This window comes from Hydra vulgaris, chromosome 15 (genome assembly GCF_038396675.1).
Source record: "Hydra vulgaris chromosome 15, alternate assembly HydraT2T_AEP".
Classification (NCBI taxonomy): Eukaryota; Metazoa; Cnidaria; class Hydrozoa; order Anthoathecata; family Hydridae; genus Hydra; species Hydra vulgaris.
The window spans coordinates 17,465,053-17,737,991 of NC_088934.1; the positions used below are offsets into that span (position 1 = coordinate 17,465,053).

At 28.1% G+C, this 272,939-nt stretch overlaps 8 protein-coding genes and 2 non-coding genes across 14 annotated transcripts in view; 4 read left to right on the forward strand and 6 right to left on the reverse strand.

Annotated features, from left to right (window-relative positions):
* LOC136072112 (peptidyl-prolyl cis-trans isomerase FKBP9-like) overlaps positions 1-495 on the reverse strand; it is a 7,581-nt gene extending 7,086 nt beyond the window's left edge. Inside the window, exon 1 of the mRNA XM_065820463.1 lies at positions 440-495. Within this exon, the coding sequence (XP_065676535.1) occupies positions 440-480 (41 nt within the window). The 5' untranslated portion in view covers positions 481-495. The remainder of the gene's footprint in view (positions 1-439) is intronic.
* Positions 496-37,756: 37,261 nt separating this feature from the next.
* LOC136072100 (serine protease 55-like) lies at positions 37,757-46,475 on the forward strand. Its single transcript, XM_065820393.1, has 8 exons — positions 37,757-40,579; positions 40,707-40,864; positions 41,175-41,357; positions 44,300-44,565; positions 45,111-45,270; positions 45,378-45,854; positions 45,927-46,143; positions 46,226-46,475. Exons 2-8 carry the CDS (start codon positions 40,789-40,791, stop codon positions 46,377-46,379), a joined length of 1,533 nt encoding a protein of 510 aa, XP_065676465.1. The 5' UTR covers positions 37,757-40,579; positions 40,707-40,788; the 3' UTR covers positions 46,380-46,475.
* Positions 46,476-62,752: 16,277 nt separating this feature from the next.
* Positions 62,753-90,043, reverse strand: LOC136072155 (phosphatidylinositol glycan anchor biosynthesis class U protein-like). The gene is made up of 12 exons (XM_065820812.1): positions 89,731-90,043; positions 83,495-83,559; positions 79,810-79,872; positions 77,242-77,304; positions 75,846-75,949; positions 72,986-73,086; positions 72,517-72,614; positions 71,951-72,081; positions 66,370-66,513; positions 65,615-65,739; positions 65,384-65,526; positions 62,753-62,953 (listed from the first exon to the last, which is right to left on the reverse strand). Exons 1-12 carry the CDS (start codon positions 89,855-89,857, stop codon positions 62,840-62,842), a joined length of 1,278 nt encoding a protein of 425 aa, XP_065676884.1. The 5' UTR covers positions 89,858-90,043; the 3' UTR covers positions 62,753-62,839.
* Positions 90,044-109,708: 19,665 nt separating this feature from the next.
* LOC136091793 (ATP-dependent DNA helicase PIF1-like) lies at positions 109,709-110,461 on the reverse strand. The gene has a single exon (XM_065819505.1). It carries the CDS (start codon positions 110,459-110,461, stop codon positions 109,709-109,711), a length of 753 nt encoding a protein of 250 aa, XP_065675577.1.
* Positions 110,462-124,476: 14,015 nt separating this feature from the next.
* Positions 124,477-132,458, forward strand: LOC136091572 (proline-, glutamic acid- and leucine-rich protein 1-like). 5 transcript variants are annotated; one of them, XM_065819265.1, is made up of 5 exons: positions 124,477-126,435; positions 126,511-126,804; positions 126,887-127,914; positions 127,991-131,914; positions 131,987-132,458. In XM_065819265.1, exons 1-3 carry the CDS (start codon positions 126,306-126,308, stop codon positions 126,925-126,927), a joined length of 465 nt encoding a protein of 154 aa, XP_065675337.1. In that variant the 5' UTR covers positions 124,477-126,305; the 3' UTR covers positions 126,928-127,914; positions 127,991-131,914; positions 131,987-132,458. The 5 variants fall into 5 exon arrangements, with proteins under 5 accessions (XP_065675337.1, XP_065675338.1, XP_065675339.1 ...); XM_065819266.1 differs by having other exon boundaries at positions 124,499-126,435; positions 126,511-126,594; positions 126,670-127,914; XM_065819267.1 differs by lacking the exons at positions 124,477-126,435; positions 126,511-126,804 and having other exon boundaries at positions 127,116-127,914.
* A 4,817-nt stretch (positions 132,459-137,275) lies between these two features.
* On the forward strand, positions 137,276-155,724 carry LOC136092207 (radial spoke head 10 homolog B-like). Its single transcript, XM_065819959.1, has 8 exons — positions 137,276-137,314; positions 142,339-142,657; positions 144,440-144,556; positions 148,436-148,538; positions 149,168-149,502; positions 149,679-150,476; positions 153,075-153,188; positions 155,476-155,724. Exons 2-8 carry the CDS (start codon positions 142,348-142,350, stop codon positions 155,640-155,642), a joined length of 1,944 nt encoding a protein of 647 aa, XP_065676031.1. The 5' UTR covers positions 137,276-137,314; positions 142,339-142,347; the 3' UTR covers positions 155,643-155,724.
* A 17,110-nt stretch (positions 155,725-172,834) lies between these two features.
* On the reverse strand, positions 172,835-186,928 carry LOC136072027 (uncharacterized). Its single transcript, XM_065819960.1, has 12 exons — positions 186,841-186,928; positions 186,466-186,511; positions 180,651-181,518; positions 177,668-177,800; positions 177,260-177,356; positions 175,412-175,491; positions 174,612-174,678; positions 174,468-174,531; positions 174,086-174,217; positions 173,762-173,966; positions 173,416-173,455; positions 172,835-173,341 (listed from the first exon to the last, which is right to left on the reverse strand). The coding sequence occupies exons 1-12, from the start codon at positions 186,899-186,901 to the stop codon at positions 173,056-173,058; spliced, it is 2,079 nt and encodes a 692-aa protein (XP_065676032.1). The 5' UTR covers positions 186,902-186,928; the 3' UTR covers positions 172,835-173,055.
* A 529-nt stretch (positions 186,929-187,457) lies between these two features.
* Positions 187,458-192,468, reverse strand: LOC136072028 (partitioning defective 6 homolog gamma-like). The gene is made up of 3 exons (XM_065819961.1): positions 192,259-192,468; positions 191,879-192,101; positions 187,458-188,800 (listed from the first exon to the last, which is right to left on the reverse strand). The coding sequence occupies exons 1-3, from the start codon at positions 192,319-192,321 to the stop codon at positions 188,181-188,183; spliced, it is 906 nt and encodes a 301-aa protein (XP_065676033.1). The 5' UTR covers positions 192,322-192,468; the 3' UTR covers positions 187,458-188,180.
* Positions 192,469-218,381: 25,913 nt separating this feature from the next.
* LOC136092493 (U5 spliceosomal RNA) lies at positions 218,382-218,500 on the forward strand. Its single transcript, XR_010644412.1, has one exon. It is a non-coding gene; the product is annotated as a U5 spliceosomal RNA (small nuclear RNA).
* A 3,957-nt stretch (positions 218,501-222,457) lies between these two features.
* Positions 222,458-222,576, reverse strand: LOC136092494 (U5 spliceosomal RNA). The gene has a single exon (XR_010644413.1). It is a non-coding gene; the product is annotated as a U5 spliceosomal RNA (small nuclear RNA).
* Between the last annotated feature and the right edge of the window lie 50,363 nt (positions 222,577-272,939).

The following is a 272,939-nucleotide window of genomic DNA, read 5'->3' on the forward strand; positions in this document are numbered from 1 at the left end:
TCGGAACTTCTCTATTATGAGGCGAGCGCTCTACCACTACACCACTACTGTACTACCGTTGAATAACAACCTAGACGGGTATTATTCGACGATTTTAACAGTTTTAATGTATGTATAGCATAATAATAAAATGTGACCTAAACTTAGTTTACTATTTCTTACTATGTGAATGTTTTAAATAAAAACAACATTAAAGAAACGACACATTTCATGCTACTTTAAAACTTTATTTTGAAAATAAGATCAAAGTATCCTTATACAATATAAATAGCAAAAAAAAACAGTTTTTAAGTCCTTTTGAAAAATTGAATTTGGTTGAAACTTGAGCATTTTTGGAAGAAATTCGATTTTTCCACATGGAATTACTAGCCTATATAGTAGTATAATATATATAGTATCATAAAATCGCAATGAATAAAAAAAATAACAATAAAAATACCTGCTTTTGTGCCAGAACTTATATATACTTAATAAATGCATTAATCAATATATGTCAATAAATTGATTTACAAAATGAACTGTAATTGTGTGCCAGAAGGATTTGAATTTTTAAATCATATAAATGTTAAAAGAGCCATAGTATCAACATGCCAGAATAGTCTATACTTTCACAATATTCTATAAAAAATTGATCAAATATCTCATTATAGTTAAAAATTACATAGCCATATTTTTTAATACTACTTTTGGTTTAGTTGTAATAGTAGCTATAGTTAACTGCAACTTCAACAAATGTATGTAAATAAAGAACTGACTTTAATAACTGTACCTATTAACTATATCTTATATCGATAACCCTATTTGATAAAATGAATAACTGATGACAGTAAGAAAAAAACAACTAAAAAGTGAGCAAAACAAATCATCATATCAATAACAAAATAAAGAACAAGCAATAGTTGACCTAAATTACCCAATTGTATAACTTTAGACATCTATAAGACACTTACAAAAATAAAATAAGTAATGAACTTTTTAAATATTAACTAAAATATAAGATACATAAAATATAAACAACCCAACAATAAAAAACAAAAAAACGTATTTATGAATATTGATTGAATTTAAATATCCAAATAAGTTAAATAATATCCAAATAAGAAATAATAGGATGCATTCAGAACAATGATAGTACTAAAGGCACACCTTTTATGACAGTATAACACAGTAACAAAAGGAAACATCTCTAATTTACCATTCTCAATACATTTTCAGGTAATGTTACCTCATGTCATTATCTTTTTATATAATTGAACTTAGGTTGATACCGCTACACAAAGCTGTTGCATTTTCTTTTAAGAAACAATCATTTTCATGTGCAAGTCTATGCACTAACAATGATGCATTATCTTTACTTAAACTATTGAAGAGTGAATCATAAAACTGAACAAACTTCCAATGTGAAACAACATTAGAACACATTACTTAGAAACACCCAATATGATTTTCTAACATTAATCATTTGCATAAAACTGTAACTTTCTGAAAAACCACCTGAATTAAAAAACAATTAAAAATGCAAAAAACCCAGATATTTTAATCTTGAAAACCCAAATATTTTAGAAAACTGATATAAAAACAAACTTTAAGCTATATCAATCAAGGTGTCATCAGGCCTTGCTGTAGACTGTATTGACAAACTTTAAAGAAAACTTTAGAAAAATTTGAACTTTGACAGCCCCTTTTTACATTGATCATTAACAAAAAGCTTTTTTCAAAGCTTTACCATTACCAGTTTAAACTCTGAACCTTTTTCTCATTGATTGGTTAAAGGAAAATAAGCAGACTTTATCAAATAATCTAAAATTTTTGAGTTTTTTGAAGAGTACCAAAAATCTTTAAAATAAAGTAGTTACATAAATTGTTAATTTTTCAATATATTTACTTCAACGATCGGTAGTTGTAATAATATATTTTTTTCCAACTTTTGTTAAGGCAAGAGGTCCAATAAGGTCTAGGGGAATTTTGTGTACCTATGGCCAGATTTTCTCAATGCCTAAATTCAAGGCTCCAGACTTGTCTGAAAATAGTGAAACTGATATGATCACGTCTCTATTCTAATTACTTTGTATATAATAAAATTCCATCACGTAGAAGGGTTTAAAAATTAGTGGCCCTAGGTATAATAAGCTTTTTTGAACTGTACCTAGTCACTTTCTGAAAATTAGGTTCAAATCCATAATAAATTTACAGTTAATTTAATCTTAGAATGTTTTCAATAAATATTTCTAGTAATACTTAATTACAACACTTGAATATATAACAAAATTGACTAGTAGTTCTGAGCAAAACTGACAAATAAGTCAATGCATAAAATGGACTGTGGGTCCAAAACAACTGTGGGTTTTGAGATGCTGAGACATAGTACAAAATTAACTTTAGAAACATACAATAATATAAAATATACAATAATAATAAACTCTTAATCATAAATTATATAAAAGTTTAACTTAAATAGTGGGTTATATATAAACATACCAAATAAAATTGACATTTTTTTATTATAATAATTTATCATTCCATCAGAGACATATTGCTAAACATCTTCAACAGAGTAATTATGGACTGGCATTTTAATTATATGATTTTTAAAAATTTTAAAATACAATTATTTTTGTTTTTTGAGTTTATACCTAGCGGAAACAAGGCTACTTATTTATGGTTCGGTGTTGCTAAAGCGAAACTTTTAAGAGCGAAAATTTTAAAAGCGAATGGAATGGGTTAAAGCGAGAAAAAATTTTGGAAACATTGGTAACGTTATTATTTTTATATAAATGAGTTAATATTTAAAAAGGAAAACGTAATTGACAATTTACATTAAAATTGCTAATTTTCAAAGGTCATATATTCTAGGACAAGAATAAGGAGACAGAAGAGTAGGTATTTTTATAGAGTTAGACTCTCTTTCTCTAATTTCTTGGAGGAATCTATTAGAAGCATCGAACTCCCCAGGGGCTTTGACAAATTTAAGTAATATGTAGTAGATTGTTCCCACTGCCTGAATTATTCCACCCCCCTATGAAAAATCCAAAACGAGAATGCGCTTTCAGGGAATAACTATTAGAAGTGTACCTAGCACGTCCGTAATTAGAGAAATAATGCGTAGAGGTCCAATTATATTTACTTGGTTTGTTATGATGTTCCAACTCAATAATTTAAAAAAATTTTCTAAATATTACCGATTTGTAATGCTTTAAAAATTTATGTTTTTGAATCAAAGTTTCAATTTTTTTTTGCATAAATCCATAAACAGTTACGCTTTTAAGAGTGTATCGTTTCATGACTTTAAATATTTAATATTACAGTTATGAATTACCGAGGCTTAATCATCATAAGAGTGATTTATAGCAACTTTATCATTTACATCTACCCTAACCATACTCTAAACAATCACTAGTATGATATTGAGATATATTTTACTATCAGCTTTTCTGAATTATTTCTGCTTGTATAGGTACCTATACAAGATATACCTATATACCTACCTAGATAGTTCGATAAACTTCCGTTTGCGGCGAAAAATTAGGTCACAGACATAATTTTTTGGTACGTGTCGATAGTTTTTTAGTCATTTACAAAAGAAGTTACCAATAAAAAGTAAATATTTTTTTAGCTAAAATAAGTTTTCTAACTTTTCTTTAAAATATTCAAATCAATCTATATTTACCCCAATTTTAACATTTACCCTTTTCCCCCAAAAAATGTTTCAATAAATCTATTACTTATTAAAACTGTTCCCTGTAAAACTCATTAACACTTTTCCCTGTTTTCTGGGATGGGTAACCCAGACCAAGCAGGGTTAGAGTCAGGCTTATTTTATTTGGTATCTAATAAATTGAATACATACATTATATGGCAACCAAGCTTTATGTGACATGTGCAGTCACGAAGGTTGTAATCATTTCATGAAAGTTGCAGAAAAATTACTTATAATGCTATAAATAAAATCTGTCTAAAAATTAACACTACCTATGACTTTTAAAATCAAGATATATTTATGTAGGTTAAACAATAAAGAAGAATAAAATGTTTAGAGAAGTAGAGAGTGTATCATGAATAAAAAAATAAGGAGAAAGAAAAAGAGAAATTATCAGTGATACATGTAGAGTGATTTACAAGAGTGGAGGTAATAATTCAGATGCATGTTAAGTAATTTACAAGAGGGGAGGTAACAATTAACGCAGAAAAATACTAGATGGTTATACAGCAACACATGTACAGTGATTTAGAAGAGGGGAGGTAATAATTCAAGCAGACGAATTTTACATGGTTATACAATTGCTATCAATATCATTCATTATCAATATCACAGCAACACATATACAGTGATAAACAAGAAGGGGGTAATAATTCAGATGCATGTTTAGTGATTTAAAAGGGGGGGGGGGGGAGATAATAATTCAGACAGACAGATATTACAAGGTTATACAATTGCTATCAATATCACTCAATACCAATATCACAGTGATACGTGTACAATAATTTACAAGGGGGAGGTAATAATTCAGATGTATGTTTAGGGATTTAAAAGGGCTGAGGTAATAATTCATATGCATGTACAGTGATGTAAAAGGAGGGATGTAATAATGTAGACAGACAGATATTAAATGGTTATACAACTGCTATCAACACAAGTAAACAAGAATAGGTACTGATAAAGTTGCTATAAATCACTCAAATAATGATTACAAATTTAAACATGATTAATGCATCGCTTTAAATATGAAATATTTAAAGTTACAAAATTCTACACTCTAAAGAGTATAACTTATTTTGAACTTATTTGCAAATTTGAAACATTAATTCAAAAACATAAATAACTAAATATAATTTAAAAACAAACTAAATAAATATAATTACACCTACGCGCATAATTTCTTCAAGAAATAAACATAAGCAACAAGAAATACTTGCTGTTTATGTTTATGCTAAATACGGACGTCCTAGGTACACTTCTAACAGTTATTTCCTTAAAGCGCATTCTCGTTTTGAGTTTTGTATATGAATGGAATTATGTATGGAATCGGGCGGTGGGAATAATCGACTAATCGCAGAATCTCATGATGAATCATATTTTTCAAAAGAAAAAACCAATTAATGATACAATTTATCCTGATAATTCAATAGAATTCAATATCTTTAATTGACAACTTTTAGATTGTGTTATTCAAAATAATTGGACCAGTACATTAGTTAATGAGCTTCTAGAAATATTACAAAATCAAAGTTTGGAACTTCGTGAAGATGTAAGAAAAATTTTAAAAAACACCTATAGGTATAACTAAGTTACACCTATAGGTGTTTTTAAAATTTTCCCTGCATCTTCGATACAAACAGTTGTTAACTGTTCCTGAAAAGTGTGGTTGTAATTACTCTTATTTTGAAATACAGGCGAGTATTAAGAACATTTTTTTTTGAATTTTATTATTGATGGTTTACCTTTATTTGAATTCTCTAGTAAACAGTTGTGGCCAAGGTAATTCTACAGTTAAGCGGCCTAAAATAATTTTATTTTTTCGCTTGTTGCGCACTCGTCTGAGGAGGCTTTTTATACATTAGGAATATTAAGTGAAATAATAAAAGGAAAAAGATTACTTTTATGTAAAAAGATTACCCAATGCCAAACCCTTAGTCGATGTAGCAACACTTCCTAGTAGCAACAGGCTATAAGATAGTCGATGTAGCAGCACTCCCTTGTAGCAGCAGGCTATAAGATAGTCGATGTATGTACTGAAGCCAATAAATATTCTTTTTGTTTATATTAAAAAGTCACTACTTTGAGCAAGTCTTTACACAAAAGCTCAACGAGCGAAAAAGTAAAACTATTTTAGGCCACTTAACTGTAGAATTACCAGTAACTAAATACCTATTTTTTCTTTGAGTTAAAACAATAACACAAAATGGTTTTCTATACAACAAAAAATTTAAATGTAACTGTCAAGTCTTTCTTTTGTGCGATATTCCAGCTAGATTGTTTTTAAAATCTTATAATGGTTACAACTTTTGTGAAAAGTGTTCCGTTTATGGAACTTATAAAGGAATAATTGTGTTAAATAAGGAAATTTTCTACCCACCTATCTCTTATATAAATCGCAGTTACAACTGGTTTAATTTAAACTCATTTGTTAGTGACTAATCCTACTCTTTTGAAATTTGAATCTTCTCCAAAAAAAAATCACACAAAAGAATAAAGACATTAGTTGTACCAATCAACAAAAGGTCAACAAAAAAAAAAAATTTTTCTGGTGCCGCGCAAACAACTTGTTTTTTGTATAGCATTTCTCAATTTGATTTCAAATATGCAATTCTTTTTTTACCATCACGTCAAGTTGTAAAGATATTTAGGTTCACATCTTAAGTATTTAGGATAAAGTCCCTATATTGTCGAAAAAAAAGTTATTCAAAAGTATGTCAACCTGGGTCTCAAAAGAAGCGTAATTTCATAGAGATTTTATAAAGAATAAATGTTTTTCCTTAAAATTTATTGACAAAAAAATTATGTTAGAAATGCTAAAGACTCTTAAAAAAATTTCAACAGAATGTTATTCAGCAATAATACAAAAAATACTTATTTTTATTACAAATGAATAACATTTTTAAAATCTCTATGAAAATACGCTTCTTTTGAGACCCAGGTTGACATACTTTTGAATAACTTTTTTTTCGACAATATTAGGGACTTTACCCTAAATACTTAAGATTTGAACCTAAATATCTTTACAACTTGACGTGATGGTAAAAAAAGAGTTGCATATTTGAAATCAAATTGAGAAATGCTATACAAAAAACAAGTTGTTTGCTCGGCACCAGAAAAAAAAAAATTTTTGTTGACCTGCGTAATCCTCTAGAAGATAGATGTAATTAATTTCTCTATTTTATTTATCGTTCTTTAAAAATTCCAAAAAAACAAATTGTTGTTAAAATCAATATTTATTATTTGATAAAATTTATTTTTTAGTTACTTATCCAACTTCAAAAAAGAATGAGAAAAATATATTTAAAGATGGAAGTGAGTTAATATTTTTTTCTATATGAATGAATTTTTGATAATTTATGGTTTTTAGTTTTAATATTTAGTAAAAAAATATATAACACAGCAAACATTTAAAAAGGAATTTCAGTGGACCTATATAGGCATTTTAGGTGGTTGCAATTTTGGTCATCATATACTTAATGGACCATTAGTGGCAGCAGCAAAAAGTGGATAACATGAATAACCACTATATCACTTGTTGGAATGTTATCGGCTGGCCACTTAAGTAATTTACTAAGTAAACGATGAGTTAAACTCCATTTAACTGCTCAAAATCCCTATATAGGTCCACTGCAAATCCACGACAACAATGTTTGCTGAGAAAGTTTCAATATGTAGTCATTTATTTATTGACATGTATTTTTAGGGTTCCCAATCCTCCTTAAAAACCTTAAATATCCTTTGAAAAAAATCCTCCTTAAAAGTCCTTAAATAACCTTAAAAAATGTTAAAATTTGACTGCTCTCCTTAATTTACTTTTCTATAAATTTTATTTTACTTATTAATTAATAATTTATTTATAAACATATATATGTATTGGTCAAATACATGTTTGTATTTAGTAATATTATGCTACAATTTTGTTTTGTATTTCAAAAACTCACATTGCACTAATATGTATTTAAATATGCATTTGGAAATCTATAATTGATGTGTTTGAAGTTTTTGTATTTAATTTTGTTTTAAATTAAAGAGATTTTATTTGATTAAATGTATTTAACCCTAAACTTGATTTTATTTTTGCCTCTGCTTTTAAAAAAATAGAACATTGTTTTTAGCTATGGTTTATTTTATGTAATGGTTAATGTAATATTGTTTATTTTATAATTAAATAAAAAATTCTATTATGTATGCAACTCTATTTTTTGAGTTAATTTTTATACAATATTTCAAGGGAGTTGTCAATATAAGTAACAGCTTCTTTAATTCATTCAGCTCCTTCAAAATTTGAAAGTCTGTGATTCAAAATTTTACTTTTCCCAAAAAAAAAAGATAAAGAAATATATGAAGTCAATGATAAATGTTTAAGTTTTACAAAGAATAATGTAAGTAATATTTTTTCTTGTAATAATTATCTTGGAAGTTATTTTAACTATATAGGTTTCTTTTTCTTTATAAATTTATTTTCCTAATACTCCGCAATACTCAAAATAGCTACCTAGTCAGTTATCTAGTCAGCAAGATATATATATATTTGTGTGTGTGTGTGTGTGTGTGTGTGTGTGTGTGTGTGTGTGTGTGTGTGTGTGTGTGTGTGTGTGTGTGTGTGTGTGTGTGTGTGTGTGTGTATCGGCTATATATGTATATATCGGCTATATATATATATATATATATATATATATATATATATATATATATATATATATACATATATATATATATATATATATATATATATATATATATATATATATATATTATATATATATTACGTCATAAAATGTATTATAAATGTTCTCTTTATTTCATTCCCCTTTATTTTTACATACTTATCTTAACAATTTTTTTTAGGTTTAAGACTGTTTACTTGATTCCTACAGCAAAAAAGGACTTGAAAATGCTGTTGGCAATATTCTAAAGCGCGCATCTGGTTCTAAAAGATGGCGAATGACGTCAAGTGTTCGAACAGTCTGTTCTTGGAAATTACAAGTCGATGAAGAAGTTTAAAAAAATTATAATTTATAAAACTTAGCACAATCATATTATTAAAAAAGTTTAAGTAAATTTAATTTTTTACTTATTCTCAAAAAATTCTGTGAAAGCATAAATTTTAACCTTACCTATGAATAAAGTCATATTAAAACACGTATTTTAGACGTCGAAATGAGGATGGCTAAACTAGATTATTTAAAAACGTCATTTGGCGTTTCCATTTAGCACTAATTCTGAACGTCCTAAATTCACGACTTTTAGACGTCTGAAAAACATGTCTTTATCCGTCTTAAAAAGACGTCATTTGGCGTTGCCATTTAAAACCAGTTCTGAACGTCTCAATAAAATCACAAAAAGACGTTTTATTTACGTCTTAAAAAGACGTCCTTATTAAGTCCTATAAAGACATCACCTGGCGTTGCCATTTAGAACCGGTCCTGAACGTGCAAAAAAGACGTCTTTTCGACGTCATATAGACGTCGGCGTGTCTACTGGGTTGTGCATAGTTTTTTCAAATATTTTTCCGATGTTGGATAACAAAGAAATAGGTCTGTAATTAGATGGCTCAAGCTTTGAGCCATTTTTGTGAATTGGAATAATGTTAGCGATCTTAAAAACGTCAGGAAAAATTCCTTTTTTAAATGAGTTATTAATCATTTTAGAGATTGGTTCAGATTTAATTTTTGAAGATAGTTTAAGAATTGAAGTCGGAAGACTATTAGGGCCAATGCTTTTTCTATCATTCATCACGGAAATAATTGTTTCAATTTCTTCTTTTGTTACAGGTGAAAGGAAAAATGAGTTAAAATTTGGGATTTTAAGAAAATCGTTAAGTTAATTAATTGAAGATTTAATTTTTCCGGAAATATTCAGTAATATATTTAAAAAATAATCAAATGAATTAGCAATACTTTTATTATCGATATTTTAGTTGTTATTGATCATAAGATTAATAGACTGTTTTTTTGTGAAACTGTTGTTAATATTAATTTCTCTAAATCCTTTCCATGTATTTTTCATATTGCGTAAATTGTTTTGAAAGAAATTTGAATAAAAGCTTTTTTTACTTATTTTTAATAAATTACTGATTTTATTTCTGTATGCTTTTAAATTAATTAAATGTTTTTTCTCTTATTATAGTTTACAAATGATTGAGAAATTTTGTGTACAGTTTATTTTTTATTTTAATTGACTTCAAAATGCCTTGAGTTATCCACGGCTTACTTTTAGATTTAATTTGCTTTTTTGTAAGAGGTTTTAATGGCGCATGTAAATTAAGAATATTTTCAAAATTTTGCATGAATAGATTTACAGATTAATTAGGGTCGTCTTCTTCTTTCATTATTTGGGACCAAGGAATACATCATCTAGAAAAGCATCATTGTTGAACCTTTGAAAACACCTTCTGTATATCTTTTCTGTTGTATATTTCGAGTGAAAAGGTGGGATTTTTAAAAATTGTGCTAAATGATCTGAGATGGAAATTATTAGGTTACCTGATATAATGTTGTTAGAGTGAAAATTAATAAAAATGTTGTCAATAAGAGTTTTTGAATTTACATTGACTCTCGTTGGCAATGAAATGTAAGGGAAAAAAACATTTGAACACATATTATCAATGAAAAATAATATTTCAGGCGAGTTTTCATAATTAAGGAGATTAATGTTGAAGTCACCCATAAGCATAACATTTTTATTTTCTTTTGTTAGTTTTTTCAATAAATTCATAAAAAATTTTTTATTAAAATCATGAATTGACATGCAAGGGCGACGGTAGATACAATCAACGATTTTCCTTTAGGATCTATTATTTCTATAAAAACTGTTTCAAGTTTATGTGCTTTGTACAATAAAAGGTCATCTCTTTTTATATAGAAGTAGAATTAATGTAAAGAAGGGCACCGCCACAACTGGACTCAGTTGGTGTATGTTCTATCACATAATTTTCAATTTCTACATTACTTATGGGTGATACATGTTGTTTCAGCCTTGTCTCAGACACAGCAATAACACAGGGAGGAAATTTTAAGGAACTAATTAAAGATTTTAACTCATCTATATGAAAAAAAAGAAATTTAATGGGTTTAGGTTTAAATCTAAGGCACTAAAATCATCAACATTGTAGTACTAACTATCTAAGACACAATTGTTTACTTTGTTTAGACATTTAAACAAATAATTGAGATCAGGCGAATTAGTCGGAATATTTAAATTAAGTGTTTTAATTGAACTAGGTTGAGGATCACAAACAATACAGAACCAGGTCTGTGGATCAGAAATTAAATCAGAATACTGTTTGCTACTAATGTTATTGCATTTGATGTGTACCCAGCAATTACAATTGTCACACTGAATAGATTTGTGATTTTTAGCAACATTTTTGTGGCATACAATGCAAGGAAAACTTTCCATAATAGAGTTTATTGAATGAGTAAAGTGTTAAAGTTAATGTATTGTTATGTATAAGATTTAAACGTAACTATATAAAAGAATCAAATACTTAACTAGTTATAATATAAAGTATTTAAAATAAATTAATAAATATTAAGCTAAACAATTAAGATAATAAGATAAAGTCAATAAAATATAAATAAATAATTAATAAACGTAATTTTGATTAATCAATTTAAATAAATGTTTTAATAAGAAAAAAGATAAAGCTAATATTATAATAAATAATGTTTATAATAATTTAATAAAGTTACTCAGCAATAATTTATTAATAATAAATAATAAAATACCAGGTATAATAACAAATAGGTAAATAACATATAACAACATTCAAATAACTAGCATAGATTATATTTATATACATATACATATAACAACGATTAAATAATATTGTAGTTAATAATATAATAGTAGATTGACAGATCAATGAATAAACAATAAATTATAATATTGTTTAATTATAAAGACAGAATGATAAAATAGTAATATTTCAACTAAAGTAATTAAATCAATATTAAATAAAATTTATAATGATATTATCCTAAAAAATGTCTACAGTAACAAATAAAATTATATAGTAATAATAAAAAAATATATATAATAATAAATATGTAGTAATAATTTTAAAAATATATAATAATAAATATTTAATAATAATAACAAAAAATAAATATATTAGTAATAAATTTTAAATAAAATGAATACAATTAACTATGAAAAATAAGATAACGAGAAAAATAAATAGTAATAAAATTAGTATGAATTAAAATATACAAACAGACAAACAGATGATTACAATTTAAATCGTAAAAAAAAAAGTCTTACATAAAAACAACCGATCGAGCTGTTCTTTTATTTTTTCTTCTTTTGTTTCTTCTTAACTTGCTAATTTTTTTTTTCTTTACAAGTCTTTTTTATTTATTTACTTTATTTTTTTGTTTACTCTTTCTTTTTCTTTTTCCCTTTTTTAAGTGTTTTTTTCTTTTTTTTAATTCTTTCTCGTTTTCTTTTTCTTACACTTCTTTCTTTATTTCTTTATTTTTCTTTCTCCTTTTTTTTTTTTTTTTTTGTTTGTATGTTCTTTAAATTAGTTTATTTATGTATATAGAATAAATAATTATTTACTGGTTATCATAATTTTATCTTTATTATTTATATTTATCTTTTCTTTTCTTTTTCTCTTTTGCCGTTAAAAAAATGCGACCGCCATTTGCAAAGACCTAACACCGTACAATCAGAACAAAGAATCGGAACGTTTTCTCGACTTGTTAAATAATCAACACACAAATATCAAATATACAGTTGAAAAAGAAAGTGATTCACACACAAAATAATCAACAAAACAAAAATAACAGCATCAAAAAACTAGAACTTAATTATATTTCTCTATCATGGGTACCAAAATTAAGTAATCAATTAAAAAAGATATTTAAAAGTGCAGACTATACTCCAGTTTTTAAATCGCCAAAAAACCTTCAAAAAAACAAGCCTCGCTTCCCAACAACTCTTACCCATGAGTCTACAAACTGGAGTGTTTGTGTGGAAAGTTCTATGTAGGTGAAACAAAACTCAAGATTTCAACTCGCATTTGCCAACATCAAAAACATACTTTTGAGGGAAAATGAAAAAATTTGGCCATGGCGGGGCATTCCAGAAATTGCCATGGTGCCTTTTGCTGGAATAAAAACAACACGGTTAAAGTAGAGGTAGACTATTTTAAGAGAAAAGTGAGAGAGTCCTTGGATATTCAGTATCATCAGTGTTCTCCAAATGAAGGCGGTTTGAATGAAGACGACGGTGATTACGTCACATCGTCGTTTTGGAAACCTTATTTTTCTTATTTAAGACGCAAGAACACATTACGTTGAAGTTTTATTATTTGTTTGTTTTTTAACGGTTTTTTATATTACTTAAATAACGAGGGTATATATAACCCCTAGAAATATTGTAATTTAATAATTAATGTTTCAACTTAATTAAAATATCTTCCTTACTATTCGGTAACAAAATTGCGTCAGAAAATATTATGCTATTGTTATTTATGTTTTACATGGAATGACTTCTTAAAAAAAATTTTTTTGTCATGTTTAACTTGATTAAATTTTTTTTTAAGAAGTCAGGGTAATGAAATTAAAATCATATTTTGATTTCATGAGGTAAACTCTGTTATAATATATTGTGAACATAAGCATATTTTATATTATTATTATTATTATATAACTAACATTAACCGGTTAAATCAAACCTCAGAAAACTCGAACTTCGTTAAGTCAAACCATTTTTTTGTCCAAGTTTCTTCGGATAACTCGAAGTTTTTGTATGGGTAATGAAACCAAAATATTATTTTGATTTCATTACCCATACAAATTATACAAAATAATTATACAAAATATATTTTTGTATGGGTAATGAAATCAAAGTATTACTTTGATTTCATTACCCATACAAAAACTTTGAGTTATCCGAGCAAATTTGAACAAAAAAATGGTTCGACTTAACGAAGTTCGGGTTATCTGAGGTTTGATTTAATCGGTTAATGTTAATTATATAATAATAGTAATATAAAATATATTTACAATATATAATAATAGAGTTTACCACATGCAACAATAATGATAGAAACATTAATTATTATTATAATTAGAGTGTCTACAATAGTAATAATAATTAGAGAATAGTTTTTCAGGGCCGACGACACGGGTTTTGACGTGGGGAGGCACAATCGTCAATTCTTGAAAAAAGTCCTCCATATCTAGAACTTTATTATATAAAAAAAAAAGGTTCTTTAGAAAAAAAGTGGGGGGGGGGGGCATGTACCCCCCTGGCCTTCCCAGCGTTGTTGGCTCTGCTTTTATAAATTGCAATAGTTAAATACACAAGGTTAGAACGTTACAAACAGGGGCTGTCCATTACGTCAACAATTTCCGGGCAATTTTTCTACTTCCACCCCTCTCCCTCTTGTCAATAACTTGTCAAACTTTCAGAGACCCCCCTAACAAATTACGTCAAGATCCAATTCACCCCTCCCCCTCCCCTCCTCCAAAAAAAAATTTTGATGGAAAAACAACAAAACAATATCTTGAATAGACTAATTTACAACTAAAACAAAAAAGAGATTAAAAGTAAACTATTTAGAGAACCATTTAAAAATAAAAAATACTTGCTCAGAACAAAAAGTGAATAAAAGTTAAAGGTATAAAAAAAAAGTTATTAAACTTTTAACTTAAGAACATATTTTTAGTTTATAACTACAAAAACTTACTCCGAACAAAAAAATAAAGATTAAAAGGTTCACAAAAATATATACACCTTACATGTTCGTAATTCGCAACTCAGCTTGTATATATATACACACAACACACACACACACACACACACACACACACACACACACACACACACACACACACACACACACACACACACACACACACACACACACACACACACACACACACACACACATATATATATATATATATACACACACACACACACACACACACACACACACACACACACACACACACACACACACACACACACACACACATATATATACACACTTATGTATATATAGGTATATATATAAATATATACACCTTACTTGTTCGCAAAAATTCGCAACTCAGCTTGCGTAGTGAACAGATGTGAGCAGCCGCGGCGCAGTGGTTAGAGTTCTGGCTTAGAACCGAGAGGTCCGAGGTTCGATGCCAGCCCAGCTCCAGCCTAACAAGCGATATCGGTACGGAAGGAGGCGTGAGCTCCCTGTTCTGTGATATGACTGTACGACCGTGAATGCTTTTCCGCGGTGCACCTTAAATAACTACAAAAAAAAAAAAAAAAAGCGTTTTTAATAGCTTTAATAAATCTTTCTAAATTTTCAAACGCGAAAAAATATAAATATAAATTTACATTTTTTTCGTAGTTTGTAAAAGTATAGATATTTTGTTTGAACTCGATTTTATATATCATGGCAACTCTATCAGAAATTAAAAAAAATGTTAAAAGAAATGTTCATGGAATTCTAGAAAGAGGTGCAAAATCAAACTGAAGCATTATTAAACAACAAGAAAAAAACGTTTTAGATATTATAAGTGGAAATACGAAAATAATTAACAATCAGCTGGATAAAATTGAAAACATTCTAAATGAAAACATAAGTAAAATTAAAATACTTGAGAGAGATGTTGCAGATGTTGAATTAAGTTTAAATTTTCAAGAAAATCTTATTGATCAAAAAGTCGAGGCTTGCCACAACAGCTGTGAAAAGGAATTAACTTGTTTACAACTCTTAAAGAATCAACAAAGAAAGGTTACCGGAAAATGATAATGAAACTTGGACACAAACGGAAGAAAAAGTAAAAATACTTCTTGAGAAAAATCTAGGTTTGTTGGGAATCGACATTGAACGTGCACATCGTACGGGAATTAAAGAAGATAATAGTACAAGATCAATCGTGATAAAATTTAAAAATTATAAAGATAAAACGAAAATATTGAAAGAAACATATCGATTAAAAGGATCAATTATATATGTCAACGAAGATTTTTCCAAAATGACAGTTGATATTAAAAAAAAGTTGTTTGCAGAAGTTAAAGAACGACGTCTAAAGGGAGAAAACCTTGTAGTGAGGTATGACAAAATTATTCATTTAAAAAACGCGGTAAAATACTCAATTAATGTTCCAAAGTAAAAGTAATGCATTTTTTATTTATTTAACTTTCTATTTTTTTTTATTTTCTTGTCTTTATAAATGGCGGAAACCATTAATTTTACTTTTTTTAATACATTTTCAGATGAAAACGTACGTCACTTTTTAAAGAACATTGATCCTGACGAAAACATTCTTGACAATTATTCCTTAGAAACTATTTTAACGTTCATGAGGTTACAAGTATTCTAATAAAACCACTGCATTACATGTCATTACTAAATATAAATATTAGAAGCATGAGCAAAAACCTTAAAAATCTAAAATTAATACTAAATAATATAAATTTTAAATTCAGTATAATCTGTCTTACAGAAATCTGGTGTCAGAGTGAAGATATGAGTAACTCTAATATGCATTTAACAGATTATAAGTCTGTTTACCAACCAAGAAAAAACGGTATTGGCGGAGGCGTATGCATATTTATTCACAACTCGTTGACGTATAAAAAAATAGATAGCCTTAGTGTGAATAAATCGAGTTGTGAATCATTAACTATAGAGATAGTAAACCGAAAAGAAAAAAATTCGTTTATAACAGCTTTATATCGACCACCCAATGGCAATTACAATCAATTTGAAAACGACTTAAGGCGAATATTAATTCAAGCCTCAAAAAATATATATACTTACTCGGAGACTTTAATTTAAACTTGATAAATTTTAACACTGATAATCACGTGAAAAGTTTTATTAATCCTCTTTCTCAATTTAGTGCTTACCCCATGATTAACAAGCCGACGCGTGTAACTCGAAAAGCATCATCTATCATAGATAATATTATCACTAATAATTATAGTAACTCGACAATCAACAGTGGCATAATAAAAACGGATATCAGTTACCATTTTCCTGTTTTTTTAACAACAAATACTAAATGCTGTATAAATAAAAAAAAACCACAACAGTATACATAAGGCATGTAAACAAAGACTCGATTGCGATCTTTAGACAGTTTTTGCATGAAATCAATTGGTAATTATTTAATAATTGCAATGACGCAAATAGCGCATACGATTTCTTTATCCGCGTCTTTACAAGGGAATATGATAAAGCTTTTCCTAAAATTCAGAAAATTATAAATTCCAAAAGTGTGCATAGTGCGTAGATGACTAAAGGTCTTTTAAAATCATCATCAAAAAAAAAAAAAAAAAAAAAAAATATTTAAAAAACAAAAACTATGAAAACAAAACTAAATATAAAAAATACAAAAATTATTTCGAAAAAATAAAAAAGCAATCTAAAAAAAACTTCTATTCTTGTTCTTCTCCAGAAATCATTTGGAAACGCTAAAAAAAACTTGGACTATGATAAAAGAAATAACAGGGAAAACAAAAATTACATCTAGCAACCTCCCTAATCGACTGAAACTGATAAAGTTAAAATTTTTAATAAAAAAAAATTGCTGAGAGACTGAATAATTTTTTTATAAATGTTGGGGAAAATTTAGTCAAAGAAATCTCTCCAAGTAGCTTTTTGAAAAAATCTGATTTTATTATGAACAATTCGGAACTTTCGATTGAAGACCTTCGTTCAGCTTTTGACTTCAGACAAATAAAAGTCCTGGTCTTGATCAAATTAATGCAAATGTTTTGAAAAGTGTCTTTGATATTATTGAATTGCCTCTTTTCATTATTTTTAAACTTTCATTAAAAAACGGGGACTTTTCTGATCAATTTAAAACTTGCTAAAATAATTCCAATTTGTAAAAACGGCGACGATTCTTTAGAATCAAACTACAGACCCATCTCAATTCTTTCCTGTTTTTCAAAGGTTCTCGAACGTATTATGTATAATAGAATATAACTTTATTGATAAAAACAATATTTTATATGCTAAACAGTTTGGCTTTCGGAGAAATCATTGCACTGAGCTTGAAGTGATTTGACTAGCAATATTTTGAAAGGATTTGATGACAATAATTATACACTTGGAGTTTTTGTTGATTTATCGAAGGCATTCAACACTGTCGATCACGAAATCCTCCTCTATAAATTAAAAAATTATGGAATTCAAAGTTCTAATATAAAATGGCTACAGTCTTATCTACAAAACCGTGAAAAATGTGTGACGTATGATTTAACTTGTACGCAGTTAGAAGTTATTAGTTGTGGTGTTCCTCAGGGGTCAATACTTGATCCTCTGCTGTTTCTCTTATACATTAATGGCATCCACTTTTCCTCTAAATTCCTTAATTTTGTTCTTTTTGCTGATGATACTAATATTTTTTTATCGGGGTCTAATTTAAAATTTGTTTTTTCTACTGTAAATACAGTGCTAATAAATCTCAACGACTGGTTTAAAGCCAATAAACTGTCTGTAAACATTGATAAAACTAAATACATTCTGTTCATAAAACCTTCGAAAACTGATAACATACCCCTGAAACTTCCTGATTTATTTATAAACAACATTAAAGTAAAAAGAGTTCATTCAATGAAAATCCTAGGTATAATATTTGACGATCATTTAAATTGGAAAAATCATATCCAATTAGTGGAAAACAACATTTCAAAAGCTCTTGGGATCCTTTTTAAAACGAAGCACCTTTTGAATATAATGTGCTTAAAAAGTTTGTATTTTTCATTTGTTCATAGCCACATTAATTATTATAATATAGCGTGGGCAAGTAATTATTCATCTTTTTTTAAAAAAATTTATAGCAAACAAATGCAAGCGAGCCGGTTAATTTTGAATCCAGGTAGATTTGCATGCGCCGATTCTTTACATAAAAAAATAATGTTTTAAATATTTATGAACTAAGCATCTATCAAAGTCTGATATTTATGTTTTAAAATTCATAACAACATGCTTCCAACATGTTTTCAGCCTCATTTCACCTTAATTAATCACAAATACTCTACAAGACATTCCGTTGGCAATTTTCTTATCCCTACAACATCCCTTAAAAAATCAGACTTCTCAATTACATGTCGAGGACCACGTTTGTGAAACTCCTGAATAAAGACATGAAAAACATAACTTCAATAACTATTTAAAACTTAACTTCAATAACTATTTAAAAGAACAGTTAAACGATATTTATTAAATTTAAATAATAAAAACTTCTGTTGTATTTTTAAAAACACTTATATGTTGATTTGTTAACAGGTATATATGCATAACATATGTATATTTTATGAACTGTAATATGCTATAATATATATAAAACTTCTAATATGTACAAAATTTGTAATATGTATAAAACTTATATAACGTATATTTTAGGAACTTAATACGTAAAACTTTATTGAAATTTTCACGAGCATAGGAGCAGGATGATAAGACGCATTGTCTTCTACTTACTCCATTCAGAATATAAAGATTTAATTTTTACAAAAAACATTGTAAAATGTTTATGACGAAATATATATATATAAAATATATAATAATTTTAAAAAAATGTGCCAATCGTCATTACTTTAATTTTAGAACTAATTCAATTTCACAGTAAAAGCCAATTATTTCTAATAGAGTTTAGTATACCGAAAAATGCATTTAACAAATTGTATAAACCAAGGGTCGGCAACCTATTAAAACAGAAGAGCCAAAAGTTGCAATTTACAAAGTTTTAGTCTACCGTGTAAACAAAAAAGATTTATGTTAGTACATGGTCTACATTATATTTTACAAACGTTTGTACCAGGGGTCGACAACCTGCGACTTGCATGTCTCGTGTGGTTCATTCAATGTCAAGATGCGCCTCATTAGCTCCATGCGGAAATAATAATATAATATTGAAATATTGGAAAAGATGTCGGTAGCACTTTAAAAACGGAATTTTTAAAGAGCGACCAAAATCTTCATTTTAAACCGACCTCCGGGATAAACTTTTAAATATTATAGTGTAGATCAAGTAATTACATAAATCTTTTTTGTTTCCGTAGCAGACTAACCGACAACAATTTTGAAAAAGTAATAGTGTTACGAGTGAACATCTCGCGTGTGCTTACTTTGTTCTGTACGTGTCGGGTCTTTTTAAAGCACAACACTGTTTTTAAATAGTAGGAATATAATAGCTTTATTAAAATACCGACGGTTTTGTGGGTATGTAACACAGGACTTCAAACGCTGCTAATTCTCCTTTTTTTAAGAAACTAAATTTATTAAAAAAAGTAACATTGTTGACGTCAACTTGTCTTTACCTCCCCCTGTCAACAAATGTCAAAAAAATTCAGACCCCTCTCCCCATCCCCCTATTTTGTTGATTTATGGACAGCCCCACAATTGAAAAATGATCAAAAGTAACAACTAACAATGACATAAAACAGTTTTATTATTTAAAAAATAGAGATATTAATAATAATAATAATAATAATAATAATAATAATAATAATAACAATAGTAACAATAGCAATAATAATAATAGTAAAACAAATAGTATAATGACTTATAAAAGGTCAACAAAAGTTTTAATTAAAAACGTAACAAAATTGTAACAAGCAAAAGCAACAACAAAATCTATTTAGAGTTCATAATAAATATTAAAAAAAAAAAAAATAATGAAAGAAGACGTAGAATAAAAAGATAAACACTTGAATATAACATGATAAAATAAAACAAATAAATTGTTGACAAACGATTATTAGTTATACATTAATTTCAATAAAGTAGTATAAACTAAAATAAATAAATTCAATTTTTATATTTATTCCATTTATTGCTTTTAGTCTCACGCTTTAGTTCATATTACTTATCATGAAACCAAGCCTTGCCTGTAAAAATTCAAAACTTAAAAATACGATGAATTTCTTTTTTTTTTGCTTTTTTATAAAATTTACAATATCAATCGTTTTACAGTTATGTAAATTATAGGGAATATAATTAAAGTTAACCAATAATAATTATTATGACAATCAATAAAAATGATGATGACAACTGTAGATGCGTGACTTTATAAGCAAAATAAAAATGAAGTCTTTTTTGGGATTCCAAATTTGTGAAATAAATTGGAATCCCAAAAAAGACCATTTCACAAATGCAAACAAACAAACAAACTGCACACCAGTTTCATTAGATTTTTATCTATACAATGCTTTATTTGAAAAGTATTATGTTTGCTTTTCCTGCAACCATGTTTACATTGTTTTTTGATTTTATATCTTCAGAAATCAAGAAACCTCAATCTTATTCTAATGACGTTTTCAGATTAGTGTAACTATTTTTATTGCTTATTGATTAATAATATAGTGATAATTTTTTTTTCTTATATGTGTAATTTTATACTTCTCTTTGTTGAAGTGTAATAACCATTTTTCATTCCATTCGCAAAAGGTTTAATAAATCCTCTTGTAATACACAATTGTCGTTGTTTTTGAAATCAACTAAAATTGCCATTTTTGTAGTCGGCGTGCAATTTCCATCAAATTTTTTATTTTTTGTGATATATCATCAATATATTTAAAAAACAGCAGTGGTCCCAAAACCGAGCCCTATGCTTCTCTATTTATAGCTACAGAGGATAACTTTTTGAATCTTATCACTCAGATATGCTTTAAACCAGCTTAATAATACTTCATGTTCACAATATACTTTTAGTTTTATCAACAACTTTGTGTGCTACTGTATCAAATGTTTTGGTAAAGTTGAAAACCGCATGAGTAAATCTGAAGACTCAATTAAATTTGTAGAACAGTTTAGATTTTTAACAAAATCATGCAAGAAATTTCTACAAGATGTCCCATTAAAGTGTCTCTAATTATGTGTAGTTAGAGAAAATGAAGAGTATACTCTCTATTTTAAATAGAAATAAAACGTATGACGTATATCATTTACGTATAAGTAATCTGACGTATACAAAATAGAGAGTATACTCTCTACTTTGAGTGTTAAGAGTTTACTTATATACTCTTATACTTATTTACTAATTATATTCTTTATACGTCAGATGTTTATGAAACAGAACGACAACTAGTCGCTTTAAGTTTATCTTCTTTTCTTTGAATAAAAGAGTAACATTTACACACAACCATATATTCTAAACAACGCTACTTAAATATGATCGATTAAAAATATAGGAATTCTATTAGAAATTAAGATTCTATTAGAACATTCTATCAAAACTCTTGGTTGTTTTTACATTCCATTAAAAGTCTTGGGTGCACAATACAATATACTATTTAGAAAATGAGTTGTATTTATAAAATGAAAGAAAATGCTCGCAATAAAATCGTGTCGTCAAGAATGTTACTCATAAATTTTATATTATAAAATTTCTTAGTGTGGCGCATTGGTTAGAGCACTTGCTTTAAAAGCAAGAGATCCAGGTTTCCTGGGTATATTTCGTCGCACTATATTTTCTAGGACCAATTTTTTTGGAAAAAAAAAAAAATTATTGGAAATGATGATTTTTTTAAATTAATTTTTATTAGACTCAAGAATTTAAATAGGAATTTCTAAAGGGAAGAAGTACTACTTTTCTTACTTTGAAATGCTCTTCTTGATGTGTTTCTATTATTTGTACTGACAAAGCCTACTATTTTTGGCTTACCTACATGTAATTAAATTTTTTTTTGAAAACAATCCTGAATCTCTTTTTTTCTTTAAAAATAAATTTCCTTATCATGAGGAAACAACCATGATAACATGAAGTCCTCTGATTTGCCATTTACATAATTCAAGTCTGTAAAATAAGTGAGAATACATTCAAAAAATCTGATCTAGGATTGTAATGGACTGATTCCATATTTCAAAGTACCCAATTTTGGTTAAAATACTTTTTTCGATTTTAAATCTTTTATTTTTAAAAAATCATTAGGCGTTGCGTCACAAATTTTGTGTGACTGGCTTGACTTAGTTTGAGTTAGGGTATTCAAAACTTTTCCATCTGTGAAAGTCATGAATAACTTATATGTTATATTTATAACTTTATTTTGTGGCAAAAATGTTTGTCAGTTTTTCAAGTTTTCAATTTGTTCGTTAATATTTTTTTTCTTTCAATATATGTTCTGCGGTTTCTTTCACATATTCAACTTTTAGCGGTCCCGAAACGCACAGATTGTGGAGTACAACTATTCCATAGTATTATATTATTTTCTGAATTTAATCAAAGAGGTATAATTGTTGTAATTAATAAACTCTCATCTGAGTGAACGCCAGGGCTGTCAAATTTTTGATTATACATAGAACCTCCAGAACTTCCATCAAACCGATAACACAATGAATTTAAATGCTGAAAAATCACATCTTCTTGCAACATTACAATGTGTCTAGCTGTATGTTCTAATAAGTTTCTTAATGGAACTTCCCCGAGAACGTCGGCACATGTTATACATGTCTTCAGGTTGCTTTACATTTCCAAATTTCTTTATAACTAGGGTGTATATCACAGTTTCTTTAAATAGCTCCATTTTGAATAGTTCAAGGCTGGCGTAGACTTAAATTAGAATCCTAAATTAACTCAAGGGCTTCTTTGGCAGTATATTTTTTTATTTCTATTTTAACTGTAAAAGAGTTTTTTTGATTTTTGTGGGTCGAGTTGGGCTTTTATTTAAATCCTGCAGAACTACCGCTAAATCTCGTTTTTTCTGTTGACACGCTGCCATACTTGCAGTTTGCATTATTAAGTTGGTTTCATGGTGCTTTTTAGATAATTCTGACGCTTCCGCTCTATTCGATCTTTTTGATTTTTTATCGTAAGATAACTTTGGTCGACCTACAGATTTAGAAGGTTTAACGTTATCGAAAGGAAATATGATTTCTTATTTTAGCAAGAAAAAAAAATTTTTAAATAATTTTTATTTCTCTTAGCTTGCACCCAACTTTGTTTTGAAATTTACTGCACAAAATAAAAATTTGGTGTTTCACTTTACTTGTTTGTATATATTTTTTTTAGTTTTGACTAAAATTTGACCACACAGAATTGTAAACTTTTCATTTTTAACTTATTTTTCTAACCAAATATTAAATAAATCGTGGATTACGAACCCGTGCATATCTAGAAAAAAAAAATCATTACGTTAAAATTAGAAGCAGCTAAAATTTGCGGGGATCATTTCTTTAATAGTATCCGAATATAACAAAACAAAGATCAAAACGCGATCGCGCACTAAATTTTTTAAGTCCAATTAAAATTTCATAACTTTAATTTTTTTTGTAAAAAAATTAAAATTTTATTTAAAAACATTATTATTCTGAGGGTAATTAACTTTTTTGATTGAAATATGTATTTTTTAAAAGTACTTACCTATATAAAATAATGCACTTTGCACAACATAAAAATATTAATTTATGTGGAACCGAGACCCTACGGAACTTATTCGTCACCCTTCGGACAACTATGTTTTAATAAACTTAGATAAACATGTTTAGATTTCGAGCACTTAATATAAAGAAAACAAACGTCTAAAAGATAAATAAATATTCACTATCTATGGTTTGAAGTGTTTACTTTTAGGTCTAGTACATAAAGAATTGATAATTGAAACTTAAAAAAATGACTTTTTGCCGAAAAAATCGGGTCAATGAAAACGTAATGCATCGGTAAGGAAGCGTGAACTTCCTAATTAAATGCTCTTCCACGGTGCTCTGTGACAAGGCCGTTGGGTCTTTTAAGACAACTAAAACAAATATATATATATATATATATATATATATATATATATATATATATATATATATATATATATATATATATGTTTATATATGTTTATAGATATATAAATATATCTATATAATGTTTTCAAAGTTTATAAGACGTTCAGTATGCTTCTGTTGACGAAGATGTTCTATAGTATATTCTTATTTAAACGAGCAATATTCGCATGATCAATAAAGTTAATAATAAATGAGTAATGTAACAGAATTAAAGTATGTTTACATAGGAGGCTTTTTTTACTTTTATAACATTCCTAGACTTATAGCAATTTTATTGTTTAAGTACTCAACATCACTTTTCCACGTGAGGTTTTTATCAAAATGATCTCACAAAAAATTAGTGACTTTTACTCTCTTTATTTGGTATTAATTAAGGGTGGACTCCTACCCTAATTTAAATTTTTGAAAGGGTCGTCCATAAATTGTGCAACGCTAAATTTCACTAATAAACAAAACAAAAGAAATCAAAAGTTTTCCCTCGCAGAGCCTAAAGTTGAATGAAAAATCAATATAGCCCATTAAGTTTAATAAAATAAAAAACTTAAAAAAACTTGATTTATCTACTTCTGTTTTTTAAATAAATTTAGCGTTGCGTAATTTATGGATAGGTAAAACAGTGAGTTAGTTTGATTTAAACCAGTTTGAAATTTTAAAGAGTTTGCTATTTATAATGTTAATTTATCTTGGAATGTTATCACTAACATAAATTTAAAAAAGCAAAGGTCTAAGTATGGATCCTTGCGGAACTCCGCAGGTAATATTAACAATTTCGATGATGAGGATAAATCTATTTAGACAAACTGTTTACAATTTTCGTAATTAGCCTTTGTAGTATTAATACATTCCCTGTAATTACATAAACTCTAATTATGTAATCCTGCAACTCCGTAACTTTGTATTATTAAATATAATACAAAGTTACGGAGTAAATTTGTGTTATATTTAATAATACAAAGTATTATTAAATATAATACAAATTTACTTAAATAAGTATTGACAGATTTAGATAAATCTATAAAGATGTTTAAAGTGAATTGTGATTTTTCAAATGAATTTTGCGATACTTTGAATTGATACTTTAAGTTTAAGTATTACATGTTCTGCAGAACTTTTTTTTTGAACCCATATTGATTATACAATATTTTATTTACAGATAGGTGGTTATACATTCTATTAAAAAAAAATTTCTAAAGATTTTGAAAAAACTGGAAAAGCTGCGATCGATACGTGGCGTTAATTTTTGTTCAAAAATCTCCCGATTGCCAGTTTGCGCATGTTTTCACACTTACAGTCATAGTAAGTGGGAATCCATGTAAAAATAACAGTAAAATCTTAATAGACCAATAAATATTACAATCGGTACAGACATTTTGCGCAAAACTTGAACTTTATTTATAAGAAAACAAAGCGTTATGTTTATGTATCTCATCCTACCATTTTTTAATTATATCTTGAGATTATACTTTCACATTGATAACATAATATCAAATTGAAATTTGCGCAAAAAAATATTACAAAAATTATTACAATATTACAAATATTACAAATATTACAAAATATTACAAAAAATATTACAAAATTACAAATATTACATATTACAAATACAATACATACTACATATTACATATTACAAATAAATAATACATATTACAATAAATAATACATATTACAAATTACAAATATTACATATTACAAATATTACAAAAAATATTACAAAAATTAAACACTCCAATTATAATTCTACTTCTGAACAAAAATTAATTATTAAAAAACTAAAAATCTATATGTCAAATAATTTTTGAAACTTAAAATTTTGTAAGACACCAAAATTAAAATCCAAAAATCTCCAAAATAATTTAAAGAAATTATGAAATATAAGTAATCTAATTAGTAAATAAAATAAAGGGAAAATTCTTCTATGGAAATGCTGCTTTAAAAATTATTTTAATTGGTTTGTAATGTGTTGTTAAATATTTGTATGTATATCTAATGTATTGATGTATTTGTAGTTTTATGTAATGCAATAATAGCTTGTCAGGTCAGGCCATTTTTTCTTAAGGTAGCATATAATCATGTACAACCTGTTTCATATGGAACAAGCAATACTAGTTAGGTGTTGTAAAGGCATCATACCTCATAATGTCATTTAATCTAGAAAATAGCGTTATAAAAAGTCTAAACCACACAAATCTAAACCATATAAATGTAGAAACACGGATGTTAAACTTGAAAAAAAAACTTTGTATATATATAAGTATATATATTTTTTTAAATTACTAAAATAGAATAATAAATAATTCTATTTAATTATAGACATATTTGTGATGGAATGGAGGCTCCACATGTTTGATATAGTCAAATGTCACAAAGGAAGCTACATAATTACGATTTTTGTTAAATATATTATTTCTATGAAGTTTAATGAATTTTAAAGTTTATAAAAGATTATAGTTTAAATATTATTTGAACAAATTTTCATAACTTTTTGCATTTGTCTTAAATTGAAAGGATTTTTAAGTTTAAACATTTATATTTTGTCATTGTTTTATTTTAGTTATCTTACTGTTGAACATGATTCTAATTTAGTAAAATTTCATGATTTGAAATTTACTCTATTAATCATTAGCCAACAGTTATGGCAAAAATTTGATTTCTACAAAATCAAGGTTAGAAATATTTTATTGACTGGTAACTTTACAAAACTGGTTTTTATGTTTATTTATGTTATGCCTTCTTCACGCTACTTTGTTGTGCTTTGTGCTAATATAAAAACTTTTGTGCCTTGTGTGTTGGAAATACAAGACTCTTGTGTAATAAGGTTGTTAAAATATATCCATTATAATTGTTTATTAACTACGTAATGACTTCATTTAATTGTTTTCAATCTCAAAACTTTTTTTTCAACTTTTATCTAAGGTGCCCTAACCAAACCTAACGGTCTTGTATCAGAGTCCCGCGGAATAGCATTTAAATAGGAAGCTGGCGCCTCCTTCCTTAAAAATTGGAGAAAATATTAACATTTTATGTAACATTTTATGAAATGTTACATTTTAAAAAATATAAAAATATTCAAATAACGTAACAGATAATCTCTTGAGTTGAGTTTGAAACAAATGTTGTGTTTACATTGCAAAGTGGCTAGAGCTCTTTAATATTTACAAAAAGTAAAATAAATAAAAAGTATATATGTATACCACAGGCATGTACCGTGGGTGGAGGGGGGTTGGGTGCGATTGACCCTCCTTTTTGTTGCAATCGCCCTCTGTTTCCTACCAATTGCCCTCTGTTATAGAAGCAAATGAATTCATATGCTACTATAAACTGCCTTTTTTTATTCAAAAATGACCTCCCCCAGCCTAAAAAATTATTAAATGCATATAATCAAATTTTGTTTAATATATTTAATACATCATTGATATTATTATATATTTATTTTTTAACATTTATCGCGAATAGGTTTGCGCAGAAAAAGGAGTATCCATTTTGAAAACTTTTTTAACGGGCTAACTTTTTTAACGCCATTAAGCGTTAAAAAAGTAGTCATTATTTAGCGCACGCGCAGATTTCACTGTTTGCAAACTTTTTTAACGACTAACTTTTTTAACGCAACACCGCCCGGCGGCAAAGTAACTTTCTGCCGAAAGACCGACTTTTTAGTTCTTCTTTAGTTCCGACTTCTAGAGACAGAAGCTGTTGGCAGTGGCCTCCCGATCAATTTTTAGCGGCAAAATGTTCTTTCTTCCGCCTCCAGTGGCTTCCGCCTTTATATTGGCGGCCGCAGCTAGAGTTCTTTTTTGGAAGCAAAATGTTTTGGAGGCCGACGCCAATAGAAAGGCGGAAGCCAATGGTGGCCGCCTCCAGAAGAAATTTTGTAGGCAAAGCCATTTGGAGGCCGCCTCCAATGGCTTCTGCCTCCTAACTGGCTGCGGCCGTCAAATTGGGGGGGGGGGATATTTGCCTCCCGCCGGCGGATGTAATGAAAAATAATTGCTCGTTTGCTTTAAAGCAATTAAATATTAACTAGAAACAAATGTTAAATACTCGACATTTCATTACTTTGACAAGTTTCATTTTATATGATGGTTTGCAAAAGTTTTGAGTATTTAAAACTAATACTTTTTTTTTAAACTAAGTTTTTTTTTTAAACTGATAAATCAATTAAAATAAATTAGTATTTTAATTATACAAAAAAAAGTTAAAATTTGGAAATTTTACTTCTATGCAATTGGGGGATAAATCTTTTTGACAAAATAAAAAAAAATTATAATAAGTAATTAAATTGACTGATTTTGGTTTTACCAAAGTTTTACCAAAGTTTTACCATAACGTTAAATACTTATTTTTAATAATTGGATATTAAAAAAGTTATTAAAAAAATCTGCGAATGTGTATTAAAAATTTGCGAACACACTGTATTACGATAATAGTTTTGCCAATTTACAACTAGAACAAAAAATAATTAATAACTGACTCTAATAAAGTTCATAAATTGACTTTTTAAAACGTTTAAAAATTAAAAATCGTTTAAATGTTAGAATCGAAAATTGAATTTATAAAGTTTTAAAATATTTTTTTTGAGTTTATAAAATATTTTAATTGCGATGTTTCTTCAGCGATGTTTTTTGTTGTACGTTTAAAACTATATATATATTCTAAAAATGCGCTACCAAGTTACTGGAATTATTTCCAGCAAGAGTTTCCGGCCACACGCGCTCTTATTGTTCTTGTCCTGTACAAGTCAACATGTCTTGTATAGGACAACAATCTTAATAAAGTCATTATTCTGTTATTGATTGGTGTATAACTCTTTAGAATCTTAAGAAATTAGAATTATTTTGAAACAAAAAATTGAACGTAATATTAATGGGTCAAACATAAAACATTTATTTAAAGAAAAAGTTTTATTTTTCAAACGACAGCTCTCAAAAGTTTTCTCAAATGACTGCTTCTTAAACGGCGGTTAAAAAATTTTTTTTTTTTCAAATGATGGTTACTCGTCATTTAATAATACTACCGACAGTGACAAATGGGTCACTGTCGGTAGCATTATTGAATGTCACTTAAATATAAGTTTACAGTTCGCGTTTGACCGACTAACGAAAATTTACATTTAAATTGTGCATTAACTGCCAACCTTTGACTATTTTTAAAAAAGTTGCGATTTTGTCGCAGAGAATGGTTTTTTTCTGAAACAATCAAATAAACTAGCATTTTTACATTTACACCAAACTTTAATGAACATTTATTTAAGTATAAATGAATTTTATAATTAAAAAATTTTAGAATTCTCATACGTAACTTTTTTCATTTTATTTTACATTGAATTAATTAAAAATCAATTTGATTAACATTAAAAAAGTTAATTTCACTGGATTTGAAATTAACTTCCGTTAATTAAAGACTTGTTTTATTATTTAGAAAAAGTAACTGTTTGTTTTACATTTTAAATTAAATAGCGTTACGTACATTCATTTTTTTTATAAGGTTAACGTTGTTAAAAGAATTTTACTTTGTCAAGCAAACCCAAATTTTGTCTCACGACTAATATCGCGTTTCATGTTTCATCCGAAAGTCAAGTTCTCAAATGAGTGAAGACTATTGCAAAACAACTGAAATCTCATTCAACTTAACCTGAGAAAATTCAGCACCAAAAACAACTTGAGAAACCTTATAGAGTTCCTTCCAATTATAATCATCACGTTTTAAATGCCAATATTCAAGAATATTGAAACTTTCAAAAAAATTTTAATAATTTAATGGTCCAAAAATAAAAGTTTTAGCGTGACGTAAGGGCGACAAAACATCAAACATTGGTCAAAAACTGACTATTTAATTATTTGTCATAAGCTTTTTTTTTTCACTTTTTTGCTAAAGGCATGTAAAAAATTTTTTTAATTTTTAACATTTTTGAAATAAAAATTACTAATTTATTCGATAGTCCTAAAAAAACAACCGCTCTGACAAAATTATAATATTTTTTTCAAAGTTTTTTTAAATAGTCAATAGATTATATAAAACAAACTTTGATGTTAAGTATTTAACATTTGTTTCTAGTTAATATTTAATTGCTTTAAAGCAAACGAGCAATTACTTTTCATTTCATTTTCATTACGCCGGCGGGAGGCAAATATCCCCCCCCCCCCAATTTGACGGCCACAGCCAGTTAGGAAGCAGAAGCCATTGGAGGCGGCCTCTAAATGGCTTTGCCTGCAAAATATCTTCTGGAGGCGGCCACCATTGGCTTCTACCTCCCTATTGGCGTCGAGCTCCAAAACATTTTGCCTCCAAAAAAGAACTCTGGCTGCGGCCGCTAATAGAAAGGCGGAAGCCTCTGGAGGCGGAAGAAAGAACATTTTGCCGCTAAAAATTGATCGGGAGGCAGCAGCCGTCTGCTGCGGAAGATAAGCGGAGGCGAGAAGATTTAAGCCGTTTATCAACACTGGTGCAACTTAAAACCCTTAAAACAATATTTTGAATGATAAATATATTTATTAATCACCAGGTGTATACAAGGTAAATTATTATAAAGTTACAATTTTAAAAGAATATAAGTTTATCTTGAAATATTTACTTCAAGAGTATCTTTGAAGATTTTTCTTCGCTTCAATGAGTTCCACTACTCAATTGCACCAATGAGTTCCACCACTGAATTGCTCCAATGAGTTCCAGCACTCAATTGCATAGTTTAACTTTTGAACATTCTTTTTAGGAATTATGTTTTTTAAGACAATAACTTTTACTTTTTTTTTTGTTTTACATTAAGTTCTTTAGATTTAGTTTATTTTGATTGCATAAACCTATGACATCTTCTAAAAAAGGTGCCTAGCGGTTTGGTTTTTTGAACTGCGAATTTACAATATCCAAGGTTGTCTTATTGCTCAATGTACGAATAAATAAGTTTAACTTGTTTTGCTGCACAATTGTTGATACATCTTCGATGCAAAACAAAGATTGAATTTAATTTTTGCTGTGTTTGGAAACATTGAAGAGTGACTTGAGTGCATTTCTTCCTTTTACATCAATTTTTTGCATTAATATGTCTTTATAATCGCAAAGTTCGAGACCATACGATTACTGCCTTGAACTTTGATATTTTATGATCAGTATTAGAACAATTAAGTGAGGGAAAAGAAGAGCTTTTAGTATCCCATGAGATCATATGAACCAATAACAATGTTTCCATTAATTTTATCTCAGCGGATCGCTTTATTTCCATTACTTTTATCTCAGCCAATCGCTTTATTAAGCTCAAGCATTTTGTATGCAGTTTCAAGCTTGTATATTTGATTAGAATAAAGGAGTAGGTATTTAAAGAGGGAAAGAAAATGAATTTTAAAAGGATTTTTTTAGCGAGTTTTTTAGATTTGCGAAAGAGAGTTCTTGTAGTAAGTATTTTAGACTTACCATTTCATTATTTCCGTAAATGCTGACTTAAGTAAATTGAGTATGATATGAGTAAGTTACGAGAAAGGCAGTTAAACTGATTACGACGTAATACACCTTAATGTACGCACTTGTACGCTTATGGATATCCCTCACCATATCTGCGCACATGTGTTGATATCTTGTTTCTAATTTTTTTAAATTAGTAGCCTCCTCGACGGTAGTGGTTTTCCTAATCTTGGGGAGGTAAATTAAAATCAGAATGTTTTGAGAAAAAAGTATGAATAAATAAAAGTTTAATAAACTTATGGACATAAAAAAATAAATCGAATGTTTTTTAGTTGTTTTTTAATAATAAAAAAAAATTTTAATAAAATTTGTTTTTCTTTAAAACAAATTCTAATGCACTTTGGAGGCTGGTCATAAGAGAAAATTTGGTTTGCTATAACAAGAATACACTGAGTGTTTTAATTAATTTACAAAAAAGAAACTGCCACGAACACCATTAAACTTAGCAAAATGGGGTGGAACATAAGTAATATTATTAAATTTGGACATGACTATTTATTTAATAATAAAGAAACGTCGTGCAAAATAAAAATAGCCAGGTGCAAAAAAGTCCCGATCTGCTTTGTCAGATCTCGAATCTTTTTTTCTTTTCAATTACAACTAACTAGTGTATGCATACACCAATACTTTATTCATTATATTATTATTTGCAAATTATTTTCTTTGCGCATGCGCAAAGGAGATATAATTTGCAAATAATAAACATCAAATATGTTGTAAAAAGTAAATTTAAATTATTTCGTAGAACTTTCCCTTGAAAAAGTTTTTTTAGACAAGAAACATTTTTTTCAATGAGTTTGATATTCAATTCAATTATTTGATAATACTTTAGTTTGTAGATGATCGAAAATCGATTTATATAATATCTGAGTAAGAATAATAAAGAAAACTCAAAAGTTTAAAAAGGTAAAGTTTTAAATAATTTGTAAATTTATAAATAAATAATAAGTTTATTTTGTTTTGATGCGTTTAATCATTTTTACAATTTTACTTTAATCGACTCATGAGTTTTTAATTTTAATGTTTGGAAATTAGGGCTACATGAACCCACAGTATTTAATGTTAAAATACAATGCATATTTTTCAAATATTTATTTTAATAAAATCTGTCATTTTGGTTTTTTGTTTTAAACTAGCCACAATCCCATAAAAAAACATTTAGTTTTTTTAAAAGTATTTAGCAAATAAAGCAGGCTGCATAACCACCCTCAGTTATCTCTGATATTCATCTATCAAGCAGTTCCTCATCTGTTAACATCAATAAAGTCATCAGTTAACATCAATAAAATCATCAGTTAACATCAATAAAAGAATCCCATTAAAATAGCGTTTATGTATAAAAAAAATTACGATTTAAGTAAGAGCTTAAATCCAGCAGTATTCACCAAACCCCGGTTATTAGGTCATAAATTTCCTGGCCAATAATTTTCAACAAAATAATGGCATGCATCAGTCAACAATTATGGATTCAGGTATTTTGTGTATACATTTAAATTCATCTTTTTAAGTTGAATAATACTTGTCAACCACACCGACTATAAAAGATAAAAGTAGCAAGCAGTTCCAGCGATGTCAATCGTGCATTGAACTTTTGTTATTTTGACTTCAATTTTTTTTTTTATTTTGGTTCCAATTACTGACGTGAATGTATAAAACATTTACTTCTGTAATTGGAGTTGAGTGACATTTACGTCAGTAATTAGAGTTGAGAGTGACGTGAATGTATGAAATATTCACGTCACCGACATAAATGTATAAAACATTCACTAGAGTGAATGTTTCATACATTTACGTCACTCAGCTGGTGTGAAAATGTAATTAACGGTATATGAAAAAAACATTTTTTATGTCCTAATTTTATTCTTATATTGAATATATACATGATACAGTTGTATCATAATACAAAGCAGTCTAGTTTGTATTATGATATAACCATATTATGATATAATTATATCACGATACAAACTAGTATAATCAAACCCGTACCAAAGGTGTACCAATGAAGTTTTGGATTTTTTTTTCTTAGGGCACCTAAATAAAATTTAGGTGCCCCAAAAAGTCCTTACGGGCTTATTACAGAGCACCGCGGACGAGCATTTAATTGGGAGTTCACGCCTCCTTCCTAATCGATGTCGCAAAACTTGCCCATAGGTGGAGTTTAAACCACGGATGCTTTGCTTCTGAGGCAAGTGCGCTACCACTGCGCCACAGCTGTTCTACCATTGCGCTACGGCAACTCTTTTTTATTTTATTTGTTTTTACGGATTTTGCTTCTAATTTGCTTCAAAAACAAGGCGGTAGAATTATGTTAAACAACAGCAACAACGCGATTTTAGGGTAAGACAATTGAAACGTGCTTCTCAAATGCAAAAATTTACAAATGACTGCTATAAAAAAAGAGAACAGTTGGCAATTATGCTATAAAAAAAAGTAGTTGGTAATCATGGTTAATAAAATAGAGTTAAAAACAGAATTTAGAAGATGTGACACATAATGTATATATATTGTATATTTGTGAAAACATATTTTTATTTAGTTAAAAGATGTTAAATTGTCGGGTCGATTGGTTTTATAAGAAAAACATGTATCAGCCTCTATACCCATCGGAGCAATTAAAAAATATTTGGATTTGCTTTTTTTTGGATTAATTAATGGTGATGATTGAGCTAGATAATTTGCCATTGAAAAATGATTGAAGCTAGAGTGAAATTTTTTCATTTGTGTCGTAAATTCAAATTATTTTCGTTCATTTGAAATTAGTTAAGTCACTAAATATTAAAGATGAATAAATGTTTGAAGACTATTAACTGGGAGACTGGATTATATAAATAATGTTAAAAATAATTGACATAAATAGTTCACAAATTTTAATTCAAAAACGTTCAAAACATGAACAAAGCAAAACATAATCTGAGTATTCTGCAGAACGTTGTTTTGATAAAAACTCTCTTATAAGCAAAATATATAAAATTGCAAATGCTTATGCATAATAATTTGTTTGACCAATCCACCTCGAGAATGTTTTTAAAAACAATATTTTATTTTACTAGGATACAAGAAATGCAATGCAAATATAACATTTAATTCTTTTTTTAAGCTTTGTTACCACATCACTTGAATATCCTAAAAGAATTTTAAAAACATCGGAATTTTAAATTAATTCTTTCATATCTACCAAACTTATAGTCAAATAAATTGTTAGAATAGGATAAAAGATAATGAAATATTTATGATAATGTTTATTCTTTTGCACTTAGTTAAGTATTAAATATATGTTTTATATACGTTTTGCAAATATTTTTTAATAATGTTGCAGAGAATCTTTTTTTAAATAACAATATATAAAACTTCAATAAATGATAGACAATTTTTATTTGGTAAATTGTTAAATTTTTTTAAAACACAAAAAACACCCCCATCCGAAAGTAACACCATTTCCGTCCGGATGGATGGAAGATAAAATATTCGTGCAGTTGCCACTAGCGTATACAATCCTGCCATTAAAAAAGTTTAAATATGTTCCAGGTAACTAGTTTAATTTTTAATTAAATTGATTATTTATTTGAATAAATTTAATTATAGTTATCGAAGTATTCATATTTTAGTCGTATATGGACCTTGGCACATGTTACTTATCGGGTCATACTTATTTACATCAAAAAAATATCTAGTTAATTTGCTTACCAGCTTATTTATCATATATTTTGCAGTCATTAGATGTTCGTTTATTATGTTGTGTTTATTGTCATGTCAGAAGAGTTTGGCACAAATTAATTCAAAAGTTTTATGTAGGTCAGTTATTTATCAAAAAAATGCTTTAATCAACTGCAAGCAAAACCTTTTAGCTTTAGTGAAGTTTTTACTTAAACGCAAATAGTCACTGCCTTTCAAAATACCACTTTGTTTCCACTCTATATCATTAAAATTGAATTAAGTGTTTTATAATTGCCGATTGGCTTGCGTATTTCATTCTCCATTGAATATTTTATTCTGTTGTAACTTTTCTGTCTTAACTTTCTTTTATAATATTTTCCGAAAAAAAACCCACATGTTTGTTTTCACACCTAAAATGTGCATATATTTACCGTTAAAAGATGTCTCAGAGTTAAAATGTGCAAAATATCTCTAGTTAAACAAATTACTAAATCATATTAAATATGCCACCACAAAACCACACCACGACCACTCATTTGACAAAATTTTCAAATAAAATAAACTAGTTTGCAAGCGTGAATGTAAACGTGAGTATTGATGTCCTTCAAGAACTAAATTACCAATAGGTAAAATTGTACATCCTAATATGGGTCTCGGAGTCTTTTAACCATAACCAACAGATATTGGTTAACTTAACAAGATCTTTTATGAGTTGGATACACGTGATAAATCCTCAATCGAATTGGCGAAATTCCTTATAAGGCACCAAGTTTATGTTGTATTTTTAATACAAAATTGATGTTGCGTTTTTGTTTATTGCTACTTATAGTTTAACCAGTGTATACGAAATTAAAAAAACTAAACTATGTTCTTACATATCATGAAATAGTTTCAATGATGTTTCGGATGCAAGTACATTGATGTACATTTATTAATATATACATTAATAACATTAATAAATCGTTTAAAAGAAATAGCTGAGAATATAAAATGTTTTGAATTTACTAAACTGTTACGTATGTTTTTGAAAATATATTGCTTTTTTTGATGAATGTTAACAAATTTGTATAGATTTTATTATTTACTTACATTAGTTAAATATACATGTTTATAAAGATTTTTATCCTTTATATTATACTGAAATTGTACTTTGCAACATTAACAACTTTATTTTGTTTTTTACATGTAAAATCCGGGGGTTCTATGGAAAGGTTGTTGTGACTTTAGATATCTTCTTTGAGCTTCTCCTTGTTTTTATAAATTCTTTTTTTTTGTTAGCATTTCTTTGTAACTTTATTTTCTTAATATGTGAACAGCAAAAGAAAAAAAAAATCTGATTCTATAGATTCTTTCTAACATGTTATTTTTGTATTTATGATCAAATGTAAACATTTTGAGAAACGAGCGAAAACGGGTGGGATCAAGTAAAAAGTCTATTTAGAACGCTTAAAATAAAAAGCTCATTTAGAAAAGCTTTTTTATGTTTAACAATAATAAAAGTTGAAATAAAATAATAAAAAATTTTTCTGAAAATATTCGAAAATGTCAAAACAAATTTTTCGCTACAGACTTTAAAGAATAATATAAAAATGATGTACGGCGTTGCATAATTTATTTAAGATACGTTGTGGTTGTCCAACAAATTTTATACTAAGGTTGTAAAAATAAAATGACACAATATTTGTTTTGACCCACCACTATTACACCTTTAACGACGAAGTTAGGAGACGGGGGAAGGGGGTGGTACTGTTGTTTACAAGGAAAAAATAAAATGAAATTGTATAAAATAATCAAAAATGCAAAGTTTTTTGTTCTTAATTGTTTAGTAATGAATAAACAAAGTTAATTTGAAAAACTTATTATTTATTTTTTACCTTTATTTTACACTATTCAGTCGTCATGCATTGTAAAACGGGTGAGAAAGTCGGTCAATGGTCAATAAAATTAAAAATAAAGAACAAAATAAGAATAAAGATCGAAAATACAAACCAATAAGTTTTTTAGCCTGCGAACTTTTCCATATTAAAAAGTCTTTTAAGTTGCCGGCGTGTCTAAAAAACCTTTTAAAAATGTTAGTTTGAATACATCTGTTAAATGTAATTATTTTATTTCTTAATCTTCAAAAACAGCTATTGTAGCTTTGAAGATTGCAGCTTTAAAAAAATACATTGCAGCTTTAAAGAAGTACATTGCAGCTTCAAAGAAAAACATTGGAGCTTTAAAAAACACATTGCAAATTGAAAACCATATTTTAGTGAAAAAAGTTAAGCACAAGGGTTTAATTTTTTCTATGAAATTTACAAAAAGCAAATCAAGGACTGTTTATTTCAAGAATAAATATTTTAAAGTTAAAGTTATACATTAATTTTTTAAAGTAAAAGAAACTAAACGTTAGAAATGAGGTTATTCATCGCTCAACTCATTATTAAGGATTTCAATTGGCGTTTACGGTTAATTTCAAGGTACTTTAATCTAGTTTTTAGTTTTATTCACAATACTCAATATCTCCTTACAAGTTTATGTACCAATATACCCTTTTTATAATAAAAAACTTTTATCAAAAAAATTTATTTAATAATCGTTTCCTATTATGATACATCGTGCAACAGTTGTGCTGTAAAAAAGTCTTTTTCCATTTAGGGTTTATTTTTTGAGTGTGTACTTTTTCAGTAATTAGATAAACCCGGCTTTCTAAATATATTTTTACTTTTGTAAAAAGTCCTCTATATCTAGAAATTTCTTAAAAAAAAAATGTTCCTTTAGAAAAGTGTGTATGTAAGAGGGGATGGGGAGGGGGCAATGTCTCTAGCACTCCCCCGGTGTTGTCGGCCCAGGTAGCAGCAGGAGTAGTAGTATATACAAGTCGCAGCGGAAGCTACTATTTAAAATTAGAAAAAGTTGTAGCTTTTGGTCCCTCCAGTCAAATAAATAACAAAGATGTTACTTGTTTTATTTTGTCTCATTATTATTATGATATATCATATGATAATATCACGTAACGGATGTGTTAACGGATGTGTTAAAGAAATTTTAAATTGTACTTACGATGTTTGTTACGTTCTTGTTTGTGACACAATACTGATATTTTGATTCAGTGGGGAAATCCATTTTACGAAATACATTACGATTAAAAGCGCGAATTCAAAATTTTTTTAAAGAAAATTCAGGGTATAGAGGACTTTTTTTAGAAATTGACTATTGTGTCCTCCCCCTCCCTTCACTTCGAAATCCGTGTCGTCGGCCATGTATATAGCTCTTCTGAAAACTTTTTTAAAGGTGTAAAATATTTTCATCTTCTTTTTGCTTCGTACTTTATTATGTCTGCAAATAGCATGATTATCTAAAAAAAGTTTTTAGTCAAAATATTGTAAATTATAAGAGAATTTTTTTAATGGTAAATTTTAAATTTGAGTTTTCTGGAATTAAAAGGTTTTTTAAGTGTCTCAAGTGAATGATAAATGAACTCATCAGCTGGTATTCAACGTTAAGTTGGAATTCAACGTTAAGTTGGAAAAAAAAAAGAAGTAATAGTACGTAGATTGATGTCATAAAAACTTTGATTTGACGTAGGGTGAAGGAATGTTAAAAAATTAGATAGTTAGATTAACAAATAATAAGGTTATAATTCCACATAACTTTTTATTATATCTTTGGGTTATCATTTTACCAGCTTTTTTGTTTTAATGCTGATTGCCTTAATAAAATGTTATTTACTTTTTCGATATATTACCTTTTTCCATACTTTTACTTGATAATTTCTGCAACTTAATTTTATAATTTTTTATCTTTTTCTTTTTACAAATTATTACTTTCAAAATAAAAAATAATTCCTTTATTTTTACATTTTTTGATAATAAGAAAAAAAAAAAGATTTACAGTCGTAACTTATAAAAAATAATTACATGACCGGGCAAGAAGAAGACAAATTTATTCCCATCACCAAGCCCCAAAAAATGCGTCATTACTAGATAAAATATAGTTTAACAATAAAATTCAGTTTCAATGTATATCTCTGAATTAATAATGTAAAAGAAAATATAAATATATCGCTTAGCATTTAAAATTTATAGTTTTTCAAAGAATAAGATTTAAGAACTGTTTTGTAAAATAAAAGAAAAAAATTTAATAAAATAATAAAATGACAAATATAGCATTTAAGAATTGGTTTAAAAAAATAAGAAAATGTGATTTTATATAAAACACATTTTATTGTTAGAGCAATTTATAGTTTAACTTATTTAATTAAATTTATAATACTTCTTATTGCCAATTCAATTTCTTTTAATCTGCAAAAATAAATAAAGTAATTCATTTCAAATACATATCACTATTCATTTCAAATGCACATGATTTTTATAATGAATATTATAATTGATGTTTGATTCATTTTTTTAAATATAATTTTTGTTTTCAAAATCACAGTTTTGCATAAAAATTTTTAAAACTTTACAACTCAATTACGTAAGTTCTTTTTGTTTGATGTGCTGTCTATTCAACATTAAGCAAACACATGAAAAAAAACATACAAAATGAAGTGGTCATTACATCTATTCGTCTAATAGGAAACTCAGTTTATTTAGCTTTTGTAACGCTCTAGATTTTATGAACTAATTTTATGAAATACTTGCGTGGTTTAAGTATACTTAAGTATACTTGTAGACAAATAATAACTATCTAACTTAAATAAGCTAACTTCATGATTTTTTTCTATATCAATTCTGCGCACTTTCATATAAAAAAAGAATTAATAAATCAGTCACGCTTTGATTGATTGATCGCAATGAATGAAAAGCGACATTTATTTTTAATATTTTGGAACAAACTTAATACTGATAACGATTAGTTTTTATTGAGTTAGTAAATAATTTGCTTTTTTTTGTTTTATTGCTCAAAGAAAATATATTTACATAGAAAATGCCCTCAACAAGCTGTTTGTTTACACCTGCAAGTCCTTTTGTCTCCTTGACATTTTTCAAAACAAAAAGTATTTTTAGAGTAGGATTCGTAGCACGTGCAAATGATGAAAGGTATCAAATTTAATCTAGACTATGTGAGCGGTTTTAGAAGAAAGAGAGTGGGATACAAAGTTCTTATTTTGAAAGTAAATAAGCGAGTTATTATAACATTACGCTTCATTTTCTATTTTCCTTTCAGACACCAAACAGATTGATGTTGAGCATCAATTCAAACATATTTATTAAAAAACATAAATAAAAACGAAGATACAAAAACGAAAATGACGAACATGAGAAGAAAACATGTGATTAGAATCCTGGTAATTACAAGTATATTGACGTCAGCACAACTTAATGGTATGTGTGTTCATAAAGTTCGTATTTTGATTACCAAATTTTTCTTCTGGACGTCTTAGTAATGAAAAGTTTTAATAAGTTAAAAAATATGTTATTCAGAAAATATAAAAATTAAATTAACCGAAAAAAAAATTGACTACGACGCTGTTAAACCCAAGCTATATACTGCTATGGCTTTTTTTTCAAGGCTTTACTAAACTTTGAGTTCAGTTATTGGATTTTTTTTTTTTTTTTTGACATTTAATGCATTGATTGTACTTTTTCTAAAATCTTAGAACTATTTCACAAGTTTACCATTAATTGATTTTAGTTATTTTTCGAACTCCGGTTAAATCATATCCGCTTGAATCTGCAAATTGCAATTTTGAGACAGAATGTCCTGCATACAAAAATGATGAATTGGCAACTTTTAATTGGATTAAGGGAAATTTGACAACACCATCGCCATACACTGGTCCAGAGGGGGACAACACTCCAGGAATGAATGGTCTAGGTAATAGATTTTTTTAGGACAGTATTTTAAGTACAAAAGTGATCTTTTAAAAATAACCTACTTGAATTTAGAATTTAATAGAAAAAAAAAATTAAATGGTTAAAAAAATAATTAAATAGTCTATCAATTATAGACTTTATAAAGGGTTTTTAAAAATATATTTAATTCATTAAACGACTTTACGTCTTTATGACGTTTTAGGACGTGCCTCTGTTTCCTTAACAACATACGTAATTAATTTTTAAAATTTATTGAAATAATTAGGCACATGAAAGGTAGGCCGCCATTTCAATGTGCCTTATCAGGGGGTCAATAAAGATACGGATGACTAGTGTCACCACAATCTTTTCATAAAACGCCTTTAACAACAACATTAAAATCTTCATGATTTTAACAAGTTTAAAATAAAATTTTGTCAAAAATATTACAAAATACAAAATAAAAAGTAAAAATTTTGTTACAATATAAATATCTAAATCTTTAACCAAACATATATATTATAAATACGTCAAATAATAGTATAAAATACAAGTATGTCAAATATATATAAGGACAGGCCTTGGTTCATAATTGAAAAATTTTACACCTGTGGCTTACTCTGTTCAAATGATAGCTTTGTTTGGTATTGTAAAGTATTTTTGAGAAAAAACTGCTGTAAAAATATAAGAAAATGCTTTTAGCAGCAAGTTATTCTTATACTTATACATAAATAATAATATTTGAAATATCTTAAAGTTTGATATATTTAAGACATTCGTGTCATTTCATTACAGAAGGATTTTCTGATCTCTTTAAGTAATTGATTGCTTTCCATGAGTGGTTTTGTGAGTTTTCTAATAAAATTACAAAACTTACAAAACCACGTAAATATTAGCGTTGGATGTCAATGAACAAAACTGAAATAAAGCACTTTTTGAGATTTATAATCAAGAAAGGTTCTTGATTTGTATAAACACTTATAAGTTATAGAAAAAGATATTTTCGTCTGAATGAGACTTACCAGTGACGGATCCAGGAAAGGGGAGGGTAGAAGGTGCATTCCCCCACCCCCAGTTTTTGAAAGTCCTAAATTATTTTAGAAATAGAGAACCTTTTTTTTTTATTATTAGGAGTCGCAAATGTGATACAAAGTTCAAAAATATTTCAAAATCCCAAGTACCAAAAATTCTTGGATTTGTCACTGAGGCCAACATGGTTTTTCTATAATAGGTTCTCATCAAATAAAACTCGTAAAAGCTTTGTATGTTTTTTCCATTTTTTTCATTTTTATTGGTTTTAGCAAATTTAACAGGAGATTAATTATTTTATGGAGAAGAGTAGCGCTTGTTTTTCACAACTAAAAGATAAATTATTTGCTTTAAACCATTTGTTAAAACTTTCGAGTTCAGTGTTTATTGTTTCGAACAATATTTTTACATGGGAGTGGACATAAAATAATATTGTATCGTTAGCAAACATAATTAAATATATTTTTTGAGATTTATTTGAGATACTAAACACTCCTGACTCTATCAGCTCAACATTGTTTTCTGATAATTTTTAACCTACGTATATATTAGGTCTTTAATACCGTGATGCTTTAACTTTAAACTTTTAACTTTCGTTTAACTTTAAAATTTTGTGATCAACAGTATCAAATGCTTTTGAGAGATCGATAATACTTCTAACACTTGTTCACCTTTAGCAAAGGACATAAATATTTTATTGGCAAGTTTAATAGCATGTTCAGTAAAACAGTGTTTTTAAAATCCAATTTGATTTTTGTATAAAAGCGTTTTTTGTTTTATGTGATCATAATTCTATTACAAATTACCTTTTTAATATATTTTTGAGAATATAGGTAGTCGCGATATAGAACGATTGTCGCAAACAGTATAACAATCACCATTTTTTGAAAACTGGATGAGTTTTGGCTAATTTTAATTGATCAGGAAATATATAGTAGGAAGGAGGCAGTTTAGAACAGAGGTAGTTTAGGACAATGCGAAAGTTTAAAAAAAAAATTGATTAATCAACCAAGTTAAATATATTAGTTGATTGTAGATACTTTCGCACATAAAACAGGATTTTTGTCAGGAAGGCATCGAGTTAGCTTCTCTAGAAACATTTTATGCTTTTTGATATAGCTTAATTATTTTCCCCTATATTTGTTTCATTTGTTATTATTTTGTTAATAACAATTACTTTTTGTGGGAAGCTGAGAGCTTCTTTTACTCTCTTCCGGTTTTCATTTAATCTCTTTCGGTTATTTCATTTATAAGAAATCAAATTTTCATTATATCAAATTTACTCAGCTGTTTAGAATAGCACTTAATCTTAGCTTGTGATAAGCTAAATTAAAAAAACTGTTTAAGCTTTCTACACTTTTTCGTCAGTTTCGTTTTTAGATTTATGAAACAGACATTGTCATGAATAAAAAACGCGCAGTTAAGGGTCTGTAAAGGGAATAGAGGTTTTTCCATCGCTCGTCGTGCAAAATTTTTAAATTTTAAAAACTTAGATAAATTTAAATTTATCTAGGTTTAAAATAAACATTTTTTCTAGCGACAAAAATCTTTTAATTGTCGTTCTAAGATAGGACTCCGCGTGCAATATGCAGGATAAGAAAATAGCAATATGAGAAATCTGTAATAAAAAGCCCTGATTCAAAATGTGTATTTAAAGAGCTTTTAGCTAAAATGTTATCAATTGCGGAAGAAGTTGTTTATGTAATATGCGTTGGTTTAAAAATTGTAAATTTAAAGTTATACTCAAATAACAAATTAATTTTTTGTTTATATTTGCAAACTTTCCGTAACACAACTCATCCAAGTTTAAATCACGGCGAAAAAAGCATACTGATTCTGCTTACTCATTTTTGATATTATAGTTTGAAGTTATTTGGTTTTATCATTTTTTACTATCAATATTTTTTTTGATGTCCAGTTCAAATATTTTTTTAGGAAACTATCTATACATTGAGAGTTCAAAACGGTTGAACGGAGATATAGCACGTTTTAAAACACATTTGATAGACAATGATATTCAAGATAAAAAAATATGTGTTGAATTTTTTTATCATATGCGGGGTCACACAATGGGAGAACTAGCAGTACTTGTTGACGAAATTGATCGAGAAGTTGTTATGTTTCAACTTATTGGCAAGCAAAGTACCCAGGGTTGGAACCACGGACGGTTTGCAATGGACACGCCTTCACATCCTTTTAAGGTAATAACCATAGTACTTTTAAGGAAAAAATATATTTTTAAAAAGATTTATAAATATATGTAAACTAATTAAGATTTATAAATATATAAAAAAAATAATTTATCAGATAAAATTTAGACAAAAAGTCGGAATTTTAATTAAGCCTCATTTTTTATTATATTTACCATTTTGTAAAACACTCACTGTAATAGTTACAAGGTAAATAAATGTAATCCATCCTTTAAAAGTTATGATACGAAGTTTTAGTCACCTTAAGATAACTTATTCACTTTTGTCCAACTTGTCCTGAACTTAATTTATTTATTTCTTATTGAAAAAAACTAAGTTCAGGTGATGTCATAGTCATTTTTATTTTTACTGTTTTAATGCAGATTTGACTCAATCTTTTTCTATATTTTGTAACTTCTAAGGTTCTATAATAAATATTGTTGCATCTGAAAATGTTACATGCAAATGATGTAACAACGACTTGTTTATATGTTTAAAAGTATACCTTGGATTTATTGCTTTTATAATATTAAATAATTTTCTTTTATATTTTGTAGATTATATTCCAAGGCAAAACATCGTTTAGCTTTTATGGTGACATAGCAATTGATGATATTCATTTATATTCTTTCAGCGGAAAAGGATGTTACTCTTGGCCTATAAATTCACTTCCACTACCGAGCCAACCTCCTCCACCAGTACCAAACAATGGGCCAGGTAACCACAACAATAACAAAACAAAAAGAAAAAATATATATATGAAAAAAGAAGTTTAAATTTTTATTTTGTTTTTACTTTTTCATTTAACTACTAAAATAATTTAGAAGATTCATCGACTTGCGGTAAGAGTAAGCTTAATCAGAATCCTGATAGCAAAACTTTTAAATCAACAAACCTTGCTCGAGTAGTTGGTGGGACTAAATCTACTATCGGGGAATGGCCGTGGATGGCAATGATTTTAATAAAAAAATTTGACGGACCTTTTGAACCATCTTGTGGAGGAGTACTTCTCGGTTTGGATTGGATTATTACTGCTGCTCATTGCGTTGCAGATGTTGCAAACAAAAATGATATTCTCGTTCGGCTCGGTGTTCTGGAACGGAGTAAAAAGCTAAAGCAAACTCAAGAATTCTCTATTAGCGATGTTTATGTCCATCCTCAGTACAAAACTGAGAAGGAATATAACAATGATGTTGCTATGATAAAACTGAAAAAACCAGCGATGGTGAACCACTTTGTTGAATCTATCTGTATTCTGAACAACCACAAATTTTCACATGGAGATCAATGTTTTATTGCAGGTAATAAACTATAAATATTTATGAATTTGAAGTCTTTTGCAAACTTTAATACATTTCAAACGGATTTTTAAGGTTGGGGAAAAGTGTGGAATGACGGCATCAAACCAGCCCCATTTAGTGAGATCTTGCGCCATGGCATGGTTACAATTCGAAAAACTTCTGAATGTAATGATATATACGGGGAAAGACTAACAGAAAATATGATATGCGCTGGAGATGAATCTGGAGTTCCAGATACTTGCTTGGGTGATAGTGGTGGTCCATTGATGTGTCAAGAAGATGGGCAATGGTATTTTTTTAAGAATATTTTTACTAATGATTTAAAATAATTAAAATATTATATTTTGACTGGGTTTTGATTTTCTCTATAGGATACTTACCGGCATAACAAGTTGGGGACCAGAAATTGGTTGTGGTCAGAGTAACATGTATGGTGTCTACACTAACGTAAAAACTGTTCAAAACTGGATTAAGTCGGTTATAAAATATCCTGACATGCACGAAACTCTGCATTTAGTCAACTAGAATAACAACTAGAGTATTTATTATAAATATGTAATAAATAAAATATTTATTATAAATATAAGACATATTTGAATATAAAGTGTTTATTTATGTAAACTGCTTAATTGTTAAACATTTAATATTTAAATAAATAAACTATTAAAAAGCAAAATGTTTGCAAACGAATTGAAAATTAATTTTATGACTTATAAAACAACCAAATTTGTTGTCTCATGATATAATAGTTTACTTGGCGCTTATAAATAGTTCACTTTCACTTATTATTATAATTATTATAATTAATTTGACTTCAATCATTTTTGTGTTATAAGTTTAAGTTATGTATAACTAAGCCAATGGGAAAATCGATTACCGCGAAAAGTTTTTTTAGTCATTTACTTTAATAAAAACGCAAAAAAGAATAATTGTAGACTTAATAAATTTACTATAGAAACTTGATAAGACCTTTTTAAGTTTATATTGTTGTCATTGTAAATTAAATAGGGTAGAGCAAGGTGAGTTAAGCATTGGGGCAAGTTGGGCAAATAAAATATATCGAAAACTAAGCATTGTATGAAAAAACATCTAATGTATGGTGAATAGATTTTGGACGGCTGTCAAGTAAGATGCACGGGCACTTTTTCTATTTTGGATCAAAAAAGTAGAAATAAAAGTTAGGAAAGTGCGGGGCATATAGGGATAGTTACGCCTAAGACCTAAATATCCCGAAAATTTTTTTTTCTTTTAATGAAACATTTAAAATTTTTGTGTTTCATTATTGTAAAAAAAATTTAATTTTAAAACCAATGAAATGTATTAAAAGTACCAAAATGCATCAGTAAGATTACGAAAAACAAAAATTTCGTATTTTCTTATAGGATTTATCTTGAATTATTACTTATTCGCTTTATTTATGAAATGATTTGATTTTTTAGACATTATTTTTAATATTTTGATTTAACATTTAGAATCTGGCTGAAAAAAAATATCTCGTACTGAACTCGTACTAAACTCGTATTGAACTTTTTGAATAGTGTTAGTTTAAGTATAGTAACTTTTGTGGGGCAATAAACTTATTTAGGGACAATAACTTATTTATTTAATTGATTATTCTACTATCATTATATGAAGCCGTTTGTGGGACATATAGGGACAATAACTTATTTATTTAATTGATTATTCTACTATCATTATATGAAGCCGTTTGTGGGGCATATAGGGACAATAACTTATTTATTTAATTGATTATTCTACTATCATTATATGAAGCCGTTTGCAATGTGGTTATAAATTTAAAAATCTAAGTCTAATTAATTTCCTTATTTAGAAAAGTAATATTAGTAATAAATTCTAAGAAATTTCTTCTTTGTGGTGAATGGGTCAGGGTTGCCAGGTTTTTTTTCAGTGATAAGCCAAAAATAAAAATAAACCAGCAATAATCGAGAACAAAAAAAAAAAGAAGAAGTAAAGTAGCACTATTTTATTCAAAAGTTATTTGGTTAAGTATTAATCTCTAAAACATTTAATAAAGTTTCGCCATTACGTGACATTTTAGCATGTAGTTGTTGCGTAAATTTCATTTCCGACCTTTGAAATCATTGATTCGAGAATGTTAGCGTCTTTACAACAAATCTTTTGGCTCATTAAATAAGATTTTATGCGAATGAGTGGATCCAACACTTGGTTTGACATTCTGTTTCTCTGTTTGCTTTTCGCATAGGTGACCTGTGAAAAGACACTCTCAACAAAACAGTTAGAAACAGGAACACATGGACAAGCAAGGCAGTAGTCGGAAATGTCGAAAAAATTGGGATGTCCAAAAATGTCGACATTAATTCCTTAATCCTACCCAGAATTTAGCAGTATTTTTAGGAACTTCTTTTTCTTTAGAAATATCAGACTCAGTCCATTCAACGATACTGACTTTTTTGTATTGGTTTTCAATTTCTTGACTTTTTGTACCTATTAATTGGGGAAAAGGTAGCTTTGAAAATGGAACCTTTTATTCCAGGAGACTGTCTACACCAAACTTATAAATAATTTCACACAAATGGTCAGCAGTTGAAATTGCTGAGTGACAGCAGATACACATAGCAAGCTGAATGTCTGTTTTTTTATTTACATCTGAAATTTTTTCTTGACCAGGAAAATTAATTTTCTATTGAAACGGATTCTAGGTTTTTTTAATGCGTGAATCCGTTTTTTGATGTTGCTCTAGGCTACCTTTGTGTAGACGTTAGAGTTAATGAGGCAGAGGCGACAAAAAACTATATATATATATTTTTTTAAATTTTTATTTTTTAGGCGCCCCAAGAAGTCTTAACGGTCTTATCACGGAGCACCGCGAAAGAGCATTTAATAGGAAGTTCACGTCTCCTTCCCAACCGATGTCGCAAAACTTGCTCAGAGGTGGGGTTTGAACAACAAATCTTACGTTTCTGAGGCAAGTGCGCTACCACTGCGCCACGGCTGTTTAAAAAACTTGTTCAGATGCATTAGAGCTTTTTTTTAATTGAGTTGTTATTTGAATAGTAACAATTACTAAATCTTCATTATCCGCAGAAGAATTACTATCTCCTTTACCTTTTTTTAAGTAAAGTATTTCACTTTAAATCGTCTTTCTAAATGCAGAATTTTCTAATATTTTCCGCAAATGCAATAATTTATTGAAAAAAAACTTTTTAAAGAAAAAAACCGAATTTTAAATGAATGGAACGAATAAATTGTTTGAACTTGTTGAAACCCACGAGTGAGCGTTTATTCATACTTTGAATTTCTTTAATAAGCTGTAGTAAACAAAAACATTTTTTTTTTTTACTCATTTTTGTTCTTTTTTTCTCCTCATTCATACTTTCATTCATTTTTGTTTATTTTTGCTCTATTTTACTTTTTTTATGAAACAAAAAAGGTTGATTAAATTGATTAAACAAAAATTAGACCAGAATTAAACCGGATTTAATAAAATAATTCAAAAAGAAAAAAAAAACCAAACACTTTATAAAAAAACATTTTTTAAACCAGATTTTCTAAGATAAACTAGGAAAAAAAATTCCAAACAAAACCTAAAAAAAAAAAAAAACAGATTTGAGGAATCTGGCTCGAAAAAAAACCAGCTAGCAAACCCTATAATGGGTTTATTGGCGTGTACTTAATATGAGCATGTTATTATTATTATTTTTTTTTTTTAAGAGTTTATTATTTTGAAGTTTATAAATGATAAACTTACTATCAAGGAATAACTGCTGCTTTTTTAACTGTCCCGTTTTGCCCGACCCATCCAATTGAAAAATATGAATATAATTTTTTACATCAATGAAATTTAAGAAATTTATAAAAAATGATGTTACTTATGACTATTTCATCCGCATTTTGTTTCTTTAGTGTTCCTATATGCTCCGCTCTACCCTATCGCTGATATTCTCTCAGATGTTTATAAACGTTTTTATCTGTCCTCACTTAAGTGTTTGCTATTTTACCAATTTAACGGAGTTTCGAATACAATTAGTCGTTTTTCTTAAGCCTTACTGTTCGCTTTGAAACTTTACTAATGTGTAACCTTGTCTGAACTATCAATAACAAAGGAACAACTTTGATTATATATATATATATATATATATATATATATATATATATATATATATATATATATATATATATATATATATATAAAATGAAAAATCATTTTATATATATATATATTTTATTACCTTTTTCTAAGAACCTTACGATAACTCCACAACTTTTTTTCCTTTATCTAAAAGTAAGTTTATATCAAAAAACAGATCACGTAGCACACCACATCAAAAAACAGATCACGTAGCAGACCTCAAAATTTAAGTACTATAGATAGCTACAAACGTGAAATAAAGTACTTGTTTGATATAATTTTGAAAGATGTGCAGCAAAAACTTTTATCAAACATTACTAAGGAGGAAAGAAATGTCAATACAAATTTTTTCAACAATCAACGAGGCGAACCTAAAGCTGTCATGGGTGGAATAGACAAGAAGTACTTATTTTCTGCTTGTAGAAAGCAAAGGGAATTGAATCTACCAAGAATAGAGTGACTACTTCAAATAGTAAAAGGTTAGAATATTTAAGCAATTTAGCTGTAAATCAGGTTAGCAGTGTAGAACCATAATACGAAGTGAATAACCAAGGTTTTGAATATCAAAAGGAAACTAAGATCTTATTAAAGAAAACCAAATTTTGTTGAAGTAATGCTGCCTAGGAAAGTCCACTGCTGTTACGGCAAAGAGATATGGTATTTAGAGTTCAGCACATACAGCTGCTTTAGCTAATGTCATTAATTCAGCTGGTGGTAATCTAATGGACTTTAAGTCAGCAAAGGTCCACTTAAATAATGTAATTAGTGATAATGGGTTCAAAATAAAACAAGATTTGATTGAAATTTTGACACAAAAATAGTAAAAGAGTATTTTTATGGTGAAAATAGAAATGTTGAGCGCTTAGCGCAAGTGATTTTGAGTGTTAGTATTCATAAAGAACAACTTATTTGAGTTTTTTCTTTCACAGATAGTTGTGGAAAAACACAAGCAAAAGCTATTATGTAAATACTTAAGCTTCTGGGCTTAGATACATGTTTTTTTCATTTTTTTTCTTCTTCAAATAAATGAATCAAATTAGGGCTGGATGCAGGGTGCATGTGTTTTGCTATAAAAATGAATGAGCAGCCGTTACTAGGTTTTGCCTGGAGATATCAAGTATATAAGCTCCATATTCAGAGAAAATTCTAAAGGGCGTTTTTTTTACAGGTATAGATCTTGAAGTTAACAACACTGTTTTAACTGGCGGCCATTTTGTTAGCTGTCAAATGATTTGTGTTTAGTTTGGTTTGGGATTTCAACATAAATAGACTGACGCCTGAACAACGCCTCCAAATTGTGCAAATTTATTTTGAAAACAATAGTTATGTTTGAAATACGTATCAAGCACTACGTCCATTTTACGGTCAACATAGAGTTGAAGCCACGCAATCTCCTAGCAAGGCGTACATTCGGTGAATGGGCTCAAAACAAGATTGCCGTCAATCCCAATTTTCATAAGAAAATTTAGTTTAGCGATGAAGCTCACTTTCGGTTAAATGACTACGTCAACAAACAGAACTGCCTTATTTGGAGCGAAGACAATACTCAAGTGCATGTTGAGACCGTTACAACGAGAAAAACTGACTGTTTGGTGTGCTTTATGGGCTGGTGGAATCATTGGTCCGTACGTCTTTAAGAACGATGTTGGCCAGAACGTAACAGTAAATGGTGACCGCTATAGAGCCATGATTACTGACTTTCTCGTTCCATGATCGAACAACCATAATGTGCAGGAGCTGTGGTTTCAACAAGACGGCGATAAATGCCACACAGCTTGTGCAACTACCGATTTACTGAAGGAAACGTTTGGTGACCGCGTAATTTCAAGATACGGACCCGTGAGTTGGCCTCCAAGATCATGCGACTTAACACCGCTTGACTATTTTCTGTGAGGATATGTGAAGTTGCTGGTCTACACTGAGGCTGAAACGATTGACCACTTGGAGGACAACATTCGCCGCGTTATTGCCAATATACGGCCACAAATGTTGGAAAAAGTGATTGAAAATTGGATCTCCAAATTAGATTACGTTCGAATCAGCAGTGGCGGTCAAATCATATTTAAATTATGGTGCCAAAACATTATCTTTTGAATAAGGTCAATAGCATAGCATTTTTAAAAAAACATCTTATTTTATTCCATTTCTAAGTTCTATACCTCTAAACACCCGCTACAAATAAAATGAGGGAGGGGGGGGGTTAATCCTTACCGACTGGTTCCTTGAAAAAAAAGGAAAGTTCCTCATAACTAAAATTCAAATACCCGACTAGTCAACTAAATTCGTCAAAAAATCAACGATAACTTGAAAATCACCTTCTTTGGTGATTATCAAGTTATATCCCCAACGCCCCTCTTAAAATCGCCTCTGTCTATATTAAAACTAGAACTATATTATTTATGCAAGAAAATAATTTTATTCTAGTTTTGTTCAAATGACTTTTTCATTATCTCATTTGTCATTATCTAGCATGCAGCACTTGTAGTTTCTGAGATAGTGTCATATGGACCAGTTGGTAAACTTTTCAAAAAAATTAAAAATTTCTGGGAAACTATAAAGTTGGACATAATTTTGAAAAATATTAACAGGTTTGAATAGAATAATTCTTGATTAAATTATTCTATTAAATATTGCTGTAATAGAATAATTCTTGATTGAATTATTCTATTACAGCTTTTTAAAAGCTGAAAAAATTACTCCAATCCCTAAAATAAAATATATAAATTGGCATTTTTAAATATTTTAAATGCTAAAACTTTAGCATTTAAAATATCTAAAAATGGAATATATATTTTATTTTAGGGATTGGAGTAATTTTTCAGAATATCGATTCCTAAAAACATTCATAGAAAAGTTAATTGTAGTAAATGATTGTGCTGAGAGAAAAGTAAAGCTTATCCAAGAATTTACACATATGTGCCAGGGTGAGGAATTAAAGCAATGTTTGATCCTTTCTATTTCAAGTCACAGACAAAGGTTTTTAGTCAATGCTAAAGACAAGTTGTCAAAAATTCTTTGATGTGTGTTATGTAATTATTACATTGTTTATGTGGTTGTTAAATTGTAAAAAGTTAACTAATTTCATAAATTCGTGTCAAATCATAAATTTGTTAAGTAATTCAACTGATATATTTTCTCCTGTCGACTAAAATCAATTAATACATTTTTGAAATCGACTAAGTTGACTAAAAGTTAATTTAGTTGAAATATAAGAATAATTTATTTTTTCGAAATAAATAGTCATAAAGTAATAACGTAACTTATATTTGCTTTCTATTTTTTAATATAATATCATTTAACTAATAATGGAGCAAAATAATATGAAAGAAGGACTGCTCCGACACCGGGAAAATCTATTTCCAGACCCCAAACCGTTTTAGTTACTTGTTATATATTAAAAAGTCATTACAATCATATTTACTTCGTGATTGTTTAGATGACATATAGATTTTGGAGCTTCACAATTTAGATTTGCTCCAGAGCCAGCTTTTATGAAAGTATTTATGAAAATCATAAGCATCGAGTAAACAAAAAAAAAAAAAAGGAATGAAATACATAATCGAAAGTTTGACTAGGTATAAATAATGCTAACATGCTTTGAATTAGATTAAACTATTCGAGAGTAAACAAAAAACGAGGTAGTAGTTGAAATAGTACATACAACGAACTATTTCTATTAAATGAACAAACAATAATTAAAGATTCAAAAGTTAAATTGAATGAAAAGATATAAGAGTTTTAAGATAATTACTCGACTTAACCAACTTTTAGTCGATTAGTAGGATTAAATCGACTACTCGATTTTTCGAAGTCTGTTAATTTCGACTTTCGACTAGTCGACTTTAAGTCGATTTAGTCGAAGTCGATAAAAACACTAAAATTTATGTTAATTTAATGGATAAAAATTTTAATTTTTATTATATTCATTATATTTTTTTCTACATTTGTTTTATTCTTTTTATTTAATTTTTATTTATATATGCGGTAAAAAAAATATAAAAGCTTTTTAAATCCACATATGTGCACAGTGGTGGACTAACCCACCGGTCCACCGGCCGCCTAGCTAGTGAGCCCCTTAAATTAATTTCAAAAAAATATTTATATATATACCAGGGAAAAAAGATAAACGATAGACTTTACACGAAGGATAGACTTTACACGTTGGAACCTAATTCAGTGGCGTAACTAAGAATTGTAAAACCTTAAGACAAAATCATCCACGGGCCCTTTAATAATTAATATAGAATCCTGTAGGTAATTTATTTCTTGCAGTAATTTTAGATTTTGCATAACAATACACGCATAATATGCTAATAAATATAGAACTATTGTGTCATGTCAATCAATAATTTTGTCAGTAGTCCTCAAACACATTCTGAGAGTGTTGTTAAAATCGATGTTGCTTGTTTTATTTTAACATGCATGAGTTTACAACTGTTTTTAAAGATTTGTAGACATTATACGGAAGACTTAGGATAACATCAAGCACGAAGTGAAGCGAAAAAGTGAAATTCTTATTTTGTAAAGCTATGCTCCTTGCCTAATAAAACTGCACTATTATTTTGTCTTTAGATACGAATTAAGTTATGCGTCATACATATTTTTTTAATTTACGCCGGTGATAATGCTATATAAATATACATGTAGTTTTATTTATATTTTCGACACTCGTTTTATATTGTACTCTCTCTTAATAACACAACATGATTAAAAAGGTATATATTTTTATAGATATTTTATATATTTTTTTATTAACATTAGGTTTTTTTACTTGTTTGTTAATTTATAAAAATATTTAATCAACTTTATTGTTATTTTTTTATATATTAGTTTTTAATTGTTCTCTTTACCCCGTTTGTACAAAGGAGGGAGGAGGGGGTAAAGGAACAAATGTTACACGTTAAAAATGTTACACGTTACAAAATTCTTGCTAAAATTAATATACATATAAAGCATTAGGATGTTGACTTTTTGGTATGTCCAGTTTCCTTTATAAAAAACAGATGAAATTTGGTTTTAAAGTAACTGAAAAGTCATTGGTTTTATTCAATTTATGAAAAAGGTCACCCACTGTGACCCGTGGTTACACACTTGCTCCCATATATCAGTGAATTTTTTTTTCTTCAAAAGTATATCAACCTGGGTCTCAAAAAAACCTGAACTTCATAAAGATTTCAGAAATAATAATAGTTTCAAATAAAAATGAATTGTTTAAATTTTCTATACAAAAAAATAACAACTTTTGACTAAAATATTCAAAAAGGTCGTTTTTTATGACATTTTGTTTGCAATTTTTTTTTTAAAAGTATCAGTAGAAAAGATTATGAATTTCTATAAAAATCACTTTAAAATTTTGGTTTTTTAGACCCAGGTTGATATACTTTTGAAGAAAAAAAATTCACTAATATATGGGAGCCAGTGTGTAATCAAGAGTCATGGTGGGTGAAACTTTTTTAAAAATTAACAAAATTTTATCTGTTTTTTATACAGGAAACTGGAGATACCAAATATTTACCAAAAATTCAACACCCTTATGAAGCATATTTATTAGCAAGCTATTTATAAATGTAACAATAGGTTTCTTAAAAAAAGTGATTCCTAATATTTTAACGTTATAGAAAAAAATAGAAGAAAGTTTGTTAACATTTTAAAGTTACACAAGTGAATGCATTTTATTAAAGAATTAAAGAACAGTAGAAAAGAAGAATTTCTTTTGTTTAACTTGAGTAAATCGTAATGACTCTGAAGTCGTTTGAATCAGTTTGAAAACTGCTTTGTTTAACTTTCAAACAAAAACAAAAAGGTTTATTTTTGATTTTGATTTTATTATTTTATTTGTAATTTAATCCGCCAATATCAAGAAGATATTGAATCGAATTCACAGAGTAAATCAGCAATAAAATAAGCACGAGGGGTTGGAAATATCGAATCTAATTTGTAGCGTATATTAGCAATACTGATGTAATCTTGAGAAGGTACTGGACAAGGACTGTTCAATCTTAAAAATGGGATGTTACAAAGGCTTGGTTTTGATTTACAATACTGCATATCGGATAGCACTGATGGTGCTTCAAGCTGTCATGATCAGTAACCTTTTGTTGCATATGTACATGATGTACATATGAGGTGTTATGGTACATGATGTACATATGAGGTGTCATGTTCTTCATAGGGATGGCTCTTTTACTTACTTGTTTTTAGTTACACAAGTTAATTTTTATCAAAAAGTAAATTAGATAAGTATTTTTAAACGTTTAATGTAAATTTACATTTCTTTATAAAAGAACTATTTTTTTGAAACGACTTTTACTTTATAATTTAAGTTTTTTTACTTTCAAAAGTAAGTTATGTAAAAGAAGATTATTTCAAAAAGTAATTGACTTTTACATTTAAAAGTAAGTCACATGAAAAAGCTGTTTACTTTTACATTTAAAAGTTAATTGCTTTTGAAAATTACATTACATAATATAAAAGTTTCTTAAACTGTAATTTACTTATTAAAGTAACTAATTAAAAAAAAAGTTATAATAAAAAAAAACTTTCATATAAAAATAAATTAAATATAAGTAGTATGCTACCAAATGTAAATTAAATTTACAAATAAAATGATATTTTTTAAGTCGGAATTTTTTATTTTAAAAGTAATAACAAATCTTTATTAAAAATAAATTATATAAAATAAAATTTAAATTGCATAAGCTTACATTTTATATAATTGGTAAAGCAAATTAAAAGTAATTTATATAAAATAATTAAGTAAGTTTACTTATATTCTACAATAACTATGACAGGATTTTGTACAACAGTAATGCAAAAAAGTAAAGTTTAGAATTCAGACAAAGCTAAAACATGGGAGTGAGAAGGCGCATATACCTATTTACCTATTATACCTATACCTAAATATACCTATTAGGCATAATTAGCATAATTATTCTTTTCACCGGTTTTTTGGGTAAAAATTTTTATTATTGAAAAACTAAGGAGGGAAAGTTTAAACCGGTCCTGGATTATAGGGGGTACAACCCCATGTCCTGCAGATTCAGGAGCTCCGAAATTTTTAAGAGAATGCTTTATTTTTGTAAGGTTTTTTCGCCACTTTAATAAGAAAAAAGACCACCTGCTTAAAAGTATCCCCAGACCCTGCAAGTCTTAATCCAGCACTGGTTTTAAGAGCTACGGTATTTTATGACGTGAAAAATTTAGAACTATTTATGTTAATATTTTTATCTGTGTGTAGTATCAGTGGCCTAACTATAGCAAGGTAAGTGTAAGCAACATTTAATGTCCCTCAAACAACTAGGCCCAGGGCCGCGAGGTTTAGAAGCCTCACGATGTATTTAAAGAGTTTTTTTATTTTTTTTAGTAAAAGTTATTGTTCCAGAGAAACAGAAATTAGGCACCTGGACCAGTATGCCTAATAGCCAAAAATATTTTGCTACGCCGCTATGTAATATACGTATAACCCGGCAAGTATCTAAGCAATGATTTATACGTAGGTTAAGAAATAAAACTTGTGGTGATGGGAGCCTGGAAAAAAAAATCCTAAAACATTTACCATCTCTACCCCAAATGTGAGGGCAACAAATTAGTAACTTTTATATTTTATTTTCTTACACTAAGTTTAAGTACTAAAATTAGGTTACCAAAAGTATATATTTACAAAAATCATTGGTTTTTCATAATAATATTAATACTACATCTCAAAATTTACGCAAGTAGACATCATTATTGGATACCATAAAGTCTTTAAATGAGTTTAATATGGCTTTTAACAACACATGAAAAGACCTCATTGTACGTAACTATTTAGTTAAAGATGCTGTTGATTAAGTAATAAAAACATAAAACATTTAGTTAAAGATGCTGTTGATTAAGTAATTCTAATTGGTTTGGTGAAAAAAGAATTGCCGCATTTTCAAGTTATGAAACCTTTTTACATTCATTTCGATGTGGTAACGCAATGCTTGTATTTAAATCAATTTAAAATTAAATCTTGTATTTTGTTAATTTATATTTTCATGGATAATATTTTGTTAAACCTTTTTATTTGTTTGTTGAAAAAATAAAATTATTCAAAATTTCTGTTATTTATGCAATATTTCTTCTGTTTTAGTATGTAATTATAGAAAAAGATTTTTCTTTTTCTAAAATAACATACTAAAACAGGAGAATTCGGTATTTCAGCTACTTATATATTAAATTTTTAGGTTTATTCCTAAAAAATACATAACTATAATCGTCAACTAAAATAAACTTATTAAACTCAAACTTCAGAAAAACACGTGAACATCATTTTTTAATGACAAGTTTTTAATGACTTTATTATGTACGGATATTCAGGGGCTAAACTTATATGGTCATAATTTTTGAACACTAAGAGAGTATTACGTGACATTAGAGACATATTAATGAACTTGAATTAAGTTTACAATGTTAAAAAAAATGTATATATAATCTAATAAACTCGTCGCTCTCACATTTATGGGATGAAAAGGAGGTAAACATTTTAGGGGTTTATTATTAACAGACTCCGATTATCGCAATACTTTTGAAAAGCTTTACATAAACATGAATATATAAATGTTTGGAGTTTGCTCCATGTCGTTACATAAAGTTAAATTCTCAATCAAAAACGAAAAGCTTGCCACTGGCCTGATTTTAAATGTGTGATTGGAATCTGGTTGTTTAAATATTGCGATTTGCGTTTTTGTTAATTTTTTTTTACTTTAAATTTTTGAAAATTTAAAGTAAAAAAAGTAATAAAAATTAACTGAAAAAAAAAGATCTTGATGTTGTTCCATCATATAGAACACTTTTCTTCACAATCAACCAAATAATTTTAAATTAAGGTGAGTTTTTTTGAACCGGCCTACTAAACTCGCTGAATTAAATAAATTAAACCAAGCGGCTGTTGTGATTGTGAAAAGTTATCCATTTTTATTTTTACTTTTTTAACTTTATCATTTTTAAATAACGATGTTATTTACATCGTTTATTTTTAAATAACCTTGATGTTATTTACATCGTTTATTTTTAAATAACGATGTTATTTACATCGTTTATTTTTAAATAACCTTGGTTAGGCCGCACCTGGAATTCGCTATTCCGGTATGGTGTCCTTACTTAAAAGGTGACATCAAAGAAATCGAAAAAATTCAGCGCAAAGCAACAAAAGTACCTCATGATTTAATAGGATTACCTTACGCTGAAAGGTGTCGTCGGCTCAATTTTATTACTTTGGAAACTCGCAGGAGACGTGGCGACTTAATCCAACAGTTTAAGCTAGAAAACGGTTTTGAGAGTATCAATTGGCATAATCCACCGATTCGCAGATCATCTTCCAATGTCCTAATGCGTGAACTCACGTATAATAATGCTCGTCACAATTTTTTTACAAATCGTATTATCAATGATTGGAATAACTTGCCGTCAGCATGCAAAAAGGTTCCGTCAGTTAACGCATTTAAGAATAGAATTGACAAGTATTTTTTTTCTCTAGCTGCAAACAGTACATCTTTTACTGAAGATGAGCTACACGTTTATTAATTAATTCGTGCTTTAGCAGCTACAAATATTGGCTTTTTAGATACTATTTGTCATAGATGTAAACTTGAATTAAATAAAAGCAATCTTTTTTCCCTTTTCCCAATTTTGATATCAACTTACTTGCTATGAACAACAATTGCTTTTTTTTTTTACTTAAAGTTTATATTTCACAAACCATAAATTTTTGTATAATTTTGTTTGTTTGGTTTTTAATTATTTGTCATTTTATCTACGAGGACTTATTTAAATATATTACTATTACTATTGCTATTACTGATGTTATTTACATCGTTTATTTTTAAATAACGATGTTATTTACATCGTATATTTTTAAATAACGATGTTATTTACATCGTTTATTTTTAAATAACCTTGATGTTATTTACATCGTTTATTTTTAAATAACGATGTTATTTACATCGTTTATTTTTAAATAACCTTGATGTTATTTACATCATTTATTTAAAAACGTGAAAATTTATTTTTAATTTGTTTTAAAAGACTGTCTGGTTTATTGTTCTTGCTTTGGAAATGGCTCTGCGTTTTGCAATTTTATTCTAAGTTTTGTATTCGGCTTTTTTTATTCAGCGTGGTTGTTGTTAAAAACCAATCTTACCAAAATGAAAATTATTTCTGGAAATGACTAACTGAATAATTGTTGTCTGAAATAGACTAATCGAAATTAGTTCATTCCCGACAACAGTTTTATGCATAGCTATAAATAAATAACAACAACAAAAATTAATTTTCATTTTGGTTGAAGGGATCGTTAACAAGGACCACACTGAATAAGAGAAGCGAAAAGCAGCAGCACAGCTACAAATTTGCCCGGCTCCTTTACAGTAAACTTTTTTCATGGCCACTAACCAATTTTACCCGACAAAAAATCAAATACTAAAACAAATAAATTAAAATAAGTTCCTTTTTAAAATTATTTTGTAAAAAGTCTTTCTTCCTAAAAAGTTATAAAGCCCAACTTTAAAGAAAAGCAAAGTATTAGAGAAAAAATAATAAGGGTACAACCCCCTATGGCCAGGAAACAAATTTAACATGCATGTTCATCGGGACTACACAAATGCTGTCAAGATAAAGTAAAATCAAAGTAAAGTCTGAAAGATAAAGTAAAATCAAAAAAAAAAAGAGATTTAAAAAAGTGGAGTTCTCTAATTGGCTCTGAAAACAATTTTAAGACGTACTTTTATTAAATTTACACAAATGCTGGAAGTTTCAGAACTCTAGCTAGTCTAGAAGGTAGTGAAAAATCAATCGCAAGATTCCGGGACAACTATTAGCCGACAAAGGCAAACACAAAGTTTTATTAAGGCCACTAACCTATTTCTGCTCAACAAAAAAAAGAAATAAAAAATCAATGATTATTTAGCAGCACCTATTAGCACTCATGTAGCAGGGAGTCGGTCTCTACACTACTGGTATACCCACATGTTGACTATATTTCCCCCTCATTACAATAGAACTAAAAAAATCCTTTCCCGATGCCCCACCACAAACACTGTCCACATACATTAGAGTATTACCTGAAGTATTGGCCAGAAGTGCCCTCAAACAGGCAATGAATTTGAATACGCTACCTATCTCAAAATTTATGTTAAATCAATATGAAATGATTGTTCTTTGAGAAAATAAATATAACTTACATTTTACTTACTTACAAAGTAAAGCATAAAGTTTCAAAGAAAAATTTATTTTTATTTGTAATTGTAAGTTTTATTTTACTTTTTAAAGTAAGTGTTATGTTTTTTAAACATTATATTTACGTAAGTTTACTTCATAAATAACTTTTTTTACATATAAAAAGTAAATGACATTTCGATGTAAATTTTTTACATAATTATAACCAAAATTACTTTTCAAAGTAAATTACTTTACACAACTTACCATCAAAAAGAAGTTATATTTACAAGTAAAAGTAAAAATGAAAATAACTTTTACTTGCATATTACTTTTTTAAGTAATAGTTACTCATTTAAAAAAACTTAACTTAAATAATTTTACACGTTATATAATATATGTAAAAAAAAAAAGAATTACTTTTAAATGTAAGTAAATTATATATTTTTATATGAGTTATATAAAGTAATTTACGCTTAAAAGTAATTCGCGTTTTTACATCAAAATAAGTAAAAGTGCCATTCCCAGTATTCAACGAACGGCAAAAAATTAACTCTCATTTTGTTAAATTAATTTTCTTTTAAATTAGATAATAAACCTTTTCCAGTCTTTTTAAAAATATAGTATTACATTATAAACGTAACTTCTCATTAAGTGTCACCAATAGATTTTCACAAAGCCTTCTTCGCCGTGATCTTGAGATCAGAAAAAACCTAAACGCCTATAGAAAGATCTGCATATTAAACCAAAGATATTAATGAAACAGGTTTAACACTGTGTTAGTAAAACTGTTACATTTGTAAAACCTGATTTCTCACCAAAACAATTTTTATATGATTTTATGATCCTTTGTGTAATTAATTTGGTTCTTTAAGTGTAACTAAACTTAACAATCTTGCAACTATATGCAACTAAACTAAGAACTATATGCAACTAAACTTAACAATCTTGCCAACTCAGGCTCCAAAGATCAGCAATGATCCCTCATAAATGCTAAAACATAATCGTAAAACATTTTGATTTAAAAAGAAAATGATTTTTTACTAGCGGACTCAGTGTAGTTAAGGCAATTCTAAAATATTATTGAGTCAGTATTATATTTTGTTGAATACGACATATTTCCGTTAAATGATCAGGTCTGTAAATTATGAAAAAACGAATAAAATTAAAATGATAAATTTTGCGGTATGATAAAATATAAATGTTTGTTGCGAAAAACCCCGGACCGAATATTCTAGAATCTTTCGTGGAAATTGATAGAAATATTGTATTTTGACGACTATATATACCATTTAAAAGATTAAACTTTTGAAAACAGATCCAAAATGAAAGTAGAAAAGCTCTTTATTTTTAGAATTTAACAAATTCAAAATAAAAAAAAAAAAAAAAAAAAAAATTGAACAAAAATTAAAAATTTTAGTGAAATAAAATGAACTTTGAGTGATTATTTTTACCATACAATATTCAACTTCTCTGTGCAGTCGTCTTGATCTTGTTTAGGAGTTGATGGGTGGAGAAGGATTATAATAACAAAGAAAAAAAAGTGGCCTCCTCAACAATAGTGGTCTCCTTTCCATAGGGAGGTGTATAAAGTAAAAAAAAAAAAGAATACTTGTAAATACATTAGAATATCATGCTACTATTTTACATGGATTCCGCATTGAAAAATAAATTAAATTGAAAAACGGCATATTTAAAATTATTTCATAACTATAATTCCTTCTTGACCAGTACTAGTTTTTGGCTTCATACCATGTAGTAAGTGATATTCACGTCTTAAGAATGCATATAGAATATCAGAAAGCAAGAATATCTAAAAACAAAATATAAAAACAGTTTTTATTTAATATTCAACAATTTACTGCAAGTTAATATTATTAACGTTTGGCCCCCTTCAATTTAAAGACATCCATATATTTGTTGTGGTTATTGAGGTGCTCCCAAAAGTGCTTACGGTCATATCACAGAGCACGGGGGAAGTGCATTTAACTAGGAAGTTCATGTCTCCTTCCTTATCAATGTCATTTAATAGGCTAAATCTGGAGTTGGTTCTGAGTCAGAACTCTAACCACAACACCACTGCTGCATATATTTTTAAATTTTGTAACAATAGTGTATGATTTTTAAATTTTGTTACTGTTGTGTATGATTTTTAAATATTTTTAAAATCTGTATTACTTAACTTATCAAATTGCTTAAACAATATATTTTAAATTTTTATATATTACTAAACAAATTTTTTTTGTTTAGTAATACTTTGACCAAACTATGCCAAAATAATGTACAAAAAGTAAAAAAACATGAATTTCTTATGCAAAATAAATACAGGGTAACACTTTAAAACAATAGGAAGTATGTAAAACATCAGAAAATGGTTTTAGGTTTAAAGTATTTTCCAGATATTACTTATTTATTGTTCAAACTAATCCAGTTTTTTTGCTACTTTACTTTTTATAAATTTGAAAAATTTTAAATATCGATTTTTAAACATTTTAAAAACTGGATAAGTGGCATTAAATTATAATAAAGTTATGAATAACAATCGGTTTCAGATGAAAACAAAGAAAAAATTTAAACACTGTCCTTTTTTTAATTTACAGCATTTACACATTTATTGACTGAGTATTTGGACAAGCAATATGTATGTTTAAACAAAAAAGATTTTGTAATACCTAAATAACCTTATCTGAGCTAAACCATAGAGAAATGTAATACCTGGATAAACCCATCTGAGCTAAATCATAACTAAGTTTTAGCACAAATACAAAGTGCATTTAATTATTTTATTATATACTCTATATACATTGTAAATTACTCAAAATAAAACTCTTGTATTTTATCATAAAGTTTGATGAAAATTTTTCACTACTTTTCTTTTTTTTCAAATTACAGGAAATGGCAAAGTACGAGACTATAAAAAATAAATTGTACAAAGTCATTGTTCAGAATCTTGAAATAGAATCAAATGAAATTACAAAGCATTTCATTGGACCTTTAGCCTTAAAACATAGTATATATTGTTGGATCAAACAAGTAAAAGAAACTGGTACATTAAAAAGAAAAATTGCCAACGGTCGTCTAGTAAAAATAGCAGCTAAAAGTAACAACAAAAAACTGAAAAATATGTTCAATCATAGATCAAGACGTTCTCAAAGAGCAGCCTCTATAAAATTTAGATGCTCTTAACCATATGTTAACAAGTTGTTAAAAATGCGTACTAACATCAAGTATAGAAAAAAAATTAAAAAACCACTCCAAACTGAACATTAAAAAAAGCTAGCTCGACCCAAATGCAGACAAATTTTACAGCATTATGAAAATCGTAATTTTTTAATTGATGGTGAATCAACTTGTTTCTCCGCGCAGTGGCCTTATTTGTCAAGGTTCGTGTTTCAGAGCTATAGAGTTGAAAGAGGGTTATAACCAATATTAAGTAGCCTCCTCATCTGTAGTGGCCATCTTGGCCTTGGGGAGGTGAATAACATAAAAAAAAAAAAAAATTTTGATGATGAAACTTTTCATTTAGCATATTGAATTGATGATGAAACTTTTCATTTAGCCATGCTGATCAGCCAGGCAATGACACTTTCTACACCAAAGACTTGAATAAGACACCGGATAATGTTAATATTTTCAAAGAAAAATATCCCCAGTGGCTTGTATGGTTTGCCATATCGCCAAAAGGATTGACAAATCCCTTTTTTTTGAAAATCTGGAAACATGATTAACCAAGACATTTATTGTATAATTCTAAAGAACAAACTCCTTCCGTTTATTAAAAAATTATAGTGCTGATGGTTATGTGATTTGACCTGACTTAGAGTCCACTCATTTTGCTTCCGATAACTAAATTTTTGGAAGACCAGAATATACCTTGTGTTCATCCAATGGAAGATTTTCGGGGAAACTTGAAAATGGAGGTTTAGAAGAACAACTGGATAGCCAAAAATCTTGTTGAGTTGAGAAAAAAAGATAGTTAGATGCCTTGGCAATATGGACTTAAAGTTTGTAAAAAACCATGCTTTATCAGTCAGGAAAAGGTTTGATAAAATAAGGAGGTTTACTAAAATAAGAGACTCTTATTACTTTTTCATTATTATTTTTTTATAATAGACTTAATTGACATTATTATGTATTTGATAGATCTAAAATAAAATTTCTAACATTATTAAATTTCAGTTTAAGTTTGTGCCAAAACTTAGTTATCAACCATTAGAGAAGTGTAATACCTGGATAAACTCACCTGAGCTGAAGCATAGAGAAGAGTAATAGCATAAAAGAAATTTCCATTTCCACTTCCAGCGTATATCCATAGATACCACATACAAGGTGCAAGTGCTGATGCCACAATAAAAATGGTTCCAATAAATAATACATTTCGAGTATCTAAATTTAAAGTAAAAAAAAAAAAAGAATGTCTGCAACTGCAACGTTTCACATAAACTTATGAATCATAAGTTAAAAGAAAACTTACACCGATAAAGGTAACACCAAAATGGCAGCATTGCCATAGGTACAGATAAATCACCAAAATTTGGGTATGATTTAAACAGTGACACAAGTGAAAACAAACTATAGCATATTAATATTGGATATTTTCTAAAAAATAATAACAGAAAATAGAATAATAGAAAATTAAAAATAAATAAAATATTTAAATAACAATAAACATAATATCAGTATAAAGTAATATTAAAAAAATCTTGATAAATACAAAAATTTTTAAATTTATTTTTTTAGAGAAAATATTAAAAAAGATATAACCTGTTTATACTGATATTAAAATATATTTTATTTTATTCTTTATTGTTATTACTTCCTCAAGGCCGGGAAGGCCACTGCAGATGAGGAGGCTACTTAATAGTGGTTATAACCCTCTCTCAACTCTATAACTCCGAAACACAAACCTTGACGAACAAGGCCGCTGCACGGAGAAACAAGTTGAGCGAAGTACTACCAGGGACGTGGTGGGGATTGAACTCAGAACCTCTCGCTTATGAAGCGAGCGCTTTACCACTACACCACTACCGCATGTCTTTATAATGTCTTATATGAACATATTTTATATTGACAAAACATCCATGGTATCTTAAATTTTATTGCTTGTTTAAAATAAAATCTTTTTAATGTCGGTATGAACAGGATGAAAATATTATAATTAATTGAAGGAAGTAATAACATTGTTAAAAAAAATATATATATTTAACTAAAATAATGCCAAAATCACACCTGAAAATTACTGCTATTGGAATCGTAAAAACAAACACACTCATCTGATATACGCACAGAAAAAATAACTTGAAATGATCAAACATTTCCGAGAAAAAATACCAAGTCAAACCCATATTTGGAGTAAGATCGTTAACCATTAGCCTAAAATTTAAAAAGACAAAGTAATTTTAATTGCAATATCAACTCATAATCATTTAGATTTTATTATCTATAAAGCAGAACTATTACACTCTGTAACAATATTTGTCCTTAAATTCAAAGTGTTATATTTCAATTGCTTACATCTAAAAATTGAAAAAAAATGACAACATTTAGCACAAACTTTAATTTTATGACCAAAAATAATCTTTAGTGATACAGAAAATGAAAAACCAAAGACAGTAAAATAATCACTCAAAAAGCTTCAGAAATGAGAAGATTTATGAGTGTACTGTAAATCAATTTCATGAAGTACTTTCTAAATGTAGCCCTCCATCATATTTTTGTTTCAATGCCCGTGATAATGACATTCAAAGTCAAAATCAATATTTTAATGAAAGTGATTGCCTTGCTCCTCTGAGTAAGCTTGCATATTTTATTTGAATATATGGAAATGAGCATCAAGGATATGGACTTTGAGTGACATTCTACATCGAATTTGGTGCAATTCTATATTAAAATCTGAACCAACTCCACATAGTTTTAACCTTGTGATTACTCAGGAAGCAAATAACAACTGCAACAAAACTGTTTTAAGTCGCTCTCTCCATTCTGTTTAGGAGCTTGTGAAAACCATTTTATGAAGAAACATGGCTTCAAGACTCTGTGATCATCTGTGTAAAAATAGATGCCATTCAAAAGGGTTACATAAGATACTAATAGCTTTAAAAACACCTGCCACATGGTTACAAAAACACAAACCTTCTTTCTGAATAGAGAAGGTGAACAATGTTTAGTAATGCTTTCTCTGATTTGTGACTACTTTTTATCCAACAAATTCCGCTGTTTGTTACAACTTTGTAACAAACAACGGAACTTAAAAGAACTTTCTTCTCTTAAGTAGCAGTTGCTTAGGTCCATCAGTTGTTGCCTAATTCACAACGTAAAAAAATGTATATCTCTCTTTCCTCTTCTGTGCCAACCTGTAACATAGCACATATAACAAATTGGATAAATTTGAAGAAAGCAAATTTCACACATTACCTAATACAGAGCATATTATTAATATTGCAACATCTTAAATCATTAAAATTCTACAAAATAAAGCACATCTAGGTAAGAACCAATTATCCATTTTATCTTCAAGAGTTCTCATGCAATATTCATGTGAAGTACGATACCCGGGATTTATTCTGACATGGTATACTTTGGTATTTCACAAACATATCAAATAATGCCTTGTAGGCCCCACACATTTTACAACTTGCTTCTACAGAATACTTTTTCAATCTTGCTTTTATATGTTATTCACACACTTAGCAAAATGTGTCAGCTAGTAGCAAACAACTTCATGATGCTACTCAAATTAAATAATTGCTTTTTAAATATGATTCATTACTCCTTTATTGATCAATAACTTAAATTGAAATGTCTGATGTGCTTTAATACTTTTACGGCTACTTTTGCACAGTTTGTTCCTAAAAGTTTTGTATAAGTAAGTTTCTTAAAAGTTTTAAAGGTTACTCAAAGTTCTAGAGTATTCTGGATAATTCTTGGACATTCGGACAAATTCTTGCAGATTAGGAATATTCTAGAAGAATGCTCAGTATTTAATATGAATAAAGAACTTTCTCAAAAACTCACAAATTACAAAATACAATTGTCCTAGTCACAGAAGCAAAGTTTTTGAAGAATAACAACTATTTTATATTTGTTTTTGGCAAAATGGATTAGAAAAACACACTTTCAACCCAAGGATAAAACAAAAAAAACTTAGTTACAAATTGTTATATTACAATGAAGGTTAAAAAACATGGAGAAAGTAGATACAAAAACTAAAAAAAACAAAAAACAACCCAAATTAACAGGAAACTCATGACAAAAAAAAATATTGTAATAATAAATGTCTTTATTATTACAATACTGAATGCAAAATTTTTGATTGTATTAAAAAATTTTAAAAAACAATTTAATATATTTACAAATTAACATAAGTTTAAATAATTGAGCACTTTGTTAATAAGATTGGCTAATTGAGCACTAAAATGATGAGATTGGTAAATTAAGCATCTTGTTTACTAATTACATTTATTTCATTATTATTTACTAATTACTAGGGCAACCAAAAATAAGTAATAAAAAACAGTTTAAAACATACATTCATAAGAATCATGATATTTTATTCCTCCTTCACAAGCTGATATCCAAAAAAAAAAATTCTGAATTAAAAATTTTGAAACTTCAAGATCTTGTAAAGCTTTACAACTGTATTTTTTTGTGTTTAATTTTCACCAAAATAATCTATGAAACTAGTTTATTAGTTTTTTTTATTAAAACAAGTGATACACAAATATTACACTCAAAATACTGAAAATGTTAATTTGCACCCACCATAAAACATCAATGTAATTCTCACTGGAACTAATTAATACCATTTAAAAAAAAAGAAAAGATTTTAACGAAATTCAATAGTAACTTTCTTCTTCTCGACAGATACCAAAAAATTTCACTAATAAACAAAAAAAGGATATCAAAAGTTCTCTCTCACAAAGCCTTAAGTTATACAAAAAATTAAAATAGCCCATTAAGTTTAATGAAAATCACAGCAAAAAAGTGCTTAAGATCTCCTGCTTCCGTTTTTTAAATAAATTTAGTGTCGCATAATAACGGACAATCTCTTAAGAGCGAGTTTCAAATAAAAATTTAAAAAAAGTAGTAGTCAGACTACAGCAGTATATTTCTCAAAAAATAATGAATTTTTATTCAAGTATATATCTAACAAATATTAATTTTTATCTTTTATGATTGCTTTAATATATTATTGCATAACTAAAACTATTGATATATTTTATTTTATACTATTATTTTTTCTTTAATATTATCATTAAAATATTTTTGTTTCAGTTGCTTATTAATATTATTCATAAAGTAGTATATAAATTAGATAGTGATAATGGTTCTGTTTATTATTATTTTTTTTTATAATTACTGTCACAAATATAAATTATATTAAAATTATTTTTACTATTGTTTTATTATAAGTTATAATTTTTATTATAGTTATTATTTGTAATATTTTCTACATACTATTATTATTATTATAATCGCTATTAATAATATTATCATTACTTATTAGTGCTTTATTTTTTTTTTTGTGCTTTTTTTATTCGCTTATGTTTTTATGTTGATTTTTTGTTTATTTTATTTTAAGTTTTCTCTGTTTTATTTAATTCTTTTAAGGTGTCACTTAACTAGTTTTTAACTATAAAAGTGAAACCTAACCTTATATATATATATAAGTTCATTATTTATTATTTTCATATTTTATGGATAAAAAATGTATAAAAAAATATATACATTGTAATATAAAAAAAAAATTTTTTTCGACTAAAACTTTTGTTACAGTAAATAACAAACATTTCACTTAAATTTCGGAAAAGAAAACCTCGTCTAGCATCTCTAAAAATGGTTTTTTACATAGAGATACATCTTTCCATATCTGAGATGTTATTGGGGCATATTTAAAAGCTAAGGTCTCAGAAATAGTATAATTTTGCATTGAGATGTTCTTTAAAATATCAAAGTCACTGTTTTTTTTTAAATAAATTTTTTTAATTTACTTTTAAATGATTATGCTTTTCCTCTATTCATATTTAAAATTGCCTCAACTGCATCAGTAACAGGTTTGATTTGCCTATAGATAATTTTTATATATAAAGTTTTACATATATAAAAAGATTTATATATAAAATCTTTTTATATATGTAAAGCCTTAAAAAACTAATAATTTAAGAAACCGAGAACCAGAGAAAAAAAACTGTAAGCCAGTTCTTATTGACAAGTCACCTAATAAATATTTTGAGACTTTGATTAAGGCTGCCTTCTTCTCATCCAAAGAATGAAGTATATTTGTAACAACCCTCTTTTTTTTATTTATTTACTTTTATTTTAGGTGCATTTGAAAGAAAGTTCACGCCGCCTTCTTTACCGATGTTATAAAACTTGCCCAGAGTTGAACCACAGATCTGAGGCTTCTGAGGCAAGCGCGCTAACTATTGTGCTATGGCTGCTCTACTTCATTCTTAAAAAATGTTTTCATAATATTTGGAGATTGTAAGCCAAGTATCCCATTTTCTTAATATTAGCTGAGTTAGCAATGCAAGGCCAGGTTGTAAAAATTTGAATATTTCCACTCTTAAAGGAGATTTAAAAAATACTTTCTCTACATTAAATACAAGATGATCAACATTTTGATACATGCTTCACATTAGCTCACATACTCAGTGTAATCCATGAGCAAGACAAGTTACTATATACAGCATCAGAAATAAACAGCAAAATAGTCTTTTGTCAAAGTTATTACCAAAAATCATTTAAGACTCATCAAAAAGGTGTCAATAGTGTTATGATTAGCTGTCAATAGTGTTATGATGAGCTGTCTTAGAATCAACAGAGTTCAATTAAATTTTCGTTCTGCAACTTTTTTGCTCTTGGTGTAATATTCTAATAATAGCATTTGTAATGTATCTCCTAAAAGCATCAATAGTTTCATCAATTGACATCTGCAAATAACGATTGCTAATTTTTTTAAATGGTTTAAATACAAGATTTATACATTTCTTTAACATGAGATGTATGAAGAGTGGATTCAGATGGAACTTTTTGATCTGTATTTTTTTTGTAAGTAACCTTTGAAACACAAAGTCATGAGCCAAACAAGTCAGGAAACACACAAACCATGAGCAAATTGTGAATATTTTATAAATTTGCTTCTCTCCCAAATTAGTACCTGTGTAGAAGTTGTTGCAGACTTAACAACATTCTTCACTCATGTCTTGCACTTAGTAGGTTTTGTTAAAAATAAATGTATTTTTTAGCTGAAACAGATTTATTGCACAAATTGCAAAAAAATATACATATATATCGCTCTTAAAATCAGGATATTTTCTCACATTTGTGTTAAATTAATTGATATGGGTTGTTTTAATTTTGGCTTTCCTAAAAAGTTTTTTTTTTTTGTAATTGCTTTAGTGATTATTTAAATTCTAATGTTTTTTTTTAACCAAATCAAATTTGCACAAATCAAACTAGTAAAAATTCACAGAAAGATTTCAATTATTGTGAAATCGTAAAAAATTTTAAACATTTTTAACAAACCATAACAAACAGAAATTATTAAAAATCTTACAAACCAAAATGCTTATTGATTATTATTGCATAAAATAATTTATTATACTGCTTACTAAATTTATTAAATACTATAAAAAAATGCTGTTGAAAAATATCTTACTTGCTTGAAAATATATATTTTACTAGAAAAATATCTATATTTTTGGCTGCCCTAAATATTATTCTAAAAAAATATTAATTTTAAATATCAAAGATAATAGTGAAGATAAAAAAAGTACTAAGAAAATTTTATTGGATAAGAATTACTAACATAAAACTGTAAACAGAATAAATAAAGTTCCATGTACCATAGACCATGAAAGAGCATTTTAACAAACAAGCAAGAGTAATTACATATCCAAATAAACACTTGCAAGTTGAAATCTTTTTGTATGTAGATATCTAAAAATCAATCAAAGTAATACAGTTACATGATCTAACTAGTTGTGGAAAAAAAAAATTTTTTTAAAAGATATTAATAAATATTTTAAAGAACATTTTTTAAATCTAAAACTGATGGTTTTGATGATTTTATAAAAAAAAATCATCTAAAAATTGTAATAAATCATAAAACTGAGTAGGAATATGACAAGGAATAAATTAGTGAAAATGAAAATATCTTTTGCAACAATAATGTTCTAAAATATACTTCAACATTTTACTTATCATATTTTGCACGTGCAGATATATAGGGTTTTTATTTAACTTTATTTAAATTTACCAACATATACATTTAAAATTTAATATTGCAAAATTTTTAGTCAAGTTTATGAAAACTTTTTCAAAATAGTAAAGACATTATTTATTGCAACAACAAAAAAAAAGTAACCATCATACATTAAAAGCATTTATAACTATAGGCGCCAGAAAAATCACTGGGTAGAATGATAAATATGTAAGAACCGCTGCACAAATACTTCCAATTAGTGACCAGCCTGAAATAAAAGAAAGCATTTTTTTTGAAAAGTAAAAGTTATACATTGAAAAAAATTAAAAAACACTCGGGAATATATCAAAGGTTAACAAATATAATAAAATGTAAATATTTTACATATATAAAAATTTTTTGTATATAAATCTTTTCATATATGCAAAATTTTATATATAAAAATTATCTTAGTTAATAGTTATTTACATCAAATAAAATTATTAATACAAAAATCTTAAACCTTTATTAGTCAAACTAATTCCTACTCTCTTATGTGTGCATATATATTCTTTTTCTCACACACACCAAATATTATAAGTAAATTTTTCAGTAAAATATGCTAAAACATTAAAAATGTGTTATATTTTTGAAGCTTACCTTTTACAAGAGCAAGTAGTAGTAATACACAGAGTAAATTGTTCACTATCAAACTTGATTGGGCAGCACATGTTATTATTGAATAAGGATGAAGTAAATAACTTAAAGAAAAAATTTATATTACTTTTAATTTGCATCATTATCAAATTATGATAAACTGTGCAACCCTTTAAATCCAAATATAGTAATGTATATTTGGATTTAAAGAATATAGGATAGCATATATACTAAAATAAGCTTTTAGTTAATATTTTTGACTATGTTTAACAAGTTTTTTTGTTTTTTTTTAAACATCTTTGCTTCCAACAAGGCGGCAAACAGCCACAAATTAAATTTGGAAGTTACTGAAAGAAAAAAGATGAAGATTGTAGAGCAAGATAACGATTGACAGACAACTTAAAGAATTGCAAATTATATGAATCAGGAAAGCAAGATGAAGGAAGTGAATTTCAAAGAACTGGTGTTCGAGGAAAAAAAGTATTTGTAGAAAAGAGAAAGAGAAGCAACATTACGACGATGTGACAATGGTTGGAGGTTGGCTGCAAGAGCAGGTCCAACTATGTTTACAATGCGTTTTTGCACCTTGTCTAAAAGAGAAAGGGCATCATTAGAAGATCCGCTCCAAATATGGCAACAGTATTCCATACAAGGCCGGATTTGAGATTTATAGAGATAGAGAATAGAATCCGAAGTAAGAAAGTGACGAGCTCGATAAAGAGATGCAACCTTAGCAGATGCTAATTTTGCAACTGATTTAATATATGGTTTTCAAGAAAGATTGGAAGTAAGAGTTAATCCTAGAAGATGAAGAGTAGATGACTCATCGAGTACATCACCGTTCATAAATATAGGAAGATCTAAATTATTGCGATAACGATTGGCTGAAAAAAATTGAGTTTTATCTGAATTAAAGTTCACCAGCCACTGTAAGCCCCATGCTGTAGCAGAAGTGAGATCCTTTTCAAGCTCTAATGCCCCCTCCAAGCAATCAGAGGGTGTTGGTTTCTTATCACGACAAGAATAAATGGTAGTATCATCAGCAAACAATGCCACCTTAGATGTGAGAAGATCTGGAAGATTGTTAATATAAATTAAAAAGAGTATAGGGCCAAGGATAGAACCTTGAGGAACCCTGAAGTTACAGAATAAGAAGAAGAGTGCTGTCCATCGAGGACAACTTTTATACTATGATTGGAAAGGAAGGATTCAATAATCTTAAAGATGATGCCAGATACACCATAAGAAGAAAGCTTATGGAGAAGACCAGCATGCCAAACTTTATCAAAAGCTTTTGAAATATCAAGAGCCATGGCCTTAACCTCTCCACCTTTATCTAATTCACAATAAAACCTATCAGTTATTACTGTTAGCAAATCAGCTGTAGAACGAGAAGATCAAAATCTATATTGATGGTCAGAAAGTAAGTTATCAGATTCAAGATGAGAAATTAAGTGTTTGTTAATTAAAGATTCAAAAACCTTGCTTATGATAGGAAGAAGACTAATGGGACGGTAGTTAGACAAATCAGATCGCTCTCCAGAATTTTTGAAGATAGGGATAACAGATGCCGCTTCCCAGCAGGCTGTAAAAGACTCTGATAAGCACTTGTTGAATAGTTTTGAGAGTATAGACGACAGCTCCGGAGAACACTTCTGCAAGACAATAACAGGTATGTTGTCCGGGCCACAAGCTGTAGAAGAGTCTAGGCAGGAAATCACTTTAGATACAGAAGCTGGAGTGATATGAATGTCAAGCAATGGATCAACCTGTTTGTTGGCAATATCAGGTAGAACGCAACTAGTGGAATCAAGAGATGATATTGATGAAAAGTTTTTAGCAAACAATTCAGCTTTATCATTAGGTGAGGTGACAAAGTCTGAACCATATAAGAGAGGTGGAATTAAAAATTTGCCCTTATTATTGATATTATTAAAGATTCTCCAGAAGTCACGAGAGCCTAATTTTTGAGATGAGATACGAGATTTCATGACCTGAGAATAGCGGGTTTTGGCGTTAGACAGAACCTTTTTACAATTGTTTCTAGCAGCAATAAACAGACATCTGTTTTCTGGAGAATTGTTTTGCTGATAAATATGGAAGTAACGGTTTTGATTGGCAATCACAGCAGCACAGTGTGAGGAAAACCATGGAGGAGAGTGAGGCTTGACCTGGAATCGTCAAGAGAGAACAAAAGATTCAATGCCAGCCTGAATCCACGATTCAGTTATGTAAGAAGCACATTTGTCGACAGGAAGAAAAAAGACTTCTACCCAAGGGCCATCACGAAGAAAATCACGGAAGTACTCTGTTTAATAAATACTCCACCATACAGAGTGCCACATTGATATTGCAATTGCATAAATCACCTTTCTGTGTTTTTAGAAAACTAGTGACTTACACATAACTCAAAATATCTAAATACATCAAAACAATTTCTTTTAATAAATGTTTTGGTTTGGTTTATGATTAATAAATGGTTCATGATTTGGTCCAATAGCAAATACTCCTTTAAAAGATAGTTTAATCAACCAAGACTGCTTGTTACACTAAAAGACAATTTCGCAACTTTTTTAAGTTTTTTTTCTAAATTCTCAAAGCAACATTTTCTTTTATCTTAAATAAGAAAAATAAGATTTCCAAAACAACAATGTGACATAATCACTGTTAACTTCAATGTAACCACTGAAAGAATAAAACAAACTTTTTCATAATTTTATCATTTAAAAAGTTATAAAAAATTGTGGTTCGTTTTGAAACTTTTTAAATATATAAAAAATATTACAAAATGAAACTTGCTCTACTTTAATACACAACTTTTATTATGGCGAAAGACTATATAAATTTGAAATAATAAACTCACACAGACATAGCAACAAATGCAGTATTTTTCAGCTGGTCTTTGTTTAAAATCAATACTGCTGCATCCTCAGCATAATTCTTCTTTTCTTTTTCCTGCATCACTAGCTGTTTTGAAAAAGAAAATTACAAAAATGAAAATTGAAGTAAAAAAGTAAATTTTAAGATAGCAAGCATAAAAAAAACCCAGCATTTATTAGTTGATGTCAGCACATCAATAACATTTAATCAAAGTAATGAAACAATAACATTTAATCAAAGTAAAAAAGATTCAATAACAATTGATCGAAATAAAAAAGTGTTTAATAAAATCTAAAGTAACAATGCACACAATAACACAGTAGACCACCACTATAACAATGCACACAATAACACAGTAAACCACTATAACAAACAGGGATGCAGAGTCCCAAAAAAGATTTTAGATTTGAAAGTCACAAAAAAATATTAATCCTGGTTTTTGGTATTAAGGAGTTTCAGAAATGTAAAGAAGCTTGTGGACAATTTTTAGGATAAAATTTAAGACTTCCAGGTTTGATGACCAATATTTTAAAATTTAAGACTTCCAGTTTGATTAACCAATATTTGAACCTAGAGTTCTTATGAGAAAAATGGCAACAAGGACTCCAAGAATCTGTGATTCCAGGCTTAAAAACAATAAGCTCGGAGTCATTAAAACTCATGACTTTTTTTCATCCAACATTTTTGGAGCTTTTGAACATCAGAGACCAGAAAGAGATTGAAAGCTGGAGTCATTTAAGGAGTCCGCATACCTGATAACAAAGCATTTAATAATAGTTAATAAAAACAAAAAAACATTTAATAATAATCAAAGTATCAGTCTTTAATAACAGATAATAAAAATAACAAACTCAGAATTAGAAAAATACTAATACTGTAATAACACAAAACCGTTATATTAATTTTAATATGTAGTATATATATATTTTTAAATATTAGTCTAAAATATTATTGTTTTGTAAAGTTAAATTTGGATTTATAATTTGTAAGGTTATTATAACTTCCAGAAGTTTATGTTATTATAAATGACAGAAATACTATAAAACCATAAACTAAAACAAAATATAGTTTTAATACTATTTAAAATATAAACTGTTTTGATTTAACCTGGTGAATTTATAATAAGTTGATAGTAAATATATGTTACTATATAAACAATTGTATGTTTTTAACAATAGAAATTAGATAATAGACAACTATTTTGTAACTATAAATATTAATAGCTAGTATATGATCTAGTTGTATAACATACTAGTTAATTTAATGTAACTATATATGTAAAAGATAGTATTTTATGTGTTAAATGTCATATGTTATAACATAGTACTTATATTTAAATCTAGCAATTTTTATTTATTAAAAAAACTTCAAAACTTTACCTGAGTTATAACAAAATTTTTTCCTACTAAGCACATAACAATCCCAGTTAAAAGATCTGCAGCCTAAGAAATTGATATATATATATATATATATATATATATATATATATATATATATATATATATATATATATATATATATATATATATATATATATATATATATATATATATATATATATATATATATATATATATATATATATATATATATATATATGTATAAAACATTGTTTAAGCCATAGCGAGTGTGCAGAAGCTAAAGCACATTCTTGCCCCTAAACTTACCTTGGTGGGTTTACACAAGCAATTTAAGACTCTTGCAAAAGTACAAATTTTTCAAAAAAATCAATCAATTATTCTTTTCTTAGATACTAATCTTTTAAAATTAAAATTGATGAAAGTCACAGTGCAAATTACATCAGATTATACTAAGGTGCAATACAAAATGGTGTAATAACCTGATGACTATATAATCAAAGATGTTATTCAATTAATTTAGATGTTCACATTTTTATATTATACATGTAAAAAAAATTCAAACAATTGAGATATAAAGTTATAAAAGAAATTATAAAAAAAGAAAACCTAACTTTTTATTTCAAATAGGGACAAACAGTGTATGCACTGCATAATCTTTGTTTAAAGAAAAATTCCTGTTTGAAGAAAGATCCCTGTTTGAGAAAAAAAAAACACTTTCTACATGCAGAAATTGTTTTTTTTTTCTCCTATGAAATCCTATTTGTGAAATATCTTGAGACATCATTATAATGGTAACATTATTACCCTACAATCAGCAAAACTTATTAAATTACATTACTTTAATTAAATACTTTATATAAGAAACACATTATCATAATCAAAATGCATTATGATCTAAAATGTAACTTAAAACTGTCATCTACAGAAATAAGCAATAATAAACTGCAAAGTTCTTATAAAAGCCTTTGTTATTGAAAGGAATTTATAAAAAAAAAGGCCAATGACTGCTTTGAGAAGATAGAAATTAATATTTTAATAGTTTTAGTTATATTGAATTAACTGGTTTTTCCTTTTCATAAATAAGTTACCTTCACTGTTTCAACCTAAGCTTTTCCTTAACTACATTAAAATGTATCATCAAATGTGTGACCAATGCCTTAAGAAGATGTGGTGTAATTAATAAAATTTACCATCTTTACCAAAAAATTTTTTCTGGTGCCGAGCAAGCAATTTGTTTTTTGTATAGCATTTCTCATTTTGATTTCAAACATGTAACTCTTTTTTTACCATCAGGTCAAGTTGTAAAGATATTTAGGTTCAAATCTTAAGTATTTAGGGTAAAGTCCCTAATATTGTCGAAAAAAAAGTTATTCAAAAGTATGTCAACCTGGGTCTCAAAAGAAGCGTATTTTCATAGAGATTTTAGAAAACATAAATATTTTTCCTTAAAATTCATAGACAAAAAAATTATGTGAAAAAATGCTAAAGACTCTTAAAAAAAAGTCAAAAGAATGTTATTCACCAAAAATACACAAAATACTTATTTTTATTACAAATGAATAATATTTTTAAAATCTTTATGAAAATACGCTTCTTTTGAGACCCAGGTTGACATACTTTTGAATAACTTTTTTTTCGACAATATTAGGGACTTTACCCTAAATACTTAAGATTTGAACCTAAATATCTTTACAACTTGACCTGATGGTAAAAAAAGAGTTGTATATTTGAAATCAAAATGAGAAATGCTATACAAAAAACAAATTGTTTGCTCGGCACCAGAAAAAAAAAAATTTTTTTGTTGACCTGTGTTATTAAAGGTATTTTTACTAGAATCTGTATTTATATATTTAAATGGTAATTTTATTTTTGGATATTTTCACTGCTAAATAAGATTTCATATTTATAATTTATCATAAACTATTCTTGTATTTATTATCTATTCAAGAGTGCAAGAACTGAGAATTCTAAACTTTTTGACTAATTGTGCAATTCTTCAATTTTATGTAAACCCAAAGTCTGATTACTCATCAAAAACTAATACATTCTCTTTTTAGGGTGCTTTTGTTAAGTAAAATTTTCCATTGAATGAGCAAACTTTTTATGAATAAACACTTTATTCTCGCCAAGGCTTTTATATATATATATACAGGGGTTGAAACAAGTGTCGGACATCAGCGCCCCCAGACTGTTATTAAAACCTGATTTACGGAGGCAACCAACCATTGTTCATTTTTACTGCAAAAATGAGCAATGGTTTATTGCCCTCATCTAGCAGGTCTCAAGAATGGTCTTAGGGGTGGCATTGTCCAACACTTATTTCAACCCCTGTGTGTGTGTGTGTTTATACACACACGCATATATATATATATATATATATATATATATATATATATATATATATATATATATATATATATATATATATATATATATATATATATATATATATATATATATATATATAGTGTTAGAATGCTATATGATATTCCAAAAAACATAGAAATTGCAATAAAATTTTTTTTTTTTAAATATGTTTCATAGTGGTTTTTTTTTTAATATCAAAATTTATGAAACAAAACTTACAATAAATAAATATGGTACATATGTACTTGGAAAACTGCTGAAAAACTTTATCATCAAAGGCGGCTAATAAAAAAAACAAAACAAAAAGTTAAACTCAGTTTAAATAATGATAGTTAATAAAGAAACAATAAAAAATTCATAAATAATAATTATATTATATAAAAATCATTATAAATGTTAGATATATAACTTCTGTAAGTAAAAGCACTTATTAAGTAAAAGGAGTTTACACGGAGTTATAATGATGTTAAATTATGTTCATATATCAGTTGTTGTACATGTTGCTTGTTATACTAAATCTTGTTTCTTACCTCAGATATTAGGATCTAGAGACTTTTGATAGGTCTTTAACAGTGTCATTAACTAAAGTAAGTTCAACATTTAATCTCTAATTTATGAGTCTGACTTTTTACTTTTCCCCAGAATAAGTCAGAGTTTTTTGCAAAGAAATTTTACTCTAATTTAACTCTTGAATCTAATGGCCACACTCTTCCTGCCAGTTAAACAATTAACCCATTGTTAAACATTAAAATCACAATGGCTTCTAATGCTAAATTTAATTCTCAATTGAACACTTTTACAGTTTATGCTCCAGACAAGATTTCAATCATAGTCTTAAAAAAGTATTCTCCAGAATTCTCTTCAATTTTTGCTAAACTTTTAAAAAGTGCTGATTAAGTGGTTCCAATTTTTTAAAACTATAAAAAATACTTTGACCTCTCTAACTATTCTACAATTAGTCTTCATTCTGTTATTAGTTTCTTTATATGAAGTTTTTGAGATAAATAAATTATTTTTTTCTAACTGCAGAATTAAAGTTATTCTTGAAAGCCAACTTTATTTTAAGTAACTTTAAGGGTACCACAAAGTTCTATGTTTTCTCCTGTAATGTTTCTTATCTACAATAACAATCTTCATGAAAATTTTACATCTAAAGTATTTCTATTAGCTAAGGACTCCACTTGTTGCCCCTGCTAAATCTTATTTTGCCCAGGGTGCTTTCTATCAGAAAAGAATTAAACAGTTTCAATTTTATTTCAGTTTTTATTTAATTTCAGTTTTCAATTTTAGGTTATCATATATTGTACTTCGAGCAAACTCTTCCTTTTCAAAATGATCTATGAATTCCTTTTTTTTATATTAGGTTTATTTACAAAAAACATTTTGAATTGCTTTTGAACAGATTCTTGTTCAGCTACATTAAACCTCATTTTAAATAATTGTGTTTAAATAATAAAGTTTATACTTTATAGAACATTTATGCCTATGCATAAACACAGGAATCAGAATAATTAACATAAATATATATGCAGTAAATCACAAAAATAAATTATTATGCTCAAATAATTAAATTCAGATTTGTCCGATAACTCCCGCATCAATCGCTATGTTTTGTTTTTATTCAAAAAGCAATTAAAACCACTGCAATTTTAGGACTTTAAACTAGGTAATTTCAATGAAAAACACTGGGTAATTTGAGCATGCTTATATTACACAAAAATGGCATCTTTAAATAAATTCAAAACTAAATGTTTCTTTCTATACATTGTTTTTCAAACAAAAATGAAACAGATTTCTAGCTAACATATTTTTCTTCATGAAAAATTAAACTTAATTATTTTAGCATCAAAATTTCACGCCACAGATTTACCTATGCATGGTGATAATATTTCAACAACGCAAAAAATTTAATCGCATTTTAATTAGATGAGACCTGCTAATTACTGCATATATATTTATGCTAATTATTCTGATTCCTGTTATCACCACATAAAGTCGATTTAAAAAATACAAAGCAACTTTAACTTCACTGCTTACATCTTAGAAATCTTTTAGTATGCTCATATTACTAAGGTGCTCATGTTACCCTTATCTACCCTATTTATAACAAAATACTAAAAAGTGGAGTTAAAAAATTATGAAAAATAAAAGTATGATCAAAAAAGGGACACCAAATTTTTATTAACAATATAATGATATGTATGAAAATATATGAAAAAAACAACAAAAAACTAATAAATATCTATTTATTAAACAATTTATACTATTTATTGTTTTATTTCGTATCATCTGATTTTTACATATAGGGGACATCCATAAAAAGGATACGCAGTAAAACTATTTTAGGACCCCCTCCCCTTCCCTCCCCGTTTGCACCTGATGCTTTCAACAATAACCACCCCCCCATGCGTACATACACCTTATTTATTAAAAAACAAACCTCCCACCCTTCTCCAAGGCATAAATTTTTCAAAACATTAAAAAAAAAAAACTTTTAATAAATTCAACATTTCTCTGTTCCATAACATAATATTGATTTTTTAAACTCATGTTATAAAAAAGAAATCAAGTTTTTGTAGAGATATTGAATGAGAGATTGAGTCAAATTCTATACGTCTTTAATACTCCCTTCCCTCCCTTGTAGGCATTTGTACATTTTTGGGTAACACCTTCTGCAATACCTGCATATGCACTTTATGGAAGATCCCTAAGCACAACAAATTTTACTGGAATTCTCATGCAAATTCCTTCTTTTTTTTAACAATTAGTACTATTCATTAAGCAAGTAACACTATTTGTTAAATGAATAATATTATTCGTTAAACAAAAAGTATTACCTGTTTAACAAAATTACTGTTCGTTAAGCAAATAGTACTATTCATTACTATTAAGCAAATAATACTATTAGTAATATTCGCCATTCTAACTTCACCAATACTTACATGACCCAAAAAGACAAGTTTTATGTTATTTTAGGTCAAATTTCGACAATAACAAAAAAATTGAAAAAATCTAGATGCATTAATTAATAATATATCTAGATATTGTTCAACTTCTTCTAAAATTCCGTCCATAATAGCTATATACAGATCATCAAGCTCTATATAAAGTTCACTACTCATTTTTACAACCCGAGCAGGGGAATCAGGCCAATTGTCAAAGTTCAAGTTAAAACAGCAAAAAAATTAGAAAGGGATTGTGCTCCCAAACTATGTATTTCTTATGACTATGGATAAAATAAGTTTCACATGTGCACCAGATATCAAACTCTGTTAAGTCATATGTGGTATGATTTAGAATTACATGGCAATTTATATTTGTTATACATGGAGTAGAACAATAATTTCTTAAACCAATTGTTTTGAACTAAGAATACTTAAGGCATTCAGATTAAACAGTTAAATGGATAAATAAATTATATAAACAAAAATTTAATCGAAAATATATTTGTTGTATGGACAAAACTCTTTTATTTTAAAATCAATTAGCTATTAATCATCTTTTCTACTTACAACTACATCTCATGGAAGGCGCAATAAATAAATAAAAAATAGAAAAAAACAGCTTATCTAGAATTATTTGAAACATTTGTAGATGATGATAGGTAATCACAGTGAACTTAAATATCATATTTCATAATGTAGGTTCTTTCTACAAAGACTTGCAAGCAATAGATTTTTTTAGCAAACAAGTTGGGGAAGCTTTTCCAACATATTTGGAATTCCCTGCTTAGAAGATATAGAAATAGAAGCAATTTCCTACTCATGAGGAAAATCAATTTACTTTTTTTATTAAGTAAATTATTTCTTAATGCAATATAAGATCTCCCTCCACACCCCCATCCTTAAAAACTAATCTATATATATTAGGTTTTCTTAAAATAATATAAACTTAAAATGAATACCTGATGGCATATATCACCACTATATGGAGAAATCCCATAATTAGATAAAGCAATACACTCTCTTGCTAATAAAATAAAAACCAAATTAAAAAAAAAAAAAACAGATTAAAAAAACACAAAAAACAAATAAAAAACACATATAAAAAAACAGATAAAAAAAAACACATAAAAAAACAAAAACAAATACAAAACACATAAAAAACAGATTTTTAAAAACATTTATGCTTAAATACAACTTAATTCTTCAAATCATAATGAAAAGTTTGTTTAGTACCAGAAAGCACTATAAAATCTTTTGCAAATTGTTATACATAGCTAACTTCATCAAACGATCTTAGACTTTTAATCAAGAAAAAGGTCAAAGAAAATCTCCAACATGTACCCTGAATATTTTTTGTGACATTTAAAATTCCACCTACCCCTCCCCCATTCCATTAAAAAAATATTTAAATAAGTAAATAAACATAAGAAAAGTTGATAACAGTTATTAAATAAATATGTATATAAATTTATAAATCAATTGACAAATAAAAACATTTTTATTAGTATTTAATGCTCTAACTGGGCCAATAAGCATGCTGCAAAGCAAACTGTGTCAATTGATTTGATTTTGGCTTGTCTAAAAGTTGAAACTTTCTTCAAAAGAAGTGTTGTTATCGACTTCGACTAAATCGACTAAAAGTCAACTAGTCGAAAGTCAAAGTTAGTCGACTTTAAAAAATTTGATTTGAAAAAAAGTTGATTTAATCGACTATAGACTTCCTACTAATTGACTAAAAGTCGATTTAGTCGAGTTAAAATCGTAAAATCCTTATATCTTTTTATTCAATTTAACTTTTCAATCTTTAGTTTTTGTTTGTTCAATTAATAACAATAATATGTACTATTATAACTATTACCAAGTTTTTTGTTTACTCTCCAGGGCTGCTCCAAGCTGGCTCGGGGCCCCTAAACTAAATTGTGAAGCTCTAAAATCCAAATGCCATCTAAACAATCACATTGTAAATATAATTGTAATGACTTTTTGATATATAGCCACTGTGTCAAGAAATGATTTTCAATTCGAACCTCTGTACCCGAGAAAAACCTTTAGAAGTATGATAGTACAAGTATTTAGGAGTACATTAGAGTTGGAAATCTTTCATCATCCTTCGTGAAAGAAAAATTGATTTGAATTTTGATTTTATTACTCTGACCAAACAAGTTACATTTTCTAATGAAAACCTTTGAAACTTGTTCTAACATATTTATTCTATAAATAAGCAGTGTACTTATGACTTAGAAACAACAACAAATAAAAAAGCATTCAATCTCTTCAGAAAATTTAAAAAAATCAGATTCTAGCTTAACAGATCAAGCAACTTAAAAAAAAGGATTACTCTTATTAAATAAAGTTCTTGAAAATTGATGTTGAAGGGTAATTTCTTACATATCATATGTTATAATGCAGTATTCTCTACAAAGAAGTTAAAAAGAATGTTCTAACCAACCAAACAGTTTAGAAGATTCTTAGGATAGTCTAGATTTCTGGGCCTTTTGAACCATTGCCAGTGATGGTTGAAATTATGATGGAGTGATTCTGCTGTTTGCTCTTTATATATACTCAGTAAGTGGTTGTGGCAATCAATAAACTGAGTCACATGAAAAAAAAGCATGCGCTTTGGGAGTGACACTCGTGTTTGGAAGCTTGAGGTAGGAATCCTTGAATTCTTCAATGAAGATGCAATAGTTGTCTTGAGGAACATTTCCTATGGAGGCATGAACAACTGCATTAAATTTTCTGAATGTGTCAATGAATAGAAATGCTAAAAAACAAGTATGCTTTTCTGCAATTTGTTGAAGCAAGTCAACATTTCGTAAAAGCTTTCTGCACTCATTGCCTGCAAATTAACCTCCATGAAAAGATTGTTGTTCGTCATTTTTGGCCACTCTGGTAAATTTTTCCACTCCAGACACAGACTCTTGAAGAGGCGGTTAAAAACACCAAGAGGCAAGTGAAGTTCCATCGGTGGAATGAAGTCCAAGATGAGTGTTCCTGGCTTTTTTTTCCGGGGTACCTGCTGCTTGGAAGCCTATATAATCAGTTTGAATGGAGCCAAATTTTCGGAGCTTACCACTCTGATAAGATTCTTTGACTTAATGTCACACCAGGTACAAGAGTGAGACTGCAAACCACAAATGTTTGCAAGCTTCATGTCACATGAAAACACAAAAGGCAATCTCTTAAGGCTCAATTTGTCTATGATCTGTTTTACATTGTCATAATTTTCAGAGTGGTTTCCTGCAATAGCCACCAGAAGTTGATGCTTCACTCCTGAGTCCTTGAAGTGATGTTTCTTAGTTGGGGGAGAAGAATTTGGTTCTAAGTCAAGAACCCCTAAAGACATTTTCAGAAACCCCCCATCCTCCATCAATTCCCACTTTGATAAGTTCATTTGACTGAGGACCTTGATCTGAACTTAAGTGTTTCTTAGAGCTTCAACATCTTTGCAGTACACCAATAGACGTTGGGATTATTTTCCAATAGACAATGTAGCTGCTGAAAAAAGTTCTCATTGTCTTGATGGCCCTGGAAAAAAAGTTGACATCAACATAACACAGTTTCTCATATTATAAAGTTTTCTTGTTGTAATTAAAGTCACTAAAACAAAAGCATATTAAGCATATGACTAAAAGAAAATATTTTTCACCTGGAGTAACTGGAAGATGCCTTCCTATTCCTTGACTAAGACACAGTGCCATGGGGTGAACCTTGTTAGCTATAATAGAAGCAGCTTCTCTTTCTGCTGCGTTTATGTTTTGCTGCAACTTTAAGCAAGTTCTGTCAAAGCATTCCTTTTGTACAATTATGTGGAATTCCTCTTCAAATCAGTGAAAAGTATGCTGAACAACATTTCTCAACAGCTGCCTCTTCTTTTAGTTGACTGGTCTTGTTTGTTGTTCCACTCGGCGGAGGGCTTCAAAACTTGGCTTTTCTCACATAACAAATCATGCAATCAAATGATGATTCTCTTGTTGCAGTACGAATCTTTATGTTTTTGTAGTCAAGCAGTCAGGGAAGTTGAATATCTTCACCATTGTCTCTTTTTCTAAAGTCTACTTGACAGTTTTCACAGATACCAATTGGGACTCTTTGATCTTCAAAGTTAATAGGTTGACCAAAAACTTCTTGACAGCGTTGAACCATAAAATCAGTCAGTTGCCCATTAGCTTTTTGCAAACAGAGAACAGACAATTTATCTGTTGTCATCATGAGTTTTCGCTTGATTCGGCATTTTAAATAGTTTTGCACTTGTATTTTGCTCAAAAGGCACAATGAAACCAACCCTCGGAATTAGGAAAAATGAGGTCGGCAATAACCGACCTCAATCATTTTGAGACCTCAATCAAATTGCCGACCTCAATCATTTTGAGGTCAGCAAAAATTATTTGATACAAAGATCAAACCATAAAACATAAATTTGCCGACCTCAAATACTTTCAGGTTGGCAGTTAGGCCAGCATTGCCGAATGCTGACCCTAATTCCAAGGATTGATGAAACTGTTTGCAGACCTTTCCTGGAATTTTAAAATCAAAGGGCCTAGGAACTCTTACTTAAACAAGTTGCTTATCTTTATTAGTACCTTATGTGACAAAAATATATAATTTTTATATAAAAAATGTTTTATAACATTTGATTAATAATTTTGTCAATAAGCCTAAAAATCAAATTTTCAAACCCATTTTTCTTTCATGGACAATGATCAAAGATTTTATTATCCATTATTATTTAAATAAAATCATATAAGAAAATAGAAAGGAAATATAAACTATTTTATTTTTGTTACTATTTATTTCAATTATTCAGGGATGCAGAGTCCCAAAAGGACTCCGGCTTTATATCTTTACTTTTTCCAAGCCTGTAGTGTCCAGAAGCTCTAAACATGTTTGTTGACTTATTATGTGCTATAATAAAAAAATTCATGAGATTTAATGACTTGAAACTTATTGTTTGTAAGCCCGGAGTCCTGGAGTCCCAGAGTCCTTGCCGCCATTATACCTAAGGACTCCGGGCTCAAAAAATGATTGTTCCTCTAACCTAAAAGTCTTAATTTTTTTCCTATTAGTAGTCCATAAACTTATTTACACTTTTAGAGCACCTGAATACCAAAAACTAGGATAAAGTAATCTTTTTGTAACTTTCAAATCTGGAGTCCTTTTTGGAACTCCGCATCCCTGCAATTATTTCTATATTTCGACTAAATCGACTTATAGAAATATATTACTTATATAAAATGTATTAGTCCACTTTAGAAAACATATTAGTCAATTTAGTCGAAGATCGAATTATTTAATAGTCATGACAACACTAAGCAAAAGAGTTTATTGAAGTTGAGTTCCATAAATTTGCAAATCTGTATTTATGTTACTAATTATTTTGTATAGCTCTAATAATATATACACAATGTTTAGCATTGATTAAAGAAATATCATCTTAAATCAAACTAATAACTCATATCTTCTAAAGTCTGATTCTAACAGAAATTTATTTAAATGAAACATTTGTTGTCTAACAATTCTTTTTGGAAGTTCCTTTGAAGTTCAAGTTAATGGGATTTAACAGTATTAATATAAAATTTTAAAAAATGTTAAAAAGCAAATAAATAGTTAATAAAATTATAAAACAATTTACAAATATTAAACAAAAACAGGATTTTTTTATCTTTATCATGTAACAACACAACATATTGTCTAAATTACACTAAAATGCTAATAATCAACAACATAACTTTTCCGTAAATTTATGATTTTAGCTTCTTATTACTCTATTATAAAATAGTTTTCTTGTTTATTGTAAATTGTTTTCTCATATTTTTACAATTAAATCTGTAGCTTTCGGAAGTAAAAAATTTGACTGTCATGTTTATACAATTATTTTTGTCCACCCTTACTCAATCTATAAAAAAATTGATTTACATATATGCCAGTATACTTTATATCAAAATGTTTTTTAAAACAGTTGAAAATGGAGTTCTATAAAGTTCTGTCCTTGAAATTCTTTTGATTTTGATATTTTATAAATAATCTACCAGATAAAGAAATTTTATTAACCTAGATGCAGATGATCTGCATATAGTTTCTAAGTCAAATGAAAATACAAAAAACAATTAGAAATCACCGATATGAAATGGCCAAATGTTTGAAAAAATATAACTATAAAAAAACATAAAATTGTATATTTAAGTTAATAAAATCATATCTTTGGAACATTGGAAGTAGAACATGATATAGGAGTTATGATTTAAAATTCAGTCATATTTAAAACTGCCTTGTCAAATTGATGGAGCTGTACATCAAACAAAATGATCTTATCATAAGAGCAACCAAATATTTTGATTTATTTAATGTCAAAAAATTATATACAACTTTTGTAAGACCAGCATTATTAAATGCCAAATGAAAACAGATCAATCATAAGCTAAACAATGTTACAAGATTGTTATTTTGGGGCAACCTTTGACCAGTTATAACTTTTTGAACTTGTAATTACCCAACATCACTTTCTTTTTTGTTTTGTGTATAAATTATTTTCACTGAAAGATTTATTTAGTTACACTAATTTAAAAAAAGTTATCAGAAAATTAAATTTTAATTAAAGTTAGCAACTGTTGTAATTTGTATCCTAATGCTAAAATTATGGACATTATAAAGTATTTTTTTTATCTTCAATTACCCACAAAAGAACCATCTTAGAAAAATCCAAGAAATTTGAACTATAATCTCGTAAGCCTAGGTTAGACAGAAAAATAAAAATTAAAATTGCTAGGTGTATCAATTGCCATGGTCTCTTAAACAACCTATCTAGAGTTTCAACAAAAAAAAATTACAAAGAAATTTATGTGATCTTTCCTACACTGTAAAACATTACAAAATAAAACGAATATTTATTATTCAAAGTGTAAGCTAACTCTAACTGACTAATAAGTACACTCATGAACAAATGTAAAATGTCCCCTAGAAACCTCTTCCAAGCCTTTAGCTTCATTTATTAGTATAGGTTTATCCTCAGCATAAATTAGTTCACCCTCACATTTTTTCTCCAGCCACCCTGCCACATAGGCAGCAGAGCTCTCTATGTGGCAGGGTGAAATTTTTTGATGTTCCTTTTCTTAGAAAAGAAACCAATTGTTCTTTTGTCAAGACATAACTTTTGACAGTTCATATTTAAACACTTTTAGTATAAAAATTAACTCACTACGAAACCACGAGGTTAATGGGCTTGACACTTCTACTCTTCTGATTAAAAATTCATTTAATCCAGAATAAACCAACATCAATCGCAAGAATAAAGCAAAAAATAATACAAACAGAAATTTTAACATTTTCCTCTAATTTTTGTTGTTTTTTACATCATATTCATAAATATATATTTGTTATGACTACGATTACATAAAATTTAATTAACTTGTTTTAGAATAATTTTTTTCAAGTCGGTTTTTTGACATTATTTAAGCGGGTTTTTTATTATTAATTTTTTTCGTCAAAATCTTCGCTGTAAGAAAAACTTCTCTTTTTTTTCTTTTTTCGCCGTTATCTGCAAAAATCTTAAGGCGTAAGACCTCAAATAATTTTTTATTCAAGAAATATATTATACAAAAAGTAAATTATATCCTGAGAAACAATTATATAACAGGATTTTAAATAATACAAAATAACATGGTTAAAAATACAAAATAACTCCAATTTAAACAACCCCCTCAAATTGAGGGGGGTTTAAATTTCATATGGTCATAATTTTTGAACGCTGAGAGATAATACTATGAAACTTAAAAATTATCGATGAATATAAGTCTAATTGAGAAAAATACAAAAAATATTTTATCAACTTGTTGCTCTCACGTTTGGGGTAGGTGTTTTTGGGGCTTTTTTGTTCCCAGCCTCCAATCATCGCAATTTTTTGCAAACCCTCATTACTTGACATAAGTATAAACATATAAATGTTTGGAGTTAGCTCCATGTCTGGAAGTTAGTTATCTCAAAGATCAAAAAGTGCTGGATCCGCCACTGCATTGTTATAAAAGTTTATAAAATAACAACAACAAAAAAAATAGCTTGCAATTTTGATTAAAACCCTGTTGCTATGCGTGTGATGATAACGTAAGTTACAATTCTTGTAAGAGTCAGACTCAGATTCAGTGTCACCGACCGTGTAAAAAAAGTTGAAATAAAACGTTAAAACCGAGGTCCGTTGAAACGTTGAAACCGCGGTCCTTGTAAAAAAATGAACCTTCAATTCTGACTAATTCTGAGAATTTAGGAAATGAAAGTGATGAAAATTTCCCGGTCTCAAAAAAAAAAGGTGGCGCATGCGCAAAAAGATCAGGTGACAAAAAAAATTTAATGAAGCGTGACCAAATGTATATAAAGCGTGAAAAAAAATGAAATGGGTTCATAACGAATGGAATCAAAAAACAAACCGTTACAACAATTTCAAACTCCAACGACCGTAGCAGTAGTTCGACCTTATAAACAAGATCCTCCGATAGATAATGGTGGTACACACGACTCGCATGGGAATCATATTCGAAATTTTGAAGTGTATTAATGCATGGAAAGTAGCGTCGATAATAACACTTTCGAGTTTATTTATTGTTATTGTAGCAGGAGGATATTTATTTGGAGCGTTACTAGGAGTTTTTATATTACTTGGAACACTGTTGGGATTTTATATTTGTACTAAAATAATAAAAAACAAAGTGTAAAAATATATATATTATAAAAATATTATTTTCCAATTCTATTAATTCCGTAAGAAATTCCACCAGAGATAGCTCCACCCAAAACAGCTTTACCAATGGTAGGTAGAAGAGCGCTAGCAAATGCTGGTATAATGGCTTTAGATGCCATTCCTAAAAGAGGTCCAAAAAGAAATTTTCCACGCATTCGTCTTGTTCTATGTCTTTTATTATGTCTTTTATTATGTCTTTTTTTATGTCTTCTTTTAAACATTTTTTTATCGCGCTATCAGTGATGATAATAACAATGGACCTAAGAATGGAAGAAATCGACCACGCATGCGTTTTCTTAAATGTCTTCTTAATCGTTTTCTACCTGCGCCTTTTAACGGAGGTAAATAAACTCTTCCTCTTCCTCTTTTTCTATGCATTACGACATGTTTGAGGACGGTTAAAGTAATTATATATTGTAAAGTCGTGTTTTTTTAACATGATCAAATTTAGTTTTTTGCATTTGTTTTTTTAAGCCTCATACCAAGGGTAAATTTTTAATTTTTCTTAAAGTGTCTTGTATTTTCTTTGTCTTTTAAATCGCTTTCTACCAGCTCCTTTTAAAGGAGGTAAATAAACTCTCCCTCTTCCTCTTTTTTTATATGATTTTTTTTTTATTTTACAAGCGGTGCAACACCCTATTTTACGCATTGCGTTGCTTTTGAAGATAATCCAAAGCGTAACCTCCTACGTTTGATTTCAAAAGGCGTTTAGCAAAATTTTTCACTTTGGTAATAAATTTTCCTTTCCCTCTACGAGTTTTATGATGTCGACGACGGTGACCTCTTGTACGTCTGCGAGCCATGAACGCGACAAATAAAAAAAAACAACTAGATTTAAGAAAAATTTTTTAGAAATAAATAGCCGTTTACTTATAAAATAATAAATACAAATAGGGTTTGTTTAATAAAATGACAAATGTTTTTCATAACAAATTAAGACGATTTAAATTTGGTAGGAATATAGGTGACTTGAGTGTCGTTTCCTGAACCTTGTTCTATAACTTGAGCTTGATATTGCATAAATATAACAAGTACACCTTTAAATTGTTCTGTAAATTGCACATTGATTTGAAACGAATTATTTCCAGCAATAGTAGCAGGAGGTTTATCGTTGATAAAATTAAAATCGCTAGTGCTATCGATGACTAAAGGTTCTGTAGTGTTAGTAGTACTAAAATAGAGTTTAGGAGTTCTTAAAAAGCTATCATCGTCTGCAGTATAAAAATCTGCAATATTGTTAATATTAAAAGTAGAGGGTGTATTTCCTTTAAACAAGGAAACATAACTTTTCCAAAGGAACAATTGATCGTCTTGCTTTGTCAAATCGTATTCAGTAGTATCACCTGCTGAATTAACATATGTTCTTCTGTAATTATAAAGGGTGATTTTTTTAATCATGTTGCAAGCCATTTCAACGGGTGTAAAACAACTTTTGCTTAAATGATCGCTTTCTTTTTTTGAAGTAACAGAAAATATAATGCTGTGAGGTACAAGATCTGCTGTCTTTATACTTCCCAAATTAACAGTGACTTCCGTCACATTTTCTACATTGGTGACAACTTGTTCGTAGTGAGCGATACGTAGTAAAGTATACATTTCGTCTTTTTTACTGTTGAGATATAAAGATTTTTCCAAGGGTAAACTAGGTTTGAGTCTATAGGTATTGCAATAAATCATTGGGTTTTTTATAGCTACTCCTACATTAGCAAGAGCTGTTACTTGTGCGTCTGTAATAGGTCTAACCCATTCTAATAGTTGATTCATATCGTTTTCAATATAAAACTCAAATCTTACTTGTTTATTTTTTCCAAAATATTCTTTCATTTGAAAAATTTCACATATTAAACTCAAAGGTACTCTAAATTTACAACCTTTTTCTGCAGTCATAAAAGCATTATATCTATCTCTTAGCGCTGTTTGATAACCAGGAGCTACTGGAGCTGGTGTTCCAGTAAGTGGTCTAATGAGGCCATTAGGGTCTGCAGCTTGTATAAGCGTTTTGGTTTCAGTAAAAGTAATAGGGGTTGTATTTTCAGTTTCTTCTGTTAAACCTAAACTAGGATTAATCCACGACTCTCTAAACGCTTTTGTATAACTTTTTTTAACTAGCATTGTTTTAAATCGATCATAAGAACGATTAATGATAGCGTTGTTCGAACAAGTAGTATTATTTATTTGATAGTTGGGATAAAATTTTAAACATTTAAATAAGGCTTGAATAAAGTTGTAGCAAAGACAGACTTTGTTGACTAATTCATCGTCTGTTGTAGGTGTAAATCTTGTTTGCGTGTTGACATTTTTATAAAGAAATAAATCAAAATCTATATAATAATCGGGTAGATATGTCCATTCGTTGAGTATAGTGGTAAAAGAAATTAAATTAGCCATGTCAGAAGTAAGATCGTAAGAAAATTTTTGATTATTAACAGCAATGACTTCATCTTGAGCTTGAGCTGTTTGAAATCCAGGATATTTTTCATTTAATATCGCTTTATATTCAGCACTAATATTACCACTTGTTGCTTCTTGCAATAAACGATTTTCGTGGTCTGCTTGTGCCAAAACATCTTCAATAGTAATATGACCGTTTGTATTGGGTGTATAACGATTGCCGTCACCGTCTCTCACATATTTAGCTAACGAACCCATTTTTTTTTGAAAAAAAAGAAATAAAACATTTTTTTCCTATTTATTCATCTTCTGATTCTGAAGTAGTTTTTTTAAATGGTATTTTTTTATTTTTAACGTCTTTTAAAGCACGAGTGTAACCAAGTTCAATTAGACTTTTTTTATTCAATTTTTTTTTCTTTTTGTCGTTGTTATTCTGCATGAGTGGACTTGATAATATGGCTCTTTGTTGAATAATACAGTTTCTACATAAACCGTTTATCTTGTCAACAGCATTGACTTCTTGAAAACATTGCGAACAAATGTGTAAAGGACTAGATTTGCTTTTAGGTTTTTTTTCAACAAGTTCTTCTTCTTCTTCTGAACTTTCGGTTTCAGATTCTGAATATTTTCGTTTTTTAGGTTTGGATTTGATTTGTTCCTTTTTTTTCCTATTCTTGGGAGGTTTTTCTTCTGGTATTTCTTCTTTTTTATTTTTGATTTTTTTAATTTCATCCAATTCAGATTTCATGTTTTGCAATTCGGATTTGGTGGAATATTGAGTTAGTTGATTTTGTAATTGTTGCATGTGATTTTTAATTTGAGTGAATTGTTCTTTAGGATTAACTTTTGATTCTTGCATCATTTTTTCTTCTAAATTGACTAAATTTTTATGATATCTTCCTTTGGCGCACAAGAGACTCATTTTTTTTTATGTAAATAGGTAAGAGAAAAAAATAAATAACAACTTTTTTTTCTTTTTATATTTTCTTAATCATAATAAAAAATAAAAGACATTATTTTATACTAATCAAACTAGTTAATTGTAAAACGGAACCATTTGAATCTTTAACGTAGGATTAAAAAAAACGGTAGAACTAAGATTATTAAAGGTGAGCGGTTCAGATTTTGAATTAAGAAACGACCATCTTGATTGTTTCCAGTCGTCTACATCGTTGATATCAAAGGTGGATAATTGTCCTTGAATAGAAGGATTACGATTTTTTGTAAAATCAATATTGGTGGTCACTTGAGTCGAATTGGTGTAGTCTGTTAAATTGAAAAAAGCAACAATACCGGGAACATAAATTTTGTTCATATACATTCCACAATTTATAGCTTGATCGCATTTGATAAAAATATAAGTGTCTGTAGTCGAAGGAAAGTTGGAAACAGTGTTATTAAAATTACTAATTTGAACTAGAGCACATCTTAAGAAAGCGAGTCTTTTTTTTTGAATTTTAAAATCTAGCGACATGGCGTTGGTCATATTTTGATCGACTTGCATAACAAAGGGATTGATTTGTTGAGTTAAACTGTATTGATCTCTTTGTAAAAGTAAAGTATAAGGTACAGGATTGTTTCCAACAGGTTGATACATTTTTAAAATGATATTTTTTAAAGGCAAACTGTCTGTCCAAGTTTGTATAATCGTACCGTCGCTCTTTTTTTGATAAATAAATTGACCGGTGAGCGAAGTGCAATAAAATACCAATTCTGTTAGATTATTTCCTTGTAATATAGCTTTGACACTATTTAACCATGTTTTATGAGTCGGTGTTGTCGCTCTTTCAAAACTAGTTGTAGTGACAAGAGGTACTTTGATGCTATTTGAAAATAGAGGTTTGGTTTGTTCGCAATAGATTAAAACTTCAATAAAAGTTTCTGCGTTATATTTAGCAATTAAAGCGTTATCGCCTGTCCACATTTTGACAATGTCATCAGGTAAGTTGGAAGGTAACACTTGAAAGGTTCGCCAATAATTCGGTTTTATTTCGGGTTCGCCAATAATTCCGGTTGGGGAAACATAATTGATATCATAATCTGAATAGGAATTATGACTCATTTTAAAACCTAACATGTTTCTCTTAAGGAATACGCTCAATTTAATGGGTGATAATAATTTTCTTTGGAAGGAGGGTAAAGAAAAAAAAGTATAATAATTGGATACTCCGTCAATAGGTTGGGGAATACATGAAGGTATACCTTTGGGTATATTTGTAAGATATTTACTAAACATGTTAAAATCGGGTCCTGCATAAGTATGATCGGCAAAGGTCAAGTTGTTTAAATTGAGATTGAGTAAATTGTTTGTTACGTTTAAACTTTCGGTAAAAACATCCATCATTTTTAATTCTCTTTCAGGCCATATGACTTGATCGACGTTAAAAAAAGGTAATGGTAAAGAAGCTAAAGGTATATTTTTCAAAGTATAACGAAAATATTTTCTAGATGATCTAGATGAAAGAGGAAACCATATTTGATAAAAACTTGTTAATAATTCTACAGGTTCAGCTCCCAACTCGGATGATGTGACATAGAGTAATCTGCTCGCCGTTTGTGCGCGAATACTTGCAAAAGCAGCTTTAATAATATCTGCAAATTGTGGTAGTACCATTTTTTCAGTAGTATAAACTCCGGGCGTAGCGGGGTTTTTAGTATCAACGTAATCATTCCAAATTTTCCATAAGGCGTTAATATGAATATTGACATTATAAGGTATGTTGAAATCGTTTAGATTAGTTTCTACGTTATATAGGTTGCCTTCAAAAGGTATTGTATTGGTGTTGGTTAATATTTTTAATAAAAAAAAAGCAATTTGCCACGGTACAATGTGTTTTGTTTTTGATTTTTGACTTTCTGCAATAGGTAATATGTTATGAATATAAATATCTAAATCAACACTAAGAATATTATCATCGGCAGTTAACGGTCTGGTATCCGAAAGTAAGCTTCCCGAAGATAATGAGGGGTTTTTATAATTGGGTGTCAGCATGATGTGAATAAACGGACGAACAAAAGTATCTTCTACACCGTTTAGAATAATCTGTCTTTCGGGTGAAATAGCTGCTATTTCTGTTGCGGTTAAAAGCGGATGTTTTGCATATATTACAAAATTTTTACTAGTGTGAGTGTTTAAGGATAAGTTGTATATGTTGTCGTATAATGATCTACTACTATTATAATTATATTGTAGTAATTTGGTAAAATCTTCTAGAACGTAGGCAGTTGCAGATGTTCTGTTTGAAAAAAAACCAAAATAAGACAAACCTATTTCTTGTACGGTTGAAGTCGAACTAGATCGAATAGGTTGTAAAAAAGAAGGGTTGCTTGCATATTCGTTACTTTTTTTATAATACCACAATAAGTTATAGTTGGTTCTGTTAGCAAATGGGGCGGTATTGACGTTGAATAAATTTTGTTGTACATTGTTGTTTGCATCTAAACTAAACTTGATCATGGGCATATTGACTACAGCTGTTTTGTATCTAAGTTCAGTGTCAGGATCAAATAATAATTTTGGATTAAAATATTTTAATGATGAAATTTTAGCATCTTTATTATAATAAGTTGAAAAAAAGTCTGAAAAATAGAGCACTCTATTTAATCTGGAATTATAAAGTTCCAAGTTTCTAATAAAAAAATCATCTTGTCCGCCATGGGGTGTCATAGTACCAAAGAGTTTACTTCCACCTGTTGCATAAAAGGACCACATAAAATTCAAATGATCGCTACTCATGTTTTCCATATCTAATATGTCATAGCAAGGAAACGTGTCACCTGGTAAAGGGATATGATTAGCGTACAAGACAACACTTTTTGTAACAAGATAAAAATATTTTATGGGTCTTGTAGGATTAGCAATCATGTCGTTTTGAATATCGCACAACATTTTTTTTATAGCTGGTTTGGATTCCATTCTTAAACCGTAAGCGTTTTCAGAAAAAGATAGACTTTCGTCTACTCGAGTTAAATTTGTAGGTACGTCCATACTGGCTAAATGTAAAATGGTGTTATTTTTAAATGTGGGTTTGTCAATATCGTTAGGTGTCAAGGGTAAACTAAAATCGTTCAAAACATTATAATGCACGCTAGCTTGATTTTTATTTTTAATTTCGCTAAAATAATACGTGCTACAATCATATTTATTTACATCTAAAACATCGTCAAACGTTAAATTGTTCATTTTTTCTTTTTTTCTTGCTGTTTTTTCTTCAAAGGTTTTAAAAATGTATTAACATATTCGTTAAAGTTTTTATAATAAATGTCTTTGTCTTCTTCGTTAACAGGTAACAAATCTTCTCGTTTTACTTTAAATGTCTTATTTAAATTGCCTACTATTCCCACTTTATAAATATAAACGGGTAAATAACCTTCGACTGAAGGGTTAGTGCGCTGAGAGACTTTGATAATAATTACTTTTTTGGTCGTGTCCCAATACGGTTGATCGCGAGTAGTCGATTTGCTAAAAGTGTCTTTGGGATCTATTTTATATTTTTTCAAATAACATTCGGTTCCAACGGAGAGAGGTTTGTATATTTTTAATTTTTCGTTTTTGTATTCTTTTTCTACTCGATGTAACATGTTGGAAGAAAAATGATGTCCTCGTCTTTTGTCGTCTCGGTATTGATCGACTAAACGAAGAGCTTTACCTTTGGCGTCGTCAGCATCCAATTCATCAGGAGCGATTCCACTCGTGACTCGTTCTTTTTCGTTGAGTTTTTGTTCCATGTCCTCGATATAAAAACTCCAATTCTTTTTTTGAAGTTCACCTTGTTTTTTTAATTTTTGATAAAGTTGTTTTAATCGTCCTATGGTGGATTCGGCCAAGTAAGCTTTTCCATAATTTTTAGAACTAAAATGAACAATGTTTTGTTCATAACACCATTCTTCCATTTTGTTGTTAAAAAATTCACCACCTTGATCCGTTTGCAAGTAGATAAACGTTTTATCGTCTCTTTTAATGTCTTCAAAAATATGTTTAAAACTGCTCAGCACTTTGTCTGCTGTTTTTTTACTGGTGACTCTCAAATAGACTTTTTTAGATACTCCATCTACCACAACTAAACAAAATTCGGGTCGATGAGAAGCAAAATTTAAATTAAAACTGTTCATGTCGGCCAAATCAGCTTGAAAATATTGTCGAGGTCTATCGTACGAATATTGATGTGTTTCGTAAACATAAGGTTTGCGAGGAGCTTGTTTTTTAGCGTTGACATCGGTTGTTTTTTTAAAAAGCAAAGTAACGTGTGACCAAGCGGTGATGAGTCCGTTCCATTTGGCATAGATGGAATTTTCTAAAAGCGCTTTGAGTTGATCATAAAATTTCAAATCGGTTGGATTTTTTTTTAAAGTGTCCAATTGTAATAAAACTTTTTTAATTTTGGGTACGTCAGTCAAAGCAAACAAACGACTCGATAATTTGGTCAGTTGATCTTCTACAAGATTATCAATAGCATCTCTCAAAACATTGTCCATTTTTTTTAAAAGTCGGTATATTTTGTTATCGGAGCTTTTCTTTTTCTTTCGTCTATATTTGTAGACGATGATCTAGTAGGTGGTTTTTTTGTTCTTAATCCTAAACGACCACTTCTAGTTAACATTGGAGTTTCAGTACTAGCGCTAGCAGCTGTTGGTTCGCTTTCTGTTGTTTCAGGTAAAGCAGTAGCTCCTAATAATGTGGGATCAGTTTCAGGTTCAGTAGTTGTGTTTGTTTCAACAGGTTCTTCTTCTTTTTTAGTTTCTATCGGACCTAAATAAGGATCGGATGCTCGTGTTCGTGGTTCTTTTTTGGGTGTAGGAATTTCTAATAAGGAAGACTTTGTTAAAGGATGAGTGAATAAATTTCTTTTTTTAAAATGGGTAACATGTTTTAAAGCGTTGGCAAAATTTACAATATTATTAGAATCCATTTCAAAACATTTTTTATAAGACATTAAAAGTGAATTTAAACGAATAAGATGAGAATTATACATTGCACCCATTATCATTAACATTTCGAGCAAACTTTTTTCTTTGATTGTATTTTCTGTACTGTAAAATTGATTCGAATTGGATTTAATATGTTGCAATAATCCCAACATGCCTCCTTTTGCACAAGTTTGTTCTACTTCTTCTTTTAATAGGACAACATCTGTTACATCTCTAAAAGGTAAAGAAGGCACAGTGTTGAAAAAAGTTTTGAACGTCAAATAGACCATTGTTTCTCCGATGGCTCTGCTAGCTAACGCGTTTTCGTTATAGTTGTTTAACATTTGAGCAAATATATCTTTATTAGGTAATAAATAACTGTTGGCTTGAATGTATTCTCTCAATATTTCAAATTTATCACCTCGAAACATTTCGCCATAGTGTATACATCTTTGTTGAATAATGTCTTTTGTTTGTGTTAATATTTCAAAAGCTCTACTTCCACCAAAACTTTTATCGCTGAGAGATTCGCTTTCTATAAAACTAGAAGTCATAACAGTGTAAGGATCTCGAGCTAGAGCACTAGCATATACACCTTCGGAGGTTAATTTAGTTTCGTTTCGGAAGGGTATGTTGTATTTTCTAATAAAACTCCATAATTTGGCAAAAGTAAGTTGTCTTATTTGATAATAGTCGGCTACTATTCTCATGTTTGTTACAGAATGAGAAGAAGTGAGTAAAGTTAAAAATTCGTTAGCATAATAGGAATATTGTTTTGGATCGTTTATTTTTTCAAAGGCAAAGTTGGTGACATTGTTAATAATACTAGCTATAGATTCTTCTACATCTACGACGTTGGCTAGATATAAAATATAAATTTTTAAATTGTTTAAAGTAGCTTTTTCGTTTCTCGGTTTGTAAACGCGTAAAGAAATTTGATGCGAACCAAATCGATAATTGACTTGATTTTTACACATGTCCACCAGCTGTTTAGCCAAGTTGGGAATTTTTTTTACAGATTCGCTTCGATAAAGCTGTTCTAGAATTTCACTTGCATTGGCTGTTTCGTGAAAAATTAAAAATTTATTAAGAGGTGTCAAAGTGTAAATTTTTTTATTAGCCGATGGAATAGTGTTCAAAGTAGTAGAACGCGGTAAAGTGTTTAATGTAGATTGAATAGAGGTGGGTGGTGTAGCGGTAAGAGCGTTGTCTTGAATAGGAAATCTTTTTAAATTTCTCATGCTTCTCAAAGATTCGCTTATATTTCTTTGATCGATTTGATCATTAAAATCGCTTTGTTTATTCAGATTTAAAATGGATTTAAAAGCGTAAGCATCACCTCCTACGTTGAGATAGGTTTTCCATTTTTCTTGATCGCTGATTAAACTTGTAGCTATATCACTATCGAGCATAGTGTCTAGAGGTAACAAAGCATTTAAACTTTGTTGAAAGCTTACTTCGCCAGCAATTTGATTGTCGAGATTGATGGGATCGGCATAATTGAGAGAAGAAGGCAAATCGTATCTCTGGATAAGCTCAGAGACATTGGATGTGTTTGTTTCGCCAGATTCTAGGTTACTTTGTTCGTTTTCTTGTTCGTCAATTTGTAACAATTTTTTGTTAAAAACATCCATGTTGTAGGCATTTTTGGCTAATACCTTACGTAAGGTTAATAAAGGAGACTCGTGATAAGGTCTATATCTATTCATGTTTCATAAAAATACAAATTATTTTGAAAATACAATTCTTTTTGACAATAATCAACGTCAAATTGTTGTCTTAATAAATCGATTACAGTTTTTGTAGGTTGTATAGTGTCGAATGAGATTAATTTATTAGCGTAATAATTTATAATTTCGTGATAAAGTTTAAAACGAGTAGAGTTGAAATATTCTTTTAAAACGTCGTAATTGTGATAAACAAAGTCTGATATAGCTTGATTTTTATCTTTCATTTTTTCTTTTTTCATAATGACTTTTCCGTTTTCGTTAAATTTTGGATACGGATACAAATATTCTTTGACAAAAAGTTTAATTTCTATACAAACGTATTCTTGAAAAGCGTTTTTTATTTGTTGTCGTTCGTGATCCGATAAAAGTTCGCATTTTAACATTTTTACAGCGTTAAAACGCGTCAAAATTTCTTTCATCCATATTTTAATTTCGTTTTCGTCAATGTCTTTTCTTCTATTCATTTTGGGAATAAATATTTGTCCTCGAACAGCCAACTTTTGTCTCATGGCTTGTCGTTTACTCGCTTTGTTAGAAGGATTGCAACATTCGTAATCGTTTTGTAAAATTCGTAAAAATTCTTCACTTTCCCAATCATGTAGAATCAGAGGCGTGTCCACTGTCTGAAGATTCGTCTGTAGATTCGTCTGAAGATTCGCACAATCCATATCGTTTTTGTCTTTTAATTTCTTCGAGTAGCTGTGTTGCTCTCTCGCTTTCACTCCATTTTCTTTTTTTTATCGTATTTTCTTTTTCCTTATTTATATCCATTTTATCTTCTTCGCCGGGTTTATTCTCCTTCTCTTGATTATAGTTGTTGTGATGCGATTTGAGATAATAATGATTTTTTAGATTAGGCGCTTTTACGTAGGGAAAAGATTGAAAACTAACAATTTTTTTGTTCACGCTCATGTCTTTATAATCAAAGTCCAATTTACCTTGAGCGTCTACTGGAATAAATACTTTTTGTTCTTTACTCGTAATTTGAGTTCTTAAGCGTGCAACGGAAGAGTTTCTTTTAAACAAAGCCAAATGTCCGTGTTGATTAGAAGTTTCTTTATTTAACAAATCGGTGATAACGTGATGATGCATTTTGCCGGTCGAAGGAAAATCGTTTTTAAATATTTTTTCAATTTCGCTGTTGTTATCAAAAGAAATGATACATTTGTAATGAGACACTAAATTGTTCCAACATTGACTGGCTTTAGAAGGTACGGAATGAAAAACGGTAATGGTACCTACTCCGTGATGAGAACCGCTAGAACACGCGCTAGTGTATTGTTGACTTTTTAAACAAAAAGCGCTAATGTCATCAAATAAAAGTATTGTTTTTAATAAACGGTGATCGCTATTTTGAATACCGTATTTATCTTTGGAAAAACCAATAGCTCTCTGTATTACCGAATCTAAATTTTCTGGACTGTTCACTGTTATAATCTGATACGCTTCTAAATTATTTTTTGAAGAGTCGATAATATTTTTCCATGTTTTGTGTTGACAATCGCTAGGTTCTCTCATTTGTATCACAAATAACATTTCGGCATCAGGAAATTTTCCACAATGTAATAAATCTCTAGCCATAGTTGATTTTCCACTGTTTGTAGGACCTGTAATAATTGTATTTTCTGGATAGACATCTTGAGTAGGTTTAAAAATATTAAATTTTACTTGCGAATGGGTTTCATCGTCTTTGAGTTCAGTTTCTTTTGATGTTCCTTTCAAATAGAAATCATGAAAACCTTTTTCGTTTAATATTTCGGTAATAGATCTACCATCTTTTTTTTCTATAAGTTTTTCTATAGGTTGTTCTACAGTCTCTATTTTTTGTTCAAGAGGTTTTTCTTCTTTTTCTTCCATTTTTTTTTTTTAACTACGAATAAAAAAACAAACATTTTTTTTAATTTATATCCTTTTTTTATCAAAAAAATTTTTACAAAATACGGTTCAAAATAATTTTTTTAATGTCCATTCTTGGTATGTTGTTCATTGCGTAAAGTAATTGTTCTTTAGTGCCATTACGATTCCATATTTTTAACATTTCAAAAGCTTTTTCTTCGATATATCTGTAATCTGCATCAATAAGATCCAGTTCTTGTTCACACACTTTCAAATATCTTCCACACGTTTTCCAATCTCGATTTAATCGTTTTGCCACTTCTGTTAATACTATATTATCCATCTTTTTTATTTTCTAAAAGACAATTACAATTATAATGAATACTATTGTATTCTTCACAATGAACACAATCTTCTTCATAACATCCCACGTGACACTCGAAACATAAATATTCAACCAAACAATCAAAACAGCAACTTAAAAATCCTTCATGAATTAATTGTCGTCCGTTCAGAGTAATGAGAATCAAACGCGAAGTATAAGAACCGTTTTTTTTATTTTTAAAATAATGAATTTCGTTTTCTGTATTTTCTACTAAATAAAAATTTTTAAAACCAATTTCTTTTAATTTGTTTTCAAGTTGTTGCGCTGTCCATTTTTGTTCTAAAAAATAAAACACCATTTTTTTTTTTATAATCATAAAAAAATTTTTTTTTACAAATTTATATTCTTTTTAAGATCGTATAATAAAGGGATCAAAACTTTTCGATTAAACATGGCCATTGTTTGATAACGTTCTGATTGTTTTATAATATTTTTTTCAATTTCAAGTAAATTTTGAATATGTTCATCGCTACAAAATTTTTCTATATCGGGTAACACTTTTAAATTGGCTTCTCGTATCGGTTGCAAAAGATAATGATCACGAATTTCGGTCATGACTCCGTCATCAAAAACATAATTTTTTTGTGTAAATCTTTTTAAAAAATCAATAGTGTGCGTTTGTATTTTCACTTGTTTGTAATTGACACTCATTCTATTTTGTTCGATAGGTTGATTTTCTTTTATCACTGAAAAAGGAACTTGTTTACACAATCTTTTGGCAGCAAAGGTATCGAATCCGTTGACATAATTTGAAAATAAAAGTTTAGAATTGGGTACTCCTTTAGCTCTATTTTTATAATAATTTTTTTCTTCGTCTCCGTTGACGCTATGAACGCTATAACATTTAGGTCCCATAGCAAAAGCTTGTGCAATGTAATAAGGAGGAGGTATTTCGTTTTGAAAATGATCCGTTTCTTTGGCGTAAAGAGTGGAATAAAAAGGATGAGTCGTTTTATAATTGGAATAATCCATCCAACGATTGCCAAAGTTTGAAAAATAAATCCATTCTTCTACCTTTTCTCGAAACGTTGTGGAAAGCATTTTGTGTTTCTTTTGCGTAATAAAAAAACAACCAGAATCAGTATCTGTTACTACTAAATGTTTTTCAGCTCCATGATTTCTTAATACTTGTCCCAATTCCCAACTAAAACGTCCTACATTAAGTTTGGCATAAGATAAAATTTGTGAAGCTACAATACGTAAAGAGGTGTTTACGAGTTTGCATTTTTCGCTGGTTGTTAAAATGAGAGCGTTTTTATGATCTTTCGATTTTAAAAGTTCAAAGGCGTCTTTCATTTCATGATGATTGTCTTGATCGTGAAATAAAATACTTTTGGTTTTAACATCTGTCATTAAACCAAACAAAGTTTCTTTAAAATAATCATCATAACTAAAATCACTCGTTTCGTATTCATCTAAACATACTTTTTTTTCAAAAACGTCCAATTTATATCTTTCAGGTTCAACACCGATGAATTGTGATCCGTTATATAATAAATTTTGAAAATGAAAAGGGAATAACTTTTTAATATTTTCATCGGTTTGACCTTCTTGAATTAAAACACGACGAATGTTTTGAAAATTTTCAATACTATTTTGAAATGCTTTTTCTTCGTGGTTCATAAAAGTAGTATTTAGTTTTTGTGCAATTTGTTGACTCAAGGTTCCGTAATGACCGTTAATTTGTAATTTGCAAGAAGCATCCACTACCTTGTCGCCCTTTTTAATAGCTTCTTTTCTTTTTTCCATATTTCGTTTTACCATTTTTTGAGCTAAAGGATAACGCCATAGAGGAAGCACTTTGTAAATTTTTTCAACAATGCATCCACAGCACGTAGTCAACCATATTAAAGTGTCTAAAAATTCACACGTTTCATGCGAACTTAATTTCATGACCAATTTAATAGTTTTGTCTTTTTCTATACCGTAGGTTCCATTGTTTTTGAGATAACGTTTGGATACAATTTCAGTGGGAGAATAATCTTGAAAGGATATAATTTCTTTTTCTACCATGGGTGAAAAACCTCCTACTTGATCTTGATACTCTGGTTTCATAGTAATTTGACAATGCACTAAAGCGCTCGTCGAGAAACCGTTTAAATTAACGCGATGATATTTTCGAATCACATCGTCTAAAGTAATACATTCCAAATCAAAAGAATATTTCATGTGAAAAGGTAAAGGTTTTAATTGAGCTCCTCCGTATTGTCCGTTTTCGTCCATAAAAATTAAACAACCTCTCAATTCGCTGTTTAATTTGAGTTCTTTTATTTTAGGTTCAAAGTAATCTGTATCAATGGCAAACTTTTGCGTACCGTTGGTGGACATACCGCCTCGAATACTCTTTTCAATCATTTTTTGATGTTCGTTGGTCGCAGGATATTGGATTGGAATTAAACTGATGGTAGAATTGAGTTTACTGGTATAACTAAAAATGCTAACATGATTTAGAATATGAAACTTTGTAAATTGAAATGTTCTTTCGTCAAAGTCAATCATAACAGAACCTAATACGACCGTATCGAGTACAGTATAGATATGCAATAAGGATTTTAAAGTTTTTAAATTCAAAAAGTTCCACAATTTTTTAACACCTTCGTAAGCTTCTTTCAATTTTTTAATTTCTTCTTGTAAGTTTTTAGACTTCATTAAATCGTTTTGAGCAAATAATTCAATCGGTGGAAATGTTTTATATTCAATGTTTAAGAGTTCGTCTGTTATTTGCGAGTAAGGAAATAATGTTTTTTTAATAAAACAGTTTTTAAACTCTAAATTGTCGGCTAAATCATTTACTTCGGGATGAAAAGGTCGTAAATAATGCAACATGGTGTTGACAATTTGATGTTGTGCTTTTTGTGACAACATACTACTGGCCTGTTCTAAGGAACAGTTTAAAATTTTCAAACTATCTACAATTTTAATATGTTTACCGATGCAAATAATATTGACTTTGCTTACATTTTTAGATATAACAAAAACATCTTCCATGTTGCTGTATTTTATAAAAGCATTAAAAGGTGTAGTTTCAGATTCTGCCAAATGACCGTATAACGGAATATCCAATATTTTTTTTAAACCTTCTACAATCATAATACGATTATCAAAAGAAGCATTGTGAGCAAATATAGGACAAGACAAATGCTGACTATATCTACCTAAATTTTTGTTGCAATAATCGTGAGCTAATCCGTACACTTGTCCTGAAAAATGATCGTGATCAATAACAAGATAATCTTCAAAAGCGTTAAGAAAAAATTGGCATTTATTTAAAACTTTTTCTCGATTTTTTTCATCTTCAATAAAATCAGTTAAATTAAATTGGGTTTCAAATTGTTTATTAAAAGCAACCAACATGGTGTGATACCATAATTCGTAGACGGGTTGCTTGAATTTTCTCATGAGAAACAAAAAATGAAGGTTGTCTGTATATTGTTCACCCGTTTCGTTAATACATTTGCGAAAGATTTTGATTAAAAAGTAGGGATCTTCTAATAACTCTATATCTTCTTGATTAAAATAGTTTTCAAATTGGTGTTCGGTCATGATAAGCAAAGACAATTGTTTCATATAATCTACAAGTTCAGCAGTGGTGATTCTCACATAATCACTCAATAATCCGTTAGTGGCAGGTAAGTGTTGAAATTTTTCCCACCATCTACAACAAATGTAATACAAAGTGGAGACTCGAAATAAATCTTGTTTTATTTTTTCAGCATCGTTGTCGATTAAATAATTTTGAACGTGACAAGGTAACATGAACAATTCTAATCGTCCTACTCTTTGAAACACCATGTTTACAACTTGAATTCGCTTGTCGTTATAAATGCGAAATTCATTATGATTTAATCTTTCCATTTCTTGAGGAGTCATGTGAGAAAATTTATTTTTATAAACATCAGATTGACGTATTTTATCTACAGGAGTTCTACAAATAGAACAACAAGGATTTTCTTCTCGCCATATTAAATCTCTTTCTTCACTTGATATATTTAAATTTTCAAAACGCGGTAAACATATTTCATATGTAAATCGAACCAAAGTATCTGCTAAAGCAATGATATCGTAAACTCTCAATTCCATTTTTAATTTTTCATTATTTTCACAATTTAGTTTTTCCCACAAGATACGTCTGTGTGTCTTGTGAAGTAAAGAAACTCCTGGTTGAAAATAGTCTGGTAGACAAGTTAAAGGATTTCTTTCTAAACTTTCAACCGTATTTTCATAATAAAAAATCCATTGAGTAATGACTTGACCTTGTTCGTCTAAACCAAAACATTCTCTTGCTAATTTTTCATGAATGCATTGAATCACAATGGAATGACAATAATAATTCAACTCAGATAAAGGTTTCACTTTGGAAGTAGCATTTTCTTCAGACTTTGTAATACTCGTTTCGCAATCAAAAGTCATTAAAAATGGAAACAAGTTTCTACTTGTACACATGAACGAATTTTGTGGTCGATAGTGAGTAATGCAATCACCGTATGTAAATTTGTCCGGTTTATAATAACCTTCGCATTTGTGTTTCTCTGTGGTAAATTTTTGTCCACAATCAGAACATTGAAACAAAACACGTGAGTTGTTAGAACAAAAATACTTTGTAGAAAATTTTTCATTCAACATGCTTATAGCGTGAAAAGAATTATTTTTTTGAAAAATACAAATTTTGATCGTGTTGATTGTTTTTTTTCGTTCATTGGCTTTATTTCTTTCTTCGTCGTTAATAAATACTCTTTGAGAATCTTGATCGTCTTTGGTAATGTTTGCGCTTTCGTAAACTACTTTTAACAATTCTGCAAGAGAACTTTTATATTGTGATTTTAATTTTGAATGCAACAAACGAATTTTGGTGTTTTTTTTGTTAACGGCAAAAATTTTAATGTTAATACGATCAAAAGTGTTTTCGTAAGCAAAACAATGACAAAAATCAATCAAAGTTTGAAATGACGTATTTTTAGATTTTTCTTTTATTTGTTGTAAAACGTCTTTCCATGCTAGAACATTTTGCTCTTCTTGATCTTCAAAAAGAAGTTGTAAAATATTTTCTTCAGAATATAAATCTGTAGTGTTTTTTTCCAACACTTTTCTATTCCATTCTTCAACGGTGCTCACATTCCATTGACGAATCAACAAAGACACGAGAAAAGCAGAATAAAAACATAATCCTGGTTCAAATAAAATACTATAATCTAAAAACATTTTCTTTTTTTGTTGATAAGTCAGAATAGTATAAACAGTACTTTTTAGTGTTTTTTCCCATTGTGTTAAAGAATGAGGTCTATACCATTCGCCAAACCATTCGTCTATTTCTATCTTCTTTTGTTGTTTTTTTTCGTAATATATTTTATTGTGTTTCTTTTGGTTACTTTTTCTTCGTTGTTTTAGTGTTTCTTTCTTTTTTTCATAATAAGTTTTGTTGAGTTTTTTCTTTTTTTCCATTTCTTCATTTGTTATTCGTTGTTTTAGTGTTTCTTTCTTTTTTTCATAATAAGTTTTGTTGAGTTTTTTCTTTTTTTCCATTTCTTCATTTGTCATGTGTTTTTTCTTTTGGTTACTTTTTAGTGTTTCTTTCTTTTTTTCATAATAAGTTTTGTTGAGTTTTTTCTTTTTTTCAATTTCTTCATCTGTCATGAGCGTTTTTCTTTTAAAACCAGACAATTCAAAATCTCGTAATTTCATCATGGATCTTTCTGTTAAATTGGATAAAGTTTTAATTTTAATATTACATAATCGTATTATCTTCCATCCGCTGTCGTTTTCTAAAACATTAAAAACAGCTCGTACATTGGCATCTTGAATAAAACGCAAATTTGTCGGTCCTTCTAAAGGTTTAATAAAATAAACAGGTGAATTGTAACAACGTTTCATTATTTTACAATAACCATTTTCAATAGACTTACAACACAAAGTAACAATATTATAACCTAATAAGAAATTTTGAAACAAGTCAGCAAAAAGAATACTGTTTTTCATTTGTGTTTCAAAACCTTGCATTGTTTTTTGTTCAACATGATGAACAATTTCATCTGGACTTTGAGTTTCTGAATAAAGTTGTGATTCTTCTACAATATCTTCATCTTTATAACGATCTTTAATGTAAAAAAAATGTTCCGTGTATATACTGTTATTACTAAAACGAGTTTCCTCAGTTTGATATTCAAATTTCATTTTTTTTAAGAATCTAAAAAAAAAAAATTTACATGTATTTTTTATAAAATTCCAAAACATCAGAATCAACAGTAATACTTTTAAATAGTGTTCGTAAATCAAATTTATTATTAATAATTATAAATATATCGTTCAAATTGCAAACTCGTGATAAAGAAACATAATAAAGACTATTAATAAAAGCCTTTGAATTAAATTGAACAACGGCTTTATTCATGGTACTTCCTTGTGCTTTATGAACCGTAAAAGAAAATGCTAATTTTAAAGGCAAACCAAATCTTGAGCCCACGACAGCATGAGAGCAATCTAAAATTTCTTCTTTGACACATTCAATTTTGACTTCTTTTTTATTCATCATCACCCAAACTGCATTACTTTCTATTAAAATAACAGTACCAATAGTACCATTACACAAACCTTCTTCCACATTAATATTTCTTACAAGCATCACAATAGCACCTATTTTAAGATAAACAGCTGCCGGAATTTGAAACGAGCATGGAATATTTCGATTTTTAATAACATCTTTAGCATAAAACCAATACCCTTCTTGTTTGATAGTTTCCATTTTTTGATTGTTATAAACATCCACTTCGATGTTTCTAAAAAACAATCTTGTATATTTAGAGTTTAAATTTTCATCTTTTTCAAAACAACGTGTCATAAAATAATCAATAGTTTTGTCTGAAACTTGACCAACACGTAGTTCATTTAAAGCTCCAAAAAATTGTTCGTCGTCTTTTTGTCTAAAACATTGAGTTAAAACCAACACTTCTGTCATGTAGTGAGCCATATTTGTGATTTAAAAACAAATTGACCTGAAACAGGTGGCAACTGAAAAAAATCACCACAAGCAATCACTTGTATACCACCAAATAATTCATCGTAACATTGTCTAATTTCACAAGCTATCGAATGTAATAAATCAAATGTTGAAGCGCTAATCATTGAAATTTCATCAATAATTAAAACATCAGTTTCCAACCATGTTTTTTTAATGTCTTGATGCATATGTCGTTTATAATAATCGACACTTTTAACACCAGTTTCTATACCAGCAAAAGCATGTATGGTGACACCATTGATTAAATAAGATGCTTTTCCTGTACTCGCTGTAATATGTATTGTTTTATAAATTTGTTCGCTTTGAGCTATTTGGTTGACAATATAACTTTTACCGCATCCAGCACCACCAGTAATAAAGAAATTCTTTCCTTCATCAAGCCATTGAAGTGCTTTTTGTTGTTGCAAAGATAACATTTTTTTTTATTATTTTGCTGAAAAAAAAATATTTTTTTTTTTATTTACTGAAAAAAATACATATAAGAATATTTGATAAAAAAGAATAACAAAATTAGTTTAACATTTAAATTTGTTCGTATTTTAAATAAAAAGTCACTATCGTTTTCGTCTAACAAAAATTTCAAAGATGCCATTTCCTCGTCAGTTAAAGTTTTGCCATTTTCTTTCTCCTCGTCAGTTAAAGTTTCGCGAATTTCTTTCAACAAAGAATTCATATTTACAATCTTTTCCAACATTTTTTTATTTTCATTTATATTATTCATCTAAAAAAAAAAAAATTTATTTCGAATATAAAAATATTACACCATATTTTATAAAAAACATCATATATATAATGTTTCTATTGATCAGTTTTTCCAATTTAGTTGAAAAATTGTTTTTGTTCCCATTAACAAGTAATAAAAATTTCACAGCTGACATTTCATCTTTGTTCAATACATTTATTTGTTCATTATGTTTGTTTAATAATTCCAACAAGTTGTTATTTTCATTTATTTTATTCATCTAAAAAAAAATTGTCAATTAATAAACAGAATTATAACATTTTTCACAATATATAAATGAACAACTTTCACCATCAAATTCTCTATGCTCATCACACTCTTCACATTCGTTTAAATAATGTTTACAATTTTCAATTTCTTTACATTTTTCTTTTACATGGTTTAAAACATCTTCTTTACATTTTAATTTAAAAAAATCATAAAAACATTCAAAATTTAAATTCAAATAAATATGATAATGTTTTTTAATATATTGAAAAACCATCAAAATCAATATATGAGGTACTCGTTTCATTTCTTGAATGAAAAAATCATCCCACTTGTACTCACCATACCATTGACATCGACGACATAAAATTTGTTTAGAACTAATCGCATGTATTCGAATTTCTTCCAATGTAGCTGGGTGAGCTCGATTGAATTGGTATATTTTTTCCATCAAAAAATCCAAATCATTTTCTGTTAGTTGCATTTTTTATTATGTAATCTAAAAAAAAATAAAGAAAAAAAAATACATTAATAAAAAAAATAGTTACTTTAACGAAACCATCGATACCAAATTTTTATTAAAAGAACAATTGTCACACAAATGTTCAAAAACACAATTGTCACACAAATGTTCAAAAACACAATTACATTTAACTAAATCACGTATTTCATGATTAATAAGACCAAAAATTTTGTTTAATAAATCAGACGATAAAGCAAGTTTACTAGAAGCTTTTATTATCATAGTGTAAAATTCTTTTATTGAATCCTCACAATAACTACAACATAAACAAAGAAAACGATAATCAAACACAGGATCGTATTCTCCACATTGACATTCAGCCAAAAATTTAATCTTTTTCTCTTTATTTCTATAAATTTCCAAGAGTTGTTCTTTAGTTAAATCCATTTTTTTTGAAGCTATATCCACACAAGAACAACAATACATACAAAGAAATGATGGTTTGTATTCGTCACATTGACATTCGGTTAAAAATTTCTTTTGTTTTTTATAATCTTTTAAGATTAACTTTTTAGATAAATCCATTTTTTTTGAAGCTTTTAATATAATAGAATAGTTACACCACGATATCTCCTCTTGTTCCATTTTTTATTATGTAATCTAAAAAAAATACAAAAAAATGTATACAATTCATTATAAAAAATGGAATTCAAAATTTGATATAAAAAATGATTATATAAAAAACAAATATAAAAACAAATATATATATTAATTACAAAAATATAAAAAAATGTTTGTTTCTATCAGATAAATATAATTATATCGACAAATGTAATTATATCTTTAATTGTTTTACAATTCGTCATCGTCCAAAAATATAAAAAAATGTTTGTTTCTATCAGAAAAATGACGTTCTGTAAATGTAATTTTATCTTTAATTGTTTTACAATTCGAACATAACCTTTTACATTCACAATTCACTAATTTCGAAATTTGGTCTCGTCGATGTTGAATAATTGATTCTATCAATTCTTCAGAACAACCCATTTTTTTTGCATTTAACATTATGTTAGTTTCCATTTTTTTTAATAATCTAAAAAAAATATAAAAATTATATACAAAAATTTTATTATTAAACAAAATACAAAAAAATTATTAGACAAAATACAAAAAAAAATAAAAACTATATACAAAATTTTTATTATTTAAATATAACATCTAAAAAATGTTTATATAATGTTTCATAGTCTATTTTTTCTTCACTCAATTCCAAAGCAATTTTTTTACAATCATAACACATCATATCGCAATATTGTTTTTTATTGTTCATATCGCAAGTACAAAAAGCCAAAAAGTTCAAACTTTTTTTTGTTTTTTCTGACAATTCCAACAAGCTCAATGTATAATTTTCCATTTTTTATTATAAAAACTAAAAAATACAAAAAAAATGTATATAAAGTTTTAAATAAAAAAAATATATAAACAAAATGCTATAAAATTTAATATAAAAAAATTTTTTTAAATAAAAAACAAAAAAAAATATAAACATGTTAAAAATATAAACAAAATACTATAAAATTTAATATGAAAAAATTATTAAATAAAACATTAAATATTACAAAGTTTTTAAATAAAATTCTATATACAAAATGACATTATTCAATTATTTCTTCATAGTCTCGTTTCCTTCTTAGAGAGTCTCTTTTTTCTGCCATTATAATATGTCTCGCCATCATTAGACAATTCTTACACAAATCTCTTTCACAAGCACACGAAGCTAGCTTATAAATTTCTTCTTTATAATAACGAAAGTTTTTTTTCGTTATCGCTTCACTGAATCCCAATTTTATACTTGCTATTTTTATATTTTTTTCCATTTTTATTATGTAATGCTAAAAAAATTTAATATAAAAAATTCAAATTTAATATACAAAAATTTAATATCGAAATTTAATTATTCATCCATATCCATCCATATTTATCTATATAAAAAGGTGGTTCATATTTCAACACACAATCACTATTTTCTAATATTTCCAACACAATCTTTTTACATTTTCGACACATATTATGCGATTTACAAGCACACGAAGCCAAACTATTAATATCCTCTTTATAATAACAAAAATTATTTTTCATCAACACTTCAGGCAATACCAATTTTTTGCAAGCCAACTTTATATTTTTTTCCATGTTTTATTATGTAATCTAAAAAAAAAATACATAATTAAAAAATTTTACCAAAATAATAATAACCAAAAATATTTCTTAGTTCGACATAAATGTGACAAGCATTTAAATTACAAAATACACATTGAGGTGAACATTCACAATCAGCAATTTTACATAAAGCATCAAAAACAAAATTACGTTCTTTACAAATCACTTTAAGTAACGTTGTTGAAATCCCAATTTTTTTTGAGACTTTTTTACACTTTTCAAAAGTCTCTTCATTTAACCACCAACCTTGAAAGAACAAATGTCCAAAACTTTCTAATAAAAGTTCTTTTTCAATTTTAAAAATTTTTTCTTCAGAATATTTTTTCAGTTTTTCAGGTTTTAATTTTCGCACTTCTTTTACAAAATTGACAAATTCTTCTTGATTCATTTCTTCTTGAAAAAATTCTTTAATATGATAATCTTCCAACTATCTTCTTGAAACAATTCTTTAAGATGATAATCTTCCAAACCATTTTCCAAACAGTGCCATCCATTTATAGAATTCAAATAAGTTTGTCTTATACATTCTAGAAGAAGATTGCCGTAACGAAAAGCATTGTTGTCGCGATCAATAACAGCAAACCTTCCATCTTTATTTTTAACAATTTCAAATTCACAAACCACAACCATTTTTTTATTATGTAATCTAAAAAAATACAATAAAATGATTAAAAAAATGACAATAAAATTTATTTAAAAATGATATTATTGATGACAATTTTTTTTTCCACATTCATTGCATAAATAAGTTTAGTCTTTTGACATTCTTTATGATGACACAATTCTATGTATTGACAAATTGTTGGTGTTGTTGCCATAATGCTGTTTGTTGGTCGAACTATTATTTTTACCATTTTTTTATTATGTAATCTAAAGAGAAAAAAAATTTAATCAAAAAAGGTACTCAAATATTCCATTGTTTTTAAAAAAGAAAGTTGTAATTCTTCGCGAATACGTATTGTTTTTTCAGTCTTGTTGACAAAAGAAAAATGTTTCATTATTTCTTTGCGAAATTCAGGGACATTTTTTTCAATATACTCAGACATAGCCAAATCTCTTTCTTTTTGTTTTTCTTTATCTTCTTCTACCTCTATTTTAAGCCATTCAATCTCTTTTTGATTTGTCGTAAATAATTTGTACATGGCTTGATAATACAGTTGCAAAGTTCTCAATCTGTTTATAAAACCATCTTTTTCAGCATCTTTTCGTATTAAACGGTTCAATTCGTCTACTGCTTCATTGTTGTCGTGAAAATTTTTAAAATCATCACCATATTCAACAAAACATTTTACTATTTTATATTCAGCAGCAACATCTGCGTTACGTTTATCCAACTTTCTATATTTATGAGAGATGTATTTTCCACATTTATAATCTCGAAAGAAATCCATATTTTTTATTAGTTTACCTAAAAAAATACAAAAGTTATTAAAAGTATAAAAAAAAATCAAGTTACTCGATATAAATATTTATAAGAAGAAGCGTAAAACAATTTTTAATTGTTTTTTTTAATATTAATCTTTCTTCGTGCTTTGAAATGTAATGAAAATTTTTCATGTCCACGTTTACTTTCATATAAGAGAACAAGGCTTCATCTCTTCTTGCAAATTCTTCCTTTTCTTTTTTTACAATAAATTCGTCTTCTTCAATTGCAGCATTGCAAGTGACAATCATGAAATTGAACATCTCTATTAAAAATTGACGTATATTGAGATATTTTTTGATGAGCTCGTTATTTTTATCTATAATTTCTGTTATTTTATCAAGTTGTCCCACTATACCATCTTGATGTTCGTCATTAGTTAAAAATTCTTTAACAATAACAAAATGAAAATAAAAAACAGGTGATAATTCTTCCAAAAACTCCCACAATTTCCGTTCAGAATGATGTAGTTTGTAACATTTGGTAATCCATTTGATGCGATCTTCAGACCATTTTTCATTATTCATTTTTTAATTAATCTAAATCTAAAAAAAATAAAAAAAATTATACAGATAAATGTTTAAATTCATAATTTAAATCGTTATTACATTCAATATGTTTATAACTAAAAGTTAACAATTCTGAAAAAATTTTTGCAATAGTTTGTAAACTCAATATATAATTATAAACACTACTATTCTTTTCCATTTTTATAGAATCCATAAATAATTTTTCTCTACTACCACAATCAAGCTTAATTTTAGAAAAAATATCCAAATAACAATCTAGTTTATTTAAACTCATAACTTGAATTGCTTGCATAAAAAAACTCTTCATATCATTAACATCTTTGAGCACATTACTAAATGAGTCTGTTTGATACATGTTAACATAAGCGAATATTCTTGATAAACGCCCATATTGTTTTTCATCATGTTGAAAAATACTATCCCAAGTAAAGCGTGTAGGCCAACAATCCATTTTTTATTAGTTTTTCTAAAAAAATAAAAAAATAAAAAAAGAAGAAATGACATAATTTTTACTAATCTAAAAAATAAAAAAATTTTACAAAAAAATATTTTACAAAAAAAAATTATTTTCCAGTGGAACCAAAACCACCCTTTCTTTCTACATCTTTAATCATTGACATTTTTACTTGTCCACAAAAACACCCATCAAATTCTATTACATTTTTTTCAGCTTTAAACATTTTTACAAATCCCATTTGAGCGATGGCATCTCCACGTTTAAACACAACATTTTCTTCAGAATGATTCATCAATAAGACTTTAATTTCGTCTTTATAATCGGCATCTATTATGCCTGGAGCATTGAACACTACCACACCATGTTTAAAAGCAATACCTGATTTTGAATATATTTGTCCTACTAAATTTGAATCCATTTTATCTATATACACTCCAGTATTTACTAAAACACGTTGATGGGGTTGAAGTATAACATCCTTTGAGCTTCTCAAATCAAAACAAGCACTTTCTTTTGTTTCATAAAAAGACCATTCATGAATATCTGTAATTTCAAGTGTTTTAAACTCTTTATTTTCCATTTTATCTATCTCGCTGTCTTGTCCAAAAAAGATGATAACCTCAAGTTTTTTTTTCACTCTTTTTATATAAAATAGTAGTCATAACAACATTATCTCTATCATTAAAAACAGAATTAAAAGTGTAAAGTACAAAGTTTAAAGTTCATCGTACCACGCATTGAACTTTAGACTCTTGATTAAGGGATTAACATTTTTCTAAAAAACTTGTTTAGTACTTGTTTTTTTTTAATCTCTCTTTTCAACTGAAATAGTATAAAAAGAGTTCATTTCCATTTCAAAGTTCATTCACAACACAACAAACATCAAAAAATGACAGAGTTTGAAATTGTTTACTGCAATGATAACAACTATGTTAAATTTGCAGATCTAGCAGCTGCAACTTTGTGGCTCATTGAATTTAAAGAAGAAAAAAATGTGAAAGAAAAACAATATTCTACTGTTCCTCTTAAACCGTTGGCCCAATTTAACTTTAATAAAAAAGAATTGATTTACAAACAAAAAAATGAGGGTTGTGAAATCTTATTCAGATCATGGCGATATAGAGAAATGTGCGAAATCAACAAAACAAATTCTTTGTTGAGATGCGAATTGAAATTGACTAAAGACGACAACACATTTAAAATGAACAAAGGCGAACTCACTTATAATGCGGTGTTTAAATTCAATCATAACAAAATGACCAAAAAAGTATTGGAAAGTTTGATGATGGCTATGGAAGAAGCTCAAAACAAAGCCTATAGGCAAGTAGTTAACCCAAAACTCGCATATTAAAAACGATCGATTTTAGCAATTTTAGTATACGATTAGCCAAAGAAGAGACGAAATTTATACTACAGAATATGCAAGACAGTTGGCTATAGAACCCTCTTTTCATAATTCGTTAATTAAAAATGGCGTTTCACGAAATTTAAATCAAAATTTAAAAGAGCTTCTCTCGAGCTTGCTGAAATTGAAACAAAAAACCAAAGTCGAACCAGAAGTACCAGAAGTACCAGAAGTACCAGAAGAAGAAGAATAATTTTTTTTTAAAATAAAAATTTTTGTAATTTTTTTGAATTAAAAAACCTGTTTAATATCAAAAAACTTGTTTTTTTAATCTCTCTCTTTTCCTATATAAAGGGTGAAAAAAACAAAACACTAGTTCATTTGTGAAAGAGAAAATGACTAGCAAACAACTCGACGAAAGTCTTATCAAAGCTGTTCAACTTTTTTATCCAGATAATGAATTACATCCTATGTTGTTTGAATTTCACCATTTAAATAACACGTATGAAGAATGGCAAGACATTATCTTTAAGTATTTAAAAAATTTTAACTTGGAATTAAACTTGGAAGAAGAAAAATTTAAGGATTTATATTATATTTTTATAGCTAAAGACTATGAAAATAGACTTGATTTGTTTGAAAAACCATCACGACGTTATATGAATTTTGTAGAACAAGCACCATCATGGAGAACAAACATGCTCGAAGATGTCGTCTGATAAACGATGATTTTTTAAATGTTATCAAAACAAGTGTAGAAAAACAACACGAAGAATTAAAAAAACAACTAGAATACTTTATTAAAGTATATAAACTTTATTACAAATCAAAAAACATGGAAAAACAAACTTCGTGGAAAAGCAAACTTAAACCCACTTTAAAGTATTATTTTTTGTTTCCTTATCTATCTAACAAATGGGAATATGATAAGATGAAGAAAAATAGTAAACTGTTAAATTATGTTGTTCCAGCTTGCATTGACCCACTACATAGTATTTCGTTTGACGATAAAGTTTATCATAAATGGTTATTATACCTTATACACACCCGTTCCTATTTATGAATATTTTATACAAAAAAATGTACATCAAGAAGGAGATAAAGTGTACATTTACAAAGCCTTTGAACGTTGCAATTTTCACGAAAAAAGTTTAATAGAAATGTTTCCCACAGCTCAATGGTTTTTTTTCTTTAAGAGAAACTTTAACATTTCAAAGATTTTATACAGAAAAGAGGACGAAGTTTATAATTATGAAAACGACAAAATAGTATCGAAACAACCTATTCACACAAACAATCATTACACCAAATATTATGTGACTGCGGAAGAAGGATTATAAACAAGACAATTTTTTTTTATTTTTTATTTTTTTCCATATCAAAAAGTTGATATACAAGATTATTTATTTTAAATATATTTTCAAAACATTCACAAGTGTCTTTTTTTAATATGTAAATACATTGAATGTTGTCTTTTATAAATTTAATAAAATTAAAATATTCATCGTCATAAACGTTGCCATTTATTGTAAATCCGTTTACATAATCTTCCAAATACAATGAAAACATCAATGTTTCATATCGAGGGCAGTGATGACAAGCATTTGTTTTATCTTTGACATTTGAAAAATGTTCCAAGCATTTATCTTCGTTATTGACATACATAGGCAAAAGAGAGATTTTTGGAAAGAACCACTGATTTAAATCAAACGAGAGTATTTTAAGCTCATTTATCGCATTTAACACATCTTTTTCCATGCAACCACCTTTATAAAATACAAAGTTTCGTTCATATTTTGAAAATTTTTCTTTTAAATAATCGATCACAGATGCGCAAAATATGATTTCACTTGTGTATTTAAAACTAGGATAGTACTCTAACCCATGTATGTTGTTTTGACAGTAAAAAAATACTTTTTTATATTTTTCATCTAATTTGTGATAATTAACACACGGAATGACTTGCGTGTGAAAATATGTTTTATCACCGATGGATCGTAAACACAATTCTCTAACACAATTTTTTCCCCACTGATGTCGTTCAGTGTTGGTTATAAATTCCAAATCTAACAACCACAACTAGAAAAAAAAATGCTTTTTTATTAAAAAAAGAAGCGTATTCTTTTAATAAAACGAATAAAAAAGTATAAAAAAACAAATTTTTTTAAAAATATTTTTTTTTTACATTTTTAATTAAAAAAAATGAATCGCGTTGATAGCATCATTAAAAAAATTCACAACAATTGCGCAGTGTGCGCGCTCGATGAAGTATCTAAAAGATATAAATATTACGAACACAAGTCTGGAAATTCTTCACCTTCTTCGGATTACGTAGAAGAAGAACATTTTACAGATAAAAATTCGTTTGAATTTTTACAAAATGTACTCAAATCTAAAAGGATAACATTAAATTCTTACAGTATTGAAAAATGTTTTAAAAACAGCGAATTTAATAATTTACTCGAAAATCCTCAACTTTGTTCTGTTCATCTCAACTACTTTGATGATTTGAAAGAAACCTATGGCGAACCTTATGTAATAGAACTCTATAAAACCAAGCTTACTCTTTTGCTGCTAGAAAGAAAAATCAAACCACCTATGATTCTAACAGAAGGCGATCAAACTGACGGTTTTGTGGATACGTTTACTTCAAAACTAATACCTACCATTACTTCTTTGATAAAAAAACTAGATGATGCTTTAAAAAAGAAGTCTGTTAAAAGAAACATTGAAGGAATTATAAAGGAAGGAACCGCCGATAAAAAAACTTTATTTGTTAATATATTACACGCTGTTGTAACACTATTTATTGCGAGTTTTTTTAATTTAGAAAAAGAAGAATAAAAAAAAAATGGCTACTGATGATTCTTTGTCTCGTTTTTTTAAAAATTCAGAATTTAAAAATTATTTTATAGGAATATATGCTTTTGACGAACTAAGTCAAACAAAAACACACATTCATATTATTCAACAAATGAAAAAAAATGGTTCCTTTATCATTTACAACAATGAAACTACAAAAGACGCAGGTCAACATTGGAGAGTGTTGATGAAAATAGACAAGGGTCATTTTTTTTGTTTTGATAGTTTAGGTGAAGAAAGTGTATTGCAACAAATTCCAATTCATTTAAGATTTAATAAATATTTGTTTGAAGCAGTAGAAGAAGTGAATAGCAATATACAAATCAACACGATTAACATTAACTACAACGAAATTGAAATTAATTCTTATATACGACAATCCAATCATTTTCCTACAGAATGGACAGCAGAAAATCGTGAATTTTATTGGTTTACCAAATTTATTTTAAAATATAGCGAAATTACTGGTAATCAAAATGTATTTTTTTCATACAATAAATTTCCTTTTCAATGGAATGATAGTAGTTTATGTGGTGCATTTGCCGCTTATTTTGTAGCTCTAGTCTTTCGCAGCGAAAATGTATTATATACAGATCAAATATATTTACCTTCGTTGTGCAGACTGTTAAACCATTATTTTTTTGAAGTAACAACGCTTCATGCCTCTTCACTAGTTCAAATAAATCTTTATTCATTTTTTCAGTTTATTAAACACGAACTCTTTCCACACCTTGATAACACTGCTAAACAACTGTTTGAAAAAGACATGCAGTTGCATTTTTATATGAAAAAACAGGAAAATCTGGAACGTGATCTTTTGTCTATGAAAACAAAACAAATTCCTTTACATTATGATATTTACGAAAAACAATTATTAGCTCAAAATGCTGCTAAAAGATTTTTAAAAGATGCAGGATTCTTAAGAACAAATTATGAAGGTACGTGGGGTAAGTTATCCCTATTGGATATTCAAGCCATTCCAGCTGTGATGAACGAGGAAAACATTTATTACATGATGCAAAATGAAATGGATAGAATTTACGCAAACAATTATACGCGATTAAAGACTGCCAATCAATTTTTAGATGTACCTATTGATGATGTCATGACTAAAAAAGAAATAAAAAGGCAGATTGCTCTGAATTTAATATAAACAGAATGAAGAGAACAGCACACACGCTATTAGAAGAAATCGTAGAAGAAAAATGCACCACGTGCAACGGATATGGTGAACTGTTTTTCGTTGTTTTAAAAGAAAAAAAAAATCAACATTTGTTAAAAAACTGCACTATCCACGTTGTAAATCAAGAAGTATGGATTTTTAATACTGTTACCAAAAGATCTGCAAAAATACATCTTTATAAAATAAATTGTTTAACTTGCAAAGGAAAAAAAACTATTCTAATAAAACGATATAAAAAGAAACGAGAACAAGAAAAAAGAAACAATTTGTTATATGTACATATTTATTCATTTAATGAATTAATATAATATTTTACAACTTTTTTTTTAATATACTTCAAACACTTTATCCGGAGGCATATAAGGGTTGGCAGGTTTTGTAACAACAGGAACAGGAGGCGTTTTTGTTTTTTTGCCTTTCCACGCTTTTTTTATACTGTATAACAGCGAACCCACTTGCAATGCGTTAGTTACATTTTTAGGCGTGATAAAATCGGCTAATCCTCTTCCTCTTCTGCGTATTCTCTTTCTATGACTTTTACGTCTTTTTGATCTCAAATATCTTTTTCGCTTAAAAGCCATTTTTGTTGACAATGCTCAACATAAACTAAAAAATGTTTCAAAGGAAGTTTAAAAGTTTCAAAAGGAACTTCTTCATATATAAACTCAATAATAAATTCATCGTTGAAACGTGTTACTTTAATAATTATTCCCCGTTGGTAATGATGCGTCAATGAAAAATCACCCTTTGCTTTACTATTTGTTTTAAACAGTGAAATATAAAAATCTTGTAATTTTGCAAACGTTAATTTTGCAAACCTCTCTAAATAATCATTCATTTTTTTATGTCTGCTTCTTCGAGTTAATTTTGCAAAGCTCTCTAAATAATCATTCATTCTTTTATGTCTGCTTCTTCGAGTTGCCAAACATTAAATGTCTCTTTAATAACATCAACAAAGTCTTCATAATTCATTTCAAATGTGGAACAAATGTGGTTGATTTCACCATAAAAAAATTCAATATGGGCTTTATTATTATCACGAGTTACTTTGATTTGTTTACTTGCATCCAAACGAAATACTAATTTAAAATCGCCTTTAACATGTTTTAAAATATCGCTAGCTTCAAACTTGGAAGCTTCTACATTCATAACTGTGTTATAAAATTCGTTTAAACAAGTTTTAAACTCCATTTTTTTTTTTTGTTTATTTTCAAATGAATATTTTTTCTTCAAATGAATTTTTTTTATTTCAAAACAAACAAATTTATAGTACTTTTTTTAAAAAAAAACAGAAAATACACTATCAAATATTTTTTTTATCAATATATTTTTGGTATTTTATTACCAATATAAAAAACACCGTCATATACATGTGATATGCTATATATTTTATTTATAATATCAAAATCTAATATAAATCCACCAAAAAAAGTAGATGTTTTTGTGTGTCCATTTTCTTTATCTCCGCTGATAATTTCAACAACACCGTTTTCATATTCGTACGTAAGAATATAATCGCCATAAGCACTTGTGTCTGTACGTAAATTTTTGAGCTTTTGACTCTGTTTTTCATTATCTTTCAATAACCAAAGACACTCTTTAATATTTTCTTCAACATAATCTCGAAATTTTTGCACAAAACATTTGTCACAATATTTTTTAATGTGACTTTTTCTTTTGGCGTGTTTACACACTATTGAATTCATTTTCTTTTGTAAATGAACGTTTTTACAGAATTGAGCTATTTTATACATGTTTTTTAATCCGATTAAACTATAGTTTTAAACAAATCACCAATTAAAGGAATACCTCCTAATAGGTTGCCAAGAAAACCTTTACCACGCTTTCTATAACTACGTTTTCGTCCTTTACCAATTAAAGAATGATAAGGTCTAGGATTAGGTTTCGATTTTCGATGAACAAAAATATATCTTTTAGCATTTCTATGCCCTCTATGTCTTCTATGTCTCATTTTTTAATAAATATTTCTGTGTTTATCGCGATCTACTTTTGTTAAAACAAAACGATATATCGGTTTTCCTACTCGATTCATTTCGCGATTTTGTTTATTATTTATATACTTGCTTTTTGTTTTTCGATAACACATCAGTGCTTTTCTACAATATTGACGCTTTATTTTTTTTAAATTTTTCTTAACTCTTCTACGTCTTAGAGTTCTTAGTTCTGTATTATTGGGATCAGTTAACTCGTTTTCATCAAAAGAGGTCCTATCAAAAAATTCAAAAAAAGCATCCCTATGAAAAGGCCATTTTCCATCTACTGTATATTTGGGTAATTTAGATGTATATTTAGGTCTCAAATTGCTTTTATAAGAAGGTGTTGAAAATAAATTCCGTCTTACAATCATACGGGAAAAATCAATATCATCTGCAGCCATTTTTGTCTTTTTTTTTAACTTTAACTTTTTTGACTTTAACTTTTTTTTGACTTTAACTTTTTTTCGACTTGTATTTTTTTATATCTTTTTTTTTTTTTTACAATATAAAAAACATAGTGTCACCCTGACACAACCTTACTTATTCTGTCTTTACTTTATCTTAGTAGGCCTACTTACTTGTGTTTTTTTCTTACAGTCTTTATTTTTTTTTTATACGGCCGTATTTTTTCTTACTTACTTACTTAACCTTACTTAGTCCTTACTTAACTTACTTAGTCCTGACTTAGTCCTTAGCCTGCTTACTCACACACTCGTTCTCACATCACTAATTCTTTCGAGTTAGTGTTTTCACTCGACACACTCACTAATTCTTTCGAGTTAGTGTTTTCACATTGAACTTTCTATACTTTCTAGACGCACTCACTAATTCTTTCGAGTTAGTGTTTTCACATTGAACTTTCTATACTTTCTAGACGCACTCACTAATTCTTTCGAGTTAGTGTTTTCACATTGAACTTTCTATACTTTCTAGACGCACTCACTAATTCTTTCGAGTTAGTGTTTTCACATTGAACTTTCTATACTTTCTAGACGCACTCACTAATTCTTTCGAGTTAGTGTTTTTACATTAAACTTTCTATACTTTCTACTACCCTCAACGAGAATCGAACCCACGACGGTCTAATGGCATGGCGTTTGAAACATAGTGCGGCGAGCGAATGCACTATGCTACGTCGACGTATTGGTTCATAAAGTTTTGAATTTATTTAACATGTTGTTTTAACACTTATCACAGAGTTTTTTTCTTCGCAGTGTTTTTAAAAAGTTGTTTACTCCGTATTTTAATCTTTTTAATCTTGTTCATAAAAGCGTTATTATAACTTTCTAAATTTAACTAACATGACACAGCATTTTCTTTTCATTGAATAAAGTTGCATCACTTTAGCTTTTATTTCGCGTTAATCTGTAGAGATTAAATTTTATACATAAAAAGCGTGTTTTTTTTGTTAACAAAATCAAAAATGACAAAAACATTAACAAAACGTTCGATTAAAAAAACAAAATATTTTTTTAACGATGAAGTCGTCGGAAAAGAAATAAATTTTAAAGAAAACGAACTATCTTTAGAAGAAGAACCAGAAATCATAAGCGATGACGATTCGGTTATAATAATAGAAGATGAAGACGCAATATTGGATTTTAATATTTTTATAAACGACCCAGACAAAATAGACTTTGTCGTAAAAAATCAAACTGTTGAACCTCCAAAAGAAAAAGAAACCTCCTCTGAAAAAGAAATAGACGAAGCTCCATTAGAATTTGCAGAAGCACCGGTCAACAAAATAAAAGTTTGTTTTTTAATATTTTTTACACTTTTTCATTATTTCTTTTCTTTACACATAAGATTTTTTTATATATTTTTTTAGAAAAAAAGCAAGTCATATAAACGACGCAATGCTATAAGAAAACTAAATTATTTAATAAAAAGAAATGTTTACAATTTGTAAATATATTATTTTTGTCTATTTTTTCGTCGTATATTTGCTTCTTTTAATTGATGTTTAATATCGACATAGGATTCAGCAGTATGAACCCAACGTTTTATTCTTTTGCCAACTCTTCCAAGTTTACGATTTGTTTTATTATCTTTATATCTGTTATTTGTTCTTCGTAAACACGATAATATTCTTTTACAATTGCTCGGTAAATACTGATTTTCAGTCTGTGTCGATGTTGAACTTTGTTTTCTACTTGTTTGTGTTTGAACTGCTTTTTTTGTTCTAGGAACTGTTGTTTTTGTACGTGCCATATTGACAGTGTTTAATGATCTAGGAGTATACCTTATTTTAGGCATTTTATAAAAAAAATGATATTTATAACTATTTATAATTATTACAATAAAATAAAGAGTATTTATTTCTAAATAAACCTATTTTTTTTAGTTTTAATAATGAGATATATAACAATAAACAATATAAAATATGAAGTGTTTAGCGATACTATCAACGATCAATTTTTCATTATTCAAAATGAAAAAAAAAAACCCATCAGTCTAGTATTTCCATACGACGCAAAAAGAGGTAATTGTTTTTTATGGTTTTTTTTCATTTTTATAAGAAAAATTATTATTTTTTAAAATACTATTTTTTTTCTAGAAAAAGAAATGCAAAAACTTAGAGACTTTAAAAACTTTGTCAGACAAAATTTTGTAGATGAAACAAGATTTTCTCGCACTCGTCGTAAGTTTTTTTTAACTTTACTATTTTTTCTTATTAAAAAAATTCATTTTTTAAAAAAATATTTTCTTTTTTTAGATAATCCCTATCCACGTTCACCACCATCACCATCACTACTATCGCCACTATCACCACTATCACCACGTTCGCCACCACAAACACCACCAGAACCCAATAGGGAAGTAGGTCCTTCTCACTGGGACTACTCTCCTCGTAAGTTAAACTTGAACCTTTTTTTTATTTTATTAAAAAGTATAAATATTTTTTAATATCCCCTTTGTCTGTTTTTTTTTAGAGAGTCCAGATCCTGAAAATACAGAAAGCGAAATTTTATGAGCTTTTGTATATATTTTTTTATAGAAAAAAATTTTTTTTTAGTTGTTATTACTATTTTGTTATTACTATTATATATATATATACATTACTATTTTTTTTGTTATTACTATTTTAATATTTGTCGTTTTTGTTAAATTTAAAATTAAAAAAGTATTAATTTTTTCTTTATATTTTTTTTGCTTATTTGAATTTTTACATTTTTTATTACAATATTTTTTAATACAATAGAATTTTACATCATTTTTTAATACAATAGAAAAAAAATGTACAAACAAATAATAAATACAATTTCAAAACAATTAAATCACCATTGGAAACAATTAGCGATTGATCTACACTTTAAAAGACACATTATTAAAAAAATTGACGTGAATTATATAAAAAACTTTGACAAAATTAAAAAAATTTTAATTCTTTATTTAACGCAACACAAAGATAAAAAAAGAGCTTTAAATCATTTATATTATGTAATAACAAGATGGGAAATTGAAACCGACAAGCAAGAACTTTTATTTAATTTATTACAATGTAAATTAGTTTTATTTAATATTTAATGTTTTTATATTTTTTAGCATAAAATAATGAATTTTACACGATTAAAACTAAAAATAGCACAACATTTACAAACACATTGGCAAACGTTAGCCGAATATCTGGACTACAAAAACCGTGATATCGTATGCATACAAACTGATTATCGTGATACTAACGAAAGAATGATGAGACTTTTAAATTTAATTTATCAAAGAAAAGGAACCGAATTCGAAGCAGCTCGTGCTTTATATGATGCGTTATGGACATGGTCAGTTGACATGACAACAAAACAAAATAATTTAGAACTATTAAAAAATATAGAAGAAACTATGAAAATAATTGAAAACTATATATTACAATAATTTTTTTATAATTTTTTTGTAATTTTTTTATTTTTTTTAGCAAACTAATATATTTAAAAAAAATGAAACAATACGTCAAAAAATGTGGATGGTAAGTTTTGTCATTTGTTTTTTCTTTGTTTTTTTTTTATAATTTTTTTATATTTTTTTCTTTTTTTTCTTTTTAGTTATGTAGATTATATTAACAAAGAGAGTCTTTGCTATCACGAGTTGTTATTGACAAAAGAAGAAGAACAAGATTTGGAAGAACTTATGGAAATGGAAGAATTAACAGAGGAAGATTATGAAAAATATTTAGTTCAATTAGTACAAGAAATGGAAGAAGAAGAATCAGATGATATTGAAGAACTTAAATTACAAATGTTGGAAGAAGAAATGGAAAAAGAAGTGGAAGAAATAGAAAAAGAAATGCATGAAATCTTAGATGAAATGGATTGGGAACAATACGTTATAGACGTTATGAATAAAATGGACAACTTACCAGAGCTTTATTTATAATTTTTTATTTATAAATATATCTTTTTTTTAGTCAAATAAAATAACAAGCATCACTTTTTAAATAATAAACTCGACAACAAGAACACCATGGTTTGAAATTGCTTTTTATCATAAACTTTTTATCGTATTGCAGCATAAGACGAACTGTTGTAATAAAATGAGATCACTTTATTTTGTAATTTTTTTTCATCGTATTGCATCATAAGACGAACTGTTGTAATAAAATGAGATCACTTTATTTTGTAATTTTTTTTCTTTTTTTTTAGACAACTAAAAAAATGAATAATAATGATGATTATGAAGATATGTTTCCTGGGTTTGGTGATTATTTAAACGAAGAAGAAAAAGAAATAGAAAATATAACTTTTAACAATATATTTGAAGAAGAAGAAGAATTTATTGAAAAGAACCTTATTTATATTTTTATTCTTTTATATGTTTTATTGAGCAATTTTGTTTATTTATTAATTCTTTTATGTTAAAAAAGACATGTATATTTTTTTATATTTTTTTATATAAATAAATGTTTTTTTTTCAGCAACTAATAAAAAAAATGTCAGCCAACATATATCCTTGCTGTTTTTGCGACAAAGAATTTAGTGCAAAAGAACTTTTACAGCATCAAGCAGATTGTTCTACAGAACAATACTCCCACGAATGTTTCACCTGTAAAAAAAAGGTACAAGATTTGTTAAACCACGAATGTGATTACGAATTTCTAGATATACAAAAAATATGTTTTTTTTGTAATACCAAAATCGATGATCAAGATTATTATGAGCACTCTGTCATCTGCTTTCAATATTATAAAGAGCAACAAAATCGTTATTTGAACCAAGTCGTTCAAGACGAAAAGAAAAATTTAAATTATTTGAATCTTTCTATGAATCAAATCATGATTAAAATGAAGAGTCTTCAAGAAAAAGAAATTAAAAATCTAAAAGAAGAAAACGACAAACTTCAACAAACTCTAGCAAAAACGAACCAAGAAATGGCAGAATTAAAAAGTCTCTGTTATGACAACATGTTGGTTTTAGCAAATCAACAAGATACAGAACATCTCAAACAAGAAATAACAAAACTTTATCATATTGCAGAAGAAAATAGCACAGAATTCTTAGCTTTAAAAAATTCCATTCAACAACCTAAAGAAGTCAAGGTAATTCAACACGTTTTTAAAGACACGCAATTGATCAAACTCGATCAAATGAATCTCAGACTGTTATCAGATGAAACATTTTATTCAGAACCCATTTACACATCAGAAGGATACCGTTATCGAATAAAAGTGTATACACGAAGTACCGTCATCAACAATCTAGCCATTTACTTTCAATTGTTAAGAGGTGACTTGGACGATGGTTTACAATGGCCTTTTACCAAAAATGTTAATATCACCTTGAGAAATAAAGAACAATTTTTTACTCGTACTACTACCAACAATAATTATCTTCAACTTTTAGACGACAGTTCATTTGATAAACCTACCACTGAATATAATGTGGCTGTTGGTTATAAGAATTTTATTTCACACGAAGAACTAAAACCATTTATTATTAACAATAATTTATTTATTACGATTAGTATACAATAACATATTTTATGTAAAAAAATGTATTTATCCTATTTTTTAAAATGTTTTTTTTTGTACTTTATCTAACATTATTAACCCTTATTTTTTTTTAGATTAACTAATAAAAAAAAATGAATACCATTGATATATTCAGAGAAATTAGTTTGGAACTAACAACCAACAACGTGCAATCTATCAAATTCTTACTCAGAATACCATTAGGAATCAAACAAACTTTAAAAAATGGTTTGGATATGATAGAATACTTTAAAGATCATACTATTCAAAGTGAACATGGTCATCTTTACGAATCATTAGAAAGTAAATTGGAATATCTACTTGTATTATGTAAAACAATTCATCGAAATGATATTTTCAACAAATACAAAAATAAAATACCACGTCTTCCTAGTTACGAAGAATGCGTTGTTAATAATCCACCTGTATATGCATATCCAAGTGCAGTTGTAGAAGCAAAACAACAAGAACTATTTCATTTATATAATCCAAAACCAGCTAAAGCACCTGAATGTGCACAAGAATTCATTTAACTCTTTTTTTTTTAGGAAAAAAAATTTTTTACTTGTATAACTTTTTTTACTTGTATTAACTTTTTTTACTTGTATAACTTTTTTTACTTGTATTAACTCCATTTGTAAACTTTTTTTTTTTTTTTAGACAACTAATTAAAAATAATGGGAAGCAACTGGGGAAATATTAGAAGAATACTTGATAAAGAAGAAATTACACTTCGTCACTTTTTACAAAGACTTCATCAACAAATGGCACGAGAAAAAAAGTTTATAGAAATAGACAAAGAAACAAGAAAAGCTAGTCATTATTTAGAATTCAACATTCTTTCTTATATTAAAAACTTTGAAAAACAAACAGTCATCTGGTTTAGTCCAGAAGAACGTCATTTTTCTTATTATCAATTTATTTTCGACAGTTTTAGTTTGAATCACTTTAACAGATTTACCCGTGAAATTCAATCACAACTTAGCTTGAAAGATTTGTGCAAAAGAACTTTGGCTTATCGACGAATTTATTTAGAATTTCAAGAGTTGCAAAAGAAAATTATTTCTTTATTTGATAAAACCAAACTACCACATAGCAAATGGAAAGATAAAGATAATATTCGTTTGTTATTTTACAGCTTTCATTCCATTGTTGATTTTGAATTTGATTCCTATTTTAATATTTTTAATAATCGTTTATTATTTTTTAATCTTCAAAGAGAATATCTTTACAAATTATTTCATATACTTTTCACAGAAATATCTTATTTTGCTGATCCAAATAAACAACTGGAAATACATTTAATACGAAAATTATATCGTTTAATCATGGAATATATAAATTGGTCACAACAACAATATTTTTATACTATTGAACCTTGTTTTATTCATTTTCAAATTGTAAAACACTATTTTTAATTTTTTTTAATTTTTTTTTTAGTTAACTAATAAAAAAAATGCAAAGAAGTAAGCACTTTTATGAATACGACATTATCCACATTGTGAATTGGTTTACATCCGAAACAAAAAATAACATGGATGTAGACTTGAAAACGTTAAAAGATTTGTGTAAAAGAAAATTGGCATATAGAAGAATTAAAATCGAATTTGAATTATTAAAAGAACAGCTTGGAAATTTATATATTTATGATGATGAAAACAAATCTTTTTATATTTGTGACTTTTCTTATGATTACGACATTAGTTGTTTATTAAATCATAATTCATTTTATTGGGTACAAAGAAAAATTATATATCCTTTATACGAAATGTTTAGATCGCACTATAATAATCGTTATATTAAAAATGAACAACTTGATTTTTTTTATAATTGTATTAGAAAATACATTCAATGGGCAATAGATCAATATTATTATATTCGTGAAAATAATTTTGTACATTATAATGATATCATTTTATATTTATAGACAAACTAATAAAAAAAATGAAATACGGTTACAGCAAAAGAAAGCCAAACAAAAAAGTGAAAAAACAAATGAAAGGTATATTTTTTTTCTGTATTTATTTTTATCATTAAAATTTTTTATTAATTCTATTTTTTTGTTTTTTTACAGCCATGTATGCCTACTATTTTACAATAAATAAACATTCGTTAAACCACTCAGATACAATTAACCGAAGATACTTTTGTATTAAACAATGTGGCGTATGTCAAGCGTGCTACTTGAAAAAAAATGATTAACTTTTTTATACAGAAATATATATTTTATTGCATATTTGTGTCTTTTTTTTTTATTGTATATTAATGTCTTTTTTTTATTCTTTATTTTTTTACTTTTTTATAACAATTTCTATTTTTTTCTAACATTCTTTTTCTTTAGATATAAATAAAAAAAATGAATTCAAATGAAAACTGGGAAGATGATCTCACTGATTCCACATTCGAGCTACCACCACCAAATATAAAATTTAAAAAAATGAATGCGAAATTAAAAGGATTAGCCTTCGAGAAATGCTTGGAAGACGAGCTAGAAAAAATAAACATTAATAAGAAAAAAACTTCTATAAACGAATATATAAAAGCGAACTTTTTTTAATTGAAATTTTTTATTGTACTTTTTTTATTAACATTTTTTTTTGTACAACTATTTTTATAAATAAAAATTTTTTTTTAGCTAACTAATACAATGTGTGGAAATCGCAATTGTACTGTCAAAAACACAATCCAATTAACTGGTGAAGAACTGATATTTGTCTTGATGTCTGCAGAAAAATATCAAAAATCATTTTTTGAAGAACTCGACATTTATAATCATTATGTCACCATCGGAAAACAATATTATCCAAACATGACATTTGAAAACTTTGTCAAAGAAAAATATCCTATTTTCAGAGAAAAAAATAAATCAATATTGTAACATTTTTTAACTGTAACAGTTTTTATAAAATAAAAAATTTTTTTGACACCTGATCTTTTTTTTGCGCGCATGCGCCACCTTTTTTTTTTTTTGAGACCGGGAAATTTTCATCACTTTCATTCGGTTTATTTCAACTTTTTTTTACACGGGCCGCGGTTTTAACGTTTTATTTTTTACACGGTCGGTGACACTGAATCTGAGTCTGACTCTTACAAGAATTGTAACTTACGTTATCATCATGCGTGTTGCTAGGCAGATCAAATTTACCCAGTCGAAGGAATTGATTTATATCTCAAGAACTAAATATTACTTTGAGAAATGGTTTTCAAATTCGAGTTCAGCAATAAATTTTGTGTCAGAATCACACAAAATATTTTTTTTGATTTTTTTATGATTTTTGAGGGGTCTTACACCTTGGGGTATATTGGGGTATGGGGCTATGGGGGTAGTAGCCCGACCCCTCCCTTTTGGACTTTTTTTCAGTAATGTTCTTTTGTAAATTGACTATTATACAGAACTGGACTACTATACTGACGAATAAAATTTACTATTATATGTAATTATACGTATATGAACTTGATTATTACACTGAAGAACAAAAAATTAAAAACGAAAGTTAATTATAAATGAAAATATACGGACTATTTTTTTTTTTAAACCTTTTTAGCCCCCTCCTTGGCAAGTGAAAAAACCCGCCCTTGACTGAAAACATGCCATGAAATAGTTTTTTCTTACAATAATGTATGTAAATCCAAAAAACTGCGTTACCTCCAGAAGTGTCAGAAACGCAAACTAAAAGCAAACTTCAAGTGAATTTTAAATAAATCAACTGAAAGTTTAATTCAAACAATAAATCAATTTTGTAAAAATGCATCTTCTAAATTGTCACTAAGATCAATAAGAAGAAGACTTATTGTAGACAGACCAAAACCTGGTTACGATGATACAAATGATGGCAACACAACTCGCAGGATTTATTTAAATCCAGAAATGATCAAAGAGATTACAAGATTAGGCGCCAAATTAATAAAAAATATCGCGTTTTATTAAGAACGTTACATTATGGCAACGATATTGATTGTGTCGAATTTGAAAAAATTGTTCTGAAACTTAAAATGTGTATCTAAATTTAGTTAGTCGTAATGCATGGTTGTTACAATGCACAATATATTTAATGCACAGTACGACATGTTTTAAAGTCGCATATTCTTCTAATTGGCCAGCTTTTAGGAGAATCTTAAGAAGTACGACATAAAGGTTGTAAAATTCCAATTGAATCATACTAAGAAACCGTCGTGTGTTTATACAAATATAGATTTGCTAAAGATGCACCAAATAAAATCTGACCCTGTAACCAGTTCTCATAGAGAAAAACCTGCAAAGATAAGCGATAAATTATCAGTTGGGATTGTGAATTTCATTGTCCATTATCAAACAGTAGGAAATCGTATTTTTCCAATGAATCATTTAATATTTTAGATGAGGAGTCTTCTGTAAATTCAAGTGATGAGTTTTCTGATAATTAAATACAAACTTTATTTTATAACTTTATGCATTTTTACTTAAATTACAAAATTTTTTATTTTGTACGTCATTTTTTAAATTATAAATATCAATAATTATAGATACCATTTATAAATACCAAGGTTGTTAAGCCCTGGGTAACTATTCAATAAAACAACAAACTATTATTTACTTTAACCTTTTTTTTAAGAAGCGGGGCATAAATATTTCTCTTTTCTGTCCCACTTCACCCTGATGTAAACACTTTTTTAAGGTACATTTCAAGATTAGGGCTTCAAGTGCACGCAGGAAAACAAAACAGCTTCTGCAAAATAGAGGAGAAGAAATTTAATTGTTTGCATTAAATAACAGTATTTAGGCACCACTCCTAATTAGAAATTTCATGCTGTCCCACTTCTCCTGCGTCCTACTTTCCACACTCTCCTCTATTAGATGGCTGGTTCGTCCAAACATTAAAAGTTCTAAGGGAAAAAGAGTATTTACGAACATCGAATTGATACTTTGATTATGGTAACTTAAGTTTATAACCTTGAACATAAATTTAATTTTTTTTTTTTTTTTTAAAACATCTTTGCTTTCAACTAGGCTGCAGGCAGCCACTAATTAAAGTTGGAAGTTACTAAAAGAAAAAAGATGAAGATTGTAGAGCAAGATAACGATTGACGGACGACTTAAAGGATTACAAGTTATATTAATCAGGAAAGCAAGATGAAGGAAGCGAATTCCAAAGAACTTATGTTCGAGGAAAAAAACTAGACGAATAAGCGTTTTTGGAGCACTTAGGAACAGTCACAGAAAAATGATGACACTTAATTGAATGACGAGTAACACGAGAATGAATTTTAGTAGATATCACAAGAGACGCTAGCTCTTTAGAGCAGTGCCCATTATAGTATTTGTAGAAAAGAGAAAGAGAAGCAACATTACGACGATGTGACAATGGTTGGAGGTTGGCTGCAAGAGCAGGTCAAACTATGTTTACAATGCGTTTTTGCACCTTGTCTAAAAGAGAAAGGGCATCATTAGAAGATCCGCTCCAAATATGGCAACAGTATTCCATACAAGGCCGGATTTGAGATTTATAGAGATAGAGAATAGAATCCGAAGTAAGAAAGTGACGAGCTCGATAAAGAGATGCAACCTTAGCAGATGCTAATTTTGCAACTGATTTGATATATGGTTTTCAAGAAAGATTGGAAGTAAGAGTTAATCCTAGAAGATGAAGAGTAGATGACTCATCGAGTACATCACCGTTCATAAATATAGGAAGATCTAAATTATTGCGATAACGATTGGCTGAAAAAAATTGAGTTTTATCTGAATTAAAGTTCACCAGCCACTGTAAGCCCCATGCTGTAGCAGAAGTGAGATCCTTTTCAAGCTCTAATGCCCCCTCCAAGCAATCAGAGGGTGTTGGTTTCTTATCACGACAAGAATAAATGGTAGTATCATCAGCAAACAATGCCACCTTAGATGTGAGAAGATCTGGAAGATTGTTAATATAAATTAAAAAGAGTATAGGGCCAAGGATAGAACCTTGAGGAACCCCTGAAGTTACAGAATAAGAAGAAGAGTGCTGTCCATCGAGGACAACTTTTATACTATGATTGGAAAGCAAGGATTCAATAATCTTAAAGATGTTGCCTGATACACCATAAGAAGAAAGCTTATGGAGAAGACCAGCATGCCAAACTTTATCAAAAGCTTTTTGTATTTTTGTAAATTTAAAAAAAATTGATGATGAAGAGTAACTAAATTGTTAAAAATTTTTGTAAAATGAAATCAAGTTTTGCTTTAGATGACAAATTTTGAATATTTCCAAATCAAGTATTGATATATAATTAGGTAAGGTAAGCTTTTACGAGAATACGTGGATCATGACTTAAATGCGAGAACACGTGGATCACGATAAAACACTATAATATTAAGTTTGGACAACATTTGCAATATGATTTTTGTAAATTAGAAATGAGTCCGAAATCACACCAGGCTATTTTGGATTTTAAGACTATGTAAATTATAAAATCTTTATTTATAGTTGAAATTTTTATATTTACATAATAAAGAAAGTACTACTTTAAGTGTCAAACACTTGCTGCTGGCAACTTTTAGCTGATGTTTTCTGATCAGAGAAAAATTTTGTCAATCTCAACAGCAAGGTTTTTTCGTTTTATTTGGCACTTTCTTCGTTTTGAATACCTGTAGCAATTGTTTTTTTCTTTCTTTAACTACATTAGCAGCCATGTATATTGAATAACAAAACTTATTCGTAAGTTTACACATGCAAAAAACAAGTTTTCTGTTTCCAGAATTTTCATTTTGGGGTAATTTTTGATTTAATCCAATTTATTTCCAGCAATGTTAATAAAAACTTGATTTTTTTTTTGTTGCAAATTGTTAATTAGAATTAAATTTTGTACAAATTAGTTTGAATAGTTTTATAATTTCAACTTTGGAAATCTAAGTTTGTTTTTCTTTAATTTTATAATGACATTTTAAAATCTATAATTATAAAATTAAAATTTAACTCGATTGCAATAATATAAAATAAATTTGCTTAATATAGTTTTATTTGGTTGTACTCATTTTTCTTTATACAAAACAGTGCGTACCACGTGCGTCTTAAACCCGGTGTAAGGTTTAATGCCGGTGTAACCCGATTTAACCCGGTGTAAGATCTTATGCCGAGTACTATCGCACGTGGTAGGTACTGTTTTCTTTTATTGGCATGGAAACCTTATAACATCTAGTTAAAGGATAATTATGTCAGTATATAAATAAAAATAACAGACATATATGTAGCGTATATATATATATAGAATCTAGATAGATAGGTATAAAACATATGTCTGTTATTAAAGTTAAATTTGTTTATATATTATATGTTAGATATATATCAGAGATTATTACATCTTCAGTCACATGATTTAATTTACATTTAGTATGCTTTCTGTCTAGATATTATATTGTGATCCCTGGTATCCAGATGAATCCTCAAAGGTCTGGGTTGTATCAGAATTTTCCTGAAATTTTTTAGTTAAATTAAAAATATTTTCGTTAAAACATTTTAAATTTGAAGGTTATTTGGTATAGTAAATTTTTTTTAATAAACTATTAAAATTTATGTGAAAAATAAGTAATTCACATGCAAATTTAATAAAAATAGCTGCAATATACCAAGAGTTTTAAACAGTTTTATTATTCTTGAGGAATCCTTCAGGGCATTCAGGTAATCCAATTAGCAAAGATGAAAAACTATTGATAAGTCACAAGATTAATCAATAACAAATGATTTACTATTTGAAATGTTAAGAAAGTCACTTAAGATGCATATTTGGGGTAAAGCTTTCAAAATGTGTTACATTCTAACATAAAACTCTAAGTAGTTTGCTTATTAGTACTAGTACTATATTAGTATAGTATTTCACTGACTTTTTTTTTGTATTGTATTAAAAAAAAGTGTTTTATAAATTTTTCATTGTTTTATAAATTTTTAAATTTCATTTAAAAAACAGCTGTTTTTTTACAAAAAAACAAAAACAGCAAACAGTTGTTTTTTAAATGACTTTTTTTACTTAAAACTAAAGTGACAAAAATTGAAAGCTGGAACTTTTTTATGCATTCGCATAACGATTAAATTAACTTTAATAATTAACTTTAATAAATAACTTTAGTTCAGTAGTTATCATTTTTTATAAAAAAAACTAAGCACACAGACAAGTACTAAGGACTTTCCTATTTTAATAGTTCTTTTTTACTAATCTGGTACTAAAAGTTTCTTAAAGGTTTCTTAAAAGTTATAAATAGGACTTCTAGCACCAGTTTCTTATTTGCATTGACTTAAGAATAAATGCATAGTTACTAGTTATGAATTAGTTTTTAATGGTGGGTAAAATGGCTACTTAATATCCTTACTTTCTATTCATATTATTAGTAATGTCAGTCTAGATATATGCAAAAAAACGGAAAAATCCAATTACAAAAGAGTTGGAAGGACAGTATCAGCGTTGTAACAAAATAATAAAATGCTCAGGAAATTCTACAACTACCTTAAAAAATGACTTAAAAAGTCACAGACTTGGTTTAGATAAGGCAATAGAATCAATCATTCTAACAGATGAGAGAGCAAGCGAGAAGAAACAAAAAACTGTTGGTGACTTCTTTGAGCAAAAGAGGCTTCAAAATATTGTTTCTGATTTGGCTACAGATGGCATTTCAGTTCGAGCTATAACCAGAAATAAATACATTTGCCAGTCAATAGCTCGAGATGAATTTAAACTCCCTGCTAATGAAAGTGATGTAATGGAACTTTTGCACAAAGATTTTGATGAAAAGCAAAAAAAAAAGATTGACACCATAAAATTAAAAATAGCCAATAAAGTGAAGTTTAGCATGACTGTAGATGAGGTTACTACTTTGAGATATTTTGGAGTTAATATTCATGATAAAACTGACAATATCACATATAAAACAAGATTAATTTGTTGGGTTCATGCAGTTTTTTGAGAATTTTGGGTTCATGCAGTGCTCTTGGTATGGTTGAAATAATGAAACAACATCTAAATGCATTTGGAATATCGATGGAAAAAGGTTTGGTTGCATCTACTGAGGATAAAGCATCTGAAAACAAGAAGTATATTCGAAATTTAGATGTTATTGGTCAATTTTGTTTTAATCATGGTATACATCTTGGAGTATGTGACACACTTTATATGAAACAACATGTTATTGAAGATTTAAGCAACCCCTGTGATGACGATAACAATAAAAAATGATTGCGAAGATTATATTGACTACAATAATTTACTTAAGAACTCATGCAAACTGATAAAATACATTAAGCTGTCAAGTGTTTGAAATCAAGTTTTTCAATCAAAAGTCAAGGCTCTACTTGGAAAAGAAATTGAAATTCATCTTGATGTAAAAACTTGTTGGAACACAATACCAATAATGCTTGAGCTGTTGATAAAGACAGAGACAGCAATTCGAGAAACTTTATTAGAATTTGAGGCAGATATAAGTTTAGCCAATAATGTAGACTTTGATGCCTTGAAAGGTTTACTAGTGGTAATGAAACCCATTAAACTTGCTATAGAGAATCTTAGTAGAGAAGATGCAACTCTGTTGATCACTGACACAATTTTAGAATTTATGTTTGAGAAACTTTCTTTAGTTAACAGTGAAATTAGCAAAAAATTGATGGATAATTTGAAAATTAGAGTTGATGAACGCCTGAATATAGATGTCATGAATTTATTACGCTGTCTAAAGAACTTTACAATAACCCCATCCAGAGATACGATAACTTTTGCAGGAATGTTGCCATCGCGACTTTTTGGTGTTCATGATGTTAATATTATTGAAACAACTTCCAGTAATCCGCCAGATAAAATTTTAACTCTACAAAAGGAACTGAATGTTTTGCTGAAGAAAAATGAATCACCAATAGTGCCTTCTGGACAGGACAATTTCAGGTGGTTAAAAGCTAAATTTACTCTTTTTAAGAATACAGGCCAGCGTACAGAAAACTTACAAATGCTTTATGATTCATTATTAACAATTAAGCCCACATATACGGATGTTGAAAGAGTATTCTCCATGTGTGTCAACTTTTGTACAAAAATAAGATCACGACTTTCAGATAAGTCATTATCAGCTCTTGTATTTTTGAAATACTATTATAAAATGTAAAGTTTATGTTGGGATATATATTATTGGAAAAAATTTTACTCTTGCCTGCTTAATACAATAAGGGTGGGTGGGGGTAATAAAGGAGGGGGGGATGCAAATTTCAAAAACAGCAAAACATCTGTTAACAGCTGTTTTTGAAAATTATAAAACAGTAAAACAGCTGTTTTTTAAAAACCACTATTTTTCAAAAACCCAACTTCAGACATATGTAGGGAAGGTTATGAACAAAAAATGTGCAACTTTAATTATTGATGGTTAATTTTTTAAAAATTTTTACATTTGGTACTTATTTATTGGTCATAAATGCTTACATTATGACTAACCTATTACTTAAAATATGACTGTCCAGTAAGTAACAAATGTTTTTTTTTTTTGCTAATACTTAAAGATGATCTCCAATTATAAAATCAATTATAAATTATAAAATTACTATAAAAATACTACAACAAACCCAAATACTGGAGTTTATGCTGCAAAACAAATATGTTATAAAATGTTATATTGAATATATTATTATCTAAATAGATGTATTTTTGAATATAAATGTTTTGAATATAAATGTTACCTGAATAAAATAATTAGTTATATTTAATTAGTTATTTAACAATAACTAATTAAATTTATGATATAAAAATAGTTAAAATAATCATTTGAACTATTTTATGCTGAATGATAACTACTTGATTTAATTTGAAAAGCTAGTTAATGTAGTCTAGATAATTGACTTGATCAAGTAAAATAATGAAATAAAAAACAACAGGTTTCATGCAATGTTTTTTTGCATCTCGTTAGTAACATAAGGGATGTTACTAACGAGATGCAATGAATTGTAATTCCAGAACTAATAATAATTATTTATCTGTACAATGTTAATTCTTTCAGATTATATCTGTACAATGTTAAATACAGTGAAACAATTAAATGATTTTTGGGTGGTTCATAATTATATGAACATGCAATCTTTTAAAAGTACAAATATATCTGAAAAAAATGTGATATTAAAAAAAGTTTAAATTTTCATTGTGTAATGGTGGCAGTACCCATATACACTCATACCTACACATACATAATTAAAAAAACTTAAATACGATTCTTTAAAAAATAGTATAAGTTAAAATAAAGTAAAAAAAAAAAAAAAACATTTGAATTAGAAAAGCTAGTGCAGTGGATTATAAATGAATAAGTTGTGTGTTTTTGATTAGATTTAACAAGGTATTTAAATAAAATCATTTACTATAAGAAAATAAATGTGAAATTCTTTTAGTTTAATTCTTTTAGAAACACAATGTTTTTCCAACAAGATATCAGTATTTAGGCAAATTTTTTTTTATGAAAAGCTATCAGTATGATATATAGGTAGTAAATCCATCATGCTCCAATCAGTGTAAACACGACTATTTTGTACACAACTACAATGTGTTATATTACTTTGCTATAGTAATTTTTATTATATTAATGTATTAATGTATATTTTAATTATAGTAATGTATTAATTATAGTAATGTATTTTATTGTTTTGCTATAGTAATTTTTGTCTCAAGAGAAAAGGCTAATCTTAGGAAAATATTTCATTAAAAAAAGAAATGAGAAAAATGAATAACAGATAAAGATAAATATTTTAATACAAATACACAAATTGGATTTATTTTACACAAGTATATGAAAATCAAAAAAATTTATAGCATAGCAAAAACAGGACTATTTATCTTAATACTACCACTTGGTAGATTACCATTTAAGGTTTTTGGATTCTCAAAATACTTTGAGCTACTTCCTATTCTTTTCAGACTTCTTTTAATAGCAAAATTAGTATACAGCTGTAGGGCATGGTGTAAATTATGAGGTGGATGCTGGTTGCTGATGGGTGGATTGCTTGTGGGTGGATGCTGGTTGCTGATGATTAAATCTTCATCATAGTCCTGAAAAAAAAAAAAAGATGGGTAATCTTTTCAAAATACCTTAATGCCGCAATCATAAACCAAATAAAGTTCACTTTTGTCTCTATGTTGTTTAATTTTACCACCATTATTTTTTTAATACTTATCATGTATTACTTATCCTTGTATTACTTATCATGTATTTGTATGAAGACAAAATTGTCTATAATTGTTTCATATTTGTTATAGCCTTTATTGCTCAGTCTAGTTCAAGCAACACACAATTTCTGCATTACCTATCACAAAATTATTAACTTTTTTTGGATATTTTCTAATTTTTTAGTTAATTTTATTTATTTTTAACTGTTTAAATTAACAGTTAATTTTGTTTTGATTTAATATTGTTAATCTAAAACTTTTTTTTATTAGTTTTTACAGTTTAAGCTTTTTATTTAGATAAATAAAATGGATCATAAAAGTTCACCATCAGAAGTTACAAGCATCCCAGTATCAGAAAAAAACGTTTTGAATAAAAACAATCTTGTTGAAAATAAAGACGATATGAAATGCAATAAATCTGATTTGTTTAATTGTATCATAGAACAGTTGGAGGGAGATATTCGTAGCACTGAGGAATGTAGCTTTTGGTTAGATGGAGGTTTGTTTTATAAAGGTAATGTAAATAATTGCAAAATGCATGGATTTGGAGTGGTAATTTGGCCAGATAAAACAGAATATCGTGGAGAATTAAATGAAAACAATATAGTCGGCACAGGTGATTTCTTATGAGTAATCTTGAAATGACATGATAAAAATTAATGAAAAAATTAATTAAAAATTTTAATTTTTTACTTAAGTTTATTTCAGCAGCTTTTATTTTCAATTTATTGTAAAACAGTATTAAAAAAATCAGCATAATTCAAATGTTCATTAAAAATTTGGAGTATGGCTTTAAATCTTATTAAATTTTATCTAGTTCTTTAGGCATAAAAAAGAAAGATCACTTTTTAAAACCCTCTTACAAATCCTAAAGATATTTTAGCATCTCCATAACAAATTTAGCATCATCTAAAATCTCCATAATTAAAATCTCTTTGGTCCTATTAGACTTTCATAAGTAAAAGTATAAAGTACTTGTTTTTTCCATAAGATGAATTGTTTGCAAAGTTATTTACAGAATTGAGCAAAGCTTTTTGAAGACTTTTATTTTATTTATTTAGGCAAAAGGCTTTTTAGCAAAAAAGAGGCAAAGGCTATTTAGGCTGAACAATTGTTCAGATATTTTAAGTTAAGGCTATTTGGTTACCAAGACTTGTTATTTTGTACTATTTTATTTGTAGGGAAATAATAAAGTAATGATATATAAAAAGGGTCCCTAAATATGTTTTTAAATGCTTTTATATCAGATGTTTTCAAGTCTTGAATAATATTGATAATAATATGATAAATCAGGTCTAATGAACCAGATAGTTTTTTAAACTGTATCTTCTGCACATGGTATAAGGTGAGTTGAAATATACTGTCTAAATGTTGTTATAGTATAAGATCATTAAATATAATATTGCAATATGGAGTATCAATATGTTGTTCAAAATGTTTTATTGAAAGATTATGAAAGTTTTGTTGAAATATTTAATGATATTATTATTGTTATGAAATGTTGCCAGAATTTATTGATCTCAATTTTGAATCACAATGAAGAGTGAATACAATGTAAAATGCTTGTGATTGAATCATAAGATGGAACTGATGAAAAGGAGATAAAACCATTAGTTGTTATTTTAATAAACCAATAATTGGATCAATACCAATAATTTAAATAATTGATCAATAATTTAAGTAATTTAAATAAATGGATCAGAAATTGAAAAGAAAGAGTTTTAAGAGCATGTCTGTAAAATAATTTGCTGAAAATAATTTTTTAATTTTTAACATATGGAGTTGTTATTTAAATTGCAGAGTTTTTTTTTGCTCTCAGCATTAACAGTGTGTATAACATGGATGTACTTTCTTTTAGACCCAATAAATGAGAGTTTATTTATTTTTTCTCTTTGGATCCAAGATTTTCGAAAATATTTCATAAATTTTTTCATATCTACTTATATATGTGTAAACTTGATAAATATTGATAAATTTTGAATAATGTAAGAATATCTAAAATTATCTATGATAATAATTAATAATTAATAATAGAATATCTAAGACAATTTGAATAACTATCATATTTATCAGGCCCATAGCAACCGTAGCAACTATCATATTTATGAGAATAATAATAATAATAATAAAAATCATCATAAAAATTAATTAATGTGAATTTTTTTATTTAAATGTAGGATTTTTAAAGTACAGCCTAATGTAAATAATAAAAAATCAACAAGAAATAATCAGTCTGACTATATAATTATATTCATATATTTTAAAAATTTTTACATTATATTTTTATGTATTAATTCAAATTAGTTATATACATTATTTATTGATATTATGCCTTGAATTTTTGTGTGTTCAAGTGCATCTGCTATTCAAATTCTTTAAAGTATATATATACTAATAGGATCATATATATGGCCTGATGGAAGTTCTTATACTGGATGTTTGACAAATGGTATTCCACAAGGCAGTGGTGTTTACAAATGGGGAAATAAGACCTACTCTGGTTTATGGAAAGAAGGTATAATAACATCAGACTTCAACATATATATATATATATATACCCAGCAAACATTCTCTAGTGGAATTTTAGTGGTCCTATATAGGCATTTTATGTTGACTGCTGTAGTTTTGCTCATCGGTTATTTAGTGGACCTATTTAATGGTACCCGCCAAAAGTGGTTAGCCCATGATTATCCACTACTAAATTGCCAGAAAGTTATTGGCTTGCCATTTATAGCAGCTGCCACTAATGGTCCGCTAAATAACCAATGAGCAAAAATCCAATGAACCACTAAAAAATGCCAATATAGGTCCACTGCAAATCCACTAAAACAATGTTTGCTGGGTATATATACATATATGTATACAACCCTCGGAATTAGGGTCAGCATTCGGTAATGTTGAATGATGTATATATATATATATATATATATATATATATATATATATATATATATATATATATACACACATACATACATACATACATACATACATACATACATACATACATACATACATACATACATACATACATACAGACATACATACATACATACATACAGACATATATACATACATACATACACATATACATATATATATATATATACATATATATATATACATACATACATACATACATACATACATACATACATACATACACATATATATATGTATATATATATAAATATGTATATATATATATATATATATATATATATATATATATATATATATATATCGAATATATATTTCACAGATTTTTCAACAAAAAATTCAAAAGCTGATCTTTTCATTAATGAAAGTAAAATTATGAGTTTTGAGTTTAAAAAAAGGTTCTTTTACCTTGATTCATGGTTGACAGGATAATTTTCTTATATTTAAAATTGAAACCCAAGACATTTTTCTGAACTTTTATGAACAAATTTATTTGATGATAAATCAAATTAAAACAAATGAATGTATAAGGAGTTGAATGACAGTATGTTTTGGGTGCTTTAGCAAAAAAAGCTAAGTTTATATCAGAAATTTGCTTGCAAGAATTTCTGCTAGAGTATATTTAGGTAAGAAATTAATAATTGTTTTGATTTTTCAATATTGTGGAGAATTAAAGAGAGAAGAAACCATACCTTCTATATAGTTGTTTGATATCTCCTTTACCAAGTTTCATACTGAAGGCCAGCTTGCAACTGCAACTCATTAAGGTTCATACTGATGGCCAGCTTGCAACTGCAACTCATTAAGGTTCATACTGATGGCCAGCTTGCAACTGCAACTCATTAAGGTTCATACTGATGGCCAGCTTGCAAGTGCAACTCATTAAGGTTCATACTGATGGCCAGCTTGCAACTGCAACTCATTAAGGTTCATACTGATGGCCAGCTTGCAAGTGCAACTCATTAAGGTTCATACTGATGGCCAGCTTGCAGCTGCTTATTTTGTGTAGTAGGGAAATCTGAGTGTTTTTCCTTACCCACTCATACCAGCTAAAAACAGTGAGTCAACTAAAAATGCAAAATTCTGGTGTTTCCAGTGCTTTTCAATAATAAGTGAACTTTACCATTTAACTGCAAAATAACCTTGTTAAGAGAAAATCTAGCAGATATTGTGGCTATAGAGTTACATGCAGAGAGCTTTGTTTTTAATAACAGCTGTTATTAAAAACAAAGCAGCATTACCTTATGGAACCATATGAAACAATCAAGCAATTCTGTTGAATTCTAGTATTACAAAATTTGCATCAATACTTAACACTTGCTTGAATTTACATCAATCACACTTGCTTATTTGATAGTAAATTTAATATAGATAAGAGTATTTAGAAAATAATTTCTCAGAACTTTTGAGTCATGCACTTAAGTCCATTATCAATGCTTCTGAAGACTTTTTGATTCTAGATGTTCTTCCCTAATGGATTCTTTCCTTGAGTTTGTAGTAGTGTTGTTATTAACTTCAACTAAATCCACTAAAAGCTGATTAGTATAAAGTTGAAATTAAAGTATAAATTAATTGCATCGAACATTTTTTTTTTGTTATTGTTTATTATTTGTTGATTTATAGATGGATACAAAACCAAAACAAAGATCTAAAATATTAACTTTACTTCTATATTCTGATAAATCTAAATGAGAAATAGCCACATTATGTTCAGTAAACCAATCTACAGTTAGCCAGGTCAAAAAGCATTACTTTGCAACAGGCAGCTTATCACCATTAAGACAAGGAAAATGTGGTCGAAAATGAAAAACCTCAGTGAGAGATAACCAATATCTGATCCTGGAGAGTATTAAAAATCCAAAGAAGACAAGTGACTAACTAATGAATGATTTAGCTACACATGACATTCATGTCTGCTCGAGTACTGTGCGAAAGAGGTTAGTAGCTGTTAAAAGGTTTGCACTCTACCCAGATACTGGCATGATGAACTCTGACACTTATATTGAGGTTCTGCAAACAAGTTTAATTCCAGAAATATTAAAAGCGTTTCCAAACAGAAGTTGGATACTGCAGCAGGGTTTAGCCAAGAAATTTTTATTGTCTTTGATTTTGATGCAATTAATTTTCAAAATACTGTAATTGATTTTAAAAAATGGAATAGTCAATTCAATCAACTATGGATTTCCTACTAATCGACTAAAAGTCGATTTAATCAAGTAATAATCTTAAAATCCTTATGCTATTTTTTGGATTTCATTTTTTGAATTTTTGTTTGTTCATTTAATAACAATAGCATGTACTATTATAACTATTAAATACTGTTTTTTGTTTACTTTTTTAAAGTTTTTTTCTAATTCATAGTGTGTTAGCAATACTTATACCTAATTAAACTTTCAGTTTTTTTTATTTCATTAATTTTGTTGTTGTTGTTGTTTACTTTATGCTTGTGATTTTCATAAATACTTTCATACAGGGCATTTCCAAGTTAGTTCGGGGTCCTAGGGCAAAATTAAATTGTGAAGCTCCGAAATCTAAATGTCATCTATACAATAACATTGTAAATATAGGCTTGGTATAGACTTTTTGATATTTAGTATTTAAGGCAGTCTCTAAATCATTGGGGTCTGGGAGTAAATTGTCCCATTGTTGGAGCAGCCCTGCTCTTATTTTGTTTTTCTCCATTATTATTTAAAAATATTAGAAAATAGAAAGCAAATATAAATCTTTCAGTCACAGCAGTTAGCAAGTCAGCTGTTGAGTGAGAGGATTGAAAACTGTATTGATTTTTTGACAGTAAGTTATTTGACTCCAGATGGGATGTGAGAAATTTGTTAAATAGCAAAGACTCAAAGACCTTGCTAATAACAGAAGGAAGACTGATCAGACAATAATTGGAGTTTTTCCAGAGTTTTTGAAAATTGGAACAACAGATGCCGTTTTCCAGCAAGTAGGAAAATAAGATTCAGTCAAGCACTTATTAAAAAGTTTAGAGAGAATTGAAAAGAGTTCTAGAGAACAAATTTGTCAGATTGACAAGAATATTGTCTGGACCAAAAGCCCTAGAAGAGTTTAAATGAAATGACTTTAGCAATGGAAGCTGGAGTAATTTGAATGACTAACAATGGGTTAACCTGTTTAATTGGAATGGAAGGAAGAGAATGGCCCTAAGATTTAATAGTCAAATTAGAAGTTCGTTGCAAATAGTTCTGCCTTATCCATGTGGTAGGTAATAAGATCAGTCCCATGAATGAGAGATGGAATGTTAGACCTACCCTTGTTAATGTTGAAGATTTTCAAGTCTCTATTATTGTTAATAATATTAGTTTTGAAGTATATATATAACAATGTTGTTATTTTTAATATTGAATAAAATTAAAAATTTTAGTTTTTGAAGTGAATTTGTTGTTTTTTGTTATTAAATGTCACTTTTTCACAGTTCGGTTGTTTTTGTTAGGTAAAAGGCATGGGAAAGGTATTTTGTACTATGATGACTCAGGTGAATCATATTATGATGGTGATTGGTATGAAGATAAACAGCAGGGCTATGGAGTACGCAGGTTTTATTGCTTAATCTTATAATTGATTTCATCCATTAAAGTTACATTTGTGAACTTTTTTTTAAACAATTTTTATTATTTTTATGTTACTATTATTGTTGTTATTATCTTGATGTTGTAATTTTTGTAATTGTAAAACATATAATATCTATAAAGGTCATTTTTTTGAATACCAGTGCCATGGTAAAGAAACTATGAATTTTTTTAAAAATATGTATTTTTCGGTGTTGTAAAACATTTTCAGTATTTTTCATAATTATTATGACATTCAAGTTTATTTTACTTTCATTAAGATTTGTAAATATAAATGTATTTAAATATGTAAATAATTTCATAAATCATTTTTTGTATTTGTGTGTATTTAAGTACGTTAATAAATTCATAAATCATTTTTTAAGTCATTAGATCATTTCTTATTCGCTATCACTAATCATTTCTAATATTAGGTATTGTTAGGTATCATATCAGGTTTTATACTTTTTAATAATTTTATCAATTTAAACATATGAAACCAAAATATTGTTACTAGTATAATGTGGGACTATTTTATCAAAACATGAATTGTTTATCTAAATCTGTTATCTTTTTTCTCTTGGAAGAATATAATGTATTTGAGTACTCTTTTTCAGGTACAAGAATGGAAATATTTATAAAGGTCAGTTTTTTGAATACCAGCGCCATGGTAAAGGAACTATGAATTGGTTCAATATTAGACAAGAATACACAGGGGAATGGTTAAATGGTTTACAAAATGGTAATGGTACATATACATGGTATATGAATCGTAGTACTAATTCTCAATATCCATTTCATAATCACTATGTTGGTAAATTTCTAAATGGTCAAAAACATGGTATTGGCACTTTCCGTTATGCCAATGGTGCATTTTATGAAGGAGAATGGAAAAATGATATGAAACATGGTCGTGGTAAATTTGTTTTTAAGAATGGCTGCAGTTTTAAAGGTAAATTATGTTTATGTATATATAAAGTCTATTATATTGCTGCTTGAGTTTAATGCTCATTAGTTTTATGTTTACAACAGTAACAATCATTACTCTCATATCATAATTTTAAAATGTTGTGTTGTAACTATTAGTAATAGAATTTTCCTTACAATACAAGTTTTTAATGTTTTTAGGAGAATTCGAAGAGAATCGAATAGTAGAGTTTCCAGATCTTGTTCTTTCTGGTATGACTACACCTGACATAACAAAATGTGGAATAACTGTTATTTCACCATCTTCTCCTTGTGGGAATAATTTAAATGCTGAGAGTAATACCATTTTTTTTGAAATAGATATTAGAGAAGTTTTATTTGAACTCAATTTTGATTGTGATGATAGTTTTATAGAATCGAAAAAAATTACAGACATTATGTTAAGATTTTTTTCACAAATTAAACAAATCTACAGACAATACAGTAGAGTTGGGCGTGAGCCTCCCTTTGATAACACATTAACAAATATTCAATTTTGTCGTTTTCTTAAAGATTATGGACTACACACCAAAGGTGCTTCTGTTTCAGAAATAGCTGCATATATAGATGCAGAAGGTCACTTAAATGATCCACATAAGTTAATTTTGTTAAAAGATTTTCTTAATTATATTGTTAAATTGTCTTTCTTCTTATACAAAGAGCAATTTGTTTCGATATCTTGTTGCTTTGAAGAATTAATGTCTTGTTTATGCAAAAAGGCATTTGCAATAGCAGGGTATATATTTGGAAATAATTCTGTTGCATTAGAAGCATTGAAGTATATGAACAATTGCAAAGAAATATTTAAATACTTTTCAGATCGTCCATATAATTCACTCACAGTGCATTGTTTAATAATGATTTTCAAGGAGTTAAAGTTATTAAATGAGAACTTAACTTGCTCTAAACTTGTTTCGATTATAAGAAGTGAAGATGAAGAAGATAGTGTGTTAAATATAAGTAAGAGTTATTTTCAATATTTCTTAATATTTTTTTAAACAATGTTTATAATATACTTGGCTTATTTTATATAAAGTGTTATAAAATTTAGTTTTTATTTTAAAAATATTACATACGTTTTAATGCTTAAAGCAAAACCAAACATTTTTACACCTTAAGTGTGTGTGGTTAACCATAAGTAACCAAAGTTAAAACTATCAAGGAAAAAAAGTTTCTATGTATTTGGAGTAGAGTTATTTGAAAAGTATAATGTATAAAGTGTGATTTGTATCTAATTTTATTTTACACAGAAAAATGAGAAAAATAAATTATTGTATTATGGAAAATATAAAGTTAAGAAAAACTAGACGTATTGAAAAAGGCAGTTATTGATTGGACACTGAGAGATAATGATATAAGGTCTACTTGTTCGGGGAAAAATTCGTTTTTTTAACAATCTTGATGGAGATGGCTTCAATTTTATATATTTGGATGATATCTACCTGTAAATAAAATTTGCACAACATCGACAGATGTTGTGCAGGTTGTTTAAACATCATTTAGTCATTCAGATTCATGACTGCTGATGGTGGCATTTTAGGCTTTTAGTAAGAAAGCTGCTTGAGCTTACACTTACACTTACTTTACACTTACTGCTTACTGCTTACTTTGCACTTTACACTTACTGCTTGAGCTTACACTTTTTCTTATTTCTCTGCATTGTAAGTATGTCCGAATTATAACAATAAAAATGTTCATGACTGAACCTATAACATAGTCTGATGTAGTTTTACTTTTGATATGATAATTTATTTATGATTTTAAAAATTTTTGAATCACAGCTAAAGTTTTTAGTTTGAAACCTATGTGAAATGCGCATTTGAAATGTTAAAAGTCTTCTTGGTTTTGAATTTTAAAGTCTTGATAACAAGATTAAGTTTAGAGTTCAGAAAGATTTGGTTTAATATAATGAAAAGTGTGTGTTATTTGGTGTTTCTGATAAAGAATTTTACTGTAATTTATGTAAATTAAAGTTATAACTGTTGTGTCTTTGATATTTTGAGCAAATAGAATGATAAAATAATATGATAAATATTTTTATTATGTTTATTTTTAATTGTTATGATAAGAAGCTGATATGAAGTGATATGAAGTGATAAGAAGCTGATATGAAATGATAAGAAACTGATATGAAATGATAAGTTGCTGATATGAAGTGATGAGAAGCTGATATGAAGTGATAAGTTGCTGATATGAAGTGATGAGAAGCTGATATGAAGTGATAAGAAGCTGATATGAAGTGAAAAGTATGTTTTTAGAATTAAAGGTATAGTTATAAAAGAGTTGGTAGTAGAACAGATGAGAGCATATAGTTAGATGTTGTACAAATGTTTAATAACATATAGACACATTAAACTTAAAAGAGAAATAGTAGATAATTTGCTTAAAAGGTGTGTATGCATAACAGGTGACAAGAGGAAGCTGAAGTTCTGAAAAAAGGTAAAACTAGGGTCTGACTAGTGATTAACCTAATTAACCTAAAATAAATTTTGTCTTTTTAAAATTTTCTATAGTTTAGTTTTTTTAGTTTAGAAGTATTAATGTTTTTTAAAATCGATGTTACTAAGTATTCAACTGTTTAGTTACAATTCTTTTTAAAGAATAAAATTAAAAAAACAAATTCATGACAGATTTTGTTCTAGTTATTTCTATAATTAAAAATACTGACTACTGATGTAAGTCTCAGATACTGATGTAAGTCTCAAATACTGACGTAAGTCTCAAATACTGATGTAAGTCTCAAATACTGATGTAAGTCTCAAATACTGATGTAAGTCTCAAATACTGACATAAGTCTCTAATACTGATGTAAGTCTCAAATACTGACACAAGTCTCAAATACTGAAGTCTCAAATACTGATGTAAGTCTCAAATACTGATGTAAGTCTCAAATACTGATGTAAGTCTCAAATACTGATGTAAGTCTCAAATACTGATGTAAGTCTCAAATACTGACGTAAGTCTCAAATACTGATGTAAGTCTCAAATACTGACGTAAGTCTCAAATACTGATGTAAGTCTCAAATACTGATGTAAGTCTCAAATACTGATGTAAGTCTCAAATACTGACATAAGTCTCTAATACTGATGTAAGTCTCAAATACTGACACAAGTCTCAAATACTGAAGTCTCAAATACTGATGTAAGTCTCAAATACTGATGTAAGTCTCAAATACTGATGTAAGTCTCAAATACTGATGTAAGTCTCAAATACTGACGTAAGTCTCAAATACTGATGTAAGTCTCAAATACTGACGTAAGTCTCAAATACTGATGTAAGTCTCAAATACTGATGTAAGTTTCAAATACTGATGTAAGTCTCAAATACTGACGTAAGTCTCAAATACTGATGTAAGTCTCAAATACTGAAGTCTCAAATACTGATGTAAGTTTCAAATACTGATGTAAGTCTCAAATACTGATGTAAGTCTCAAATAATGATGTAAGTCTCAAATACTGATGTAAGTCTCAAATATAAGATTTTGACATAAGTCTCTATAGTCTAAATACTGACCTTAGTTTAATTTTGGTTTCATTATTGCTGTTACTATTTTTTAGATAGGGAAATATGTTTTTTGGAATTCTTTGAAGTTTTGGTAGGCTGTGCATCTATTTTCCAAAAAAATTTACTTCATGGCATTGAAATATATGACAGTTCATTGTTAAAAATTGGTGACTATATTTTTTGTGTGTTTTGCTTTATTTTTAATTTATTTATTTTAGATATTTTTATTTCATTATTTCTTTTTATTATTTAAGAAATTCATATTTTTTTTGTCTTTTGTTAAATGTTTTTTTTTTAAATTAAATGAACTAAAATTTTTTTTTGAGTTTTTAGTTTATTTATAACCAAACTCTTACTGCTTCTCAATTAGAGATCAGAGGCGTAGAAAGAATTTTTTGGTGTTCGAGATAGGTAACTTCCAGACATGGAGCAAACTCCAAACATTTATATGTTTATACTTATGTCAAATAATGAGGGTTTGCAAAAAATTGCGATGATTGGAGGCTGGGAACAAAAAAGTTCCAAAATTTTCGCCCCCTGCCCCAAACGTGAGAGCAACAAGTTGATGAAGTATTTTTTGTACTATTCTTAACTAGACTTATATTCATTGATAAATTTTAAGTTTCATAGTATTATCTACTAGCATTTAAAAATTATTACCATATAAAATTTGCAACCCCCTCAAATTGAGGGGGGTTTAAACTTTATATGGTCATAATTTTTGAACACTAAAATATTTTAAAATGAAATCTAAAGTTGGGGCTTTTTTGTTCCCAGCCTTCAATCATCGCAATTTTTTGCAAACCCTCGTTATTTGACATAAGTATAAACATATAAATGTTTTGAGTTTGCTCCATGTCTGGAAGTTACCTATCTCGAACACCAAAAAATTCTTTCTATGCCTCTGTTAGAGATGCGATTTCAATGGTATGATGGTATCGATTTCCCCCTCAGTGATTAAGGTCACTTTATCCTAAGTCTATTCAAAATTCAAATGACGGTGGAACAACTTATTACCTGTATTGGTATAACATTTTTAGTACACGATAGTTTGATGAAACTTAAATGAAAACAGTTCTTTTAATATGGTTTCATATTACTTGATTGTTATTTAATTTAGTTTATAAATACATACATAAGGAAAAGTTGGATAGCATCGGACACTTAAGGAATAAAAAGTATATTGCTCAAACGCTTATGAAAACACTTTATTGAATTAAAAGCAAAAAAATAGTTTCAGTGCACTTCAATAAAGCACAAAAAAGAAAAGAAAAATTGTTAGAAAACGGACATCTGAAAAAATTTGAGGGTATTCCCATATATTTTAAACAGGAGTTCACATTTTAAATCATAAGACACATACTTAATGCATTATTTAATTAGAATTTTACCATGGGCATTCAGTTAAAATAATCAGAAGCAGGAATTATATCGAAACAATTTTTGACTATTTTTACAGGTTTTCCGACACCTTCCCTTTTACAACGTTATTTAGATTAACACATAAATCATTTATAAATATAAAAAATAGTAATGAAACTATTGTAGGTTCTTTGGGGAACTCCATTTATAACACTTTTCCGTTCAGATACAATGTCTGTTGGTACTACTTGCTGCATTTTATTGCTGAGGAACTGAGGAAATCTTTACACTAATTCAATAGTTTGTATCCAATACCGAGAGTTTGTATCGATAGCTTTTACGAAACCCATAAGTATAATATCTATATTTAACTCTTCTGAAAAAATAGGTTGAGGGTGATACTTCCATATACATAAGATGGATTTGAACTTCAAACCTCTTAATTGTAAGAAACACTAGTCTACTACCGCATTCATGTTTGCTTTTAACCAAACTTTGGGTAGAATACCAGTTTCAAACAATTTTTCTAATATTTTCAATAATGGTTTCACCATTTTTACTGAATAAGGTTTTAAAACTTTTAGATAAACTCTATCAGCTCCAATTGCTTTATAAGTGTTTGATTTTTTAAGAATTTTTGATGATATCAAAGCTGAATTTTGGTTCTTTACAATTTTGGGATTTGATTAAGAATGTGAGTCATTTTTTTTAATTGTAAAATTTTCAAGATAATAAATTTTCCTCGAAGAAATTTTTCTGTTGATTTTTTTGATATTTTAAAAAAAAATTGTAAATGAAAAAACATTTTTTGCATACACAAACAATACCATCAGATATCATGGCTTTAACCATAAACAAAAAACACTTTTACAAAGTTAACTTCAGTTATAAAAGACATAAAAAACACGATCAGTTATAAAAGACGATAACAGTCTTTCAGAAAATTACAATCACATAAATAAAAACATTAAAATTTATTTTTAAGTTTATTAATTCATAAATCATTTCTGATTACTTTATGAGTTTTACACTATATTATTACAAAAGTATATTTTATTAATTGAGATTAAAAAATAAAGTATCTTAATTTAGACGATGATCAATATTGTCAAAAAGATGTTATGGAAACTTGTTTTACCAGTTTGGCGAAATTTTTTGACGATATTCTTTTTCCAGCCTTTAGCAAGCGAAAAATGGCCGATGAAATTTTGAAATCTGACAAATATTTTCAACGAGTTGATATTAATTATAATATATAATTTATCAAATTTAATAACTTATAGTTTAAATATTTATGTTAATATGTTATATAGTTTATCAATAAAGATTATTTTTTTTAAATTAATAAGCTATTCCATAGAACATTAAAATGTATTGAATAAAACTATAATATGTATTACGTGAGACTTTGAAAATTACGAAAGTTTTACAAAAAGTTTTAAAATATATTGTTTCCATTTCTTTATTATAATTTTTACACAAATATACAAAAGAAAAATTACAAATGAAGATATCGTTATAAATAAAGAATAAAGAACGCGGAAATCCGAAGCGCCACTAAAAACTCCGACAACTTTAATGTTTTGATATGCAATATTTTTATGCAAAACATTAATGTTATCATTACCTCACACTAAAATCACTAACACACTAGTTAAACTCCTAACACACTAGTTAAATATAGTACGTTTAGGTTAAAATTTGGTTACATCAAAAATTTTAATTGCATGATATTAAGCACTAATAAACAGAGTTATCTACGAAGACAATAAATTATTTAATGGACATCCTGACGAAAAAATCAATTTTTTAGGAAAAGGGGCAAATGTTCCCCCCTTCACTGTAAATTTGTGGTCTACGATGTTTTGTATTATTTTTTTAACTGTCCTAAACAAGAAGTAAATTTAATAAATAATTTAAAAAAAAATAATATTTCGGTGTTCATGAAATCAAAGTTTTTAATAAAGTTTAAAATATAAATAGTTGTCAAAATTTATTTTGTACGAGTATATTCACTAACATAGCGTGCCTTATAAAAATAGAGATCATTTATTCTCTTGTCAGCTTATTTTTGTTTGTTGTGGGAATAAAAATGTTCTGTGCTGGAACCTGGAACTCCCTTACTAAATCTGGTTCAAATGTTTATACCAACAGCAACTATAATCTAGATCTTTTTTCTAGCCCAACAAGTTTATGTTCAAGCTGTAAGGTTTGTCTATACTCTGCCAAAAAAGTAAAATCTTTATCTCTTGTGACTTTAGATAATTGGTTACTCACATTTGAGAGAATTAAATTACTTCCAAAATTTAAAGGTAAATAAGTCATCTTTTGTCATCTCTTTATCTATTTTACCTTTCTCCAATAGAAAAATTTAGTTGTATATAGGCATATGTTAATTATAATGTGTATGTGTGTGTGCGTGTAAAGGCAATGTGTGTCTACATACATAAGTACACAAATGAACCTGAAGTAGCGATTGAGGTTATTAAAAAAATATGTTTCAATTATTATCTAAGAGTTGGAGTTGCCATTCGACATTCCTGTAGTAAGAAAGATACCGTGGAAAACTTAAGAATCCTGTTAATCTCAAAAGGTAATAAATAAATGATTTTTGTATAAAAGTTAACTTTCTTAATAAATAAAATTTTAAACTTTATTTTATATGAGTTTAAATGAATCAAATAAACCTTAAATTTTAAGTTTAAAAACAGTTGAACAAGTTCTCTCTAAATCTCTGAAAGAAATTCAGTAAGTTAAAAATATTCATTCGGACGAAACTATGAAATTGTCAACAGGTGGGAATCCATTGAGTCTGCAGATTGAAAAACAGCACATCATGAATAAAATTTCAAGCTAAACTTTCTATAATATAAAAAAAAAGCATGATCTGTCAAATTATACAATAAACTCATTAGCAATTGAATTTCTTAAAAGATTTGGGTAGATTAGGAGTGGAAGCTACTACTTCAAAGAAAACATAGTTAAGGTCAAAGAAAAAAGTTGGAAATAATAAAACTCTGCATACTATTATTAAAGATCTAGCGTATGTGAAAGATCTAAAATCACTTGTTAATCATATTTGCACTGTTAGAGGATTAGATGTGGATAAAAATATTATTTGTGCGGAGATGGTGGTCAAGGATTCTTGAAATTTATAATGAATTTTTTCAATATGGAAACAGATAATAACTATTAAAAATCCAAGAATACTGAGTGTTAATAAAGTCCTGGTATTGGCTTTTGTCAGAAATCTTACTGAAAATCATGCAAACCTTCAAATTCTTATTGAGAAAATAATGCTCAAAAATTTAAAGTTCTACCTAGTAGCAAATCCTAAACTGCTAAACATAATTACAGGCTTGTCAGGACATGAATGAAAGTACTCTTGTTTATAATGTGATGGTGAAAAGTCAAATCAGGGAGAACTGAGAACTAGTACAATAAGTTAAAGTTACTGTATGGAAGCTTTGCTGAAAATGTGTCTAAGAAATGTTTTATGCAGGTCTAAAAAAATCTTACACATCCACGTTTACCTGATGTAGTTGGAGATAAACTTGTACTTGATGTAATTCCTCCACGAGAACTTTATTTGATAATGAAGATTGTGACAGTGATCTTGAATGTGTTATGTCAAGAGCCTGATATTTCTGTCTGGCTAAGTAATTGTGAGATAATTGGGCATGGATATAATTGATGTGGGTTGGGTGGTAGAAATAAAAGCTAATAAAATTCAGAAGCTTCTCTCTGATTTAGAAGAACATATTTTTGACCATTTTCCTTTGTGTCATGTATTAATTTTTCTATTATGAAATTATTGTATAATGTAAACTTTAACATTAACCTTTAGTAATTGATATGTGGTTTGGGATGAAACTGAATAAAGGTTATAAAGATGCCATTTCAAAGTATGTTAAGAAGTTAAAGGTAAATTTGAAATTAAGAAATTTCAGGAAAAGAATTATTAAATATAAAATTGAATTAAACTTGAAATTAATTCTTATTTATAAACATTTTATGTAATAAACCAACTACTGATTTAGTGTTTAATATGGTTTAGGAAACTGAGATTTATGTAAATTTTAACTTCAATCAAAACCTTTCAATATGGTGGAAAGGTCACATCATTGAACCCCACCTTGTTGATTTCTTAAACAAAATTAAAATGCCATTAGGAGTGTATGCTGAATAGTATTCTAAATCTGTGCATCACAACATGTTTTTCACATGTTGTGATGTACACATTTAGAATAAAGTAGATTCTCAACTTCTGAATCTAAATCTTTGAGAACTTCTTAGAAGAGCAGTATCAGAATAATCAAGCAATAGAGTTTAGATGACATCAGTTAGAAAATCTCAAAATTTGTGAGGGCTTAATATATATAAGTTTATATAAATTTTTATATTTTAACTTATTCTAGTTATATTATATTATGTCTTGCACATTATATTGTGTGTATTATATAATATATATTTGTTACATTTAATACTCTATAAATCATTAAAGTGTTTACATGTATGTATCACTTTGTGGACTTCACTCTATATATTGCAACATCTTTAGGAAGATGTAACTATATCTGAGAATTTTTCTCCAAGTCCAACAACATCTGGAAGAATTTCCTCCAGATGTAATTAAATCTGATAAACCTTCTATGTTTACTACATCTGTTTAAATAATGCATTATTATTTAATAATTTGCTCCTGATATAATTACATCTAAAATAAAAATCCTGCAGTTATTCTTAACATAATTGAAAAGATGTAACATCTGTAAAATCTCCAGATGTGGTTTTACAGATGTTGTTATACTTAGATAATTTAAAAGATGCAACTTCACCTATAATATTCATAAACTTTTATAAAGATATTATTAGGCATCAATGAAATTTCAGATGTTGTTGGACAGATGTTATTACACCTCAGTGTATTTGCATATGTTGTTGGACAGACGATGCACCTTATTATATTTACAGATGTTTTTGGACAGATGTTATTAAATATAGCAAAAACTAATGTTGTTACCCTGACCGAATTCAAGGAAATTTCGTAATGACATAAAATTTCCTGATTTTTTGTCTAAATAAAATTTAAAAGTGACTGACTTTGAATAGTGACCGAAAATGCTGTCGCTCGCTGAAGACCATTTAGATTTACATTAAGTCTGCTATACATTAAAAATCACTAAATAAAATAGCATATGTAAAAGCAAAACAAAAAAAAATATATATATTTGCATATATAATAAATAAGCAATCACAGTAAAACTTTCAACAAATTTCAGATAGTGGTATTTATATTTAGTTTTTCACATTAATTTCGAGTTTTTAGACAGTTTATTTTTATATTCCCATATAATAGATTACTTAAAATAATTGATTAATTCTGCAGACTTAAGTTTTCTTGAATCTTTTAATGAAGGCGTGTCCGTTTTTTTTATTGTCTACAACGTTACTAGTCCTTCTTAACCTAAAATAAGGTTATAGGGCCAGCAGTCTACGGTCATCAGGTTTTAAAATAAGGTCTACGGTCAACTTTTATAGTATTCAAATTAATATTAATATTAAAAAATTAAGAAAACATTTTGTATAATGTTAAATTACACATTTAAAGTTTCCCAATCGTGGTAACATATTATTTTTGTTATTATTATTTTTTTTTTGCTACTGATATTGTTTTTGTCTTGCTGTAAAGTTCAATAAATACAGCAGTCTGGGTTCACAGAAAAATTTATTATTACTAAAGTCATAGTTAAATCAAAAATAGTTCGTAGAAAAACTCACGGATCACGGTTTTAACTCTTTCTTAAAGTGGTATTGGTCCCGTGTCCCTCGTCCTGGACATGTCGCTTTTTTATCGTAATCCTGGTTTTTAAGTGTAATTTTGTTGCGATTGATAATGCCTGGAGAAAGTTGTGCGATTTTTTGGATGTTCTACTTAAGACGCAATCAAATCGTTTGTTTGAAAAACCCGTCAGAGCTACTTTAAATTTTCGAAAGACTAAAAAGAAATTCCAAAATTGAAATTAGTTAGGGTTTCGGCTAGAAAAAAAATTAAATTGTTTCTTATAGTATTGCATAATTAAAAAAATTTTCTTTAAGTAAAATGTTTTTATTGCAGAAACCCGTGATGTACAAACTTGTACTTAACGGGTTTCTGTAATAAAATAAAACTTTTTACTTAAAAAAAGATTTGACTTCAATATTGATTTTGAAAAGCAATTATACGTGTAAACATAGTTAATAAACATATTATAACATAAAACATATTGTCTATGCATATTGACTAAGTCTATTGTGCATCAATGTTGCAGGCGGCTGGAGTACTAGGCCACTAGAGGATTTTATCTTTTATATATATATATATATATATATATATATATATATATATATATATATATATATATATATATATATATATATATATATATATAAGCAGCCGTGGCACAGTGGTAGTGCACTTGCCTCAGAAACAAAGGATCCGTAGTTTAAAACTCACCTCTGGGCAAGCATTGTGACATAGGTTTGGAAGTAGGCGTTAACTTCCAATTAAATCCTCATCCACGGTGCTCTGTGACCTTAAGGACCTCTTAGGGGCACCTGAATAAAATAACAAAAATTAATATATACACACACACACATACATATATATATATATATATATATATATATATATATATATATATATATATATATATATATATATATATATATATATATATATATTGTTGGTATTAAAGTACTCAGAGAAATCCTTTCGGTCTTATCACCAAGCACCGTGGAAAATGCATTTAACTAGGAAGTTCACGCCCCCTTTATTAGCGATGCCGTTTTTTGGAATAGAGCCGGCGTTAAACCAGGGACCTCTGGGTTTTGAGCTAGAACTCTAACCACTGCCTAATACAATAAATATTTATAAAATAAAAAATATTAATAGCCTTTTAGTATATTTGACCAACTTCTTCAAGTCATTGATTTTCTTTACGTTGATCTCCATCTTTCTAGATGGACACGCAATCTTTGTTGGGAGTTGCAAAACTGCAAAATATTTTTTGAGTGTGAACGTTGAAAAGGTAAAACAAGTTAACAAAGTTGGTCAGTTTTGTTATGATAAGGGTCTTTGTAAGTAGGTACTTTAGAAGAAATCCTGCTTTTCTTTTAAATTCCTCTCCCAGAAGTTTACCATGTTGTTTGTTCCTTGGTGAACAGTAAAGCGCTCCTATTTACCTGATTTAAAAATTATCTTAACATTCTGATTTGCTCTGCTAACTCGTCAACTTTTCAAACAACAAGTTTTATGCAACCTCAATTACGGGTATGAATGAGGAACTGGGAAGTAGAGACAAATAGTTTTTAATAATCTACAAAGATTCATCAAGAATCTCACCATACAAAGTTTATTTTATTGCTCTGAAAGGTAATCACTAAAAACAGTTAACTTGTTTCCACTAAGAACTTCAGTTTTTTAAATAATGTCGTATTAATAATGGAGCAAATCTCCTCTAGGGATTCATTTGCCTCACCTAATACACTTAACCGTACACAAAGTATATTTACCACAGCTGCTCTAGTCAAAAAGTCTTATAGGATCCTATAGGTTATATAGGAAACCTATAGGAACCACGAGATTACAATGGAAATCCTATTCCAATCTTCTGGGTCATATAGAATTGCTATAGAACTACTAGGATTCCTATAGGTATCCTATAAGTTTTATAGGAATCCTGTAGGACCTATAGAATTCCTATTACAATCCTATAAGTCCTCTATTACAATCCTATAAGTCCTCTATTACAATCCTATAAGTCCTATTACAATCTTATAAATCAAAGGACCTGCGGTATACCTATATTTCTATTGCGGTATACCTATAATTTCTATTGCAAAATCCTATAAGTCCTACTAGATTCATATATGTATCATATATGTATCTTTTATAGAATTATTATAAGATCAATACAATACCTATAGGAATGCAGTTGCAATTCTATAAGATTCAAATAGAAAGAATAAAAACTGTTAGTGTTAATAGTATAATTCTAAATAAATCATGTAATTCCAAAAAAATTCGTAAACTCCCAGAGGAATAAACCAACTTTCTAAAGAAAGTAATTGCCTATAATAAGTTCTATTAGATTCTATAGGCTTTTTAAAGTAAAATACAATTTTCTTTAAAGCCATAGGATACTGCTGTAATATCTATACTGGATATGAGTTCTATAGAAACTATATCGGTAGGTTTTTACTACATGCTTTATGAGCATGTAGTAAAAACGTACCGATAATATGAGCATTGCTCATATTTTCTAGTTAATTGGATCTATATGAATTTAAAAAAATTGAAATAAGATTACAATATCCCACAGAACTAAAACACTGCAAAACATATTGCAACATATACTGCAAACCCTATAGTCCACTTATTATATATTAGGTGGACTCTAAGGTTTATAGGTCATTTTTTTACATTTTTTTTTTTTTTTTAGTGTAGATTTATAAGATTCTAATGGGAATGAGGTAAAACATACCTTCCTATTGCATATTCTATATGTCAAAATTATATGGAACCCTATGAAGTCCTGCAGGAGAGTTTTTAACAGTATCATGTTGGGTTCATATACATTTTATCGGATTACATGAGAAATATTGGGGTTCCAATCAATACATATTACCACGATATTAAATATTTACATAAAAAATCTCTTTTAAAATACTATAAATGTCAGCATAAATAAAGTTTATATTTATTAAGAAAGTAAGCCCATAGATATCATTCGCACTATAAATTTTTTAAATAACAGCTTTTGTAAACCGAAAACAATTATATTATGTAAACAATATATCAATGTCTTGCTGCAAATCTAAAACAAATTTAAAAAGTTTTTAAAAATTTAAAGCCAAATGATTTTTCAAAAAAGTGTTATTATTTAAAAAATGCTATATAAAAAATAATGAACTAGACAATAATTTATAAAATAAAAATATTCATATAATATTCAATTAATTTTGTACAAAAGTAATTTCTTTAGTCGCATTCTATAGTGTTTGGCTGTGTAACAACAATATAGTTAATCGTATTTTTAACTTTGCTCAGAAACACAAGTTTGCTTACTATGTCATAAGGTTTTACTTAAACAATCGTATCTGTGAAGTATACAATATAAAAAGGACTCTTAACTTAAACCTGACTTTGCACTACAGACTGGTTAGTTATTGTATACAGTTTACATTTAAAAAAATCATTTCTTTTGTTAATTGATTGACAGTAAAGCTATGTATACGATCTAGACAATCAATTATTAACTCGCTGATAGACCGGTTGTTGTTTTGATATTTGAGCGGAAGAAAGCAACGATTGGTCAATCTTTCTTGTAAAACTGCTACCAGTAACATTAATTTTATTAATATGAATTCCAGAAATTGTGAGTGGGTAACCACTGGGCCAAGTTTCAGTGCAAAATTGAACAGTAACTTTACCTTCAGAATCTGATTGGTACAGTTCTGAATTTGAAAGCTGTTGAATAGAAACTAGCATTGAAAATTTTGATGCAATTTTAGTCTGAATGAGCCATGGTGCATACAGAACACCTTCTGTAAAGATATTTTTGGAAGTGATTAATCTTGCGTGTAGTCAAAAACTGTAAACACAACTGTATTTTTAACAGCGTTCAACATCATCTCCCTTTATTTCATATAAAACTTCTCTGTCTTTGTTTCATTTGTTTGTGGCTGTGTTTCATTTGTTTAGCAGCTAGGCTGTTTTTATATTGTCACCTAGAAAAGGGTCTCTTAGTTTTTATTTGAAATTCTCACTCGCGCTGCAAACATTAACTTGTGGCCGCCCAAATGATAAATTGAAGTTTTCCTTAAAATACCTACTGTTAAAACTATATTATACTTTATCCCTCAAGGTGGTCCATTTGAAATATCACAAACATTTTGGAAATATTCAACTCTGCATCCAAATATTGCTTTATACTATCACCCAAATCCATCACTATTTTAATTTTTAAAAATTAAATTACCTTTTTTCTCAATTTCAACCTTTTTAATTCAAAACAACAAAAATACATTCAAATCTTTTTTAAAATTGTATAATATCAGCCAATAACTATGGGTATTAAAAATATGTATATTGAAAATATGTATATTGAAAACCACGTGTTAAATTTGTTAACAATTACAACGTAGTTATAAGCAAATTTTTTATGGTTGATAAGCTTTTGAATCAATTCTCTCATACCATAGCTTTCCAATTTTTTCAATAAAATATGGTGAATAATAGTATTAAAAACATTTGACAAATCAATGAATAAGCCTATTGGCATATTCATTGATTTTTCAAACGTTTGATTATCTTCATACGGAATTTTTTTTTTTTTTTTTAAACATCTTCGCTTTCAACAAGGTTGTAAACAACTACTATTAGAGTTGGAAGTTACTGGAAGAGAAACGATGAAGTTTATAGAGCAAGATAACGATTGGCAGGCAACTTAAAAGATTGCAATTTATATCAGTAAGGAAAGCAAGATGAAGGAAGCAAATTCCAGAAAACTGATGTTTGAGGAAAAAAACAAAGCTAATAAGAGTTTTTGGAGCACTTAGAAATAGTCATAGAAAAGGATGAGACTTAATTGAATGACTAGTAACATGAGAATAAATTTAAGTAGATGGCACAAGAGACGCTAGCTCTTTAGAGCAGTGTCCATTATATTATTTGTAGGGAAGCGAAAGAGAAGCAACATTACGACAATGTGGTAATGATTGGAGGTTGGCTGCAAGAGCAGGTCCAACAATGTTTACAATGCATTTTTGCACCTTGTCTAAAATAGAAAGGACATCATTGGAAGATCCGCCCCAGATATGGCAACAGTATTTCATACAAGGGTGGATTTGAGATTTATAGAGATAAAGAATAGAAACTAGCGTAAGAAATTGTTGAGCACGATAAAGAGATGCAACCTTAGCAGATGCTAATTTTGCAATTGATTTGATATATGGTTTCCAAGAAAAATTGGAAATAAGAGTTAATTCTAGAAGATAAAGGAAAGATGACTTATCGAGTACATTACCGTTCATAAATATAGGAAGGAAGATTATTACGATAATGATTGGCTGAAAATGAATGAGTTTTATCTGAATTAAAGTTCACTAGTCACTGTGAGCCCATGTTGTAGCAGAAGTAAGATTTTTAAGCTCAAATGCCCCCTCGAAGCAATTAGAGAGTGTTGGCTTCTTATGATGACAAGAATAAATGGGAGCATCGTCAGCAAACAATGCCACCTTAGATGTGAAAATATTTGGAAGATCATTAATTTAATTTAAAAAAGTATAGGGTCAAGGATAGAACCTTGTAGAACCCGTGAAGTTAATGCGGTAGTGGTGTAGTGGTAAAACGTTCGCTTCATAAGCAAGAGGTTCCGAGTTCAATCCCCACCACGTCCTTGGTAGTACCGCACTCAACTCTTTTCTCCGCGAAGCGGCCTTGTTCGTCCAGGTTCGTGTTTTGAAGTTATAGAGTTGAGAAAGGGTTGTAACTACAAATAAGTAGCCTCTTCATCTGCAGTGGCCTTCTCGGCTTAAGGAGGTGAATTAACAAAACAAAAACAAACAAAAAAGTTACAGGATATGAAAGAAGAGTGCTGTCCATCGAGGACAACTTTTATACTACGATTAGAAAGTAAGGATTCAATAATCTTAAAGATGTTACCTGATACACTGTCAGAAGAAAGCTTAGGGAGAAGAACCAGCATTTTAAACTTTATAAAAAGCTTTAGAAATCTCAAGAGCAATAGCCTTAAACTCTTCACCCCTATCTAATGTACGATAAAACCTATTGGTTATTACTGTTAGCAAATCGGCTGTTGAACAAGAAGATTGAAATCTATATTGATGATGAGTAAGTATGTTATTATATTTTAGATGAGAGATTAAGTGTTTGTTAATTAAAGATTCAAAAACCTTGCTTATAATAGGAAGAGGACTAATGGGACGGTAACTAGACGAGTCAGATCACTATCCAGAGTTTTTGAAAATAGGGATAACAGATGCCGCTTTTCAGCATGCCGGAAAACAAGACTCCAATAAGCACTTGTTAAATAGTTTTGAGAGTATAGGCGATAGCTCCGGAGAACATTTCTGCATTACTATTACAGCTATGTTGTCCGGACCACAAGCTGAAGAAGAGTCTAAGCAAGAAATTACTTTAGATACAGACTCTGGAGTAATACGAATGTCAAGCAATGGATCAACCTATTTGTCGGCAATATCAGGTAGAACGCAACTAGTGGAATCAAGAAATGATATTGATGAAAACCAAACAATTCAACTTTGACTTTAGGTGAGGTGACAAAATCTGAACCGTACAAGAGAGGGGGAACATTCAGTATTCGGGTTTTCTGAAAAACGATTCGGAAAGTTGATTATTTGAGTTAGAGATTGAGAAAGGCAAAAGTTGTGAGACTTAACACCTGCAGAGTCACTGACACTAGTGATAAGCTATCAGTGTAATAAGCATTAAAGTCACCAAAAACAACGTTTTTGGCTGGTGGATAAAGAGAGAAGGCTAAGTCAATTTGATAAGAGATAACATCAAAAAGAGTGCAGCTTTGAGATGAAGGAAAGCAATATAAAATAAAGAGAAAGACAATAGAGTGAAGTGGTGCTAAACGAAAGCACATAAAAGAATAGTCTGTGGATTCAAACCTAGTTTCCCGACAAATGGATTAATTACGAATGTAAATGCTCAGGCCAAGCATGTGACTATTGGAGTCTTTACGAATTAAAGGAAAACAACCATCAACACTATGATCACAAGATGAGACAGCAGAACCCAAATTAGTCTCACAAAGAGCAAGTAGGTCTAAAGAACTTTCAAGAGATAAGACTCAATAAAAGAAAAGTTACTTTAAAGACCACGAATATTAGTGAATGATAGGCTTAGATAACATGGTGATGACTATGGTTTTTTGTGTTATAGTTTTTGGTACTTTAAACATTTTAAAATTTGTTAAAGAACTTGACTCAAAGCATAGATGGTAGACACAAGATAATTGGTCTCGAGTCTTGATTATTATCTGGTACCGTTTGGTCTCGGTGCAATACCTTACAGTATCGATATCGAGATCACGCGATACTTGTATCAAAAGCTATTGGTTATGTTGGTATTGTTTGGTACCGATAGTATCATTTGGTATTGTAACTCGGGTCGTCATGACAGCTTGCATTTTATTTTTATAAACGATTAGTAATTTGAAATAGTAAATTCGTATAATAAATAAAATGTATATAACTGACTCATTTATTATAAAAAAAATTCAAAGATGGTTGTATGACATCATGTTTATTAATTTCTCATCTGGTATCTTTGTTTTAATTTAAAGCAAAGGGCCCGTATAGCCCGCAGTCGCGGGAGGGCTTAGAGTTATTAGGGGGCCAAGCCAAAACTTTCACTTTTTTTTTTAAGTTGTTATTCTTAAAAATAATATGCATTTATATATATATATTTTTATTTTTTTATTTTAGGTGCCCCAAGAAGTCCTTACGGTCTTGTCACAGAGCACCTCGGAATTGCATTTAACCAGGAAGTTCACGCCTCCTTCTTTACCGTGACGCGAAAATTTGTCCAGAGCTCGTTTCGAACCTGGATCTCCTGCTTATAAATCAAGCGCTCTAACCACTGCGCCACGGCCGCACAGTGGTTAGAGTATATAAAAATAGCAACATTAGCAATAAAACTGTTTACTTTAGTTATTAAAGAAACCTAATTTTCACTCATTATGCCTTTTACAACATCTTTAATCTGTGATTATTTCAAGAAAAATAAGAGTTAAGCATTACTTACTAAGTATTGTTTATACTTTATCTCAAAAGGTAACTGCCCGCAATGCCGGGATATAATTCTGAGATTAATTACCGGCAGTATTGTTTTTATATATAATAACTTAACTCTCTAATGCAGAAGTTTGCGTGGCCAAGCGGATAAAGTTATGGCCATTGCGCCAGGACCCCTAGGTTCAAGTTTCTCTGAAGGATTTAACTTTTTCATTTTTTTTTTAATTAAAAATGTATGATTAAAAATGTAATTACAAATTTATAATTAAAAAAAAAACTGTTTTTTTTTTACGTTTTTACGTTATAACTATTATTGTTTATTAACTATTAAGATTTAAAAAAATTTGACTTAATGGTGGAGCAATAATTCATAAATCGACTGATTTTTAGGCAGAACGCGCAAAGCACAGTGTGCTAAATTGACCGTCAGTTTGTATGTCTGCCCACTCTGAATTTTTTTGTTTCATATATTGATACCTTAAATTCACACCTATCAAAGGGTCTTTTTTTGGTAATAATATTTCTGAAATTATTTAACTCCTTTGACATTTTTTAGATGTAAAATTTACGGTAAATTCCCCAAAATTTAATTTTGCCCCAGGCCCCAAGTGAGTTTGAAGCGTCCTGGCTCTTTCTTGCTTTTAATAAAAATTTAATAAAAATTGTAATAAAAGAATAAAACGTTATTTGTTATGAAACTGTATTATGAAAACTGTTATGAAACTGTATTGTTATGAAACTGTATTTGTTATGAAACTGTATTATACATCTTCAGGAGAACTTGCTCTGTGTAAAACTTGCTTTATTGAAAATAAGCTTGCAAAATACAAGCATATACTACTGGCTTGCGAAAAAGATACTCAAACACAACATAGGAAGCTATTCATCGAAGTTCAAAAAAAAGAAGACAAGCGGAGATCACAAGTAGATGAAGAATTAAACGTAATCGAGGCAGGTCTTTCTGGATCCGCAAAAGATGTAGCCTTCAAAACTCTCCCGAAGAATGCGGTAACAAAAAAGTGGCCACTTCAAGATCGGCGTCAATTAGTAGTTGATCATGACATCGTTACTTTGATTGCTACTGAGTGCTTGCAGTTCAGTTTTGCTGATTCTGAAAATTTAAGAGGTTTATGAACAAAATATTACCAAATGCCACGATAAAACATTCAACGACTTTCTCAAAAAATAAACTTCCTTAGCTTTACCCTACGCTAAAGGGTGTAATTCATGAAGTTATGGAAAAAGAGCTCATAGATCTTAAACAGGTTGCCATAACCACCAACCAAGGGCAAATGATTCATACATGTCCATTACATTATATCTCGCCAGACTTTGCCCTAAACAAATTTACATTAGAAGTGTGCCAATTGACAACAAAATGTCTTTAATAACTAAAGAAGAAGGCTCTGTTACATGCAGTGATCCCAAACTCAACACTGCACTGCAAAGAACAGTTGAGGGTACCTTTAAACTGAAAGATGTTTTTCGTAAAGCCAGCTCACTTACTACCAGGCTTCAAAAATCAACAGCCTTCTGTGCTTCGCTAAAAGATGGTTATTCCAGGTTAGATGTGAGTTACCTCAAAACACCCTCCACAGTAACTACGAGACGGAACAGTCATTACGATATGCTGCATGCTGTGCTTCCACTGAAGGTTTCACTCATAAACTTACGCGATACAGAAGGTAATGATTGGAAGAAAACCGTATCTACAGATAAACTTTTCCTACTTTTTGAAGCTATTGTTCCAGTGCTAAAATCTGTTAAAGAATTATCGATTTTTTTATTTTTTTTTTAATTCTTGGAGGATTATCAAAACTAAATAAGAGATTCCCATACAAAGGCCGTAAATTACCTGCATTTGCACTAGAATATTACCTTCATCCATTTTTCCGTGAATATCTTCTTGGTTTTGACGATGAAAATATTCAAAAACTGGTTGAAAATCATCCCACTTCCAAAGAATACTTTGAGAATTCTTCATTTTTTGTCTCAAGCTCCAGTATTAAAAACGCTAGTAACAATTCCGGTGTTTATAATCCACAAGATTCGGAGAAAAATGAATATAATACTATTTTAGCAAAGTTTAAGGAAGATACTAATTCACATAATATATACGATAACCCTCCTATTAAACTAAAAATGAAAAAATACCAAAAAACAATAAGATCCAAAAATGCAGGTAAAACTAACATCCTAGCATGGTGGAAGCAGCATGCAGCTGAACTTCCTATCCTTTCAGGTGTTGCAAGATTCTGGTTGACAATTCCTCCAACCTCTGCATCATCTGAAAGAGCATTTTCTGCTTCTGGCCTTGTCATTTAGTGACAAGGCAGACAAGCTTGTACTTATAATGCAGAACTATTCCGCTCTTGAAAATTACATCAAAAAATGGCCCATTGAACAAGAAAATGAAAGTGATATAGGACATGAATCAGACTTATCTTTGCCAATATTAATAGAAAAAAATCCTAAAATACCAACGAAAGTACAGCAAAAGAAAAAACAACGAATGGACGATAGCCAAAGTATTGTAGATTATTAAAAACACAATAACCAAATCTCTAAAAAGCAATTCCACTTGTATTTTGTTAATAAAAAAATCAATAAGTCAGACTTTAACTTTTTTTCGTCTTATTGAGAGTCTTGATTCGAGACCATGCGATACTATACGATTCTTTTTATTATCAATATCGTTTGGTATCGAAGCGATACTGGTTTACGTAAATGATATTTACCTATCTTCAAACATGCTTAATTTTGTTCTTTTTGCTGATGACACTAATCTTTTTTATACCCATTCCAATATAAAAACAATTTTTTTTACAATAAATCGTGAGCTGGAAAACCTAAATGACTGGTTTAAATCAAACAAACTCTCTTTGAATATCAGTAAAACTAAGTACATTTTAGTTCATCATCAATCTAAATCCGATGACTTGCCTCTGCAACTTCCTCAGCTAATAATAAATAACAATATAGTAAACAGAGTTTCATCACTTAAAATTTTAGGAATAATATTTGATGAACATCTCTATTGGAAAAATCATATTACGCTAATTGAAAACAAATTTTCTAAAACTATAGGAGTTATGCATAAAACAATTCACCTACTAAGTAAAAAATGTTTAATAGATTTATTAAACTCTTTTATCCATAGCTACATAAGCTATTGTAAAATTACTTGGGCAAGTACTTGCCGTTCAGCATTAATATATATATATATTAGGCAAAAACAAGCCAGTAGAATGTGCATAAACACGCCCACTCCAAGCCGTTACTCCGGGAAATAAAAGCTCTTAATGTCTATGAGTTAAACGTGTTCCAAAACTTGTTATTCATGTTTAAATATCAAAATGGCATGCTTCCACTTAACGAGGTGCTCTATCCATAACTTTAATTTACCTAAGTCAACTCTTAAAACATCTGATTAATCAATTTCATATAGAGGGCCTCGTCTGTGGAACATAGTTCTTAATGAAAATATAAAAAGTATAACTTCAATAAATTGTCTTAAAAATATTGTTAAACAGTATTTACTTGAATTAACAGACACAAACATATTTTTGTATTTTTAAATGAAAAAAAAAAAAAACTTGTATTATTCTTACTGTATGTATTTATTTAATTTTTGCAATTTGTCGTATTCTTGTTGTAATTATGTCTTAACTTGTTTTATATAACGAGTATTTGTGAATTTATATAATGAGAAATTTGTAAAAAATATTTTACGCTTACTATAGGGGCTTGATGACAAGACTTCTGTCTCAAGACTTGCTCCTGTCGTTAATAATTTTTTTTATTTTTATTTAAATTTTATTGATAAAAATTGTACAAGGTCGTTGTAAAATGTTTATAAATGACGAAATAAATATTTCTAAATACTGATAGTATTGACATTGGTACATAAGCGATACCACGCGATATGAGACCATTCCTATTCGGTACCGACTTATACGATACCGAATATCTAGTGTCTAATAGATAGTAATCAGTACACTATATATATATCCCAAGCAAATGTCTTATTACTATTAATAAATCCTAAGCCGTAACAAAGGGGTCCAAATGTGGCCTCGAAAATGCACACCAAGAGTACGAACACCAATGCACACCAAAAGTACGATTCCATCCATGTGCAACATGGCACTGTAAGTACTCTGATATTTTACAGCTGTTGATGGAATCAGCCTCTCTGAGAGCTACCACAGAGTTCGGAAAACCTGATACCAGCATTTAATAAATTTTTCCTATTGTTGAAAAAAATTCGAAGGCGATTATATTAGAATCGTTGAATTCATTTTTTTTTGGTAAGAGAAGGAGGAGGAGGAGAGGGGTTTAAGTTAATTTTTATAAATTGCATTAGTTTTTTTCTGATTTAGTTTTTAGACAAACGAAAAAACGGCGCACCGTTATAAAGCACAAAATAAAAAAAAATAAAAAAACTTTTTACCTAATAAGTTTATTTTTATAACCCCTGTACAAGAACTGACCTCGTAACGATAACTTCAATGCGTTCAGGTCGCAATTATGGGCTAGGAAGAGAACAGGGCTGAAAGGATCATAGACGATATTTTTAAGGACTATATAAATTATTTATTTGAAGACATAAATAGAAAACTTTAAGTTACGTGCATTTATTATTATTATTATTTCATTTTCAATATTTTACAAGAATTATTCTCTTACATTCTTTTTTTTTAACTGTTAAATTTAATTTATTATATAAACATATTTTTCTGTCAGTAATAATAGAAAATAAAAATAAATAAAAAATTTAGGTAACTAGGTCAAAATTATTCTTTTTAGAAATGTTAAAGAAAAGAATTCTTTATACAGACCTCATTCCAATGAAATAAAATCTTGCTCTTTAAAAGAAAACTGCTTTGTATATCGAGGTTCACCTTCACTTTCGTCATCAGATTCGTCTGAAAATGAGCATTTTAATGGAATAAACTCGATATGGCCTTTTGCCGATATTTCTGCGACTTGTTGGTTATCAACGTCAGCGTTACTTAGTATTTTAGTGTCGTCAGTATAACTTTTCAATGGAACCACAGTGGCATCTGACGCAAATAGACTTCTTAAGGAAGACGAACTCGCTTTATTTATTGACCCAATCGAATCACTAACAAAAAAATAAAATTGTATAGAAAAAATATTCATAAAAAAAAAACCAAGCAATGCAACATTGCATGTTACCTCTTTAGATTTAAAAAGCTTGGAAGTAGATGCGCTCGACCTAAAATTAAAAAAAAAAACGAAAAAAATATTTCTTAAATAAACTATTAAAAGTAAATTGCAAAAGGAGTGTTACTAAATAAAAAAAAATTCGAAGAATTAAATAAAAATTTTTCTTTGCTGAGTACCACTCGTCCACTCGTCTTCGTAAACACATACCAGTGCTGTTGTATACAGTCAGTAAAATCAATTTAAACTTTGATTTAAATTTCAATTCTAATTAATAATTGATAATTAATAATAATTATAATAATTAATGAAACTTCTAAAACCATAAGTTTAGCAAGATTAACTAAAATTCACAAACCGCTATCTTTTAATGGGGAAAGAATTCCGCCAAGTCTTTCATCTGATTTATTTTTTATGAATGCCTGAGGTCGACGAAGTCCAGATACAGATACAGTTCGACCTCTTTTAATTTTGATGCGATGTACTAATCTACATGATTTTCTTTTGCTGCAAATGCCACTATGCAAAAACTCTTCACATTCCAATGTATGCTTTTTTGTACACTAAGCAAAAATATCAAATGAAAAATTTAGGTTGATTGCAACTGATATTAAATCGATCAACTGAGTGCAACCGATATTAAACTGGTATAGATTAAACTTGAAAACAAATCAATTATTACCTTTTCACCATTTGGGCAAAACCCTTTGACAAATGCCTCACAAATGGGAGCTGAGCTACTGACGTTGACATGTCTATACGGGCATTTGTCACGCGTGCATTGACCCAGAAGAAAATATGAGCACACTGGCATCTAAAAAAACTCATCATTACATTAGGACCACCGTATTTTTATTGGCATTAAATGTATCTTATCTTTCAAAATCTTTTTTATTTTTAGAGTGCCTAGATCTACATATATTAGACCTAGAGTAGATTATTTATCTTGTGAAGTTTAGGTACATGTGATTATATGCAGATTAACATTAAATACTAAGACAAGCAAACCGATTCCTGATTAAATTACATTATAAGAATAAACTTAATTATATATATTTATTTACCTTGTTAGGATCAAACTTGTGTGAAAAAATACAGTTTTCATCTTTGCATGTTCCTCTTAAAAATCTGAAAATTTAAATTTAAATAATTTAATACTAATATTCTTTTAAATTTGCAAATGTTTAGAATAATTTTAGCTATACCACCTTGTACACACAGCAACCTTTTCAGGATCATGTATATAATGACAATTTTCCCCTCGTTTACATTTGCCTGTAAAAGTATATTAAGTATAATTACTTAACACCTGCAACTATGTAAATGCATACAACTATGTAAACATACAACTATGTAAACAAATATACCAACATTAAACATATACAACTATGTAAACAAAGATATAACACTTTTAAATCACTTATTGAGTTGTCTACTAAATACAAAAATTATAAACTGAGACGTGATTAATTGCAAAAAATTGTATGATCCACAGTTACCAGTTACCACAGATACCCTTAATTAAAAAGATAAAAGGTTGCTTCGTAAACCAGAAAAATCAGTTGGACTAAGAAAAAATCTTTGAAAACTCTTCATGAAATTGTAAATCTACTTTTCCTTTCTTGCAATGTCAAACCAAAATAAAAACTTTATATGCAAGATTAAACTAATATGATTGTAACTGTAAGATTAACTTTAACTATTAATGTTTACTAAATTAAAGTCAGTTAAACAAAGACGAATCAATTACACAAAGGTTACCCATTTACACAAAAGCCACCCAATCGTACAAAGGCAACCCAATTATAAATACTACGAATTGTACATTACATTTAACACAGATGGTAACAAAGATAAATCCTTGAAAAAAACTTAAATATATTTCAACATAAAACTACTTTACATAAAACTTTGTACTCATTTAATATAAATCAAGTATCTAATATAATATAAAATAAATGAAAAATAATTTTTTTTTTAATTAACTTTAAACATTCAAAGCACTTACCAAATCTGGAGTAAAATAAACAGTAATTTCGCTGCCCTTTTTTTTGACATTGCACTCTGATGGTTTTTTTAAGAACGCAGCTGAAATAGTTAAATTGGGTTAAATTTTAAAGTTAAATAAAATGAAACATAATAGAAAAAACTTATTGCTGCTCAAACCTATGTAGCACTCTTTTACTAAAGCCCCACCCATCAGCTCTCTATTATCTATATCCTCCAGCTCATCAGCATGATGTCAGAGTGCTGATCTAAGTATATATACTGATCTAAGTATACATACATTAACATATTTACTATCACTGTGACTCTTTTTATATATTTTGCACACTTTAACTTTTAAAATGCTAACTTTAATATAGACAGTTTTCCAGACAAAGAAAAAAAACTAAGAATAGTGAAAAATAAATAAATTTGTATGTATGTATGCATGTATGTATGTATGTATGTATGTATGTATGTATGTATGTATGTATGTATGTATGTATGTATGTATGTATGTATGTATGTATGTATGTGTGTATGTATGTATGTATGTATGTATGTATGTATTTATGTATGTATTTATGTATGTATGTATGTATGTATGTATGTATGTATGTATGTATGTATGTATGTATGTATGTATGTATGTATGTATGTATGTATGTATGTATGTGTGTGTGTATGTATGTATGTATGTATGTATGTATGTATGTATGGTATGTATGGTATGTATGGTATGTATGTATGGTATGTATGTATGGTATGTATGGTATGTATGGTATGTATGTATGTATGTATGTATGTATGTATGTATGTATGTATGTATGTATGTATGTATGTATGTATGTATGTATGTATGTATGTATGTATGTATGTATGTATGTATGTATAACACTGATGACATACTAAAATAGGGAACTGCAAAATATTTTTTTTCCCATTTAAAGACAAACAAGGTAGTCCTGCTCATAAATATAGCTGATTGGATAGAATAAATCATGCCATTTCTTTTCAAAGTCATTCTTGATTGTTTTTAAAATAACCAACTAGATAAAAACAAAAAGGCATAATTCAATTTAAATTTAAATGTAAACATTTTTTTATGCTTTAATGTTTTTTAATCAGCCTGGTTAGTAGGGCAAGCCTGATTTATGTAACAGCATAATCACATAATCCAACCCTTGATAACATTTTGTTGAAAAAATGCAAATTTGGTTTAAATAGTTTAAATAGAAAGTGAATAAAGGTAATATTTTGTGGATGAGTAATATTATTTTTCTTAATGAAAAGAAGTCATCAAAAAAACAAAACAAAAAAAAAGCAACAACAAATCTATATAAACAACAAATATCAAATTTGCATTTTTAGATAACATTTTGTAATGAAATTAGTTTTGTCTAGCCGAACGTTTGGTATTAGTTTCAGTAAGATGTTTTTCGAAATGACAATTTTGGTTTCAGCATAAACTAGTATACCCAAAATTTCAGTTTTGGCATATTTCCTGTTTCGGTTGATCACTACACTACAGAGACTTCAAAACATTGACTGATTTAGTAAGAACATACAAGAGCTACTTCTACATTAACTGATGGTTTGGGTTAGGGCTGCAATAAATCTTTTTTATTATTCTTTGTTTTTTCTTCTTTTTCGAAAATTCAAAGTGCACATTTTAAGAGCACAAATTTTAAGTGCACAAAATATATTAAGAAATTGCATCCCTAGGTACAATTTAGCCATTTTATATCTATCTATCTGTATCTATATCAATATATCTATATCTATCTAAGCATATATAAATATTTTGGCCGTAACTGTACATATATTTATAGGAAAAAAGGTTTTTTGCTATTTAATTAAAATTGAATACCTTGCTAAGTATAACTTTGATGTCTTTTGAAGTGCTGATCTTTTATGAAAGGGTGGTTGTAGTTTTACAGTTAATTGACCACCTGGGTGAGAATGGCCTGTTAAAAAATAAAAAAACACATTTACACACACAGTTGCGAGCGAGGGTAGGAGCTTCTAAACCTTGAATAGTAATCTTTCTAGTGCTAGTATCACGATAAAAATACTGTCCTGATCTGCAAAACAAGTTAATGCATTCAGTAAAAAATTGCTTGAACTCATCATAACATCACATATATAATAATATAAAAGAATATGGCATAATAAAAAAACCCGCCTAAATCGTGTGTAACCAACTGTTAATATTTTTAACTAGTAATCAGCCAATAATATTTTGCAAAATGTATACAAATATTAAATAAACATTTACCAGCAGTTGTAAAATTTACTCTCTTAAGAGATTTGAGATTGGAAGCTAACTTAAAGTTGTATCCATGTCGAGTCAAGATAACTTCTTTACTTTTTGATTGAATATTAGTATTTTTGCTGAGCTGAGATGAATTCTATAAAATTTAAAAGCATTTTTTAACAAACTACTTTTTTTTTTTTAAAAAAAGTCAATGTTAATTCTTTAAAAATTTGTATAAAAAGAAATATTTGCTTAAGAAAACACATTTTTTTAAACATTAGGCAGTAATGATTTCGACTAAAAACAGTACTGATACCTATTTAGAACAGTACTGGTGTTGGATTAGTTCAATTTTTCTATTCTGTTGTACAATACTAAATATTATTCAAATAATCTATTTAAGGTAACAAATTGCTTCTAGGTTGCTGAGATTCTATACATTTGAGCTGTCTTTTTTTTTTCAAACTTACATCCCTAAAGCCAGACACAAGCCAGTATTATGGAGGAGGCATTGAGTTATATAAAATATCTCATCAATGTATAAACTAAAACCACAGCTATCATTAGTTCAAAAAGCAATTTTATGTTGACCTTGAGTCAGCAGTAATCGATACATACTTTTTTGTTTTGTTTTAAAGATAGCAATGCTATATAACAGACCCATAAAATGCCTAATTAATGCTTTTATTGACATAATATTAGAAACCATCCTAAACTACAGCAACTTTCAATTTTCGACTGATCACTTTTTACAATTAACAGGAACAACCATGGTAACACGTATGACCCCGCCCTATACTAATTTATTTATGGAAAGAAGGATGAAAAAATAACTGAACAATTTTCAATGTGGATTTCTTTTTATAAACAATTTATAGATGATATATTTTTTGTTTTTCATGGGCCTTCGGAGAAACTAACGCATGTTTTCAAGTTTATCAATGCCATCCACCCCACAATGAAATTTACTTTAAATAATTCTACGCATTCAATTAATTTCATGGACCTAACAATCGCCAAAAAGCTAGATGGCCAGATAGAAACAACAGTATAAAAAAAAAACAACTGATACAACAGCACTATTACATTGAAACTCATTCCATCCCTCTCATCAAAAAAGCAACTTAGCATTAACTTACATAATAAAAAATATATTTTTTCTTAACTAAGTTTTATTTTTCTTTACTAATTTAATGTATATTTAATTAGTTAAACTAGAAAAATTTATTGTGCATTTGTTATGGTCTCAAATGAATTCGACCATAGAGAACTTTCGCAAAAAAATATTTTTCCGCTCTTTACATTATTTTTGTATTTCAGTGAATTTCTTATGTTATTCAAAATTGTCTAATCTTCTTTTATAGTAGATTTATTTTTTTTACTATAATATTTATTCATAAAAGCTTTACTTTTTGAAACTTCGATTTAGCTATGCTCTTACTTATTTGTTGATGTATATTTTTTTGTTACATTCTCATGGTCAGAGTTGAATTACATTTAACTCTGACCATTGAGAAAACTTTTCTTTTAAAAAATCAATTTTGCTATGGTCTCAAAGTTACTTTGATTTGTACCGTAGAGAAAACTTTACTTCAAAACATATTTTTACCTGATTCTTACATCATTTTTATATCACGCCTTATATCATTATAATATCACCTGAAAAACTTTTTATTAACCACCAATTTGATTAAAATTTATCTTGTCTTATTATAGTACTTAGTTAGTCTTATTACAGTATTTATTAATTATTAATTTTTATATTATATTATTATATTTATAAAATGTTATTATATTTTTTCAATTTATTATATTTTTTAATACATCTGCTGGTTTTCATATTATTACTATTATCAAGGAGTTTTTAAGCTATATTATCTTATATTCTTTACTCAGTCTTGTTTTAATTTTCACATGCACAATTTTTGTCTTTTATTATTATTCAGAAAGTTTCTTATATCCTTCACTACATGTTTAAATCTTTACATTTTTGCAGGTAAAATTTAAATGGTTTTTGTGAGATGTTTTTTTCACTGTCATAGGTTATTTAAAATATTAATAAATAATATTTTTAAATTGTATAAACATTTATTTTTTCAAAAAGTTGCAAAAAATAAAATTGTTTAAACATTGTCTTTTTAAAATAATAAAGATTATAGTTCGAAATCGGACTAATAACATTAAAATCAGACTAATAACATTAAAATCAGACTAATAACATTAAAATCAGACTAATAACATCGAAATCAGACTAATAACATTGAAATCGGACTAATAAAATCAAAATCGGACTAATAACCATTTAATATTTATATTTCTTCTTATTTACACTTTTTGCACCCAAGAAATAATGTATTAAAATAATTCAACTAAATAGCGTCTATTGAAGATGCAAATCGTAAGTTAAAGTCATCTTAATTTATAAAATCATCATAAAAAATGTTATATTAATAAGCATAATATTCTTTAATAATCTAAATAAAATGTGGCTGCGATTTAAATAAAATATACTGCCAACAAGCAATTTAATTTAATTTTAATTGGAGCATTACAATTTATTTGTAACTTTATTAACAAGCATTTTGCTTATTAATAAAGTAAATTAATTAAAAGATTTTTAGAAAGACATGGAAAAATAGATTCAAACGTTTAAGTTTATCATAAAAAATAGCCTATATAAAAAAATTTATATGAAACGTTTTTTGTTAATTTACACACAATGCGTTTATCTTAAACAATCATTATAATAAACTTTTTGTTTTATTTAAAGCCTTCGCGTAAAATAAAAACTTTAGAAAAGATCAACAATTAAAAGTTATTTACAACAACAATTTTTAAAATTGCGTTTAAATTATTAAAACATCAAAACAGCCATGGTCAAATTGTAAAGAAAAAAATTATAAGCATGATCAGTCACAGCATGTGATTGCAGGCCATTTCCACCCAAGCCTGTTAAATATATAAAATATACATATATAAATAGGTAAAATACTTTAACACTTACTAATCTGTACAAATCTGCATCTCTACTTCTTTGAACAGCTCGAAACCGTTTTTCTATAAAAGTATTTCTTCCACGTTTAATAAAATTTTCCTCTTTAATTTCTAAACTTCTTCGCCTCCAAATAAATTTTTTTTCACTGATCCTTCTCAGCATGCTATGAGTCATAAAATTACTTACTGAAGGAACAAGTTGTTTATTTCTTACAAACTTATACTTTGACAAGAGATGGTGACTCTGTTTCTTAATCTGATTTTCATTTCGGTTAGAGTATGTTTTTTTAAATGGTTTACTCTGAATCGGTAAATGTGTTTGATTGTTTAAAGAATGACTCCTCATAGGTTTTTTTGCTGTAGTTCGCACCCATACAACTTTAGGTGGTATTATTTTCTCAGCTGCATTCTGACTTGATTCATTGTAATTTTTCAAATCAACATTGCATCCTTTTTTAACTTGAATATTGGCTACATTACTACATTTTGAATTCTCTGTTATAAATGATTTGGAAGATGGCGATTTAGATGTTAAAGAAAGGCTGTCAGAAGAAGTATTGTTATTTTTATTCATTATGTGATTCCTTTCACTGTAAAACTTTAAGTTATTTCTATTGGCAACTGGTATACAGGATTTAATTACATTTATATTTGATGTATTCTTATTTATATCAATTTTTTCATAATTGTTTTTTTTCACCCATTTATACTTATCAACTGAATATGTTTTTAAATTTATATTGTTTATTGTTTCGTAGTGAAAATTTCCTAAAGATGTTTTTCTAAAGTTTGTTTTAAAATTAGAATTGTTCAATAATTTTGAGTTTAAAACACGAGCTGACGGTTGAATGACTTGATATCCTGGTTTAACTGGTAGGCTAAAATTAAAAAGTTAAAATATTTAAATAACAAATAATATCATAATTTTATTAATGTATATAAAAAAAGAAAACCAATTTCAAGCTTTCCCAGAAGATGCGTGTGGTTTTCAGTCTCATTTGTCTACAAAAAGTTTTTTTTTTAGACAACTTGGTCATGACTATTTGCAAGTTTTATATACTTAGTGTTTTAATACTTTGCAGCAAAAACAAAAAAAGCATAACTAAAAAAATAGGAAATTAAAATAAATTTAAATAGAAAAAAAAGAATAATTAAAATTTGTGTACTGTTTTTGTTGTTGTTGTTGTTGTTGTTATTAAATTTAGCATTTTCAAAAGATTTGATTTAAGAGAAAAACAATATAATTCATATAATTTAAAAATTGATGTAGAAAGTAAAGCCTATGCGGTACATCTAAAATATATAAATACATGAACAAACCAACATATGAGTGCATATTAACATATAAATATAGATTATATAGACATATTCACATAGAGATAATATATACTTGTTACATTAAAATTATACAAATACATTCTACAAACAAACAGCAATTTTTATTTTTGCTTTCCTCTTAAAAAAACAAATAAAATATAAGAAAATCAGTCTTTTTAATGTCAACTTAAAACTGTTTTTTTTTTTTGCTTTGCCTTATCCAATTTCGTTGTTGAAAATAACAACCACAATAGCAGTACACAAATTCTTTAAAATATTAATTTTTTAAAATTTTTTTAATTTAAATTTATTTTGTTAGTTTTGCTTTTTTGTTTTTGCAACTTTTTTGTTTTTGCCGCAAAGTATTGTAACATTTAATACATAAAACTTGCAAACGGCAGCGACCAAGTTGTCTAAATAAAAAAACTTTTTCGTGGGAAAACTGAACACATCTCCTGTGAAGGCTTAAACTTAAACCCTATTCAGCCGATTTATTCAAAACTTTAAATTAAAAAAATTTAAAGAAATCTAAAAATAAAAATGAAAACACAATAATAAATTAATCCCATTTAATAAAATCATTTTAAATACATATTACAACAGTAAAGATTTGAACAGTTATTTAAAGAAAATGTAAAAAAAAGCAAAAACATTTAGGCTAAATTTTTTTGATTATAACAAATAATAAATACATATCAATAAAACTAAAACTGTTGTTTTAGTCGAAGCTTGCCTTTTTTCTTGCTCTATTTTTTCTTGGTTCTCAGAGTCTTTATAATGGCAACCTGCATAATTTATTTCATACGTGTTTAATTATTAACAGTTTCAGTAAATGACGTCATAATAACTTTTTTTTTTTAATATCGAAGTATTTATTGTCTGACGATCAGAAAATCATATTTATTAATATAAATTTTCATTAAATTCCAAAAATTTTTATAAAAGATATTTTATTATTTATATGATTTATATTTTAAGATTTTATAACAATATATAAATTTATATATATATATATATATCTTTTTATTCTGATTCACTCCCAACAAGGCTACAAGCAACCACTATTAAGTTGGGAGTTACTAGAGGAAAAAAATTAGAGTTAGAGAGCAAGAAAACGGTTGACAGAAGACTTAAAAAGTTGAAGGTTGTATGAGTCAAGAAAACATGAAGATGAGAGAGAATTCCAAAGGGTTGAAGTGCAGAAAAAAAACTAGACAAATAAAAGTTTTTAGAGCATGCAGAGACAGATACAGTGAAAAAAATAAGACTTTGCTGAATGGCGAGTTTTAGTTGATGGAGTTAGAGATGATAGATCCTTTGAGCTGTGACCATGATAGTATATGTAAAAAAGAGAAAGAGATGCAAGTTTGCAATGACGGGAAAGAAGCTCAAGCTTAGCAGATAGAGCGGGTCAAACTATGTTTACAATGTAATTTTGGACCTTGTCAGGAACAGAAAGAACCAGCCCAAATATGACAACAGTATTCCATTCAGGGATGAATAAGAGATTTGTAGAAGTAGAGAATAGAATCAGTGAGAAAATGGTAAGAGTGGTAAAAAGATATTTGCTTCTGGTTTTTTTGTACGGGTGTTTAAGAGGCGGGTTTGGATCCTTTATTGGAAACTATTTTATTTAATTTCAAATTTTTATTCAAAGTAGTTATATATTTTTTAATTAATATTGTTTATTTATAGTTACATTACCTTATATTATAGTTTATTTAGGTAGTCTTGGCTAAGAGTACATATGCCGACTGACTCAAATAGGGATATGGGCAAATAATAATTAAAAAGTAAAACAAAACTTTGTCACTTTGAAAACTTCAAGTAGATAAAACAAAATAATCACAAAATTTTTTTAGAAATTAATGAAAATATATACAAGTAAATATGATTTTCTGGTTGTCAGACAAAAAATACTTTGATATTTAAAAAAATAAATCATAATGACATCATATACTGAAACTGTTATCAATTAAATGCGCATAAAATAAATATTCAGTCTGCAGGTTGCTGTGTATATTATAAAGACTCTGAGAACCAAGAAAAATGAAGCAAGAAAAAAGGCAAGCTTCGACTAAAACAACAATTTCAGTTTTACTGATATGTATTGATTATTTAGTTATAATCAAAAAAATTTAGCCTAAATGTTTTGTTTTTTTTTACATTTTCTTAAGGAATCTTCATAAAGTATGTATGCTCGGAGGGGATGAGGGGGTCCGCAAATGACATATATGAGATGGGAGGGCAGTGGGTCAATTATAAAAGAAAGGAGACACTAAACTAAAAAAAATATCATAAAATGTTAGATGAATAGTTTAAAAGTGTAGTTACTTTTAAGGAGGTGGAGGGTATTCAAAAAAGTGTATTGCAAAATGCGGTAGGGGGATGGGGGGAGGGGTTGACAAAAAAAAAGCGTATGTACTTTATGGATGACCCCTTAATATGAACACAATCTGTCTCTGCACTTTGGGATTCCTTAAAATTTTAATCTCCCGAAGGCTCCAAATTCCAGGGTCACCACATTCAAAAAATCTGCTAATTTTTTTGTTTTATTTGCAACTCTCTCTTGACCCTAAACTAGGAAACAAATTTTTTTTAACATGGCCACTGCTCAGAAAAACAGGTTGATTTAGGTAACAGAAAAACTTTTTTTTTAATATTTTAAAGACTCCAAGAACCAAGAAAAAATAAAGAAGACAAGCATCCACTAAAACTAAAACTTTAATTTTTTTCATATATATTTATTATTTAGTTATAATCAAAAAAATTTATCTCATATGTTTTTTTAAAACATTTTCTTTAATATAAAACAACTTGTCTCTGCTCTCGGAGATCACTATAGTTCTATAGTTTATAAAAAAAAAAAGGGAACACAACTGATTCCTTTTCTTAGAAAGCTAGCTATAAAGCTAGAATATGTTATTTTTTAAGTTAATTAAATAAAAATTAAAAGACATAATTATCATGTAAAACAGGAAAGTTCATGTTTATTGGATCAGATCTTGTGCTTTTCTATAAAATTCTTCTGTTAAATTTAGAAATGTATCACATTCTACAAATAAATCTTATTGAGCAATAATCAGTATTTTTTATCTATATAAAGAAATCTTATCTTTATTATCATTATATGTAATTGGTGGCCAAAGTGTGTTGTTTTTACAAAACACACTTTGGCCACCAATATTGGTTTAAAAAAATTGGAGTGTCAAAACATTGCTTTTTATTACAATATTAGATGATTATTACCATCTCCTGATTCTTCCATTTGCAGACTCTAACTTTGACTGCTTCTTCCACATCTTTCACTATAAAATCTTCCAAATTAACTGTATTCACTATGAAACTATGCATATCCAAACAGCTTTCTCATATTAAAATATTATAACAAACTCATATTGTAACATATACAAATTTATATTATTACATAGATTCTGCTGCAAGTTGTTATTGCTTTTCTTATTCAGTCATAATTTATTTAACTGTTAATCTTATTTTTTATATCAGTTTGCCACATATTTTATACGAAGTGATTTTCAAAGAGGCATTTTTAATTGAAAATTTTTTTAAAAGGAGTTGTATACATAAGCTAGCATAAACAATAAATTTAAATGTAAAACTCATATTTCAAGTAATATTTGATAGCCAAAACTAAACTAATATACATGAATAAATCTCAATAATACAAGAAAAAATTGAAAAAATTTACTTAAACTAAAAGGTTTATTTTTATTTACCATTTTTTCAGCTGTTTACCAGCTGAAATGGTATTACTTGAACTACTAATATTAAATATAAAAAATTATAATAATAACTAAAATAATAATAAAATATAAATATAAAAAGCACTATTTGAAGCTGATCTTGAAGTGGCTCACATAGCTATTTAAAAGATGGCACTTTTCTGGAAAAATGGCAAAACTTTTTATCTTTTTTCTCTCAAAAGTCTCAAAAACCGATCAAAAATTTTTAAAGCTCTACTAATTTTGAAAACCTTTTCCATTAAGCATAACGAACTACATTTAGCTTCTACATAACGAGCTATATTTAGCTTCTACATAACGAGCTACATTTAGCTTCTGCATAACGAGCTACATTTAGCTTCTACATAACGAGCTACATTTAGCTTCTACAAAACGAGCTACATTTAGCTGGTTTATAAAATAAACAAAAAGAAGTAAAAAAAGACTTTTTATTAATACTATTTTAAAGGAATAAAAAAGTTATTATTTGGTACCAAAACTGTACAATTGGAAAACAAGTTTTTTTATGCCATTTTTATATACTACTGGTATTATTACTGGTAATATTTCATTTTAACTCATTTTATCTTAACTCTAAGAAAGTTAAAAAAAAATTAGGCATCAAAAACCATAGACATTTATTTAATACTTAGGTAATGGCTTTTAATGCTTTAACAACTGTAAAAATTACTCATAAAATTTGTTTTTGTGAACAGTTTATTACACTATAAATCTTCTATGACATATACAAAAAACAAAACAAACCTAGTCTTTATTCCAAATTGATTTTCTTTCATTTTTCCGATCATAGCTATAAAATAAATAGTAAAAAATAAGTGGTAATGATGATGATTTGATAATGACAATAATGATGATGGTGATACCAATGTTGATGGTGACAATAACAATAATGATGATGATGATGATAATGATGATGATGATGATAATGATGATAATGATAATGATGATGATGATGATTATGATGATGATAATGATGATGATGATGATGATGATGATGATGATGATGATGATGATGATGATGATGATGATGATGATGATGATGATGATGATGAGAAATGATGAAAACAAAGAGGAGAAGTAAGTGAAGCTAAAAACCTAATTTTCTATTAAGATATTTACTTTTTAGAGTTTCGATCCTTATCTGCAAAAGGGCTTTGTCTTCTTTTGATTCTTTTTTCATTTTTTACTTAAAAAAATTTTCACTAAAATAATGGAAGTTTGATACTTATATGCATTTTAATATATTTATATATTATTATATAATTTATTGTATATATATTTATATATAATTATACAATTTATATAATTTATTTATATATTATAGAATTATATAATTTTAATATATAAAAAGAGTACATAATATAAATTAAAATAAAAAAATTAAGAAACAAACAACTAAAAAACCATAATGCCAAAAAAACAAAGAATTATTGAGTAAAATATTTATAACATATATTTATATAAATATTTATAACATTCTTCATTGCATGAGATTTTTTACATTACTAATACAATAGAAGAGAGGGATCTTTAAAGCACAGAGTAGTTATCAATTACAATTTCTTTAAAGAATAACCTTCAGAACACAGAACATTTATAAAAATGATATGAAAAACTTTAATGTTTTAACTCTTAAAAAATAATAAACTATATAGGGAATATCAATTTGACAATTTTTTTGGATCATATTTGTTTAAACAAAATGGTTTTAAAAAAGCCACAAAAAACAAACTTAATACTAAAAGTGTAACTTATATACAATTGCTATATAATATTTATACAAGAGCAGTTAGCAATATTTATAAAAAAAATATTCATGACACAAATAATGAAAAATTACAAATTCATAAATAAAACACATAAAACTTTGCAAGATCTAGTTAAAAATTGTTTTAGCTTGTTATTGTTAAATAATAAACTTTAGTAAACAAAGTGAGTAAAATAGTCTTTTATGATTTTTGCTTTCTATTATTTCTATATTGTTTTCATAATGAAAAAAGGGTTGATAAATATTAATTTATATATAACCCACTAAAAATCACATAATTTAACCATAATATATCATAAAAAAATAAATTCATAAATTCATATACAAATTGTGTGAATGAATATAACCTACAAAAACTGAACACTAATCACTCAATTACTTTTATATAAAATATGTTAAATATTTTTTAACAAAAATTTTATACAAAAAATACAAAATGTAGTTTGAAAAAAAAATCAGAAACCCTATGATTAAAACTTTGGATAAGAAACATAACAAAAAAACAAAAAAATAAAGTAAATGACGACTTGTTATATTATGTAAATGAATCTTGAAGGAAAATGTACCATACAAAGCTTTTGGTTTATAAAATAAAAAAGGTGCATTAGAATTTCAGGTTCAGCTTTACGTTAAAACTTTTCTATAATTTATTGTGCTAAAATAAAAACTAAAAAGAACATCTAAATTATCATCATACATGTATTACTCCATCATAGCTGACAACAGGTTCATCTTCGTCATCAGAATTAATAACATCCATTTCAGGTGGTACTAAATGTGTACCAGAATGAGGCTTGACCCCAATAAATCCCCCCTTATAGTCAGAATCACCCTCTTTACTATGTTTTGTACTTGTATAAGTCTGATCAACAGGTTTGACAGTAACTATTAAATTATGACTATTGGCCACCATCATTTCAGTGACTTGGTCCAAACTTTTAGATGTAACTTCAATGCCATTGACTTCTAAAACCTCATCGTTTACAGATAGCAATCCTGTACTTTCAGCTAAACCTCCTGGAACTAAGCGAGAAATAAATATTCCAGGTACTTTTTCTAGTCCATCTGCAGTAACTCGAATACTTGTGCCATCTCGAATATAGAAACCTAGAGGTTTGTCAGAGTTGTGTTTGCATAGTCTCACGCGTCGTACACTGTCTGGTAAAATGTCAGCGTCAATAATAGCAGATACTCTTCTGAAATCTTTCGGAACACTAATCTGTAATTTTTTGTTTACCACCGTTGTTGATGGATTAAAACCCAGACCACGCTTACTTTGATTGAACTTATTTACAAGCTCAGACATATCTCCTGAAAAAAAAAGCACTTTTAAAAACTGATTTAATACAATAAGAATATAATTTTCATTTGCATATAACAAATATAACTTGTCATTACTTAAACATATATAACAAATATCATCTTTAAATTTAGCTAATATGGTAGAAAATTATGTGGTAGTAGAATAGTGGCAGAAGGTTTGACTTACAATAAAGAGGTTTGAGATTTAAATCTACCTCACACTTCTTGAAGTATCATGCTTAACTTGTTTCTACCGCTAGCATTTTTGTTTAAAAGTTCAAGTTTTGAAGTTTAGGGTTTAAAGAGAGTTTCAAAGAAAAGAAAAGAAATAAAAGCAAAAATAAAACAACAAAATTATAATAAAAAAATAAGTCTCCTCCTCGACTGCAGTAACACTATGTCTGTAGTATAGAAAGAAGAAAAAAAAACTGGAACTAATTAAGAAAACATAATTTCTTCCCTTTCTTTTTTTTTTTGGCCAGGTAAAGCAAATGAAGTCTTTATGAATATGAATTTTGATAACTCAGGTTTAAAAAAAGCCTAAAGTTGTTCTAATATAAAATTAACTCCTGCTCAAGAGGAGGGTAGCAGCAGTATAAAAAGATTTATAGGTAAAAAATTGCTAACAAAAATTATAAACTTCATAAGTAAAAAAAACTAAACTTGAAGAAAACTTTTAAACAAAAATTGAATTAAAATAACTTATAAATCCTCATTAATATCCTTTTGTAGAGCAGTTTAATTGTATTTTAGGCGTTACATTAGTAATTAATTAATAATTAGTAATAACTAATTAACAGGTAGAATAATATCAATTTACTTTGGTAGAATTGGTTTAATAGTTGACCAAAGACTTAAAAAACTGTGAACTTGATAGTCTGCGTTAGTCTGAAAAGTATAAAGGAGAAAATTCCAAAGCATTGGTGTTCAAGAAATAAAAGTAGATAAATAAAAGTTTTTTTGAATGTAAAGGAACAGTTACATTAAAAGATACAACTTTGTTAAATGTTTCACATAAGATTATGTTTTAAGTGGTGGAACAAGAGATTATAGCTTCCTTGAGCAGCAACCATGATAGTATTTGTAGAAAAGAGCAAGTGATGCAAATTTACAAGAATCGGGTAAAGATTTGAACTTTGCAGCTGAAACAAGCCTAACTCAATTTATATTGCCCTTTTTTACTTTGTCTTTAAAAAATAAAAATCATTTAAAAAACCAACCCCAGTATAATGACAACAGGAATTCATACAAGGGCAGATAAAAGATTTGTTGAGGTAATTATGGAATAAGCAGTAAGAAGTTGGCAATAATATTTTGCATCAGATATTATACTGTTAAAAAAAAAAGACAAAATTATTTTTATTTGGTACCAATCAGTGATTATTTGACATATTTCATCATTTAACTAAAAATTAGTGGCAGGATAGCTCAGCTAGTTAAAATGTCGAAAGAAATGTTAAAATCTGTAATATTATTGTGTAATACAAGTTCAAATCCAGCTGCCGCAAACTCAAAGCATAAGTAGTATTTCAGTACACAAATATATTGATAAATAACAGATGCTACTTTGGGTTAGTTTATACAACTAATTGTGGCTGTTTCTGCTTTGACGGCTTTTTTATTTCTTCACTGTTGTTACTGAATATTGAGAAGTAACAATCAAAAAACATGTTACGTGAAATCCATGTTAAAATAAGAAAATCCTATTTTAAGGGGTTAACCAAGTCATAGCAATTATTTAACTAAGTTGTAGCATGTGTTCAGATAAAAGAATACAATAAAAATATAAGTTTGAACTAAATTTATTTAATAACCTTGAATAATGAATGTATACAAAAAAAAACAAATCTTGTTATTTTTTCTTTGTATATATTAATTATAAAAACAAAAAAAAAATTTTTATCAAGTAAGTTTTTACTTAATAATAAAAGCATGTGTACTAATGCAAAAACAGGGACAGTAATAAGATAATGATAAGGGTATATATTTTATTGTATTCACCTTTCCAAGACAGTTGGGTCACTACAGCCATATAGGGTACTTATTTAAAAAAAATAAAAACTTTGAAACATGAACCTTGAACAACAAAACTGTTGTGCATCAAAATAGTAGAATGACTAAAATGTAGTTTTAGTCATTCTACTATTTTGGATTAGGGGATTAATAGTGTGAGTAGGGGATTAAAAAGTGTGTGTGTGTGTATACACCACTACTGCATATATATATATATATATGCAGTAGTGGTGTTGTGGAAGAGCGCTCGCTTTATAAGTGAAAGGCTCCAAGTTTGATCCCCACCACATCCCTGGTAGTACCGCGCTCAACTTGTTTCTCTGCGCAGCGGCCTTGTTCATCAAAGTTCGTGTTTCAGAATTATAGAGTTGAGAAAGGGTTATAACCACAAGTAGCCTCCTTACCTGTAGTGACCTTATCGGCCTTGGGGAAGTGAAGTAACAAAAAAATATATATCTGTGTGTGTGTGTGTGTATATATATATATATATATATATATATATATATATATATATATATATATATATATATATATATATATATACATATATATATATATATATATATATATATATATATATATATATATATATATATATAAATATATATCTGTGTGTGTATGTATATATATGTATATATATATATATATATATATATATATATATATATACATATATATATATATATATATATATATATATATATATATATATATATATATATATATATATACACACATATATATACACACACATCATTATTCTTTGCATATTTTATATATTATCAACACTGTAATTACAAGATAACAAACAATACAAATTTAAAAACCTGAGAAAATATCAACAAATAAACTTTAAAAAAAACCTTGGTATACATTTTTAGGACCTTAATTTTCTCAAAATTTTCTTAAACCTTTAATAGCAAAAATTTATTAAAATTCTAATAATTTACTAATATGATGAATCTTATAAAATAACAAAATATTTAACTGTTTAATATGAAGTTTTAAAGAATAAGATTTTAAGACAAAATATTATCTTTTTTGTTACATTCTATTAAAATAATCTATACAAACCTCGTTGCACAAATAATCTTAGAAGGGGCAAAGATAAACTTAGGGCATGCATGAAGTTTTCTGTATTATTTATAGGTAAAAGATCACCATCATGAGGATGTCGATAAAATATCGAAAAAGTTTCTTTCTTTAAACAATGTGTGTTTTCAATTAGGTTATAGAAATCTTCATACTTTTTAAGCAGATCTCTTTTTAAAGAAAACCTTCGAAACTCAGCTTCAAACTATAGTAATAATATTAACAATAATAAAAACAAAGCAATAACAATATATATATATATATATATATATATATATATATATATATATATATATATATATATATATATATATATATATATCAAAAAAAAAGATGCTAGAAAAATGTTTTCTTTTATCTACCTTTGATTTCACTTCAATCAATGAAAGATCGGATTGAACTGTAACTTTTTTGCGATGAGACATTTCTCTTAGTAACTTATAATGATATATACTATTGAGTTATTTTACTCCATTTTACGTTGAACCAAATAAAGTATTATACTTTAATTAAAAATTTGTCTCTAATGAATAAGATTTTGTCAACAGTTAGCAAATATTTATCCTAAAAATTATCTGATGTAATTTCGGTTGCCGTTTAAGGGAGATTCAAAATTGATGAGCGGAATAGTAACTGGGTTAAACGGTTGCATGATATTAGTTTTACCCGGCTACTTTTCCGCTGATGTCTCTATAATATAGAGACGCAAAATATTTTGTAATTCGCGTAAAGATTTTGAACCAACAGTCTTTTAAAAACGCCATTAAATATACATTATAATATAGATTGCTTTAACTTGTTATAACTTGTTCGTGAACTTTAGGGGCTTTGTACAGACGCAACGGTAAGATCAGAATTGGCCTTCAAAAGTTTAACCTGCTTGGATATGATTGCAGCCTGCTTGGATATTTAAGTAAAGTCTTCTATAGGGCTATTTCGAATATTCTTTTTAAAAAAAAAATTTCAAAAACACATAACAAATGATAGCAATAATATTTTTTGTACAAATTATTTCCAAAAATTTTAATATAAAAATGGAATTAAAAAACAACAACAATAAAGTGCTGTTACAGTAGATTCTTGCTTAAAAAAATCCTGAATTAGTCTATTTAAATATTTTTTTCTGAATTTTACTTTTGTACGGAATAAGTCAGATACGATTCTCAATTTCACTCCAATTTTTTATGTTAACTTAGTATAAAATCAATTGCTCAGGTTCTACCTTCTTTTTACTTACTCGTGCTATTTTCTCCTCTTAAGTCTTGTAGGCAAATAGTTTTTCCTAAATTTAACTTTAGTTTAAATTTAATTTAAGTGTACTAAGGTGGGGCGAAAATTACTTTTTTGAAAATTTTTTCTGTTATGCCCCTAGTTTTATTTTATATAATAAAATAACAGTCATTCTGAATAAAATCATGCTTTTGAATAAAATCATTTTTAGGGGTCTTAACTGACCCTTGCTTTTGAATAAAATCATGCTTTTGAATAAAATCATTTTTAGGGGTCTTAACTGACCTTTGCTTTTGAATAAAATCATTTTTTAAATAAAATCATGCTTTTGAATAAAATCATTTTTAGGGTTCTTAACTGACCCTTGAAATATTTAACGGGTCTTAAATTTTTTTTTTTGTTTTTTTCTTTTATCAAAGCTTTACAAATTTGGGATCGTAAATATAAACTGATTCGTATTTTATAAAAATGTTTTGATATTTCTTTAAATGACTTTTATTAAAACATTAATCGAAAATATTTTATAAGATTATTAAAACATTTTTATAAAATACTTTCGAAACATACATTCGAGTGTATTTTATAAAAATGTTTTAATAAATCTTTAAATGACTTATAATATTTTCAAGCTCACCTAACAAAGCCTTTGGTTTGGCATTAATACATAGGCTTAATAAAACCTTTGGTTAAAGAAAGGGCACTTAAAGTTATGATATGGTCTTTCCAACTAGTATAACAAGAACACTGAATTTCTGTAATTGTTTTTTGAAGAAAATAAAATACAGGTTTATAACACTATAAAGTTGTATCATTAAACATTGTTTTAAGTTCAGTACTCAGATGGTCTAGCAAAGGAACAGGATTACCAATTTGTAATAATTGAAATGCAATTTTTAGGGTTATTCAAAGCATATTTGAATGTGTTAATTAACAACATTTTTAAGTATACAAACAAAACCTTTTAATGCTTGAATAAGATTCAAACTATAAAAAAATATCTTCATTACTTGCTTACACAACCGTGTAATTAAAAAATTTATTTTAAAAACATGTCTTGTTATACACAGTGCAACAATAAAATCAAAATTTGTTATTAAATCCAGTAGAAAAAGCAGTAGCAGAGGTTGCACGATTAAATGTTCAATTGATATTTAAAAACATTCTTTGAGACAGAAAACCACAAGAATAAAAAACATTTGTGAAGTATCCATACCGTGATCTCACAATCCACAAAAATTTGTAAAAGCTTTTATTAAAACACTAAGTTAACAAATTTTTCCTTTTTGTCTAAATTGGAATTTTTAGTAGTAAAAAAACATGTTTGTGTAGAAAAGGGGAGAAAAATCATTTAAAATTCTTTCATAACAAGAAATAATGCACTTTGAAAATAAAGGAGATTATAAATATCATAATTTTTATAAAAAATAAGCAGTTCTGCTAAATAATAATTTTTACTTAATAAGTCCCAAATCTGAATAGAGACATTCTAATTATCTAAGGAAATCAAGGAACAAAGACTAGTTTTTATCAATGCAATTATAAACAGCTTTTTCTCGTAACAACTCTCTGTCTTCCTTTCTTATCCAAACGATATTGCGATGCCAAAAACTTAATACTAATATAATATTTAGTTGCCTAACTTTAAGGAGAATGTTTTTTTTCTCCAACGGACAAACTTTTCTTTGAAGAGCTCTATAAACTTGCAAATTAAGCAATATTTTGAACTAATCAACAACCATATTTTTAATAAAATACAAATTTAATAAAACACAATTAAGCAGGGTGTATGTTGAAGGAGAAGTTCGAATTTTATTTTCCATATTTGAAACTTTTTCTCTCCTTATTTATTATCAAGTAATTAAATGATACGAAATCTAGTGTAATAAAACTGGGGACGTCCGTTGATATCTTTTGATGTATACTTGTTGTTACTGACTAATTTTTTTTTTTGTGCCTCTTTTTGATATTTTGAATTTTGCCTCCTGATAGTTAAACAATAAAACTTGATACTAAAAATATTTATTATTTCTAAATTTTTTAAATCCAGAGTTATTTTATCATATAGATCAAATCTAGGGGTGGAATAGGAGAAATATTTAAAACAATTAATTTTTAACCACCCTAATGGGCACCTAACAGCATTATAATGTATATGCACATACAATAACAAAAATTTAGTTAAAATTCAAAACTTTAAACGTTCAATGTCCTCAAAAAAAAAATACACTTTTGCATTAAATGTATTTTAACAAACTTAACATTTTCACTGATAGCTTTGTTGAGTTTTATTTATTACGAATAAATATATGAAATAAATTACGACTATAAATTATGAAATAAATTACGACTAAAAATTACGGCTCGAAAAATTCGAAAAGAACTTTTTGAGCAGGCCAAGCTTCATCGACAAAATGGTCATTACGCTAAAGTCGTGTAGAATAAACGTATTGTTCATGAATTTAAAGAAAACATCCACAAAGTAATTGTTAATTCGACGCACGGAAATGAAGAAATTGACCACAGCGCAGCTGGTTGTTTGACGCACAGAAAAGAGTAAGATTTTTTTTTAAAGTTTTGATTTAATTCATTGTTTTTAACTTTGGATTTTTTATTTGATTTTATTAATTATTCGTTAAAAATGGCTACGCATTTTGAAAATTTAAAATCTTTTGAGGGTAACTTTTGAAATAACCTGTCTGAAGAAAATATAAATATTTTTCAAGAAACGCAAATGAACTTAATTGAGACACCATATATTGATCCTTTTGATTTAAAATAACGATCATTGTTCTTTTTTAGTCTTGCATATAAACATTCGAAGCATGCAGCAAAATTTTGAGAAACTAAAAGAATATTTAAATATTATAAATTACACGTTCGACGTCATAACTCTTTCAGAGACTTGGCATGATTTTGAAAATTCTCGTGAATTAAATTCTACTTTTAATTTCCCATCTTATAAACTTATTAGTGAAACAAGAGGGAGTGGAAAAAAAGGTGGAGGGTTAGGGCTTTGTGTCTCAAAAAAGCATGATTTTAAGGTAAAAACATACTATGCTTCTCAAACGATAATTATGAAAGCCTTTTCATTGAAATTATAAATAAAAAATTTCGAAATATTTTAATTGGACACGTTTATCGTCCACCAAGTGGTAAAATCAAATCATCTCAAACTTTTATCGAAAATACAATTGAAAAATAAATAAAGAAAATAAAACTTTATACGTTATAAGAGACATGAACCTTGATGCTCTAACTTATACAAAGTCTCCGAAAACAAAATCCTTTTTTGATATGCTTTTTAAATTTAATGTCAGCAATTATTAAGCCAACACGAGTGTCAAAAACCTCGGCAACGGCAATAGACAATATTTTAATTAATAATTATCTAGTAATGGAATTTGAAACCAAGATATTTATGACTGATAGTAGCGATCACTTTCCGATATTTATAAAAGTAAGAAATTTAAAAAACCATGTCTGATTGTGAACCCAAAGTTATAAATTTGAAAAAACGCAATCTCAAAATGAGTAATACTAATGAATTATCAATTAGACTAAAACAAGTAACGTGGTCCAACGTGTATAGATGTCATGACACTAACGAAGATTTTAATAATTTTTTAGATATATTCCTAGAATGCTTTAATGAAACCTGTCCTCAAGAGAACATACAAATTAAGACAAAAGCAGTTGCCAATCTGTGTATGGATAAATCACTGATAAAAAGCTCAAAAAAGAAGCGAAAAAACTCTATAATAAATTTAAAAAAAATAACAACACTGAAAATGAGATAAATTACAAAAATTATAAATATTTTTACCAAAATCTTATCTAAAAGGCTAAAAATAAATACTACAGTAATAAAATCATTAAATGCAAATCTGATAATAAGAAAACGTGGTCCATCATTAATGAGATAATGGGAAGGAAAAAATTAAATTCAACTTCTTTACCAAAAAAAATTAATATTAACAACAGTGACATATTCTGTAAAAAACAAATCTCGAAAGAATTTAACAAATATTTTATAAATATTGGTCCTAATCTCGCTAATAAAATAAGTCCAACATCTGATTTATTTAAAAACTACCTAAAACCCGCAAATAACGCTATCATGTATGATATTTGATGAAATAACTAGAAATTTAGTTATCTTCAATAAAATCAGTCAAAGCAGACCTCTGATCCATATACTTAAGCTCTCAATAACATCGGGGATTTTCCCTGATGTACTTAAATTAGCAAAAGTAATTCCTATTTTTAAATGCAATGAACATTCAGACATAACCAATTATCAACCTATATAAATACTTTCTGCATTTTCAAAATTTTTTGAACGTGTAATTTATAATAGAATCTGTAATCACTTCACTAAAAACTAATTATTTTACCCAAACCAGTTTGGATTTCAAAAAAACCTCTTAACAGAGCATGCAATCATTGAACTAGTTAATCAAATAACTGATGGTTTTAAACAAAACAAATTTACTCTAAGAGTATTTATTGACTTATCAAAAGCTTTTGACACAGTTGACCATTGCATCCTATTAGATAAACTAAAGCACTATGGTATAATTAATAAAACTTACATTTGGATTAAAAGTTATTTTACCAATAAAAAACAATACGTGTGTAATATACAATCTGGAGTTTTAAATGTTTTATGTGGAGTCCCCCAAGGATCTATCCTTAATCCACTCCTATTTTTAATTTATATAAATGATTTTTGTTAAGCATCTTTAAAACTTAATTCAGTCATGTTTGCTGATGATACAAATATATTTCTTACTAACAATGATATCAAGAAATTATACTTAGATATGAATATTGAACTAAATATAGTAAATAATTGATTTAGGGCTAACAAACTCTCACTTAACTCAGAGAAAACAAACTATACATTATTCCTTAAAAAAACACAAGAAGAAAACCTTCCTCTTAAGTTGCTTGACCTTATCTTAAATGATAACTTAATTAAAAAACAAGCCAGTATTAGATTCTTAGGAGTTTTTGTTGATGAGAATTTATCCTGGCTTCCTCAAATAAGATATATTCAATCTAAAATCACTAATATAATTGGTATGATGTATCGAGTTCGCTCATTTATCAATAAACAAAGTCTCAAACTAACATATTTTAGACTAATTCATTGCTTCATCAGCTATGCAAACATAACACGGGCGAGTACGCAACCATAAAAGCTTAAAAAAATATTTAGTCTACAAAAACATGCTAGCAGAATCATTTACTCTGAAAATAAGCGTGAACACGCCAAACCTATAATGAAAGATATGAAAATGATGGATGTTTTTGAAATAAATATCTATCAGCATTTAATTTTTATGTATCAATTCAATAATAATCTCTCTCCTGCAAACTTTAATAACAAGTTTGAAATAAACATAAATGAAAACTATTATCTAAGAGCAAATATTAGTAACTCATATAACCTGCCTCAAAACTTCAATAAATATGCTAAATATAGCATTGCATATCGAGGACCAAATATATGGAATAGTTATCAAAAAGGATTCAAATGTATGGCAAAGTTATTAAGTTCATTTAAGTTTCTAATAAAAAAGGAAATTTTTAAAATTTGAGTATCGTTTGTGCTTAAAGGGATCGCCAAGTAGTTTTAAGTATTTTAGTATTTATTTTATTTGATCTTTTTTTGGTTTACTGATTAGCGCAGCAGTTTTATGCCCATTAGGGTTTTTAATTTAATATCGATATTATATTAAAAATGTATATAGGGGCTCTATGAAAAGATTGCGATGACGTATTGTCATTTCATCTTCTTTGAGCCCCTGTCTGTTTAACTCTTTATTTTATAAAGATCATCGTAAAAAAGAAAAGTTTTTATTTTTTATTGTAGGGGAGATGGGGGCGCATTGATCGCCGTAGCAGTGTTTTGAAAATTGCGCAGAACCTGAAAGAGATGTAAAAACTTATTAACTACGAAACACATGTAGAACTATCTGGCTTTTGGAATATATAAATATTTTGATTTAAAAAAATGATAAACATGAATAATTTTAACTTTTAAACAACCCTCTCAAAAGATCAATGTACCCCAAACTATGGGGTACTATGATCTCCGACTTGGGGCACATTGATCTTATATGCGTAATATTATCTAAACGTTTAACACTTCTATAACTAAATCTTGTAAATAATTTAGTCAAAGGGTAATATTGTATAACATATAATACATCTAAATTTTTAATTATTTTTTAAATATAGCAGTTAAACCCACTAGTCTAATTTTTAATTAAAAAATGTATAAATCACAGCAGCTATAAGCTACCCGCTTTATATACGTTTAAAACTTTACAACAACTTGAAATTTATAAGAACTGAAATATAAAGACTGAAATAAGAATACAACTTTTAAGTTTACAAAACTTGTTAAAAGTACAATATTTTGATTAAGAATATTTCGTCATTTGTGAAAGTCAAGTTGTGAAGCAGCTTTTGGTTTACATTGTTTTTTATTCCTAAGCTAGTAATTCTTAGTTTCTTTCTTATCTTTTGTGGAGACTTTTTGTTGATTTTTGGTTTGCTTCAAAATTTTCTTTTCTTTTGACAAACGAATTTCATTTCTGACAGGAGTATCAGTCAAGATCCTTGTTTTTAACTGCCTACTTTTAACATTTTTTTTTCTGGCAGATGCTTTTGGGTAAGGTTTTAAAACCTCAGGTGAGATTATAGAAGCAACACTTGTTGACACTTTGTTTAAAATACTTGTTTCAATATTTACTATAGTTATTTCAGACTCTATGTGATTAACATGTGCTGGTATCATTTCAGATTCCATGTTGTTGACAGGAGTGATAGTAACTGTATCTGGAGCAGCTCTATCTGTAACTGATGATGGTAAATATTCATCATCTTTGAAAATTTCAGAATTGAATGGCTCAATGCCAGCTACTCTAAATCCTGTCTGTATATTAGATGGTGAGAAAGCTTTTGTATACGGTTCTCGAACTATTGAAACAATATCATAAATGGTCATTGGGCTTGGGTTTGAAACCATCCAATTATCACATGCAGAATTGTAAAACCTTTTCAATGGTCCAAAAACAGTTCTATCTAATGGCTGCAATTTATGGCGGCAATGGGGAGGAAAACTTATCAATGTAATTCCGTGTTGAATTGCAAGCTCCAAGCCTTTAACAGAAATATGACTTTCATGACTGTCGAGAAGTAACAAAACTGGAGATTCCTGAGAACAGTTTGAATATTTAACAAAATGTTTAATCCATTCTATGAAAATTTCTGAGTTCATCCAACCAGAAGGATTTGCAAATCCCACACATCCAGGAGGTCCTTCCTTAATCATGTAATTATGAAACTTTACCCTAGGAAAAATAAATAATGGAGGAATGGAATTTCCAATAGCATTAGAGGCACAACATGCAGTTACCAATGTTCCTCGTTCTGCAGATGTGATTCTTCCAACTTGTTTGCTTCCTCTACCAGCTAAAACCTTTACCGGCTTTTGAACGGTTGTTAAACCAGTTTCATTAACATTATATATACAGTTAGGATTATATTTATATCAATTTCTTACCGTTTTAAGATTTTGAAAAAACTCTCTTACAGTGTGTTTGTTAAAAGCTGTTGATCAAGCGAAGCTCGTTGCTTCAGGTGTTCGTAGAGACAACTCTGGTTGTCTTTTCATAAAACCTTGCAACCAATCAATGCCTACAATTTTATTTTTGATCCATGATGATGGGCATATCTTATTGTTTTTTAAAGCAAATTCATATGCCAATAATCGCGTTGACCTAGTTGAAAGGCCATAGTTCATTTTTGATGCAATTAGTAAATAACTTGATAAACTTTTTTCATCTTCTGCTGTAAAAACTTGTCTATTGTTGTAGTTAGGCTTGAAAGCTTCATTTGGATTATGCCTCTTTTTACGACAATATCTTTTTAAAGTCATTTTATCTATGTTAAACTGACGTGCTACAACATTCAGTTGTGTTCCTTCTAAAACTTTATTAACAGCTACTTTCATTGTTTCACTTGGTATAGCAACTTTATTTGTTTTTTTAATTCTATTTCTAACCATTTTAAGATCTGTAAAAAAATATATCAATAAAAACATATGTTTTTAATAAATGCTAATATTTAACATAATAATATTATGTTAAATATTTTTTAATTATTATGTTAAATATTATTCTTTTGATATTATAAAATATTAGTATTATTATTACTAGCTTATAACATAAGTAGATTTAAAAAATGAAATACTAAAAGCTATTGTTTGTTTATATATACTATATAATTTATATATACTTATAATTTATATATTTTATATATATAATATATATATATATTATTTATATATTTTATATATATATTTTATATAATTTATATATACTTATAATTTATATAATTTATATACTTATAATTTAAGAAAAAACTATATAATATAGTTTTTTTTTAAATTATAAATACAATTCCATTCGTTTAACTGTATTGCTTATAAACAAAAACATGGGGCACTTCGTCTTCTATGGGGCACTTTGATGCTCCGATCAATGGGCCCCGCATAGTCAAAGATCAATGTACCCCAATAGGTATAGGTAACATATTGATAGCATTATCTACTGTATAAATTGCAGCCAAGTAAAAATTATATATTATATTATACACCTAACACTTACAAATTTAAAATAAAATTGTTGTTAACCCATACAGACATCTAAATAAAAATATATTTGAATTATAGTACGATTTAAAAAAATCACTTTTTATGACGAAAAACAATATTTTCTTTATTTTTTTTAGACGCTGATAACCTTATGAAAAAATATTACGAATAATCAATTAGGGAAGCATAATGGTTAATTAAATTGCAACCTCACTTCTAGTAAGGCAAAAATGAACGAGTAAAAGCCAAAAGATCATACTGCCCCGGCGATCAATGCGCCCCCATCTCCCCTATACACAAAAACGGTGCTTGTTGACAAGATTTTACTGTCTTCTTTGTTTTCTTCGGACATATTTTTTTTTCTTTTATAAATATGTTGATTACACTGGGCAACAAAAAAATATTTTTTTTTTGTATCTCAAGCAATTTTATTCAAATTATACTAATTTCAGGCTGAGAAAAAAGAATATGATAACGAAAATTTTTTATTAGCTCTAGTTTCTGGAATATACAATAGCAATAAATTTTTATTTCAGTTAATTTGCAACAGAGCAATATGACATAATTTACATATTCTAATAACATTTAAAGTACATTTGTTTTTTTTTTATTACAGATATATTCTAATAGTTTTAAACAAAGAAATCATGATCATCAATTTAATAGGGTGAAACCTTTCCCCATGTTCATCACTAACAGCTCCACAATTGGGGGGGAAGAAGTCTAGATGTGAGTGGAGGAAATGAATCTTGAGGGACATGTTACATCCAAGTTGATGATATTTTTGCAGAAGTACTGCTACCAATTGAATATAGTTATAATCTCATTTGTTGCCTAAAATTCCACTAATCACTCCCTTAAGAGCTTCCCAAGTTTCCTTTTCGGGCCCTGTCAAAACTTTGTCAAATGCAGGATCCTTCATAAGATGACGTATTTGTGGCCCAACAAAAATACCTTCTTTGACTTTTGCATCACTTATTTTTGGAAACTTATTTCTTAAATACCTAAAAGCCTGTCCTTCTTTGTTCATACCTTTGACGAAATTTTTCACCAAACCCAACTTAATATGTAATGGTGGAAAAAGAATATTTTTTGGATCCACAAGTGGTTCAGCAATAACATTTTTTTCTTCTGTGTTGAGATTTCTTGCGGACCAGTCTTTTTTTATATAATGTGAACTTTTGTCTCTACTGTCCCACATACACAAAAAGCAGCAGTATTTAGTATACCCTAATTGCATTCCTAAAAGTATAGCAATGACTTTTAGATCACCACAAATTTTCCATTTGTGTCTATTGTAATTAATTGCGTTGAGGAGAACTTTCATGTTTATATAAGCCTCTTTCATGTGAACTGCATGGCCAATAGGAACAGAAGGAAGACGGTTTCCATTGTGCAGTAATACAGCTTTCAAGCTTAGCTTAGATGAGTCTATGAATAATCTCCATTCAATTGGATCATAGTTCAAATTAAGACAATACATTAATCCAAAAACATCAATGCAAACAACAAGATTATTTCTTTTCTCAAAAAAAGAAAGCAGATTCTGCTGCCGTTTTCTGTAATGTGAAACCTTGATATCAAGTTGGAGAAGATTCCACTGCTTTAGTCTTGACCCTAGAAGTTCTGCCTTTTCCTGTGACAAGTCCAGATCTCAAACAAGATCACTTAATTCTGCTTGACTCAATCTGTGTGGCACAACATCTTTTAACACAAAATCAGGATCATTTGATGTGAAAGGCTTGTTTTCTTCTATTTCTACTTCATTTTCTGCTTCTAACTTACAACTATGTGGTGGAGTAGGAACTGGTAAATTATCTGAATGTGGAATAGGTCGAATGGCAGATGGAAGATTCGGATATTTAACTGTTCCTACTTTTTTCATTGACAAACCTGCTTTAATGGGTGGGGTCAAGCAGAAATAGCAGTCATCTGTATGGTTTTTAGGCTCTCTCCATACCATAGGAACAGCAAAAGCCAAAGATCTTTTTTTATTTTTCAACCATTCTCGTTGTGTAACCAAACAAGAGCTACAGCATATATGTGGAGCCCATGACTTATCCTGGTCCCCTACCTTCATATTGAAATAATGCTGGTAAGCAGTCTGCACAAGAGGTGTCATAGTTCTTTTCTGTGAAGAAAATGTTATTTCACCACAAATGTAACAAAAATTGTCCACTAAATTTACACGTTTCCTTGGCATGTTGATTTGTAAAATTTTACACTAGTAAATAAAAAAATAAAAACTAAGAATAGATTTGACCAGAAACTTTAGCAAACACACATAACTAGTATCACAAGTTTTAAACATGAACAAAACATTTTGGATAGTCAAAAACAAAAAATTTTTTTTAAAAAAATGAAAATTTCTACCTTTGCAATGGTTGAATAAGCGATCGCGATTTACAAAATCTGGGAAAATATCTAGTCTTTAAAATTTTAGTTTATGCAAGCCGTTTACTTTGTTTTTAAGGACCAAATTATTGTTAGCGAAAAAGTTATAAAAAACAAAACAAAACAAAACAATAGACTTACGATAACAAATGCAATAACACTCCAGTCACTAACTGCATTATATAAGTAATAAAACTATAATAGTATTATTATTTTTATAAAGCACTTATAACTTTTAAAGTTCATTCATTGTTTAAATAACATTAGTAATTCCAAACTTTAATCAAAGTAAAAAAACATCTGAAAAAATGAAATCAACCAATAAAAAGTTTTTTTTGGTTGATTTTAAAAATAACCGCACGCTTTTACGGACCATTAGAAGCTTTTTTCGTAATGCTAAACTTTTTATAAAGTATGTTTTTATAAAGTTGTTTAAGTTCTTTGATACGTTATAAATATTATTTAAATATCCACCCTATTTTTCTAGATGCTTTTCTACTTCAATTAAAATTTGGGATTACTTATGTTGTTTGAACTAAGAATGAATTATAAAAGTTATAAGTGCGTTGTAAAAGTATTACACTTATATAGTGTTATTACTTTTATAATGAAGTTACTAGAGTGTTATTACTTTTGTAGTCGTAAGTTTGTTATTTTATACTTTATAACTTTTTCGCTAACAAATTTAAATTGATTCGCCTATAAAAACAAAGTACACGGTTTTGCATAAACTTAAATTTTGAAGACCAGATATTTTTCCGGATTTTTCATTTCGCAATCACTTAATTCAACCCTTGCCTCGAGAGAAAATTTTTGCTTTTATTTCTTAGACTAGAGCTAATATGTCATTTTTAATGTCATTTTCGAATTCAGCAGATGGAAATGCATAAGAAATAACTAATTTTGGTTCCGATACAAAATCACTGTTGGGCAGTGTTATTTATTGTTAAACAGAAGAAAGAAAAATAAATAAAAAAACCTCAAAACAAGAGCTGTAACTAAAAAAATAAAAAAAAAACAAGAAGTTGACAGCAAATAATCATCTGCATCAATATCAAATAAATATGGCGTTGAAAGCAAAAGTTGTCAGAAAGGCAAACAACAATATAATCAGAAGTTAAATAATAAAAAAAACTTTTACAAAAATGAATCTAATAACTCAGGCTATGGAAGATAATTTACCAGTAGAAATCATTTTCCGAGATATGAAAAAAGCTTTCGATTCTGTGCCTAAAAACAGATTGTGTCTTAAACTAAAAAGTTATGGATTTAACTATAAAGCAGACACACCGTAGCGAAAATAATTTATTTGAAAAAAAAATGTCCACCAGAAACGGTTTGCATTTTCGAAACCACGAAACATCCTACTATAATAATCTAAATTTTGAAAACATTCTGTCGACGTCTTTTTAAAAAAAAGGAGGTTAAACTTATTCATCGTGCCCCCTCTTGCTCCCTTTCATTCAAGCGTTTTGACCTTGGGGGCCCAATTAAAAGTTAAATATTATTTATTAATAAAAGGTAAATTATTACCCCATCAACCGGGGTAACTTCGGACTGCAGTGTAATTCCGGACAGAGCACTTCTTATTTTTCTTCTTCTGTTTTAATTAATACTTACCTTTTCACCACATTGCACACAGAGTTTGCAGCCCTTAAATAATGCAGTTTACGGTCGGATCAAAAATTATTTAATTTATTCTAAGACTACATAGTTGTTAATAAATCTTGAAAAAATTGTTACAATATATTCTAAAAATTGAAAACATTGCATTTCCACAGGCTTTACCTTCGCACAGTATTTAGAATGAATTTGTTGCAAAAGGTATTTATCTACTAAATCCTGATATTTTTACTGAAGTTTACTACCATCTTAATTATGTAACTAATCTGCTGAATATTTTCAGATATCAGTTTATTAGAAAACATAAAAATAAACGAGATACTTGTATTAAATAAAAATGCTAATCATTGCTTAATCACTCCATTAGTTTTTTTAAATTTACTACAGTTTACTATTTTTGTTGTTTTAAAGTAAATTTTGGGAGCAAATAAATTGTTTTTTTTTGTGTGTATTTTAGCTGCTAATATCATTATTATTGTTTTTAAATTGTGGCAAAACTTCACACAAAAAAGTCAGATATCACATCCTATGTGACATCTGAATTTTTTGCATTTTTGACAGGTGACAGTGCACAGTGGGCCAGAATGCACTTTTACTGGAAAAAATTCATAACTAATTTAATATTAGAGCTATATTCACTAAAATTAGTATGAGTACTAATATGATGTCTGCGCTTTTTATGAAGGTAATATTTTTTTATTTCGTTGCTATCGATACCTTTATTTTGCTTAGCAACAACCTACTTTTGTTATCTGCAGATATTTTATAAGGGCTATATTCACTAAATTTGGCATGAGTACCAATATGAAATCACACTTCTTACAAAAGTGATAATTTTTTAAATTTAGTTGTTATGGATACTTATATTGCTTAGTTACCGGATACTTTCCTTAGTTACAAAGTGGTAAATTGATATTTGAATATCTTATCGGATTTTTGACCCACCTATATTGAATAAAAATTGAGTATTTAGGTAAATAATGTTTTAGGAATAATAAAAGCAAAAAATAGTGCAAGAAAACGTTATCAATTTTAAATTACATCAAAAAATTATAAAACAATAATATCGTTTGAAGATTGTTTAAGTAATTGTAAAACATCTGAAGGAAATGCTTTATGATTTGTTTGGTGTGATGTTGATTTACGCAATGATGAAATAACAGGATCACTGGAAACTAGGAGTCTATTGATAAGATCAGTATTTGTTTCTTTTCTGGATGTTTTTCGGCTGAAATTTTCGCGATAAGATTTAAAGTCTTTATTTCTAGCCTCTTGAGCTTCCTCTGACATAAGTCCGATGGGTAATGTAAGGCTTTTAATTATGTCATGTCCATGTATCAATACTTTGTGAACTGATTGAGCCATGTAATACCATGGATAAAGGGACACATATAGTCTAAAAGTGTCAAAACAATAATCCTTGAACTTTAAGCAGCCTATTTCATATCCTGAAGAGAGCGTTACCAAGATAATGTAAAATCTGAATATAAGGTTTTGGTCAATACCCAGAATTTCAGCTGTTTGTTCATATGCTGCAAAAGCACGCCTTGAGGTATTGCCATCATTACTTGTTCCAGAACCACCACTTTTAGGGAAATCAACAACAAGTCCCATTTTGTTCATAAAATCAGTCTGAATCTTTTGTTTAGCTTCAGATGCCTTTTCTTTGTGTTCTTTAGATCTTGCTTGCCACTTTCTTGTTTCTTTTTTATATGCAATGTGCAATAACATCTCAAAAAATCGAATCCATGCATGAAGACTGGAAAGACCATATTTGAACTCTCTGTTAGTATAATCTATATTAAGGATATCAAGACTATTCATATTTTTTGGAGAGACACCACACACTGAACAGCATTGGTATGAGTTATTTTTTTCAGATAATATTGTTTGAACCTTCCCATCAATCATTGTAAGTTCAATAATACAATTCACTTCAATAAAAGATCCGCAAACCTCTAATAAAATCATACCCAAGCTTTCTATCTCACTTTTAATGTACTGATCTTCTTCAATCACAGATTCCTTGGATTCCATTTTGTATGCAAATCTTATGGGTCTACAATAGGCTGTGGAGGACGACTTTTGATTTCTCCAAATAGGCACCTTTTCGTTGCTGTTGTTAAATCCAGTCAAATCCAATGGGACAAGACAAGTAATAAATAATGATTCTTCACGCTTTAAATCTCTGTTAATGTCGGGTTCTGATAAAACTTGTTTATAAATGCTTTGGCCAGTAGCACCATCAAAACAAGCCTTACACGTTAGTGTCATTGTTTTTATTGCTTTGTCGTTCAATATCAAGTGCCTTAGCACAGGTTCCTGAACTGCACAGATTCTTTGCAAAGTATGAGTCATTAAATCTTTTAAAGGAACTGAAGCTGAATAGTCCTCCACTGTTATGTTTGCAGGATAACATTTCAATTTTGCATCTCTGACATCATTGTAAGCGGGGTAGATGTTATATTCTTTCTCCAAGGCTCCGCTTCTAATCAAATGATAGGAAGCTTTTGTCAGACTTGCATCAATTATTAAAGCCAGTGCTTCGTCTGCTGAATATTTAGTTGCTTTATCTGTATTTGATATATTTAAAACATTCTTGGCAGCAATAACAACAGATTCATCTCTAAATTTTTTATTAGCAGCAAAAAATAATTCATTGGATGAATGAGATTTAATTAAACAAGATACACGCCGTTTTTTAGTTTTATTAGAACTATTATCAAATGCAACTGGTTTTCGACCACGTCTACTTGCAGTTGGTTCATTGTCTTTTTTTCTGACAATTAAATATTCATTAAGCCAGTTCACAAACTTCTTTTCAAAATTTTTCACAGTATAGTTTGCAGATTTCCACTTTTTTTTATACAAGTAAACAAATCGTTGAACAGCATGTCTAAAATCAACGTCTTTAAAATCAGCAAATTTTGGCTGAATAAATTTTAATATATCTTCAGTAATATTTTGTTTTGAAATACTAAGATTGTTTTTTGGAGAAAACAATGAATGTCTAAGTTTAACAAAACCATATCTAAATAATTATTGTAACAAGTATTTTGTATTTAAAAGTAAAATGTTATAATATATATGCCGCCTGGACTACTAATACTTGTTAGTAATTAAGTTACTACAAGTGTTAGTAATTAAAATTAAAAGTAATTAAATTACTGTCAGTGTTAGTAATTAAATTACTAACAACTACCGAAAATATGTTGTTGCTATGTTATGCAAAGTAAGGTATCCATAGTAACCAAAAAAAGTTAACCTCATAAGAATTCTGAATCTCATTTTAATAAATACCCCCAATATTGTGTATTTAGCGCAAGTAAAATACTGTTAAAACAACGTTAATGTAAAAATGAGTTGTTGCTATGCAAAATTTAGAACCATAGCAACCAAGTTAAAACATACATAAAATCTGAACGGGGATTTAAGGGGACGAGCAATCAATTAAAACTCGATTGAAGCATCATATAGCTCAAATAAATATAAGACAACACATGGCAAATTGTGGTATTTATTAGTTATTGTGCGGCAAAAAATAAGTTTCTTAAGAAATTTTTTTTTTTAATCTGTGATTTTCAAAGTATAACTGAGATAACATGCTATGACAAATTTATTTCACACATTGGTTTTTCTTATCTCTAAATACTCTAGAATAACATGTACTAATTTTTTGTTTCAAAAACGTAGATGTAATTGAAATATAACACAACGTTGATGTCACCGTTAATTACTTATTTATAATTTTTTTATTTTTTTATTTTATCTCAATATTCAAATGCTTAGAGTCATGGTAACTAAGGGATTTAATATAAATAAATTATCAATAGATTTCTCCTAATATATGTAGATACTAAAATTAAATAGGTTTTCAAGATTAGACAACTAAAATTTTTCCCATTTTGTCCACTTACTGGCCCACTGTGCAGTGGTAGGATTCAAATAATTTAACAACCGTTTCTGTATGCCCCTACCAAAAAAGTAGTAAACTTTTTTAAATACCAAAACTAGTATTATTTCATACATGGATAAAAAAAATGTAAATGCGCTTTATTTAACAAAGAATATTATGCTACTTTTATGAAATAATAAAATATATTTGGCTACAAATATCATTTAGCAACCGGTTCGCCAAACTACAAAACTTTTAGGAAGCGGTTCTACCGAACCGGTGCAAACCGGCTGAATCCTACCATTATCACATCGTCTCTAACTCAAAAGGAAATTCCAAAAATAATTTGAAAAACAATTATGGTTGACCAAATCCCTTGCCGCAGCTTTGCAACATATGAGCCCTTCATTTTAAAAAGAAACAAATCTATTAATTAAATTTTTTTTCAAATTTTCATATTTAAAATTTAAATTAAAAATATCTGTACAATATATGTTTGTTTTTTTAATTAATTTTTTTTCATAAGTAAAGCTCACTAAATTACCCAGTAAACACACTACGTTTTTTAAAATAGTGTTTTTTAAACGTCTGAAGATGTATTACGACGTAATACATCTTCAGACGTAATTTACGTCGAATTTAAAAGGTTGCGGAAAAAGTTCCCGTATAATTTAAAAAAATTATCTGCATGGTGTTTTCTTTCAATATATAGCGTGTTTTTAGTATTCTTTTGTATTCTTCCGTATTCTTTTAGTATTTTTTAGTATTATTTTGTAAATAATACTAAAAAATATATAAAGTGTAATTTGTTTCTCGTCTTGTACAGGAACTTTTGCTGTTTCTGCTGTTTATATTTTTGTAAAGGAACTTTTTCCGCGCCCTGTATATATATATATTTTTTCAAATCACAAGGTATGCGTATAACACATAAAATAGGAAGTCAAAGAAGCTTTAGCATTTTTGAGTATATAACTCAAAAAAAATCATATAAATTATTTTTGAGTATACAACTCAAAAATAAATCATTTTGTAGAATTTTAAAACAGCGCCAATGTATGTTTTACCATTTTACATAAACGTTTTTACATATATTTGCCATTAGCGCTGTTTAGTAGACAGTGAACTGGGGACGGTTACCGCGGTAATACCGCGGTAATCTGTGGTTTTTACTGCGGTAATGGGGGCAGTTTTAAAATAAGTGAGGATAATACCGCGGTAATGGGGACAATGTTTGCGGTAATACCGTGGTAACGGTAATGACTTTTTTATACATGTTTCAAAAATTAATTTTCAATATAACTTCTTTGCGTATGGACAAACGAGACAGAAAAACTAATAATTTCAAAATCAATTAGAATAACTTTTATTAAAAGTTCTGGAACGAGTGATGTCTGGCCTAACTTTCACAAGGTTGAAGTTAATGGCATGTTTGCTTCACATGTTAAATGTATAAACTGTAGCTCACTCTTAAAGTGGATATCTCCTGACGACACTAGCGGCTTAAAGGTTAACATGAAGGCCAACATTAGACATATAGATGATAGGTCTAGAAGTCTTTCAAGTGAAAAATGTATATTAGCATTAAAAGGAATATTACAATATGTTATAATATTTGATAGAAATAATAATTTCGCTTGCGGGGACAGTGCAGGGAAACCTAAAAAGGATGTGGGAATGGGGTGGGATGGGGACGACTTCTGCGGTAATGAGGTGGGGATGGGGATTACCTCTGCGGTAGCGGGGTGGGAATAGTGACATAATTCGATGAACGGGGTGGGGACGGGGACAAAAACCCGTCCCCATATCACTTTTTACTGCTTAGTGAATTAATTAACAAACATTAACAACATTAATAGCAATTACAATGCTAGTTACAAAAATAATTATTACTAAATTTACTTTATTAAGTAAATTTAGTAATATTTTTTTTTTTGTAATAAGCTTTGTAATTACTAGTAATTACAAGCTATCAGCTGGGGTTAATAATTAAAAGTGATAAAAATGATTAGTAAATCGAAACTTTACTATACTAATCAAAAATATTTCTTTGTATTAATATAAAAACATGATGCTTTTCATAGACATTGTGAAGTTATTTCTTAAAATATTCAAAGTAAATAAATGATAAAATAATATTATAAATACAATTTTCAGGTTCCTTTTTGCAAAATTATTTTTTTATTTTTCTTTTCCTATAAGTTTTATGAATTAAAAACGTTTTACTAGTAATACTTGGAAGGTAATATGTATGGTCTATAAATTGTATTATTATTATCAAATTGAAAGATTCAAAAAGCCCCTAAAGCCCCCGGTTACCACGATTGCATTAGCCCGATTTCTTAATGCTTTGTGTAAACAGTTGATTATTTAGGAACGGATTTTTAATATTTTATGATCAACGAGGTACAGTTGGTGGACACAATGAAATATCAGAACATTAAAAAAATTGTGTCATTGATCACATAAACCAAAGTTATTGCAGAGAAAGAAGAGTAGAGCAAGAATATTGACAAACAGGCACAACATTGCGTTTAATGTGTGATCTTTATAAAGAAGATAATGCCGATACCGTAGGATTGTTATCGTACAGAAAATTTTTTTGGAACAATGTAATTTAAAAACAAATCCCCTCAAAAAAGATACTTGTCACAAATGTGATACATTTAAAACAAAAATTGAAAGTCTTCTAGAGGGTGACGAAAAGAACCCGATAATTTTAGAAGGAGACAAATATCAAACACAAGCTGAAAAAGCTAGGGAAAACATGAGCTTAGATTTAAAGACAACAAGGAAAAATGAAAAAACTGAAACTTTAACTTTTGATATGGAGAAAACGTCTCACAACATAGAGAAAACATTACCTCGTCTCACAACACATTCTATATTTTATAAAAGACAGCATTGGTTGTATAGCTGCGGCATTTAAGAAGGAAAACGAAAAAAGTTTACCTTTTAACGTCTGGATTGAAAGTAAAGCAGGCCGTGGTGCCCAAGAAGTTTGCTCCTGCTTAAGAAAATATATTGAAAGCAATATAACGAATGCGATTAGAAATAATATTTTTGGAGCGGTTCTTGTGGCGGTAAAAGTAGGAATATAAAAAAAACACTCTTACTCAAGTCTATTTTAAACAAGTTGCCACACTTAAAAACTAGTAAAATAAGGTTCTTAGTATCAGGTCACAGCTTTTTAACCTAAGGCAGTAATTTTGGGGACTTTGAATGTAAAATTAAATAACAAAGTAAAGACTTTTCTTCTGAAGATTACATCAAAATTATGTGAGATTGTAGAAAGAAATGTCTCATTGATATATTATTGATGATTTTAGAAAGAAAAAAGTTGATTTTGTTAGCATTAAAAAATTAGAAAAAGAAATTGTTAAAAGAGAAAAAAACCCGTTCAGGCGAAGCAATAACCTGGCCCCACATATTGGAAATAAAATTAAAAAAAGAAGAGTGCTTTAGTATTGCCAGAAAAACAGTTAACATTTATGATGAGTATAAGGAAATCAATATTAAGAAATGGAGAAAGCCAAGTGAGAAAATGTTTTCGAAATATTTAAAAACATTTTGGCCAATTCGGAAATCAGTTGCCGACCTAAACAAAAAAAGTATGAAAAGTTATTTGCACTTTATTTCTGCGGCAGATCACGTATTATATAATAGTTTATTACAATTTAACTGACTTAACAGTTAAAGTAGATACAGACGGCAACAACGGTTTTACTAATTCGGCTTGACTACATTGATTATTTGAAAAGGACTTTGAATGGTATAAAAAAGTTTCATTATATAAATCAGTGGCACGATATGAAGCAGCCGTGGTTTGATTTAGAAGCCAAAGAACCAGGGTTCGATGCGAGCTTTGGGAATAGGTCTTTTTGGGGCACCTAACAACAAAAATATATTTAAAAAATTTGCTTTTATGATATTTGTTGTAATATCCACCTTAGTCCGTAGCTGTTACGTTAGTACTAATTTTTAAAATAAGTTAATTATAAATAATTAAGTATTATTAATTCCTTTACAAGTTGATATCGATATTTTCAGCTTATAAGGCATTAAAAGTTTAACTTATTTTAGTTTATTTATAAATATTATTGTTGTTTAACATATGCATAGTTAACATTTAACATTTAGTTTCTGTTTTCCATTTAGTTACTACTGACATTATCAGCATGTTTAACAGAAAAAATAAGAACTTTGAAAATAGCAAACTTTGAAGATGTCAGTTGTTATAGAATATTACATGTTTAGGAATACTTTTTGTATAGCAAACAAAAAAGTAGTGCAAAGTTTGTTACAGTTGATGGCTTAAATTTTAACTAAATTGCAAATAGTGTTCAGCTTGATAGAACATTTAAACTTGATGGTTTCCACAGAATGTTAGAAATCAATTTATGATGGTAAAACTATAATCACTACTGAACAAGGATTTTAAAAAATTCAAAAAGAAGTAAGTTGTGTTTTAGCTTAGTCAGAGTTTCGGCAAACAGTTAAGTGAGTATGCGAATAATATTCAACCGTTATAAGAAACTATTTATATTGGTTGCTTATCATTTAGTCTAACTAACCACAAACTCACAAAGTTGCAAACTCTCTAAAGCAATTTTTATTAATCTTATTATACAATCAAAAGTGCAATAATTAAGTGCAAAAATAACGGACAAAACCTCGGCAGGAACTTTCTCCAATTGTGTACTTCTCGTGCAACCAAGACTTACATTGGTAACAGTAAACTTGTATCCATGATACTTTTCTTATGAAATCAAACAATATCAGTACTATTCTTTATTACCTCTGGTTCTCTTATTCTTCTTTGGCACATGATTACTCTCGAATTGATTAAAATTCTTCACTTCCTCATTACTCTTGCACGCGTCTTTTTTACTTCTGCTTTATCCTAACTTTTTTTTCCGAGTGTCTTCTGAAAAAACTTATTATTGGAAAATATATTTAAACTTTATTATTGGAAAATATATAAAAGGTCATAATGAACGAATTTTTCTATCATAAACCTTCTCAGGTTTTCTTGTTCGGCAAATAAGATTCAAAAACAATATTTGAAACTGATAACTTTAACGTTCAAAACTAACCCGTTAAAATCGCTTGTCGTTGTCGCGCGGACCCAAACAAATAAAAGATTTCCTAAAGATTTGGACCCAAACAAATGAAAGATTTCCTATGAATTTGGACAACAACATTATAGCGCTAATGGTGCAACCAAAATGTTTGAGAAAAAAGCTAACTCTATTTACATTGCTGGTTTTGCATATGCAATCTATCATAGAGACATCAATAAGCTTTGCTCTCTTGGAAAAATTGGAATTCCATATACAAGATCAATATTTTGAACATTAATGCAAGATTTGGTCATTTTGTATACACACTAATCTTTTGCATTTAATGCACTGTGTAAAATCTCCTGACTTTTGGAAGAAGAAATAGATGAGTTTAAACTAAAAATAAAAAAGAGTAAAATTTTAAATATAAAATCTAAATTTTACGCCCATTCAATATTAAAAACTGTTTAAGAAATTTTTTTTTTAATTTTTCTTTGAGTTGATTTCAATTGAATCAGCTAATTTCTTTTTCTCATTTCACGTTTTTTCAACATTAAATCGTATACAAAAAACGCCTAAAAATGTAAAACTTAAAAAAAAACCCTAATGCTATTTGTTAGAAATTGCTAAATATGCAATTTTTAAAATTTTGAACGACAATCAACTACAAAATTATAAATATCAACAACAAAGATAAAAGAAATTTAACTTTTCTTTTGTCAATTTTAATATTAGACAAAAATGTGGTATATCATTAATATATTACAATTTTTCAATTATTAAATTTAACAAAAAAAAACTAAACTTCTTTTATCTTTGTCGTTGTCTAAGGTCTCAAGATGTACTTCCCTCTTATAAAACCATCTCTTATTTTATAAGTACAAACTTTGTTTGCAGCATCTGCTACCCTTTAAACTGCCCATAAGTAGAATCTTTGTTACTTTTTCTTTTGTTAGATCGCATTTAAAAATAAATTGTTAGGTTTTATTACCTATCATTATATATCGTTATATACCTTTATATATTGTTATATATCGTTACATATCGTTATACATAGTAGTATATAGTCATAATATTTCCTCCTTACTGTTGGTTAGTGCATATAGCTCATAAGTTGTTAAAGCGCTTTTGCATCAGGATTGGTTTCTCACGTTAATCTAGCTTTCCCATTTTTATCACTAGTTTGAAGATTTTCTAAATATATATACTAAAGCGATATATATATATATATATATATATATATATATATATATATATATATATATATATATATATATATATATATATATATATATATATATATATATATATATATATATACAAATATATATACAAATATATATATATATATATATATATATATATATATATATATATATATATATATATATATATATATATATATATATATCACTTTAGTATAAAATGTCAGGGAAAAAAACCACATTGAGATCCAATGTTGAAGAAAAACTAAAGTAATATGAATAAAGATGTTCGATAACAATATGAATAAAGATGTTCAAAATTTTTTTGCCACTGGTTAATACTGTAAGAAATCAAAATCAAAAGAGAATAAAATTTCTCCAAAGCTGCATCCTAGACAGTTGCAACAAAGAAAGGGCATTAAGGTGTTGTTAACGTCTGTAGTCTTCCTTTTTGTAGCCACACATCTTTGTAAAAAGCATTATTTGACATTCGACAGTTATCGGAATGATATTGGAACTCCTTTTTACTATTGATTAGTATTTCTATTTCTCGTGTTAATGTTTTTTTTCAAAATAGATCGAACCAACCCTATTTATAGAAAATGTGTTGAGAGGTATTCATATTTTTCTGAACTTTAATGTCGTCGTAGCTAAACAATGATTTAATTCGATTATCAAAAACATAACCTTTGCAATAAGATTTGAAAAACTTGTTAAATCACAATGAAACTTATCAAGAATGATCAAATCTTACTTCATAATGGGTCTAGTCGGTCTAACCATTTATGCAACATTGGTAAGGAAGAGGTGTCAACTTCGTGGTTAAATGCCGTTCCGCAATCCCCTGTGATAAGACCGTTAGCACTTTCTGGAGCACCTAAATACCTTAAAAAAAAAAAATTGATTTAGAACAAGCGAAGTTTCTATTAAAAAGGTTGTTGTTTTTTTTGCTGTTAGTATATGCTACCTGAGCTACCATGTTCAGCACCTGACCGGTGGGAAACACTGTACAGTGATTAGCAGCTATGCAGCGTGAATTGTAAAGTGATAGTAACCTTCAGGTGATTGTAAAGTGAGCGCAATACTTAAATCATAACAACATGCCACATCAGGTTTTCTATAAATAAAGTTTGAACAAACAGCAAAAAAAAATTGAAAAAAAGAAAAAACATTTCAGGCTGTCGTGTGTATAACACAGCGCAAGTTCTATGCATCTATCAGATAAATTACAAAGTAGCCGTCAAAAGGCTGCCTTCTTACAAAAAGTACAATGTCTTTTTGTATATAAGCAGCTTTCTGGCGGCAACTAATGACATATTTTCTGCGTTTACTTAACGTAGACTTTGATATATTAGATTTTACACAACTTATACACGAGTATTTTAAAGGTTCTATTTAAATAGTTAACATCACCTTTACATGTATTTTACTTTGGTGAATAAAATTTATTTGTATAGTTTGAGAATCCAGAAAAACTAACTTTTTAAATTAATTTCTTAAATTTTTCATTAAAATATCATTGGTGTAAGTATATCTTATATTACTTAAGTTTAGCGTGTATTTTCTCTTTTATTTATCATTTGTTATGTATTTAACTTTTTAAAACGTTTAAAGACTAATGTACGCAGCTTGGAAATAAGAAAACTATGTTGAAGTTTTAACAAACGGCAGAAGAAAAAAAAAACGACCAGAAATATAAAAACATTTAAAGTCATTTTTTGTATAAAATAAATCGCAAGTTCTATAAACATATCAGATACATTTTAAGTAACTTTTTTTTTAAAAAGCACCTTTCTCACAGCAACTAAAGACATATTTTCTTTAAATACTGTCAATATTTACAACTTAGACATTGTGTAACTTTGATCAAGAATCAGAAAAGGGGAAAGTTTCGGCCACGGTTAAGTTTAGAAAAATCGATTAAAAAGCAAGATAATTAAAATATGCAACTCAAACTTCCTTTATTTTTTTTTTTTTAATTTTATTTTATTGTGTAATTATGGTATTTTGTTATTTATAAAATATTTTACATCGAAAATTTTCTTTTGCTTTATCTATTGATAATTGTTTAAACATTGTTTAGAAATGAAAACTCTTATTTGCGTGAAACTTTTTGTTATAAAATATTTTAAACTAAATATTAAATTTTTTTATTTGGTTATTATCATTTTATTTTGTTTTTATGTGTTTTGAAGTTTTACTTTTTTTTTTTTTACATTTTTTCAAATGTAGCATAAAAGTCTTTTATGTTTCATTTGAACAAATGTAGCTTAAAAGTAATTTATGCTACATTTTTCTATTAAAAGTAATTTATGTTTTAAAAACGCATCGCAAAAAAGTGTGTTTTAATATGCACCACAAGCATAAAAGTTATGCATAATAAACGATGTTTTTATGAACACTTAACATTTAACTCTGGGCTTTCTTCATAACTCGTATAAATCTTTCGCCTTTTACTAAAGATTTCCGTGGAGAAGGCCATTATAATGAGTCTATAACTATTTTTCTCTGGCCTGCTAACGCGGGCCGCTATCGGTACGAAAAAAAAAGTATTTTCTGTTTAAACTATTTACTTAATGCGTAAATTCTAATAATAAAATCTAGTTAAATCTAAGCATAAACTGAAGTAGTAGTGTAGAGCGAGCAGGGCTAGTTGCACAATTAAAATATCTCAAAAACTACGCATCACATGACAAAAACATCTAATGGATGAAAGTTAGGAAATTAGAATGTTAACGCAATGCGCTACAAAATTTGTTGGAAAGCAAATGAGTAAGATACACGGGCCCTTTTTCTATTCTAGACCAAAAAAATATTTTTGCTATTTTCCTCTTGGATGCTTATAAATTTTTTATCTGTCATCACTTAAGTGTTGGTATTTTACCAATTTATCGGACTTAAATTAAATTAGCCGTTTTTTTCTAAGTCCTATTGTTCTCTTTAAAACCTAACTAATGCGTCAGGGTTAGTTATATACTAGTCGCTAATACACTGAGAACAGTTCCGATAGAATTTTAATTTTTTTTTTTTATTATTGTCTTTTCTATTTTATCTTTGTTTTGGTCCGTAAAGGACATCTTTGTAAAACATTTTTATTAATATTTTTCGTTTTATAATTTACGTTGCCTTGTGTATACATTTGAGGGTGTCAGCAAAGCAAATAGCCAGATGACATCATAAAATAAAGAAACGGACATAAATGCGAACATAATTTTTCATTTCTTAACTTCTTTAATATAACTATTTTCATTTGTTGGTTGCAGAAAATGCGCAATTTAAAAAAATGTTTTATTTATTTTGTTATTCTTTTGTTAATATTTAGAAAGAAAAAAATTTCATTGGTTTTCACTGACCGTTTGATTATACTAATAAGCTATAATTTTTTTTCAGTTTGTTTTGAATTTTATAAAGTGTAGAGACTGTGAGTCTTTTCCACTCATACTTTTCTTTCCTCTTCAATATATAAAAAGGCGCTTTTTTAAAATTATATTTTTGTCCTTCGTTTAAAATTTTTATTTCTCGAATTTTTTTTGAGTCCTGTTATAATAACATTGATTTCAATCTCAGTCAAACCAATTGATATAGGATTTAAAAATCCAGACTGAAAAGTTTTTGCTATTTTCGCTTCAAGAACAATATCATTTTAAGTGTGTACCTTTTTTAGGGTCAAACATTTATTTTTATTATTTTTAATTTTGTTATTAAAAAAAAGTGGCTGACTTAGTATTTTCTCTATTTCAACTACGGGTACCCTGCTATCTTTTTAAAAAGTATTTTACAATATAAAGAATTTGTTATTACAGTCAACTTTCAACATATATGATTTACATAAAACACACGTACTCTCACACTCGCACACAGCAAACCTTATATTGAATGGTTACATACTTTCTACATGCATCAACAACTATTAATAACAAAAGTGGTCATTTTTAAAAACTAGTCTATTAAACTTATTCTTAATGGTTTTAGATGAAATAATAATAAATCAAAACTCGACGTAGATATGACGTAGATATTTACCCACAAGATAGAAAAACAAAAAAACGCCTTTATTTTCGGTGTTATTTACTGCTTAATCATATCCATAAATTACACCCAATAAAATAAATAAATTTTAAAAAGCACTTTTTTCAATAAAGAGACACTTTTTGAGATAAAAACAATATAAAGTTGCTGTTTATCCCGGACTGCTCTGGACCATTGATTTGAAATCGAAAGTCAGAAATGCAATGCAAACTTTAGTTTTTGCGTTTTAGAGTTAAATGTATAGGTATGTTTAAAAACGCCAAAAGGCGTAAATCGGAACTAGCGAGAACACCATAAGGCATACTTCGGAGTGGAAAGGTTAACTTTAGCATTTTTTAATAAGTATTTTTGAGAATCGCTGTCATTTATTTTTAGTTTATAAAGTTTTTCATGAAATTTTTTGAATTCTAAAATGACCTCTTCCTGTTTAGTAATTATTTCGCCTTTTTCATTATTGATTATATATTGATTATTTATAAAAGTCTTTACAAATGAATTGTTTAAAGCCTGAGGCACACTTGGTTTAAACCTCCTTCAGTGCATGATAAATAGCAAAATAAACTAAATTCACGCAACCTATCAGTAACCTGCAAGCTGATGTTGCTTCAACATTGAAAGAAACGTTCCAGTTTTGGAAATTGAAAGTAAAGAGAGTCGTTTAAAATTTTGATGGAGGAGAATGTTCCGAGAAGTCTGATCAAATAATTGTGTAAAACACACCGGGTGGTTATTAGCATTTAATGCTAACAACTGCGAGAGCCGTGTTGTTTTAGCTGATTTTTATTTAATTGGTGATTATTTTGTATTAATTTATTTTCCCTGTAATTTATTGCCAAATGATAAACAGAAGATGTGATAATACTTTTTAAAATTTATTTATTTTATTGGGTGTAATTTATGGATATGATTAAGCAGTAAATAACACCGAAAATAAAGGCGTTTTTTTGTTTTTCTATCTTGTGGGTAAATATCTACGTCATATCTACGTCGAGTTTTGATTTATTATTATTTCATCTAAAACCATTAAGAATAAGTTTAATAGACTAGTTTTTAAAAATGACCACTTTTGTTATTAATAGTTGTTGATGCATGTAGAAAGTATGTAACCATTCAATATAAGGTTTGCTGTGTGCGAGTGTGAGAGTACGTGTGTTTTATGTAAATCATATATGTTGAAAGTTGACTGTAATAACAAATTCTTTATATTGTAAAATACTTTTTAAAAAGATAGCAGGGTACCCGTAGTTGAAATAGAGAAAATACTAAGTCAGCCACTTTTTTTTAATAACAAAATTAAAAATAATAAAAATAAATGTTTGACCCTAAAAAAGGTACACACTTAAAATGATATTGTTCTTGAAGCGAAAATAGCAAAAACTTTTCAGTCTGGATTTTTAAATCCTATATCAATTGGTTTGACTGAGATTGAAATCAATGTTATTATAACAGGACTCAAAAAAAATTCGAGAAATAAAAATTTTAAACGAAGGACAAAAATATAATTTTAAAAAAGCGCCTTTTTATATATTGAAGAGGAAAGAAAAGTATGAGTGGAAAAGACTCACAGTCTCTACACTTTATAAAATTCAAAACAAACTGAAAAAAAATTATAGCTTATTAGTATAATCAAACGGTCAGTGAAAACCAATGAAATTTTTTTCTTTCTAAATATTAACAAAAGAATAACAAAATAAATAAAACATTTTTTTAAATTGCGCATTTTCTGCAACCAACAAATGAAAATAGTTATATTAAAGAAGTTAAGAAATGAAAAATTATGTTCGCATTTATGTCCGTTTCTTTATTTTATGATGTCATCTGGCTATTTGCTTTGCTGACACCCTCAAATGTATACACAAGGCAACGTAAATTATAAAACGAAAAATATTAATAAAAATGTTTTACAAAGATGTCCTTTACGGACCAAAACAAAGATAAAATAGAAAAGACAATAATAAAAAAAAAAAATTAAAATTCTATCGGAACTGTTCTCAGTGTATTAGCGACTAGTATATAACTAACCCTGACGCATTAGTTAGGTTTTAAAGAGAACAATAGGACTTAGAAAAAAACGGCTAATTTAATTTAAGTCCGATAAATTGGTAAAATACCAACACTTAAGTGATGACAGATAAAAAATTTATAAGCATCCAAGAGGAAAATAGCAAAAATATTTTTTTGGTCTAGAATAGAAAAAGGGCCCGTGTATCTTACTCATTTGCTTTCCAACAAATTTTGTAGCGCATTGCGTTAACATTCTAATTTCCTAACTTTCATCCATTAGATGTTTTTGTCATGTGATGCGTAGTTTTTGAGATATTTTAATTGTGCAACTAGCCCTGCTCGCTCTACACTACTACTTCAGTTTATGCTTAGATTTAACTAGATTTTATTATTAGAATTTACGCATTAAGTAAATAGTTTAAACAGAAAATACTTTTTTTTTCGTACCGATAGCGGCCCGCGTTAGCAGGCCAGAGAAAAATAGTTATAGACTCATTATAATGGCCTTCTCCACGGAAATCTTTAGTAAAAGGCGAAAGATTTATACGAGTTATGAAGAAAGCCCAGAGTTAAATGTTAAGTGTTCATAAAAACATCGTTTATTATGCATAACTTTTATGCTTGTGGTGCATATTAAAACACACTTTTTTGCGATGCGTTTTTAAAACATAAATTACTTTTAATAGAAAAATGTAGCATAAATTACTTTTAAGCTACATTTGTTCAAATGAAACATAAAAGACTTTTATGCTACATTTGAAAAAATGTAAAAAAAAAAAAAGTAAAACTTCAAAACACATAAAAACAAAATAAAATGATAATAACCAAATAAAAAAATTTAATATTTAGTTTAAAATATTTTATAACAAAAAGTTTCACGCAAATAAGAGTTTTCATTTCTAAACAATGTTTAAACAATTATCAATAGATAAAGCAAAAGAAAATTTTCGATGTAAAATATTTTATAAATAACAAAATACCATAATTACACAATAAAATAAAATTAAAAAAAAAAAAATAAAGGAAGTTTGAGTTGCATATTTTAATTATCTTGCTTTTTAATCGATTTTTCTAAACTTAACCGTGGCCGAAACTTTCCCCTTTTCTGATTCTTGATCAAAGTTACACAATGTCTAAGTTGTAAATATTGACAGTATTTAAAGAAAATATGTCTTTAGTTGCTGTGAGAAAGGTGCTTTTTAAAAAAAAAGTTACTTAAAATGTATCTGATATGTTTATAGAACTTGCGATTTATTTTATACAAAAAATGACTTTAAATGTTTTTATATTTCTGGTCGTTTTTTTTTTCTTCTGCCGTTTGTTAAAACTTCAACATAGTTTTCTTATTTCCAAGCTGCGTACATTAGTCTTTAAACGTTTTAAAAAGTTAAATACATAACAAATGATAAATAAAAGAGAAAATACACGCTAAACTTAAGTAATATAAGATATACTTACACCAATGATATTTTAATGAAAAATTTAAGAAATTAATTTAAAAAGTTAGTTTTTCTGGATTCTCAAACTATACAAATAAATTTTATTCACCAAAGTAAAATACATGTAAAGGTGATGTTAACTATTTAAATAGAACCTTTAAAATACTCGTGTATAAGTTGTGTAAAATCTAATATATCAAAGTCTACGTTAAGTAAACGCAGAAAATATGTCATTAGTTGCCGCCAGAAAGCTGCTTATATACAAAAAGACATTGTACTTTTTGTAAGAAGGCAGCCTTTTGACGGCTACTTTGTAATTTATCTGATAGATGCATAGAACTTGCGCTGTGTTATACACACGACAGCCTGAAATGTTTTTTCTTTTTTTCAATTTTTTTTTGCTGTTTGTTCAAACTTTATTTATAGAAAACCTGATGTGGCATGTTGTTATGATTTAAGTATTGCGCTCACTTTACAATCACCTGAAGGTTACTATCACTTTACAATTCACGCTGCATAGCTGCTAATCACTGTACAGTGTTTCCCACCGGTCAGGTGCTGAACATGGTAGCTCAGGTAGCATATACTAACAGCAAAAAAAACAACAACCTTTTTAATAGAAACTTCGCTTGTTCTAAATCAATTTTTTTTTTTTAAGGTATTTAGGTGCTCCAGAAAGTGCTAACGGTCTTATCACAGGGGATTGCGGAACGGCATTTAACCACGAAGTTGACACCTCTTCCTTACCAATGTTGCATAAATGGTTAGACCGACTAGACCCATTATGAAGTAAGATTTGATCATTCTTGATAAGTTTCATTGTGATTTAACAAGTTTTTCAAATCTTATTGCAAAGGTTATGTTTTTGATAATCGAATTAAATCATTGTTTAGCTACGACGACATTAAAGTTCAGAAAAATATGAATACCTCTCAGCACATTTTCTATAAATAGGGTTGGTTCGATCTATTTTGAAAAAAAACATCAACAGGAGAAATGCCCAGGAACGAGTACAGAAAGTTTATTATGCAAGATTAAAGAAGAATGAATGCCGCTTTCCCCCATTATATAAGTTTTGACTCTCTCTTTAGCGAATTGAGTTTATTTTATAAAATTCTCTCAAAAGTTCTGCAAAAACATCACATATAACATTGCTAAAGTACTAATCAATAGTAAAAAGGAGTTCCAATATCATTCCGATAACTGTCGAATTTCAAATAATGCTTTTTACAAAGATGTGTGGCTACAAAAAGGAAGACTACAGAGGTCAACACCACCTTAATGCCATCCTTTGTTGCAACTGTCTAGGATGCAACTCTGGAGAACTTTGAAGTGATTATTGTAATGGACAAAGGTAAGTTTTTAAACTTTTGTCTTAAAGTTCAAAGTCTTTTTTGCCGTTGTAGCCGTCTGTGTCTGCTTTAACTGTTAAATCTGATATTAATATGTTATAAAATACGTGAACTGCTGCAGGAATAAAGTGCGAATAACTTTTTATATCATTTTTGTTTAGGTTAGGTAACTGGTTTGCGATACAGTCTAGCCCGTCCAAAATTATAGGACCTTGATAACTTAGACGTTTTTAAAGATTCATAAAAATTGCTTCTAATCTTTTTACTGATGTAAAGGAATAAGGTTGAAGCAAGAATATTAAAAACAAAATATTTTAAAACTAATTTTTTTTTTGTTCAAAACACGTTTAAAATTACAACTACTAGTACCTTTTTTGGAATTTAAAACAAAATAATATATTATACTTTATTAAAACACTGATAAAAAAATGTCCACGTAGTAAATCTAAGTGGATATTTTTTATCCAAAAAAAAAATTAAGTTTTAAAGCGGTTTGCGCGCTTGCCTCAAGCTAGATATCCATGGTTCAACGCCACCTCTGGTGTTTTGAAAAGAGGCGTTAACTTCCTTTTAAATTCGCTTCCGCATTTAAAAGCGCATTTAAAGCGCATTTAAAAGAAATATGTAAGATTTGTTTTACAAAGACTATATAAATGTTTTTGACAGAGAGAGTATTGAATTTAAAAAAAAAAACTTTTTTTTTTTAGTTATTCAATATAGTGAATATTTTTATGTATATCAGCGGCTAGGTTTAAAACATTCGTCATTCATTCGTCTTTATATTTGTTTCAATGATATATATATATATATAATATATATATATATATATATATATATATATATATATATATATATATATATATATATATATATATATATACAGTATCGGACAAAACGAGTGCAACCAAATAATGCTAATTTAGTTTCTTTATATAAAAGTGCTGCATTTTTTCAATTTAGAGAAATAACTATGTAACTGTTTAGAGACAAAGTTCTTCAAGTTTTATTCAGCAAAAAGTTCATTATTTGTACACGAAAATTAATAAATTAATCAAAAGTATTAAAAAAGTTGATTTCCTTCTGGACAAAACAAGTGCAACTCGACAAAATGTTGACCAAGCTGTATTTCGCTATCAGTATTTCGTGGCGAATCCTTTGTTGTCGATCACAGCCTTGCATCTTCGAGGCATAGATTCGATAAGGTGATCAATTTGTATAAATTATCAAATTGATCACCTTATCGATAAATTTTTAGGAGTACTTTTTGATGAAAATTTGTCATGGAGAAACCATATTCGTCTTCTTGAAACAAAGGTGTCCTCTGTAATAGGTGTTTCGTAAAATTGTATTTTATTAATATATAATTTTTAAAGAAATAGGAGATTTCGAACTTGCCACAGGGTCATATATAAACAAGGCCAAATCAAAAGCCCTGGCACTTGGAGGCTTTGATCACCTCGCATATAAAAGTTGCATAAATAAATTTTATAAGGATCACGGTATAACCTGGGTCAACCATAGCGGCCTGAAAATACTAGGAGTAACATTTAATACAGACCTGGCATACTCAGGCATTATCATTATCATTATCATTATTATTATGGCATTATCATTACAACCTTTTTCATAGAGCCCCTTTAGTCACTCATTGAAATAAAAATAAAAAAACACTTTGATTTTTAAAGAAAAATAAAAAATTTAATAAAGCAAAACTCTTTTTGTGTGTGTGTGTGTGTGTGTGTGTGTGTGTGTGTGTGTGTGTGTGTGTGTGTGTGTGTGTGTAAAAAATTGAAAACACAAAAAACACAAAAAAAAAAAAAAATTAAAACACATAAGAACAAGAAAAAAATAAAAGATAAATAAAAAGAAAAAATACAAAAAAATCTGAAAACAATTACTGTAAACTATAACATATATGTCGAGGCATAGATTCGATAATGGATCAAATTGTATCCATTTCATTTATATGAAATGGATACAATTTTAGATACATATTTTTTTTATATAATTTTTTTTTAAGTTTATAAACACCATAAAAACTTTTATTTTTTTTTTTACATTCAGGGTGTATACAACAACTTCACAATGAATAGAACATAAATATATTTTCAGTAACTAACTTACTAATCCTTTTTTAACAACACCTTTCATATATCCATATTAGCCCAGTGGTGGGGTAATACGGATATATGATACTCATATTATATTTGAGACATATATCACACTTATTGCTTTTCATGAACTGTATTGGTTATGACTTGTAGTTTTCTTTTTCTTACTGTGGTTACAATGGTTACTTAGTCTTCTTTTTGGTTTTATTCTTCTCTTTTTCTTGCAACCTTGCGACAACACTTTAGGCTGTAAAAATTTTGCCTTTTTTGCCCAGAAGACTTTGATACATTGTATACTGACTCCCCTTGCTCAACCTGTATGGCAGTCATTAATTTGCTGTGATTGTATGTACCAATTATCTTGCATTGATATTTTATTTCAGGCATGTTAATTTATTTTAGTCTTATTATTTTATCTAAAATATTATAAAATTAGCTTTAATTATATAAAATTAGATTTTTAAGTAAAATATGATAATAGAATAAGGAATACATAAATAAAATATAAAATATTTAGATGGGAGTTAAAGTTTTACCCTAGCTATTCAGGGAAAATAAATTTGAACTATGATCTTTATGTAAGTAGTTCAGTAGCATTTCATGAAACTATTATATGTATCTGAAAAATGTATAGTGCTATATTTAAAAGCAAAAGTGAGCATAAATATATAAATAAATGTCATGTAGATTATGATTTTGTAACAAACTTCTATAATGTTAATAGGATTTTATATATTTTATATAAATCCATTTTACCCCACTATCATTTTACCTGTATATCCATTTTACCCCATTTTAGTTTTTTGTTTATTTATCAATAAATTAAACTTTACATGTTGTTACATCATGGTCCAACTAATAAATTTGCATCATTATTCTTTGATAAGTAATATTACTGAAGTCTGCAGACAAAAAGTTTTAAATGTAATGATTTTTATATTGTTTTTAAAATAAAACCTTTTGCATTGTAACTGTTTATGTAAATCAAATATAAACATTGTTAATGCAAAAAAAAAAAAAGAAGCTAATTATGTGTATAAACTGTTGGTAATTTTCAGGTTTTAACATTATGTATAGATAGCTTCCTCCATGCATCCTTATTGAATATATCCATATTACCCCAACAATCCATATTACCCCACCATACCCTTATACCGAAAACAAAATAATACTGTTTAACAATAATATTTAAAAAACTTTAAAAATATTTCAAGTATAAAATACCGTTTATCAATATAAAAGATATATATAAAACCAAGTATCTAAAATATTACATTAAAGAACCACACGCTAATAAATAAGGATCGAGCTTAAAACAACTCTAATATATTTTCAAAAATAACAAAATAACTTTTTTAAGTTTATTTTTGAAAGAAGGAAAACTCCAACTTTGTGAAAAAACAAGATTTTTTAAAACTATATGGTTCCACAGAAAAGCTCCGCAACATGATTTAAGGGATCTTCCAAAGTATGTATGCGAATAAAATTGATGAATAAGGTCATTTCTAAGGTTATATTTGTTTTTGGGTTTTATTGCATATAAATTTTGAAAGAATAAAGGCGTTAAGTTTATTTTCTATTTGTACATAAAGCAAAGAACATTAAAAACATATTATTTGATATATATTAAGAACATTCATTTCCAATAAAAGAGGTCTGACATGAGTATAACAATCTCTTCAGTTTATTAGACGTGCTAAATGCTTCTTTTGCCAATAAATAAGATCTAATTGTTTTTTCAGCTCTACCCCATGCGATATTTGCATAGTTTACTTGGCATTGAATAAGCGAATAAGTTGAATTAATGCATGTCTATTTAGAAAATTTATTATTTTTTAATTTATTAAATTATTATTATGTATTTCTCGGTGAAGAAAAATTTACAAAATTAGTTATTATAAAATGTAAATACACGGTTGAGAAAAGAAGACAAGTTCAGTCTCATCGCCAACCCCCAATAAAATATGAATATAAATAAAAAATTACTTTACGCCGTTAAATTACATCACAATGAAATACATGCAAAAATACATATATAGATACAAATATAAAATAATACAAATAAAACAATTACATATATAGATACAAATATAAATAGACTTTTATTATTATTACCATTATTGTTATTTTTAACTTTTATTTATTTTGATTTCAAATTTTAAATAAATAAAAATGAGATAAAACATGAACAACAAAAGAAGGAAAGGTTGGAGCTAGTATTATGAACAATATTTATATTTTATAATGTATAATTCATTATGAAGTATACATAGTAATATATTTATATAAAATATATACTAAATATATAATATATACTATATATTAATATATAATATATACTAAAAAATTTATTTTATAAGAAGTTCATAAAAAATAAATTTTATAGAAACTCTTTTCTACAAAACACAAAATTATAGTATAAAAAATTGAATATGATATATATATATATATATGAGGGGCTCAGCGGAAAAGTGGTCTAACCCACATTTTCGAAATTTTCCGGATAATCAGTGCAAACTGTACATTGAGTATGTAGTTTGTTGTGGAAAAAGTGCCTAACCCCAAAACCCATCCATACAGTGCTACTACCTATAATCATATTTACTTCAATACAATCTATTGAAGTAAATATAATTAATGACCTATAATCATATTTATTCAATTTACAATCAACATGGCGAAAATGAACTGCTCAGATTTGGAAGAGTTTCTAATGAAAAGTGATTGTGATGATTCAGATGCAGATAACAACACTTCTTTAGAGGATGATGTTAGCGAAGGTATGTATATAATTAATGCAGCATCAAGATATACTTTTCATTGAGTTTATCATACAATAGTATAGTTTCTAGCCTCAATGTTGTTTAGGCAGGTTTTCCTCTTCTAGTTTTTCAAAACTGACATGCACTATTTTATTTCAGTTTTAAGTATTGGGGATCAATATGTTAAAGAAAACGCAAGACCTATATCTTTACTAATAGGAATTAATGGTATGCACAATTTGTCTAAAACTAAATAGGCTTATAAAAGGAATTTTTTAGTCCTATTGATATGGCCTAGGACTGATTGTTTACATTGGTGTTAGGCCATTTAGTTTGTTTTGTTAGGAATTCTTTTCTTGTTAGAAAATAATTTTTACTTAACATTTTCATTGCAAATTCAAATTTTAACCTTGTTGGAGAAGTAGGAGAGGACGACAGCTTTTCCCAGGAAGTACAAGGAGAAACCCATAGTCATAGGCATAGTCGTAAGCGAGTTGCCCATCCAGAACTACACAAAAGAAGTATTTTGAAACAGAAAAGGTCAACAGGGAAGGGATATGTTACATCAAAGGGCAAAGTAGTTGAACCAAAGGTTTTTATTGATAAAGGTTGTGGTTGCAATCTAGAGTGCAGCAGTAAAATAACTGTTGCTCGCCGTAATCAAATTTTTTCTAACTTTTACACCATGAACTGGGATTTAAAAAACGCCTTTGTGATGGGTTCTGTTGATGTAAAAGAAAAACACAGGACGTATACTGCATCAAATAACTCCCGTAGGGCAAATAGTCGTTCCTATAAACTAACTGATGAATGTGGAAATGTTAAAAAGATTTGCAAAACTTACTTCAAAGACACATTGCAGATTCCTGATGGGACAATAACAAATATTTTAGCAAGGAAAAAAACAGATGGTACACCTATTGAACATCGCAGAGGTAAATCGGCTCCACAAAATAAAAGTAGTGATGAAGACACAGAATATCTTCAAAAATTTATTCGCTTATTTCCAATGTACCAATCTCACTATAGCAGAAAAGACAACCAGTACAGAAATTATTTGCCTCCAACTTTACGAATGTCAACGATGTACGAGAAATATGTTTGCAATTGCAATGAAAATAATTGCACCCCACTTTCAATTTTTGTATTTCGATGCATATTCAATACAAAATTCAATTTACATTTTCACCATCCGCAATCAGATACATGTCAAAAATGTGATCTATTTAACAATAAAATTAAGTGTCTTTGAGAGGGTGAAGAAAAGAACACTGTTAGGAGGGACTTTATTATTCATCAAGAGATGGCTGAAAAGGCAAAAGAAAAAATGAAAGAAGATACACTAGATGCACATACAAATCCAAACAAGAGGGTATTAGTTTTCGACTTACAAAAAACTCTACCAACACCAGTGCTTAGTACAGGAATAGCCTACTATAAAAGGCAAATGTGGACTTACAGTCTTGGAATCCACGATGAAAACTTAAAGACAGGTTTTATGTATGTATGGGATGAGGAACAAGCATCCAGAAGTACTCAAGAGATAGGTGCGTGTATCCTCGAGCATGTTTTTCGACACATACCAGAAACTGTAACCCATTTAATATTGTATAGAGATAGTTTCGGTGGACAAAATCGTAATATAAAAATGTTTCTTATGTTACAATATATTTTGCACAAATCTCCATTTCTATATATATATATATATATATATATATATATATATATATATATATATATATATATATATATATATATATATATATATATATATATATATATATATATATATATATATATATATACATATATATATATATATATATATATATATATATATATATATATATATATACATATATATATATATATATATATATATATATATATATAGGTACTCTCTTATTTACACTTTTCTAAACACATATTTTATAAACACATAATATTGTTAAAATTGTTTATATATCAGATTTATTAAAATTCAGATCAAGACCAAGAATAAATATGATCAAGAATATAGTTAAAAAGAAAACAAACAAAACACACTCACACACACACACACACACACACACACACACACACACACACACACACACACACACACACACACACACAAAACAAGTAAAAAACAAGCGATTATTTAAAGTTTTAAATGAAAACAAGTGATGATTTAATATTTAAAGGTATCAGAAAAAGCCCCATTCGTTATTATTTATCAAAAGTTTTTGTTTAAGTTTATTTTTAAATTGATTAAGGGAAGAAATGGTTTTTAACTCATTGTTCATGAGCGTGTTCCATGATTAAGGTCCACTGATTGCGATCGAGAACTTAGTAGCAGAATAATTTGATTTTGGTTGAATGTATTTGTTATTTGAAAATTGTGTAGGGTATAAATGTTTTTTGTTTTTTTTTAAATGAGTTAAATAAGATGAGCGTCATTTAATACTCCAATATTTTTTTACAATACTTTTTTTACAATTTTACAATAATACAATATTCCAATGTTTTTTGAAACTTTGTTGCACAAAGTTTCGGTATGATATTTCCATGTGAGATTTTGATCAATGAAAACACCAAGGAGATGTGTAACTTTTGGTTGCTTTATTTGAACATTGTCAAGATATATTTGAGGCATATCATTGGTAAAATATGTTTTCCAAAGTTTTTATGTTAAACTTGAATTTTCACAGGTCTGGAAATTAAAGCTAAAGTTAGGATTCCACTATATATCACAGTTATATTATATTAAATTATATAAGATAAAATCTTGATAAGCATAGTAAATTTTAAATAAATTTTAAAAGCTTGCTAGTCCACTGTAAGATTGTTGCTGTTTTTTCTTTTAACAAATCTAATTATTTATCTTGCAGACCAGATATTTTATCTTGGTTGTTTAAACTAATAACCTTAAATAATTAAAATAATTAATTGTTGACGGCAATTTCTTGAAAATCACCATAACTGCAATGAATGAGAAGTTTAAATAGCAAAAAAAAAAAAAAAAATCAAAAATCACACATACCATGGCCTACTTAAATACACGGCCTTCTATTCTGCTTACATCGAAAAAATATGTCAGTTAAGAAAACGTTTATTCCATCAAATGGACAATATTTTAATTATTGCGCTATAAATTTTAAGTAAGTAAATCTGACGCTGGATAAAGGTTTTGGCGTTGGATTAATAGCCATCTCTATAAAACTTCACCAAACTTTGTAATGTTATTTGTGGCTACTTATTTTGTTATTAGTTATATAATGGTTAATAGATACTGTATTGTTGGTTTTAACTCTAATTATTATAGCGGTGAAGTAGTCCCAGTTTTTGGTTTTCCAAAAGATGATGGTTTGAAAAAGTTATGGGTTAGAATTAGTAAACAGAAATTCCTTGACTGTCATTTAGTGATCTGTTTAAAACATTTTGATGAAATTTTAATACACAAAGGAGCATCGGCAAAAAGGTTTCGTTTGTTGTATAATTTGAAACCTGTTTCTACAATATACCCCGCTAGCATAGCAACTTCCAGTCATGTCTTTACCAAGGAAATAACCAACCAAAAATTTTTTTCGAGAAGATGAATATCAGAAGTTTTTATCATTTGATGTTGTTAAAGATCTTAATTCTGTTACAGTTGCTAATTCACCAACAGGATATTCATTTTCCAAATTTGATGATTGTGTCATGTTCCATAAAATTATTTAAAATGAACTACACATACCTGAAGTTGCTGAATGTATTTATATTGTCAAAAATCTTCATTTCAAACTTTTTTATAAAAAGCACCGAAAATAAATAACAACGTTGTCCATCCTGAAAACTACAAGAAAAATGTCACTGTTACTTTAGGTATCTTTTATAAAACTACAGCAACAGCAAGTAAACCATTGTTTTGTGATTTTTTAGACATTAATACTTATAATAGATAAAGATACTTTCCAATAAATGGTGGACATTTACAAATTCAAAAAATCAGTTTTTTAATAACTGTCTTGCAAACGCTGCTATTTTTAATGATAAAAAGTTTTTTTGAGCTTTTGCTGACTGGTTAAATAAATGGAAAAAACACAAAAGTTCCAAATTTTAAGAAATGTACATTATCTCCTCAAACATCAGTACTACAATTAACTTTATTATGTCAAGCTTCATTACTAGAGAAGATCTTTTGGAAGATAATTATAAATTTATATTGACTTTTTAAAGTGATCAGTTAGAAAGAAAATTGGGACAATACCGCCAAATGAGTGGTGGCAGGTTCCTTGTCAGTTTGAAAGACGTTATTTATAGTAGGAAAATAATCCAAATAAAAAGTTTAATAAAAGGAGGAATTCATTAATTCAGGAAATGATTATAATTATCTAAATAAATTTTCCAGAGCTGGGCTAACAACTCCATCATTACCACTTTTAGAAAATGTCTGTGACAGTTTTGCTATGCTAGATCATGTATTTGATGTTATTTTCAGTCTCAAATGCAACACCATAAATCAGCAAAGTTAATTCATGGCCGAATAGAAGTTAACAAACCTTTTTTATGTTTAAATCACCAAAATTTTGGAAAAGAAATTATACACACTGTTATTCAAATATTTATTTTAATAACATCAGAAAGAGAGTCAGTGATTCCATTGTTGCAGATAACATTATTGTCTTTATAAAAAGACAGAGAAAAAAATAAAAATATTTTATTTTACATTTTAAATCAGTTTATGCATAATTTTTTTTTATATTTTCAAAGCTTATTTTTGAGAATTTGTGTATTCTTATTTCTTGTACTGTCCTTGAATATCCCAAAATTTCTACTGATAAATCTAACCCATGTCTTTCTAAAATCATTTTAGTAATATATAATTATGAAGGTTAAAAATGTTGTGTTGTTTTCTATAAACACAGTACTACTATTTTTATTACTAAAAAGAAGGCTCGATTAACTATACAAAGTCTAGTGAAGTTATGTAGATATTTCGATTAAGTCAACTCAAAAATTTTATCCAGTGTCAGATTTGCATACTTAAAATTTATAGCGCAATAATTAAAATATTTTGAGAAAGTTTGTCCATTCTACAAAATATGCGTTTTTTTAATTGGCCCTCTATTTTTTTTTGATTTAAGCAGAATAGAAGGCCGTGTATTTAAGTAGGCCATGACTATACTTAAAAAAATGGCATACTAGCATTTAAAATTTTTTAGGAAAATATTTATTGATCATTAAAGTCTTTTAAATTTAATTTAAATCAAATTTCATTTTTCAACAATTTTCAAACAGCTGTTCTTGTTTTCAGAGGAAAGTATATTCCATAAATATTATTCCAACAAGAAAGTGTTGGTTTAGATTTTGTTAAATTTCAAATATTGTCAATAGTGAAGGAAGAGCAACAAACGTTCAAAGTAACCCCGGTTTATGGTATCAACAGTAAACAATTTTTCTAACAGCTTGTTTTATAATTCTTTTTTTTTTTACTTGTGTAAACTTTATTATGGTTATATTTATAAGTTATTTCTTCGAAGTTACCGAGTGAGATTTAAAATTTTAGACTCAACTTTAATCCCACGTAAGTTTGGCAAATTTAAACTAATTGTTCCAGTTTTTTTTTTTTGTTGAAAAGGTAAACATTCGGTGCTTCATTTCAAATTCTCCAAAACAAAGATGTATAAACGTTTTTTTTCCTTGTAGACGTTTGAAAGAGTCAGACTATGTAAAAAAAAAAGATCTAAAAAAAGGAAACAGTTACAACCTAGCCTGTCTTTACATATCTAGCATAGGCAGCGGCTGCTGGGCCAAGGTTTTTGGAGAGGCCAGCCATAAATTCAAAAAAAATTCTTGATTTCATTTGAGGTGGTAGACTGCTAAAATAAACTATTTTTGTATCTGACAATATTTCAATGGATTTTTTTACTTCAAACATGATAAATACATTTAAACAAATGTTATTTTTAATTTTTTTTCTCCTATAATTTTGGGCAAAAAGGTGGTTTTAGGCCAAAAACATGCTATATCTTGGAAAAGATATGTCAAAAAATATATTGTATTAAGTTCTAATTTTTTGCAGTTTTATTCCTTTTATGTAAATAAATGTCCTGAGATAAAATTTTTTGTTGAAAACTTATTTATTTTAAAGCATCGTAACGCTTTAAAATAGATAAATGCGCCTAATTTAAAATCAAGTTTCTGATATTATAGACCAAAAAATTGTTTTAAAAATTTGTTTAAAAAAATTTGTTTTAAAAAATTATTTTAAAAATTTGTATTCTTAATTTTTTTATCTCAGGACATAAAGCTCATTAAAATGAATCTCTGTACAAAATATGATGTCAATTGGACAATTACAGCTCCTGCAATCTTTGCCCGAAAATTAGAAGTATAAAAGAGAGAAAAATGCATACAAAATTTAAAATATTGAATATACGAACTTATAAAATTATAAATATCCCCCTTTTTTATATACTGTCTCTCTTCATCATTGTATTTATCATCAAACCTTTTCCTAATTGCCCTAAGCTTTTTTCTTTGTTTTTCAATTTTTTATTTGCAGTACAATCTGTCTAATTCGAATTTAATGAGGAAAAACAAATGTTCGAATAGAGAGTTTTTCAAATTATAAAAAGTTGACTTTTTTTTCAATATTCTTTTCAAAGCAACGAATAGAAAACAAACAAATAGTAATTCTTAGGCCTAAAAGCAATATATATTATGTGTTTTAAACTGTTACATTTGAAAAAAAAAGTCAGTAATTGTAGATTGTCTTTTATGAGCTAGAAAATTCACGTCAAAGACACGATTTATATCTTTAAGAGCCTTTGTCAAATTATCTCCAAATTAATTTGAAGCATAACTCTATCGCAAAATATAAAGCTTTGTATTTTACCAGCAAGCCGCTAATTGGTACATTATCAGCTTTCATTCATTTGAACCATTTAAATACAGCTTTGTTTACTAGATAATACGAATCAACTTTCACCCGTTTAGTAAAAATTCCTTGACAAAAAGCGTCAAAGATTTTATCTTTATTCTTTTTCCAGATTGAAAGAGTGTTTGGTGGAATATCAAAAATTTTCGAAACCTCTTTATTTGTTTTTTCTTTCTTCAATTCCATTTGATTTTTTTATTTTCGCTTTAAATTGTTTTCTTTATATCTCTTTGAGGCCATGATTCTTTTTTTAATAGTAGAAGATAATTTACACTAATCCATTTTACAAAAACTCACAACGTTCGAAATTTGAAAAAAAGATTTTGACGTATTAATGAGCTTTTTACACGCCAGAACATAGAGAGTTTTACCGACGGGTCTAAAAAATCCATTCGAGGTTTTGTGGAAGTTTTCGAATAATAGAGATTTGAATTATATAAAGTTAAACGTAAGTGTTTCTTTAAGCGCATGTCACGGTGACTTTGCATTTAATCGAATTATGGAGGTTTTCGAATTAAGGAGATTCGAATTAGAGAGATTGTACTGTATTTCTAACCTTAACTAGCCGTTGCTATGAGCATTGCTAAGGGAAACAAAATTACCCTGCTAAAATAAATCTCTTTTATCAGCTCTAAATTTTTTCTCCAATATAAAGATCTATATACTTTTAGACTCGCAAACAATTACTGTTTAAAATAATGCGACTTTTGAAAAATTGGTTTTTTCTAACTTTTTTTAGCTGTCTACCACCTTAAGAATTTTTTTTTTTTAGAGTTGATTAAAATTTTTTTTTATTAAATTATAACAATTAAAAAAATAGGCAGAATATATCTACTATTTTTATATTTTGAATCTATTTTAGAATAAAAAAATAAAAAACAAAAACATAATAATTTTTTTTTGTATTCAGGTCGAAGAAATAAAAATTGTCTGCTGCATTGTTTATGCATAGTCACAAGATTAGATAATCTCGAAGCTTACCATAGGTTTTTGTATTATCTCTTTGTATAATAGTAAAAACATAATAGTTAACTCGTTCAGATAGCTGTAGTTTTGTGTCTAACTATCTCGTATTTGGCACGAATAATAAGTTTTTTTCTTTATTCAAGTGGTCAAAATTTTTGGCCATTTGAATAAAGAAATCTGTGCAATGGAATATCATCAAATGAAATAAAAAAATTTTGCACCTAAAAATACACTGCACTTGAAAGGTTACTTCTTATCTTCCAAAATCAAAGATCTGAAAATAAGTATCTAAAAAAGCAAGTTGCTCAACTTAGAAAAGCCGTTGAAAAAAGTGCAGTATCAGTTGGAGAAAACATCCACCAGGATCTTCATAAAATTATCCACAGTTTCTCAGAAAAAGTTCCTTTAAATAGAGAAACTTCATCTTTTATTAAACTATTCCTTACAGAACAGTTAGTATTTAAAAGTATTTAACAGAACATCCAACTCAAACAAGATACCATCCAATGGTAATAAAGTACTTTTTAACTCTGTATGCAAAATCTCCAACTGCATATGATCTTCTGTGTTTACAAAAAGATGGAAAAGGTATACTTGTTTTGCCTTCTCAGCGCACTTTGAGAGACTATAAAAACTATATAAAACCTCAAGGGGTTTTAACAGTCAATATATTCAGGAGTTTACTAAAATATTGTACTTTCTTTTGATGAGATGAAAATTCAAAATGATTTTGTGTGGAACAAGCACACAGGTGTATTAATTGGTTTTGTTGATCTCGGTGATGATGATCTTACCCAAGCAACTTTTAAAATTTTAGACACTTTAACTTCATATATCTTAGTTTTGTTCATCAAAAGTGTAATGAACCCATTATCTTACTCTTGTCCTTGTATCTTACTTTGCAAGTTTTGGTACTGCTAGTGTTATGTCATTCCAGATTTTCACATTATTTTGGCGGGCTGTTGCAATATTAAAAAGAACATGTAAATTGAAAGGTATTACTGTGACTTGCGATGGAGCATCACCTAATCATGCATTTTATAAAATGCATACATATAATGAAAATAAAGCAAATAGTATAACAACTCGCACAAAAAAATATTTATGCATGCAATAAACGGTATGTATGGCTTTTTTTCTTGCCATTCTCATCTTATTAAAACATCAAGGAACTGTTTGAGCAGTCTGATTCTAACCGTTGTTCAGGATATATGTGGAATAATGGAAAATTTCTGCTGTGGAGTCACATAGCTAGTTTTTACTATGAAGATATTGAATGTAATATAAATTATTTTCCGAAACTTACTAGAGAACATATAGTATTAAATACATAATTTGTTATGAATGTAAAATTAGCTGTTCAAATTTTAAGTGCTACAGTTGGAAATAAATTACTTGAATTTGGACTAGATGAAGCTTCTGAGGCAGCATATTTCTGCCTGTTAATGGATAATTTTTTTGATTGCTGTAATAAAGGCCAGAAAAATTCTCTCAAAAAGAGCTAAATAAAATGTTCATACCAAATTAAATATTTTAATTCTTATCTAGAAGTGTAAACTCTTTAGTTATGTGTGTTTAATACTTATTTGGCAAAGGGTTTTCTTATGTATTCACTGAAGTTTTTTGTCAAGATGCATTAGAAAACTACTTTAACATGCAGCAAACTATAGGTTGTAATAGAGATAATCCTAACCTTGAAGACACTGGCTAGAATGATAATATTGTAAAATCTCAATTTGTGATCCAACTTCTTTATGGAAATGTTAGAAAGCATGCAAAAGAATGGAGAATTGATGATACACCGTTTCCCAAGAAGCTTAGAAAAGGAAATAGCTTGAAACCTTTTTTTTTGTAAAACTTGTTTTTCATTTTATAAAGTGGAACATTTTTATTTTTATTAGATTACCAGTGTCTCCTCTATAATCGCTTTAGTAAAATTTAAAATAAGAACCTTCCTAATTTTTTGTTTTTGAACTGCAACTACATTAAATAAAAAACGTTTTTGAACTACAACTAAACAAGGAAATCGAAAACGGCAAAAAGTTTTACAATTGCTCAATTAAAAGAAACTTTAGAACTTCGTGTTTGTACAATTATCAAAATTTTTAACGATAAAATTGAAAAGTTGGAGAGTCAAGTGAATACTTTAAAAGATGAAAATAAAGTTCTGAAACTGGAAATTAGCGGTTTAAAAAAATCTGTTGATTTAACAAGTAATAAATATGACAAAGTTTTAGTTGAACTAGCCGAAGCAAAGCCTGATCACAGTAAACCAAATATTTTAGAAAGTATTGTAACTGATCCATGAAGGACAAATTGGCAGAGCTAGAAGATAGAAGTAGACAAACAATTTTAGAATTAATGGAATTGAGGAATCAGAAAACGAAAGTTGGGAAGATTGTAAAAGAAAAGTCCAAGATATACTTAAAACCAAACTTGAACTTCAAGAAAACTTTATTATTGAATCGAGTAGGAAAAATAGAAATAATTAATAATAAAGTCAGAACCGTCGTTGTGAAATTAAATTAAAGACAAATCAAAAAATAAAAATGGATTCGAACAATTTGAACAATTTTGAATTAAACTCTTTTGATTTCTTTCAAACTGGTGACTTTTTACAAAACCATGAATTGGATCCGTATTTAAATCATTTTATCGGAGCCGGTGCTTTACTAAGCAACTGCTCCTATTATTATTCCAATGAAATAAAATAGTTTCTTAATACCAAAAATGTAAACATTTTGCATATTAATATAAGAAGCAAAAAGTTATCAAAAAATTTTGAAATTTTTTGTATAAATATGAAAGAATCTCTTAGTTTTTTTAGATTAATTTTCATGTCGGAAACTTTGTGTAGCTCTGTTGACGTAATTTCTAATGGAAATAACTGTTTACCAGGTTCTAATAAAATTTCTTTAGAGCGTAAAAATAGAAAACGAGGCGGTGGTTTAATAATTTATATTAAAGAATGTTTGAGGTATATAATGAGGCCTGACATGAATAATTCTGATGACGACAAAGAAGTTTGACAATTGAAATCATAACCAAAGAAACAAAAATTTAATTCTAATTTGTTGCTATCGGCCACCTTCGGGTTGATTTGGAAATTTTAATATATTTTTTTATAATATTTTAAGAAAAAGCAGTCGAGAAAAAAAATTATACTATTTAATAGGTGACATTAATTTTGATAGTCTTCAATGCCACACCAATTGTGGAATTAATAAATTTTATAATGATGTGTTTGAACATGGGGGTATACCTTTAATTAATAAGCCAACAAGAGTAACTTCAACTTCAGCTACTTTAATTGACAATATCATAGCAAACGATATTTTTAATATATCTCTAAAGAAAAGGTATAATTATAAGCGACATCTCAGATCACGTCCCCATTTTTATCTTAATTAACATTACCGCAGAAAAAATATCCCAACAGAAATAAGTTTTTCAAAACGCTTTTTTACCGCAGCAAATTTAAAATCTTTTAAAGAGCAGTTATCTCTGCTTCATTGGAATCAAATTAAAGTATATACAGACGCTAATCAAATTTATGACGCTTTCTTTAAAGCTTTTTATGAAATATATGAAGTAAAACTTCCGAAATGTACATAAAAAAACCAATAGTTTAATGTCACCATGGGTCACAAAAGATCTTAGAAGATCCTCTAAAATTAAGCAAAAATTATATATCAAATACTTAAAAACCAAAACAAACTTTTGTGTATAAAAATTATGCCAAAAAATTTGAAAGACAAAAGAAAAATTTAAAAAATTGTACTACTCAAATTTACTTGAGATGAACAAGCGTAATTGTAAACGCACATGGGAAATTCTCAGAGAACTTACTGATGCATGCAAAAAGTAAAACCGTGCTCACTGCCCAAAACTATAAAAGTTGATGATGAATTTTCCTCTGATCCAACTAATAAGTAGTGAATTAAATAAATTTTTTGTTTCTGTTGGCCCTAATCTAGGTAATAAAATTCCTCTTGTAACTAATAAAATAGATGAGCATGATTTTTCGATTACTTCGGTCTTAACATCTTATGAATTATCTTACGAAGATTTTGAGCAATCTTTTAAGATGCTTAAGTGTAATAAATCAGCTGGCCATGATAATATTAATGGTAATGTTGTCATCGAGTCTTATGAACCCCTAAAAGATGTACTATTTTAAAGTTTTATATTGTTCAATAAAACAGGGCGTTTTCCTGATTTTTTAAAAATAGCTAAAGTGACTCCAATTTTCAAAGCTGGTGATGCAACCAATGTTTTTAATTATCGCCTAATTTCTGTTTTGCCTGTTTTTTCTAAAGTTTTAGAGAGAATTTTATATAACGCAATCTATAATCACCTTTCTTTAAATAATATACTATATGTTAATCAATACGGATTCAAAAAAAAAAAAAAACTCAACAGAACATGCAATAATCCAAATTATTCGCAAAATTTCTGAATCTTTTGAAAATTCTCAATTCACGTTAGGAGTTTTCATGGATTTATCAAAAGCTTTTGATAAAATAGATCATAAAACTCTTCTAAAAAAACTTGAATATTATGGGATTAAAGGAAATGTTTTACTGTTACTTAAAAGCTATTTAAGCAACCGTAAACAGTTTATTTATTGTAATTTAACTGACCCATCCAATCTATTAAATATAACCTGTGGTGTTCCTCAGGGTTCTATAATTGGGCTCCTTCTCTTTCTCAATGACATCAATGATTTACATAAAGTTTCGAACTTAATCGCTGTCACGTTTGCAGATGACACTAACCTCTTTTTATCTGATAACAATATTACATCATCATTTCAAAATATGAATATTGACTTAACAAAAATTTCTGAATGGTTTAAAATAAACAAGCTTTCACTTAATGTTGAAAAAACTAATTGGATACTTTTTCATCCAGCTTTTAAAAAAAACTTCTGCCTTGCTATTTACCATTACTTTTTATTGACAAATTTCTAATAAAAAGAGTAATTAGTACAAACTTTTTGGGTATCAATATCAATGAAAACCTTATTTGGAAATATCACATAGAATTCTTGTATAATAAAGTTGCTAAAAGTATAGAAATATTGCATAAAGCTAGAAGTGTTTTAAATAAACGTAATATACTAATAATACTCCTTTATCCATTGTCATTTAAACTATGTAAATATTGCTTAATGTAGTGCTAATAAATCCAAACTTAAGTCTCTTTATCGTCAACAAAAGCACGTTGCTCGTCTTATTAATTTTAAAGATAGATTTACTCATGCCAAGCCTCTCTTACTTGAAATGAAAATTCTTGATATATATCAGCTAAATGTTTTTAATATTCTTTGTTTTATGTACACATCTAAAACTAACTCCAACCCAGTTTCTTTCCATAATTTATATACCTTAAACAATAAAAATAAATACAACTTAAGAAATGATAACTTAATTCGTCAACCATTTTTTCAAACTAAATTTAGAAAATCAAGCATTTCAATTCGTGGAGCTTCTCTTTGGAATAAAATAGTTTAAAACATTTTAATTTTTCTTTGGAATTAAGTTACCTCTCATTCAAAAAAAAGGCTTAAGGAAATCATTTTGTCTATTGATAATATACTTTTTTATTTTCAAACATTGAATAGTTTACTTTTTTATTTTTTATGCAGTGATGTAACAGAGTATGTATATGAATGCACTTAAAATTTTCTTGTGCTTTATACACTTGACCATGTATGTATACATTTGATTTTTATGAGATTTTTAAATTTACGAGCGGTTCTCGATGAAGACTTGATGGTCTTCTGCGAGTGTCCGCTTACTTTTTATTTATTGAATCAAATACTTGTATATTCTTTGTTTATTTATATTTTTTAGTTGTAAAAGGATTTTTAATCTTAGCGATTTCATTTATCTGTATAACGATTTTTATGCTTTGTATAAATTTTAGATTTCAAGTTCTTCATCAACGGTTCTCTGTGACAAGACATAATGGTCTTCTTTAAGCATCCGCGTTCTTTCTTTCTTTCTTTTTTATTTATTTATTTTTACGATATCTTCACTTATATTTCTCTTGTATATTTGTATTTGTATCTTAAACATTGTAATAAAGAACAAAACAAAAAAAACAAAAAAAACAAAAAAAAAACAATTTTTATGTTACTTTGTTTAAAAATGAAACCTTTTCTTTTTTAATTTTGCCAAAACCAAAACATTTTATTACAACAATAATTACTAAAAGTCTAGACTTTGAAATTTTGAAAAATATCCTACATTATTATGTAAGTAGAAAAAACAACATTGATTAAAATATATGAAATGTTTGTTCATATCCAATAATGTAACAATTTAAATTTGTCGCTATGGAAACAGCTGTTTGATAAGTATTACACATTTGCAACTGATGATCTCCGAACACTAATGCTGGCAAAGCGTTTCCAACTCTGATAACTAGAGTTTTTCTTTACATCTGCATAGATTGATAATATTGCACTGATTAGAGGAAATATAATTGTGCAACTGAAACACCTCAGTCAACAGAAATATTTTACTTAATCTTATTTGACTTTTTTCAAAGATGTTTGTAAAGATTCTGCTTTTGTTATTTTTGTTTTGTTTTTGATATTTTTTTTTATTTGCGTTGTATGTGAACGTACAAGCGTAAAAAGCACCTTAATTGCTAAAACTTGATTAAGTGATTTAATAAAGTTTTAGCAATTTCTTTGTCTTTTTCTGTTTCAGAAAGATTACAAATCTGATAAAAACAGGACTTAATAAAACAGTCATTTAGTAATTGTTAATTAGTAAGTGAAACCAATAATTTACTGTCAATTTTTCGAAAATTGTTGCTAACTTGTACTCAAAAATTTTTTTCAGATTCACTAAATATATTTATTACTAGTTTATTCATTTTCCACAACCCACCTCTATTTCTAATATCTACAAGTTGTTGTTCCTCTTGAGTCTTTGAAGAAAATAAAATGTAAAGCCATTAGGCCGGGTGAATAAAAATGAGCAATTGCTTTTACTCAGTAATTGGTCAGCTTTACGTAAATAAAAACTTTGGCAGTTTTACTCAAATTTTTATTCACGTGAAGCTAAGCAATTTACTTAGTAATTGTTCAGCTTTACGTGAACAAAAACTTAAGGAAAATTGCGAACGTTTTTATTTACGTAAAGCTGACCAATTACTGAGTAAAAGCACTTGCACATTTTTATTCACCCGATTATTCACCCGATCTATTGTTCAGATATTACACCATCATTAACTTTTTTACTTCTTAGGTTAGAGTACAGTTTTTGAAATACATAACATGCAATATATTCTAAGCATCTTATGTCTTTTTTAAAGAGATTAACTTCCACATTTGAATTTGATTAAGAACCTTACCTCAGAAAAGATTATGAAAGAAACAAATCTAGATACTAATGAATTGAGATCCGCTTTGTATACTCTAAAAACAATAAAAGTGCGGGCTTTGATAATATCGGTAACTTTGTCGTAAAATCAGTATTTGATATCATTGAACCACCATTGCATCACATCTTCGATCTTTCACTGAAAGCAGGAATTGTCTCAGATAAACTAAAAATTGCCCAAAAGTTACCCCTATTTTTAAATCTGGAGATGATTTTGATACTTATAATTATAGACCTTTATCAGTTTTACCATGTTTTTCCAAATTACTAGAACGCGTCATGTATAATAAACTTTACAATTATTTGACGGAAAACAATTTTTTATACGGTAAACAATTTGGATTTAAAAAAAACCACTCAATCGACCATGGTATAATTGAGCAAATTACTCATACAGGGTGTGAAAAAGTTCCCGTACAAAAATATAATTTAAAAAAATTATCTGTATGGTGTTTTCTTTTAATATATAGTGTGTTTTTAGTATTCTTTTGTATTCCTTCGTATTCTTTTAGTATTTTTTAGTATTATTTTGTTTTAAATTAAAGTGTTATTTGTTTCTCGTCTTGTGCAGGAACTTTTGCTGTTTTTGCTGTTTATATTTTTGTACGGTAACTTTTTCCGCACCCTGTATATCTATCACTTTTAGTAATGATTGCTTTACGTTGGGAGTTTTTATTGATCTTTTTAAAGCTTTTGACACCGTAAATTACGACATTCTTCTAAAAAACTTGAAGTGTATGGAGTAAAAAATTACAACTTACTTTGGTTTAAAAATTATTTATCAAACAGAAAGCAATATATTCAGTATGAAACAACAAAAACAATACATAGCACCATAACTTGCGGGGTTCCCTAAGGCTTGATCTTGGGACCATTATTAATATTGTACTCTATATAATTGATTTATATTCAACATCAAACTTTATTATTGTTTTATTCACATAGAGACATTAAGACACTTTTAAGCATATTTTACAAAGAATTTCATAAAAGAAACGAGTGGTTCAGGTGTAACAAACTCACTTTGAATGTCAAAAGGACCAAAGTCATCCTATTTCATAAACCAAATAAAAACGAAAATATTCCACTTAAACTACCTGATATAAAAATAAATAATATAAAAAGAGAAACTTTCATAAACTTTCTAGGTGTGGTCTTGGATAAAAATTTGTCGTGGAAGCTCCGTATAAACACTTTAGAGAGAAAGCTCTCAAGAAATATTTTATTAATGTATAAAGCATATCCTTTCCTTAATACCATTTCTTTAAAAAGTTCATACTTTTCATTAATACATAGTCACCTAAGCTATGGTAACATGGCCTGGGCAAGCACAAATTATACTAAGCTTAAAAAACCCAGTAAACAAAAACATGCCTGTAGAAGTGTCTTTGGAGTATGTAAAAAAGTATCTTGTGAACCTCTCTTATGCAAACTTGGAGCGTTGAGTGTATACAAAGTTAACATACATCTTGTTTTACAGTTTAAGTACAAAATAAAATAAAGACTATCTTTTCCGATATTTCAACCCTATTTTAGCGAAATAAGTCATAAATACCCTACAGATTCTCATATAACAACTTTGCCATCCCAAAATTTACATTAAAGTCAAATTCATACTTAATCCAACACCGCGGACCTTACTTGTGGAAATTTTTTCCTTAGATTTTGACTATCAAAAGAAATACACTTGAACAGTTTAAATCTGAATCAAAAATTCACGGAAGCTTACAAATAGTACATATACTAATCTTAAATAAAAACCTTGCAAGTAAAAGCTAATAAATATATTTTTAATGCTAATAATAATGTTAATCGTCCACAGCAGTAACAAAACGAACATTAAAAGTTGAAGGAGTAAAAATACTACTACTACCACTACTACTACTACTACTACTACTACTACTACTACTACTACTACTACTACTACTACTACTACTACTACTACTACTACTACTACTACTACTACTACTACTACTACTACTACTACTACTACTACTACTACTACTACTACTACTACTACTACTACTACTACTACTACCATTAAGTTCAGCATTATATATATATATATATATATATATATATATATATATATATATATATATATATATGTATCTATATACATATATATATATATAATATATATATATATATATATATATATATATATATATATATATATATATACTTATATATATATACACTTATCCAGGTGAAAAAATATAAATATATATATACATAATAAATAAATATATACATACATACATACACACACACACACAGCAACACTTGATATACCAATTTTATACTAACTTTTTAAGTTATCCCTTATCCAAGTGAAAAAATGCCCACATGAAGAAATAGACTTGAATACTTCATTAATAGTAGGTGTTAATGCTTGAAACAAAAACTCTACTACTACTAATAATAATAATAATAATAATAATAGTAATAAAAGTGATAGTAGTAATAATAATAACAATACAATGGTAAAAATAAGATGATAATAATAAAAATAAAATGATAAAAATAAAAATACTTACAATAATCATAACAAAAATAATAGTAATTTAGTATTAGTCAAATAAATACACACATTTATAGGCACATACAAATACATGCAAACACACATACATACTGAAGCCCCCGGCGGCAGGCTATTTCAATATGACGTCACACTGCTCACCTAAATCAGCAGTATAAGATATAGATTCATATATACATACAGAAAAGTATACGTATATACACAAATGTACATACACATACATAAACACATACATACAGACACCTATACAAACATAAATACGTATACACACATTTAATAATATTATATATGTGTATGGGTATATATGTGTATGTGTATATATTATACACACATACACATAAAAACGCATACACACACATATATATGTATATATATATGTGTATGTACGCATATATATATATATATATATATATATATATATATATATATATATATATACATACACACAAACACACACACACATATATATATATACATATATACAAACATAGACATACACACATACAAATATATACAAACATAGACATACACACATACACATCCATGTATACATATACATACATATACACTCACACTTATTCACATGCGCTTATCACAAACACTTATACACAGATACACATAACTTTGGATTTATTAACTGTATTTGATTAGGAAGGAATGGAATAGGTTACTCTTAAGAACATAGATTGAATGGAGAGCTTTTAGGTCTTAGGGAAGGTTATTCCAAGATTTTGTACTTTGGTTTTTTATGGACTTAAATCCATAAGTAACAAAACGATGTTTTAAAACTGCGAGATTCGGGTTATCAATTGATCGAAGATAGTATTAGTTATTTGGATTTTTTAGGAAAGAAATTGTTGAAGGTAAGTGGTAGATTTTTGTGTTGGTGATTCCAGACAAACTGGCAGTTCAAGAGTTAAACAAGGTCATATAGCTTAAGGATTTTAGAAGTAAGATAAAGCACATTAGGATTGAATTTGTAATTCTGAAAATGTATTATTTTTATACGCCAAGATTATAAGACAAAATGAATTATTTTTAACGCCAAGAAGACAAATTGCCGTTTATTGAGGAATCAGACGTCACTGACAGATTAATATATAACTGCACATTCTAACATCTAGTGAAATATTTATCTGCTTTCTATTTGCTATCTTTCTAACTCAACTTCTTCAGTCTGTCACTCTTGTATTCTTCTTTCTCCTTAAACTCACTTATTCTTGGTCCGTCGAAGCGGGTTATGATGCTCTTTAGTGAGCTGAACCTGTCTTCGCGGGTCTTGGTATGTAGCCTCTATATGGCAACTAGCCAGAGGAGGATAAACCCCAAAAGCAGACTGCACTGGAAGAAAGCTTCAAACTGAAGTTGAAAGGTGAAGGCAAGTATAAGTTTTTCTTCTCTCATGTTTTAAATTTCTAGTCCGTCTTCTAAATATGGAATATGTTGCAATCATCGCATGCCCAAAAACTTTTATAAACATACCTCAGCAAAGCGAACATTTATATTTCAAATGAATGTCTGCATTTTAACTTCTTTGCTCCCACTTCGATTAAAATTGGTACTTGAAAAACCAGAAAACCAAATCACTTAGATTTACTTTTTGTTTTTCTATAAAAAAAATTAAATCCACATTCCCTAATTTCAATGTTGTTTTAAAGATGCTTCTCTATGCTACTTTTAAAGTTTATGCCAGAGAAAGGACTTTTTCAACTTTAAAAAAGGTTAAGAAAAGCCATAGCTCTTGTAGTGGACAGAAACGCCTATACGCTTTAGCCGTTCTTCAAGTTAAAAATATTTTTTTAAAAGAAATCATCGGAGAAGGTGTGATTGATCATTTTGATGATTAAAAAATCCTCTATAAGATTAAAAAAAAATTCATCTTTTCATTAATGTAATAATAAAACCTATATGAAAACAATATATTACTTAGAGATGTTTAAGTTTCGTTTTACCCTACTGAATTGTTTTAAATACATGTAAAATACAAAGATCTGATTTTCCTTTGCTTATTCTTCGGATTAAGCTATTATAATCATTTTTTTTTGTTAATTTTTGGTCTAATGGAGTAATACTTATAAAATAAGCTATATAAAAAAATTGTGTTGAAGGATGAATTTAATTTTCTGGGTGACTGGTGGGGATGGAGGGTTGGAGAGGCCACAATCGTTAATTTGCTACGGGGCCAGGATGACCTAAAAATGAACCTGTTTACACAAAAAAACTGATGAATAGCATTAAAACCTGCGTTTAGAGAAACTTAATTAGGTCTATAAGAGGGATGGTAAAGGAGCTTAGCTAAATGTAAGTGATTTTAGAATTCTGAAAATGTTTTAAAATACATGTTGGTGGTACTAGATTATTGGTCTGAACACACAGCCTTCTTCTAACTGATCGACTACAAAGTCTGAGGCTTAAACGTTTAAAAGTTGTGTGAAACTTGATAAAATAAGAAGTCAGTTCTTCTCTTCACAGATGAAAAATATTTCACAGTAGATCAAGCTTGAAATAGCAGAAAAGACAAGTACATAAATACATAACAGATGATGTTTCTGATCACATTAGAACTATTTTTAAATAATACATCCTTCTTAAGTTATGACTTTGGTCTTTTTGCACCTAATGGACTTAAAATGCTGCCTGTCTTTTTAGAAAGAGGATTTAAATGGAATAAAAATGTACTGGAAAAATCTTGAAACCTAAACTCCTGCCCTGGGTCCAAACAAACTTTCCAGACTAATCAAACGTTGTCTATGTTTAAGAATAAGCTCAATGTCACTCAGCAAATTTAGTGCAAAGTAGGTCGTTAGAGAGTATGAACTTCTGGTCAAATAAGATCTGGCTACCTAGCTCACTAGAACTTAACCCTCTCAATTACTCCATATGGGCTAATTCTCGAGCAAAGACTTTTAAATGCCAACACAGCAACATTGACGTACCGAAAAAATCTGTTTCCAAAGCATGGCATGAAATATCAAACGCCTACATTAAAAACACTTGCTCAAAGTTCAGATCCAGGATTTAATCTGTAGTTGAAGCCATTCGAGGTTTTTTTTTTGGCTAGACTATACTAAATAAATTTATTTTAAAGACTTAATAATTTTTTTTTTTCAATAGCCAAAAACGGTATATTTTGTTTAACATTAAAACAGTCTTTAAAGTCAGATTTTGTCTTCATGCTCGTTTTCTAGTTCAGCAACTAGATCAAATCAAAATGGTAAAGTTTATCAGAATTTAATTTTTTTTTTTATGTGTTTAAAACATTTTTTTATATATTGAAAAAAAAAGTTCGTCTCGTCAAAAAAATCGCGTCAAAAATCTCGATGATATGCGTCACACAAACCTATTTTAAACGAGGTTTTAAATTATTGTAAAACTACAATAATTAAAGGTATTGTTAATTTAAACCATAACCTCTAATGAATTTATAATTAGTTTTGTAATTTAAATAATAACACTGCTCAAAAAATTATAATTTACTGAAAAACTGTAATATATACATATATTTATATATATATATATATATATATATATATATATATATATATATATATATATATATATATATATATATATATATATATAACATATAGTTCGTTTAAGTTAACTTTAAAAAAATGAAATACGCATTAATTATAATAATGCTCACAATGATCGCTTTATTGTCTGCTTCTCTCGAAAGAGTATATGGTAATCGTAGACTCGGTTATGGATGTTATAAAGAACAATGCTGGTCATATTGTGGCAGTTCTTGGGTAAATATGGTGCATATGATATAAATATGATATAAACACGTAAATATGATATGAATACTATTGTATGACTTGATATGGATACTATTGTGTGACTTATGATATGGATGATATTGTATGACTATTAAATTTAGGTATCCGGTGATTGGTGTTACACAAATAATCATTATGGAAATGGACCGAAGCCATGTGATGCTGATTACGAATGCTATAACTTTGTTGATAAATGCATTTCAGCCTGTGGCAGATAAAATTCTATTTTTTCATTAAATTAAAATCTTTTAAAATTCTTTTGAAAAACAAATACTTTAACTTGTCTTTAATTTTTTTGTTAATTATTTTTTGTTGTTGTTTTTGTTGTTGTTGTTGTTATTGTTGTTATTGCAAATAGGACGGCCCTGATAGCAACCACGGATGTCATAAAGAATATTGTTATATTTTTTTAAAAAGTTTGTTATTATCTTGTTTGTTGATATCATATTTTACTGCTAGAACTATGTTTTTGCAAAAAAGTTCATTAGATATCATGAGACCTAAAATTTATATTATATGTTTATTTCTTTATGATATTTTTTGTTTTATTTGTTTATTAATACATTTCTTTTTTTGTAAAGTGTTGAATTGTTGGACTGTTGATTACATAGTATATTTAGGGTGTAATGTAGGGGTTCTCATGTGGCGGCCATCATAGATAATTGACTAAATTTAATCGTCATTTAAAGTTGGAAGCGCATTTCGCGTTTTTGCGGCTTACACACAGGGCGCATGAGAAATAAATTAAAATAAGTATATAGTTGAGCGACTTTACAAAAAACACTTTTCTTTAATTTGAGAACGAAAACCAAGCAGCTTTTATTACCTGTTTTCAAAAAAATTTGAAAGGTCTTTTCACAGTCTACATAGCAGAAATAAAGAGGTAAATTTCACAGGTAACCCAGTGGGTACGGGACGTAAAAAAGACGTTTTAGACGTCTTTTGAACGTTCAAAAGACGTCTTATTTAGGTCCACTGGGAAGTGTCTACACAATATTTATATTTACAATAAAAGAATTTTTTCATAAGTAGAAAGAATTATGTAACATTTATCAAATAATATAAACACACAACCTTTACAAGGCCAATACTCCCCCTCTAGCCCGCACATAGAAGTCAGGTGATGTACTTTATGATCCTATTTTCAAAAGTTTCTAGCAGTTAAAAATTTGTTTTTAACGTGTCAGAATCTAATGGTTAGAATCTAACGAGATCAATTTTTCCAAATAATTTATTTTCTAGGAGTAAAACTATTTAAAAAAATACTGCTACAAAAAAATATAAACAAAATAGTGATTTATGTACATAACGACTAACATTATACGCATTTTTTATTATGTAACATGTTATCTATAGATTTACGCAGTTTTGAAACTGTGAATAAATAATACCCACTTTAAAAAAAAAATTTTTCTATATAATATAGAAGAAAAAAGTAGATTTTTATTCACTGTTTCAAAATATATAACAGTTATACAATAAAATATGTTTATTATGTTAATATATAGATTATATTGCTAATAATAATAGCGGTGTCACGTTAAATAAGTAGTTAAACACTTTGCTAAAATTCACAGTTAAATTATTAAGGTAGATAATTAAGTAGATAAAATGATATTCTGCGCATGTGTATAACGGACTCGTGTATAACGCATTAAGCCACGTTAATTAAGTAGGTCGTTAAAAAATTAGACAAATTGAACAATCAAGGCATTTTTTGGTAACCCTGACGAACAAGTTAAAAAAAACAAAAGCATACGTTAACCGAACTAAAAGCATTTACTTTGTAATACGAATTGCTATTATTTTACGGCCTTTTTTATAGTAATAGTTTACTACTTTTAATATTATTTAACTCACGACGTATATTCTAGTCGTAATTTATATCTTTATAGTATAATATGAAAAGAAACATATTTTTAAGAAATACCTTCTTTTTTATGGTCATTCACCCGTATAAATGATATAAAATAAAATAGTCATCTCACAAGGAAGTTTATTGTATTCCTAAATAATTTAATTGTGCATTTTAGCAAAATGTTTCAAGATAAAAATTATTTATCTTTAACCCTTAAACCTAACAATTTTAAAATTTGTAGTTGTTACTTGATTCTCCACAGATAAATAGTAAGGAAAGTATTCTGATGTTATCGCAGAAAAAAGAAAAGAATAGAATTTATTAATTCGTGTCTAGCCTTTTTTTGTGTGTTAATTTACCTCCTCAAGGCCGAAAAAGCCACTACAGTCGAGGAGGCTGCTTTAGTTGTTGTTACAACCCTCTCTCAACTCTATAACTCCAAAACACAAACCATGACGAACAAGACCTTTACACGAAGAAACAAGTTAAGTGTGGTACTACCAGGGATGTGGTGGTGATCGAACTCGGAACTTCTCGATCACGAGGCGAGCGCTCTACCACAACACCGCTACTGTACCACCGTTGAATAACAACCTAAATAATATTAGCTATAGTTAACTGGAACTGCAACAAATGTATGTAAATAAAGAACTGACTTTAATAGCTGTACCTATTAACTATATCTTATATTGATAACCCTAGTTGATAAAATGAATAACTGATGACAGTAAGAAAAAAACAACTAAAAAGTGAGCAAAACAAATGATCATGTCAATAACAAAATAAAGAACAAGCAATAGTTGACCTAAATTACCCAATTGTATAACTTTAGACATCTATAAGACACTTACAAAAATAAAATAAGTAATGAACTTTTTAAATATTAACTAAAAAAAAAGGTACATAAACAAACCAACAATAAAAAGCAAAAAAATACATTTATGTATATTGATTGAATTTAAATATTCAAATAAGTCATAAAAACAAAAACAGCAGAAATAATAGGATACATTCACAACAATGATAGTACTAAAGGCACAACTTTTATGACAGTAACACAATAACAAAAGGAAACGTCTCTAATTTACCATTCTCAATACATTTCAGGTAATGTTACCTCATGTCATTATCTTTTTATATAATTAAACTTAGGTTGATACTGCTACACAAAGCCGTTGCATTTCCTTTTAAGAAAAGATCACAATCATTTTCATGTGCAACTCTATGCACTAACAATGGCGCATCATCTTTACTTACCCAGATATTTTAAACTTGGAAACCCAAATATTTTAAAAAACTGATATAAAACAAACTTTGTGCTATATCAATAAAGGTGTCATCAAGCCAGCCAGATGAGTCTCTTAAAATATCTAAGGTAGGTATGCAAAAATCGCAATTTACGGAACCGAATTTTTTCATAAAATTTTTTGCCACTTTTTTTGAAGTCTGTTTTAAGGTTGTATTGCACGAACGTCTTAGGCATTTTTATTTAGAAATGTTTATTAACCTAGATGTTTTTTAAAAAGCAGAAGAGTTCAGCTATCTTTTAATCTTACTTTTTTTAAATTTATTAAATTTTATAATGGTTTTATTGATTTTGAAAAATATCTTGCTGTTCCAACATAAAATTATCATCGAAGGAGTGTTGTGTTTTTTTTAAAAACCACTCTCCATTATATCTTCTATCCACATGCCAAATTTTATTGAAAAAAAATGTGTCGCAAATACCTTTTTATTCCTTGCAGAAAAGGTACCTATATTTGTTTTTTCTCACTTCTGACAAGGGGGCTAGGGGAGGATTGAAATTTAAACTTTTCGAAATAATAGTATTCCTTTTCAAGGGGGAATATTATTATTTCGAAAAGTATATCAATAACAAAAGACCTTTGCTATTAATATGACAATTCAAAAGAATTTTATATTGTTATATTAATAACTTTAGATAAAAAGCAGTTATTAAAAAATGACCGCAGATATGAAAAAAGGTTTTCAATGTTATTTTTTTAAACATTTTTTTTCTCTGAAATAAATTTACTAGGATTAAAACTCTGAGTGAATTGAATTGTTATTTTCACTTTCTTGAAAAAATAAAAACTTGAATGTCGTTCGGCAATGAAGTTTCTAGAGACAGAAAAATGTAAATTATTAGGCAATGACTGTGTAGCCGTCAAAGTTGTTTTGGTTATGAATAAGATGTGTTTTAAAGATGGCAAAGGTGATCCGCAGGGATTTGTAAATTTTTTAGACCACAAAAAACTCCCAAACTATGTCATCCCTAGATATCGGGAAATTCGTCTTTATATTCTTTTTCAAACTTGCTTTATTTTTATTAAACACAATTTTCTATATTTTCTGAGCACTGAAACATTAAAATGTAGTAGTTTGCAAGCTCTACGTACTTTGCAATATCTACAAAATTAAATTACGGAAAAACATACTTTTTACTTTGCAATATCTACAAAATGCTGCTCTACGGGCAGCGTTTTGTAGATAAGTGGTTCATTTATAAATAAAGTTAAATGGTTCATTTCCACTGCACGTAAAGAAAGGAAGAGAAATCGCCTACTACATGCTCAAATTCGATCTGTAATTTATAAGAGGCAGACTTGCTAGCACCAAATATTAGATGAAGATTAAGAATTTGTATAAACAATTGTCTACACAGTAACTAGATGATTTAGATGACGTAATGTCTGAGAGAAGTGTTTTTAGAAAATTATGCCATGAATGGTATGATACGGAACAATCTAAGTATGTCATATATGATGGTAGAGTAGAAAAATCAAAAATAAAAATTGTAAAACAGATTTTACAATATTTCTTACTGGAAAAAAAATAAAACTGATTCTAAAGCTGTTGATTATTGCATGAAAAATTGCATCTGTCTGCAGATGTTGTATCAGGAGAATTAATATTTTTTTTAATATTAATGTATATTATTTGTGTTGAATGTTGATATGTATTGTATTCATAATTGTAATGTTTATTAATGTCAAAATACAACTGCAAATGTTATGACTTGTATAAAAGTATCACAAATGTTGTGACCTGCAAAAACGTAACAACCAAGTGTTTTGACTTTCACAATTTTTTGTGCAAGTTGCAGCACTTGTTCAAACAACCCGTTTAAATTAAAAATATTTTTCAATTCATATTTTAAACTTTTTTTTTTTTTAGTTTTTCCATTGGAGGGGTACACTCTCTTTCCTCTGTGAAAATGGATAAACTTATGTCTCTTGTAAAGTGGTAAAATATATGTTTATACTTATATTTTCACGTTGAAAATATTTTGAAAATTTTTTTATAGAGGGGGAGGGGCGGCAAGCGCACGCCCCTTCCCTTAAGCCAAATTATACACCACAAACCACTAGTTGTAAAATATTAAAGCATAAACTTTATTTTTTATGCTAGATTTACTTATTTTATTAAAGATAGAAATTTAATTTTAAAAATGTATCATTTTTGATGATAGTATGTGTTAAACAATCACCACCACATCCAACCCTCAATCAAAAGTACACCTATCATATTTGGTAGTGGTCTGGGAGCAAAATATAAGAACTTCTGTTTCATAAAAAAGACACTTTACATTAATAAAATACTTTGTTATAAAAAATGTTTTATTTATTAGGGGTAAAAGTCGTAGTTCGGGGGCTCCTCTAGCGGCCTGCCCACGCCTTATGGCTAGATGCTAATCTAAATTTGTAACACTTACACCTATCTTTTGATATCAAGTTGTAAAGATTTTGTACAACTTGTGTTAAAAAAAATAACAACTTGTGTTTAAAAAAAAAAATTATTTTGACCACAGTTTCTTTAACAATTCCATATATTCAAAAATCGTCACTAAAAACTCCATAACTTTTTTTTGATTTGTTTGATTTTGATAACTTTTTCACCTTTAAAATACTGTATTAATGCTCTTTTTAATGATATATAACAATATAATATTTTGTGAATTTAAAAATTTCATGTCACATACCTATAAATAGTGGGTTATATATACACACACCGCAAAGTAGACATTTTTTTATTATAATAATTTATTATTCCATCGGAGAAATTCTGCTAAACATCTTCAACAGAGTAATTATAGACTGGTATTTTAGTTATATAATTTTAAAAAACTTAAAAATATAATTATTATTGTGTTTTGAGTTTATACCTAACGGAAACAAAGCTACTTATTTAACGCAGGAGATCCGGGTTCGAAACAAACTCTGGACATATGACTCGCGTCATGGGAAGAAAGGAGGTGTGAACTTCCTAGTTAAATGCACTTCCACGGTTCTCTGTGACAAGACCGTTAGGTCTTCTTGGGACACCTAAATAATATATAAAAAAAAAATTTACATTTACTAATAAAAATATAGACTATATAAGATGTTCATCATTAATTTTGATCACTCGAATTACAATAACTATGCTTCTAATTGGGCTAGAAAAATAAATTTGGTATCAATGTGCACTATTTGATAAAGCTTTTATTTAAACATACTTTAAAGTTAAAATATTTAGTTTAAATTTTTCAATGCAATTTATACACTAGTCTAGTGTAATATATTTAAATCTTGTGTAGTATATTTAAATGCCTTCTTATGCGTGATGTATTTAAAGTTAAGTATTAAAACAAAGAAATTCATAAAACTGAGAAACAAATCACGAACAATAGTGAACAAATATTAGACTTTTAAGATAAAATCGAAATTGTAAAATGAGTTTTTGCTTAAAATATTAAAATATTTATTTTAATGTTGAGGCAGTCAAAGCTCTATGGAAGCAGACATAAGTTGAAAACGAGACTGGTATGCGTATATGCGTCTCTCATTCGGTCTTTGGGAGTCAGGCAAAAATCGAAGAGTAGTTCTCTTTGCAATACTTTTATAATTTTTAGATCTAAATTTTATTTATATTTACTTCTATGATCTACACTTTTTTTCTTATATCATTTTGTTGTTCATAATTGTTATAAATTTTGATTTTTTGAAGAGAACAACTTATTACTTATTTTAATGCTAAAATATTTGCGATTTGAGAAACTTAACATTATTTTTCAATTTCTGAACCTATTCAACTTAAAAAAATCCATGCTTTAAAAAATATTTATTTTAAAGAAGATTTTAAAGGAATCCATTTCAAGCTAAAAAAAATTCAAACTGTAAACTTGGGTGGATTATGGTAATATAAGCACATTTAGCAAAAATTGGAATGTTTTCAAAATAATTATGCTGGATTCAAAATTTTTGCGAATAAACAATTTTTAGGGATTATTACTCATGATTCACTTAGATATTTGGGCACCCAAAATTTTTCTTAAAAACACGGAGGTTTTATAAAAGTTGCAAAAGTGCTCATATTACCCAGACCACTTGGTAAGATGAGCACTTTAAACTAGCTCACAAAAATAACATTAAGTAGAAAAATACCCACCTGACAATTAGAACTTAGAACTATTAGAACAATTGACAATTAGAACAATTAGAAAATGAAAATTAGAACAGTTACAACTATTCTTTGGAGTATGATAATTTGTTATTAACAAAACTTATTTAACAACTTTTAAGCCACTTTTTATTGAAACAATACTGCAGGTAAAAGGACCTTAGAATGCAGTGGGACCTCAAAATGTCAGGTTTGAATTAAACCAACATAGAACTCGATTTTTTTAATTAAACTCTAAAAGCGTTGAATAATCTGATTAAAGAATATAATGTTAAGTCATAAACAAAAAAAATATTACATATAATCCTTACAAAATAATCTAAATTACGAAGACCTTGAAAATAGTCTATAAGCAATAAACTTATTTTTTTTTAATAATTTTAAATATTTCAATCCCTTCTAAAAAAAAGTTTGCAGAACCTTATCAGAAATGTTGCCTTAAGACTCCAAAAACAGTGCTAAAAAGATGTGAGCGCAGAAAAAATCCAATTTTCTTAAAATCGCTTTTTTAAATACCTAACATTTTGAGGTGCTGTACCAAACGTTTTGAGGTACCAAATCAAAAACTATATAACAAACTTAAGTTATTGCTTTTTATCATCTTTTTTTAATAACATTAACCAACTTAAAAAAAATGTAATGAACAAAAAATATAAATATAAGATCCAGGTAAACTTTAATTCAAAAAGAGGCGAATAGAGAACGCTAGGTTGTATTCGAGTTTAAATCAGTTATAGGAATGAAGTTTTCAATGTTATCTTCATCAGACTCAAACTGAAGGCATTTTTTGGGTTCTATTTCAAAATAGGGTTTGATCATATTCAGTTTTAAGCCTGTTTTACCTCGGCATGATGCTTCACTACAAGTAGATTTCTAAACATTATGACAACACTAGCATTCTCGAAGTTTATTTGCTGCGCGAACATTCTCTCCACATGTACACTCTTTCTTACATTTATAGAATGTCTTAATTTGTTATTGTAGCTTGGATTTCCTTTCTTTATTTGCTTTCTCCTTTTTGGCTTTGTCTTCTTTGATTAAAGAAACCGTTTCCAATACTTTTTTCCCCTCCATTGAGCCGTGAACCTGGGTAACTCTAACATTTTCTTTTTTCAATTTAGGTGTTACTTTAGTTACAGGCAACAAGTTAGGTATTTCTTCCAGTGATATTGATTTATCAGATATAGTTTGATAAGCTTCCATGGCACTTTCGTATTTATGTTTCCAATATCTTGCTGAGCCACAGCGAACATCTTTTGGAGATGAAACTGTTACTGCTGTTGATATATGATCTTTTTTGCCAACTTTTTTACCTGAATTTATGATTGTTTGTTTTGATGCCAACTCAGGCCATAATTCTGCAAGTATATTCATGAAACTTTCTCTGTTGATTGTCATAAACGGAGAATAAAGTACAGATTTAGCACTTCTGTAGTCAGAGTGCAATTTCTGATTGATTAGATCAAGGAGCTGGGTAACGCCAGTTGTATCAGGTGGAGTGATTAAAAGTCTAATATTTTGCTTCTTAGGAATGTCAATACATCACTGTCAAATCTAGAAGAGTGACCATCAGATAGGACAACAACAGGCCGTTTTATATTTTTTTTTCGAAAAATTGGTCATACATTTGATATGCACATTGAAGTGCACTGTGATCCTGAATTCCACTCTCATTTGTGGAGATTAGAAGATTTGAAATACGTATAACTGCTTCTTTTAGAGCCATGTGGGCACTAATCCCTTTTCCCTTGAATATGATTTGGCACATTGCAATATCCCCTCCAAAGGAAAAAAAATGATGTATAGTTACGCATACTCTATTTTCTCTTATCATCTTTTGACAACTTTCCCCTCTTCCAGCATATTTTTCCAGCATTGTAAATTCTGGTGGTATCTATATATCCCTGCCATACACCTGTTTCTAATTGATTTGCATCAATGAAAATATGACATTCTAGAAGTTCTTCAGCTAATTCGTTGAGGTGTTTACATGCCATTGCTTTTTTGCAGTTAAAGGCACAATTTATGGATACAGTTCCTTGTCTCTTTTTGGTTATGTACTTTTGATATTTTGCATCCCAACGCTTCCAAAAAGATTTGCTAAGCTTCTTTATTCGGAGTGCTCGTTGAGCATTTGGTCATAGCTTAGTGATCTGACGTCCACGAAGGTTTCTACAGGCTTGCTTTTTTACTTCCAAAACATTCAATATTATCCTTGTCAACTCCGTCTTGTTCAAACCTTGGAGGCACCTAAATATATTATTGAAATAACAATACAAGAAAACTAAATAGTACAAGTTTAGCTTTATTAATAAACAATATTAAAAAACCAGGATTTTATTACAGTTTATAACAGTTTATAAAAAAAATGTTTCGTTTCTCAATTATGTGGAGATATTACATATTTTTGTTTCTTATATAACAGACTAACGACTCTTCTTCATCTTGTGTAAAAATTGAACAATATTTCTTCTCGTTTCCATTTACAATGACACCATCAATTCGTTTATTCATTGTTCAAGATTTTTAATTAGTGGAAATTTTCCTGAATTGATTGCGGCCCAACCATATTTATTGTTGATTTGGCACCACTCAACTGCTTCCTCTCACTGCTTACTTTTCATCATTATGACATCTCTTAGAACATTGCATCTTGATTTGCTTGTTGGTTTAACTCTAAAGGACTTTTCAATTTCTTATTTATTCTTTACTGAAAGGAATATCAAAACACACTTTTGTACTTGCGCTTTACTTTACGCACTTTAGTTTAATTTATTTATTTTTTCAAAAGCAAACAAAGAAGGTTTCGTGAGGTTTCGTGACGAAACTATAAGCAGAATATTCATTTCATAACGTCGAGATGAAATTAAATTTTCTTTTAATAACTTTTAATAACTTTTAATAACTTTTAATAACTTTTAATAACTTTTAATAACTTTAAATAACTTTTATTAACTAACTTTTTTTTTTTAATTAACTTTCATTTTCCTAGCGTTCTAAGGTCCCTTTACCCAGCATTGTGTGGTGGAATGTAAAAAGTATAAAAGATAAGTGAACCAAACATTTAAAAATATATTCAGCATGGAAAATAGATAATCTATGCAGAAATTCATAATTCCCTAAGCGATATTGTCAACAATACTACCTACTATTTAACCTGACATTCTGAAGTTCCTAATAAAAAAACAATGTCCTAAATATTTATCTAAAGACATATGAAAACTATAGTATAAAATTATTAAAACATTTTGGCAACCTAGCCGGAGTATTACTTTAACTCATAAAAGTGAAAACAAAGTATATGCTCAAATGTTTGGAGCTTAGCAGGATCTTAAAAAACACCTAACATTCTGAGATCCCTTTACCTGTACTTTGTTTTCCGCAACAAAAACAAAAAAAATTTGTTCTTTATTTTTTTCAGTTTTTATTAACTCTAACCTTTGAACAATAAAAATCAAAATTTTTTAAATTTAAATTAAAGAAAAAAATTAAGTATAGTTAAAGTATTAAAATTTTTTACTATGTTTTGTTTTTATATAAAAATCAAATAAACCGCTGCGATTTTAGGACTTTAAACAAGGTAATTTCAATGAAAAATACTGGATAGTTTAAGCACGCTCATATTACACAAAAACGGCATCTTTAAATGAAGTCAAAAGTAAATGTTTCTATCCATTGTTTTTCAAAAATAATGGAGCGGATTTCTAGCTAACATATTTTTCTTTCTGAAAAAATGAATTTCATTATTTTAACTTCAAAATTTTGCGCCACAGGTTTATTTATGCGTGATAATATTATTTTAACAATGCGAAAAATTTAATAGCGTTTTAATTAGATAATAGCCGCTAATTACTGCATATAATTTTACGCTAGTTATATTCATGGTTTAGACCACATAAAAACGATTGAAAAATGCAAAGCAACTTTAACTTCACTGCTTACATCATAGTAATCATATTACCTTAATCTACCCAAAGTAAATACTTACTAGTCCACCAACCACAACATAAAATCTTAATCACGTGGCGACGTACGAAGTTTTAACTGACAAGTCAATTAACTTTATTTTACGTAATAGCCTTGGTGTTGATAAAATAGACTGAAGTAATTAACAAAACCCACACAAATATTTTAGTTATATTTATTAAGCTGGTATTATAAATAACTTAAAAGTAAAAATAAAAATAACATTTTTCTGATACTTAAGCTAGTTTAAAAAAAAAAGGAAAAACTTTAATTTTTTTTTCATCAAAGCCAACATAAATAAACTGCATTATAAATGTTTTTTTATCAAACTTAATTTCCATATTTTTTATGAAACTTAATTTCCTCATATGAAAAAACTTTTAAGTTTCTTCGATTAAAATAGTTATCATCGCATATATTTTAGCATTAAAATAAATAACAAATTGTTCTTTTCAATTTCAGATCATGCCTAGAGTTTATAAAAAAAAAGTGAAACTCCACATGCTTTAAAAAAACATTTTGGAAGTTGCTGTAGCCGAAGTGAATAATGGGATAAGCTTTAGAGAAGCAGCATACTCAGCTGGCATTTCAAAATCTACACTTCATAGGTGTATAAAAAAAAAAATCTTAAAACTCAGATGCTAATCTGGGTATTGACACTTTTTTTTTGGAGTTGGAGTTGTTTTTATATAGTCCCACTTCTCACTCCAAATGTGTCCCTTCTCCCGCTCACTTGTCCCACTTCACCCAGAGTTCCTCTGAAACCAAAATAATAAATACTTTATTAAAACATACTATCAATCTTAGGGGGTGAAATCGGTGCCCTAAATACTGCTTTATTTTTTAAGAATGCTTTATTTTACATTCTTCCTTGCTTTTCTAAAATACTGGAACGAATAATGTATAATAGATTATTCTCTTTTCTAGAGACAAATAATATTTTATACAACAAACAACTTGGGCTCAAAAAAGGTCATTCAACTGATCATGCTATTCTTAAACTTGTTCATGATATTTTGAGCCTTTGATAAAAAAGAGTATACATTAGATATTTTTATAGACCTTAGCAAATCTTTTGACAAAGTTGACCACCATATTTTATTAAAAAAAACTAGTAAATTACGGAATTAAGAATGCAAATGGTTTAAAAACTTCTTTTCTAATAAAAAGCAGTATGTTTCTTATGATAATGATGAAAATGAAAATAAGACAATCACTTGTAGAGTTTCTCAAGGATCCATTTTAGGACCGCTTTTGTTTTTAATACACAGTAACGATTTAGGCAAAGTTTCGAATATCATAGATTCTATTTTGTTTGTTGACGATACCAATTTATTTTATTCCCATAGTAATATAAAAACTCTTTATAAAACAGTCAACAAAGAACTGTTGAAAGTAACTAAATGGTTTAATATAAATTGTTATTAAACTTAACCAAAACTAAGTACATTTTTTTTTCATCGCCTTTATCAAAGAGTCGAAATTCCTCAATAGCTCCCAAATGTTAGCATTGGCAATCAATTTATAAAAAGAGAATACTCAATGAAGTTTCTAGGTTTTCTTCTTGACGAAAATTTCACATGGATAAATCACATAAAATTAATTGAAAATAAAATTTCTAAAAATATTGGCATACTTTATAAGGTAAAACCTTACCTAAATCAAATTTGTTTAAAATATATCTACTTCTCTTTTATTCATTGTTATCTTAATTATGCTAACATTGCTTGGTGCAGCACCAATAAAAAAAACTACACAAACAAAAACATGCCATAAGAATAATATCCAACGTAGACCGATTCTCTCATTCACAACCACTCTTTATTAGTCTAAAAATTTTAAATGTTTACCAAATAAATATATATCATCAATTCATTTTTATGTATAAAATCAATAACGATACAATGCCAAATATTTTTAAAACGCTATTTAAAAAAATACAGTACATATATCTTACTAGACATGCAAACAATAATTATATTCAAGCTAAAACTCACTTTGAAGCCACTAAGTTTTCTATCACAGCTAGAGGCCCCCAACTGTGGAGTATAGTAATTAGAAATGACATCAAAACGCTTGCAAACAATTATTTTTAAATCAAAACTAAAAGAAATAATTTTAATTAATCAAAGCATGAAGAACTTCTTCTAGAGCTATATTTATTTCTTCTAGAGCTAATTTTATTTTTTTTGACTTTTTTATTTTTTATTAATTTATTTGTTAAACATTTTAGCAATTGTTTTCAACACTTCTTAAAAAAAAAAAAAAAAACTTTTTTTTATTTCTAATTATATTAGTTATTTTCGGTTTTCATTTCGATTTGTTATTTTATATATATTTTTAAGTTACGGTAATGTAGAATTTATTGCTATTATTTTTTTTTAAATGGGGCTCGGCGATAAGGCTGAATACGCCTTCTTCTTGCTCCAGCCAATAGTTTATATAAATGTATTTGCAATGTAAAAAAAAAAAAAAAAATTAATTGTTGGCCTTAAAAATATTGTATATTATATTTTCATTTTATTTGCAAAGATTTAAAAATTTGGTTCTTTAAAAACTTATTTTTTATTTTTTATTTTCTTACTATGAAAAACTAAAAATTTTCCTTAAAATTTTAAATTCTTTTCATTATATTTCCTAATTTGGAAACTGTTATATGTAGTTTTGAATATTTTTTTCGTTTGTTTATTTTTTATTTTTGCTTTGTGTTCAATTATTATTGATAGTAAATTTTAGAATTTATTATCTTTGTTTAAAAAAAAAAAAAGTTTTATTTTTTATTGTTTTTTTAATATTTGACTATATGTTTGAATATAAAGTTTCGAATTTAAGATATTTAATTTAATTTAATTTAATTATTCGAATATAAGTTAACTTCTGAACGTACCTGGCATTGCTACTCACCATCAAATGGACATATTTAATGTTTTATTTGTAAACTTTTATTATCGGATATGAAAAATAATTTTCTTTTTACACAAGGGTTTAATCCTCGGAAAAATGGACAACGTGATGTCAAGCAGCATGAAAATAGTATATGTCATAAATCGAATTGTTTAGCATTGTCACTGCAACGCGGTTTGATTGGTTGTGTCGATAAAAAACAGGAGAAAGCAATCTTAAATGAATCTAAGTATTGCTTATCTGTTCTTCGGCGGACGGTGAATGTGGTATAGTTTTTAGCTGAGTGTGGTTGGCCACTTCGTGGACATAAAGAGAAATTTGGTTCAGTACACAATGGTACTATTATGGGCATCCGCAAGCTATTAGCTCTTTATGATCCTTTTTTGGCTGCACATATTAATAAGCATGGCAACCCAGGTCCCGGCAAAACATTATACTTATCTTCTACTGTCTGTAATGAACTCATTAGTTGATGGGTCAAAAGGTACTTTTGTTTACTGTTGATGAATTACAAAAAGCAAAATACTATAGTGTGTCAATTGATTCAACACCTGACTTATTGCTCGTCGATCACTTGTCTGCGACAGTTCGTTATGTAAACAAAGGTGAACCAATTGAGCATTTTTTGACATTCATTAAGTTTGAAAGTCACATTGGAATTGGATTATCAAATGCATTACTGTTGTAACCAGACGTATGATAATGGATCGAATATGTTTGGAAGTTACAATGGTGTTTAGACTCATTTTTTATCTGTTTGTGAATATGTTATTTAAACACCGTGCTTTTCTCATTTATTAAACTTAGTTGGCAAAAATGTTGTTGGTTGCTGTAGTGCAGCAGTTGGTTTTTTCAATATTTTGCAAAGGATCTATACGTTCTTTAGTGCGTCCACTCATCAATGGAAAGACACCAGTGCCTAAAAAAATATCAGATACGCGTTGGTCCGCACATGCTGATGCAACAAGTGTTTTTAGGAAGTGTTACAAGAATATTCATTCTGCTCTAGGTACCGTTGCAACTGATAAACTTACAAAAGATAAAACTTGAAAAAAGGCGCTTGGACTAGCAAAACATCTTGATGAATTGGAAACTGATACTTTGACTGTCTTTTGGGACACTATACTACAAAGATTCAATAAAACAATTTTAGCTTTACAAGGTGCCACTTTAGATTTGAATAATGCTTTTGGTTTGTTGCATTTATTGTCTGAGTATGTTCAATCGTTGAAATATTCGACAGATTTGGAGAAATTTGAGAAACATAGAAAAGAAATGTCCAAATGTGAAGTGTATAAAAAAAGAAGTCATAAAAGTCCTCCTGTTTGCAAAAGATGATTTTTGAGTTAATGTGCTGATTGCTATTACCAATCAATTAAAGGTAGCATTGGCTCACAGATCTGCCGCATATTCAGATGTGGCCAGCAGATTTGGACTCATAAATTTCACAATTTGCAAATATTGACTTGCATAGAAGTGATAAAACAGTGTGATACTTTAGCAGCACATTACTCCAATGACATTGAAGTCAGCTTGGGAGAGGAAATTGTTCAATTTCGGTCTTACGCAGTCACACAAATGAATTCTGATGATACAAAAATAAGCAAGGAGATGTTGATGTACCGCTTTTGGCTCAATGATGATTTGGTAAAAACTTTTCCGAATGTTGCAGTAACTTTAGGAATTTACCTCAGCCTAATGGCGGCAAATTGTACGGGAGAAAGAAGTTTCTTGCAATTGAAGCGTAATAAAAATGAATGCATACTAGAATTAATCAAGAGCGGCTCGAAATGCTTTCTTTGATGTTTATTGAAAGTGAGGTGACCAGATAACTCTCATTTGAAGAAATTGTTGAAAAATTTGCCAGACAAAAATCCAGAAAAAGTCTTTTTAATTTTTAAATACATGATTGAAATACTAAATGCGACATGCCTATCACTTTTTTTTTAGTTTTAAGCCTAACACTTTTTCTTTAGCCCTAGGTACCCTTAATCCGCTCTTGTTCCCGGTAAGTCGAACACCAGGTAAGAGATCGTTCAAAAATTACGCAACGCAAAACATTTTTAAAAAACAAAAGTAGGAGATATTACGCTCTTTTACGTGGCAATTTTAATTAAACTCAATGGGCTAATTTTTTTTATTTTAAAGTTAAGATTCTACGAGGGAAAACTTTTGATCTTTTTTGTTTTGTTTATTATGAAAGTTCGCGTTACGTAGTTTATGGACAATCCCTTACTCAAACTTTTGTTAACTCGAACTATTTCATTTGGTTCCTTCAAATCGTCTAACTGATTACTATTAAAACTCTCCGTTTAAGGTGATTCACCCCCTTTAAATCTAACTTTTTATTTACAAAGGTTCAAAACTTGTTTTCTGTTAATTATATAAGGAAATTTTATTAAAAACATTAATTTTTTAAAGAAAAATGAAATTTACATTTTTTGATGCTGAGTCGGCATAATTTTTTTAAAATTTTACCTAAGCTAAAACAATGACATTTTGAATAAAATATGCACGAAAGATATCATATTTTGCCAAATGGTAGCTAAATAGTTGCTCCTGAAATGAAACTAAAATTTTTCCAAATGTAAAAAAAAACTAAAATGGCTCCAATTAACGTGCAGAAATTGATTTATTGCCTGTGTCAGTAAGAAAAACTACATTCAAACTAACTTATTTATATTTGAAATATCAAAATTTTAATTTCAGCCCTCATAAATAAGTTAAAAACATACTCTAAAAATTTGTAGATAAAACCTTTAACCAAACTGAAGATACTAACGTTTTCGTGACAACAACATATTAAAATAAGAAAGTCTTAAAAAACACATAAAAAACAAACAAGCATAAAAACAAAGAGTTTTTTTTATAAAAAGTTACTTAAAACTGCCACTAGCATAAGAATTTACATCGTCTCGCTCCTTTTCAATGTCTAAGTAACCTTTTTTTTATTGATCATACTAAGTTTTCTTCATTTTTTATTAATATCAAACGCTTTTCTAGACATATTTGATAATCGCTTTTATCTTTTTTGAAAGATCCTTTTTTGAAATAAACACCTTAAGGAAACCCAAGCATTTTAAAAATGCAACTTAAAGAAAAGCCATTACTGTAATTTAATAGAAGAATTAACTGATAGTTCAAGACCTTTTCTTTCATTAAAATTAGCTTTAGGTCAGTGCTACCATATTAAACCGTTAAAAGACCCATTGCAGTTTTTAATAATTTCATACTCCTTTCTGATAATAACCAATACATTCTAGCTTTTTGCTAACATAATCACCGTATAGTTTACTTTTTAACAACATCAGGAAATGAGCTTAAGTTATTATCTCCAAGGTACTTAGTTTATCTTAAATTATACTTTTCTATGGACGGTTAGATCATTTTTTGAACTCCAGGAGCTTCCATTAACCCTGCTGAGCTAAAATGATTAGCTTGGAAAGTGTGTGTAGTTTTCCAATTCCATAACAGCATGGAAATTTATTTTGTATGGTTTTGAACCACCTCTATTACAAGCCAATTCATCGTGCAGCCGGATTTTTTTGTAGCGGCGTACTTTTTTAAAGGAAAAAAAGAATTATTTCTCTACGTTCAGACCAGATAAAAAGTCATGTTCATAGCGTTCTAAAATACAGGCCTATTCATCGTGCATTCATATTTTTTTGTGGAGGCCTACTTTTCTACGGCAAAAAAAAGATAGTAAATTCGTTAAAATAATCGTAAATTTAAAACTAAAAAGTGTTTTAAGTACTTTAAGTAGGTCGAAGAAACGTCACTAGACTCACCCTAGATTTTCTAAACGAAAAAAAAGGTTTCGTCTTTTTTGCTATTTGGCTAGTTAAACAGCTTTCCACACACTTGAATCACTAAAAATGTATAGTTTTTAAATCTTTACAAACGATAGCTAAGGTTTTTGTTCACTGGTGTTTGATGATGTCTTTTCATTGTATTTTTAAAACGAATACAAATTTTTTTTTTTTTTTAAGTGTTGGCACTGTTACATAATGATTAGCCAGTTAGAATCAGTTTTTTTATAAAGAAAATCCGCGTGTTGCAATCAGAAAATTTTTATTTTAAAGTAAGTTCTGTAAAATTTCAAAACAATATCTCAAAAAAGACGTTGTTTTTCTCTTGAAAAAGTTTTGGATTATTAATGCATAATAAGTATTTTATTATGTATATGTATTTATATGTAATATTGTCATATTACATTTAATACATATAAAAAATAATATATAATGATTATATAGTTCATAGTAATATACTATATATTAATAATATGTATTATGTATGCTATGTATTTTTAAAGTATTCTGTCATTTCTAGTGTTTTCTGTAATATATTTTACCTTGATTTAGGAGTTTTACTTCTAAAGATATTTCTAAACATATTAAAAAAAAAATTTAAAAACATGAACAAAGGAAATAAGCATAAGCTGCAGCAATTGTCAATTAGTTTATGAGTAGTGCTAAGCCTACTATGTGACAAAAAAATTTTCCTGATAAAAATACCATGACATGTTGTCATTAAAATGTTCAACAGATGCTGCACTAAATCAAGGGCAAAATGTTACTAATATTTTTAATCGTTGTATGACCGCCTCTCAGTCACAGTCAGTGGAACACCAAGTTGCCTTCACTATCAATACAGATCAAATAAGTCATTTATTCACACTTACATCCAGAACAACAAAAGATTAACACTAATTGACTTTGGCAGTCGTATTTATAAATTTTAAGTGAATCAATACATCAAGTCATTGTATCAACTTTAAGATGACTTAAGGCACTGCATGCTTAAAAACCCATACCAACCATCAGTCATAACATTAGAAAGTATTAAAATAGCAAGATACCTTGTTTTTAGAATTCTTAGCTTAATTAGTATATTTATGACTAAATTACATTACATTTACAAAAATTTGAAGAACTAAGTATGTGTGTTTTGTATCGACTTCTTGCAGTCCGTTCATCATGGATACCAGGGTGCATTTATTAGATTAGTATTTACCAAATACAACAGTTTTCCGTAAAGGATTAAAAGTTGTTTTGTGATGTGGTAAAGAAAATGGCCGACAGATGGTGTATTATTTTTAACTGTCATGCCTAATCCAGACAGATACATTTTAAGTCTAACAGATAAATAGTAATACACAATAATAAATAAATACACGACAAAGTTTTACAGAATTGAAAGTGGCAAACTTTAAATTAAAAAAAAAAACAACTTGAATTTTATTATATTTGATAAACCGTTTCTTTAAAGACATAAGTCATCATTTCCAGCTATTTCAACATCAGCCTGAAATCATGACATGTTTTAACTCTACCGAATTCAGAAGTAGCGTAACTGCCATCAGTCTTTTGTACGGGATTAATAAATTTGATCTCGAGGTGATGAATTGGTTTTATTTTTGGTGCAGACATGAACAATCCTAAAAAAATAAGGTGGATATGCAACTTATTAATTTGTTGTCAAGATTTTTACCCAGCTTTTCATCATGCTTTATTTATTACACTCACTCTACTGGTAACAATTTACACAATCGAGCATTTCTTTAAAAATCTACAACGCGTAAAAACTTGGATTTAGTCCAATTATGGATGTCAAATATCTTTCGGAGTTGCATTTGTTGAGCGTTCATTGCATTCAAAGTTATTAGTCCTTGGCCTTGGTCTTGGCCTCGGCCTTGCTTTAAGGCCAAAAACAAAGGCCTTGGCCTTGAAAATTTTCGCCTTAGCCTTGATCGTTTTGGCCTTGGTCTTCATAAAAAAAAAAAAAAAAAAAAAAAAATTAAAGAATTAAAAGTTTTTATTCTTTATTTTTTATGTATTTTTGTTTCCGACTTTCATAAATATCTAAAAGTATACTTTCTTATTGACTTCGTTGAAATCGGCGCATAACCTTGGTTTATTTTTACAACATATGGTTTTATTGTCACAGCAATTGAAACCTACAGTTTTGTTAATAACTAGCCGTAAAGCAAAAATTTAAGTCTTTGGTCTTGAAAGCGTTTGCGTTGGCCTTTGCCTTGAAACTCTTACTCTTGGCCTTGATTTGAAAACTCTTGGCCTTGGCCTTGATCTTGGCTTTGTAATTTTTGGCCTTGGTTTTGGTCTTAGCCTTGTAACATGTGGCCTTAGCCTTGCTACTTTTGGCCTTGTTAACAACTCTGATTGCATTAGTGCGGACAACAACAAGACTGACTTTATGCAGATGGTTATTGACATCTTTGTAATGAAACCACTCTAACTGCTTTTTTTTCAAAGATTAGTATTTTTATATCTGCAGCTCTGAAACCACCTGCTACTCTGTTGGTATTACTATCTTTAAAACTCTTTAAAGATGAGTTTTAATTGAACATTTATGTAATATTATACCATAACTAATAAGCACTTGAACATTTATCAATGTTTTTTTCTGATTATGGAGCATTGACACATTTTAGAAAAAGGTCGTGCGCTGATATCTAAAAAGTGACTCTTCCTCCAGAAAATCCTGCGGGCGCACATATGCATGATAGTGATAGAATCATAATTGGCTAAATCCCCGGTACAGCAAAAACTGCTCTTACCTATAATTATATTTCCAAAAAATGTATCCAATGTTTGCAAAAAAAATTTGAAATAATCATAATAGATGAAAAAAATTTATTAAATAAAAATCAGAATCAATTTCTTAATGCAGAAATGACATTAATTACCTTTTAATAAACTATAATAAAAAATGGCTAAACCCATACTGTCAATATTCTAAAGAATTTTTTAAAAATTAATTTCTATAAAAATACTTCAGCTAATGTAACTCTCTATTTACAGAAAAATTACAGAATTTGAAAAAAAATTAGCTATAACATCCTGTCAAAAATTTTTTCCATAATTTAAATTTTGAAAACTAGACTTTCTTCCTGACGATCATGTTGAAAGAGAAACTGCCAGAGAAGAAAAATTTAGACAAGTGTTTTTTTTGTACTGATTTATTACTGCTATATTCTTTAAGAATATTGAGCACTTTTTTTAGTAGAATACACTAACATATCTTTTATTTGAAGCACACTCAGTTAATCTTTTCAGTGCTTCTTGATTTACATAACTTTGGAGTGCAAAATTATGTAGAATAGCAACTTTTTGTTCCCCCTACCTTTTCTTACCATCCCTAAGTATTCTAGTGACACAAAAAACTTTATTTATAACTCTTGTATCACTTAAATATAAACATTATTATAATAACACTGCTATTTATTGTATAGCATGTTTAAAAGTGATTATAAAAATGTCTTGTTTTACCCCCAACCTTTGTGTCGCTCATTTTAAAAAGGAAATAATAAGCTTTCCCACAATATATAACACGTCATTATAAGATTTTTTTCTGTTTTCGTTTTTCATCAAAAATGGTTTACCCATTTTTGACTGAAAATTACATGACTGTTTTACGTCATTTAAACATCAATTGGCCTTTGTCCGTGCATTTTTTTACACGACAGCAAATAAGATAAATAAAAAAT

Bases quoted from the DNA above. Each gene is read 5' to 3' on its own strand.
- LOC136072100 (XM_065820393.1), top strand. From the start codon at position 40,789: ATGACGAACATGAGAAGAAAACATGTGATTAGAATCCTGGTAATTACA. The intron at 41,358-44,299 runs GTAATAGATTTT...ATATTTTTTTAG, and splicing joins TCCAGGAATGAATGGTCTAG to GAAACTATCTATACATTGAG. The intron at 46,144-46,225 runs GTATTTTTTTAA...TTTTCTCTATAG, and splicing joins TGTCAAGAAGATGGGCAATG to GATACTTACCGGCATAACAA.
- LOC136072028 (XM_065819961.1), bottom strand. From the start codon at position 192,321: ATGTCTCATCGCAAAAAAGTTACAGTTCAATCCGATCTTTCATTGATT. The intron at 192,102-192,258 runs GTAGATAAAAGA...TTATTACTATAG, and splicing joins TGATTGAAGTGAAATCAAAG to TTTGAAGCTGAGTTTCGAAG. The intron at 188,801-191,878 runs GTTTGTATAGAT...TTTTTTTTTCAG, and splicing joins AAGATTATTTGTGCAACGAG to GAGATATGTCTGAGCTTGTA.
- LOC136092207 (XM_065819959.1), top strand. From the start codon at position 142,348: ATGGATCATAAAAGTTCACCATCAGAAGTTACAAGCATCCCAGTATCA. The intron at 144,557-148,435 runs GTATAATAACAT...TGTTTTTGTTAG, and splicing joins CTCTGGTTTATGGAAAGAAG to GTAAAAGGCATGGGAAAGGT. The intron at 149,503-149,678 runs GTAAATTATGTT...TAATGTTTTTAG, and splicing joins GAATGGCTGCAGTTTTAAAG to GAGAATTCGAAGAGAATCGA.
- LOC136072027 (XM_065819960.1), bottom strand. From the start codon at position 186,901: ATGAAAAAAGAATCAAAAGAAGACAAAGCCCTTTTGCAGATAAGGATC. The intron at 174,218-174,467 runs GTAAATAAATAT...GAGTTTTTTTAG, and splicing joins ACAAGTTTGATCCTAACAAG to ATGCCAGTGTGCTCATATTT. The intron at 173,967-174,085 runs GTAATAATTGAT...ATTTTTGCTTAG, and splicing joins TTTGCCCAAATGGTGAAAAG to TGTACAAAAAAGCATACATT.
- LOC136072155 (XM_065820812.1), bottom strand. From the start codon at position 89,857: ATGTTAAAATTTCTGTTTGTATTATTTTTTGCTTTATTCTTGCGATTG. The intron at 79,873-83,494 runs GTATTCATTTTA...TTTTTTTATTAG, and splicing joins GTGGTGATATATGCCATCAG to CCGCCTTTGATGATAAAGTT. The intron at 72,082-72,516 runs GTATGATGGTTA...ATTGATTTTTAG, and splicing joins TAGTTATAAATGCTTTTAAT to ATATCTACATACAAAAAGAT.
- LOC136091793 (XM_065819505.1), bottom strand. From the start codon at position 110,461: ATGACAGAAGTGTTGGTTTTAACTCAATGTTTTAGACAAAAAGACGAC.
- LOC136091572 (XM_065819263.1), top strand. From the start codon at position 128,845: ATGTTTTTTTTTCAGCAACTAATAAAAAAAATGTCAGCCAACATATAT.